At 37.7% G+C, this 206,030-nt stretch overlaps 1 protein-coding gene and 2 long non-coding RNA genes across 9 annotated transcripts; 2 read left to right on the forward strand and 1 right to left on the reverse strand.

Annotated features, from left to right (window-relative positions):
- Window positions 1-4,877: 4,877 nt before the first annotated feature.
- On the forward strand, window positions 4,878-200,185 carry STXBP5L (syntaxin binding protein 5L). 6 transcript variants are annotated; one of them, XM_079305320.1, is made up of 29 exons: window positions 4,912-5,124; window positions 5,738-6,141; window positions 21,464-21,561; window positions 74,464-74,545; window positions 76,317-76,417; window positions 99,805-99,939; window positions 109,269-109,332; window positions 122,837-122,920; window positions 127,428-127,551; window positions 129,082-129,160; window positions 129,331-129,485; window positions 131,037-131,109; window positions 132,353-132,500; window positions 134,050-134,117; window positions 135,258-135,298; window positions 139,172-139,389; window positions 142,569-142,741; window positions 147,484-147,609; window positions 151,529-151,680; window positions 153,358-153,429; window positions 160,708-160,773; window positions 168,486-168,536; window positions 180,853-181,023; window positions 192,573-192,812; window positions 193,690-194,050; window positions 195,010-195,175; window positions 196,962-197,073; window positions 197,455-197,675; window positions 198,693-200,185. In XM_079305320.1, exons 2-29 carry the CDS (start codon window positions 5,950-5,952, stop codon window positions 198,732-198,734), a joined length of 3,615 nt encoding a protein of 1,204 aa, XP_079161446.1. In that variant the 5' UTR covers window positions 4,912-5,124; window positions 5,738-5,949; the 3' UTR covers window positions 198,735-200,185. The 6 variants fall into 6 exon arrangements, with proteins under 6 accessions (XP_079161447.1, XP_079161449.1, XP_079161450.1 ...); XM_079305322.1 differs by lacking the exon at window positions 168,486-168,536 and having other exon boundaries at window positions 4,894-5,135; window positions 5,939-6,141; XM_079305321.1 differs by lacking the exon at window positions 168,486-168,536 and having other exon boundaries at window positions 4,878-6,141.
- LOC306802236 lies at window positions 6,011-8,300 on the reverse strand. Of its 2 annotated transcripts, none has more exons than XR_013774316.1 (3): window positions 7,985-8,300; window positions 6,258-6,427; window positions 6,011-6,134 (listed from the first exon to the last, which is right to left on the reverse strand). It is a non-coding gene; the product is annotated as an uncharacterized lncRNA (long non-coding RNA). The 2 variants fall into 2 exon arrangements; XR_013774317.1 differs by having other exon boundaries at window positions 6,258-6,430.
- LOC306802245 lies at window positions 189,289-190,779 on the forward strand. Its single transcript, XR_013774322.1, has 2 exons — window positions 189,289-189,759; window positions 190,196-190,779. It is a non-coding gene; the product is annotated as an uncharacterized lncRNA (long non-coding RNA).
- Window positions 200,186-206,030: the final 5,845 nt, after the last annotated feature.

Here is a 206,030-nt window from a genome sequence, read left to right on the forward strand (position 1 = left end):
TGTGCACGTGAGCCAAACCACATTTAACAAAAGTGGGCCTAACTTCATCTTTCTGGTCCATGGCTCTCCCTTTGCACTGGTACTAGGGTTTGTATGACTCTGTGCAGAGCTAATCCAGCTTGATAACTCAAAATAAAATTATTGGCTTTCCTAGCAAATTGCTGAAGGAACAACCTCCCCCCCACCCACCCACCCAAGGGCTCAAATGGATGCAGGCCTTTCCTTTTCAACACAGATCACCTGAAGCTGAGGTCGTTTATCCATGGGGGACTCTATCCATGATGGACTCTACCCATGGGTTAATTTACACCCGCCTACTGCACAAAATGGAGTTGTTATTACAAAATTACATTCTCAGTTTTATACAGACACATTCCACAGCTTCTTTATTAAGAAATCTGGTCTCAGAGCATGCATAAAATATCTCATTTTTATGGTAAATATTTTCATCCTGTACTTGTGAAGAGAAAGAAAAACGATAATGTATTAATATTACATGAGGATGATGAATTATCATTCTATCAATTGACACCTCTGTAAGATGAGAATGGCACTGCTGTTTTTCAATCAGCAGTCTCTATGGTACCTGAGTATCCAAAGATCCTTAAAGAGTAGGAGACTTGCAGCCTTCTTATCTTAATTTTTAACAGCTCTCTTTACAGCTAATATTCAAAGAGCAAAAGGAAAGCTTATGTTTTTCCAAGAATCAAGCAGAATGACCAAGATAATAACAGACCTAGCATCCTTGGTAAACCTAGACAAAACACTGATGTTATGTGAATTAAAGCAGTCATGCTATGTGTAATTCAATAAATAAGGAGTTTAAGGTAGGACTGTAATGAAAGCAAGTCCACATGGCTTTATGGAAACAAGACTTGACAAGCAGGCCTGACTTCAATTTTTGATGAGATTACAGGTTTGTTTGATCAAGGTAACCACATGGATGTGATAGACTTGGACCTTCCTAATGAATCTGATTTAGTACTCCTTGACATTTTGATTAAAACATTAGCATTATATGGCCTTAATAAAACACATTAAATAGATTAAGATCTGGCTAATTGATAGAGTTCAGCAAGCTGTTCTAACCAGATATTCAGCACCCAGCAGACTGGGGATATTTTTAGTGGAGCTCTGCAGGCAGGAACACTATGCTTGCTGCCATTCAATGTTCTGGAATTATACAGAAACATGGGTAATACTGGCAAATGTCCCACAGTATAATGAGGAATAGGTAGCTGTGCAAAGTCACAGTTTTGCCTGTATTAGCATAAATGTGTTTCTGGTATTTGATTACCACTTTTTCCTTTGTTTCTCTACAGGCACAGCAATTCTTTGTCAGGGTGTAGTTGCAAGGCTGTAGTCTAGTCTGCTGCGGGTGGCATACAGTGATTTCTCTCAAGGATCATTGCTTTTAACTGCTACTACATGGATTAACAAAGGGACTCACATGAATCCCTTAAAAAGTGTCAACTGTGAAACCATCACTTGTTGCACATTTCTGCATGTATTTTTTTTAAACTAACAAAAATATAACCTGAGATTAAAATATGTTTGCAGCTTTGAAAAGTCAGAGAATTCTAGTCTATGGACTTAAGTAAGATTTTCTATTAAAAAAATAAAACAAGAAAGCCAGAGACCTGACCAGAACATTAATGATCAGTTATACATAAAACATATACAATCTCTAATATTATATTTTTCTGGTCAGCTGATCTAAGCACGTCTTTCCCAATTCTTCATTTTCTAGGTCAGTTCTTGAATCAGATTGAGAGAACACTGAATTAATATTACTCTCACTTGCCAGGTTTGATTCTGACCAATCTTTTTATATTACTGCACATAATCTGCACAAGCTTCCTTAAGCAAAAATCAGAATGAAAGTTCATATGAATTTTGATGGTGTGTACTGTTAAAGATCCTCTTTCTCAGCAAAATTTTGTGGCAAACTGTTACCCTTTTAACATTTGATTTCTGTTTGACCTTACAGAACAAGATGACTACTAAATGCAAAATACACTATTCAGAAAAAAGCACTGAAGAGAATACCCTCTCATTACTATCTAAAATACAGATTCAGACATGTATTTCCCACAATGCACTGACATGTCTTATTTAACTTCATGTATATATCAATTTAACATATAAAATCTTTCCACATTTTCCTAATTTTATCAACTTTTATTAAAACTCATGGTAGCAATCTCACAAGTGTTCTGTGAAACATAGTCTAAACCAGCACAAGTTAGCAACAGAATGCCTCATGTGTCTACTGCTTGTTTCTCCACTGGAAAAAAAAATTTAAAAGAAGCAATAGTTTTTTTTTTTACTGTGTCAAAACCAATTTGTTCCCTTTTCTTTGCTGTTGTTATAGAACAAAGTAATAAAGCAATGTGGTCACTCAATAGGAGTCCTTTCTCTGCTTGTCAAACCTGTTACTGAGTTTGCCTATGTCCTACACTGTCCTGTCTCCGTCTGCACCATCCCACAACTCTCATTTCCATCATTCTCTCTCTGCTTCTGTATTTGTGTCCAGCTTAGAGAAAAGCTTTCGAAAGGACATACATGCCTTACATGCACCAGTAGTGAGACTAAGTTTTTTCCTCACTTGGTGTTTATAAACAGGACTGATTATATTTTATTGGCCAGTTTTGTTTTGATTTGGTTTTTTTTCCCCCTACAAGTCAGTTTCCCTAACAGCACACTGGCAGTTTGAGGATCCTTGCTTGCCCTTTTGGACACTCTGAGATAGTATCTAATCATCTAGCTCTCCATATTCATTCTCTGGAGGAGAAACATTGTTGACATTCTAAAAATGTCTGCACCTTATTCCAACTTCAAAGTTATAATTTATTCTTTTAATTTACATACTTTTCTTGACTTAAAACAGTCTTATCTCTATCCTTCCTAAAACTGTAAAACTATTGTGTTATCAGATTTCCTTCCTCTAGTACCCCTGACTCCCAGACAGATTTTTTGCAAGTCTCTGTGACATTTTCTTCATCCTAATTATTTCATTTTTAACCTTATCTTTCCATTTCCTATTTACAATTCAAGTTGGTATCTTTCTTTTGGGTTTTGTTAGCCTTTTTTAAAACTTGCATTGACTCTGCTGAATATAGTATCAGTAAAACATGACATTCTTCAAATGGCTTCAACTGGGTTTTGACTTTTCCCCATTCTCTGATACTCTGTACTTTTATCTTTACAGATTTGCTTACTCAGTTCCATGCCCTTTTTAATTTCTGTCTCCTTGCGATAGTCCTCATATATTTTGTTTCCCGTACAGTTATGTTCCCCTTTTTTCCTGGCTTCAGAAACCTATCAACCTTTCCAGTTTCATCAGCAATGTAGCCTTTATTTTTCATGAGGGCATTAAATGAAGCTACAGTAACTCTTTGAACACTACTGCAATCTTTTTATCATTCAAATGGGGAGTACCTGTGAACACAAAGTGATGAGATAAAGTGTAAGATGCTGAAATAAAAAAATATTATCTTGCTTCACAGAACTGTAAGATTCATAAAAACCAAATTAGATGTTAGAGGGGGTATCAGAACTACACCAAGCACCTCTAAAACATCTGAAAAATGAGATGACCAGTGTGCACTCATCGGTCACCTCAAGTGAGAAGAACGTACATTTTGATGAGGTGTTACAGATTAATTTACATACAGGAGAGGAGAGATGTTACGTGTTTATTCTTTACACCATTTTATTCAGTTCTCGGCTTCCAACCACGTTGACAGCGCTGTGCCATGAGTCACTTTTAATCGCTGCCTCATTTGTTCCTGACCTGAATAACCTTTTTATAGAGGCTTGTGTGCAGTGTAACACCTCCTGTGCCGGATCGCGCTTCAGAGGCCACAGAGCTGTCCCAAACGATTTGGACGGCTTCGTAGCGAGCCTCGGGAAGGACAGCTCTGGATCCTTTGTATTTCTCCTGGGAAGGAAAAAGCAATTTACCCCCGAGGAGGCAATGTTAGTGCGCGGGCTGAGCACCAACCCGCACAGACCCCTCCATGCCACGGCACGAGACGGGGGCTCCGCACTCAGAACCCCTGCCACCGCCAAGACCGTCACCTCCCGTGACATTTTCACAAAATCACACAATCTCCTGAGTTGGAAGCGATCCACAAGGATCACTGAGTCTATCTCCTGCCATGCACAGAGCCATCCTCAAGAGTCACACCATGTGTGCGAGAGCATTGCCCAAACACTTCTTGAACTCTGTCAGGCTGCGTGCCGTGACTGCTCCCCTGGGGAGTCTGTTCCAGTGCCCAACCAGCCTGTGGGCAAAAAAACCTTTTCCTAATATCTAACCCAAATCTCCCCAGGCACAACTTCATGCCGAATTTTGGGTCTGTTCGACCTCCCGCAGGTAGCTGAGGCTGCGACACTAACCTTCAGTCCTCCCTACCCCCATAAACCGCGCCACCCCGCCACCCCTGGGAGCAGCTCCCCCTCAGCAGTTCCGGGGCCGCTGCCGCTCTCGCCGCAGTGGGGCGGGGGTTCCCTGGCCCCGCCCGCCTCCCAGGCAGGGGGAGGAGCCTCGTGGACTGCGCTTCTATTGGTGAGAGCGGGTGCCCATCCTCGCAGTGCTCCAATCAGAGACTGCAGATCACGGGGGCAGTCCGGCATCGCTGGTTCCCTATCTGGAGCCCGCCCAGACGCTGCGCGCACTCACCGCCTCTTCTTCCCTCTCCACCAGTCAGGTCCACCCGGCTTGACCGCAGTAAGGAGCAGGAACCCGCGGGTGCCTGTCAATCACTAACGTTTCCCCGCCTTTCCCCCTCCCCACCCACAGCAGTGCCGAGAGCGGGGGGCGGGGCGTTGGCGCTGGCAGCGGGGCCTGGCGGACGGGGCGGGTGGCAGGGGGAGAGAGAGAGGAGGAGGAAAGGGGAGGAGGAGGAGCTGCGGCTGACGCCGGCGGAGCTTTCAGTACCTTGGAGAACGGCTGCGAGCGCGCCGGACAAGGAGGAGCTGCCACCGCTGCTCTCCGCTGCTCGCTCACCTGCCCCGCTCTGCTCCTCACCCGCGCCTCCCTGTTCCACCCCGCGTTCCCCCGGCGCCGGAGGGAGTCCAATCCCGCCAGAGCGGCTCCGGGGGGAGAGCACGGCAGCGGTACAAGCTCGGTGATCGGGACGGGCGGGGGGGTCGGTCAGTGCAGGGACGGTACGGGTGGTCAGGCCGGGACGGCCGGTCTGGCTTAGGGGGTCGCTCACTGCCGTCGCTCCTCACGGAGGGGCGGCCGGGACGGCGAGGAGAGCGAGGGGGCTCGCACCCCGCATCTCGCACCCCGCCGTGGAGCCAGAGGGGAGAGAGAGGAGCACCCAGCGCATCAGCGGCTGTCGGCATTTGCTAGGGTCGGCCGGGAACCAGAAACAGGAGTCGCACCAGCGGCTGGGAACGGGGAATCTGCTCCTCAGAAACCTCGGGGGCACAGGTCCCCCTGGCCCAAAGGGGTTTTGAGGGGAAGGGGAAATAGAATTTGGTAATTTTAGTGGAATAATCAAGTGCCGAAGGCAGATCTTAGGCAAATAAGGTAGAGGCATGGATCCCAATGTTTTGGATGCCGGCTTGAATTTTTTATTTACTTTTCTGTTTTGACCACTGCTAAATGTGGATCTTGTGAGCGAACCCGATGGCGGTTGTTCCATTGTTCCTTGTTTGAACGTAAATCTTAGTCCTGCTGCTTGTGGATTTTTCATTTATTTATTTATTTTATTTTGGAAAGGACCTTTCCAGGTAGCTTTTGCGTCTGACAAAATGAAGCCTTTGTATTTTTCAATCAATTATACCTAATATTGACATTCTGTGTGGTACAAGAGACTTAAAGTGCTGCCTCACTCGGAGGACCATTAAAGACTTTCTCGGTCGCTACATGTAGCTGAATGTATTACGACGCATCCTTTCTCCCCCCCGAATCTTCCGAAAGATTTTTCCAAAATGAAGAAATTTAATTTTCGCAAAGTTTTGGATGGTTTAACTGCCGCATCCCCTGTTGGAAGCAGTGGCGGTGGGAGTGGAAGTGGGGCTGGTGGTGGCTCTGTGCACCCAGGAGGGACTGCGGGAGCTGCAGGGACACCCAGAGAGGAGATCCAGGAGACGCTCACTTCAGATTATTTTCAGATCTGCAAGGTAAAGGCTGTATTTTTAATTTCTATGGAAAAAATAAAAGCTATCCTGGGTTGGGCGGGGAGGGGGGCAGTGGAGGGGGGGGGCGGTTAGTAATATGATACCAATAAGCGTTTTACTTGAGAACTGCAGTGGTTGTATAAGGACTTGGGAATGAAAAGACAGAGATCAGTGGATGCTTTGTTCTTCTTGCTGCAGAGTTGGGGTGGTCAGTAAATTCTTGATTTCGAGTAGAGATCTTGATTTCAGCACTCAGGGCCGAATTCCAAGTTCACACTTAGACCCCAAACTGCTGACAGGATTGTTGGACAGGAAAGCAGATCAATTGGTGCTAGTACTTATAACATTTACAAGTAATTTGAAATTGAAGATTGTGTGCATCTACTTCGCCTCCTCACGCTTCTCACCCTCCCTGGCTTTCCTTCTCTATTTTAAGAAATAGGTACAAGCTAGAAAAAAAAAAGGCTACTGAATTATTTGTGAGGAGCTGGATGTAGATTCAGGGTGGCTGTTTACCATTAGTACTGAAGTTTCTGATTGCATGATAGCAAACTTAGTGGGACAGCAAAAATACCAAAAGTTGCCAATTCTGTTCTTGTTTTATATGTTGATCACTTAAGTGGGAATTTTCTATGAGTAGAAAGCATAAGATATCCCTGTATGTATTTTGGTTTGTATCTGTCTTCTGTAACAAAGCTTTTAGTGGTGGTCTTAAATACTTGCCCCTATAAAACAGTAAAAAATATTTGGTACTTCTGACCAACTCTGGAATATGGAAATCATATTTCTGTAATGGAGACAAAACACGAAAGGAGATTATGGTCTTCTATTACCTATCAGTTTTATGTGAATTCTGGTGGCTTTACTAGAAGTTTTGTTTGCTTATTTGTTTTGATTAGAAGCTTCAAAACCAGAATTTTTGATTAGTGCAATTTGTATTACTGGGACTAAATGGAGTCCACCTATTAAGTATACTTTGCTTTTATTAATCAGATACAAATTGATCTGAAATTTAGATTAAAGCCAGCTCCAGCACATCATTATTTCTTCTTGTGTTTTGGAAAGAAGAAAGAAATATAGACAACCAAGACAAGCCTATGAGACATTTTGTGTGCAGATCTGGTCCTCGTGAAACACACAATGTCCCTGCTCTCAGATACCTTGTTTCTAATTCTGTTGGCTTTCAGCTACGGCTAGTGTCAAAACTTGCAGAGTTCAAGGGGAGAAGGATGAGCCCCTATGGCTTAAAGACTCAGACATCTTTAGATGGGTACTACAAAATTCTAATTCTTTTTTTCTTATAGTTCTTTACCATCCTGAACCACAACAGGTTCAGCCTTTTTACTCAAATGATTCTGTAGTAATAGAGTGTCAGTGATGAGTGCATTAGAATCATACATGCTTCCCAGGCTTGGATTTGACTACTTTTGCTGATTTACACAGTAAATGTGTAAATAAGTGTTCAGTACAGTGATTTCCCATTTTTGTCACCTCAGTAAAAAGATAATGCAAACAATCAAGGTACATTAAAATATCATTAGAACGTCTAACATTCAAAGATTTCTAAGTAAGGCTAAAACTGAACATGGTTTTTCATGTTTTAGTCATGTGATAGGGACAAAGGTCTGTATTTAGTGAGATATATTCTTATTTTGTGTGGAATATTTGTGAAAACAAGCAACATAAGATGAAAATATTTTTCCCCTTAATCACCATCATTTCACTTGTTTGCTTTGATATTACTTGAAGACAATTAGTGTTATGTCCTGATAGATCTACTTGGAATATGTGTAAAGGAATATGTCATTTCAAGAACATTTCAATAGCCAATATTTGCCTGTCTTACCTCTCATGTTAAAATGTTCTCAACAAAGTAAATATTTGTGCAGGAAACCTTTTGGTTGCTTGCAGCAGCACTTGCTTATGAATGCATGTTACTGCAGAAGTCTATGGTACACAAAATACCGGCTTCCTTTTTCCAAGATGCAAAGGTATGCTGAAAGCAAACTTCCAAAACACTTGGTGATCATGTGCTCCTGACACTCTCCAGTGTTTATTCTGCGGGCTCCACTTAAGCAGCTCTTGTAGCACTTCAGGAGCACCAGGAGCGTGTTTGAAGGAAGCCCCAGAAGCTGTGAGGGCCCTGCAGTGTTGCCAGGGAACTGGGGGAGTGGGGCCTGGCGCAGGCACAGCTTTCCCTGCCTGCCTCAGGGGCCAGAGCCCAGCCAGAATTTGTACCTCAGTCTGAATCAAATTAAAAATACACTGACACGCACATAACCCAAATTCTGTCCTCTCTGAGCTTTTGTTGTGCAGCACTTCTGGTATTTCAATTGGGTATTTGCATGTTCTGTTACATAAGTTATACAGGCTGCATATTTAAGGATCTGTGTGTGATCTGTGATCCTGCTGCACACACAGCTGAGTAAATCTAATGGCAGTTTTGGTTTATTATCTGCAGGGTCAAGGCATCTGGGCAGCAGCCTAAATAGCACCTCCGACTGGCTTTCCTTTCTTTGTTGACTATAAAAATCCTCATTTAGAAGTGAAACATAAAAGCTGACTCATACTTAAGAATTAAAGGGCCTTTCCCGACAGTTTTTATCTAAATAAATTGCCTTTCTGAAGTTTGTGGGAAGTCTGCTTGGCTGAAAACACAGATCCAGTCCTCTAGCAGAACACTATTTTGAATGGTAACACACCTGATTTCATTTTCATCACAGCTGAAAGCCAGCTCTCCATTTTGTGGCATTATTAGGATGGTTATGGCCACAGTGTCCTTTTGAGATACAGATTAGCATTTAAGAGAAGTTAACTGAATATTTTACACCGAGATGTTCTCAACGAGTTACTTTTGGCATTTATATTTAGATCATTAATGTGATGAAATATTCTTGAAACAATTACATATAGCTACATTCTGTTCTAAGCATGATAAATTTTTATGTTGGTAGCTGTAATAATGAATCAATGGCACCATTTTCAAAGCACTCAAGCAATGTGAAATACTGTCATACCTATTTTGTGACAACAGGAAACTGACATACAGTTTAGGCTGCATCTAGGGGCTGCTCTTGGGATTTGGGTATCCAAGTGGAAATAATGAAAATATTGATTATAGTTCACATTGAAATCACAGGTTGATTGAATCTATTTGATATTAGCATAATCCTAAAACATTGCATGATCCAATAGAATAAGCTACTAAAGTCTATGTTAATTTTAATTGTGATAGACCTAATTTCCTTGAGTTTGCTTATTTGTATTTTCCCTATGTATATGTGTTGTTTTTTTCCTCTGGCAAGGATTTTTATGCTCACCTGTGTTTGTCCAGACAACCTAGGAACTAAAATACAGCACTGGGGAAGATCTGCTTTTAATAAAAGAAGTGAGAACCTCACAGTTACAATGTTTTAAATCACTTGAATAGAATTTTAGCAGAGGGAACATAAAAGAAGAAAACAGTGATTTTAATACTTTTTTAGAAGGTTGCTTATTAGGGGATGACGCAGTTGGGAAAAAGTGAATAAGAATGAAGGTGTACATTTTTTTTGTACGTGAAGTACTTGTTCCTCATGAAAATAAGTCTCTTATGTAGAGGTACTCAGAATTTTCTTGGAGAACAATCAGAGTTGAATTGAATTTGTAGAGCATGAGGTTAATAACTTTGAAATCAAGACCTCAGTTAAGAGCACAGTAACAGTTGTACTTTACCAGGTATACAATTAATCTACCCTAACATGATTTCTTTTGCTGTGGGCAGCAACTGGATACCCATGAAAAGGTCCAAGAACTGGCAATTTAATCTTCTCAAACAATTGCTTCGTAAATGGTTATGGACTGCGTTTGAACTCCAAAGCATGAGATTTCTCTTCTTTTCCTAACTGATCTCCAGTGTTATTACTGGGTATCTTGCAATCCAATAAACATCCTGTAACTCTTACTGTATTGTTTATATTAATAGTATAGTCATAGTTTAGGTATGTTCATCACCCAGTCTTTATGCAAAACCCATAGAGGCCAGAACAGTTTCAGGATTTTGTTAAAACTGATATGGACTCCCATGGCCAAATGCAATTGCGCCTTCCTAATTTTGCTTATGCTTGGCAAAACAGGCCATCAGTATATAGTCAGTGATTAGCCAAGTTAAATGCCTTAATTATCTGGATTTCCTATAAGGTAGTCTTAAATTTTTTTCCTAGAGTTTATAGGTGGTAATATCTTATTTTGTCAACCTCTGAAGATAAACATTTAATCCTTCTGACACAGTCAAGCAGGAATTTTAACTGCAAATGCAACATGATTCTACTGTTCAGTGATAACAGAGAAGATAATGTTTGGAATGGCAATTTAAGCACAAAGCTGCAGGAACACATTTTTGGTTATGAAGAATTGAAAAGAAAAATCCTTGTTATAAGCTGCCCATAATGTTTTAGCCAGTTTGAGCTGTCTGGTTAGTCTATCTTGCTTCCTTGCTAAGGTCAACAAAAAATAAAATGTTTGCAAAGTGCTACATTTCAGTGAAAAGCCATTTTAAAATTAGTATGAACTCTTAAGTTCATTTAATACTTAAATGTAAAATAAGATAACATTAAGACGGATTTTTTTTTCCCATGTACCAGAGTTTGGCTCTAAAGTTAGGTGCAGAACCCTATTCTGTTTAAAACCACAGAGTCATAAATGACACTTCTAAATTAGATTATAGTAATTTCATGAAATTTGTAATGAGCATAATATATTCTTCTTTATTAATGTATTAGTTAGAAATAGGACTTATCTATGGGAAAGTGCATAGCACATTTAAAGCTTCTTTTGAGAGTATTTTGAAGACTTTAAGGTAACCGTAGCAGTATAACTGGATTCACTCATTTGGGATTTTTGCGCAAATATCTGTCTTTTTGCTTTATTAATCCTAAATGAAGTAGTGCACACCCTTTATTGCCAGCACATGCAATTTCCTGTTCCAAATGATTTAAGGTTGCTGAATAAAGCACTCAAGATGTTCCACATGTCTTAAATAACTTTTTTTGCACAGACAACTTTTAATTACATGATCCCATATTTATTCTATAGGTTTAATTTAGCAGAAAAAATAGTGTTTGCTCTTAGGGAAGTACTTCAGTATTTCTTTGCATACTCAAAACTCAGAGCATGCCTGAATATTAAGTTCCCCATGGACTTTTCCGAAAGAAGCGCTCACCACTGTAGTTTTTCAAACTTCATAAACATTAATTAATTGACCTTCATAATATTTCTGTGAGATGGAAATTATATTATCCCTGCAGTATAGATGCCACAGAAAATCCAAAATGTTCAGGGTCCACTGTTTTGAGTTCCCAGCTTGACTTGCTTTGCATCTGTTTTTCTTTTAGCATATTTAACTTATCCCACGTCTTCCCATTGAGCCTCCCATTGTTTTCACATTCTGTTGCACATATTCTGCACAACTGCAGAGTGATCTTCAGGTTAGTTCTTCCATTTATATACCCACTTTAGATAGCCAGAATGACTCTGAATTTCCTTTCTTGTTTCAAATTACTATAGATGGATTTCTGGCTCCACTGTACTGTGGCAGAAAAAGATGATTTAATCCCTACAAGAGAGCAAATTCATACTGCATAGGTTAACTTATTTCACATATTTCTAATTGTTCTGCTTTTTATGGTTGACCTTGCATTTTTAACAATGTAAGAATCATAAAATAACCTGAGCTGGAAGGGATCCTTGATGATCACTGAGCTCAACTCTTGATTTCACAAAGGGAAACCTAAAGATTAAGATATTTGCTCTAACTTTGTGTGCCATTTCAAATGGGTTTTTTGTTGTTGGTTAGCGAGTTTTTTGGTTGTTTTTTTCTTAATCCTTGGGATCATAGTTGTTAGAATATCATCCAGTCCCAACCCTACTGTCATGGGCACAGATGCTTTCCACCACGTTGCTAAAAGCACCATCTGGCCTGTCCTTCAACACTTTTAAGAACAGGGCATCGACAGTTTCTCTGGGCAACCTGTCCAAGTGCCTCACCACCCTCATGGTAAAGAATTTTTCCCAAAATCTAATTTGAATCTAGTCTCTTTTGGTTTGAAGCCATTGTTCCTTGTCCTATTACTACATGCCCTGATAAAAAGTCCCTCTCCAGCTTTATCTTAGCCCCCTTTAGCTGGAAGGTGCCACAGGGTGTCCCTGGAGCCTTCTCTCCTCCAGGCTGAACCAATTCAGCTCTAGTGGGAACACTGGCTATATTATTCCTCCCCTGTGGGTCACCAGGTAGTTAATGAGAATTGTTGTCACTATTGCAGTTGGAAAAGCAATTTTTAATCTCTTGTAGGAGGATGGAGGAAATTCAGTCTGTTTGGTTCACAGTGTTCTCATTGAAGAACTGTCGCATAAAAAGTTGGTTGCATAAGCAACTTTGCCCCCAACTTACTTCTGAAAGAAAATACTTACACTTAATTTTTTTAAGAAATGACCAAGAAATTACATAGAGGTTCTAAAAATATGAAGATTTGTTTTTCCAGATAGAAATGCATATTCTGTGTAAAACATGCAGCTGTCCTCAGTGGAACTGGACTAAATCCAAGATACACCCCATTCTCACTTCATTTAGATGAATATCCACTCATATCTGCTTCCTATTCTGAGATATCTGATACTCTCTGGTGGGATTTATGATTTATGTCCAAAACACTTTTTGAAGTCTGTGTGAAAATACTGTGACAAGTTAGTATATTCACTTTATTAACAAAGAAAAGGAAGCAGTAGAGAGTGAATTAATACACCTTCCTAAATTACATGAATATAGTGGTTTGTTTGCTATTCTAAGAAAAATGCTTAGAAAAATAGTTTATGGGGTATATCAATTTGTCACAGTGTGTGTTAGATTCATTATAGGGGAAAATTAGAGGACTGTAGGATTAGAAATACAAGTAATGTGCATCTGTGGAGAGGAGAGAAAGCAATATTATTAGGTACAGATGGCTGGCAAGTATGCTCAAATGTTATAAGATGTTATCTTTGTGCAGTGTTGTCTCCATTCCTAACAGATCACCAGCAAAGACTATGAATAATAAAAAGTACTAGAGACAATCTGTCACCTGTAGCTAGGGTCAAAGTCTGAAGAGCTGCACTCTTTATAATTCCTTTGAAGTTAAGTTGTATATGAAAAAATAATGAAAAAACCAACCTCAATATTCAAGGTTTTGAGTTGGTGAATACATGGACTCAGGAGGAGCCTTACTGAATTCTGTGGTATATATAAGTAGATGCCTGTGTGTATGGTAGCATATCTTCTTGAAAAATTTGAATCCAATAAATTAAAAATAATTGCTTCTATTTAATTTAAAAATCTGTTATGTAAGAATGCTGTGATGTCAGATACTCAGAAGTCAGGTCCCTTATTCAGCTAGTATCCAGTTATGTCTATATGTGAGGCAATCTAGTCTTTATTGCATCTTTTGTTTTCTTGAAGAGTCTGCTTGTATTTTGTTCCTGTCCTCCCCCACATTCGTTTCGAACAGTATACGACATGTGAGAAGGATGAATGCTATTCTGTTTGTGTTCTCTGCAACAGCTCCTGGGAGAAGATCTGTGTTATCCACTGAACATTACAAAAATAGTAAATATCAATATATTAATGAATTCTCGTCTCTGCTTCGTTCATCCTGTTCCATCTATTGTATCCCTTCAGGGTGGAGATGTGCTTTCAGTTACAGCTGTCCATCATCACTTGTGTTACAGACACATTCCACTGTATCTGTGGATAAAACTTAATTTTACTGAGTCCACAGATCCCTGCTTTATTCATTGTTTGTCCCTACATATATTGTGGAATGCTCCCTGAATGAGGCAAGGGCAGAAAAGTGGCCTGTGGTTATGTAAACAGAGATCTGATTCTTACAATCCTTGGCTGTACTGTCTTCATTTGTGTCTGTGACTGTGTCCATGATAGCTTCATAGTCAATGCAGGGGGGAACAGTGATGTGCAAGAACTGCTGGATTTCACTGCGGTGAGAGGGAAAAAACCTGCCATAAAATACCTGCATTTCATTTGGAATATATCTTCATCCTGTGTGAGTTGGTGATTGCTGGCCATTATTTTCAGATTAAATTCTCAATTCAACATCAGAAAAAAACCCTTCAAGTTGCATACATACAGCATGTATACAGAAAAAAGGTAGGAGAAGATTAATTATGAATTATTATTAAATAGTAAACAACATTGTAAATACTAGTAATGAAATCTGGTAATTACATTTGTATACAAGAATGCCAAATTACATGGCAAAACAGATTTTCACCATAATAAACCAACAATACAGATTATCTCTATATCAAAGTGAGTTTTAACACTCTCTAGCTTCCTCCCCTGCCATTCCCATGCCTAAACTCCCACCCTTCAAGAACTTTATCACAGCAGTAACAATTTTTCAGTCCCCCAGTATGGCTGATTTTTAAACTAAAATATTTTGAAAGCAGCAACCAAAGCATTAGTTTCAGAACAGAAACTACAATCAGCCAGAACAGAACATCATATGATTAGTTTAAAGTAGTGAAGTTTCAGAAAATTTAAAAATGGGAAGTAATGAAAAATTAATTAGAGTTATTATGTTGGTCTGATGTAAACTTAATAAAAACAGTTTTATTTTTGTTTAATTTCTCAAAGTTACAAAATTATCTTATTCTCTATATCTGCAGTCATAGTGAAAACAAAAAGATTTTCCTTCCAGGGCTATCACATAAATTGAATGATTTTACAGTGCTTGTAAATGCCCTTAAAGCAGATCTCCATTCGGCAGATGATATTCTGAACCAGCCTGTCTCAAGTTCTAGAGTAATACAGTTAAATTATGCAATGACAAAATAAATGGAACTGCTATTTGAATTTTGATTATAAAGAGTTTCCATTTGGACTCAAGTCTTGCTTAACTAGGTAGACCAAAATGACCCTTGCAATCAGTAGTTTAGGGTTGGGTTTTTTAAATAATTCTACATTAAAGACAAGTATAGATACAGTTTTATAAATGATCAAGACGTTTCTCCATATGCTGATGCCCTACTTCTTCTTGCCAGTTTAAATGACAATAGTGGCAAGTATATTATACAATATTTACTGTACAGTGGGGTACAATTCCTTCATTGTAGTCTTATTTTTCCCCCCTTTTGTATATTTGCCTGGGGTTTATTGTTTGGTTGAATGTTTTTGGTTATTTAGTTGTTTGTTTTTGGAATTCAGAGAATTCTTATAGAAATAATAGAAGGCAAGAAGTGGAACAATTTTGCATACATCATTCTCCCTTAGACTCGGGATTTCTTCAAAGGGCATAATGCCTCCCTTGGGATGGCTATATTCATGTATTACCCTGTAACTTATTATGCTGTAACTCAGTGCTGTGGTGGTTGTAGCAGGATGGTGTAGTTGCCAAGCAGTTGCTTGGCCATAACTACACTGATTTAAATAGATCCAGAAAGTGATATTGAAATTCAGCCCTTTTAGCTTTGGGCAGGAGGGGCTGGACAGATAGTCTGCAGAGTTCTCTTCCAACCTCACCTGAGCTGGGGATAACGAAGCTTATGGATCAACATAATTTTATTTATTTGTGGATTTTCCTTTCTAAATTATATTAATTTTGTATTTTTGATACACTACAGTGTATTTCTAAGGACTAGCATGAGGTGAATGCTTTTTGAAATTCAGTAGGCCTTTTTTTTCCCCTGTGGTTTGCTTAGTTTGGCTGTTTGTATGTATATGAATCACATCTAAATAGGACCATCCTTATTTAATAGTCTTTAACATCCAGCTTGCAGAACTGGAAGTGATACTGGAAAAACACATTTTTGAAGTATCTGCAGAGATCTTTGTTACAGAAAAAAAATATTTTGTATGTTCATTGTACAAAAATGTATAATATTCAAGTCAGTTAATTTCAAATACTCATTTTAAAATAACTCCTATTCTTCATATAATTATCAATGTGTAATATTTGTGAAACTAAACTTTTAAAATTCAGGCTGAATTTGAAGTCTGTTTTATATCCAGGACAGCTACTTTGTCAAAATTCTACAATAACTGACTAAGTAAACTTTTATAACAAAGTAAGTTCCATAATTTAAAAATTAAACAACAAACCAATTTTCCCTATTGCTAAAAATATTATTCTTCTATGCTAGAAGTCTTTGTAGGGAAATATTATGAAATTCTGCTTGTTTCTTATACATATATTTTCTCCCTGCCCCCATATTCCTATCTCAGTAACCCTTCTCTTTTGTGCCCACATTTTCAATATTTTTTTCCTTTACTGTATTTTTCTCCTCCAATACTGACCTCTTTTTTCTTCTTCTCTGTTTGACTGCTACTGGCAAGGATAATAAGCTCATAAGAAATAGCCTGCTGAGACCCATGGTCCATATCTCCCAGCAGTCAGTCTGTGACAGTGGCAGCAGAATTGTCACCTAGGGAGGGTAATAAATTACATCACTTTCTGCAGTCCATTCCTTTTCCAATCTCCCATCATTCACCATCACTGAATTTGATATGTTGGAGGGCGTATCTTTAGTGGTCCTTTTAAAATCCATTTATCAATAATGTCAATGAATTTGTCCCATTTTTCCCCCCATTTTAAACTAATCTTCAATTTCTTTTGAATGCCTTCAAGGCTTTGACAAATATGTTTAGCTAACTCACTCACTTGTTTATGTAAGTCTTAGTCATATCCCCCCACATACAGCTCTCAAGTAATGGGCTCACACAGCTTTTCTGTAGCAGCAAAATTATTCTGTGTTATTCCTTATTCTCTTCCTTGGCTTTTTGGTGTTGCTGTTGAACATTAAACAAAATATTTCAGAGGAACGACAACCATACCCAAAAATTACTTTGAGTTGTAAATGCTAGTTCCAAATTCAGCATTGGGCAGATCTAGTTAAGATTTTTTTTTCTTCTAGATGTCTTACTTCTTACATCCACACTTAGGGTCATTTATCAACTTCTTGACCACTTAAGTCACTCTAGTGAAGTCTTTCAGGAGCTTGTCACTGGCAGTACTGAATTTCACTTTCCAAAGGAGCTTACTATAAACTGTGATCTCGGAGACTTCAGGGTTCATTATCTTTTAAAGGTCATTAAAGACAATTAATAAAATTGGTCCAAGCATGGAGAATTCTACTTGTGAATTTTCTTCATGGTAAAAAATCCAGAAACCGTGTCCTTCGTGTTCTGTGATTGAACTAGCTTTCAGTCGACAAAGAAATTTCTTCAGTCCCATGACACTTCTTTTTCTCTAATAATATTGCTGTGGAATGTTATCGGAAGGCTTTTGGAAAACTTATGTGTATTCATATTGCCTTTATTTACTTGCATGCTGACAGCTTCATAGAATTAGAGAGAGCTTGTCAGACATGATTTCCCATTGAAGAAACTGTGCTGACTTCTGCAACAATCTTTATCTGTGTGCTCTGTTAGTCTTTATTTTACCATCTTGTCAGGGACAGCAATCGACTTTCCCAGTCTAGAGGTCCAGAGTCCCTTTTGTAAATGGCTTTTTCCAGATGACTGTTTCTAGCTTTGCACCAAGGAAAATAACCATCTGTGGGTATCTTTATCTAAGAGAAAAAAAAGGTAGTTTTTTTTAATATTCTGTGAACATGCTCAGAAGCCCTGGTTCCTATTAGAGGTTGAGAGCTAGATGGAATCAATAACTTGGATTTGAAAAGTTGCAGCTAAGCTGTGATTTTTACAAAAAACATTACTTTGAAAAATGAAAATTTAGCTAATAAAAAATTTACCTGTCTTATGTTGTTTACTTTGGTTGGAAGCCTGCTGATTCCTTGTCCTCTTTGCATTTTTCATGAGAAGGGATCAGGCTTACCAATTAGAGATTACAGACACAGAGGTCCGTAAATAAGGGATGTCATAGTCTTGTAGAGGTATAATACACAGCAGCTCATTTGTATAAGCACTCATTTTTATCACTACAATCTTGGACCACCACAATACTAAAAATAGTATTGAAGTGGTGAAAATGGTGGTATCATTGACATTTTTAAATTTTCTACATAACTGAGCAAAAGGCTGAAGAGGTTTCAGTCAACACTTCATCATCTATTCTGTAAACCAATCAATTATTCTTCAATGATATTTTTGCATGTGGCACATTGGTGACAATTTGGAAGTAGACTACATACTGAGCCACAGGTATGGACTACATAGTTAAACTTTTAAAAATGTACATATTCTCAAAAATTATTTACCTAGATAAATCGGTTTTGCTGTCAGATGTTAAGTGAAACAGGGTATCTGTAAAATATTAGTAGAAAAGTTACAAATTTTAAGTTTATACAAATTGCCAGAAACACTTTTGACTATAAACCCTATTTATTAGTTGATACAATTTAAAATTTGGTATAATTCTGTGTTTTCTGGAGCTATTTAGAAAATGCTATAATCACTTTTATTAAAAAGGTGTCTTTGAAGTCCGATATAAATTACCAAAGAATAAAAATTAAGAAAATTCTTATACTGAAGATTTGCATTATGCACCAGGTGAAAAATTGTACTGGATACTGCATATTAGTACTAGTGCAAATTTTTTTTTTCAGCTAATGAAATATCTCATAGTATCTGAGACTGAAAAGGACTATTATGTTCTTTACAGGATATTAAAATATTCATTGGTAGATTACTAGCAAACCCAAATAATCAATTTCCTGTATTAATTTAGGTAAATTGGCTCTGTAAAGATTACATGCAATTTACTGCTTAAAATTATTTAAAAGATAATTTAAGAGAAAATAACTAAGCTGAACACAGATTTATGCTGAAATTGTGTCTGCATTTGTAATTCTTCTGTTTCAAGTAATATTAAATGGAAACTGTATGTCCTAGGGAGCACAGACTGCCTCTAGAGACAGCATGCCCAAAAAGGAGACATAAAAAGAAGCCGGATAATGTGGATAAAAGTAGTCCTTGCTCCATCTGCTGTCTGGTTTTTTCCCTCTCTCTTTTTTTTTTTTTTTTTTTTTTTTTTTTTTTTTTTTCTTTTTTTTTTCTTTTTTTTTTTTCCCTTCCCTGGGCAGCTTCTTTCTTGGAGTATTTGGAGCAGTGAGGCCTCCCTATATTTCTTTGAACACAGACTGATTTTTAAGAATGCATCAGCTTTTGCCTGCTATTGACCCCACCTACTTTGTTTTGTCTTTCTGAGCGCCATTGATAGAGTGCCCTTGATAGTATTGTTCTATCTTGTTCCTACTGGACACAACTCAAATAAAATACAAGTGTACTTTTAATTTTGTCACCCTAGGAGCAAGTTAATTTTGTGGCCTTCTTTTCATTTTCATCTATATTACTAAATGCTGCAAGGAAGCCCAGACAGAGTTCTAGAACAGTTAGTCATTCTTACACTTAGGTTTACATGAGCAGTATCAATGTACAGCTGGAAAGTCTACTTCAAGTGCTGGTTTTTCATGTCAATTTTCCCCATAGTCCTTGGAAAAAGAAGAGACCAAAAAGCTTTTGTTGGACCAAAGTTGAGGACAAGAATTTGAGAGTTTGGAGTGTTACAGCTTTTCCAAGTTCTTTTGTTGAATAGGTTTAATCTTCAGAATAATTTCTGAGGCTGCTCTAATTTCAGGCAAATCCTCAGTTATAGAGACAGTATTTCTGCCCTAACTCTGTACTGTATAACTTGGCTTTCCTTCTGAAATGGTTTTGTCCTTTTGGAACAAAATAAATATAAATATTTTACTCAAAAAATGTAATTTACCTAAGGAAGAACATTTGTTCACCAGCATACAGAAATTTCAAATATAATAGTAGATTAGTAATGCCACATGTTCAACACAGTAGAAAATACTACAATCCATGATTCCTGATGTTTTTGTGACATGAGAGGTAAAACCATTTCTTGACTGTGTAAGTCTGGTCCCAGCTTAGATATCAGAATAAAAAACTTTATATTTCAGTAATCCTAACACTTAGGAAGATAAGGAAGTTTAAAGAAACCCAAAACACAAAGCAAAGCAGAAACAAAATTGAGATTTTTGATAAATGCCTACATTAATATAAAAAGTGAGTTACTTTTCTACAGTTTCCTGAAGTAGCATATGCTTCTGGATTTTTTCAGCATAGAAACTAATAATTAGACATTCTTTAAACAACTTCCCTTATCAGCAGTAATTAAGATACAAGACAAGTAAGATCTCTCTTAAGGAAGTGGTTATTTGCTGAAAAACATACATTTAGTTGTTCCCAAACTGCTTGTGAATATCAGTTCAAGTGTTTCCAGCTGTAATGGAGGAGTTGGAGTGATACAGCTGTGGAATCATCAGCTGCCTTTTACTCAACAGGTCTGCAGTTAAGGACTACCTTTTGTTGAAGTTGTTCCATAGGGTTTGCTGAATGCTTCAGCAGACGTATTCTTGAACTAGATAATTTCAAGGAAGAGGAAAATAGCCTTAAAAAGTTAAATTTCATTCAGTTCAAAGCACTTCCTCTCCAATCCCAACCACTTACTAAAATCAGGACAGTTCTAGAGTTCAAGGTTTTATTTTGTTAAATAATATAAACCATTATTATTATACTAAAAAATAGCAAATTTTTAGGTAAGCAGTGCCACACACAAATTTAATTTGTATTTTTATAGTCTAGTCTTCTTATTTTCTATTTTATTCTTATGTTAGTGTTTTCCCTCATCAGATTCTTCCTCATAAGACTGGGCAAGTCATGTTGGTCATAACCTCCAGGTTAAGGTAAATTAAAATACTGAGATAGTCTTCAAGGATGTGTTGTATTATGCTCAGTTTATTTATTCCCCAAAGTATCTCTGCAAAAATTTAGAATTAAAAGCATAGTATTATAAATGAAGATTAAGAAAGAGTGAGTGGTTCTGTTGCTCATTTTGAGAACATCTTCTCTGGCATCTTTGTTTATTAAATTGGTACTAAGGGTTTTTACCTCATAGACTCAATTCAGTTTATTGGTTTATTGGATCTTTTCCCCAGGACATATTCCATTTCTTTCTTCTGGAGCAACATGTTCTGTTGAGACTGAGGTTGTTTCTGACAGTGTTTTGAAAGCATATTATGTGTCTTTTTTTTTTTCCAGTTTACAGTTCAGCTGCCCTGCATATTATCTTTTAGTACACCACTTCAGCAATATATACCAGTTGTTCATGTGAACAAAATTCATCTCTGTATTCAAAATACTGTATATTTTTAAATACTTCTCATGAAATGTATTGAAAATGCCAAAGCATACAGAAAACATAAGCATAAAACATTCATGCTGTTCTCTGTGGTTGCAGTTCAGTCACTTTGTTCCTTTGCTCTGTTTCAGACGGTTCGCCATGGTTTTCCTTACCTACCCACTGCCTTAGCTTTTGACCCAGTTCAGAAAATTCTGGCAATTGGAACAAGAACAGGAGCCATACGAATGTATCCTTTCTCATTCAGAATATGCACCATCTCTGTGTATTTGTAATTACCTTCTGCAAGCACTCAGGTAAGGCTACAGTTGTTATGTTCATGTTCTACTTCAATTTTGCTTTGTGAAATGGACTGGAAAAGGATATGCTGTTGAGGAATTAACCAGGTCCCTAAGGGGTACAAAGAACAATTTCTGATAGAGTTTGCAGCATATGATTTTGGCATATATTGGTTAAGATAAAATAGAATTGATCATTGCCAGCCTGAAAAGTAAAAGTGGACAGCAAAGTGGTAATGAGCAAGTTGTGAATGTTGTGCTAGCAATAAATTCATTGCTGCAATGCAGTTAGATGATTATGGATGCAATTATTTAGACTCTTCCACGTGAATGGTGGGAAATAAGTGATTTTAGGACAGGATTCATCTCTTCCCAAAGAAGAAGGTAAAAGTGCTTATTTCTTTTTGTTAATTATTAAGGTACTTCAGTGCCAATAATTTATATGTTGTTTTTAATACAGTAGGATTTTAAAGTTAGAAGTCTATACAGAAAAAATTCAATTAAAAGCTAATTAAAATTTAAATAAATTAAAGAAAAAATATGAGCATTTAAATTTATGTATTTAAAAGTGTGTCTCTACATAATTTTCTTAGTCTGGCATGGTTCCAATGTTTTTTGTTTCAGTGAAAATATATATAAAGCAAGGAAAAAAAATGAGAAAGACTATTACAGGAAGGCTTAAAAGTTACAGAATACCAAATTAATAAAGCAATGTTTTATACAAACATTTTATAGCCAAATAAATTATGTGTTTAAAGTAGGGGACAATGATGTATGAAATAGCAATAAAACATTTTCTGGTTCTTTTGCTATCCCTGTTCCCAAGGTAACTCTAAATGTAATGAACCCAAGGCAGCTTACAAAGTAAAATATCTTGTGAAAAACATGTCTGTGCCTAATGTAACTTTACTAAACCTTTGGTTTCTCCATTTTTGGGTAGTCTTGGTCTGAACAGTTGCATTTTCATAAGCCTCAGTTTCTATCTGAATTTCTGAATATCTCAATTTCTATCCAGAATTTCTCATAAAACTCAACTAAACCTCAAGTTTTGTGAGAAGATTTACTTTGATAGTTCTACTCTTTATTTACCTATGTGAAGTAGATTGGATATATTCAGTGCAAATGCAAAAAAAAGATAGTGTCCGTGAATTTTTCCACTTCTGGGAAGTGCAAGTCTAGTAGTCATGGTTTTAGAGGTATGCAGGGTTAAAAATCCAGGGCTTTGTCCCTGGAAACTTCACTTGTATCTTCAGAGTGGTAGAAGTAGGAAGAAGACCTTGCAGAAGATTGACTCCTGAACCCACCTCTTCTTTCCATCTCAGCAATGTTGCTTTTCTAGGAGCAGTGCTGCCACTGGCTAGGCATCCTGTATCTCCACAAATCTATCCTTTGCGGAAAAATCAGGTGCAAAGCCTGAATCAATACAGGTTCGTGTAGAATTAATTTAAACCTGCATGTCTCCTGCCACAGGAATGGCACATAAAGTGGAAAAACACCTATATCCCTAAGCTTATATAAAATTCTCCATATGTTTTCTATAACAATAGATTATAGAGTTAGCAGAAGGAAAAATAGTTTTTCAAAATGTCCTTTCTTTTTAACATCTCTTCTACAATTTCTAGTGAAGTTCTACCTCGTTCATGAAAAAATTTCAACCAGTTCTAGTATCTTAATCAAACAAGAGCATCAGGATTACCAGGGAATTTGATCTTTTTGGAAGATATGTCATAACATGCTTCTCAGCTTAGTCACAGAGAGCCTCGTTTGCTTAATTGAGCCCTGAGTTAATGAAAACTGCTTTGAAGACAGAGAGTGCCATAAAAATAATTACTTATTTATTCATTTTAACTGAGATTTCTCCACTTGGCCCTAAGTTTTGCAGAACATATTATATAAAAAAAACTACTTTTGGACTAATAAATTTGCAGTGAAACAGGCCCTAAGATTACTCCCAGAACACTACTCATTTAAACCAGTCTTGTTGCAGACGGTAGTAGTTGTTGAAATCAAGCAATAAAATTCAATTAAAGATGTAACAGATTAAGTATTACATCTGAAAGTATAATTCATAATGTGGGGGTTTTTTAGCAAACTAAGGAAAATATAATTTTTAGTGGCTCAAAGTTTTCCGCAGTACCCTGTAAAATACTTTTAACAAAGTTTCAGTCTGCTGTATGTCATGTAAGGAAAATGGAATTCTTTCCATACATACATTGTGTTTGGCTGGTGTTTCTAAACAGTACTGTTGATGGAGTGGAAGGGCAGACTACTTGGCTGCCATCAGAGAAATTCACCTAATTATTTATTTGTTCGTTTACTGGTAATGTCAAAGGTACCTGGTTTGGATCGGACTCTCTGGTTAGGGAACACAAAGGATGGAAAGACTGAATTTATGTTTAATATTTATGTAGTGGTGTAGAACAAGTTCTCCTGTGATGAGTCCAAGTCACTTAATGCTATTGTTGCTTCCTTGACTTTTTAAAAGATACACTAAGTATTTGTATTTCTACTTGTCACAAGTTAATAGGTCTCAAAAGACAAGCTGTTTTTTAAGAAAAGGAAGCATGTCCTTCTGTGATTGTGAATTAATATATAACATCAGGCCTTCAGGTAATTATTTCGAGTGATCCAGCAGCAGTACTGAAGTTGACTATGTGAAATTGTCCTGAAATAGAGCATATTATTCATAAGTTGCTATTAGAATGCAGAGATAAATCAAAGTTCATTTTAGTATGGTACTCAATTTGTCTTCTCCTAAATTTATTTTCAGGGTGCTTAGATGCAACTGCTCTAGCTTCTGTAGCACTGGGAATTGTTGCTACACTTCACTGATCCTAGTAGTCACTGTGGGTTTCCCAAGGAAGTTCAAATAATTGCAGGTGTTACCTACAGTAATGACTGCTGGGTACTGGATTCTCCTAGGTGCTGCCCACTGAATCGGACTGCGCTGCAAACCATCGATGAAGGAGTATCTTCCTATTATTAACGCAAGCTAACAAAGTCTGCAAATAAAGGGCCCCACTCCTGATGCTCTGGCATCTAGACATTTTTTACCTTTGTACTAAACATAGCAAATTTCATTATTCCTTTGCGGTCTTTTCTTCCTGTTGGAAGCCTGTTCCCAGCTCCCATACTTGTTGTCTTGGTTTGATTTGGGTTTGCCTATTTTAATATACTCATTTTATCTTTGAGGTAGGATTTAGGAGTAAAAAAAAGGCAGGCCTAAAACTTAAGAGGGTATAAAGAAGAAATTTATTAATAACACAGAAAAAATAAGAAATTCGGAATAAGATTTCCAGATCACTCCCTCCTCCCCACCCCTCCACCTTCCATATTTCTTAACAAGACACAGAGAACACTTCAGTCAGCTTTCCACTTAAATAATCATTTCAGTTCACTCTAGAGAGAAAAGTTTTTTGTTTTAGCCATAGAGTATTTCTTCACTTTCACAATTTGCATCCACCTAGTAAAATCTGCAAATCGTGGAACTCCTCTCATCTTCACAATCTTTCCAGAGCTGTGTTATGGGTCATGTCAAAAAACTCATGGCGTATTACTTTTAAGGGCAAGCTGTTCAAAGACAGAAATTCTCTTCATCTCTTTTTCCATCAAATGTCTCTGTTCATCTTTCCAGTCTCCAGAACAGAAACCCCCCCATTCCCTCAGGGCAAAGGATCCTTTTTTCAAACACTTCAACTCCTCCCAAGTTATTTGTTCACAACTTAAAGGAATTTTCAGTGTAGTCCAGTCCCCCCCATAGCCCACAAAAAAGGTTTTTCAGCCAACCTATCCATGGCATCTCTTCAATCTCTTCCCATCTGGAAACTTGGCTCTTACTTCACTAACTTTAGTATACTTTCTGCTTTATTCCTCCCATTCAGGGGAGGTCAGGAGATCTGCAGTCTTATCCGAGCATTAGAAGGGTTAAAATTGCACACAGAAGATGAAGGGAGCTGGGCCAGGCCATCCTGGTACCGTGCCAAGGATTTTCAAGTCCCACCGGGAAGGCTCGTCTTCCACGGCTGCTTCGAGCCGAGGCAGCAGCTTATCTCTCTCTCCCCCGGCCATCACGGCCTCTAGCTGAAAACAGGGGGAGGCCTCGGTGGCTCCCCCACCCCTGCCCGGCCAGGCCGCACTGGGAGGGGGGCCAGGCCAGTTGTTACCTGCTTCTCCGACGGAAGCGAAAAGGGCAAGATTTCACTTTACCAATGTGCTTTATGGAGGCGGGATAACTTTTAATTGGTTACCCACGCTGTCAATTATTAAATCAGCCTTCCGATTGGTCCCAGGAACTCACAGAGGAAGCTCTCATAGAGGAAACAGCCGCTGTATGTGCTCCTCCTCTCAGGTGACTTTTCATGTAAAACCAGCACACTTGTGATCATTGTTCATATCATTGCTTGATACCACTCTAAGAGGAATATCCTTTCTTAAGGAAAACACATTCAATTGAAGAGGGGCTATGAAATTGAATTCCTTTTCTTATTGTCTCCCTATCCATCTTCTTTAATCCCAGTCTGCAAAAACCTTCTGACACTACACACAATAAAACGAAGTGTGCAGTCTCTGGTTGCTGTCAGAGAAGGTTCTGTGTCACCATACAAGGAGGTGAGAAATTAAGATACTTGGTCAGACTTAAATCTCTTAATTTCAGAGGAAAATGAGAAGACTGGAGGTTTTTCACATTCTCAGTCTGAATAAATAGATCAAAATAAGTATTGTTAACAATGATTATACAAGTAACAGATCTGAGGAAGTGGCATGCTGTGCTCAAATTTCAGGATGCATATTTCTATATTGTGATTTATTCAGCTGAGAAATGCTTGTTAAAATTCATTGTAAGTCCTTTCTGGAGTCACTGAGTTCTTTCCTTTGGAGTTCTTTTATTGTATCAGAGGTATTTTTAGCCATTACAGCTCTCTACAAACATATAGCATACAACATCAACTTTTTTTTTTTTTTAATCAAACAGCTGATTATTATTATTATAGTCAATTGCAGTGAGAAATACTGAAAGAAACTCTTCTCTAGCTATTACCATCTTTGCTTATCATGAAATGAGAAGAAGTTTGTCTTAAATCCAGTGCAAAGAAAACAACCTACTGGGTCCAGAATGGTCTCCACACCACTAAAAAAATTCACCATCAAACAGGCTTAAATTAGTAATACGGTTTTGTATATATATAGTGTGGTCTGCTGCTGTAATTAATAAATATTCTTTAGACTACAGGCTCCATATTGTTATGGATGCAGTTTGTGGGGCATGCAGATCTTCACTTCCACTGTTAGTTGTTTGAGCAAAGCTGTAAGGCTTCTGCAACCCATGCAAGGCTGCAAGGCTTTTCCAGTAGGCATAGTTGCTTGTTATCCAAGTTATCAGAAAACATCATGGCCATTTTATACCAAGGCAAACAAGACATTATTCTGACTCGCTAACACATGACAGTGGAAGCATTGCTCTTTTCCTACATTTAGCTTAGCTGCATAGTTCTGGCACTTCTTTCCTCTAATTCTGCTGCTTGTCAAATGTATTACTGTGAGCCATCCAGTGAACTAACCTGGCAAAATACCAGTTCTGCTGTGCTACTGGTTTTTTGCCACATTAGCAAACTGATTTATCTGGTACTTACTTCCAGTGTTAGTCAGAATGATGCATAAAGAAAGTGGAAGGTGTGCAGTTGGGACTGGAAAGAGAAGGAAATGGGGGAGTAACCAAATTTTGGCACTAAGGAGCAGGTTATTAAATTGATTTGTCTTAGTGTATGAAATTGCATTGGATAAATTTAGGTATGGCAGATTGCAGCTATCTATGAAATTTGCTACAAAAGGCAGAAATAGTCTTTCCATTTTGAGTGGTATAGAAGATAGCATCTCTTTTGCTTACGTTTAAAAAATCTTCCTATAAAGCCATTTGCAAATCACAAAAATTCTACAGGTTCTGCTAAAGGGAGATTCTGCTTTAGAGTCATATTTGGAATAACTTTTTTCTGGCCTATTTTATGTGTTTCTTCCCATGCTTTAATAGGAAGAGTGATTTTTGAATGTCAAATCAGGGATAACAACACTTATTTCAACAGGTACGTTTTGTAGAGAAACAAGCATGGCTTCAAAATGGCCAGTGGCATCCTGGCCTGTGTCAGCAATATTGTGGCCAGCAGGACCAGGGCAGTGATTATCCCCTGGTACTCAGCACTGTTGAGTCCACACCTCAAATCCTGTGTCCATTTCTAGGCCCCTTTCTAAAAGAAAGATACTGAGGTGCTGGAATGTGTCCAGATGAGGGAAAAGGAGCTGGGGAAGCTGGAGCACAAGCGCTGCGAGGGAGCTGAGTGTGTTTTGCCTTGAGAAAAGGAGATTGGGTGGAATTCCTTATCACTCTCTCACGTACTTGAAAGGACAAAAGAAAATGGCCTTAGACTGTGCAGGGGAAATTTAGACTGGATCTTGGGAAAAATTACTTCACTGAAAGGTTTGCAAAACACTGGAACGTGCTGCTCTGGAAAGTGGTGGAGTCACGATCCCTGGAGGTGTTCAAAAGTTGTGCAGAGGCAGCACTTAGGGACATGGTTTAGTGGTGGACTTTTCAGTGCTGGGTTAGTAGTTAGATTCAATGGTCTTGGAGGTGTTTTCCAAGCTGAGTGATTTTATAAGGTCATCTTGTTTCTTTCTGTGAAACAGCGAGCAAACATATCTTTGATTCCAGAGTTACTGTGCCGAGTAAAGGGGAAGTAAAATCTAAACCCAAGCAGGTGATGTACACAGACAGACTGTATTCCTGGGAGGTAGAACTGAGTCCGTTTGTGCACTCTAGACAAAAGAAAATCTGGCAAAGAAAATAAGTAGCACTAATTAAATCATTGCTGGCAGAGTTCTGAGTAGGCATGGAATTTGTCAAGGAAAATGTGGTAAAGAATGTTTGACATCAGGTCGGATGTACTTTAAAAGAAAAGAATGTAACTTGATGTTTTGGTCTGTGAAAAGGGTGACATTAGAGCTAAATATAAGTTGTGACAGATTTACTCTCCCTGGAACTGCTGTCTTTTAATCTTAACAAGGTTCCACTAGTTCTTTATCCTTAAAACAAGCTGACTGTGTTCTCTGCTGTTTACTCTGTGTGATTTATTGAGCAGATGGAATGGGGGTAGCACAGACAAGATCATAAACCCAAAATTCTGTTGTTTGACTTGGAGGAACCATTGATAAATTTCATCTTTTATTTCACTGTACAATATATTTGAGATTTTTCTAAAGAACTTGAGCTATTCATGAACGCAAACTTCACTGAGAGTCAATACTCCTAACATAAGTTCTTTTAAGAATTCCCCTGGTAATCAACATACAGATATGTATTCTTCTGTGTGTAGATATCTGGCATGCAGGTGGATGACTGGCAGCATTTTCAGTGGAGCTGATGATTACATTTATGAATACTCTCTGAAAAAAATGCTTTCTGGATGTCTGCTACAAGAGCTTTTTTTAAAGTATAATAAAAACACTCCTCAGCTTACTCTGATAGTGAAATTATGACTACTAGTGATAGTCAACTATTTCAAAGAAGTGATGTGTCTTAATTAGACCTAGAGTCAGCTTTAGAGCTTTCCCCACCTTTTTTGTTTCAAACTTTGTCATCAACAGAAGTGCTGATATGCATAGGAAATAAAGTACATCAATTTGCTCTCCTTTCCAGTTTGCTAATTATCTTTTTTAGACAAATACCCGTGACCTAAATTTGGCAGACATCCTTTAAACCACAGAAATTTGTAGTCATACTACGCAGTTAGTTAGTTGTTTTGACTCTTGTTTTAATTTTGCTTTTATCTGGCAGATACTCTTGATGGTAGAGGGAATTGATACTTCTCCAAGAAACTTAGGAAAACTAATATCTAGTAATAGACAAACCCAAGGTACACAGACACATGCAGTGGAAGCATTTTAGTGTTGTGGGAGGAGATCTATTTTTGTCTAGCTACAGGCACTCATTCAATTTAAACTCTTGATGACTTCTTGAAGTTAGGTGCCTTTCTTGCAGATATGTTGCTAATGGAGGGAGACCAGGGATGAAAGGTAACTGTGGAGGGTTGAATGCCCATTATGAAGTAGAAAGGCTACTATGACTCTGAATAATTGTCTCTGCACTAGGAATACCTAAGAAATTTCTGAAACCAAAGAGTTCCCCCTATGAGGATCTTCCACAGCAAGGAACATGAACCATGTGATGACCAGTTCAGTAGGAAATGGGACAGACACAGACACTGTTTCAGCCTAAAGTGTGTAGGATAAAAACACAGTTTTCCCTGAGGTTCAAGAAATGGGGAGATTAAGAAAACAGAGACTATGATCTCATTTAGGAGAGCGGGAGGGAAAGGTTTTCTTGAAGTTCTCTTCCCTCATCCAATGTCAGCTCTCTCCCTCTTTCCCTAACTGACCTAGTTTCACTCCAGTTCCTATAGTTCTTATATTTCTATTCCTCACCCCTGACCTTCTTTTCTTAGTGGCATTAAGCAAGCAATGTTCTTTCAATCTCCATCTTTCACCTGACCTGTGCAAAGCAGTCACTTAATAACATTTTTCCTTTTCTAAGGAAACTGTTCAAATCAAGAACCAAGATGTTTCCCAGGTGTTTCACATACTGCATTCAAAGCCACGCAAGTACAAAAGGAAGAATTAAAAAAGAGCATCATGGAAGAAGCCAAGTTTATCCAAAAGAGATTGTGGACCAAGAACTATCAGAAAATGAATAGCTAAAGTAGCCAAGTCTTAGAGGGCATTAAAGAAAGTAAGCATGGTATCGATCTCTTCATCCAGAGAGAGCACAAGGAGGGGAAGTGACCCAGAAATTTTGTGAGTCTTTAGTGCTGTTATGAAGGAGATATTCTGTTTTAGTCTCCTACTCAAAAGACATTGCCCTGCAGGGCTCCATGAAGGAAACGAGCTCAAATTCAGCCAGACACAGCACACTTTCCAAAAATTCTGCAGTACTGTTTGTTCTGACAATGATGAGTGGAAATCTAGTGGTCTTAACATGCTTTAATTGTAAAACTGATAATTTGAGCAGAAAAAGGATGATCTTCTTTCTAATTACTGAAATAACTGTGCTTTCCAGTAATGAGTTTCTGTTGGTTTTTTTTTCATTTTATTGAATAAATAGTTGCATATATTTATATAGTATAAAATAGATATACCATATATAGTATATGTTGATATTCAGCATTAACCTTAAAAATGCTCACAGATAGCATGAGAAAGAAATATTGGAATATGATCCTTTAGTACTATAGTTGATTTCTGGTTGGGTTTTTTGTGTGGTTGTTCCAACAAAGCCCCAGTCACTGAATACACTACATTTTATACAGTTACAAACAAGTGCATTGTAAATGCTATGAGTTTTAGAGGAGTTTGACTTTCTGTTTTATTTAGATGTATTTTCTGCAGTACAGAATTGATAGCTCTGTGACATATTTACATATTTCAGTTGCTTCAGCAAATAAATAAGAATTGACTAAATTATGTGGTCTGATCTGAGACACACTGATTTCAAAAGCACCATTCTTTTATTATGAGAAGAATCAACATGAGATGTGTGGTAGAAGAATACATTTTAGTATTTTCATGTAGTAGGCATGCACATGGATGACTTTAGTCAATATTCTCTTGGAAACCTATGATCAGAACATACCAACTTAGGCTTTTAAAATATTTATCTTAAGATTTTTTCCTAATTACTTGCAATACATAAATTGACATTTGCAAATAATTTCTCCACTTCAGGTGTGGATAGATGTGTGCCCCGGTTCCCATTTGATTATAACAATAAGGCTTTCTTTTTCGCAGCAGTTTTATTAATCTTAATTTGTAGATTTTGAGAAATTCCGCTTTAAGTTAATTGCTTAGAACTAAGCAGAGGCTAATAAAAGGAATCAATACTTTATTTATTGAAGAACTGGATTTAAAGTTTGTGATTTGATTAAGGAAGGTGTCTTACATTCCTCCTGCAAACATCCTACTTTCTATTTAGTAGATTATTTGCACAGTTTTAATGCCAATTAATTTTATTTAACTGGTAAAATTAATGAGAAGGGCATAATTCTAAAACGCAAGAATACAGTCTCTTATATATATAAAAACTAAGTTAAAAGTTAATCTTGCCTCATGACGGAACACTAATATGATTCATCAATCTTCCCCAGCAATCTCCAGGATTAGGATCTGGCAGACCATCTCAGAGCAAGTGTAGCAGTTCAGACTGAATGTAAAATGCAGAAGTGTATGCTACTTCTAAGTGGAAGCTCATCCACTGACTTGTACTGTGGATGTACAGAGGTGAGATGTGGGACTGCCAGTTCAATTTTCTTAGCAAAATGTTTAAATCTACATATCTAAACCTACATATCCATAATGTTTTTCCCACCAAACTGTATATACCTGTGAGGTATTTTTCACCTTAAAGTGTTGCACTTTATAGGAAAAGCAAGTGCAACCCAGTGTTTATAGGCTGATGGTCTCATAATTTAAAGGAGGAATGTTGCATTCCAGTCTGTGTTCAAGGACAGATTATAAATTTTACTGTAAACAGTGATGAGATACAATAGTTATAATGTGAAGTTCTTCTCATTTCTGTGGATCATGCTATCTTAGCAAGACAGATGGAATATCTATTTCATAATAGCTTAATATATTTGTTTCACAGAAGTTGTACATAAAATATTAGTTTATACTGGAAGATCAAATGGTACCCAGTAGATTTAGTGATTTCAAAGTATCACTCAAATTCAGAGCTGCCTGTCTGCACCCATAGCTCTTATCTTTGGTAAGTTTATTTTATATAAACAGATCATTAGATAGCATACACAGGTTATAATAGGGACTGGAACCTAAGACCTCTCTATCCTAGATGAAAATCTGCTAGCCATGGTTTCTTGTTCCATCTCTCTTAATTGAGTATCCCCTTCTATCTCAAACTCTCACATCCTGCCTTCTTAAACTGAACAAGTCAGGAGTTGCTGTAGTTCTAGGTAGGGGGTGGTCAGGACACTGTGCTTATAGCACTTTTATTTTAAGCAGAATAATGGTTCCTTTTTTGTTCCTCATTATTTTGAGACACAAAAAAATGTTGCACTGTTAATGGGGAAGCTTTTTCATGCTTTGTATTTATCAGTACACCTTTTCATTCATGTAATAAAGTGTCTGGTGGATAGAGGCACCCACAGCTTTAGAACTGGTCACATGGATTTTTTGAGAGAAAAGTTTCATCTTCAGCAAGAGCCAAGACTTTCCTTTTCAAGTCCTTTGGCCTTCAATAAAGAGCATCTGACTTGATTACCTGCTGTTTGTAGCTGTAAAATAGTGAAGTATCTACCAGTGTCAAGAAACCATTGCATTTAATAAATGTAATACATGGTTTTAAAATTATTTTAAGGTTAAGAGTACCACATTTATATTTTTCAGAACAGAGGAAATCCTCAACACACAGAGGAAATCCTCAAATACATTGACAACAGAGTGATAAGCTCTGTCAAAAGCATCTGTAAATTCCAAAATGTGTTTTAATTATGCCTCTACAATGTGTGGTTTGTATAAAGTGAATGAATAACCATTCTTGAGTGTGTATTTCACAATAAAAATAAAATTTTGTACAAAAATGGACAAAAAAGCCACCTTAAATTAAAGATAATTTACCTAAATTAATGTCATCATCCAGATCATAAGCTTTTCAAGCTGTCAGCTTCCTCAAGTAGGATGTCCCAGCTAGCAGGAAAGCAAAACTATAAACCACAATCTTTTCTGAAATGAGAGAAGCAAATTCTCCTGTGAAAATCATCCCTAAGGATGTCTTCTCCTATGCTATTGAATTTTTTAGCTTAGGATCTCTCTAGCATTGCAACTCTCAAATGAGAGGAAATACTAATGAAAAACTGGTTCATTTTATAGGTTCCCTCAGTTTTAACTGATAGATCACTGTTTTGGACTTGAAAGTACAAGAATCACTTCATTAGGCTGGCAGTTTTACTACGGCAAAGAAGCTTTCTGTTTTTTAAGAGTAAATTAAATCACTGGGGGATCAATAAATGCAGTAAGAAAACAGTGTCATTTTCATGGCTGCTGAACAACTTAAAGATGAGATAATTTCCAGTTGTTAAAAAAAAGTTAAACTCTTTTAAAAGGATTTTGTATAATGCTACCTGCTACATATTTCTAGAAGTAGATGAAATCTTTTGTAAGAGAGGACAGAAAAAACTCTGAGTCCTTATTAGTTTCTTTAGAGGAATGCCTCTCTTCTGAATTGAAATTCAATTGTTAATGTAATTCTGAGTAAGCAGTTAGAATGTTGTGCCTTACTTGTCTATTTTAGCTAACCACAGCCAGGGCTTCCCTATTCTAGCTAGCCATAGCCCTTTCTTGAGCTGCACAGAAAAGCTACTGAGGAAGATTATATTAAGAGTGAATTCTTCTACATTCATACATAACCAAAGGAACTCAAACATAGAGCCCTTAGAAATATGGTACAATTAGGTCTGCATGTTCCATTCATTTCTGCATCAGTTCTGTCCTTGCACTTCTCCAGCTTTGCTGCTGTCAGGATTCTTCACCAACCTTATGCTTTGGGACCTGACAAGGAAGAGCTGTGCCAGGGTCTTTGTATACTTTACTATACTATGAACTGTAGAAAAAAGAGGAAGCACAGAGGCATTACACTTAGAGGAAAGGAGAATGAAAGAATGAAATACTGCTTTTTTTAACTACCGCATTTCTCTGTTGTTGCTTTCCTGTCTCATCTCCTGTTATAAGAGAAAATTTTGGTAGTTTTGTGAAACAGTCTAGTTAGTTGCCTTATACTCCAATAGTACAGCAGTCAGAGTGTCTGCTCTGGTTCCTCTGGCATGTTTCAAACTGGCTGCAGGGACTGAAAGTATGTCTGTTCTCCCAAGAGAAGCATCAGGTACAGCAAAGTTTATTCATCTGAGCAAAACCACTAAAGCTGCTGCTGCTGAATAGTTTAAGGATTTACTCTACTACCCTAGTTTGTAACAGGATCCTGAATGTTAGCAACCAAAAAATCCAGCAATTTCTGCTTATGTGGTGCAATTTCTATCAGGACAGGTGAAACTTGTGAATGGTGCAGATGGTCAGAAAGAATGTTCAGCTTCTGTACGCTTGGTATTATTTTTGCTGTCCAGAAACAAAACTTCCACTGCGGTCTAATGGTTGTCTGGCGACTGATTTGTCTCTAAGCATCACTAGATGAGGCTCCTGCTATCAACCTGTAATAACAGATCTCTGAGTTTGCAAAGATAAGGAACCAGTAGTTAAGTAGGGTTATGTTATCTGTCCTTGCTTCTGCTATTTCCCATATATCCCATGACATCACCTGTGTCATCATTTACAAGGTCTTTGTCTGATTTGAAAGACTGAGTTTGTTAAAAAAGGCAGGAGCCTTTCTTGAAATGGTAAACCCCCTCCCTCCAAATTATTATGATTTTGAAATTAAGGAGCTCTCAGGCAAAGATATGGGAATAGGAATAATAGTTCTTTACTAGGAAAATTAAAATAGAAATACAGTAAGACAAAAAAACCCCAAAACAGTGACAGAGTCAGAATACAACCTGACACCCTGTCAGTTAGGTGTTGGTAGCAGTCTGATTAAGTGGTGGCTGCAGTCCTCCTGGAGTGACAGATGTGGCTCTGTTGAAGATCTTGTAGAAGGGTGCAGTTTTCCTCTGAAGGTCCAATGATTATCTGGAAAGGTTTGGTTTTCCTCTGGAATCTAGTGCAAAAACACTGCTGCTATGTTCCAAGTCTCAGATTTTGCATAGGTAGGAAATGCTTGGCTCCTCCCCCTGGGTGGAGCATCACACAGTGGGATATTGTAAATTTATCAGTCATGCAGTGAGACTTAATGGGCCATTAAGAGAAGATATCTCCCTGGGAGAAGGATGGAAAAGATAAGAAACACTTTTCCTTGTGGAAAAGATAAGGAACACTGCCGCACCTGGTTTTAACAGATGGTCCATTAACAGAAGATATCTTCCCTGGAGATAAAGATCACTGGCCCTCCTGGTTTCAACGGATGGTGATATAATACATACTTTTGGTCACATCGTGCATTACAACCCAAGACAGTCTGTGCATTGACAAAAACCAGACAATTACAGACTGTTACCTTTTGTTTAGGGGCTTCAACTTGGGATAAATATGTTGCACTTCTGGACTCTGATATGATATTGGCATCAGGATTTTAATTAAGACAGAATGGAATACAAATCAAGGTTTTTGTATGCAACTTTAACTCTTCCAGGTGATATGTCTGTGTTTCATTTGGTTGTTGCTTGGAGGGATGGCGAGTAAAGGAGCAGGAAAGGCCTTTGCAAGGGTTTTACAGAGATATTTATTTCAGCCTCCCACACGCACTGTCCAGAATTCAGAAAACAAAGGCAAGGAGCTTGTGAGGGGGGTTCAGGTTTGGTGCATGGGATTAGCAGGCGGGGAGAACTTTAATGACCAATTACCAGGGGACAGGAGGTGTCTAAGGGTGGAGTTAGGGCAAAAAAGCCAACAGGGGAACAGAGTGGGAGTGGCCAAAAGGCTGATGGACAGGGGAAGGGCTTGCTTTGGCCAGATAAAACAGGATCTGCTATTAAGAGAAGGCAGCTGATAGAAGCTTCTCATTTTCCTTAATTGGGAGTGCCTTTCTGGGTCCCCACATGTCTGAATTCTTGGCTTTAATTTACATTCTTTAGCATTCCTTTATCACTTCAGTGTGATCATATAGTAAATAATTCTTCAAAATTTGGGTCAGTTTTGTACTAGTGTTGGAATCACAACTTACTTTCATGTAAATGTATTGAAATGTATTTTAAAACATCAATGCTAATACAGACTTAATAATTGCATGAAATGAGTTGTATTTCAGAAAAACACCCAGACTGTATAAAGTATATAAAAATATTAATTAGAAATAGGTGAATCTATTAAAACCATCAGTTTATTTGCCTTTTAATTAACAGCTTTATGTTCCTTATTAAAACTATCATTCTGGTTGCTAGAAATACCTTTAGAATCCAAGTTTCAATTCACTATTTATAATTTTTTCTTTCTCTTCTTCTTCCTTAGTAGAGATTGAAAAGAACTAGTACTGTCTATAGTTCCAGCAATGATTGTAAGGGAAAGCCTGTCAGTATTCTATGAGGCTGTGAGTGGCTTTTATGGATGAAGTTAAACCTGGTATCAGAGACATAGAAGATCAAGTTAAATCTGCCTGTGTTGCTTATGAAATAGTTAAGCACCTTGGGTGAGAGCAAAAGAAGCTCCCTGACACTAGATAGTTTGAGAATTTCGTAGGAAGCACTTTTGAACTGCTTGAAAACTCAGCAGAAGTTTTTGGGAGAAGCAGACTCATGCAAGCATCTTCCATTAAAAAAGAAAAATCCAATTTCTCGTGACCTTTCTAAAATACATATTTAGAAAACTTCTTGTTCATCAACCAGCTGCAATACCAGTGACAAAATTAGCGAGTATTATTTCAGTGAGGTTTTTAGATTTTTTGATACTTTTTTTTTTTTTTTTTTTTTTTTTTAGTGCTACTCAATTTATAGTTATATAATCATAGTATTTCTGTCCTGGAGCCTTGTTGTCACTGCTCATTGCAGTCATTCTTCAGACATGATTCTGGAAATTTACGCAGGGTATTTTTATCAACAGAATCTTGTAAAATGCTTTTAGAGAGAAATTGTGAATCTTCCATGTCAGCTTGAAGCTTGTAAGCATGTAGGATCTCTCTGGGGCTTTTTATTGCAACAATTCTATTCATCAATACTCCATATAGAGCTGGTTCACACATCTCTTCCTAGAATTTCTGCTGTAAGTTTAGATTCTCCTGATGTGCATAAGCAACTAAACCGATTATTACTTCTAGTGGAAATTATATTCAATTTGTCAATTTTGCACATAGCCATAATTTTTCTCTTTCATCAAGTTATTTTGGTCTGTTTAAAGATTCTAACTTGCTAAACCAGATGGATTTGTCACATGTTTAACTCTTTAGATCCATAACAGATTAAGAAATATAGCAAACTTTATCACATTTATATTGTGGCTTTACCATAAATGCAATTGCTTTTGGTGACATTGTCTTCAGAATGTCAAAATCACTTCTGAAAGTGGACTGTTTTCCCTTATCTCCCATCCATTTTTTAAAATGTTCTTCAATTGCTGGAAGATCTTACTGGAAATTTTTGAAGCACAATAGAATTCAGGTTTTTATTGGCAGTTAGTCATATTTTTTTTTTTCTACCATAATTGTTAATCAATGGAAGTATTTCCTCTTGTTTTGTGTCTTCAGTAAGTTTGTTTTCTGTTTAAGAAGACTTACTGCAGTCTTTTGACAATTTCATGACTTTGTAGAGGACCTAGAAATATCAAGAGACCAATATCATATGGATATTTTGGGAAGAATTATTGTTAGCTTTTTGGAAAATAATGTTTAGACTAAATTCTTATTTTTATATTCCTGTTTTAATTTAAAGGTGCTTGCAAGATTTCAGTGTAAGATTTACTGTCTTGTAATTTTCTAGATAACTTCAAGTCTCTTTTAAAAGAATGTGTTATCACCTGTGCAGGTTTGGGTGGGCATTTGCTTGCATCCATTCTGCTTCATTCCTATGCTCCTTCCAAAGCATGACATAAATATTATTCAGATCTACTAGTAGTTTACTTGGGACTTTAGCTGCTGGTTTCTGAAACTACATTTCTGGTAAGTGCATCTTTAATAATCTTACTTAATAGACACACACACACAAAAATAAGGAGTGTGCATAAAGGAACCTTTGCCAATATACTCTGTTAAAAGCTGAATCAAAGAAATAATTAATCTTTCTAATATTCTTGTTTGATTGCTTCCTGTAACCCGAGGTAACCCAAGAGATTAATCTGGTTTTGTTGTAGTTATTAGTGTTTTGTAAGCCTGCCGTTTCCAGTGTGATCCAAACATTTCACATGTCACTTTTTTTACCTTTATCTCTCTTAACACTCTGGACAATAGTGTAGATCTAGAGCAGCTCTACTGAGCTGAATGTAGTTATTCCAGATGGATATTGTACTTTCCACCTCTACATAGCAGCACTTTCCCTCAGGATTTATTCTCCTTATTAAAATAAAATTAAATGTTCGAGCAAGAACACTTATTTGCTTTTTACAATAATGGGCAAGGATTTGTACTAAAAACTGGTTTTACATAAACAATTTTGGACTGTTAGCCCAGCTGCTGTTCTTACAAAATCTCCATTGTAAAAACTTTCTTCTACCTTTCTCAGGAAAAATGACATACATTTTGGTTCCATCATATTTAATGTGTAATATAGTCTTTACTTGAAGTGCATTTAGACTTTAGGATTTAGTTTCTTAGAAACTAAAGAAAATACCTCTTATGAGCCAATGCCTATGGGTGTAACACCAAGCAAAGTGCAGGGAATTATATAGTTCTGATGGATCCCAATGAGTTTGTTTCAAAAGGAAGTTTAAACACTCTTGGGAAGTATTTAATATGAAGGAATATAGAATGAATTTCAACACTTCAAGTTTACATTTGCATGTTTGAACTGATCTGCAAATAGAACAGTTCTAGATCAGTATTTTATACCAATATGGATTAAAACTACAAAAACCAACACTATGGGGAATGAGGAAAAAGCAGTATTTCTTAGGGAGACCCTTAATCAAAATTATTAAAATGAATATTGATAAAACCATCCCAGTTTTACTGATGTGAAGAAACTGAAGCACTAAAATTATTTAACCCAGTCTTTTATACAAGATGCTTGAAGAGCATAGGCCCTTTGATTTTCAGGCTGGCATTTCAACCACAAGCTGTTCAATTCAATATCATTTAGCCTGAAAGTTTGTGTGTGTGTTTCTGATAGTGCTCTTACATGTTGTCTTCTAGGTCATAAGGAGTTCAGGTTTGATTTCCTTTCCCTTTTGCATTGAGGTACTGTTATAGCAACCTAACAATGCAATGCATAAAGGATATGTTAACTGCATCTTTTATCTTATTTTCACCATATACTTTACTGTTGCTGTTGCTTGATCAATAGCTTTTAGGTTGCCTGCAACAATCATTGAATGGCATATACATCATACATGGAAATTGTTCTCACAGTCAGCTTTTGAGCACTGTGATGCATACACAAGACATTTGTTTAATGTGTTGCCACATACAGAAATGCCATGCAGAATCATGGAATAAATAGATTCAGTGTGCACATTCCTCCAATATAAGAAGTAAAAACTTTATCATCCAAGTGTGTGTCTCTATGTGTTATTTTAGTTCCTATCTGAAATGAGGAAAAATGAAACAGTGCACACACGAAAAGAAAAGAAGATACTTTTGGCAAATGCATACTTCCAGATTTCATTTGTATTTTAGAGGGTGGGAACTGGAAAAATGCTGTGTAATATGGCCACCTGTCAGGAAAATTACTAACATCCAATCTTGATGTTAGTCGTTCATAAAATTGAACAGAACAGATAAATAGTGATACCCCTATAAGTGAAAATGGTTGATCTGCTTAATAGGGTTACAAACTATTTATTACCCAGGTAATAAAAGGCTGAATAAATTATTTGTACTGTGGATCAGAATATCAAAGTCTCAGGCAGACAAAACTGGCTCTTGAAATCTACATGTATATTAGGTTTTAGGTTCCATAAGGCTGCATATTAAAAGCCTCTGTTTACATTTATCTTCCATCTCACAAAGGCTGCTTCAATTTCAGTCATGGTGGCAAAATAATAATCACTATTGTTTAGGAGTTCAAACAATCACCACCTATATCATCCATATTGTAGCATTCTCTTGTTACCACCTTTCTCACAGAGGGGTTGGGAAGCTTCCAGACTCTCCTTTTTCCCTTCTTCCCTGTCTTTTCTCTCTGAAGGATGAGGCATGGTTAACTATTGAACATTCATTGCAATTGTGAGTGCATACACGAAGACCTCACATTGCTACTACTGCCGTAGCCAGTCCTCAAGCTACTTGGAGTGAGTCACATCTTAAAAGAAAAACTTCAATAGGCTTTTCCTTGTCTCCAACTGTGTTTTGTTACTAATTTCAATCATTTGGGCAACCTCCCCTGCCACTGAGCTACCAGGTACTAATGGTACTCCACATCCTGCACCCAGAAATGCTTTTGTTCTGCTGCACTCCTGTGTTCTGCAAAACATGGGGAAACCAGGTCTTCACATGTGTGTCTGTCATAGATCCTGAACTGGAACCTGGTGGTGTCCATCTGGCTGTTCCACTGAGATCTTAAAAAGAGATGATAACCAGGAGAGAAGGAAGCTGAAACATCACATCTCAGGGAGAGGACACAGTATTTTCAAAATCTTCTGCTGTAGAATGCTGTCCTGCTACTGCAGAAAACTCTAATATTCAGTTCCAGCATCTTCAGACTACTTAGTTTTCAGATACTATGGTATTTCTGCTTTTTCAGAAATCTGCAGCCACTTTTCTGCATTCTCTAAGCAGATACCCACATTAAAGTTGCCCAGGAGTCCTTCACTCCAACCTGCCTAGCACTTCTCTGCATTTTACTGTGACTCTGTGTGTTTCTCAGGTCTGGCATTTGCCTTTCCCTCTACATGTCTCACAGCCTCTCAGCATACCCAGCAAGTCTTACCCTTTTTGTTCATCTGTAAGAGCTGCCAGGTTTTGCAGAGCTCTAGTCTTCTGTTGCTATTGCTTGCTGCAGACTATAGTGATCATATACACTAATATTTGTAGCTGAACGCAAAGAACTTACAAGTTTCTTCTCCTGCTTGCTAGCAGTTGAAGAATATTCTAGTGACAACTATAGCAATTGCTAAGAATGGAGCACACAAAAAAACCAACCAAACGAACCAGTACTGTGTTTAACTTCTTTTAATGCAATTGGGTCAGTTGAAAGGAGAAGAAGTATCATGTGACTTGGACATTTCTCTGAATTTATCAGCAAGTCTCCAGAGATTGTTCAAGTACTCTTGCATTTTGAAGAATGTTTGCCAGCTGTGGACAGACCTAAACCAAGTGACTGAATTACAGTTGTGGTAGGAAACTCAGGTGGTGTGCTCACATTCTGCCTGGGAATGTGACTACATGCTAGTAGGTCTGCCTACAATGACCTTTGTGCTGCTGCAGATGACAACATTATTACAATACCGGGGTTTTGTGAAATTAAATGGGAACTACCTTCCTGAACTGTTTGCTGGCTGTATGGCTGTCTTTTTGCAACTAGAGACTGTACTCTTTCCATATTTTACAGTGACTCATGAATGTTTAAGGCAGCTTTTGAGCAATTAGTGCTACTTCTGCTCTAGAAGTTATGAATTTGTTATGTGTAATGATTTTCATAATGTGTCACCTTTATTTATTTCAGTCAGTTTGGCAAAGAAAAGCAGTAAAACTGAAAATATGTAAGATGGCAGTTTTCTAGTTGCAGGAATAATGTGCAATATGAATTCCAACCTATTTTCATGAAAAAAAAAATAATGAATTACTTACTCCACTCTATTCTTAGCCTGGAAATATGATGACACATCTAATACATCATAAAAAGTACTTTACACGTGAGTTACCTTGCTTAGCGGCTCACTGGGCCCCCACATTAGTGCTTCCTATTTATGAAGAGACTTTACAGTTGAATTCAATTTGTTTTGTAATGCTTAAAGACAAATTACTCTTTACATCTATTAAAATGAGAAAAAAAAATTGCTCGAGTAAAAATCTCTTTTTTTCACAAGCAGTTTAGGGGGTTTTTTTCCCCCTCAGAGATGTAGCCATTGGGTATTTCTTATTCATCCTTTGAGTTTCACCTTTCAGACTGAAGTGGTTTGTGGACAGGAAAAGTAATCTCAAGATAAAGTACTATGAGCAGAACTAGAAGGATTTTTGTGCAGATTTTTTTTTAAGAAATCCACATCAGAAAGCCATTTAAGGCAATGTTTTTTTGACTTGTGACTATGGACAAATATTACATTTTTTTCACAGCAGGTTGGAAAACACATCTGCTTGTTTATCTGTAATCATTTCCATCAAGCGCATATGAATGGGCTTCCTAGAAATCATGAGGGTTCGTGCCTTTATGAGTTCTTGGGTTCCATGTGAGGCTGATTATTTGACATTCTTTGAGGATGTCTCCTGCCCAGGCTAAGAACAGCCTGTGTATCTGGAAATGGTGGAGCTGCGTTGGGCACTTGAACTGATTAAGGAAGAGCAGTGCTGCAACTCCTGGAACTTTTCACTGCCACTTTATCTCATTAAATTTCTCCATTTGCTTCATCTTTTCCTATTTTTTTACCCCTATATGTTGAGGGGAAGGTTCGAAATTATCTCTTTCTAGTATCTCTTCAGGGAAGGCCAGTACAAAGTATAAAAATAATGAAATTGTTTCACTTTAGTAGGTTCCTAAGTAGGCAGATCCAGTTCTTATGTCCTGTAATTGATCCCCCTTACTATGCCTATTTAAGTAAACCAGGATCAAAATAACTTGACAAATTTTGAAATGTAATCTAGCACATACTATTCTACAGAGGGTTATTGAAATTCTAAAATGTTCTTCTAGGTATCTACTTGGTAAACCTGATACAAATTTGGAATGCTAGTTGTTTGTGTTTACTTAAATGGAAATTGGTGGAAGACACCAAACCCTTGCAGCAAAAAAATGTGTTCTCTTTGCTGCTTTAATGTGTTCAGAGCCAACTCACACATTAAATAAAACTGGATTTGAACTGAACACTTCAAGGTATTTTTTACTTTTTATTCGGTTATTAAAACTCATATGAGTGGTTATATATTTTCCTGGAGCTTCAGATGTCTCCCCATCTTCTATGAGCTCAGTGAAAGCTTTGCTTAAAGTTTTATTCTATTGTACGGTGAATGACTGGAACTTTGTTGAAACAGGGCACCAAAACCCCTTTCTGTGCTGATGCAAACAGTGAAAGAAATAAGAAAAAATAAAGGATTTTTTTCCCTGTCTGCATACACTTCCTTTAGACAAGATGTTCATTTACAATATTTTCCTTTGTAAAATGCCACTAGAAATAGAAAATAAAATTAATATAGAATCTCTTGCTGGTTGCTTTTACTTGCTGACATTTTGGTTTTAGTATGCACTGATATTTGTTTGACAGTTTCACTTCCCATTGTCAGAAAGTAATTTAGTATTACTGTAGTTCCAGGATCTCCAGAAACAAAGTTAAATTAGAAACAAAGCTGCCAAAGGGATGTTAAATATGCTGAAGAAAGTAGTGGGAAAACCCACTGAAGCATTGTAGACTCTATCAAAGGCTGGACACCTTGTGTTAGATTTCTGATCTAATTAGGCAGGTAAGAATGGATTTATATGTTTTTCTGAATTAACAAACTCAATGTAATTTAACTTTTTTTTTTTTTTTTTTTTTTTTATATAATGAACACACAGAAAAAAATTAAGCATTTTCTCTTAATCCATTCCTTTATTTGAGGAGTTAAGGACTAAAAATTGTAAAAAGTTGGAATATTTATTTAAGGTTGTCTCAACTAGTGCAGGCGCTTAGCTGATTTAAAATCTTTGTGTGTTTCTGCTCTGAGGTCTGGTTCCATTCAGTACCATCCACCACCAGCACTGCCATCTCTTCCTCTTGCTGCCTAATGAGCCAGATCTGGGAACTGGGAAATTCAGTCTAGGGGAAAGAAGATGTTTTGTCTTTTGCTGTGTAGCTGCTTTTCAGCACAAATGCCTCCCCTTCGTGCTTGTGTGGCAGTGGAATGAGCCATGCTGATATCACAAGGAAGACTTCTCAGCCAAAGGCAGCATTGAGAACGACTGCAGCATCGCTTCTGTCGGTGCCATGAGCTTAAATTTGTTTAGACCAACCATGAAACCACAGCATTTCCCCTTCTGCTGTTTAACAGTTGAGAATATGAAGGCATTAACTAGGTTGATTTTCAGTTTGTCAGCCAACTTTGCAAAAATAAAAAAGATGAGGCAAAGCAGAAAGGTCAGACAAAACAAACTGGACTGAGTCAGGTCACAGAGCTCTGGTTATAATAAGATGTTTCAAAAGTTATTATTTAGTGCAGTTATATAACTGACAGTCTAGATTTTATCAACATGTCTACTGGTCACTGAAAACTGCAGATTTCAATAAGGAATGTCTGTGTTTCCAGCAGTTTCTCCTTCAATGTAGAATGGCTATTTTAAATCAAAATTTCCACATGTAGGATTTTGTCTCAACAATGTTTTTTTCTTATTTCAGAAGGCTATTTATACAAGTAGCACAAAATTCCAAATGGCTTTTTTTCCCATCATCTTCAAAAGGGTGATGTCTGCACACGTTAAAGAGTTGACTAGTTTCAAATGGTACTACAGTTGTAGGATTTCACTTCCCCATTCGTATGCTACAGGAAAACGTAACTGTGTTCTTCCTAACTTTGAAAGTTATTTATATAAATACTTGTAATTGCATTTTTGCTTTATATTCCTGTACAGGTGGTCAAAAAATTACCAAAGGACTTTTAATTCATAATTTTAATATTTGCCTGAGTCTCTGATTTTCATTCTTTACCTCTTTACACCTTCATTTCCCAGCTCTTTGAGGAGTTGATGTTGAGCCATCAACATTTTGCAGTCTGCTAGCGAAGTACTGTTGACATAATTTCTGAATCCATTAAAAGCAGGTTCCCACAGGGCAAATAGTGCATGTGTACAAATTATTTACAGCTTCTGTGAGGTCAATGATGATAATAATAGTAGAAAAAAAGGTTCTGGGAATTAAGCCATGCAGAGATTTGGTGTTTAATTTTGACAGTGGATTGGTTTTGGCTGATGCATGATCTTTATGCTCACTAGAAATATAAAGGCTAGATCTTTTAAAAAATGACCATCAGTGGCTGAGACAGATGCTCTTTAGAATGAAATATAATGATATCTAGCATTCAAGCAGTCAAACACTTTTTTCACATCAGCCTTTTCCTTACTCTATTTAACAAATTTTGTCAGATCTTACTGTATTACTGAGAGTTTGTTGTGGAAGAGTTCAATGTTATGACTCTGCTCTGTCCCTTTTCCTTTTCTTCCACTGTACTTCATCTCTAAGTGAACTCTTCCCTCTTCTGAGTATTATGCATAACAGTTGCTGAGTGGCTGAGTTTAAAAATGTCCTTTGATTATGTGCTCCTTTTTTTTTCCATGTTGCAGTAATTATTACTATTTTGATGGAAATCTTTTATGTTTATATGTCCATATATCAATGAAAATACTTTTTTGAATTTATGTAAAAGCATATTTCATCAATCAGACCTAATTTTAGTTTAACAAATATTAGAAATAAATTTGCATGTAACAGCTGTACAATATACAGGTACGTTAAGCAAAACAATATACATAGGAAAATACACATGGAATGGAGCAAATACTATGAAACCTTTAACTTCAGAATTGGCCTAAATTAAAAAATGCTGTATCTTGAAGCAATATTCAAGTCTTCTTTCATAAGCACTAAAAGATTCCTGAGCTCAAATAGTCAAAAGGGATTAAATTGCTTAAGTTATGTATATGTTTTATGCTTCAAGTGACTGTGCCAGGGAGCTCACTGAGTACATGGCTTATATCCTCAGAATGTGGGATATGTGTAGCTCAGGGAGCACTTTAGTATTGCACAAGCAGGAAGGACCTCATCCCATTTGTTGGCTGTATGTTACCCTCTAGTCTGTAAAGATAAAAGAGATAAATGGGGGTGAGTTGTTCAGGATAGACATCTGTCATACTTCAGGATTTTCCTGGAGTCAGTGCAAATTTTGGTAGTCAACTTATTTTTTAAAAGCTTGAGCAAGCTACGATTGTTCCCCCACTAACCTTTTGCAGACAGGGGAGGATTCCACATCCTCAGGTTCTTAAACAATTCTTTTTAATATTCATAGAAGCAAATACTTCAGAAATTTTTCTGACCTCTAGAGGCAGAGCATCCTTATTTTGCCATTTTTTAATTATAGTTCATCTTGTTTTTCATCATTCTACAGGCTTTAAGTAAAGCAGAGATTTTAGTTAGCTGGACTAATTACAAATCTAATTAAATCCTGGCTCAGGATTTTATGAACAAGATTGTAATTTTCACCTGATTATTTCTTGTCTTTTTTTCCCCCCTGATCACTACTTACTACAGAGTCTCTTCACCTGTTTAAATTTTCCTTAACTAGGTTTTTTTCACCTTTTTTTTTTTTTCTTTTGATTGTGAGTAGTGGTGACTCAGAGGATGTATGGGCAATTGAAAATGGTGTCCTGAGGAAATCTGAGGAAATGCTTGTTGAACTCCCAGGGATGGCATATCTTACTTCAAAACTACTCATCTCTCTCTGTTTTCTCACCCAGCATAGCACTTGATTGAGGTCCACTAAGAGACTCTGATCTTTTTCTTTCCTTTTCTCTTTTTACTTCAAAGCCTCTGAAATATGTGAGATCTGTGTCTCAGCCCTACAGCACAATATTTTTTTAACACATGACAAAGGATGTGTCTGACAAGCTTCAGTGTATGATAGGAATGAATGCAGTGGCATTTGAGGATAAAAAATGTTTGGGGATAGAGCTAGAAGACTGTATAGGGAAGAAGAACCTGAATGAGGCACAACATTTTCACATTGTATATGGAGAGTGCTGCATAGAATATTCCTTCTTCTGCAAAACTCCCTGGTTAGGTCTTGGAGTGAGCTAAATGCATCTCTTCAAAACAGCTTGGAAGCTGAATAACAGTTACATCACATGGACATCATGGAATCTGCTCCTTGCTTGCTCCTGGGTATTATTTTACTTAGCAAAGTTGATGCAGTAATCTGCCTTCCAACTGCTTCTTATGGTTTGGACTAGTTCCACATTCATCTATTGCATTTCTATTCCCTTGAATTTAAACACCAGACAGAAATGCATTTGAAGATAGCTGTCAAATTAGGCAGTCTGGCTACTCAAAGGTACCTATTGAATTAACCAGGAGCTGTGTCAACTGTGGCAAAGCCGTTGAGGTCTTTTTTCTGTAACCAGACTCCTTAGTTAAAAACTGTGTTCATGGCTTGTCAGTCAGCTGTTGTTGTCCAGCATGATTATTTTATTTTTCAAGCATTAAATTACTAAAGATCCCAATACAGTAACATGAAATATCATTATGTAAGATTTCTGTTATGCATATATTTCATGATCTTTCCTACTCTTCATGTCTTCCCACATTGTCAGTGAAGTATCATAGTAATAAATGAATATGTGATGTTTATTTATTTATTTATTATTACCTTGTAAGTAGAACATAAATCTTGATGTGAAGATGTAAAGTGCACAATTCACCCTTTTCCACTCATTTCTTAATTCTGCATTAACAAAATCTTTTTTTTTTTTTGAGTTCAGATTCCAGAAATTGCCTATTATTATGGCTTTCTCAGATTACAGAACTCTTTAGTAGGTTCTCTGTTTGTTTGTTGGTTGGGGGTTTTGTTTGTTTTTGATGTAATTTGGTTTTGTTTTGTTTATAAAGCAGATTTATAGACAATAAGCAAATCATGCCCTCCATGTCAGTGTTTGGTGTGACCATGGAATCTGTGGTTTGGGCACTGGAACGAGGCAGAAAGAAGCATGTTTTTCTCTGAACCAAGGAAGGGGATGGTTCCATCATCATGCAAGGCTCTTGTGTGAATGTAGCCTTGTAAGTGTTCTGTGGCTCAAGGGAGAATGTGCAGTCTGCACTGTTGAATGTCTGAACTGTTGACATCTTTAAAGCAGCATTCATCCCTTTCTGACTTACATATACCTGTTGAAACAGAATCACGATAATGCAAGAGCCACATAAAAACCCATGACCTGCATTATGTGAAAGATAAAATTATTCCCTTTTGCCTTAATAGCTTGTTATGGATCAATTTCTTTTTAATGTAACTGTTAACAAATCATTACACACAAAATTAGGAAGGTTATTCCATTTTCCAGTAATTTGTTCATGTGCCTTTTGGAGATGCAAAGGTCCTACTAGCAAATAATTTAATTAGGTGCAACTATTTCCTTTGCTCTTTCTGAGTAAAATATTATCAAATTGAATATCACCAAAAATATACTCCATAACTTGATATATATAAATTACCATGCTTCAAACTGTAGATGGATTATTTTTGTTCCTAGTTTTAGAATGGCTTTTTGAGTTTCTCTTTAGACCTTCCTTTTTTCTGTAGCTCAGAAAGTTGAGAGTTTAAAACTAGTATCATTCCTTGAGGTTCTCAGAGTCTAAGATGAAAGCTATCACACAATTGCTGAGTGCAAACTTGTAGACAAGCTGCAATAAATCAGGGCATTACTCAGAATTATCCTGATTCAAGGGAACTTTAATGCTTATCTCACTGACTTTATGTACAATGAATTGACCATTGTTCATATACCCATTTCCTAATGGCAATATTTTATCCAGTGAAGCATTTAAGTTAGAGAGACTGGCAGGATAGTTTTTATTTTGATAATAAGAGCAGAACGCAATTTAGGAAGCAATGTATTTAAAACAAAGCATTGTCATGCTTATCTTTGCCACTTTGGTTTTAACTCTTTCTTTTGGAGATACTCTAGGGGTGATCTTTAATTACTTGTATGCGCAGTATGTTTTCTATATCATCCTTAGCACCATTTAACTTAGCTAATGGATTTGTTTGGGACAAGCTATATGTTCAGTTGTTCTACAAACATCATTTGTATTCTTGCCTCTATTATAATTACTGTCCTGTGTACAATTGTGAAGAATACACTGGTGGGTTTTTTCTGGTTTTGGTATGGTTGTTTTTTTGTTGTTTTTTTTTTTTTTTTTTAATTTTGTTTAGGTTTTTTAAATTTCTTTTTAAACAATTTGTTGCCATCAGAACAGGCTTGCTACTACTGTAGTGCTGCCAAATGGATCTGGCATGCATATTGCCCTGCAGCCCAAAATATCTTGGAGGAGTTACTGCTGTTTTCTGTCTGGGGAGTCTTAACTAGCAATATGTTCTGGGTGAGGTTTGAACATATTAAAAGAGGAGATAAGAAGGGCATTGCTGATATCTGTTGAAAAATAAAAAGTACAGAAATCAGCTCACATTCAAACCAGTGTTCTGGCCACTAGCTTCCTACCCACCAAGAAGCAAAGGAAGCTTCTAACTTCACTTGCATACCATTCATGATCAGTTTGATCTCCCAAGCAATTATACTCCATGGTGCCAGCAGTGAGAACGAGGTGAGGATTTATGCAGGGAAGCACAGCTTCAGTAATTTAGACTGCTAGCCACACACATCTATAGAAGAAACTCTGACCCAGACTTTTGATGGCACTCTTTTGGGAGAGCGGAAATCTTAATTACTCAGGTATCCCTGAGTTCTTGTCCTGTTCCATTTGTCTTTTTTAATTCAATAGATTTTGTTTGCTTAAATATCTTTGATTGCCACTTCCCCACCCTGACACATCCAGTGAGTGGTGAACATTGCTCCCATTCTTAAGCAGTTTCTGGCCAGGACATTACATTAATGTTCTAATGTGAAAAAAATAGAAAAAAAAATAGAAAAGAAAAAAATTTAGATCACAGTGTATTTGTACAGTTTGAGGCATATTCTTAGCCCTGGTAGCACAGCTGTTGCACACTGCCTTGTCCAGGACCTAAGGGGAAGGCACTATCAAGATTTGTACATGAATGAGTATTCTTGATTCAAGCATCCTCAAAGGTCAGTGTTTGTTAAGATATGACATGTGGCATCATGTGCTGTGTATCCTCCAATCTGTTTCATGCAAACCCACCAGAAATTCAAACTTCTGCAATTTGAATTTCAAAGTGTGCAGTTGCATGTGCAAAAGGCAATCTGGTATTATATTACGTGAGGATGATGTCAACATTTAGATATTGATTTATTGAAAATGATGTCCTAGAAGAATGAGAAGGAAAAAAACAACTTATTCAAATGGAAAGAATAGCAGAATAGAACTAGCAAAGCTATTTAGAAATATCTTCACCTCACTGGAATGTGAGGATAAATCATCATTTTGGAAAGGTATGTGGATGAAATTTAAAATGGATATTTACAGTTTTACAAAACATACTATTTTATGTTTCTTTTCAAAGCATGAAATTGTTATGCCCAGTATTTCTCCCCAAAGTAGTGAAATAAGAAAGGACAATGACAGTTCCAAAGACAGGCAGTATGATTAAAACCCACTGAGTTATGCTTTATACAAATGCAGAAATGGCAAATGGGCATTTTTTTTGTCTGCAATAAACCGCCTGAATTATTAAATAGGTGAGGAATGAAAATGAGCAGAATTTTGGCAGGTGTCTTAAAAATCTCATGCAGAGTTTGCCTTTTCCTTAATTGCTGCTCCTTCTAAGGGAAAAAATGCATAGATTGTAATATTTGTTTCACCTTTTTGGGTTATCTCATTGTTATTATTAAAATGAGCTCTCAAAACACTACATTCCAAGATTCCAAAAATCTGTATATTGATCTACCCTTTTCTGCTTTCATAAATAAACTAGAAATCAAGAAGGCACAATTTCTCATCTCTCTTCTTCCTTCAATTTGTTATTACCATTTTCTTATGCTCCACAGTCCTAGCCTTTTTTTACCAAATTAATTACCCACTCTCAAAGGTAGAATTGTTGGGACTTAAAAAGTCTGCTTATGGTTGTGTTGGAATGTTAAATCCTTTTGTGCACCAGCAACACAGATGGGTTTACAAATGATGTTTTCCAGTAAATTCACATCACCATGGTGAGTGCCCAGCAGGTACTCTCCCCAGCACAAGTGGGATGCTGAAGTGACAGTGGGACAGAACAGGTATTTGGTAGTGCTGGAGAAAAATATGGAAAAGGAGCCTTGAAAGTCTAAAAAATTAAGATGCCACTTTTGAATAGTTTCTTTATTTTTTTACTACTTCAAACGGAGAGAAAATGACATATGAACAGATCTTCAAAGAAAACCAGTGACCAGAACTTATGTTATTAATCTCTCGAAGATTTTTTAAGGATGTTGAAAAATTCCAAGTTATTTTTGGACATCAGTAAGACCAATGCAGGCTGAGAAGATGGTCTGGATGACTTGGCTGTATGCAATATGAAAAATTACATAAAATACATTCTCCTGCAACTTTGCATATAAATGTGCACTACTTTTCTATTCTGTGTAGCCATTTATAATAGAAATCTTACTTTATGTTCCTGGTTTTCCTACTTCAATATATTTATTAACTGATGCACACTTCAGTGCATTTTTTTCTCCTACATGCATGGCATATGCAGTTAGACATTAGAGATTTATGTCTAGCATCAGTATAGTCAGCTTTGTTCATGATACCTTTGCTTTCCAAGTTAAAAAAACCCAATAACATTCTATTTGCTAGCCTTTGGACATTTTATCTGAATAAGAATTTTACACACTTTTTCTGTGTGCATCAATAAAATTATCAATAATAAATCTGGATTAGGATTAAATTCAGGGAACTTGGATTCCTCTTACCATCCATACTTTTTGCAAACTGAGTTATATCAGTGTGTCATTTAGAGGTATTTGGTCTATAAACCATTATAGCTGCAAAAACTGAGTTTGCACTGTTTCTGACTACAGAAATTCTTAGATTAGTAGACAAAGAAAACTGAATTTGCTTAACTCTAAAAAACTAAATTGCTTTTTCAATTGTCTCAGGACGTAACTTGAGGCGTACCATTTTAAGCTGTAAATTTGAGAGTTGGGGCAATTCTTGGTCTCTCTGGCCTAAAAAAGGCCACTGACTTAAAGAGAGGTTCCTAGTAGAGGTGGTACAGTAAATATTATCCTCTTAGCTGCAAGCTGAGCTTCCATTTCTACAGAAATTGTTGCTTCTGTCTTATTTCACTGAGTTCAAAAGGCCAGTTCTGAGTGCTGAACCAAATAATGTGAATAACATAAGGTTTAGGAAAAGTCCAGATTTTCAATACAGAAGGCATATTCTGTCATTTGAAGGGGTACCATCCCAGTGGACCTGGACAAGCTTGAAAGTTCTCCCATGAGAATCCTGTGAAGTTCTAAAGTGTCCAAATGCAAGGTGCTGCACCTGAGTGAGGGCAAGCCTAGACCTGAATGGACTGGGAGATGAACTCATTGAGAGCAGCACTACTGAGAAGGACTTAGGGGTTCTGCTGGATGTTAAAATTAGTCCAGAGGAGGCCACAAAGATGATCAGGTGACTGGAGTATTTCTAATTAACAGGAGAGGCTGATACAGCTGGGATTATTCAACCTGGAGGAGAGAAGGCTCTGAGGAGCCTTCCTTATAGCAACCAGTATGTAAAGGGGGCTTAGAAAATAGAGGGAAAGTGACTTTGTACACAGGCAGATTGTGGTAGGATAAAGAAGAATAATTTTAAACTAAACCAGAAGAGTTTCAGATTAGATACTAGGAAGAAATTGTTTACTGTGAGGGTGGTGAGGCAATGGAACAGATAAACCAGAGAAGTTGTGAATGCCCCATCCCTGAAGGTATCCAAGACTAGGTTGGACATGACTTTGAGCAACCTATCTAGTGAAAGGTGTCCTTGCCCATGGCTGGGGACTTGGAACCAGATGACTTTTAAGGTCTCTTCCAACCCAAGCCATTCTAGGATTAATCTATGTTTTATATATAAGTCTAAGCGCAAGTGTGTAGATAAACACATATATACACATATATATAGATTACGTAGATACACATATATATATATGTATGTAATCCAATGGCTGGCTTTTAATTCCAAGAATTTGGCAGCATTTGAAAAGGGATTAATAAAAAAAGGAACAAGAAGGTACAATGTGAGATCACATTCATTAAAACCTTGTGTTAATTTATGGGGTGGAACCTGAAAACCAGAACAAGGACAATGTTTATGTTGTCATTTTTCTTGAGGCTGTCTACACAGTTTAGTTTTTCATTATTTTCTACATCTACATGTTGCAAGAGGGAAAAAAGGGACTAGACAATTCTTGCTATCTTTTGTCCTCTTTTAGGATTTTCTGATGTCTTCTTCTTTGTAATTCAGTCTTGTTTCTAAGATCTCAAGCATGTAAATGGAAGAGTTTTCACTGTAAAATTCTTCTTTATGCTAACAACATACATGTAAATATGTCTGACATAGAGATTCAGTAGTTCATTAACAAAATTTTGTAGATTAGGTATTTTTTATCCTTTACTGTTTTGGTTTTTTTTTTTTTTTTTTTTTAGTTTTTAATCAGCATTCTGTTTACTCTGCTTTTAGCTGGTTCAGGAAAATGCATACACACTGACTATATAGTGTGCACAGTAATTTTCATGTTACCCCTATCCTTTCAGAATTTTGGCTTGCCTGTTTATTAAAAAAAAAAGTTTCTTGTATTTTTTTTCAGTATTTTCTGAGGTCCAGCTTTTGTATTACCAGAATTTGTATTATTGGTTTCCCAACACATTGATGAGATCTTTGTTCATCGTGGAAAGTGACCATATCAGCACTGTAGAGCCAGTTTCGTAATATCAGTTCTTCTAAAAACTGAGTCTCCAGAGTTATGAAAGTGGTCTTTGAAAAATCCAATGACTGCTACATCTGCAGAGAAGCAGCACTGAAAATTTCCTGCAGGGTGAGTCAAATGAAACACAATGAAAGAACATTTTAGTGATTTCTAGAATTTTGCAATTATTCAGAGTGACATTGACATTTTTCGAAGTAAACTGCGTCTCTGGAGGTTGCCTATACAAGCATTATGCATTCTGCAGCCTACTTAAGCTATCTGAAAGCTTTAAATGTTCCATGGTCATTTGCGCTCTGTAAAAGAATAAATGTGATTGAGGCTGTGTCTTCATCCCCTGAGCAGACATTGACTATGTGCCAAATGCAGCAGTGAACAAGTTTGCTTACCTGAAGACTTTTTTCCAAGCTGTGTGGCTTTTAATTTTATTTTCTAGAACTTTAGAAGGAACATCTAACTAGCAGCAATCTATAAGTAAAAGAAATGGGGAGATGGAGGTCTGCAGTTCACTACCTGTTTTGGGGGAGCAAGTTCTGTGAGATTTCAACAGTTCTGTTTACATGTGAGTCCTAGAGAGAGTCACAGTACATGACTGACAAAACAGGATGAGCCTTTTACATGGACAGGATGAGAAGGTGGGAAGTGTGCAGGAAGGGCTCTAATTCTGGTGGAAGTGCATGAATTTATGGATGAAGGGTGCTGAGTGTCATAAATTGGCTAGGAGAAAGGAAGAGTTGTCAGGATGAGATACCATTCACAGTTAAATGGAGAATTTTGGTATGTGACTCATAAAAAATAGAGGAATTGCATATTTATTTTATCAATGCAGCATTCTTCGGATGGAGACTGATGTCCAAACCCTAATGGATACTAATAGCCTTAAATAGGGTTAAAGTGTAAGACATTTTTCACTGGCACCTCAAAGATATCTGTGTAGTTAGTTAATTTTAAATATTTTCAAAAATAAGTTTATGTTTCTTTATATAATACAGTTTTAACACTCCTGAAAGGATAACCCCTCTCACAAACATTAGTACATGACTTTTAGATCTGGGTTAAGTAAGGATCATGATCGGCAATATTTCCTCAGACTTCAGTGTAGAGCTACAGAGAAATGCTTCAGCTTGACATTCGCATAGTTATTCAGGCTAATGTTTTTGGGGAAGCCAGGCCTAAAGTGAAATGAGGCTATTTTCTGTAGCTTCTCAGTATGTTACCTTACTTTGCTCTATGGACTGCAAATGTCTGAATGCTGTTGTTTTCCTCTTCTCTCTCATGCATTATTTGCACTTCCCTTTTAGCAATTCATGCAAGTTTTCACATTGTGTTAGATTAGCTTCTGTTTAATTATCTCTTTTTAATTTTGAAGAAATAAGCACAGTGATCTATTTTACCAAAATTGAAAAAAAAAGGAATTACCAAGTGATAGTGAAAAATAAATTGCAGCCTTTGCTATTTTAATAAGAAGTATAATAATATTTTCTGATTATATAAATTACAAAATATTCCACATTTTAAAGTACAAATAGCAATAGTAGCAACCATTTTGAATTTGCAACTAATTAACTTATAAATTATTACTGTAGACCAAACTATAAAAGATTACAGCTCTTATGCAGGAATAAACAATCACTTTCCTTTTATAGATTTACATATCTTTTATTAAAGTAGTCTTAAATTTTCAAAATATTGCTGGTTTTACTACCTTGTTTATGTGGCATATCGTGTATAATTTTCATACGTCTGACATTGTTCTTCTGATGTTGGTACCTCCCAAATACCTCAAAAGGAATATGCCTTTCATAAGAATATGGCCACAAATATTTGTGACTGGAAACTGGATTTTCTAGCATATATATTTGGTATATACATGTAAGTGTATAATTGTATTTTGTTTAAACATATGTATTGTATTTATATTTGTCAGCATACATATATATATATATATATATATATATATATATATATATATATATATATATATAAAAGATATAATGACTGAGACTGTTTTGCATATTAAGTAGACAGATGGTTTGATAGATTGAAAGCTCTTTGTATATAATAAATAGTTATCTGTAGAAATCTCTTGGTTTACCTCCAGATACATAATCTGTGAAGACTTAAAGATAATTTTCTGTAAAAAATTCAGCCAGTTGAAGATAAAAAACTCAAAATATGTAGGTCAGAAAAAAAAAATCCTAGTTTTCAGTAATATAAAATAAGTGTCTGAGGTGCTCTTTGAGGATAACTATATTTAGTTAAACTGAGTCTTTCTGAGTTTATGAAATAAAGGTATCAAAATAGTATACTAATTATTCATAGCAAACTTTAAAGCATATTTTTGCATGTCAGATATTGTATTTTTATAATTAATATCAAGCTGTTTGCAGAGCTTTACTTCATTACTTTTTGTTAAAGCCAAGGAAAAGAATAAATACCCATATATCAGTACATTTTTAAAAACAGCTTATTAATCACGGGAATAGTGCCATAAAAATATCATGTGACAACAAAAATAACTGTTGGAAAGACTCACTGCATGATGTAACTGAAAATATAAAAAATATCCCATATGCTTCCCGGGTTCCTTCCAGATGCTAAATCACAAAAATTATTAATTATCTGGGACAGTTGAAAGAGTGGTCCTCCTTTTGCCTTATTGTGCTTCTATCTACAGTCTTTGTTGGCTGGCTGGCTCTCTAGGGCAAAGGTGATATCCCTTTTCTGGTTTGCTGTCAAATTCTCTCAGCTATGGAAAGTTCCCAGTTGTGGAGTGGGGAAGAGTAAGGAATGGAAAACAGCACTCCTGGGAGCTTGGTGTGCAGGAAGCTCTGGTGGGGGACAAAAATGTGACCTTTTGTAGATGCCAAAGAGGAACCATCCACAGGTGATGTGCCCTTTGCAGGTGTACAGTGTGGAGATTTCTTCTTCTTAACTTGTTTTTGGAGCTACCTCACTCCCAATGCACCTGAGTTTTTATCCTTCCCCTTTGGTTTGTGCTTCGATTTGTGCCCTGGCAAGAGCTCATGTCAGTGATCCTGAGCCCTTGTACAACTCTTGAAGTCACCCACTTGAGAGAAAAGGAGGAGGCCGTTCTTCTGAAGTGTGTGATCATGGCAGGGCCAAAGGGCAATGTTTCTCCTGTGATCAGGATAGGAAATGTGCAGGAAGCTCAGAGTCAAGGTTGTGTTGTGTTCCTTCTCTCCACTCTGGGAAAATGTTCTGAAGCAGTGCTTTGTGCTTTTCACAAATGTAAGCCTCTCTTTATTGCTGTCTTAGGGTAGCTTTGCATAATTCAATAGATTTTCTTTTCTTACTCAGGGGCCACCTCTTTTTGCTCCCTTATCTTCTTGCTTTAGGCAAAAGTGGTCTGAAGGATTGGAAGAATTCCTGCTCTTCCTTATCTTTTATGATTACAGAATTCTCTGCAGGCTTGTCCTGAGTTCCCTACAGTTTCAGGCTTTTAAACAAATTAGTCTTAGTCTCACAATGTTTGTCACTAAGCAGAGTCTTCATAGATTGTGTCAATTTTTGCTTCAGTGACCTTTTCATTAAGCACATCTGTAACAGATTCTGGATCAGATTCTGTATCAGACATCAGAACTTGAGAGATTAATTTAAGTGTGAGTAGACAAGCTTTCCTACCTGTGTCATTTCAAATGTAGCTTTTAATAAGTTATTAAAAGGACTAGTAATTTGATTAAGACCGTTCCAGTTTGAAAAAGTGATTTTTCCTCATTACCATGGTCTTTTCAGCTTAAAAAAAACCAAACGCAACAGCCAACTGGAATGTATGCTGTGAAAATTGATTTTCATTCTCTTCTGAGTTCTGTATTTGTACTGGTCATCAACCAAATGACATTAACCTGCAGATTACAAATATGCTTTCATGCTATATGAGAAATGATGATAATGTGGATTACAAAAAAAAATTAGGAAATCATGTGTGCTGTTGCCTACCTGACATGGTCTATGTGGTTTTTTGTCCACCTGAAATTTTCCTAATTTTCTTTTTTTTTTCCTTTTTTTTTTTTTTTTTTTTGTTAATCCAGTTTATATAATTAGAATTACAGTTCAGATATATTTTGTATAGTTAGATATTTATATAGTTTGAGAATCAAAAGCATTTTGTCTCAAGCGGAGTAATTTATTTCTCTGTTATTTAATATGTTATCTTAAATTGTTAGTGAAATTAGCAGCACTATGTGACAACTCCGTATCTAATGAAAAATCAATCACAGTTTTTACTGGTAACTAATGCCTCACTTGTTGAAAAATTACACTGTTGTGCTTGGTAGATTTTTTTTTTTTTTTTAGTGTATAGTCAAAATGTTTATTTTTTAAATTTCTAGCTGCTTTCTTTGAAGCAAAAAAAAGTGTGTAATTTTACAAGGATAAAATACAGCTGTGCATTTCATTGATTTATTTCTCAGTAATCAGGAAAATTAAGGGAATTACTGAACTACAGTCACATTCTTTATCTCCATACAGTTTAATCCTCAAAATAAGAGGTTCTATTAGAGTTGAACAAAAATATTCCTCTACAACTTCATGGTGCTTGACTTTATAGTCAATGTTAAACATGGTTTTTTAGAAGCTAGAGCTGGGGAGAAGTAGAAGAGACAGAAAAATAATTAACACCAAAAAATGCATTGTTTGGACAGATTTTTGTCCCCAAAATATCCCAAAAAATTATCTGTCAGTCTCTCTCTGCTGCACAATAGCAAAGACTTTGATCATACCAACTGGCTACAGATCATTGTTTTTCTGGCAGCCTTCCAGTTAGGAAGTGCACAAGTTTGGTTGGCAGCCCAAATCATCCTAGAATCTCTGTTATATCTGTGGTAGCATCAGCTAGACTTCAAACCTGCCATACAACTCCATGACTCAAACTAATCTTTACCAGGAAAGAAGGTGCAAGGAGGAAGAGTTTGTATTTACTTTTTCCAATCTGGGGGCATTCGCTGCCCCAGGACTTAATGATGTTAATATTTGAGAGACTGGTAAACTGCTTTGTCTTCAGCAACAAGGTGTCTTCTCACTAAGCACATAACAATTTAGATAAAGAGAAAATTAATGAAATTATCTCCCATGAAGAATCAGAACGCCTATCTCATTTTCTGGAGAGGTGATTACATGCTATGCTTCTCTATTTATGATTCTGTACCTTAATGTGAGGGTTGTTCAGAGAATTGGTTAATTGTCTTACCAACAGGAATGTGTGTTAATGGCACTGAAGTTTAACAGTTGACTGCTACTACATTGCTGTTTAATTCTGCACTGGTGGTTGAGTTATTTTGTAGCAGAGATAAAAATTACCAGTGTGTGAAATCTAGATGAAGGCTGGATAACCAAAATGCAGTGCTTTTTAGCGAAGCTTTCACTTTTTTCTCTCTTTTTCGCTTGCCTTACTTTTTGGGGGTTGCTTATTTGTTTGATTGTTTGTTTTTTGTTTGTTTTTGTGAATGTAAAAGAACTATAGAAATCTTGATAGATTTACAGGAGAGAAACAAAAATTACTTGGCTGGAAGAAGATTGTTATAATGAGAGACTTGAGCGTCTCCGTCTATCTTAGTTTATGAAAAAGGAGAGGGAATGATGATTTAACTGCTTTCTATGTGTCCTTCCACAGAAATAAAATGGCTACTGAAAAGATTTTCTAAAGTAAGAGAGAAATATATTAGTGGCTTGAAATTAAAGTCTGACAAATTGCTTTAGTATTTTTAGCATTATATATTCTTAATGTCTGAAATTAATTATCTAGGAAAGTCATAGGGTCTTAATTTCTTGAAATCCTAAACTTTATTGTCTTTCTGGAAGACAGGTTTTATTAAATGGTATTGTATTCATTCAGGTAATACAAGAGGTTGGACTAGACATTTTCATGCTCCAACAATCAAGAAAATTTGCTTTTTTCTATTAACTACCATAGAATTCTAGTTCTAAAAATTTAATTTCAGGGAGAAGAATATTTTTTATAGTATTTTGTCTACTGGACTTTTATTCTTATGATTTGTTTTAATGCTAATCCAGCAATTCTGGCATATGTAAAATTTGAGCTGGTAATAGAAGAGGGCTAATTCTGAAAGAATGTTCTAGTGAGAACTTCGTTTCGACCATCAATAATTGACTACTTTTACATTGAGAATACCATGATATGCTACACAGCGATCTGAAATAGATTCAGCACCAGAAGAAATTAGAGAGTCTTGGAAAATTAAGGTTCAGGTTTCATAATCTATCATGCAAAGATGTCAAAACATACTTAAATTAATGCAGGACACTTTGATATGCAAAGTGCCTTAGTGCAGAGCTTGGAATTTGTGGGTTTGACTCAAAGCTTCAAACAAAGAGGGAACTGCCCTGATTATGGTTTTCTACCTACATTTCTACCAGATCTTTGATAAGTAAACAATTGCAGTCATTTTGCTCTTTGCTATTTCCTTCATTTGAAGATTTTCTACTCTTCAGCAGAGCATTAAAACCAGGGTCCAGCTGTGGCATTTGGATTGTGCTTGAGTAACAGTATTCCTGGTGATATCATTGCAGAAGAAATATGGCTGGAATCTGAGTATTCTGTATCCAAAGATAATGTTTGTCACAGGAATCAGGGTTTTAAAACCATTGGAATAGAATGCATTAAAGCTGTTGTCATTGGTCTGGATTCTGTTAGGTAAAGCAGGATGCATAATGCATTGGTCATCCACAAGTATGAATGTCTTGAAGTTCAAAGAAATTTAGAGTACTACTTTTAATATACATATACATATACATATACATATACATATACATATACATATACATATACATATACATATACATATACATATACATATACATATACATATACACATACTTTTAATATTTTAATTCAAAAACAATCTCTTCCCACACTCACAAAATATAGAAACAAAACAAAACCCCCTTTTCCCTGAATCTCTAAGTATCAAATAAGCTATTTTGCTCTTTCAGACACCAGAGACTATGGTAATAATGGGGCAGAGTAGCCAAAATAGAGGAAATATGAAACTTAACACTGTAAATTATCACATTTTATTTCTGGATCAACAAATATAGCAGTGAAATAATGTGTAATGTGTATATTCAGTGAACAGAAGAAGTGCTTGTACTTTCCAGATGAAATAAAAACAGTGCAGTAGTTAGAGCATCAGATAGATTATCTGTACCCTCGTTGCAGAGATGCAATTCAGAAAAAAATGAAGGAAAATTAAAAGTATTTACTGTCATGAGGTAGTAAAGGAAAAAAATACATTCATTTGTAACTCTTGATTTTAACGTGATGTGGGGTTGTCAGTGCAAAAATTCATCTTCCTGAAGCTGGGATGCAAACTTTTTTATGCTTTTAATGTATTGACTTAGATCAGTTATTCATTTTTAAAACAAAAATGTATGAAAGCTATAGTATATAGCTGAGTTATTAGGTAGATAAAAATTGAGTTATTTTAATTGCTTTTTGATAAATATTATTGAATCAACTCTTTCTTAATGTCAGGAGGACCACTTAAATTTGACACTATCATTATCATTTTATAGTACCATTACTAATAAATCTGACCAATGATTAGTGTGCAATGAATATGAGTGCTAAGTATTAGAGTAGATTGTGAAAAATATAAATGCCTGTGTGATTAGGATTTAAATTTGCTTAAAAGAAAAAAAGCCTGAAAACACTTTGGTGGGGTGAATTTGGAGTATTCTCATTCCTGGCAAGATCAGTATGGAAAATGTTTGTTTATTAGGTAGAGGTAGAGCTCCCTCTCAAAAGTGATTGCTTGAAACTAGGCAAAACTGAAAGTAAGCCACAAGAAAAATGGGACACTATATTGGATAGCAAAGGTCAATTTAGGAATTTATATTCTTTTAAGTATATAGAGGTGAACTCAATGACAAAGCCAAACCTGAAAAGAAAGCTTCACTGTAGGCTGCAACAACAGTGGACTTCTAGTGAGGTTTTCATGTTCTTGTGGAAAAATGTGTATAGATATTCAATGTCATGTTCTACATAATGATAGCTTAAGTTGCAAGAAAGCAGCTGTTGTAGGTACCTATCAGTTTCAGGTTCTGATGTCTGTCTTTGGCAGAGAGGAGCTGGGACACTCAGCAAGAATAAATATTTGCCTTTAAATACAATCAGTTTGACATCATTGCTTTCACAGGCATTTCTTCTCTTTCCATTTACTTATGAATCAGTTCAGTTTTCAAGTTAAAAGTGAGTGCTAAGAATTCACTTAACTGTGTGTGAGTTATGCTAAACTGTGTAACTTTACCCAAGCTATGGCCTTACATTTTTATCACATGTTAGGATGTGAGCATATCTCATATTTAAGAGAAATCCATCAGCAAATTTAGACAAGAAAGCCTGCAAGCATTGTCAGTAGCTGTGAGTATATCTTGTCAATGCTTGTTCTAATAAATCAGTATTCTCAGAAGACATTGTACCTCCTGCTTTATCTATGTAGATACTGGCATTTCCATAAACAAACCTAAATTCTAAATCTGTTTACCTACTCTTTGAAAATTCTGAGTCCTTCTGAAATATTAAAATTACAGCATCAGAAGTCTCTGTTGAAGAAAACTGGGAGGCTGTTTAGGGTTTTTTTGTGTCCTCCCTCCCTCTCACTTTGTCTGGACAATGTCAGAAAGTAAACTTTCTGTTTCTCTGCCATTCCTTATCACATTCTGGGAGGAATTAACTCATTTTTCTGCCTCTTGCAAGCACTAATCAATTACATCCTTCTTGTCTTGTTATCTTCACACTTCCCCACTTTTAAACATTTCTCTCTGTCCCAGTATGTTTGCGTGTGTGCATGCATTTGTCTTTTCCACTCTGATTTTTTTGGGCTGATTTAGTAAAAAAACTGTGGTCACACAAAGCAACCCTTAATAAATACATATTCATCTGGAGAGTTGATAAACTCTTAAGATTCAAGTATTGGAAAACTGCTCATTTTGGTAAATTAAAATTGAAGGGAAATATGCAACAAACAAAAATGGGCAGTCCAGATTTCAAATTTAGAATCACCCTACTGTTTTGCTAGACACACATCCCAAGCAATGTGCACTAAAGTCAAATGGAGGTAAATAACTCTCTTCTCCAGTTGCACCATATCAACCTTTTGTATTTATATTCTTTTATCTATCTTATGCTGAACTTGAAAGAACAGTGCTTGGAAAAAGGAAACACCTTTCCCCCCCTGTCCCCCCCCCCCTTTAGATTAGTAAATTTTCTTTAGTAAAATAACAAATCAGGCATATAGAAGTGCAGAAATAGTGACCATGCAAAGGTGATCTTTATATATCAAGTCTTGGAGACAATATACTTTTACTGAAATGTGACTTTTTTTTTATTGTTTGTGGAATGAAAAGAATAGATTAAGCTTTTATGTTACTGAATAGTCAGTAATGTTTTTTAGGGTTTCACAAAATCAAAGCTAACTACATCTCCATGTTTAGCTTCCCAGGTATTTCTGTTTGTATCTTCATATTAGTGAGAATCAAAGGCTTTAACTAATTGGTTGTCTCCCTTTCTTATCTTACCTACAGTTTAAATACTTAAACTTCAATATGGCAAATTAAAATTATAATGGGGACTTCACCAGGAGGCAGAATGGATGGCCTACACTGTATGTTGCTTCTTCTGCCCAGTCTGTTTCCCTGCCTCATATCACACTGCAGAAACACAAATTAGATGGAGCTTAAGGCATCTTCCTCATTGTCTTGAGCAGAGAGCAGGACCCGAGTGTTGTGTGTCCTATCGTGCTGGGCTGGATCTGCAACTGTTACTGCAGGCCTGCTTCCTGACATGAGATAACAAAGGGAGCAGAACTTTCCAAAGATCATGGCAGTAGGAAAACTGAACTGATAACAATCCAGCCTCCACAGTCTCTGCTGTGTCTTCTCATTCTATAGGGAAGGATTTGGAATTTTTGGGAGCCACCACCCCCAGCAGCACCATCGTTTTTTCAGTTACCTGGGGCAGCCAGATGTACTTCAGCTGTAGCAGTGCTTCAGTTCTCTCCAAATCTGCAAAGAATAATCCCTCAAAGGGAGGCAGAGCTCTCAGTCTTTTTAATTAGAATTGCCAAGAAATGTAGAAGTAGTTTTGATCCTTCTTGATTATTGTCCAACAAGAACTGGGTTATTCTGAAATAATACTGTATTAGTATGGTAAGTTCCAAAACTGTGTCCTGCTTCATGAAACATGCCGATTTTCAGTAATTGGCATGGAAAAACTGGGATCCTGGGAGACTTATGGAATGTTCTATTTTATTCCCAAAGTAGTTGGTCTTTTCTTAAAATGCAGATGCTCTTTGGAACTTATTCAGTATTCATTAACTATGTTTTCAAACCTTTACTCATGTTTTAACTCATATTAACTTATATAACCATAAATTTTAATTCAAATAAAACATAAATGCTTCTTACAGCTAAGTTCATCAAACATGAACATAGTTTGTATATCACAATCTACAAGTTTCTGTTTAAAGTGGCAAAATGATGGTTCATATTCACACCAAAAAGACTTCCTGACATTTTATCCAACTGCTGGTTACCTGTTTCATGGATATTAAATGGAAAGACTCATTAACTGTGCTCTATATTGTACTTTATTTAAAAATGAGATGGAATTATTATGTGTCCTAGGAGGTTTATAAAAGTTATAAATGTAGATATCATTTAACCTGTATCTTGGACTACAAAAAAAACCCCAAAAAATACCTCTTCCATTATGTACTCATTGCTGAAATATTTTCTTAAAAATGACATGAGTTTTACAAGAGTAGAAAATAAAACTATTTAAGCTTGCCTGGTATTTGAAATGCCTTTCAACATAGGCATATTTATAGTGTTATTTTTATGGAGCTAAACCTAAGAATAAAACTTGCCAGACAATTCATTGACATTCTGTCAAATGCTAAATTGAATTGAATTTAATTTAATTCTTACATTCTTCTAATTTTAGTCATTCAGATTTGAATAGATTCATTGTCAGTTTTGGCTTTTATTGATAGAACATGTTTCTGCTAGTTTTATATAACCATTCTTGCTTAACAAATTCTAGATTAAGATATTTTTTTGTTAAAAGTCAAAAATAAATATATTGACTGGCAAAAGAGCTGAATATTAATATAGCCTAAATGAAATTTATAGAAATGTCATTTGTCTGTTTTTCTGGGCCAGGAATGAAATTACTGCCTAGTAACATACTGAACTTCATTTTAATAAGGTTTTGAATGTGAAGTACTTTTCTGTGTTGGATCAGAGACCTCCTGGAATCATCCAATACTAAACAGATGATAATAGAGCTGAAGCAGTGGATGAATTTGAGGAATTGCTCATCAGCTGACTAACAAGCTGTGAGCAGTTTCCTGTGGAGTAATGGAATTATTTAATATTTTAGGCAGCACTGCTCTGCCTAAAAAGAACATGGTGTATGACCTCTTCATTTGTATTATCTTGTGGTTGGATAAACACTGAAATTAAGTAATTTCTATTGGCATATTGATGTTATAGGACACATTCCTTGGAACAGTGGAAATGCTGAAACACTCAAGCAAACGAATCTCTAAACCGCTTACCCTTCCAAAGCCTGAGTCAAGATCAGGTGCTGTCTTTCCCAATATACTAATACCTCTGTGTTGGTGCAAATTTTTCTGACCAAAATGCCTTTGTATAATATATCTTTCTAAATATACTTAGATCTCCCAGTTAAATGAAAGTGATCTGTGATGTTATGCATAGACATTTTCTGGCATATTACTGAATAAGACAAAAAGAATTCATCATCAAACCATCCACTTTTACTTTAGAGCCTCAGGGTTGTATCTGCACAGTATTCCATGCTTATTCCAGTATAATCAGAAAATTTAGCAGAATGATTATTTGTAAAGTTGAGTTCAGACAAGAAATATGTCATTCAGTATACAGATTGTGCTCATCATCTATTATTAGACAATTACCTCACTTTCATAACCTATTAATTGTCTTGATAGCTGGTAGTCCAGAAATTTTCATGGACTAAATTTCTTAAAATTAATTCTGAAATTATTTTGTTCTTATTTCAGCAGGCAGTTGTGAATTTACCTTTGAAGAAAAGAAATTGCTTATAGAAAGCATTTATTTTATGTTGAAAGGACCTTTTTGAATGCCTTATAAAGATGCTTGTATTTGTTCCTGAAAGTATAGAATTCTCTCACCTTTTCAGTAGAAACTTTTCTCTATTTCAGTCTAGTGTTGATTGGTTGATAAAAAGCAGTTTTGGCAGGGTCTTAGCACCTGGTAAGAGTAAAATCTAGGAAATTCTAGGACAGAGCATAGAATTTCCTATGAAAACCAGTCATATATATGCTCCTGATTGCTTCTGCTTTGCCTTTAGAGTAGCACAAGAGTGTGCAAGGCACTGTTAATCTTAAAAATCCGTAATTGCTCATGAAACACAGAACTAGGTCTGTGTGGGACTCATTTCTGTGACGTACCTGGCACGAAGAATTAGCCAGAAGTAATTACAATAACTGTTAATTATTCTGTCACCTTTGAACAATGAAGTTCTTCTTTCCCCTGTGTGTACTAGCCAAAACAGTGGAATGACTTCATGTAAGAGGGAGCATTATTTCATCATTTGCTCCCATCTCCTATAGACTACATAATTTGCCATAGGACCTTCATCACCTTGTTCCTAATCTTGCTGTTGGAGCTGGAAGTAGCATTTGGGAAAACAAGTAGTCTTGCTTTAAAGATTTCCAGTAATGGCTAGGTGGTTTCTGTTTACAGAGAAAGTACATTGTGTATCTCAAGCTCCGTCACTATATGGATGAAGGTCTAATGTATTATTTTACTTGTTTAACTTTTCCATAGCAACTCAGCAAGGAATTAGTATTTAGGAGAATGTATTTTTACTTTTAGTTACATTTACTTCAATAGGTATTTTGTCCTTTTGTAAAAAGACTGGTTATGAGATAATTTTTCATTCTATCCTCTGTTGTCACCAGTTGTTCTTCATAAGTGGCAACTGTGAAGAAAATCTTCACCTTGTAATCACTATTGCTAATCACTAAAAATTCAACAAACATTAGACAAAACTCTATTGAAGAACAATAGGAGAAGTACTAAGTTTAGACCTTATGCAAAGTTTATATAGTCTCTCATTTTTGCCTGAAGACCACAAACAAAAATTCCTTAAACTTTCTCTAAATCTGTTAACAAATTCAGTGGCAGAGTGTACAAAACCATGGACAGCAAATACTAATACAACATTGGTGCTTAAGTTTTAAATGTGTTGGGTTTAGTATGAAATCACTGTAGATGGATACAGTTGTCATCAGTGACTGTTCATGTGATAACCTGCATCTGTTATGTGGGTTCAGGGTGTACAGACCCTCACGGAGCAAATGCTGTATTAAATATTAATGCCTGAAGCCTGAGAAAAAAAGCAAATCAAAATGGCCTAGTTAAGGCTACCTGCTTGCTTTCTTTGGTAAAACAGAGTGTGTTAGACTACCATCTGTGCCCACTGCAAACAGATGGGCAGCAAATGGTATGATTTGCATAGTCCTCTTAAAAGGAAGTAAATTGAATCAAATGCTGTGGTGTTATCATTTTTTTTTAATCTATATCTCTGTCGGTTGTTGCTCAGGATGTTGGTTATGTTCAAGTAACTTTCTGGCTTTGGAACACACAGCCACCTCATTTGTGTCTGTTTAGTTTTCCATAACCTCCAGTGTTCATTAGGGCAAGAGTATTATTCTGTCTCAATTTATTCTCTCTGTAGCTTTTTACCAGGTGGGTTTGTAAACAGATCAGCTCCTCCTATTCCCATATTTGTCATGCTTTTGGCTGAACTGGTGTCTGTACTGGTAAATGGGTCTGAAACACTGGCCCCTGTGAATATAATTGATTCTATGCTTCACTTACTTCCGAGGATTCCAGTTTTCATTCATTGTTGCCTTTCTTGGTTTATCTATATGTGTCAGTGAGCTTACTGAGGTTTATGACTACCTGGGAAAAAAGAGGAAGCCCACTGTAAATACAACCTTTTAATGTTGGGGGTTTTTTTACTACTGCATGAAGTACAGCCTAAAAATGCAGATCTTTCAGTGTAGCTTCCTGGCAATATGGAGCTTTTACAGAATAATAACTAAATTACTTCTCTTTTGGAGACAAATTTAGCGCTAGATAGTTTCTGTTTATCATTTTATGTGTGTATGTGTCTGTGTGCTTGTGTATATATGCATATGCAAAAGGAAGTTTAAAATTATTGATATTCCACAAATAGAATATGAAATTATGCATCTACATGTGAGCTAAAAAATCTTGAAGGTCCACTCCCATCCAAGCCAAGCCACTCTATGATTCTGTTTTTGGGTGTCCTGGTTTGAAAGGACAGGTGTCTGCCAGTAAGGGCAGAAGTTTCCCTTTTTGGAATAGACTTTGGTTCCACTCCCCCCCCTCCCAAGTATTATAATTATTTGAATCAAAGACTCTGAGGCAGAGATAAGGGAGGTGGGAATAACAGCTCTTTTACTAATATATCTAACTGTACAAACAGAAAACAATAACAGTTAAAATTGCTAACAGAACGAAATAGATAACTCGGTGTCAGTCCCTTTAGATGCAAGCACGCTGTTTCTGTGCTTAGTCCAGAGCCCGGATCTGCCAAAAGGCAAGCGGGAACGAAGGCAGGAGGGAGGGGGGAGGGGCGGCAACGGCCATGCCGGTCCCAGGCAGGAACAGGCTGCAGCGGCGGCTCCTCGCTCACCGTGTGTGTCCGGGGGATCAGCTGTGTCCGCAGAGGCAGAAGGCTGGAACGGGGCAGATGCAGGGCAGGTGGTCGCAGAGGGTCTGGCTCTGCTGTGCTCGACCGCGTGGCTGAACGATCCCGCGCGTCCTCCTCCCAGCTCGCCGGAAACACGAGTGCCCTCCCAGAAGCCTCAGAGGCCCCTCCGGGGGCCGTCCCCACCCACCCCTTTGTCTGGACCCATCAGAGACCCTGGGTGTAACCTGGCCAGCTCCATTGGCATGATAATGGGAAAAATTCTTTCAATTGACACAGTAACAGAAAAACACTCAACCCCGAACATTTGGTTATTTGTGAAACGTTGCTGGAGTCAGTACCTCTGAGTATCTGCTTTTCACAATGTACTCCTTCAGGTTTTGGGTTGATTGAGTTCAATCACACATTGACCATATCTGTATTCTGTTTCTGAAACAGATAATTATCAAAATGACAAGGACCTTCAAAGGCACTCTTATTCAGAAGAGATGAAAATATGTAGCCTTATGAGTTTTGCATATTCTCATGGTATCTGCAAATACTTTGGAAAATAAAATGGCTTCTAGTATATAGAGTTGCCATTAAATACAAGCTATCTATGGGGAAGAAATCAAAGATTTGCCAAAAGCAAATTTTTGAGCCAGTAACGATAATGAATATTTAACTGTTCCTGAGATTGACTCTGATGTAATTTGTATATGCGTGAACAGATAAATCTATGTCGAGGGAAATAAACAAAATGAAGGTCATTGTAGACCAAAATCTCATGTTTACTGTGCCAAAAAAATTGCATTTATGAAAGATTTCACTTATAGCATCCTAAGATACCAGCCAAGTGTAGCAGTAGTTCACTTTTTCATAGTGGAAAGAAAAAAAAAGGATCTATTTATTTAACCAGCTGAATGAACTCCAAACATAATGAAGCTCATTATAAAACTGAATCCTTCTATGTTCAAAACAAAACTCACAAAGATGTTGTTTAATGAATCAGTGCCCAGTGAATCTACAGCAAATAGAAGGTCATAAAGGTCAGAACAGGTTGTGTGTCCTTTGTAAGGAATTCAGCGAGCTCTGCTACAAGTAGTTGACAGAATGGAGCTTTGTAGTGGGTGCTTATATTTTGAAGAGCAATGGAGAAGTCTCAAAAACCAAAACCAATATGATTCCTAATTTTCTGTTGTAATAAATAGGTAGTGCACACATGTATTAAAAACTATATTGAATATAAGAAATTTAAAAATGCAATCTATGTTTTTACATTCTATTAAAGAATCTATTACCAAGATGATGTGTGGCTTTGGTTTTGAGATTAAAAAAAAGTTGAGCACACATTCTAGACTATGTATGAAAACACACAAAAACTATTCAAAGCTAAGAAAATTGCTGGTGACATGAAAATAAAGGAGCTCAGAGTATTTTACTTTTGTTTATGAAGAAGATGGATAAGATACAGCCTTCAAAGCAGGAAATTTCTCCTAATATGAAGGCATTTAATTTAGCATAGAAAGGTGTAATGAGATGCAAAGGTTGAAACTAAAGCTAAATATATTGATTTTGCATATAGCATGACATTCTTAATAGTGAGGATAACAAAACACCAGAGCAATACACTTCAGAAATCAAAATACAGAATATCTCATGTAAAGAGAGAAAAAAATCAATTTGAACCCCAGTTTTGTACTTAGGCATTTATTTAGTACTTAGTACTGTGGCATTTTTTTGTACCAGAATATGCACTGTCCTTAGTTGATAGAAAATTAATGTATGTGAGACTTGGAGAAACTCCATAAGGGAACTATAGAAATACATATTCCAAGAACTGAAACTATGTTCAGAACTACAAATCTAGGTACTAAAGGTACTGTCTCCATAATTGCTATCTTTTGACAAGGCCTGCCTTGTGACACAGATACAACTTAATAACCTTCTGGTTGGTTTAGTTGCTCAATGGTGTGGTTGAATTCTTTGATCATTCTAGTACTTGATGATTTAGATAAATCCATGGGTGATAAATCACTCAATACAGTGGAATAAGTCTTCAGCAAGAAAAAGCTGTCCTATATTTGGGTTACACCCTAAGTCAATTCTGCAGTTGGTTTATGTAATAGAGTAACAACAGCCCACAAGCATCTGCTTTTAGGGGGCTGTATAGTCCTACTCAAACATGTACCACTCAGTGCAGACCAGATGACAAGGACTCAGAGCAGCAATGCTACTTTTGCAGCACCCTACAGTTCCCAAATATTTTAAAGGAGAGGCTGTAAATGGAGATTTCCCATTTTTATGTGTACCATTTCAATAAAATAGTAGATATGAGACCGTGGCATGGTTTCTGCTTGATAATTATAACCCTCTACTTTAATGTTCATTTCTGTACATAGATTGCTCTTAGTAATGGAAGAAATTAGTTAAGTACTCAAAAAAAGTTAGAGCTGCTTATTTACGTAGCTTGGTGTAATTTTCCTCTGTGGTAGAGTTTTGGTTTTGAAAAAGATTCTGTATGATTTAGGAGTTTTTACTTGACAGGGGATATCTGCCATCTGCCTTGGAAAGAGATTCTTTATGACACCGTATCTTCACTTCCCTGCCCCTGCAAAGACGAATGAACCAGACTGGAGTCCTTGTAATTGCCAAAATATTTAATCTCCCACTACTAAAGAGTCGCTGTCTTAATGAAGAAAAACATGCCCTACTTCATTGCCTTCTGATCTTAAGAAGTTAAATACCTGCCTCAACTTCATGAGTCAATTCTGAAGTATCTGCACTTATGGTTCTCGGTGAATACCGAAGACTTGCAAATCTTTGGATTCCATTAGTACTAATCTCTGAGAAGAATGAGACACATCAGACCTATGTGTATCTCATAGTAAAAATGAGTCATGGAATAAAAAAGCTGTGGGGAAAGCTGTGGGCTACTGTGGAAAGTGGTCATAGATCATGCTATGAAAAGATTTGGTCATTGTTACCTTTCATCATGAATGTAATCATTCACTGGAAACTTTGATTTCCAGGATGTAAGAGTGTAAATTCTTGGTTACTAATGTATTATGCTGTCATAGAAGTCTGCATCTTGGAAGATTAATCCAAGTACTGTCATCTTAGCAACTGATTTTTCCCCAAGTAATTATAAGCTTGGGTATATCAGAATGTTGAAATACTCAGTGAAAAAGTGTTGTTGCATACAAGTGAATAAAGAGAAAAAAAATCCTGTTTCACTCTCACAGATCTTAAAACAAGGATTAAATGTCACTTTTCTTTCAGGATGTTATTACTGTCACACTTTCACTGCTTGATGCACTTAACTCTAATTCTACTTGTTTTCCTCTAGATCACAAAAGACACCCAGACTTAGTTTTTAACTTTTTCCCCTTTATGTATAAATTAGGATAATCTCACATGGCTTTGAAGGCCCCTGGGTGATCCAACATACTGACAAGAGAGAAGATAGTGACTAGCTTTTATTCTTGAAACCTGTGGTGTCTACTTTGCAGCATTTCGGTGTAGTGGTCCCCACCTTTAAATATCCTCAGAGATACTCCATTCTCTCTGAAAGCAGAATCATCATTTAATAAAAAGGCAAAAGTAAAAAGAATAAAATCAGTCCAAAGGCCTGAACTCTAGCTACTTCTTCTGCTGTATATCCTGTTGTAATACACTGCTATGAAAGGATTTTAGGAGATAAGGTTGTACTTCTTCATGCTTGGCAGCAAAACAGAAGATGGGCCCAGAAGATGGGCTCAAATGCCAAGAACACATGCCAAGTCATCCTATGTCTTCAGCTCCTTCTGCTGGAAGGACCTCACTGCAGCTCCCAGAATGTTTGAAAACCACCAGCAGTCAGTGCTAAAGCTGCTATTTAAGCATCAGTTCTCACTTCAAGGCAACTGGCCAGAATGAAGCAGACAGCACAATTTCTCTCTTATTTTAGTAATTTGTGAATACTTTAGTAATTTGTATTTCAGGGTGAACACTGATGCATATAAATGTGAATTTTTGGAGAGTGTTTTGTTTGTTTGAGATATGCCGAGTGAAATCATCCTCTTTGTTAGGATGGTTCCTAGAAAACTGACTTAGCTGACACACACTTAATCAGGGCAAGGCATTTGTAATTTTCATTAAGGACAATCACTCAGTAGTGCCATGTATTTGTACTGAGTGTTAAAGTCAGGTGAAAAGAAAAGCACTTATCTGTTAAAAATTCCAGTTAGGTTGAAATCCCAGGTGGGCTGGTTACTTGCTTCATTGGTTTTGGTACTTTGTCCCATATTACAAGAAGTTGTTGTTAAGTGTTAAAAAAGAGCACCACAGAACAGCCATTCAGAATGGACCAGAGGATTACCATCAGCTCTTAGAAACTAGACTACAGTACATTTTTATTGTCCATTTTGAAAGATGAAAGCTTTTGTTCTTTTATTAGTATGATTGTATCCATGACTACAGTTTGGGAACAAGCAGCAAATGGAGTTACATCTTTTTCTCTCCCTTGATGTTCTATAATGTAGTTTTGGTATTTTATACCAAACTTTTCATCTATAAACACCAGTTTTCTAAAACTCTAGCACCATTTTACAAATAGAGAAATGAAGGCTCAGATGAGAAAAAAATATTTTTTCCCTAACACTATCCACTAGACCACTAGTTGACAAAATCAAGAGTAAAGTTCAGGTCTCTCAAGGTCAGTGATATCCATTAAGCTGCTTGTTTAACAATTGGAAGAGCAATTGCTTCATACTTGGAACTTCTAAACCTCAAATTTGCTAATTATACTGGATTATAATGGATTCTACTTTCTGGAGGCCAATATTAGAATGGTTTTCTGTACATCTTTTTCCCTGTGAAAGGGGAAGTAAAGATTCTGACATTAACTGCAGCTAAAATAAGTGGACAGTTGGCTCACTTGGTCAGGGATTTACGATATATTATTATCATTGTATATTACAAATAAATCAACCTCTGTGTTGTAAAATCTTATTTCTAATCATAATCCTGATATTTTTAATATGTGCTGTTTCATATTTTTCACACAATATGGTTGCTAATAATATATTTCATATTTCTCCTTTTCCTTTAATTTTGATCTTCAGTAATTTTCTGGAAAAACAGTTTATTGTTAAAGTCTCTGACTCAGATGGGAAAGGCCATCATCCTCTAGATTAGGGAGATGACAATTTACCATGCACAGAGAAAAGACCTGAAGAGACCAGATCAGAAGCTACATTCTTTATATGTCTAGTCTTGATAAATACAAAAATCTGGTACATTAATGTGTTATATAAACCAATAATGTATAAGAAAAAAATTTAAGATGCTTCCTGATGAATTTATGTGTTAATTCATGTACTTTGTTTCACAGGGAAAAAAAATAGGCAAAAACAGGTCACTCACAATTGCACGTGTTTCAAGCATGTTGAATAGTGGAATGTCAGCATGAATTCTTTTGTTTTACAGAAAGCAAAAAGAATTGAGGTTAATTAAAGGTTAATTGGAGCTTAATTGTTAGTTCTTTCTTTCCCTCTTTACTTCTGGTGATAACAGGAATGTTAGAATCCTTGACTTTGATGGCAACAGATTGGGCAGGCCTGGTGTTGATTGCTACTGCCAACATGAAAGTGGTGCTGCAGTTCTGCAGCTCCAGTTCTTGATCAATGAGGTAAGGACATATTTACTCAGATTCTTCTGTATAAATTTAGTTGAAAAAATCAATTATGTTATTGTAATTGAGTGATATAACTTCTCCCATTGACAAATTGTGCCAACAATAAGTGGTGTACATCTAGAAGACATTCAACCTACAGCCTTTTAGAAGAATATTTATGGGACTGTACTCAGGAAAAAATATTGCCTTCCTATACATCAGTTTAAAGTACTGAACAAAAGACAGTCGATACATGAATGTGTGTAAAATGATGTAAAATCCATTAAGTTACTAAATATGCTGCACAGTCCTGGTTCAAATAGAAATTAATAAATGAGCTAAATCTTTCTGTTAAAATATATTGATGGTTATTGGCTGAAAACTCAATAGTTGGGGATATGCTATTACATGAAGCAATGAAAAGACATTGCAGAGATCATCAATCAAACCATCATGCTTAGTCTTTGTAAATTATTTGTCAAAATCAAATTTGACAACATGAAGAAACAGTGCCAGATTATAGTATGCTCTGTGCAGAGGGTTCTGAAGATGGGAATAGGCAAGAAGACTTTCTTGTGAATACAAATCAGAGGGCTTTCTTTTCAGGACCTTAGAAGTTGGCCAAATCTTCAGTTTTGATTAATTTTCTCCCATGCCATAAGGAAACCCTTTTGACAGTTTCAAGTCCTCTTTGTAAACGAGGAGATCTTAGAACTTCCCGGGGAAAGAGATTTAGTTTTAGTTTTATGGGGTTTTTTAAACCTGAAGAATATTTATTTTTTTCCTACAACACTTTGGAGAAAATTAACTGAACCACGGACACTGAGGAAGGAGGACCGAATCTTTGGAAACAGTCCAGTGAAATTCCTAATAGGAATGCAGGGATGAGAACAGGAAGGACAAAGTTTGAATCAATATTTTTTCTTTTCATTGGGTCACCAGTGAACCCCCTAATACAAAGGATTAATTTGATTTCTGTAGAGGACAGTTTTTCTGACTCTTTGGGAGATGAGCATTAAAGTATGGATTGCACTGTATTAAAGAAGTCTCACCTCCATACACTTCATTTGCATAGATTGGTGTTGAAAAGAACATTTGCTAGAATTAGAGAATTTTATCAGTCAGTCCATAGATCGTAGGAACTAATCTTTCCAGTTGCATCCTTGCCCTTCCTCATATAAAGTATTGCCTTGTGTTTGGGCAATCTGTTCCTCTCTGTGATGGGAATACACAAGGGTAGATCTGTGCCTGGTCTGATCTGAGGTGTAAATGTAGTAAACCACTGCAGGAGCAGTAGGAAGCTTCCCCTGCAGGTAATTTTCACGGGTCATCAATATTCTGTGATGAACAGATAGGCAGTCAAAAGCAGGTAGAATAAGTTCACTCCAAGCTTCTCAGTCAGATAGAGGCCTGGACTTTGAAAGGTGACACTTTTTTGGGATACCACAAGCAGTACCAGACTTCAGAATATTCTGATCTGTGCTCTTATCCTTTATCCTTTAGTTATATCTTTCACACTCACCTTGGTACAAAGCTTTATTTTGAATTTTAAATTGATGGAGTTTTAATTTAACTTTGACTGATCTTCTACTAATTTAAAATGTTTACATTTACCAGATCAATTCAATTGTGTGTGATTTATAGTAGAATATTTTTGTTTTTGAAGAAAGTAATGATTTTTCATAAACTGTCAGTTTCACAGGTAGTTCTTTAGCAGTAAGTATCACATAATAATAAGACAGAATCTGTAGAAAAATAACGTTGCTATATTTTGTATCTGCTCTAGGGTGCTTTGGTCAGTGCATGTGCAGATGATGCTCTTCATTTGTGGAACCTCCGACAGAAACGACCAGCTATTCTACATTCTCTGAAATTTAACAGAGAAAGGTAAGACTGAATAACACAAAATAGAGATCTCATTACAAAAATAACACTTGCTGGGTTTCTTAGAATACATTTTGCCTTTCTACAGGTGGATATAGTTTTGCCTTGAATATTTTTCTTTCAGGTTTGTTTCTATGGAACAGAAACTTCACTTTCTCTTTATGCAGCTTTCTCAGAAATAGAAAAACTTGGTCATCTTTCTACCAGAATGTTCTTCATTTTACTTCTTTTTGCATTAACTGCTGTGAACAGTAATTAATTTTTTCTTCAACCTGGTCACAAGCACTCACTTTCAGCTGCACTATTGTTCAGTAACAGAGTATTTCAGCTGGCTGTATGAGGGAAATAATTATTTCTTTACCTTGAAATAATTTTATTTTTGTAAAATACTGGAAGTTTAGTAGCAATAGGTTATGAATTTGGGAAACTCTGGTAAGTGTCAAGTGAATCAGGGTGTTTGTCTAAGTTTTATTTTATCAGTACCTAATTGTAGGAATCTGTACTGAGAATAGATTAAATGAGTGGTTGTAATTTTCATGCTCAAATGGACCTGGGTGCTTGAACCTGTATTTAGTCAGCCAAGTAAAACTTGTAATGATGTTAGGAAACTTCAATGCTGCGCATCTATTAATAATGAAAAAAAGTTCCAAGTTTCTATTAAGGAATTAGGGCAGTAGTCAGGAGACCAAGATTCAGTGCATATATACAGCAGTTGTTTTTAACTGGAAATTTAACTCATTCTCTTAGCATGTGCATTCAGTGTTTATTAAGGTGCAGCAACTTTTTTTGATATGTATATATTTGCTTGTGCAGTGGAGTAAGATCCCAGTATTTCACCAGAGCTGTGAAATGAACAGATTCATCAAATCATTAGCTGCAGCAAGTCTGAAAATTATTATGGAAATACATTTTTCTTTGTTGTTTATTGTCCAGATGCAAATCACATTTGCGCTAAAATGTCACCGAGGTGCATGATTTGTAGTAGGAAATACTGTGTAATAATTTAGGAACTATTCAGCCTGAGTTTATAACCTATAGCAAAAGTGTATCAAATGCTTTGGGGCTGTGTGAGGGAAGATGGAAATGAAAAATTATGTGTGCATATCTAGGTGCTTATGAACAGTAAGCTGCCATTTTATGTATGGTGAAATGTTTGAATCTTGGTATTCTCATCAGGTAGGTGCATTATTCACAATTTGTCATTGATAAATCTAAATGTCATAGAAGTTATTCCAGTACATCTTGATCATGTTTTCCCAACCAGCAATCTGACACAAAGCCTAAGCAATCATTGCTGATAAGAATGCAGCCTCTGTTCATCTCTGCCTTCTTTTCAGAGAATTAACCTGTTAGCTTGGTCAATATTTTATCAGCATTTCTTGCTAAGAGAAACTCTCACACATTTGCACTTTGCTAAGAGCAAAATATTTCTCATCACACTTGCCTAATTTTTTTTCATCTGACACCCTAAAACATTGGACAAAATATTTGCGAGTCGTTTAGAATACTGGAAAATTTTGCTTAAAACCGTATTTTCTCTACTGACATTTTTGAACTGATGTGCAAGTAAGATCTGAGAATGTAAGTTATTTGTAACTAATGCATAGCTAACTATACTGTCTTTTATCAAAATCTAGTAAGTTGTGAGCAAAAAATTGCTGTTATGTTATTCTTTTATGTATATTTTGTTTTACTGGTTCAATTGCTGCATTTTAAATAATTTTATTAGCACATTAAAGGCTGTGAGGCAATTATCCTGCAATATAATTGTCAAAGAAGTAAGTTCAGTTTTAAATTTAAAAAGTCTTTGGCTATTATTCACAATGCACCAGTCATCATGTAGTTGAATTGTTTAATTTGCAATTTGCTTCTTCTTCTTGACATTTAAGATTTCAGGATAATTTACTAAAATCTTGTCTTTAGCAGTGTTTCTGTATAGGTTTCTGCAATTGCTTGAGTCGAGTTTCCACAAGTGCATACATATATATATCCCCTCTATCCCTCCCACAGAAGTAAAAAAATGTTTGTTCTTTTCTTTGGATGCTGGTAAAAACAGAGTTGTAAAGAGCAAAGAACACTTAAATGCAGTAGTCTTTGACATATAAGATTCAGTATTAAGACACTGAATGGCTTATGAATAATAATTCACTAACAAAGTGTACCTTTATGGCCATTAAATCAGAGTTTACAGCTTCTCCAGATCTAGTTTTTTATTCTTCTGACCTACTGTTAATAATGATGCAACACAAGCAATAATAATTCATAATTCACTGTTCCTTTACTAAGTGTATATTTGGAACAAGTGTAGAAGGAGCACTAAAGAGACTTAATGGCAAAGAGATATTTTCTGTTGTAATTTCGGTGTAATGCTCTGGATTTTTTTGGACAAGCAAATTATACATTTTTGCCAAAATATATATATTTATTTTATATGAAGTAATCATCTTAAGTTTTTGCTATAATTAGAATGTAATACAATGCATTAAGAACTTTCAAGAAAATACATATGTAAGCAATGTGTTTTGGTGCTTGGCTCCATACCAGGAGCTGTAATGATAAGACAGTTACTCAAACACATGTTTGACAATAGCATATGGTTGATAATACATGATTTATGGTTTCTTTTACAAATAGGGTAGACAGGTAAAACATTTTAAACTCTGTAAACATTCTATAAGAATTACCTCAGTGTTTCTGAAGGTCAAAATTGTGGACACCTCCCACATGTTAGTACCTCTTTTTCCTTTGTCAATGTCATAGCAAATGCCAGATTGATCTTCAGTAGGCATTTTAGGCAAAATAAATAACTCAGCTACTGGAACACTGTTTCTATCTGCTGCAAAGAGCATTAGGATTAAGCAAAACAACTGGAAATTATTATAGGCTGTCATTATTTTTAATATAATCAAAGCAGACTTTAAATATACAGCAACTTACAGATTCTCATTTAATTATAAGTGCAACTGGGGTGGGAAAACCAGCAAGGATTGCAATGTGAAATCCAGGTTCTATAGCCAACAGGCACTTGATTCACTTAGGAACACAGTTCATCTCCTGTCATTCCGAAGCTGAGCTGGTTCAGTTTTGTTGACTGACACAGGGAACAGCCCTCCTCTCTTCTTTTAGCCATTGCTGACTGGTGTGTGACAAATAAGCCAACAGTGCTGCAGCAGCTTATCCAGTGACACATGAGTGTTGGGTCTTTAAATGCATGTGCATGCCCTCCATGCCAATGCCATGACAATGCCACAAATACCCTTCTAAGGGGAATCACCAGACGACACAATCCGTATAACTAGCTTTGAAATTCTCAACACTTTCTTCAGTGTTAAGGGTATGCTGCACAGAGCAAGAGGGGCCTTTCAAGTGGGCAACTTTCAGAGCAGCTCTGTTAACTGTAACTCACTATTAATTATAAATTTGACTCTGACAGTTGTGATCTTGCAGTATTTGAACAAGATGATTGAGAGTATTACTCCAAATGCTTGAAAACAAACTAAAACAAACCAAGCCCAAACAAAAAACATCGGTGTTTTTGAAATAATGCAACTTTTCTTGAGTCTGTATTCTTTCCTGACAGTAGCTGAATCTTACTTTATTTGCCTTACTGTATCTTCACAGGATTTTATGCCCTGTGTTAAGGGCATTTTAAATGCTTCCACTCTCCTTTGCAGATAAACCTCATCAAAATGACAGCAAGAGTCTATTGAGTGAATTCTGTGCAGTTGCAGCAGTACCTGTGTCTGTTCATTTGTTAGGGAACTTGTGGGTTAGTTAAAGTACATTCCCTGCCTCATTGGCTGTTCAAGGAACTGGATTCTTGTGGTAGCTTGCCTGCTTATAAATGAGCCTCCTGTTTAATAGTGTATAGCTGCAAACTCTGTTTATATACTTTCAAATTAATCAGAGGTTGTCATCAAGCAAGATTCTGTACGGTTGCATGGTCATGCTATACAACAAAACAGATTCTGATTACATGGTCTGGTCTAGCATTCAACTATTGCAAAGCACCATATAATCTAAATATAAAGCAATATTTCACCATGAAAGTATGCTACAGTTTCTGGTAAGGATGTAAATTTTCTCAGATCAGTAATGGAAAAAAATGAGGAAACCAAAAGAAGCCATGCAATTGGCATTCCCTTCCACATTCTTGAAGATTTGCAAAACGTTCTTCTGGGGGCTTTTATTTGGGGTTTTGTTGTTGTTGGTATTAGCAGTTTTTGGTTGGTTGGTTTTATACATATAGTGTGGTCGTGCATCAGCATTTGCCACTTTTGAAAGAATGATGTTCAGGGGTTCCAAAACCCAATGTTTTCATGCAATTCTTGAGCTTGAAAAGATTCCTGAAGCTCTTAAAAACCTTTGTTCTAGGGGGCTATATCTTAGCACTGCAGAGCAAGATGATGAACATTGTCAAATGTCACTTCAGAAAGACAGAAGGCTGTAAAGATTCTTCACTCAGACTGACATGGAGACTGTCTTGGTTATAAAATTAAATCAAGCAAAAGCATTTTGGTTTTTTGTTTTTTGTTTTTTGGGGGGTTTTTTGGTTTGTTTTGGTTTGGTTTGTTTTGTTTTGGTTTGGTTTTGGTTTGTTTCTTTTTTTTTTTGTTTTCTACACAGGTTAGCTTAACAATTAACAAAGAGCAAAAAAGCAAAACAGATTTGCTCATTCATACCAAGAATCAACAGGTTTGATATGACAGATTTGTGAGACTGTGCAGTCTCCTGAAATAGAATAAAAATTCACATAATTCTTAATTTTTTTTTTTTTTATACACATATGAGCCTTCTAGTGGAGTGGAACTGAAATGATCTCTTCAGTCTAGTTCCCCAGTTGCACACCAGAGAATTCATATACCTCCCTTTCTTAAATGAGCAAGTTGACAATGTTTTGCATTAAGGTTTACTGGTCCCCTATGATCCCAGTAACAAAGGCACTCAAAGCCCTGTAAGTTAGCATTCAAAATGCTATTTATTAGAACTTGAACTATAAAGAATGGCAGAAGAGCACAGGGAACAGAGATGGACTGATGGGTGATGTGGAGGTTGGAGGACACTTGGGGCATAGTGACCATGAAATTATAGAATTCTCAATAATTGGTGAAATAAGGAGGAATATCAATAAGATCTCTATCTTGGACTTCTGGAGGGCAGACTTTGGCTTATTTAAGACACTTATTCAAAGAGTTCCTTGGGAAACAGCTCTTGGAAACAAAGGAGTCCAGGAGAAATGGATGTGCTTCAAAGCAGAATTCCTGAGGGCACAGGAACAGATTGTCCCTGTATGCCGAAAGACGTGTCAACAAGGCAAGCACCCAGTCTGGATGAGCAAGGAGGTTTTGAATGAACTTAGAAATAAAAAAAAGATGTATCATCTTTTAAAGGAGGGACTGACTTCTCAGGAAATATTTAAGGGATCTGCTAGGGCATGCAGAAAAAAAATTAGGGAGGCCAAAGCTCTGTTTGAACTTAACTTGGCAACTTCTGTTAAAAATAATAAAAAGATTTTTAAAAAATATATTAATGGTAAAAGGAAGGGTATAACCAGCCTCTGTTCTTTATTGGATGAGGCAGGCAACGCTAGTAATTAAAGACGAGGAAAAGGCGGAAATGCTTAATGCCTTCTTTGCCTCAGTCTTTAGTGGTAAGACAGCTTGTCCTCAAGACCACTGTTCTCAGGGATTGGTAAGAGGTGCCAGGGAGCAGAATGGTCCTCTTGTTACCCAAGAAGAGGCAGTCAGAGAACTGCTGGGACACTTGGACATTTATAAATCAATGGGACCAGATGGGATACATCCCAGGGTGATGAAGGAGCTGGCAGATGAGCTTGCGAAGCTGCTCTTCATCATTTATCATGAGTCGTGGCTCACTGATGAGGTTCCAGATGACTGGAAACTGGCCAATGTGACACCCATTTACAAAAAAGTTAGAAAGGAGGATCCTGGTAACTGTTAGCCTGACCTCAGTACCAGGTAAGATAATGGAGCAGTTCATAATGACTGCTATCACACAGCACTTACAGGATGGCCAGGGTATCAGACCCAGTCAGCATGGATTGACAAAGGGTAGGTCATGTCTAACCAACGTGGTCTCCTTTTATGACCAGGTGACACACCTGGTGGATGCAGGAAAGGCTGTGGATGTTGTCTATTTAGACTTCAGCAAGGTCTATCTCCCACAGCACACTCCTGGAGAAGCTGGCAGCCCATGGCTTGACAGGAGCACTCTGTGCTGGGTTAGGAACTGGCTGGATGGCCGGGCCCAGAGAGTGCTGGTGAACAGTGCTGCACCCAGCTGGGGATCAGTCACCAGTGGTGTCCCTGAGGGGTCTGTTCTGTTTAATATTTTTATAGATGATATGGATGAGGGCATCAAGTCCTTCATTAGCAAATTTGCAGATGACACTAAGCTGGGAGCTTGTGTTGATCTATTGGAAGGAAGAAGGGCTCTGCAGAGAGACTTAGATTGGTTACATAGATGGGCAGAGTCCAACAGCATGAAGTTAATAAGTCTAAGTGCCGAGTTCTACATTTTGACCATAAAAAATCCCCTACAACATTACAAGCTGTGGACACTGTGGCTGGGTAGTGCACAGGCGGAAAGGGACCTGGGAGTGCTGGTTGACAGCTGGCTGAATGTGAGCCAGCAATTTGCCTTGGTGGCCAAGAAGGCCAATGGCATCCTGGCCTGCATTGGAAATTGTGTGGCCAGCAGGAGCAGGCAGGTCATTCTTCCCCTGTACTTGGCACTGGTGAGACCAATCTTGAGTACTGTGTCCAGTTTTGGGGCCCTCAGTTTAGGAAGAATGTTGAGAGGTTGAGGTGCTTGAACATGTCCAGAGGAGGACAACAAGGCTGGTGAAGGGCTTGGAACACAAGCCTTATGAGGAATGTTTGAAGGAGCTGGGGTTGTTTAGCCTGGAGAAGAGGAGGCTGAGAGGTGACCTTATTGCTCTCTACAACTTCCTGAAGGGAGGCTGTAGACAGGTGGGGGTCAGTCTCTTACAGCGGGCAGCAACTGACAGAACCAGAGGACACAGTCTCAAGCTATGTCAGGGAAGGTATGGGTTGGATGTTAGGAAAAAAATTTTAATTGAAAGAATAATGTACTGGAATGTTCTTCCCAGAGAGGTGGTGGAATCACCATCTCTGGATGTGTTTAAGAAAAGGCTGGACAAGGCACTTGGTGCTACAGTCTAGACTCTGAGTTGAGGTGTTAGGATATAGGTTGGACTCGATGATCTTAGAGGTCTCTTCCAACCTCATTATTCTGTGATTCTGTGATTCTGTGAATCTCACATCCCTGTAGATGCTGGGAGCCCTAAGTTGGGCATCGTCACACAGGCCTTTGGTGAGCAGGTAACCCATCCATAGAAAGTGTCACCCTATTTTTGTCATCCAATTTATTGTAGGATTTTATTGTAAGGAGACAGCTGTGTGCATTATTCCAACCATCAAACAGAAAGGACATTAACACTAAAACTTCCTTCTGCACTGTTAGTACAACCACCAAATGGGAGCTGCCTGCAGGCTTGTCAGTGACAACAAGTTGTCTGTGTTTATCCAGCTTCCGAGGGGTATGTGCAGCTCCACACAGCCTGGGGGCCACACTGCAGTCCCTGGCACCTACTTGGTGTCACTTGAGTGTGGATCAACTACTTCACATGCAACAGTTCCCCCACCCAGGGCCTTGCACTATTATATAACTACTCAAGTTGAAATCCACTGTTTGTTCTTCAAGAAAATTGTGGGATTTTTTTGTTTCACTACAAAAATAATGATTTTCTCTGCTTCCCTTTATAATTGTTTGTCTTCATTACCTTTTCTTTTCTTCGGGCCTTTTCCTCATATCAATTCTCTCTGAGCTGATGATTCATCAAGGAAACACTTTCTAAATAGGGTCCCATCTGTGCAGTGGCCATCGAGAGTATCATTTGCATTTGTAATCTCTGCAGGAATATGGTTACTGATGCATGCAAAAATTGCATAGTCTTTTTATGCTGCTTCATCTTACCAGTCTTTGTGGTCTTACTGCGATTGACTAATACACCCATTACACTTCTTTCCTGATGTATATCTAGCTGGCAGGGAATGTGCTGCTTTTCGGTGCAAGCCTTTAATAGTGGAAGCAGAGCAAGACAAGCAAAATTCAAATTATCTTTTCCCATCACTTCTGTATCATGAGCTCTAACCCTAAAGTGGAAGTTCTTTCAAGTTTGAGGCTGTGCCCTTCGCATTTTAAATTTAATCAAATTTCTTGTACTACTCATGCAGATTATCCTTCCTTTGTAATAGTGTGTGCCTAAGAGGTTTCATTAGTATTAGTACCAAGATCACTTGTGAAATTACAACAGCTACAAAACTTAATTCTTGAGAATCTCTCAAATATCCAATCTAAAAAATCATTTTTCAGTAAAACCAAGTGTAAAATAGACATTAAAAATAGAATCTTACAGTGATGTTTTTTGTAAGTGCTATATTGAGCATATTAACATATGATGAATTTCCTATACATAGAATATTCTGGAGTAGCCTACCTTTGGTGAACCTACCTTCCATATTTCACTATAGCTTTCAAAATTTTTCCCTTTGAAGGGCAAAATATCCAAACCTTGGTTAGTGCATATTTTTAAGTTTAGGTATATATTAAATAGTAATAACATTACAGTCAGAACACCAGAGATAACAACATGGCTTAATTTTATCAGGTTTAGTTTTTTATGCTTACCATCTTGGGTAGGATTTGTAACGCAATCTGAGAGTTGGTGCCATTGCAGAAAAAGTGCTGCAAGAGCTTAAGATGGCTATTCTAAAACCAGTTTGGTTTCGTTATGCTTAAATTACACAAAGGTAAATGTTACTCTAAACTAAGATCACAGAAGTCCTGATCATATTTTTCATTCTAGAATGTTAGAAGGATCTGTGTTTATATCCAGATCCAAACTTGAATTTAAGAATCTCTGTTCTTTCTAAATGGTGGCTTTTGCTGTCTTTCCCCAAAGTAATTTTTAGTCCATCAGGATTCTGCTAATATTATTATTGTCAGTTTCATTTCAATATTAGGTATTTAAATTCATTATGCCACAGTATCTGCTTTTATATGTGTTTGTTAAACAACTTCTCTGAGGGCAAAATGCCTCATGTGATACATCTGAATTACTTTTAGAGCTACCAGTTGTCTTTGATAGCAGAAGGGCAAAAAAATCCCTGAAAGATGACTTACAACCAATCACTTAACACATGTACACATATAACCATCATGGCCCATAGAGCTGCTGGAGAAAAATCTGTAGGTGGCATAATTACCTGAGGACTAAGCAACAGTACAGGACCTTCTGACCTGGCAAACCCCACTTTTCCAGTCTACATTTTTCTTTGGGTCTTTCCAGTTGTAGCTCCTTGTATTATTTCTCTGAGAAAAAATAATCTCTTCAAAATTCCATTTTGAAAAACATCTTTGTGAAGTTTTGTTTTTCCTTCAGTAGGGAAGAAAGACATGTCCTGGTTTATTAAAATTTTATGTCACCTGGCCACATGTGATTTTTTGCCTGAGTTTCTTCCTTCTGGAAAAAACTCCTTAGCAGAAGACATAATGTTGCTATATACTGTCAAATCTTACAGCATATGCTGAGCAGTGTCCTGTTTGTTTCTAATGCTTTGTAAAAAACAAAGCATGTTTCTCAGTAGATTTATGCTTTTTTAGAAAACACAGGTTAACATGTAATGTTGTTTTCACGTAGCAGCTGTGTTGTCAAATTGTTCTGAGTCCAGGTTTGGATAGCAAAATTTAAAATATATACTCACAGCTATACATTGAGCAACTGTTTCATGGTCTCAGTAATAAGAATTGAGAGGCCCAATACTGTAGTACAAATGCATCATATTAGACAACAGAAAAAAAACCCACAGGCTTTTAAAATGTATGCAAGTTCAGGCAGCATAAGCAGTCTATCAATCAAACAATCAGAATTCTCCCATTACAGTTATAATGTAGATATGGGAATTGCATGGTTTTCTCTTCTGAAGTTTTCAAATTAGAGTTTTGAGATATCTTTCAGATTTCTGTTCAGACCTTTTCTTTGACCTTTGTTATATTTCCAGTCATATCTTAGAGCAATGAAGAACATGCACCCGTTCAGTTGCATTAAGTAATTTGGTTCTTGGAAACCACACCACCTTCTTCCTGCCCAGACACATGTCAGCTTCGAGCCAAAACCCAGTGCAAAGATTAAGGATACTTTTCCTTCTGTCGCAATAAACTCTGGGCATTATTCCAGTAAATCAGAAAAAGAGCTAGTAATGTCAACATTGAGATTATATCATTAAAATGTACATGAGCAGGAAGAGAAGAGAGACTACAGATTGCAGAAAAACAAGGACAATTAATCACAGAGTCCCTGTCTACTGAAGCGCAACAAATAAGAACAGCTGGTCTCCAATAAGTCTACATGATTTTAATTGATGGAAGCTCTTAAGGAAAAAAACCATGCATACAAAGAAAAAGCATACACATGTAAAATTATTTTTTCTTTGAAGTAAATTTCAGTATTTCAGTGTTATCCTGATTTTAGTGTATCATTCTTAATAATTTGATTGATTTTGATATAAAATTGGGTTTAAACTTATTTTAGTAATAATGTATGATAAACACAGATTTTTGTATGCTGCAGCTAGCAGAGAGTGAAATATTAACATAACTTTAGTTTACTTTTCTAACAGCTCTGTGAAGTCAAGCTGTTAAACAAAAGATAAATTTCAACCTTTTATCTTTGAGCTAGGTCCCAATTTACTTTTTTAGAACAATGAGATTGGGAATCAAACACTGCATTTTTGATTTATGTATTCAGTGTTGGGGGAAGGGATGAGAGAAATTCTACCCTTAGGTGTTTGGGGTGTTTTAATGCAGATGCTACAAAATCAATGAAATAAACACATAAAAAACCTTCTCTTTTGAGAACATCATCTTCCTGTTCCAGTCTTTGTTATTTGGCTTTCTTTCATTGCTAAGAAACTTATGGCTCTTACTTTGTGCTCTGTGTTCTGTATTGCCCATCACTGTCACTGTGTTTGATATTACAACCCCATTTTTACTTAACTTTCAAAGAAATTTATGGAGGACAAATGAATTATTACAAATATGAAAAAGTGATTTCACAAGCCAATACACAAGAAAAATCATGTACATTGTCTTTCCTCTGAAGATGAAAGCAAGAGTCTGTTTTCCAACCCTGTTTGATTAATTTGCTCACCTCACTGATTTTGTAGAACTTTTATTCTCATTTTTATTGTGACCTTGAATCAGCATCAGAAACAAATTAGAAGTCAGTGAAAAGTATGCTGGTTTCTTCCAGCATCTTTTTCTATTTAAGGAAGCATGTTTCCATGTAATTTCCTTGTTTCTTTCTCTTGGGACTAAGTGTTCATATTACACCTGTTTGATCCACTGCATAACTTTGTTTAATGTTGTGTAACTAAAGATCTAGGCTGGGAGAAAGTGTCACTGTCAGTGATCTTGCTTCTACAGGTAAAATATTCCAATGAATTTGCAGTCAAAACCATAAAAGGGAGTTGAGAAAAGAGGGTGTCTTTTTTGCTGTGTGTTTGGCCGAGAGGAAGGAAGGTAATTTTCTGTCATTCTGAAAATGAAACAAATTATCCATAGCACAGGCTACAAAAGTTGTACATCCCCTTGCAAGGGATCTCAAGAGTGACTTCTAAGCTGTTCTTGAGTTCCAATAATGCTGATAACTTGCTGCAGTGCTACTGCAGATAGCCTTAGAGTTTCTGAGGGTGAGAATTTCAATGCCTGTGTCTTACAGGAAGTTATAGTGCAGCTGTCTTTCTGTATATATTATAGCATGCTGAACAGGCCAGGGTGACCTTCTGTGGAGTTGTAAAAAAGTTAGTTATAAAAAATAAAACTGGGAAAAACCAAAGGTCCTCTGGCATGCTGTAGACTCTGACTGTCTTTGTAAAGAGTTCATAGTAACCTCATAAGATTTTATCTAAATACATAAATTAACTCTTCATTCAAATTGGATCTGTGGGTTTAATAATTTGATTGAATGGAATGCATCTAATGCATTTCTGAACATGCTTTTTTCTGATTTGTTCTAGGTTCCTTTGAGTTAACTGCTTATAAATAATTTATGTTGACACCCATTACAAATGTTCATATAGTTGCTACACTGATGATTTTCATGGTTTACATAAACATTTCTTAAAACAGGTATTTTGAAAGTGCTGTAAGCTATTAACTACAGTTGGGGTTGCAAAGTCATTTGAAATAGTAAGCTCACAAGTCAAGAATGGGCTTAACTTCAGGCTTTTAGCTTTATTTTTCCTGTCCAGAAGGTATACACAAGAAATTCTGGCTTTTGAAGAAACAGAGGAACAGCCTACTTTTATACTTTTATTCTCAATTATTGTAACAGAAAAGGAGGGAAACAAGAAACAGAATATACTATTCATGGTTCCTTACCTTGAACTTTGTGTTTCTGTTTTCAACACTTTAAAGGATTAATGATCAGTCCAAATTTCTAAAAAAAAGAATGCTTCACAATGTGCCAATAAATCCAATTTAAAAAAAGGACAAAACCAAAATATCTTGAGAAAGAAATTGTTTTCCATCTGCATTTCTAAAAATATTATGTTGGGGGTTTTTGTGTGCTTCTTGTATTCCTGTTTCTTATTCTTGTAAGTTTCTTATGTATAATATTTCAGGTAAAGGGCACTATGCTTGTATCTTAAAATGAAAAATACTTGTATCTTAAACACCTTGATAGCAACAATGGACCACGAACCAGACAACATCTCTAAATAATATGTTGAAAAATGCTGCATAAGCTTTGTTGCTTTTCAAAATAAATGTGTTAGATATCTCAGCACTATATAAGCCTATTTGCCTTAAATTAAACTCTAAAGTGAAAATGTTTTCTTAACATTTATTGTACATAGAATTTGCAGAAATTGAAGTGGGGGTGGGGGGTGTCCTAGTTTGCCAAGAAAGGCAGGAGCTCCTCGCTGAGATGGAGAATGCAGACTCCCCTCCCACCTTATTATTCTAATTTTGGAATCAGGGGCTCTCAGGCAGAGATATGGGGGTAGGAATAACAGCTGTTTACTAATTTATCTAACCAGACAATCAAAAACAATAACAGCTATGAAAATTAACAACAAAACAGAACAGTAACTCCATTCCAGTCCTTTTCAGCCGCTGACACTCTCTCCCTGTGCTCAGTACCAGTGATGGGGGCAGGGCAGGTCCCACACAGCTGCAGAGGGCTGAGAAAGATGTCTGCAGCATCCCAGGTGGGAGAAGGATGGAAGAAGAATTCCCCGCTGCCGTGTGGGTTGCAGCACTTGGCTGCATGCTCAGAGGTAGCAGGCTGGAGTGGGGAAGGCAGCAGTGCCATGTCCAACAGCAGCAAACTGCGCTCTTGGCATTGGGATGGCGGGGGGTGGAAGGGAGCAGCACCTCACGTCTTCCTCCAATCCCACCAGCAAGCGAGAAAGTGAGCCCACGTAGCTAGCCTCCCCCATCTCGCAGTGTTTTCCTTCCCTCCCCTTTTTCACTAGCCACAATAGCTATCTGTGAGCTAGGGTGTAGCCAACAAGTTTTCTTAGCACCACAATGGGGAAAATTCCACAGAGAGTAAAAGAGAAAAAAGACACAGACACCAACACTATCCACCCCAAATTTTTCCCATATCAACATGATACATCAAATTAAAGCCTCTGAATTATATATATACATGCAGTTACAGATACAGTCACAGTGTCATAGATAGTTCACCCTAGAACAAGGTCTTCTTGGAGTATGCATTGGGTCTCTCCATACTTTTGCATCACCCATCAAGTACAAACTAGCTCTTGAGGGAAAACCACTCCAAGGACAGGATTGTCTTTGCTAGAGGCAGAGTTCGCCCAAACAGTTTTTCTTAGCATACCTCTCAGGAGTACCACTGAGGCCTTATCTCTGTCTGATGTTCTCAAGGGCTCAGATTGGGCAGGGTCTGCTTGGTTAGTGGAACCTCGGATGTTTAGTAACCATGTGGTATTTGGTAGATTGATCTCCCAGTTCTTGAAAGTCCCACCACCCAGTGCCTTTAAGGTGGTTTTAAGCAGACCATTGCACCGTTCGACTTTCCCAGCCACTGGTGCATGGTAGGGAATATGGTACATCCACTCAATGCCATGTTCTTTAGCCCAGGTGTTTATAAGGCTATTTTTGAAATGAGTCCCATTGTCTGACTCAATTCTCTCAGGGGACTTGCCTCCAGAGGACTTGCTTTTCCAGGCCCAGGATGGTGTTCCGGGCAGTGGCATGGAGCACAGGGTAGGTCTCCAACCATCCAGTGGTGGCTTCCACCATGGTCAGCACGTAGCGCTTGCCTTGGCGGGTCTGAGGCAGTGTGATATAGTCGATCTGCCAGGCCTCTCCATACTTATATTTGGACCACCACCCCCCATACCAGAGGGGCTTCACCCACTTGGGCTACTTGATGGCAGCACACGTCTCACAGTCATGAATAACCTGAGAGATGCTGTCCATGGTTAGATCCACCCCTCAGTCTCGTGCCCACTTATAGGTGTTGTCCCGACCCTGATGGCCTGAGGCATCGTGGGCCCATTGAGCTAGGAACAATTCTCCCTTGTGTTCCCAATCTAAGTCTATCTTTGAGACCTCTATCTGAGCAGCCTGATCTACCTGTTTGTTGTGCCTGTGTTCTTCATTAGCCCGACTCTTGGGAACATGGGCATCCACATGACGGACTTTCACGGGTAGCTTCTCTACCCAAGTGGCAATGTCTTTCCACTCAGCAGCAGCCCAGACTGGTTTTCCTCTACCTTGCCCGTCATCCTTTTTCCACCTTTCCAGCCAACCCCACAGAGCATTGGCTACCATCCACAAATCAGTGTAAAGGTAGAGCTTTGGCCATTTCTCTCTCTCAGCAATGTCCAAGGCCAGCTGAACAGCTTTGAGTTCAGCAAGTTGACTTGATCCACCTTCTCCTTCAGTAGCTTGTACAACCTGTCATGTGGGGCTCCATACGGCAGCTTTCCATTTCCGGTTCATCCCCACAATGCGGCAGGAACCATCAGAGAAAAGAGCATGGCATGCTTCATCTGCTGGCAGCAGTTGGTTGTATGGTGCATCTTCATCAGCCCGGGTCACTTGTTCCTGCTCCTCTTCATCAGCGTGACCAAAATTTTCACCTTCCAGCCAATTTGTAATTATTTCCAAAATCCCAGGATGATTCAGGTTACCAATACAGGCGCGCTGCGTGATGAGGACAATCCACTTTCTCCATGTTGCATCAGTGGTATGGTGGGTAGAGGGAACCTTTCCTTTGAACATCCACCCCAGCACTGATAGTTGGGGTGCCAGGAGAAATTGTGCTTCCATGCCAATCAACTCTGAGGCTTGAACTCCTTCATAGGCAGCCAAGATCTCTTTCTATGTTGATTTTGGTTGTAGTTTGGTTGTAGTTTCGGTTGTAGTTTGGTGTAGTTGGTTTTGGACCCTCTGTAACTTCAGAGTTCAAGTCTCCCCAGGCACTTTCTGCCAAAGGCTCCAGGACAGACCATGGTTCCTGGCTGCAGCGTAAATCACATTCTTTACCTCTGGTCACGTCCTAATGGGCCAAGGGCATCATGTGAGCAATCTCCTGTTTGATCTGGGCAAAGGCTTGCTGTTGTTCAGGGCTGCAGTGGAAATTATTCTTCTTGTGGGTAATCAGGTAGAGAGAGCTCACAATCTGGCTGTACTCAGGAATGTGCATTCTCCAAAAGCCTATGGCACCTAGGAAAGCTTGTGTTTTCTTATTGCTTGTTGGTGGAGACATTGCAGTGGTCTTATTGATGACCTCAGTGGGGATCTGATGCTGTCCATCTCGCTACTTCACTCCCAGAATCTCTTGGGCAGGTCCTTTCACTTTGCTTTTCTTGATGGCAAAACCAGCTCCCAGCAAAATCTGGATGATCTTCTTTCTCAAATACCTGCATTGTCGTGTGCTCCCACACAATGATGTCATCAATGTATTGCGGATGTTCTGGAGCCTCCCCCTTCTCCAGTGCAGCCTGGATCAGTCCGTGGCAGATGGTGGGGCTGTGTTTCCACCTCTGGGGCAGTGGGTTTCAGGTGTATTGCACACCCCTCCAGGTGAAAGCAAACTGAGGCCTGCACTCTGCTACCAGGGGAATGAAGAAGAATGCATTGGCAATGTCAATGGTGGCATACCACCTTGCTGCCTTGGACTCCAGCTCATACTGGAGTTCCAGCACATCTGGCACAGCAGCGCTCAGCAGTGGAATCACTTCATTCAATGCCTGATAGTGCACAGTCAATCTCCATTCTCCATCAGACTTGTGCACAGGCCAGATGGGACTGTTGAAGGGTGAGTGCGTTTTGCTGACCACCCTTTGGCTCTCCAGCTCACAGATCATCTTGTGGATGGGGATCACAGCATCTCAATTTGTCCGGTACTGCTGGCGGTGCACTGTCGAGGTGGCAATTGGCACCTGTTGCTCTGTTGCTCTTTCACCTTGAGCAGTCCTACTGCAGATGAGTTTTCTGATAGTCCAGGCAAAGTGTTCAATTTTTTATTGCCCTCTGCATCTACAGCAGCTATTCCAAAAGCCCACCTGAACCCCTTTGGGTCTTCGTAGTAGCTGTTCCTGAGGAAGTCTGTGCCTAGAATAAATGGAGCCTCAAGGACCTTGCAATCAGTGCTCCTTAGCATGTCAGTGGGAAAAAATTCCACAGACAGAGAGGAAAGGAAAAAACAACCCCCAACAGTTGTTCGGTCAGAAAATAGGCACAGTGGTATATGAGCTAAATGGTGACTTGTTTCACAGTTTTTAATTTAAATAGTTTGTGAGTTTAATTATTAGTGTAGAATTTATTGGTAGAGATGATTCACTACGTAGTGAGTAGTCACATTCAGCTCTGAATTTAGTGGAAAAATAAAATTAAGTTCTAGTTCTTACATTTCTCATTAGATAGATACTCTTCATTCACCCAGTCCTGTCATCACCTTTATTTGCAGTGGATGCACTATAGTCTTATAACAACAAATATTTGAGCAGTCTGTATAATCCTCTGGAAAAAAAATCTGGACAGAACTGTTCACACAGTATTTTGAGAATATAATTTACCTTAATGTTCCTTTTGTGTCCAGATATTCCTAAATAACAATGGCGTTTATCCCATGTTATGCTTTCACCATGATGCAGTGCAATTTGTATTCAATGTGGTTTTAGCGCTATTTTGTTTTCTTCTATGTTAGTAATTAAAACATAAACTAAGACAAATCAACTGATTGTAATTCAAAATGAAGTTTGACTGTTGCTAGAAGAAAATATATGTGAAAGGGAAGATTTTTTAAATTTTAAATTAAAATTAAACCACATTTTTAAAAAACAGGTTGACTACAAGTATCAATCTCAAAGGCATATTTGGTTCATTCATTTTCTGCTAGCACCTGTGTGTGCAGGGCTGCTAGAAATTTTTGAAATTATCTTATGTGGTATTTGGAGAATTTAGTGTGAATAGGAGAAATACTCATGTTGTGATTAGTATCACTAAGACCCTGTGTGTAATGAACTCTCCAGATGTATTAAACTGCTCTATATTTCATTTGACTCTTAGTCAGCCAGCTAGTAATTTAAAGTATTTTCTGTGCTCTTATATCAGCCCTACGGACTTGGCATACTCTGCAAGTAAGTTAAAATGAGCATTGAAGTTAAACATTGGAACTCATATAATAATGGAGTTCATCTTGGATTTCTGCCTTCCCAGGGCTTCCTGAACACTCCCTGTAGCAGAGGAAATGTTATTACTATGCACAGATCAAGTTCACATCTATCTTGGGAACTGCACAACCATCTGCTGAAAACATATCACATCATGTGGATGGCAGACTGCATGAATTACTGCTATTGTACATGTTTTTTACATGTCTTATAGTGCTGGTGAGCTCTAAATTTATACATAGACCAGGAAGAAGATCAAATACCTCCAGAGGCCAAATACCTCATAATTTACATCCTTTACTAGATCTGCTGAAAACAACTACTTTCTTTCATTGTCAGTAGCTTTAATCTGTGCTTCTGTTTAGGCACTTCAGGTCAGGTACAAATTACGTTGCCTGAATATCTGTCCAAATCTTTCTGTGTCCATTTTGTGACTTAAACCAGTAATCTCAGCTTAAATATCTTCTACTAAACTGATGGAAAAGTAACCTTACACTTTCTGAGAATACTGGATAGCCAGAAGCTACCAGAAGGATAGGGCAGTAGATGAGTCTGGTGTGCTTTGTTTTGTATCAAAATTACCAAAAGATTAAGGGAGAATGAGGGAAGAAAATAAATTGCCTGAAAATAATTTGTGCATGATGATTGAAGGAGAAGGGGGTTGATATAAAGTCATGAAGCCCCCTCTGCAGCTGTAGTTTTTTTGTTGGAATGAAGAAATCCTGCAGAAGTCGAGAAGGCAGGGAAGGGCTTATGCAGTGGTTTGTGAATATTCATTGAAAGCTACACAGGCCACAGATTCCTCTCTAGAGTAATCCTTTCAAAGAGCTGTTTTGAAAGAGGACCTGACATAACATCAGCCAGTCATTGGCAAGTACCAGAGATCATGCCCAGTCTATCAGGTGGCAGTGCCAAGAGGATAGCTCTCTTGGGGATGATCAGCTGAAGGAAGAAATAGCATAAATTAGTGGAAAGCAGTGAAAGCACCAGAGGATGCTGGAGAAAATTCCTGGACTCAAGAAAAGAGCCATAATCACAGCAATGAAAAAGTAGACTTCTGATAGCCACAACTATCTTGAGAAGATGATCAACTTTCTCAGCAGCTGAATTCATCCATGCTGGGGCAATGCACTGTAAATTGGGTGCTAGACAGTGGCAGTCCCCTAGGAGTCACTGAGAGCAGAAGTGGGCCAGGATCATGACTGACATGTCTTGCACTACTGCGCTTGCTTCCTGTCAGTTGCACATGTTCCCAAGTTAATTCTCCTTTAAGTTTTATCTCCCTCTTTTACTGTCAGTTTGTGACATTTCCATATTTCCTGAGAACCTGGACACTGTAGTTTATTTTGGTAGGATTCTGAAAGGGAGTTCAAGCTAAAGTGTGTTTTCTGTAGGAACTTGTAGAAATTGAATTCTGACAGTGCTGGCATAAGGAATACACAGTTTCTATGCTTGTTCATATTTAAGATTATAAAGGGAAAAATCATAGTATAAAGTTAATTGCAGTTTTTATGTATATGAATGAGCATTTAAATAATTAAATTGGAATAGCTGTTTCGCATTTTACCAAAAATTAAATTTACTCTCAACCCATCAGCATGTCTCCTCACGCATCACCAGCAATGCTATTCCAAGAAAACTTTTCATGCTAAAAATAGAAAAGCAAAAATAACAAAGCAGAGGCAGAATGAGGCATTCTCAAAATTATCTTTTCTTTTTCTTAGAGGAATACAATTAACATATTAAATATGATTTTAAGTAATCGGAGGGTTTTTACTAGTACTTTAGAAGTTATAGCATCCTAAATTATTTTAACATTGTAGAATTCTACTAATATGCAGTGAATTTTTGACCGTGGTTGTTAGACTGTAGAGTGCTGTGATTTTCTGAAAAATACAACTTTTCAAGATTTTCTTGTCAGAATACATTCCTTTCTAAAATAATGTTCAATGTTTTGACAATGCCTCTTTCATTTATTCCATTATATCTCTCATATTCTCTGCAAAATTTATGTAAATAATATGTTTAATTACTTAAATATTATATGTTTTTTAGGACCTTAGCAAAATAGTTTTCCTTGCTAAATTATAATTTAAGTGTTTTAGTTAGTACCTCTTGATTTTTTTAAAAATTACTATATTCTACAGGATATTCTATATCCTGTTTCATCACTTGGGAGAAAAACTATATGTTTCAGACTGTTCTGGCGGAATAGAAACACCTTTTTGCTATCTATTCCTCAATTTTTTGCTATTATAATGGTCAGTAAGATTCATTATTTTGGTTTGCTTCTAGGAATGTATGTTATCCACATTTTTGCTGACCTTCTGTTAATTGATCAACATCAAGAAAATCTCCAAGATTATATTTAATTTTGTTGTATGTTATCTCAATCAGATGACAATCTGGTTAAACTTTGTCAGAAGCACTTCATGCTGACATAATTCAGTAGAACCCCTAACCTCTTATGAAGAAAAATAGCCTTTCTTTCTTTCTGGCTTGTTGGCTTGTTTTTGTAATTGCATTGAAAGACATCTTAATTTGCTTGTGGAATATATGACTAATAGAGTCATATAATAAAATGCCTTTCATCCACAATGAAAACTACAGTATGAGACTTCATTATTTTCTCTTGAAGAAATTGTTATGCAATTTCAGTACTTACTGAGATGAAAGACATTAATTAAAAATCTAAGTCTTGCTTCAAAGCTTCCAGTCATCAAAGTCAAGATAATACTTTCTATATACCTGAAAAGTCAATAATAATATATAAAGAAGTTTGAATTTAATTTACATGATGTAAAAATAAAACTGCTTCAGAGAAGTGCAGAGTTTTAGGAAAATATGAAAATCATATGGCTTTGTTTGGTGAAGACTGGCAATATATTGTATTAAAATCCCCATGCTCTATTAGATTTGTTATGTACCTGGATTGTCTTTAAGGAAATGATATTTTCTTATAAGCTCACATGCTGTAAAAGGTTTCATAATAACATTTATGCATTTCATAATGTTTAATAACAGTTTGGATAAACTATAAAGACTCATAGGGTAGCTTTTTGTTGAAGAAAGAATATGCAGAATACTTTTGTACCTGGCTGCCCTATAAATTTGGCAGAACAAAACTAAATTATTTAAGAGGAAGTAGCTGCATTTGAGAAAACAGGCAGGTTGTGGTGCTTTTTTCCGTTCTTTAGCAATATATAATTCTCTTTGGGTGCTTCATATTCTGCATCCAGATTTAGTAGTGACTGGTGTCTGGGATTTCAGATAGGCCAGCATGATATTAAGTCTAGTAACTTATGGCCTAACTACTTATTAGTAGTTAGTACATTGGTCTGATTTTTCTCTTGCTGCAGGACCTTGTTCTTATAGAATTATGTTCTTGAAATTTTGAACTTAAGACAGGCAAATGGAGACCATGCAATATCTGGGAATGCAGGCACCCACTTTGTTGGGTTTGTGGCAGTGTGTCCTAGAGATTATGATGTGGAAGCAAATCTCAAAAAAGACAAAAAGCAGTCTCAAACAGTGTGTGAGGTGATGTTGAAACTTTATTCATAATCAAGACATTGGATTCATTCTTGTACATGGGAGATCAAGTTTTCTGTAGTACCCCATAGTGGCTTGTGAATGGATTTAGCAGAGGACTGAAAATAGTGTTGTCCAAGGTGGACTGGAACCTGCTTAGTCTGATGGCACTACTACATGAATTTGGAGTAGCAGTATTCAAGTCAAGTAGGGTTCACTTAGGAATTTACAATTTTTTGGCAGTCACTAGACATTTATGTTTTCAACATTTTCAAGTCAAAATTATCTCTTCTTGTAATTTAACAGTTTACTACAAACAAGTGATGGGTCAGCTTCAACATGAAGTGATTAAGAGGGTTTATTAGTTAGAGAAGTTTTTTATGTGTTGGAAACTAACAAAGCATCCATGGTCTTTGCAGTGAAAGAAGAAAGAGTAGAGGTAGTACAGAAATGCAAGAAATTAAAAAACAACAGCAACAAAATGGACTAAATATGAATTTAAGAAGTGAAGGAAATGATGCACCTGAAGAGAAAGTAAAAGAAATAGAGTTGATTAGTTTGAAGTAAGAGGATTGGTAAATCCAAAATTAGACAACTGATGGTAAAATTTAGTCCTGTACAGCTGGACAGAACAAAGGCTATCTCATATTTAGGTCTCACTTTAATCAACAAAACAAGGCTTCTGTGAAGGGTAAGCCTTATTCCAGGTTCCATGATTCCACAATCATTTTCTCCATAAATTACAGCGTGAAGACTCCATATTTCAAATGTATTCAATCCAGTGTGATGCATAAGTACAAAAAAAAAGTAATTTTCCTCACTTGAATGAATTTAGCATTAAAAGTACTGACAGTTTATTAAACACTTGGAAAACTACAGAACTATGCAAATACTGTGTATAATCTGTTTGGAGCCTTCTTGTTTGTTGAGAGTACTTTGCAGGGAACAATCATGTAAAGTATATTTAATTGTATAATTATTGAACAATCCCTTAAAGAGTGGCAAATGCTCTATTTAGAGGACTTTACTTGACTGAGAGAGCCAAAATTACTGAAAGATTGCCAGTGCCTCTCTCACTCCTTTATAATAAATTCAGAAAAATTGCTGTACCATAAGAATGAAAATTTTAAGTATGCATGGTTTTAAATACTCTATGTACTTTTGTGGTGGATGAACGTGCTAAGGAAAACAAAAATCAAGTTTGTATATAAAAGCCAGAGAAAACCTGTTTATGAACTGAGTGATAAATATAATAACATGACACACCGAGCAAAATACTTGATTTTTGTCAAAACTTACTAGTCTGTGCCATAAAGTTGGATTAAGTTTCACTCTCTATAGGTAGCATGCATTCACTTATGTTTTAGTAGCAAATGTTTTCCCATCGCATATAGATTTTGGTTTAGTGTATGTAATATCTGTTTAAGAACCATATTATGAAAGTAACCTGAATCTATTAATTTGTCATTTGTGAAAACTTTTATGCATTATCATGAGAAATTGTCATGACATCTTTCCAAGCTAATGTAGCACTTTTTCATCACCTTGTAATGAGTATGGGATTCAGTGTGACTGTGGTAGTTCAGTTTTGATAAATCCTCTTAGCTAAGGCCCTTCTCTTCCAGATGGCAAATAAATGAATGTTTTCTTCTGTGAATTATGGTATTATATTTATGTTGTGCAAAACATGAATCCCATTGATGTCCACAAAATTCTGTTTGTTTGACTGGATAATCTGCTTGATCTGAGACAGGATATAAGAAAGCCTTCCTTGAGAGTCCACAAAATTCTGTTTGTTTGACTGGATAATCTGCTTGATCTGAGACAGGATATAAGAAAGCCTTCCTTGAGAGTCTTGAATACCATCAAAGTGCAATTTATGTACTCTTGGAGATAGATAGACTTAGTTCAGTGCTGGAGTCCTGGAGACAACCCCCAGAACCTGCACATTTTTCAGAATGTCTGCTAGTCAGGCTTTTCTGAAGTTATAAAATTGAGAGAAAAATTCTTCCAGCTGCAAAAGTGTTAAAAATATTGTTTGTGTGATATTCAGTCACTTATATTTTTTTTGTTTGTGTTTTCTTTTTCCTTTTCTAGGATTACTTACTGCCATCTACCTTTCCAGAGTAAATGGCTTTATGTTGGAACAGAGAGAGGAAATACACACATTGTAAATATTGAGTCCTTCATTCTTTCTGGATATGTTATCATGTGGAACAAGGCAATAGAACTGTAAGTGCAGATTTTTTTCATTTGTATATGTGGTCATTTTCATAGCTGTCCTAAGTTTAATTTTTAAGAATTACTTGGTTTTGCAAATATTGCCAGATCTTTTGAAGCCTTTAATTTCAGTGAATGCATTTGCAGCATTAACTGATTTTTTTTATAGGACATTATTAATTAGATTGTTAGAGACCATGCAATTATATTTCATATAAAAGAAAAATATTTTGGTGTACTGCTAAATATGAAGTTCCATGAAATACAGAAAATCTTTAATCACTAAAATTCAGATATTGCTATTTTTTTTGAGAAAAGCTTGATACCATATCCTCCATCCCATGAAGTGAATAATGCAGGATATTTGCCCTAAGACTCTGCAGAGAACTTTTCTTCATTGAACTGTGGAATCATTTAGATGAGAAGGGACAGGAGGCAGTCTCTAGACGAAGCCTCCTGCTCACCATATGAAACGAGAATTTCAAGGTTAATTTGAACAGATCCAAACCTGATGAAGTGATAGGAAAGATAAAGAGTGCCTATTAAATTATAGTTCTCTAACAGGCTTAGCCAGCTGCCTGTGTTGTGGGTATGAAATGGAAAGAGACATATAAAAAATCTGACTGGAATACATCTATGCTTCCTGGAAGTAAAAGTCTCAACAGAAATTTAAAGCTCTTTCTCTGCTGTTTCCTCTGTGAAGTTCCAGCAAGAGGAACTTCTGTGGGAAAGCTCAAAGTACTTCTTGCAGTTTCTGAGACATTCGCTTCGTGTTTCGAGGGGCCTATAACCTCTGGTAGTGAACTGAAATACACCAATCTCAGTGAACCAAGAGAACAGTAGCTAAGAACAGGGTCACAGGCTTGAAGTGTAACCCCAGTTCTCAAAAATTCCTTCCTTTCTTTTCCATCTATTATTGTTATTCTAATCACTCTCTCCCTCAGGTTGAACTGATGCCTTGTTTTCTTTTTCCCTCTCTGCCCTCACCAAACTTCATAGGCACAGTTATAAAAAATATAGGTTTACCTTCAAAGGACATAAAACCAAGTATTCAAATAGTAATCAGGGTCCAGTCTGCTGGTAAATGTTTCATCCAGTTCTCAGTTTTGGAATGATTGGTTGTTCTGCCCCAGTGAGACTGCTTGGTTCTGTTTAGTAGTTTTGGCTGCAGAAAAGTACTGCTGGAATACATGGTTTACACTGGAGTATGATCATTTTGATGAGCTATTTAGGTAGAAAGTGTTCTAATTGTTTTCTGTTTCTCACTCTGTTTTGTTGACACTGACATATTGGAGGGCTTTTTGAATCCTGTATTTTAGAATGTCTGTGTTTACTAAATTGAGTAGATAATGTCTTTAAGTTTTTGCAAACAACGTGTTTTCATTTTGTGTGTACTTGTAATTTTCTTTCCTCCAGAAATTAGGATGTTTCTATTCTGTACAGAAATAGATCCAAAAGTTTTTTTTTTTATGGACTGGAGGCCTTCCACCAAGTTTCACTTTCTAATTATTTCAAAATTCTTCTGGATAACTATTTTTAAACTATTTTAGTGGCCACAAAAAACATTTTTCATGAGAGTAGAATAGAATGAAGCCTCTCTTTCTATGTGGGAAATAAGGGCTGCTTTCTAACAAGCTCCACTACTGATTTGTTGACATAGGCTAGATGCTGTGCAATATGCTTCCTCTCTAGAACCTTCAGGGAAGCAAGCCACCCCTCCTATCTTGTTTGTGTTTTCTATGCAGGAAAATACCTAGATTTTCCATAAGTTCTGAAAGGTAATGACAGCATAATAAAGATAGACCATGTCACCCGAAGTACTTGGAGGTGCTTCATGGTTGCCAAAATAGGTTTTTCTTCTAAAAAGCAAGTTTGCCATGTATTGTTTTGCTGACAGATGAGCACAGGTATTCATTCATTACTACTTCTAGGTCTACCAGTCTTACAAGGATAAATTGATCATGTAAGCAGTGCACTTCTCTAAAGCTCCATCCTCTCCATCCAATCTTACCATGTACTCCTTGATATGGAGTGGTTGAACTTTGTCCTTGTAAATATTTTGCAGGTGGACAGGGGTTCCTATGTGTCTCCAGATTAGTTTCTCTGTGTTAGAGGAAGAGGCTGATGGGAATAATGGTGATGTTTGCCACAGCAGCCACTTTTATAGATGCTATAGTCCCTCTGAAGTTGAATCTGGGTGACTCATTAAAGTAATTTCAACTCTCTCTGGTAATAAACTATGATGTTTCTTCCACTATTGTTGCTTTCCTGCACGTAAAAGGGAATGTAGATTAGCTTTTAAAGGAAGTGTTATTAACTTTAAATGTACATCATGAGGTTGAGCTCATGATTGTAAACTTTCCTTTAGAATAGTACTGAGAAAAATGTTTGAGAGAACAGTTTTATTTTGGGCCATGAATATGTTCTGATTTGATTATATTTTTTAAACTCCAGATTATTTTCACATAGTTTTTGAATATTTTTCACATTTAGGTATTACAGAATCATAAAATAATTCATGTTGTAAGGCATCTCTAGAATTTTCAAGACCAACTTCGTAGTTACAGTAAAATCAGGTTGTTCTGAGGGGTATAAATTCAAAGGGTCTGTTATGTTAGGTGCTTTATAAGATGAAAGAAGATAGGAAAATATATGTATGTAAAATTCAGGTAAATCTTCAACCTTACTATAAATAATACAAGGGGCAGTGGTGCTCAGAACATTATGTTAAATTCTGAGTTAATGGTAACATTTCAGAGTGCGAGGTTAGCTTGAAGATGTTACTCTTCTCTATAAAGCTTGGAAGGAAAGGGATTACTTTTTGTGCAATCATATATCTTTCAAACTTATTGGCAAGAAAAGACCAGTTAAAACCATTGCTCTGCTGCTACATTAAAGTCCTCAGCTTAAACAGAAGGTTTATAAAATAAATTTTAAGTGTTTCAAGTTTGTGTATCACATGTTCTAACAAGCCTGAAGTTCATCCTCTTTCGTGCAATTCTCATTCAGTTTCTAAAACTGTGAGACTATCAACATAACTTCTCTTTCTTTTAATTGGGCCCCTCTTACTTTTCACTGATTTCAATCTGCTTCTAATGAAATCTACATGTAACCCTCATCCTCAGAAACAACCAAATATTTTCAGTCAGGCCTGTTGTCCTGGGTTTGAAAGGACAGGTGTCTGCCAGTAAAGGCAGAAGTTTCCCTTTGAAATAGAGACTTTGGTTCCACTCCCCTCCAAGTATTATAATTGTTTGAATCAAGGACTCTGAGGCAGAGATAAGGAGGTAGGAATAACAGCTCTTTTACTAATATATCTAACCGTACAAGCAGGAAACAACAGCAGTTGTTAAAATTGCTAGCAGAACACAATAGATAACTCGGTTTCAGTCCCTTTAGATGCAAGCACGCTGTCTCTGTGCTTAGTCCCAGTCCTGCAGCTGCAGAGGGCAGGCAGGAGCGGAGACGGGAGGGGGGCGGCAGCGGCCACGCCGGTCTCGGGTGGGAACGGGCTGGAGCGGGTGGCTTCTCACTCACCGTTTGTGTCCGGGTGATCAGCTGTGTCCGCAGAGGCAGGAGGCTGGAACGGGGCAGATGCAGGACCGGTGATCACAGAGGGTCTGGCTCTCCTGTGTTCCATAGCAGGGGCTGCAGACGGGGCCTCCTTCTCTGAGCTTGCTGGAAACACAAGTCCCCTCGGGAAGCACGAGAGGCCCCTCTGGGAGCCGCTGCCACTGATCCCTTTTGTCTAGAGTCATCAGAGATCCTGGGTGTGACCCGGCCAGCTCCATTGGTATGATAATGGGAAAAATTCTTTCAATTGACATAGTAATAGAAAAACACTCAAACCCAACACCTGTCAAATGACTGCAAGAATTTTTTTGCACAAGTGATTCTGTTGCAGTGAAAGACTGAGGTGAAAAGTCTGGGTAGTTTGAAGACTTGAAGGAGAAACAGGTTTAGATGCAATATTTTTATGATGCAAGAAATCTGATGACCGTGTCCAGCACAACTAGTTTTACTTACAAAGTTGGCATTTGGTGCAGAGGGGATTTTTTGTGATTTTCTTGTCTACTTTTGTATCTGAAAGATCTGTAGAACGCTGTCTTTTTGAGTGATAGTGATTTTATGCGCTGTTTGGAAGCATCTAGTGGAGATACATGTCAAGAAGATGATTATAATACATATTTTATCCTAAGGGACTGTTGTTTTCTCTTGCAGGAGATACCATTCATTGAGCTTAAACAGTATCTAATGTTAGTTAGAAATTAAGGCCCAAAAAGCTAATAATGCAAAGGAAACAGAGTTTTTGAATTTTTTTTAAAATTATTTTCAGAACTAAGCCTGGAAGTTACAGGAAAAATTTCCCTCTTAAATCATGTGTGCTATCTGTGGCTCAGTGGACCTGTCCTTGAACAGAGCTGAAAAAAACCACAAGCATATGGGTACCTATTCTTGTCTCAGCAATTTCTATCATCTCATTCATTATCACTACTTCAGGCCACACTGAAACGATTTTCTCAGCTAAGAATGAATAAATCAAAACTTTTTCACTTGTCATTTCTCTGTCATGTAACAGAGCTAGTCCTTTGCCACAGGGGTTTGAGGCTCATGATATTGTTTGGTTTTCTACTCTCTAATAAGCAAACCATTTTTATCTTTTTCTTCCAAAAGTTTGGAAACAGCTTTGGAAGAGAAAAATAGTCAATGAGCCCAGCATGTCTCCATTTAATCCAACTACAATGAGATAGGTTTTCACAGCATGATCATTTGGGAAGGTCATCTGGCATTGGAAAGGAAAAGAAAATCTTTATATGAATTCTCTGAATTCCAAAAATGAAAAATCTGCATTATAAGTCCCCAGTAAATTCCAGTATTTTAACACCCCACTATTTAATGAATTAATAACTGAAACTTGCCAAAATTTATGGGAATTGGGGGATCAAAAAATTGAGCAAACTGGAACTCAGTTATGACCATAACTTGGTATCACCTTTCTTAGCCCTTTGTTTGCCCATCCCCATTTCCTGAAATGAAGACTCAGACAGTAGATCCACAGCAATGAGGGAAAGCAGTACAAAGAAGTATTGGTCTAGAAGAATCTGCTACCCCCTCTGTGTGCAAACCCAAATGGAGATAGTTATTGATATAAAGAAAGCACAATTTTCAAGACTTCATTCTTCTGGATATTTCAGGAAGTGTGTCTAAGACTCAGAGTTGCATCTTGAAGTCAAACTGATTCTGCTTACTCCAAATCCCAGCTTTGGTAGAGCCATAGAGAAATTTAACAGAATGAGTAGGTTAGATACATCACCTATATATCTAACCTACTCATTCTGTTAAATTTCTCTATGGCTCTACCAATGACAAGAAGGTCTTAAATTCCCTGGAGCACTGCACCTTTATGGAAGGCAGAACTGTGGAAGATGTCTGACTACTGACACTAAAGAACTATTTGTCTATGCACAGCTTTTTTCAGCACTGCCGCATTCAGTCAACTTCTACTTCATAACAATGACTAATATGGATGTTATCTTTCTTTTTCCCCTCTCCTAATTCCTTCTATCCCTTTCTAACACCAGATTTTTATTCTTCTCAGAAATCATTACAGTACTTCTTCAATTGTGCAGGCTATTTTTTCTTTCAAGAAGAAAATAGTTTTGGTTTGATTCTATTTTGTCATAGTGTACTTTTACCTGCCTTAGAGATTGTCTTGGTATTTTAAGTTCTTATGACATTAGTTAAGTCACTTGATGCCTTAGAATGCGTAAAACATTCCAGGATGATTAAGGAATACATCATCTATGGATCTATGGATTTTGCTGGGTCCAGATTGTAACATCACTGAAGACTTCTTTTTGAGTGTTCTAATTTTAGGATAAAATAATGAAATAGAGGCTTCCATCCTTACAAATCTTTTGAATACTGTTTTACAGTGACTGTTGTCCTAATTTCAGTCCAGTTCTTCTGCGAAAGAGTCACATCTTACAGCATAACCACTCTCTCATTTCCCCAAATGAATATGCACCTAGTAAATTAATACCTGCTGCTTTCAGGAACAACTTCTGATGATGTGCAAAACAACCTAAAGTATCAGTATCTTCTTAGCAAATGCCTGGTTTTAGTTCTGTACAGCTGTCATGGAAATCTTTGCTTCTATTTTTCAATTCTGCAGTGTTTTTTTGGGCTTAATGGTCAACAAAGACTATGAAATGTTGCAAAGTTTTGTATCATAAGCTCATATATTTTTTCTTGCTCTGTTGAAGTTAGCATTCATTTCAGAAATTTTCTACTGAAAATCATGGCTGATAGTTTTTGGATTTAAACTTCTTTTTTTCTTTCTTTTCTTTCTGCTGTGTATTGACTTGGATTTGTTTTTTTTCCTTTTTATGTCTTTTCAGAGCTTTTATTCTCTCAGTCATTCTCAGTTGTACCCTGACTGCTATTTTGGAATGAAAAATTCTCTGCTTAACTATTTCACTTACACCTTATATTCACCTACTGTTTCTTCCTTAGTTTTCCCTATTCTCAGGGAATAGGATCTATTTAGTTCTTATGCAGTTCCCGAAAGCCAGCTTGAAGGAATGCCTATACACAACCATCTGTCATCAATATTAGAGTGCTTTGTTCACAATAGCTTCAAATTTAAACATTAATACAGTTTAGTATTACAGTTCCTCCATCTAAAATGAATTCAAGAGAGAGATGGAGGAGGTTGGAAATTGTATTGTATTAGTCAAGGTTTCCCCTTTCAACCAAGGTTTTAGCACAGAAATTTGAGTTTACACCCTGCAGGAATATATGATAAAAATAAGATGGGTAGTAAAAGACAGGGGGTTTTATACCATTTACATATGAACAACGAGCTTGTGTGACTATGAAAGTATACTTAGCCTAAAGAGTAGAGAACAGCTCATGTAAGTGTTCACTTCTATCCAAAGAGAAATTGATGCATTCTTTGGTGAGCAATGTCATATGTATCCTTCAAAGAAACTGGTTGCATAGATTTGCCTAAACTATTCATCACTTTTAAAATTAATAGGTGCAAAAAGCTGACTAAATGAAATCAATCTTTACCTTAGAAAGACAGTATGCTCTTTTCATTTCTCCCTCCATTTGTGATTTTGCCAATATTCCTGGTCATGTACCAAGACTGGAATTGCCTAGCAACACACTGTGCATCCTGGTTGGTTCAATGGCTTGGGATAGTTGCCCAACCCACTGCGCTTTGTCAGCCTCACTGTGCTTCTGCTCCCATCTTATTTGTCCTCAGCTTTCTGGGAAAACATATCTGATGTTTGCTTGCCTCTGCTCTCTCTTATGTCATCTGCCTATGGTTCTTATCTGGCTAAAAAGTGAAAATTCTTATGCTGTGTCTTCTCATCTTGTTTTTTCCTCTTATTCTCACCCTTCCTTCTTTGCTCAACACTACATAGTCAGCATATACTCCAAACAGACCTAGTTCTTTCCATCAAAATACTCCAACATGTTCAGACAGGTGAATCTATGTCAGAAACATTTGAAACAGCCTAGAATGTCCCAAACTGCCACATGCACTCCCTCAGTACAGATGTACAGGACGTGCTTAGGTCTAAGCGCTGCTTGCAAATAATCTCATCTCACCCCTCAGTTCCCTGTCACTGCCTATCTACCCTGCCTGCTCCAAGGCCGGTGTTCTGCAAATGAAATTTTTATTTCAGTGCAGGTTACTCAGAAACAGAAGCTCAGCCAGAGTGGTCTCCTCTGGTAAGTTGGCTTGGATAGAAATGACAGTCAGATCTCCTGCTATTTGCATCTCTGTAAAAACCTTGCTCATGGGGACCTCATGTAGGAGAATAACATGCTGTATGTTCAGGATGTCTGGGGTAATTTTTCATTATCCTCAGCTCAGAAATAAATATCAGACTAGATCTTTGCCTCTCTGCTTTGACCCAGTTTTGGTGCATGACAAAATAGTTAAAATATTTAAAACATAATGTGGGAACATCTAGAAGCCAGAGAAGAGTGTACACGCTTTTAATGTGTTGGAGCATACTGTTCTGGGAAGGAGCTGCCTATGAAGTTATGAATGAGTCCAAAGTGTTTTAATGTTTGAGTTGTCTGAGAATTTTTGTGTACCATTCCCCCTCTTGATTTGTAGTCTGACCTGTAGAACAGAGGCTGGTTTTGCTACAGTGTAGTATTCAGCCAAAGGAAAGAGGCCATTGTTTTAGGAAAATCCTTTGAGTAGTTTGGCAGGAGAAGCTTGTTTTGGTTGGTTTCTGTAATTCTCTTGCAGATTGCTTTAAATCTTGGAGCCTAAGTTATTTTATGTATGGTTTCCAAATAAATTCTACACTTTATGGGCTCTGCCAACCTCTGCCATTTTTATTTTTCCTGATGACCTTCAGTGAACCAAGACCAGTCATGCATGTTCAGATCCTAAGCTGAACTCCAAGGGACATGTACTCTGACCCCAGAACCTAGATGGGAGAAAAGTCCTCTTCTATGCAGGCATTCAGCGTGGATTGCTGTTTGTCTTCTTGCTCTCTATGACTGCCAGGACCTGAAGATCAGGTTAGAAAAGATGATGGATGAAAAGTCTCCATCTATCAAATCAGTTTCCTATGATTTGCATTTGCTGTCAGGTGCTGAACATGAGTAACTTCAGTCCTGAGTTGCATAGATGCAGTTGATACATGTTGCAGAAAGGGAGATAATGTCATGAATTGTAATTAATCTCTATATAGGCTTACAAAAGGATGGGTATTGTGGCTGAGGACCCTCACTGAACATGCATTGTGGGTGTAACTGTGTTGATTTGAAGATAAGACTTTACAGATCAGAGGCAAGATGTTCCATTTCTGAAACCCCTCTGCCGTAATGCTTCCTGACAGGGCAGTGTGGGTGAGGTTACTGAAACCGTGTCTTTAGTGAGATTGGAACTTGGTGAGTCATGATATCAGTATCTGAGATGAATCCAGTGAAGACTTTGTAAATCCTTGGCAAATTAGCCTTCAAATAGAACAAGTAAGGAGGGAAGGTCACAAAGAGATGGAGTAGAGAATAGAAAAGGCAAAAAAGCTGTAAGAATGAGAGAAAGGAGAAATTAGTGTAATAGGAAAAATAGTGAGATTTTAAAAAATGAAGGAAGGATTCATTAAAAAAAGAGAATCTTTCTATAATGGCAGAAAGGAAATAGAGGAGAATATTAAAAGGTACCTATAACTTTACCCTCTTAAAGCTTTTTACAATTATTTTAAACTCTTGGAGGTACGTGTTAGCACACCTAGAAACTGAGGTATCTAGCTCTTCTTACAACAAAAAACATTCACAGGTTTTAATTGATTTTTGTCTTGCAGATCCACCAAGACTCATCCTGGCCCAGTTGTACATTTAAGTGACAGCCCAAGAGATGAGGGAAAAGTGAGTACAACCAATGATATAAAATTTTGCAGCATTTCATAGCCTTGATTTGCCTTGCTACTCTTCCCTTTTGCTTACTCACTAATTTTGTCATCTGCTTTCTTTCTATGTGTGCAAGTCAATAACTATTTTACTGTTCTTATGAAAAAAATTATCTTTGTACAAATTTAATGAGTAAACATTTTGTGATACAGATAGCATACTGTACTTTGAAATGCATAGCCTTCTAAATTGTTCCCGTTTAGAAAAGCTTGACTTTGTATGAATAAGATTTGACTAAAATACGTATGTACTTGGATAAACATGTTCCTATGCCAATTTTAGTAAGTTCTTATAAGATAGAAAATCTTTTCTTATATAAGCATTATCATGCTAATAACCCAGGTTTGGAACTTGCTGCTGTTTGTCATTTTCAACTCTGTTCACTGTCCACAAGTGGAAGCCAAAATATAGTCAGCACATTAGGGGTGTGATTGATAACCACCAGGAGGCACAATCAGAGTTAGCTTTATTTATATGGTATCTTTTCAAAGATGGAATATGGTTGACAGGATTTTGGTTCTATTACAACTTTTTTTCTAATATGTTGCTATTGGAGCATTTTGTCTGTGTGGAAAGGGTATTTAACTCTCTCATTGATTTTGATTATTTTTAGTATTTGCATTTCAGTGTGTATTTATAAAGTACTGCGTCTTCCAAACAGAGTATCTCTTTGACAGTATGCCTCACATAGCAACAGCTAATAATTGTTAGAAACTAGTAGCAGTTTGAATTTCTGATACTGATATGGGGGATATTATGTAGAAATTATGGGTACCTAGAAAAATCACAGATTACTATATTTGATTTTCATTTACATCACTTGTCCTTGGCCCCATATTGTGAGGTGAACTACATGCAAGTGGTTTAGCTGTGAACCAACCCTCAACAACTTCAATGGCATCTCTAAGCCTTTCTGTAAGAATCATAATAGGTCTAGCAATTTAGAATACTATCAAATAAAGTAATTAAACATTATGAAGTGTAGTATCGTAGCCTCAAATAAGAAGCCATTGAGAAATGCAGTTTAATTATCTATGGCAAAATACCTGGTGAGAATAAAGGCTTATTGATGAGGTATCATTCTTATTTGCTGGACACAACAGAAGTTCCTGATGAGCTACCTAAGGCACACAGTGTAGGAAAAACGGTACTAAAAGAAAAAATGGTCTTGTCAGTGAAGATTTTTTACAGGAATGCCATGCACTGTGTCCAAACAGAAACCTAAAAATATTTTTCAGCAGAATGAAAAGAAATGAAAAGGACCCAGGCAAGGCACTTAAAAGACAACTAGCTTGGGAACAAAAGTGCTTGTTGCTCAGAGAGTACATGGGAGATAGCTGGGCACTGATGAGGTACTAGCATTTGAAGAACAACAGCAAATTCAGACAGCTGCCTATGAAAAAAAAAACACTGAAAATTTATAGAGAAAAGTAGTAGAACATTTAAGGTATACTAAAACCATCCCAAAGCAACTGTTTATATCATTGATAGGTTGAGAGTGGTGTAAAGAATGAATTGGTGCTAACAAAATACTTGTAGTTTTGCAGAATGTGTAATTGACGGTGTTTACAGGAAGATTTCAGTAAAAGGTACACACAGATGTAAGAGAAGATCCAAGCATTAAATCAAAAGACATAGTTCTAAATTAAAAACATCAACAATAGAGAAATAAATTAAACTGCATTTTTCAACTAAGTTTCATTAAACTTCAGTTGAAAGAATGCAGCATAAATCAATCATTTTTCAGATTGAGGGAAAAAAAATAGGAAAAAAGTAGCTCCTGGGACTTTTACTTTTCAACATAGTCATAAATAACCTAGAAAATAGAGTAAGCTATGATGTAGCCTGGTTTGCTGGACTTTAGGAGGCTGAGAAACTCAGCAGTAAAATGGCAGGTTAAATACTGTCTTTTTAAGTATATTCAGCATAAATGATAAGAAGTTATACATGTAGGGCAAAATATTTCTGACTGGACATATAAAACCATGGGTGTGAGCTGATGGTTACTGTTTGGTATCAAGAGCTTTGAGTAACAACTGGTAGTTAAATGGAAATGTCAGCTCAATGCTCTGTAGTGAACAATAAATAAAATAAAAATTACGCATTATGCAGAGGAGAATAAAGAACAAAACAAAGTTATTAAAGAAATGCATTCTTGACCTGCCTGCTGAATCCTGAGTATAGTACTTGTCCTTCTATGTCTAAAATGAACATGATGATAAAAGAAATTCAGAGACAGGACAAGGTCTTCTGTATGAGAGACAACTTAGTGAGACAGGAAAAATTCACTATGGAAAAAACCTGATTGTGTTTGAAAATCACAGTTGATATTAAGAGAACGGTAATAGCTCATAGTCTCTTTCAATACAAAAACAAAAAGGATACCAAATGAAATGAACAGATCAGATTCCAAACAAGCCAATTAAGTAGTTTGTCAAATGTGCAATGGGTAGAACATATAAGACTTTTTCAAAATGCTATTGTGTGTGCTGAAAATGTATTGATCACAAAGAAGACTGGAAAAGTTAACACAAAAATCAATGTGGAGGTAACTGAAGAGGTTTGCTGAATTCTAAAAGGTTCGTAAAGATGAGGCTAAACAGAGCCATGTATAGTTGAGGAGATGGCTATACTTGAATGAGAAAATTATTTAGCCTGAGAGAATATGTGAGAGTGTTACAAGTGCTTCTCTTCTTCCCATATTATTTGGTATTTTCTCTTGGCCATTTCAGTACAAGATACTGTCATAGGTAGACTTTATTTTAGCAGAGTTGATCTTAGATAATAGAGCTGTTTGATGGTAGTTCTACATACTTTGCTTATCTACACAGCTCCAAGTTAACCAAAGACCACCAAAATGTATTGGTGGCAGAAGTCAGACTCCACTCATAACTTCATGATAGGTGGCAGATAAAAGTGTTCTTTGCATATGCTTCAGAACTAAATAGTAGTTATAAATCAGTCATAATTATTACTCAATATACAGATATTCTTGTACTCTACAAAAGTACTATTCTACAAGTACTTTGCAAGAGTTCAATGGTATAGCCTTCTCTGGGGCATGACTAAGTTTTTTACTGACCTGGGACTGTTTCACTAAAGTAAGTAAGTATTTCTCCTATGAATACTGAGTAGTTCAGAGTCCTAAAACATAGTCAGACTTTCAAAAACTAGGACAATCGTAAGAGCTCTATTTGAAAGCCAGGGAAGTTTCTGCACTGGCAGTATCTTCACCTTTTTCATTAAGATCCTTTGAATTCCTAAAAGTTACAGTTTATTTCATTGACTGGTGATTGGTTTCCTTGTGCCAAGAGAGTGAATGCAATTCCAGAAGACTTCTGCCATTCAAAACTTTTCCAGAGTGACCTTCAGGCCAACTATCTAGGCAGGCTTTGGAGACAAGTCTCTTTTATGAATCTAATAAGCTGTGGCTGGAAGACAGACTTCAAAGAGAATTTAGGCATTTAATGTGTCACTGAAGAACAATTCAGGGACCAAGTGATTAAGTTATTGAAATATAACTGTGTCTGCCAAATCAATTAATAAGTGTACATTAGAGACAGACTGGAGTGCACAGATATTTTTAAGTGGCAAACAGGATTTTTCTTGCTGACAAAGGAAAAGACATTAACTGCAATGATTTGCAGTTTCTCAGCAAACAGAGAAAGCTTAATAGGAGAAGGTTTAATGTTATTTACAATTAGCTGGTGGGCTAAACTTCGTATCTCTGAGTCTGAGTTCTGAGATCTACTAATACCTAAAGAATCAAGCCTATTTGGCAGGCTTGTTTGTTTGGAATTTTTTCTCCAGCTGTTTTTTCTTACCAGGACAAGGAGGGGGCTTGCTGGTATGCACTGGGATGTATTTAGTTGAATGTAAAAAAGGAATTTCCTCCCATCATCAAAAGCATTTGATGAAGAAAGATTTAAGTCAAAATGCAACACTAGACAAGAAAGATCTTGCCAGGACTTCTCCCTCCAAATTCTGTCCTGTGTTCTGCTTTTTTTGTACCTAATTAAGCATGAGTAATTAAATGAGGTGCCATGAAAAGCAAGATGAATCTTTGGAGTTTTTTCCATCCTTGACTCTTTTTACAAGTACTGTTTTTCTTTGTCTGGGGTTTCCTCTCCAGCTGCATTTATGAATGTTTTGCTTTTTACCTCTATTGCAGAAATAGAGCTTGTCTTATAGATATTCCAAGTGGTCATTATGACTGAGAAGAGTGGGAATGTTTGAGTTTCCTATGGTTCAGACAGGTCAGGATCATATATATCTAGGCAATCATAAATATCCTGGAAATTAGACTAATCCCATTCACCCAAGCTGGAACTGTGACTTTAGAGCTTTACCACAGTGCTAGCGTGTCTGAACAAAAACTGTCTGAACAAAAAGAGAAATTTCCGGCTATGCAGCAAATCTCTTTGCATTTCAGTTTCTTCTCTGAAACTTTGTAACTTGCAATCCTTTAGTGCAGTTGTTTATTAAGCATTTCAGCAATATTTCAGGTGGAATGAGGCCTCTGATAAAAGGTATTTAACCTTTTAGTAATTATCTGGAGCATGATATCTTTGCAAAATAGAGGGATAAAAATCAAAAGACAAGCATGCTCTCACAGGGAGAAAGGCTTATTACAAAAGATAGTCACATACTAAATACTTTTCACTTTTCTGAATATATTTGTACAAAAGCTGAGGTGAAAAGAATATTAGTAGACACAAACTGAACAGTTTGGTACCCAACTGTAATGCACAGGTGCAAGTGCTTGTTATAATAACAGTAAGGAGGGCACTCAGACTCCATAACTAATTAAAATACTATTTACTGGAGTGAATACAAAAAGGAGGATGGGAACCCCAAGCTGTATAGCATTGGATTAATCTCCAATAAGGGCTTGGCACCGTCCTCTGTGAAGAGGCTTGCCAGCATTTTGGTCTTTGTAGATCCAAAAGTTCTTGTTTGTTTTTTTTAAAAAAACCCTTCCGTTTCTACTGTCAAGCAAAAGGATGTTCACATGAGACATACTGCCTTACATTAAGATAAAGGCAAAAAGCTGCTGCTCTTGCCTTTACCAAGTGGGAGAGGCCTACAGGGTCCTTTAGAATTAGAAGCTAATTTACCTTGTGGCCAAAGGGATATGTGTGGCATGATGCACACCTGAAAGGCAGTTGTGTGCAGCACAACAGAGCACAAGCCTTCACCTTCTCAAATGAAAACTGCTATGAGCATACAAATGGCTTTCATTTGGGATTGCTATACCAACAATGCAAGCAGCTGCAGTAAGACCCTACTTTGTTCACTCTCTCAGTGGCAGCCTATTATCTCAGAATACCATATGGCATCCTGAGACAAGTGCAATCCAGTTAGCTGCATGTTTTTTGACTCTGCCACAAAATCCCATATGGAGCTATCCAGAGCAATAATACTAAATATTGTGGGATTTTTCCAGGACAGTTTGAATTTTTTCCAGGAGAATAATTCTTCAGGAGCATAATAATTTATTGTTCATATTCAGGTATTAAATATATTAACTATTAATCATTTCCAGATTAGCTAGAAGATTCCACATAAGGAATATTCTCCTGGCAATAAAAGAATCATATCCAGTAGAACTGAGAGTATTCCCAGGTTCTTTTGTAGCAATATTGATGTATTGGTTATACTTAATTTGGAAAGAAAGCGATGTTTTGCTTGGCAGCCCAACCAAATTTCACTTTTAGGACTGATGCAAGCTAAAGCGAGTGATAGCAAAGATACTTTTAAGGTTTCTACAACTAAAAGATAATCTTGTCATTGTTCTGCATGAATTCTTTATATAGAAACTGACATTATTGCCTGAATTCTGTATGTATCAGTGTCCTGGTTTGAAAGGACAGGTGTCTGCCAGTAAGGGCAGAAGTTTCCCTTTGAAACAGAGACTTTGGTTCCACTCCCCCCCAAGTATTATAATTGTTTGAATCAAGGACTCTGAGGCAGAGATAAGGAGGTGGGAATAACAGCTCGTTTACTAATATATCTAACTGTACAAGCAGAAAACAACAGCAGTTATTAAAATTGCTAACAGAACAGAATAGATAACTCGGTTTCAGTCCCTTTAGATGCAAGCACGCTGTTTCTGTGCTTAATCCCAGCCCGGATCTGCCGAGGGCAGACAGGAACGGAGGCGAGGGCGGGGGGGGGGGGGGGGGGGGGGGGCGGCAGTGGCCACGCCGGACTCGGGTGGGAACAGGCTGGAGCGGCGGCTCCTCACTCACTGTTTGTGTCCGGGTGATCAGCTGTGTCCGCAGAGGCAGGAGGCTGGAACAGGGCATATGCAGGGCAGGTGATCACAGAGGGTCTGGCTCTCCTGTGCTCCGGCCACGTGGGCTGAAGATCCCGGGCGTCCTCCTCCCAGCTCGCGGGAAAAACGAGTCCCCTCCCGGAAACCTCAGAGGCCCCTCCGGGAGCTGTTCCCACCTACTCCTTTTGTCTGGACTTATCAGAGACCCTGGATGTAATCTGGCCAGCTCCATTGGCATGATAATGGGAAAAATTCTTTCAATTGACGCAGTAATAGAAAAGCACTCAACCTCCAACAATCAGCTTACAGATGATTAATAACTGCAATTATCATTGCCAGTTGTATAAAATATTCTATCTACCCTTGGGGTATGCATCGGGTCTCTCCATCCTTTTGCATCACCCACCAAGTGCAACCTGGTCCTTGAGCGAAAACCACCCCACGAACAGGATTGTCTTTGCTGGAAGCAGAGTTCACCCAGACAGTTTTCCCTAACATGCCTCTCAGGTGTACCACTGGAACCTTGTCTCCATCTGGTGCTCGCAAGGGCTCTGATTGGGCAGGGCCTGCTTGGTTAGTGGAACCTCGGGTATTCACTAACCATGTGGCCTTTGGTAGATTGATCTCCCAGTTCTTGAAAGTCCCACCACCAAGTGCCTTTAAGGTGGTTTTAAGCAGACCATTGCACCGTTCGACTTTCCCAGCCGCTGGTGCATGGTAGGGAATATGGTACACCCACTCAATGCCATGTTCTTTAGCCCAGGTGTTTATAAGGTTATTTTTGAAATGAGTCCCATTGTCTGACTCAATTCTCTCAGGGGTGCCATGCCTCCAGAGGACTTGCTTTTCCAGGCCCAGGATGGTGTTCCGGGCAGTGGCATGGAGCACAGGGTAGGTCTCCAACCATCCAGTGGTGGCTTCCACCATGGTCAGCACGTAGCGCTTGCCTTGGTGGGTCTGAGGCAGTGTGATACAGTCAATCTGCCAGGCCTCTCCATACTTATATTTGGACCATCGCCCCCCATACCAGAGGGGCTTCACCCGCTTGGCCTGTTTGATGGCAGCGCACGTGTTACAGTCATGAATAACCTGAGAGATGCTGTCCATGGTTAGATCCACCCCTCGGTCTCGTGCCCACTTATAGGTGGTGTCTCTGCCCTGATGGCCTGAGGCATCGTGGGCCCATTGAGCCAGGAACACTTCTCCCTTGTGTTCCCAATCTAAGTCTATCTTTGAGACCTCTATCTGAGCAGCCTGATGTACCTGCTCATTGTGCCTATGTTCTTCGCTAGCCCGACTCTTGGGAACATGGGCATCCACATGACGGACTTTCACGGGTAGCTTCTCTACCCGAGTGGCAATGTCTTTCCACTCAGCAGCAGCCCAGACTGGTTTTCCTCTACATTGCCCGTCATCCTTTTTCCACCTTTCCAGCCAACCCTACAGAGCACTGGCTACCATCCACGAATCAGTGTAAAGGTAGAGCTTTGGCCATTTCTCTCTCTCAGCAATGTCCAAGGCCAGCTGAACAGCTTTGAGTTCAGCAAGTTGACTCGATCCACCTTCTCCTTCGGTAGCTTGTGCAACCTGTCGTGTGGGGCTCCATACAGCTGCTTTCCACTTCCGGTTCATCCCTACAATGCAGCAGGAACCGTCGGTGAAAAGGGCATAGCGTTTTTCATCTGCTGGCAGCTGGTTGTACGGTGGACCTTCTTCAGCCCGGGTCACTTGCTTCTGCTCCTCTTCATCAGCGAGACCAAAATCTTCACCTTCTGGCCAGTTTGTAATTATCTCCAAAATCCCAGGGCGATTCGGGATGCCAATACGGGCGCGCTGCGTGATGAGGGCAATCCACTTGCTCCATGTGGCGTCAGTGGCGTGGTGAGTAGAGGGAACCTTTCCTTTGAACATCCACCCCAGCACTGGCAATCGGGGTGCTAGGAGAAGCTGTGCTTCTGTGCCAATCACCTCTGAGGCAGCTTGAACTCCCTCATAGGCAGCCAAGATTTCCTTCTCTGTGGGAGTGTAATTGGCTTCAGACCCTTTGTAGCTTCTGCTCCAGAATCCCAGGGGTCGGCCTCAGGTCTCACCAGGCACCTTCTGCCAAAGGCTCCAGGACAGACCATGGTTCCCAGCTGCAGAGTAAAGCACATTCTTTACCTCTGGTCCTGTCCTGACTGGGCCAAGGGCCACTGCATGAGCGATTTCCTGTTTGATCTGGGCAAAGGCTTGCTGTTGTTCGGGGCCCCAGTGAAAATCGTTCTTCTTGCGAGTGACCTGGTAGAGAGGGCTCACAATCTAGCTGTACTCAGGGACGTGCATTCTCCAAAAGCCGATAGCACCTAGAAAAGCTTGTGTCTCCTTCTTGCTTGTTGGTAGAGACATTGCAGTGATCTTATTGATGACCTCAGTGAGGATCTGGCGCCGTCCATCCTGCCACTTCACTCCCAGGAACTGGATCTCTTGGGCAGGTCCTTTGACTTTGCTCTTTTTAATGGCGAAACCGGCTCCCAGCAAAATCTGGATGGTCTTCTCTCCTTTCTCAAATACATCCGTTGCTGTGTTCCCCCACACAATGATGCCATCGATGTATTGCAAATGTTCTGGAGCCTCACCCTTCTCCAGTGCAGCCTGGATCAGTTTGTGGCAGATGGTGGGGCTCTGCTTCCACCCCTGGGGCAGTGGGTTTCAGGTGTACTGCACGCCTCTCCAGGTGAAAGCAAACTGAGGCCTGCACTCTGCTGGCAAAGGAATGGAGAAGAATGCATTGGCAATGTCAATGGTGGCATACCACCTTGCTGCCTTGGACTCCAGCTCATACTGGAGTTCCAGCATGTCCGGCACGGCAACGCTCAGCGGTGGAGTCACTTCATTCAATGCCCGATAGTCCACAGTCAGTCTCCATTCTCCATCAGATTTCTGCACAGGCCAAATAGGACTGTTGAAGAGTGAGTGGCTCTTGCTGACCACCCCTTGGCTTTCTAGATCACGGATCATCTTGTGGATGGGGATCACAGCATCTCAATTTGTCCGGTACTGCCGGCGGTGCACTGTCATGGTGGCAATTGGCACCTGTTGCTCAGTCACTTTCAGGAGTCCTACTGCAGAGGGGTTTTCTGACAGTCCAGGCAAGGTGTTCAACTGCTTAATGCTCTCTGTCTCTACAGTAGCTATTCCAAAAGCCCACCTGAACCCCTTTGGATCTTTGTAGTAGCCGTTCCTGAGGAAGTCTATGCCTAGAATGCACGGTGCCCCTGGGCCAGACACAATTGGATGTTTCTGCCACCCCTTCCCTGTCAGGCTAATCTCAGCTTCCAGCAAAGTGAATTCCTGTGATTCCCCCGTCACCCCAACAATGGAAACAGGTACCTTCCCCACATGTTCTGATGGTATCAGGGTGCATTGTGAACTAGCACAGTATCAACTAGCACTTTATGTTTCTGTGGCTTTGATGTGCCAGGCCATCGCACCCACACTATCCAATAAATCCTGTCATCCCATGCCTCTCCCTGGCTAGAGGCAGGGCCCCTCTAGCCCTGGTTATTATTTCTTTCCTGGGCATACATAGTGGAGGTTCCTTCCTGGGGATTTGACAGATCATCCTCCTTGCTGTAATACCCTGCACCTTGCTTGTGGGAGGTTGAGGCTACCTTCATTTTATTGTGGTTCCCTTGGTTAGCATTTCCCTCCCTGAGCTGACGCACCCGTGCTGCCAGGACAGAAGTGGGTTTCCCATCCCATTTTCCCATGTCTTCCCCATGGTCTCGCAGGAAAAACCACAGGTCAGCTCGTGAGGTGTACCCTCTCTCCCTAGCTGGGGGACGTGAAGCTCTGACTTGGGGGCCTGTGACTCGTACTGGTGCTATGCTGATCTTCCTCACCTCCTCAATTCTCTCCATCATCTCCTCCCTCATATCCCTCATCCTATCTTCGACCTGTTGGAGGTCCCTGGCCACGGCAGAGACATTGGCCTGCATTGGGACATTCATCATGCTCCCAAAATTTCTGAGTTTGTTGGCAACAGAACACACTGTCTCTGGATGGTTATTAGCATTAATCATTGCTATGTAGGTGGTATATTGAGATGGACCCAAGGTTGCCAAATTCCATAACATCTGCCCTGTGCACTTGACCTTGTTACGGTCATTGTCATGCTGTCCATCCCTCCCAAAGAGTACCTCTAATACTGCTGCTTCTCTCAGCTGCTGGATCCCTTCCTCAAGGGTCTTCCAGCGCATCCTACGGTGGTGCTCCTGCATTCTCTCTCTGTGTCCAAACTTCTCTCTCACACTCATTAAAAGCCGGTCCCAGAGGGAAAGGAGGCCTTGTTCCCTTACAAATATCTGGTCCACACCTGAATCCTGGGCCAAGGATCCCAAATTCCTGGCCTCAGTTCCATCCAGTTGTACACCTGTTCCTGTAAGGTCCCAGACCCGGAGTAACCAAGTTGTAAAGGGCTCACGGCCCCGCCGAGCAATGTCTTTACGCAGGTTACAGAGACTATCGTATGAGAGGGACTCGGTGACAATCTCAACCTCTGGCTCCCTTGCTGGTTGTGAGGACCCTCCTTGCTGATCCCCATTATCTAGGTGCCTCGTTTTAATCTTAGATTATCTAGCTGCCACAGGGGCAACTGCTGCTGGCTGTGGCTGTTCCTGTGATCCAGCTGGAACCTGGACAGATACAACATCTACGGGTTCCACTGCAGCATCATCTGACTCTTCCTCTTTAGGCAGGGGGAGGGTTTCTCACCAGCTGGAGAAAAATGCTCCTTCATCATCTGGCTGTGCTCTTTAAACATCTGGTTATGCTCCTTCAACATCTGACTTTTCTTCTTCAACATTTGGCCTATATCCTTCACTAGAGCCCCCACCCACTCTGGGTGGCTCATTTCTGCGGTGGACTGTGGGGCAGGATTAGGCTCTGGGGCAGCATTCCTAGTCCCTGGGGCAGAGGCAGATTCTGGGGCAATATCCCTAGTCCGAGGGGCAGGCTCTGGGGCAACATCCCTAGTCCCTGGGGCAGAGGCAGGTTCTGGGGCAACATCCCTGGTCCCTGGGGCAGGTATCAGAGTTGTTGTCCAAGCCAATATTCCCTTGTTTCTGAATGCTTAGTAGAACAGGCCTATCAGCAACACCAGCCACTGATTAATAACACTAGCAATTAAAGCAGATCTGAAATCCTTGAAAAATGGTTGGGTAGCCTCAAAAAACTGGGTGATGGGTTGGGAGAAAATTTCCCTTGCACTCGTTACCTCACAGTAAGTACCATTACTGAAATAACCCCAGAAACACACAGTTAGAGTACGATAGCTCTGGATCCATGCAACCACTTCCCAGAAAAAATTAAAAACCCATGAATTCCTGACATAATCAATCCACAAAACGAATCAGATAATAGCTACAGTAACTTTGGTGAGTGGGCCCAAATTCAAATAAGGGCTTGCAAATGAGAGGGAGATGGCCGTGACCACATGGAACACAAACCAGATTAAACCACACAACATATTGCCACTTAAGAGAGCTGTTACTCCTGTCTTAACTCTCAACTCAGTGCCCTCTGCCCCACGTTGGGCGCCAAAATCTGTCTTGGTTTGAAAGGGCAGGTGTCTGCCAGTAAGGGCAGAAGTTTCCCTTTGAAACAGAGACTTTGGTTCCACTCCCCTCCAAGTATTATAATTGTTTGAATCAAGGACTCTGAGGCAAAGATAAGGGGGTGGGAATAACAGCTCTTTTACTAATATATCTAACTGTACAAGCAGAAAACAACAGCAGTAATTAAAATTGCTAACAGAACAGAATAGATAACTCGGTGTCAGTCCCTTTAGATGCAAGCATGCTGTTTCTGTGCTTAGTCCCAGCCTGGATCTGCCGAGGGCAGGCAGGAACGGAGGTGGGAGGGGGGGGTGGGGGGGGCGGGCCAGGGGGCACGGCAGTGGCCACGCCAGTCTCGGGTGGGAACGGGCTGGAGCGGCGGCTCCTCACTCACTGTTTGCAGGGCAGGTGATCACAGAGGGTCTGGCTCTCCTGTGCTCTGGCCGCGTGGGCTGAAGATCCCGGGCGTCCTCCTCCCAGCTCGCGGGAAAAACGAGTCCCCTCCTGGAAACCTCAGGGGCCCCTCTGGGAGCTGTTCCCACCTACCCCTTTTGCCTGGACTCATCAGAGACCCTGGGTGTAATCCGGCCAGCTCCATTGGCATGATAATGGGAAAAATTCTTTCAATTGACGCAGTAATAGAAAAACACTCAACCTCCAACAATCAGCTTACAGATGATTAATAACTGCAATTATCATTGCCAGTTGTATAAAATATTCTATCGCAGAAATGTGAGAATCTACCAGTTTAGCCATTTCCAGTCATCATGTCCATAATAGATTCTTAGGAAGAACAGATTCTATGGGAAACAGTTTTCTGGACACCTAAATAAGCTAGATACCATATTGTCCATAAGATCTGAAATTAATTGTGTTCAAATGAATAGTAACTCTACAGTACCAGACCAATATTTCACTTCTTTTCTGTGGAGACAAGGAGAAATGATTGTGTTCATTCTTATTTTATTCCTGAGCATTGTTTTTCTTCTCTTTCATCTTTTCAGAAATCTTTGCTGGTATTTCTCTTGTGTTTATGATGGTATGACATCTCAGTTCTAGAAGAAGTAAAAATTGACATATCAATTAATTTGTTTTTAATTATTAGGAAAGCAAGCAAAATATTCTCTGCAGAAGCAGTTCTTGAGAATGTTTTAAAGCAATAGCAAGCATAAATAAAAGGAATATAAGTAGCTGACTAGAGAGTTTAATCTGGACCGACTCTCTTGGTTTGAAGTTATTTAAGTGGTATCTTAGGTGTCTGGCATTTCTTTCTCCATCAAGGAGCAGGGAAGGTAAGAGCTGGTAGGGGCATGCTACAATCTTTAATTTTCTGCAGATATGTAATTGAGAAGACTATCTAGGTGCATAACCATGCAGGGGGAGAAAAGGTATATTTTTTTTTCTATGTCAGATCTTAAATTGTCAGCAATGTGAAGTAATTTATACTGAAAGATAATTTGAAAACAAGGTGCTATGTGTAGGGCAAATTGCAATCTTTTCCATCTCTTTGTAATTTCTTTTTATATCACTCAATATTTATATGTACCTTTTGAATAAGAAAATGTAATTGTGGGATTTTTCCTTCCTCCAGCTGTTGATAGGCTATGAAAATGGGACGATTGTGTTCTGGGACTTGCGATCTAAAAGAGCCGATCTGAGAGCTTATTATGATGAGGTATGTCATTTCCATTAATTCTGCAGTTTGCCATATGTCTTACCAAGCAGATGGATATTTACCTAAAGGTATTGCTGGTTCTGGAAATAATGTTTGTGCTATGCTTTTGAGCAAATTACTGACAGTAGAAATCAAAGACTGAAATCTCTAGTTCTGATTCCAGAGTTTATGCTTTCATGAGTGTACTGTGATACATAATGTCCTCCCCTTGATCCTGATAAGTTCACTAACTTTGTTGCGGGAATCCTCAGTTGAACAGAGTCTCGCAATGAGCTGACCTGAGATATAGCTAAGATAGGAATTATATAATAATCTTTACTCGGTATTTCTAGAACATTCATTATACTGGTAGATTAATTACATTGTACAGCTATTGATATTGCCTAATGCTTAAGATCTGATTAAGCAGTTTTCAAAATTATATTGTCATAGTTATTACACAATTGTCTCTTGTCATTTGTAAGCAGCTTGTGTTAACCACAGATGCAATTCTTGTATCAATAATCAATCTGCTTGAAAAACAGATATACTCCTAGATATTGTGATTTTAGCACTAGCCCTAGGGAAGAATATTCTTTGTTCTGTCAGTCCTCTGAAGTTCACCATGGATGAATGTGGATGCAACTACAACTGAAGGTAAAAAGGGACATTTTCTTTAAAGAGATCCTGGAGGTAACTTGTTTCCTGTAGCTCTCTTTCCTTCTTCATCTTGTCACCTTGCTATGTATAAGGAGTGTATACACATTTATTTCCCCTCTAAAAAGCAATGAATCCTGCATTCTTTCAGACCTGCCATCAGAGACACATTAAAACTACTCTGAACTTCAAGGTTAAGTTTCTGAGCATCAACACAGTAAATGTTTCAACAGAGAGAGTTTGAATGGGCTAGCACTTAAGCCTCAAGACATAGCCACTAAATTGTCTGTCGGCGACAGTCTGCTTGTGCAAACACTTGTGAAATTGCACCTGTCCCATTACTTAAGGCTGAACAACGTTTTCGTTTTACAGGTTCTCCTCAGGAAGGGTGGGGGTGGGGATATCTGTTCACCAGCTGTTAACTCTTGTACTCAGATTGAGACTACTTGAGACTGCATGAATCTTCTTATGCTGGTTCTCTCTTTTTTCTTCTTTTTTTTTTCTTTCTTTTTTTTTTTTTTTTCTTTTTTTCCATTTTGGAACAGAATGGATGGGTGTTGAAAATGTCTCATACAATTTAGAATTTAGTTGTTCCACATTTTTCAATACTGCTCTCAGGAACTTTTTTTTGCCTTTTAATCAGTTCCATACTTTCCTCCTCAGTGGTTATTTGCTGTGCAATTATTTCACTTTGTGCAACTTGTGCTAGCTTCTAGTTTGCCATGTGCCACTTGGTATTTTACAGGAACCCAGATTATCATACCTAAATCTCATTTTATGGATTGACCACCAAAGATCACAATTCACAAATCGTTGTTGCTGCTGTCCTTCACCATGCTGTCTGGACTGATGGAAGGCCTCTGTGTCCCACAATGTCTGATCCATCTCTCAGTATTGTTCTGGCACTGAGCCAGAGCAGTTCCAGTTGCAGAATATCTGTGAAGTCTCAGATAAATTCCTGTGTTCTGTATCTTCATTAAGTTCCAAAGTGCCTCTTTGCATGAGTTCTGAATTAAATTAATTCACCCTCACTTTTCTTACTATCATTAGGATTATCATCTTCTCAATGGTGATATGTATGAGATATTGAGGCCCTTCCAATCAATGCTCCTACACAATGATTTCTATAAAAGGCTTTCCTTACAAGCTCTTTTATAATTTACTTCAAAAGTTTGTTTCCATCAAGTGGTATAAAAAGACAGTACATAAACAAGACAGATCTTTCAAATGGTTCTCAAGTTGTTACTGATAGCTGGCAAACCCAAAATCCAGCTGTCTTCCTGTCCAGGCTTTGGAAGTTTGTGTCAGCCCCCATTCAGAGCTGTCTGAAGCAGTCATTATTTTTCATTGGAACACATCACCAGAACGAAGATGCAAAGTTCTCAGAGGCATTCACCAAATGATAACTCCCTACCTTTATCTTAGCACCGTGCCACCATGGAAGCATCAAATTAGGTATGGCCCTTGCTGTAATGGCTCTGCAGTACTGTGAGCACAAAGGATTTTTAGCATTCAAACAGTGAGATGAGATAAGCATTGTTCATGCGCAAAATAAGGCTAAAAGTGGTAGTAAAAGACCCTCAGTGGAGATTTGTGGTTGGGAAGGAACTGAAATGATGTTAGGCATGCTTAATTTTAGTACAAGCTGAGCATGAGAGAAGATGGAATGTGTATGCAACCACTATGGGTATTGCAGAAGAAGAAACATACCCAATCTGGAGTGAGAAGCTTTACGTGCATATACTGTGTGAATATTCACAAGAGTCACCTACCATGGTGAACTCCTGTTCTGAGCAAATAACTGTTCCTTTTGTGTGTGGATGCTAAAGTGGATCAGAATACTAGACATAATCTAGCAGAGAGAAAATTCAGGGCTTGTTCAGGACCACCTTTCATTATTACTCATGACTCTCAGCTGAGACCTCCAAAAGCATTTCTGTTTCTCTTGCTCATTTTGTGTCAAAATTGAACAGGTCAGCTTGAGTTGCTGCTATGCCAGCTGTCTGTGCCAGGATCATCCCACCTCAGCTCCACTCCACAGGAGGTTTATGTTGGCAGGTGGTGCTTGCCTGAGGAGAGGCAGTTTAACAAGCAGCTTGGTACAGTTTTTAGCTAGTTCCTAGCTCCTGCTCAGACGCAGTCTGTGACTGTAATCATGCGAAATGTTTCTAAGTGTGATAATACACCAAAACCAGATTCAAATTTGGCATGATAGCAAGCATGAAAGAGCTCATGGTAGAATTAATTTGAATGAGGATAGGCATGCCTTCAGTGTGAGTGAAGCAGTGCTCCCCATAGAACTAATGTTATTCTGCATGAGGGCAACAACACTGGACTCTGCATGAACCATCTTTCTGTGTTGTCTTTTGTTATTTCAGTTATAGTTTGGTTTCTTCTAGTTATTTAAGAGGAATTCTGTACCACCTCCCTCTCTGGAAGGTAGAAATTTTAGTAATACCCATTATGTCACCAAAAAATAAATACCAAGAACTCAATTTTTTTGCATCCTTTATGGCACAACTATTTTAGTAGTGTGTTAATCAAGCATTCATATATGAGGCATGTCAGATTCCTGTTAAAACATCTAGATCATCTTAATGGAGACTCATTTGTGGCTCTGCTGTCCAGCACCAGGAGCTGAGTAAAGCTTTGGTAAAGGGTCATGGCCCTTTGGTTGATTTGTTCTGAAATCCTCTCCAGACCATGACCGGTAACCAACCATAACAATCAATATAATGATTAAAAGAGTAAAACCAACAGGGAGTTTTAAATAGTGACCAGTAGCACTTAAGCAAAATTAATATGAACAGCTGCAATGCTGACTTATGAATACCCAGGATATTAAGTCATTTAAATAAATCAGGCAAATGTCTATATGCAATTTTAAGTGCATGGCCTTAGCATTTCCTGGGTTATAAAAAAACCTGGAAAAATATTAAGCTGTACTCAAAAATAGATCTCATTAACATTCACATAAAACTATATTGTGTTCTTTGCTATTTAGCACTGAACATTTCTGGAAGGGATATGGATTCAAGGGAGAATTCTGTGAGCTTGTGCTTCTGTGGGGAGCATATGAGAAACTATGGTATACATTGAATGCTTTGTCAAAATATGGCTTTTGTTACTTTCCAGCACATACTAGGGAAATCGAAGGACTTATGCCATTATCCTTTCTGATAATTTGGTATAACTATGGGTATTTTCAGTCAATCCTGCTAATTATGCACAGAACACTAAGAATGGCGTACATAATATTCATCATGTAGTACTTGGAGCATGCACAAAGGAGTGCATATTCCTCTTCTCTGATGCACTATCTGTTCCAAACGTATCTTACATCATTGTTTTGGTAATTTTCTATATCAATGAAATGGTCCTGGATTCTTCAATGTTTTGGTTTTGACATTAAACATCCCAGATTGTGTGGGCTTGCTCTGCAACTTAAGTATGTGAGAGTACATGTGGAAATTATCCAAGAACAGTGTAGTACTTCCTCTGGAGAAGACTGTGTGTTGTATGTTTCCTGTAAAGATTTTTACACAGAATTACCTGTAAATTTACCAGGAGAGCTATCAGACATATTACAACTGCATTGTATGGCTCTTGTTCTTACACTTTTATCTTTTCCTTCAATTTTGGCCTGATTTAGTACAGGCTTCTTTTACCTGTTTTACATTAGCCTTTATGATGAGATGTGCATTGCAGCCATCTGTTGCAAAAAAGCAATGGTAATGGCTTTTAGACAAACAAGAACCATCTGCTGATATACCATTAGAATAATATAATCTGAAGTCATACATGGAAATATTAGTGTAAGCTCTGTATTCCATTCCAGTCTCAAGGTTGTGGTTTTTTTTCATTTCTGTAGGCTATTCATTCTGTTGCTTGGCATCATGAAGGGAAACAGTTCATGTGTAGTCACTCTGATGGCAGCTTGACCCTATGGAATCTGAAAAGCCCTAACAGGCCATTCCAGACCACAATTCCACACGGTATTTCTGATGTTAAAATGTCTAACTAAGAAGCAATACAGTGTTCTCAATGCTGTTTGCTAATATGTATGTTTATTTAATTTTTCCTTGTAGTGCAGACGTTACTTCTTGCATAAATATTTTGATCTGCAAAGTAGCTGCTAATTATTGTAAGATCAGTAACTTAGATCAAACTTTTTATTTTACTTGGTGTCATAAATACCTATTTTTGATTAATATTACTTTAATGTCATATTCAATTTCTTTTAAGAGTCTACTGCTGGTCTCTGAGATCTTCAGGCTCTGGGATTTTTACATTTCTTTCTTTTATAAGTTTGTACTTATGGGCTTTTATGTGCAATGTTCACAACAAATTAATGCACTTTGTACAAGGTACTGTGGTATTTGTCATGGGGATGGTACAAGGCTTCCCAAAGAACAACAATGAAGAATTTAAAGGAGCCATAGTAAAAGATGGCTGTATCTTTTACGAGTGAGACTTTATATAAAATTGTCTCCTGCAAATTAGGTTAAAAAGTATTGACATCATTGTAAATGTATGAATTATTTTACTGAGAAACCTGATTGGGTAGAGAGGGAGAAAGAAAAGGAAGTCACAATCTAAGTAGCCCCAAAAGGATTTAGCATTTTCTTAATGTACTTCTGTGTTTTTACCATTTTTACTCATAGAATTGTACAATGTCTGTATCAACCAGTCAAAAACAGACCTGATTTTTTGAATGAACTCAGGACATTGGGCACTTGTACACTTTCAACAAATTTTGTACAATATCTTTGCGGAATATCTTTTGGCATTTAGTGACCCGTGTGGCGCAATATTTTTTTGTTAATATCTAACCAGAATTCTCCATGCCACAACTTGTGTCCTTTATTTTCCATCATTCACTGTGCACCTCTGAGAAAAGTCTACATCATCTACACTGTATCCTCTAGTCAGGCTGTTGTCAAAATCAAGCATAGACTTTCCAAAGCAACAAACCCAAAAGACCTAATTTTTTTTTTTTTTAGTTTAAAGTGACTTTTCTCTCATTTGAAGAAAGTACTGAGCCATAATTAACCAAGAAATAATGAATTTCTGTTGTATGCTTCATTTAATTTTATCACATAGCTAGTCACACTCCAAAACATGTAATGTTTTGTCTGCAATAGGAATTAAGTCAATTTAAGAACAGCTTAGGAAAAAAAATTAAGCTCTTTATGGTCATTATGTATTCAGAAAAAAAGCATGCGATTAGCCTGATTCATTCATTATTAGTTAAGTGTCATAGTCAGAAATCCACATGGTTTATAGATGTCTTTGAAGTGAGTTCTATGGTTCTTTAGATGTATGTGGCAGTAAAAGCACAGACATAATAAATATAATTAATTTAGGCAAATGTGTATTTTATGGAAATAGGAGCTAATACACCTAAGCTTTTGTAGCTTTTAAGTTCCTTTTCTTGTTGCTCATACAGTTGTTTAAATGTATGTATTTTAGTTTGATAATTCAATTTCTTGTTTTAAAGGTTTTCATATTCTTTCTTTCCTTAGGAAAAGTTCAAAGAGATGGAAAAAAACCTGAACCTTGTAAACCAATTCTTAAAGTAGAGTACAAGACCTGTAAAAACAGGTTTGTTTTAATTCTGTAATTAATATTACATTCCTGAATTTATGTCTTTTTGGAATATTTTCCTGCTTTCTTTATACAAAGCCATTTATTATTATTTGCAGATACTAAACCTATAATGTAAACTTGTATGTACTATGTAGACTTACACTTCTGTTGGTTTTTTAATACAGTGAACCATTTGTGATATTTTCTGGTGGACTGTCATATGATAAGCCTTGTCGAAGACCAAGTTTAACAATCATGCATGGGAAAGCAATTACAGTTCTTGAAATGGATCATCCTATAGTTGATTTTTTAACTCTTTGTGAAACCCCATATCCAAATGGTGAGTTTATTGGGGAAAAATACTGTTATGGAAAATATAAAGTGATCTTTCCTCAGACATTAATCCCATCCCAGAGATTTCCATCCTCATATCTGCCTTCATCTCAAGAAAACTACATAACTGAAAGCACCTGGGACTTGGCATTCTCAGTGTAGGAAGCAAGTAGTGAGTGGACAATAAAGCATGCATACATCTCCACTTATAGGATTAAAACTCATGGGTTACTGTGAGAAAACATTGCTATTAATCAAAGATAGGTGCTTTTATTTCTGAAATTTTGCATGATTTACAGCTTGCTAAATTATTAAAATTAAACTGTCATCTTCAAAAAAGTTCTTACACTTCAGCGTGAAATAAACTGTTAAAAAGTCTTATGTTTGCTGCATACCATGAGGCTGCCAAATTTTGAAATATGTTGTCAGAAAGTTCCAGAAAATAAATTAAGAAAAGCTGTAAGTCAAAAAGGAACTAACTTCAGCATATTAAGACTCAAGCAGAAAAGTAAAATAAATATTTTATACATAGTTAAACCAAATACACATTAAAATCATTTAGTAAAATAAAGTGTATGTGTGATTCAATGTCATGCAAAAATTTAATTTTCCATAATCATAGTTGCTTTGAGCCTTCATTTAACTGTGTCAAATACTCCCCCATACTTAGGTTTTGTTGCATCTTCCCCTGATCACAGACCAATATTTGAACATTTTGGTTTATGTTGTGTTATTCATAGCCTGGTATTAAAACAGCCAACAACAAATAATGCGCATTCATAGGAAGACTGAAAGGAAGATTAATCAGTTGCTCTATTTACTCTTCCTTTTTGCATCACCCATCTGAACAGTTTATTCTGAGCTTGCATGTGCTGAAATTATTTGCTGCTGTTGAAAAGATAGTCATAATTTCACTTGCATATTTTTTAATAGCATCCTATGTAAATGAATACACTCTGTGCATCAAAGGAAGCATTTATTTGTCATCTTAATTCTTTAGTTTTAATAAATAAAAAGAGAATTGTATAAAAAATGAAAAGAGTGTGAGGGAGGAAGGGACATGTTAGTACCTGAATTGAAATCAAACTTACATGATTCCTAGGGAATATTCCTCTTGAATCACCTTAGAAGCAGGGGCATTGTGTATCATGAAGCATCCTGCACAATCTGTTTCTGAAGAGCAGTTGTACACGGTAGAAGTATTACTTTTGGACAGCAAAAATACATTTTCTGTATCACAATTGGATTCAATAATGCAATGATACACACAACTTACTCATGTTCTACTTGTTTTCAACACAGCGTCATGCTGGCAGGCTATTATACCCCAATTCTTCTTCTGCTTTGCATGTTTGTCAACAGTACTATCCAAAAATAATTTCTTACTTCCTCTCTGACCCTAGTTTTCAGCTATGTCTGGTTTGTGCATATGTCTAGGACTTACACATCAAAGCTTTTAATATACTGTGAAAGTTTAAAGAACATAAATATTGCTTGCTTGCTTAAAATGGCTGAGAGAACAACTCCATGTCTTGTATACTTGATTCCTTGCTTACAGAATTTCAAGAACCCTATGCTGTAGTTGTGCTTTTGGAAAAAGATCTCATTGTCGTTGACCTGACACAAAGCAAGTAAGTATAAAGTTTTATATGAAGTTATTTGTATGTTTAACTGTTCAGCAAATTGCCATAAAATTCCAAATTATTTAACTATCCAAAATCATTCACTCTTGGATGCACTCCTGCAAAATATTTACTTCCACTTTAAGAGCTAAGTTCATCTAATGAACAGGAACTTATGATAGTATTTGTTCCTAAACGTTGGAATAAATCTAAATCTGCAGTCCCTTCAGCACAGCCCTCAGACATTCATTCAATATCAAAGTTAAATAATGTTTGAACACATATGTGACTTGGAAATAAGATTTGACCACCACTTTTATGCATGTCTAGTCTCAGTATCTTAATAAATAATGGAATTGTTTTATATGGATCTACAGAACTACTTCATGATCCAGATGGTGCTTTAAATGACAAATAGTTTTTTCAATTTTCAAAGAATCAATTTTCCTGTCAAAGAGGAACTTTTCATCATGTAAAGCATAATCCAATTCTTATTTATTTTGTTTTGCCTCCAACACTGCCAGCAATGGACATCCACATTCACACTGCTGTAACAAGGAACAGATTTTGCTGTCAATGTAATGGAAAATGTTACATGAATCATATTCAGACCTCACTTACTTTAACAAATAATTCAGATCATCTCAGGAATGTAAAATGGACATAACTGAAATCAGAACCCAATTTCCTGTATTTTTCAATTGTGAATAACATTGTGTAATGTGCCAAAAGTGAGATTTTCCTCTTTATCAGGCTGTTCAAACTGATGGAAGTGAGAAATAAACTGAGATCTACTCATCTGTTATTGCCATTTTTCATTGTATGATCAGAAGTCTACCAATCCAATAAGCTAAGATGTTCAATATAAAACCCACAGTTGTAAAAGTATTTTGTAGTTCATAGTATATATCATATCCATGAACCTGAAACTTCTGAAAAATGTGTAAATAAGATTTTGAGATGTCAGAAAAAAAATAGTTCTTATTCATCCATAAAGGTAGCCCTATTAGCCTTAGGGATTCTCTATGTAACAAGAGGATTCTTGTCAAAGCAATTGAATTTTTATGTCTTTATTCGGGTACACATTATTACTGATGTTAAAAACAATATATAAGTTTGAATAAATAAGAGAAATATATTTAATTAGCAGTAATTTTACTTAGATTCTGTTATATATTTTAATATAAGAATATGTTTTATTCTATGGCTCAGTGTGTCACAGTGCTTCTAATAAATTGTCTTCCTTAACTAGTTTTCCAATCTTTGAAAACCCATATCCTATTGACATTCATGAGTCACCTGTTACCTGCACAGAATATTTTGCGGACTGTCCTCCAGATTTGATCCCTGTACTCTATGCTGTAGGAGCAAAACATAAAAAGCAAGGATACAGCAATAAGGTAAACAAAACCAATATTCTTCTTTTAAGCAAAGGATGAGATGTGTAACCTATGTTTTTGTCACATTTACCAGATTATTTTTGTTCTACTCCCTTAATGATCAGTCTAAGGTTAGTCCAACCAGCATCTTAGCAGCCTGAATACAGTCCAGTATTTGTCCCTCAGATACATGACAACTTAAGCAGAACCATTAATTACCATTAGATAGGACTTAATCATTAAGATGCTGGAACTATTCCAGATCAGACTGTGTTAAATGAGAACCATCAGTGTACAATTCAAATTTGTATGGATAGATTCTCTCTATCAAAGAAAAAAGTGAAAGCATTAAGACAAGAGGTTCAGTGAGAGTTGACAGCATCTGTGAGATTTGTTATTAAATAGGAATAATAATAACTATTTTACTGAGCTAACAAAGTCTTAGTATAATGCTGCAGAAATAAGGACAAGCTGCAGGAAGTAAAAGAAGAAATGCAATTAATTTATAAATTTCAAGCTTTAAACTGGTTTGTATTTTGGCTAGAACTAATCTATTTTAATAAATAAAGTAGAAAAAAATACTGGGTAAACAAGTCAGGAATTTTCAATTTTGTATTCAAATAAACAGAAGCATTCTACTTGGAGCTGGGTTTTTTTCCCATTAAGTCAGAGAGTGAACCCTCTCTGCTTCTTTTGCATTTGGTTTGCAAAAGTACTTCAGAAAATATTTTTATTTCTCCTATTTGAATCTACCCTTACCTCGTACACTTTGCACACCTATCTGTATTTCCTGCATCCTCTCTTGTCCCCTTGCTTTATTTGTGCATATACAAATTCACACTGTGAAGGCAGGTGCTCACTCATGTGCCAGACACCCATTTCTGTGCTCACAAGCATCCAGGCAATGTATCCACTCAAACAGTCTGTGCTCCCAGTTTTTCTCCACCCTCATACTCTGTATGCATCCTGATCCATTGCACGTATGTCACCCATTGCATACTGTATCCTGTATCCATATATGTCAGGGCTTTAGGCATAGGACAGCATTCTAGACCAACAGAAGGGGAGTCTTGCCATTAGTAAACAAAAGGCAAGAGATGATGATCTCAAATGTTCTGTAAAGGTTGCATTCTCTTATCTCGTGGCATCACGCTCTGACACTTGTTTCTGGGCCAGTTTCTTCAGTGTTGTTTGTATTCAAAATAAATTCTCGGTCTCTTCGGTGTTCTGTAGAATCTCCAAGAGAAAAGCCATCTCATCACAAGAACAACAGAATTGTTTGTTACTCCTCCTTCTCATTCTTGTTTTAGGTTGTTGAATGTTAGCTGTGTGGAAATATTTTAAAAGCATAGGACATTAGTTCATAAATGAAAGTGTTATTAAGTTTCCAAAGCCTGAACTGATGATACAAATATGTTAATGAATTGTAAAAGCCTTGAATTTCACTTATTTTTGTTCTTTTACTAGTTGCATTGCTTTTTGGGGGAAGATGTTGTCTACTCCTGAATTTAAAAGTTAACCAAACAAGATTTATCAGAGTAAGTTGTGATCTCTACTTTCATTTGTTTAGGAGTGGCCTATCAATGGTGGAGCATGGAACCTTGGAGCTCAGACATATCCTGAAATCATTATTACAGGGTGAGAATGAAACTGGGGATTGGTACTTTTAAAGTATTTGTATGTCCTCCTTTTGATTTTGGGTTAGCTATAGCTAGGAGTTGAGACTTCACCGCATATGCATTTTCTGGCTCTTCACTTGAGTAATGTCACCACAGCAATTCTCTTTTGCTGTAGAAAGCAGAACTTAGTACTCAGGGGTGAGCTACCATTAAGAATGACCATGTGAGGCCCCAGTCACAATGCTTGTGAAGGCAGTGGCTTTGGGGAAAAAAAATCTATTGCAAGAGAATACTTTTGCCTTGAAGGCCACAGAGAATAACTTTGAAAAGGAGAACAGCTCTTGTCCCTTGGCCTTCTGGGAACTCGCTATCTGGGGACAATTTGGGAATTCATTTTAATACTCAGCATTAGTGAGGGTGTGGTGCACTGGGATGAATTTCACATTGTGGGCAGAGAAACAGCAAAAAGGCCTAGAAAGGCTCAGATTGCAGTAGGAGCCCCATGAGCAGTGCCTGATGGATTCCTAAGGAATCATACTGTAAAGCAGACACTATTCATTCAACTAAGATGCACATTGAGTTTTCTTCTGGTCTCAGTCATGTATATGATGAATTTTTACTATCAATGATACTAATGACCTGATTTTAAAAATAAGGTTATGATGCATGCAATGGTATAGGAAGGTGATGAAGGGATCATTCTCATTGTAAACAGAAGTGTCTTCTTTTTCCAGCTTTGCTTCAGGGATTTTATGTTATTAAAAAGAGTACAGTTGTGAAATATCAAGCAAAATGAAGTTGCCTTCTATCCTTTCAAAGTTCACTGTACATGGCATTTTTAGAGTGCATAGGTTTGATGCTGGCCCACTGCAAAGCCAAAAGTGCTGTAACTTAAACTTGTTATTAGTATGAGAAGTAATTTCTTCTTGTTGTGATTTTAAAATTCTTTGGGGGCTTAGTTCTCTGCAGGAAATATTTTGTTAACCAGATGAAATTAAATAACAAAATATTTTCTAGTAGTTAGTATGCATGTCTTTAACATATTGCCAATAATGAACAAAATAAATTTTTTCTGCTTGTATTTATTAGCCTCTGAAAGTAGATGATGTTTTAGAATTGCATCTTGTTTTAACACATTTAATTTTTATATTTTTTTAAGCCATGCAGATGGATCAGTAAAATTTTGGGATGCTTCTGCCAGTAAGTTTCTAAAGTTCACTTTTACATAATGCTGAGAAATCACACAAACACACATTTATATATAAAACAGGATATTTAACAGGGTGAGTAGTAATAGCTGGGCTGATATCATTAGGACAAAGGGGTGAAATTAAGAAAATTTTTATCAAGTTAAGAGAAAAAAATGCTGCTAATGAGGTATATTAGGCAAAAAAGAATGAAGAATAGTAACTCAAGGTCCAACATACCAAAATATATATAGGATAAAGTGTTGGTAAAAAATCCCTAGGGCACATTCTTCTTGTGTTTATAGAGGAGAAGGCTCAGTTAGATCTAACATTTAGTTCCAGTTGTCATGACACTTCTATACAGAGTACAACAAAGTCTTCTTTATAGCTAAGTAAAAATAAAATATTAAAATACATTCATATATTTCAAAACATATTTAATCTGGTGAGGGTAGAAAAGACCCAAATCTTTTCTTGTTCAGTCTCAAATCCCAGGAAATAATTGGGAAGCATTTCCATTCATCCTAGCAGGAAAAACTTCAGAAAATACTTGTTCCATATAATCTAGCTATAACTGCATATATCAGCAACCAGCATTTTCCCCTACAGAAAATACATATGGTATTCATTAATAAAATATATTTATTAAAACACATGTACATTTTGATGAAAATTTAAAATTTTCTGCTTCAAATAATTGACAGTGCTTCACTAAGGTTCCTGTAGAGTTGCCTTGTATTCTTGTCTCTTTGGTAGTACAGGGATGTCTGGGTAATATCTCTCTTTTAGGAGGTATTAGTGTGTTAAAGAAAAGAGAGTGTGAAAGAAAATTCTGGATGAAATGTTTGGCATAAAGAGGTTTAATATGATCCTAATAACCAGTTTGTAATGGGCACTAAGATAATGGAATAAGGGATGCTTAAAATACCTGCTAGTTCCATGTGGTGCCACAGAAGTGAAATGATTAATATCGCTACCATTTCCAGCCAAGTATGGGGAATGTTGACAAGTTTTTAAAGTCAGCTAAACCTGATGACTTTGTCAGGTACTTGCCTTTTTGCTTGATGCCAAATATTTTCACTCAGTGTGGACAAGTAGAAAATGAGGATTTCCAAAGCCTCATTTCACAATGTCCAAGTTTAGGACAAATTTGGGGAAAAAGAGCTCCAAAGGGCCCCCCCCCCCTTTCTTTTTTACAATTCCTTCCTTCACTGAGCTCAGAAAGAATTGTTCTTGTGGTGAAAATGGAAAAAACTTTTTTATTAACAAAAATACAAAAGAAACACTCCCCCAACCCAAACCCAGATGAGACGAACCCAGTCCTCGCCGGGGAGAGCGGCAGAGCCTCCCAAGCCGACCTCCAGCAGCGGCCCCTGAAGTCCAGATCCTTGTCCTCCGGAGTCGGTGCAAATCCCTGGAGCAGGGAGAAGGGAGAGAGGGGGAGGGGCAGCCGGGAGCAGGCCCAAAGCAAGCTCGACAAGCTAAAGCGAGCCCAAGACAAGCAAAAGCAAACCCAAGACAAGCCAACACGGGGGCACAGACAAAACAGCTGGGGGAAAAGGGAAAAAAAAAACGGCCAAAGCAGCCAGGGGAGGGGGTCACAGCTGAGCAGACGGCAGAGAGCAAGACACAGCCCACAACCGAAGCGCAGCAAGAGAGAGAGAGCCGGAAAACACCAGCCTAGATAAAACCATCGAGGGAGGGACCGGCAGCTGCACGGGGGAAGCAAGGAGAGGAGCCAGTCCAAACATCAGCCCATAACACACAAAATACATATCTTGTATTAAATAGGTACAGCAACTGAATATGGCCATGGGTTGGTTTTTTATTATGTAATTTGCCTGTTTGGAAATGGTGGGAAAACAGAAGCATGCTGCTCAGAATTTTCATTTTGCACTGTCTTCAAGTAATGGTTTTATCTGCAAATACAGAAGTTTTTGAGAGCTTTAGTGTGAACAAAAATGGGATAATTAGTTTTATTTAGAGAAGTACGGTGAGACATTAAAATTTGTGAATATTTGTCTTGTGAATATTTTGTTTTTTAACAAGAATGTGCAATTAAGGCTCTAAAGGTAGGGTGAAACAATACAGACTGTTGGAAAACCCCAAGGCATTTAATATATATACTGCACAGGAAGCAATGTGCTAGTTATTGCTTCTGTAATTCTGGCAGAAGTGGGGAAAGAAAAGTACCTCTCATAGGGAATATAAGCATAACTTAATTAATATATACATGCTGCAGTAGGAATTTTCCTTAACATTAAAAGCTTAGATGATCAAGAATATTCACAATCTCTTCAACAGTACTGGTATTTTCAGTGCATCTCTGATGTCCTGGTCCTAGTCCTACGTTTCAGATCACGTGCTGTGTTACTTGTACCGTACTTGGTACTCTTTATTTACAAGGTTTTGATTATTACAAAGTTTTTTTATTTTATTTGCAAGGTGTTAACCTTTTTAATGGAGTTCAAAGTTCACCTGAGATTCCCTAGCAAACATAATATCCTACTGAAGGCACAAAATGCTTTTAGACGTATTTTAATTGTGTAATCTTTGTGTCTGAAAGCACACATCTGTGAAAGGCAAGGACTTGTTGTGCCCCTGGAGCTGTTTTCTAAATGTATCTTTATTCAAAAGATATTGCTGAAAAAAGATTTTTTAAATTTACTTTGTGCAGGTGGTACCCAGTAATTCAGAGCAGCATTGAGAGTCTTGTCTTGTACTGTGTACCCTATGATTCTATAATTCTTCCAGTCATAATGTGCATGGACCCATGATGCCCGATTTGAATTGCCACTATAGATTTGCTACTGGCACTAAGAGCAACGTGAAACCTCTTTTTTTGCCTCTGAGTGCAGGGAAAATTATGCATTTATTACAGAAGCACTTGCTGTAATTTGTGAAAATTTAGAAATGCTTTATGGGCTAAAACTTTTTAGAACATTAAAAACTGTATATGCTAAACCTCCTAGAATATATCTGCACTTCCAAACAAAAGGGTGGTTTTGCTGTGTTCATTGTCTGGTTACATAACTAAAACATTGTCCTTTCATCTTCCTGTTGCTCTTGTTACACAAGCTGGCCAGGCTGAGCTACCACAATTACACTGACATAGGCAGCAGCTTTGCCTTTGTGGGTATGCACACCTTTAGAGGTGCTGGGCCTGACTGACTTTTTCTGACCTTATCCAGTTACTGATTAATGACACTGAGAAACCAAGGTAGAAGTAGTGAAAACAGGGAAGAATGTAAAACATAATGGGGTGAATTGTCACTCCTCCTTCACCTCAGGAATTTGCATTAGTTGAGCTAATCTTGACAAAAGCTTCCGGATATTAGGATTTTATATACAGGTATAAATAATGATATACTTACTAGTCAATAAATTCAAAACGTTTTTGAACTCCCATTAATTAAGATGAACTTTGTGTTAACCAGGCTACCAGCATGCTTTTCTAATGTTTTCTCTTGAATTGTCATACACTCTTTACATTCTCTCAAGACCATAACCTCAGACAAATGAAATAGTTTCACTTCTCTTTAGGAAAGTATCAATTATAAGAGCCTCTCTGTAGCACTGATTGTAAGCCTGATTACGGACACAATGATTTATGCCTTTGACATCCTTCCCCAGAAAGTACTAAGACGTTTTTCACAGACAAATACCCTTTTGAGAAGTCATAAATACATATCCTAATAGTAATGTGTACCAGAATAGTATCTGTATTGTTGTCCTGGTTTGGATAATTGTATAATACACATCTTCTCCTCTTAAGCTTTCCTAAAATATCTTGTTATGCCACAACTGAGAAGAAAGTGGGAACTGAGGAATTTTATAACTGATTTGCTTCATGTTCATACTTTTTATATGTTTTAATATATTCCAGTTACTCTACAGATGTTGTACAAAATGAAAACATCAAAGGTCTTTGAAAAACAGAAAGTGGGAGAAGGAAAAGCAACATCTGAGATTGTGGAAGAAGATCCTTTTGCTGTTCAGATGATGTACTGGTGTCCTGAAAGTCGAATTTTCTGTGTGGCAGGAGTTTCTGCGTATGTGATTGTTTACAGGTTCAGCAAACATGAAGTAAATACTGAAATTGCAGTAAGTACTCATTTCACTCTCTTATAAGAGAATATAATTTATAAATCAAATCGCCTTGCTTCATGTGTGCTCAAATAAAAATAGCAAGCAGTATAAATACAGGTTTAGAGACATTCCATTTTAAAGCTTTCCAGGGAAACCTTGATTCTACTTCAGTTACTGACAAAAATCTGAGAGTTTGGGAACCTACTCTCTACTTCCTTTTTGCTATAGTAGTAACATACAGTGCAGCTTTCAGACATGGTTTGCTTTTAAGACTTTTTGATACAGTAATCTCTGTTGCATTTTCCTGGTCTAAAATTACTGTCTGCTGTATATTTTTATCAGTTAACATACATTGTGTACGTGCATAATGCTCTTTTTAACTGAAGTATTTAATCTCTTTCATTTCTGCTCATAAGGAGACTGAAAATGATCAGTGGGTTTAACAACACAAAAAGAGTTGATCTTTTTCTGACTTATCCTATGTTGTTTGCCTAAAGATGGAAACTATATGAAATACTAGATTATTTGTCACCTTCCCTGATTATAGTTATTTTCCTTTTCACACTATTTTAATGCACTTTAGAAAGTTCTAGTGTGGCAAAAACCTTTATTATTTTTGGCCTGTAGCCGTGTGTCATTCTGTATGGTTGGTCATTACCTCCATTTCTTCTGTTGTTTTCTACTCTTTTCTCTGCCCCGCCCCCCCCTTCCCCACCCCTGCCCCCGCCAATAATTAAGATTCCTAAATGTATCATTTCAGGAAAGGTTTAAAATTGATGAACAGTAATTTCACGTTACTGACCAGCTCATGTATAATGCTGATAAAATTACTGCATTTCAGTATTCTTGCATTCTTCCACAGCAAGTGAACCTTATCCTTTATTATCTATAATTTAATGTCTTTTTTCTCCTGTCCTGCACTTTTTTGGCTGAATTGCATCATCACTGGTATTTTTCAAAGTGTTATAATATGTGCAATTTACCCATTTCTCAGATTTCATCTGTAATTAATATGCATTTTTCTCTGAATATTAAATTATGCAATCTTGGTGATATAGTCACAGAATTCCCTGGGTTTTGTGCATCTCTGAAATGGGCCTTCTCTTTTGTTTCTGCATTTTTGCTGCTTGCATTCAAGTCTTCACTCTAAATGATGGAGTGTTTTTTAATCAAAAGTATGGACTTTGTTGGAATCTGCACCTGAATTTAGGCTGTGTGGTTTTGTCTATATTGAGACTGAGCTGGCCAATCTCAGGATTTTTATACTGCCTGGGGTGCAAAGCACTTTGTGTCCTCCCTTCTTTATCAGCCAAACTTAATATACCTTCAGTACAATCTATAAATCCCAGCATTATAAGGTCCCCATATTGGTTTGACTGCCCCGATGTCAGTATTGTAATGTTTTTACTGTGGTAAGTGGGAAGTGTGAGGCCTACTCAAAGGTTGTTCTGTGTAGCGAGGAAGTCTGCAGCTGAATATACCTTAGGGGCATAGGCTGTGCTTGGAATTTTCTCAACAGAAGTATTATTTGCATCATTTCATATCAGATTCTGGAGGCAAGGAGTATATGCATGAAATAAATTCTACTTCATATCCAACCTTGGAGTCATAGCCATGCAATTATATAAAAAGCATTTGCTGCTGTTATTTTTGTTTTCCTACCTGAATCCACTCTATCCTGTCTCAAAAGAATCTATTAAATAGACAAGACCACTTTCTCAGTGAGCAATCTTTCCTCAGTGAAGCTCTTCTTCAAAGCTCTTGAGAAGAAATATAGGAAAAAAATTGACTGTGGAAAGGGAAATCAGTAAGCTTAGTGATGAAATCCCCCAAAAATATCTTTACTCTGTGTCAAAACAAATCATTTCAACATTTCTATAACACTCCTAAGGTCTAGCAGGGACAAAAACATAAGCAAAATTCACAGTCATGTTTTTAGCCAGAATTTTTCCTTCTCTCTTCAAATACACAACAGCTAGAACTTAAAATTAATTTTAGTATTAAAAGGAATACACACAGAAAAACATTCAAAGAAGAGTGTTCTAAGCGGCAAGCAGAAGAACATACTCTTCAACAGTTATTCCAGTCCTGCATAAAGGTTAATACAGCATTATAAATTGTTTCAGTCAGCTGCAATTACTTCCAAATAAGATTTTCCTGAACTCAACATTTCATTCATTAGTTTTTGAAGGCAAATGTTGTCTGTAGTTTTCTTTAACTGATTCAGGCACAAAATATCCATGGATCTTGAAAGGAGAAAACAAAAGTGAAATTTTGAGAAAAGACTCTCCTGGTTGAACTGAATCACTTCTTCCTGAAATCGTTTGTGTTTTAGCACAATGGTTGAGAAACAGGTGATCCTTCAGTATTACCTTTATCTCACAATTCTCATGCAATTTAGTTAATTCTTTAATCTTCATTCTGGTAAAGACAATGTCTCAGTAAAAGATCACTAAGATTGAACTTGCAGTGTCTACCTCTGCAATTGCTTCTATTCCTTTCAAGGCAACAGCACTGAAATTATTGTTCAACTAGTAATCCCCAGACCTTGGCTCTTTGGGGGCTGTACCTTGGTTTTTATTGTTTTCAAAATGAGGATTTCCTTGGACAACTCATGAGGTAGAAAAAATTGTTCAGTATTTATTTACCTAGAGTTGAATGTCCTGTCCAGTTCCTCACTGGAGTCGTTCAGTTAATATTTCCTGAAATAGTGGAGAAAATTGTAGGGTGGTTTTGCCTCTTTTTCCTTTTCTAGAGAGGCCACAAGAAAAGCAAAAGGTAACTGGTTTGAATTTTGCTTTCTGGAATCCACCAAACTCATGTTCATTCTAAGGAGCATAGAGCTATCTGTCCTGTAATGTCTGATTTCCTGGCCCCCAGCTATGAACAAATGAAGCTAATATAACAATACTATTCACATTGTCATGTTTCTCCATCCTGGCTAAAACTTGTCTGGTAGAGAGTCTTGTATGAGTAAGCAGGAGGCAGAGTTGGTGATCCTTTTAGTTCCTATCTCATGCTGCTGTTACTCTGAATAAATAACAAATGATAGTATTCTTTGCCTGCAAATTATAATGATAAATGAGGGTTATTTAAAAAAAAAAAAAAAAGGCATACTGATATTTACTTGAAAGTAACAGAACTTTCAGCAACTTTCTTTATGAAATGATAACTTAGCTTTTCATTTATTTAAGTCATTAGAGGTACGACTTCAATGTGAAGTAGAGGACATCATTACTCCTGAACCAGAAACAAATCCTCCATTTACAGATGCCTCCTCCCAGCTACCTTCTTTAAAGAGCCTTTCAGGCAGTACAAATACTGTGGCATGTGAAGGAACAATGAAGGACAGTATCCCATGTCTTAGGTAAGTCCATGCTATTGTTCAAAGATATAGATCTTTCTATAAGGCATTCTTATCTGTTAGTCAATCCATCAAATTCCAAGAAAAAGAGATTAATTGTATGTATGGGATGCAAAATGAGAAGAAACCAGAATATGGAACAAACAAAATAATTAAGGCAAAATAATCAAGAAGGGATTTTTAAAAGGTGGAAGTAATTGTGAAGAATATAAACTGTTACAATAAAGGTTTAACTGTTGTTTCCAGTGTGATCTAGGAGTAAATCTTCAAGGAATTTCTGAGGATAGTTAATGAAGAAATTTCCGTAAAAGCCAACATGTGCAAAGCTTTCTTTCTTTGATAATTTGATGCAACACTTTTTTTTTTTTTTTTTTTTTGATGGAAGACCTGTATGCATTTTATGCTGTGCAAAACATGGAAACTGTATTCATACTTATGAAACAATCTTTAAAATATACAGCTATGAAACAGTCACACTATGTGGAAGTGTATATTTGTTTAATCTTTAGAAAGAAGCAAACTGTTTTAGGCTAGGATACATTGTCACTGATTTGGAGTAGATTAATATGTTCTTATTAATAAGGCGGATAATTATGGATTTAATAGTTTAAAACAAGAATTCTGTACAAACCTATAACCTGTAATTTTCCAGCAATTAGAGTGCATTGCTGGCAACGATTGCTCTCATTTTGGTGAATTCATTAATATTTTGGACTAATTGTTATTAAATCTTCTTAATGCCTCAATTATTTCAAAACCATTTAGAATGAACATTTCCTGATTTTGCAGATACTTTGGGTTGCTTGGCTTCTTAAAATGGCATTAGCATTTAAAATCAATATTGTGATATTGTTCTTGTAAAATTAACAGTATTTTTTGGCATTCTGTTCATTTGTCCACCTCATTCAGTCAGGCAATTGAACTTCAGACTTCAGTTTAAACATTAATTTGAACTGTGAAAATCAACAGAAGAGGCAGAGATCAGTTATTGAAAAAATCCAAATGTGAAATCTATTTATGATGTTGATATCAAGAAGAATGCTGATGCAGTAATTTAATCATTTCACTGACTAAAATTTTTGCTTAAGGGAATCTTACTTGATTTTTCTTCTGGGAAAGAGAGGAACTGTTGATATTGGAGGCACAAAAGTTGTAATGAACCCACAGAGGTTCCACTTGTTAGGTTTTAGAAGTTTTCTTGAATAATATCACATTAAGCTGGCCAATAGATTTTTTGTGCAGTTTTACACAAGGTAACAGTAATCTTATTTTGACTGAGAAATGATTTTTTAAAGTCAGAATAATTATAGCACTAGAACTGCTAGCACACTCCTACATTTAGGTAAAAGTATACTTATGTATGCTATTGTCCTTTACAGGAAAGACACACAAATTTCCACACTTGCCCCCCAAACCTTAGCTGGGTCCATAGACCTTGTCTGTCTAAGAACTTCTGACCTAAGCAGAATTATTGTGGTAAAATGAAAGTAGTGCTGAAACGGGGAAAAAAAAACCAGTAAAGACCAGGGTGATGCTGTTGACTTTAAATGCAAGTCCATTCAGATGGGCAGCACAACAGAATCTAAAATAGAGCAATATTAATGTAAAGCTGCAACCACATGCACATGGAGGGTGAGTGCAGAGCCTGAACTATGCACATAAAATTTTACACACATAAATAACTGGCTTCATTATGTTGATTTTCATATCTATTTATCAACATTGTTACAGCAAATGACACTCCACAGTATATAACTTTTTCTAGACAGAAGTCAGAATGACTGAATGTGTTTGTGTCTGTGAATAGCTACCAGGAAGAAAGTAATTGAAGGGACTGAAGTAATGAAAACTTGGCACTTTTCTGAAATCAAAAGTACCTGTTACTGAGAGAGGCATGCAGCAGTTTGGAATAAATACTGTTCTTGCTTTTTTCAGAAGATTTTGCAGTGAAATAGGTAGCTGTAATAACCTAAGAAACCAATGGATTTGTGATTATGTAGATAAATACTTTTGATGTAAATGCTGTTATAAAGCTGTACATAGAATGTCAGTCTTTGTTCCCAGATTTCTAGTATCATCCCAAAATTAGGTCCATCAAGGGTTTTGACAAGTAGCTTCAAATAACTCCAAAAAGATAAGGAATTCTGAATATCTTGTGAAAAAAATCCTAAACCCCAAAACTTTGCAACAATGAAATTCAGTGTAGCATAACAAGATTATGTCAAGGAAACCACTGAAAAGTCTACATTCCTTCTGCTCATACTTGTGCAGTTTGTATAGTATTCTATTATAAACACTTCAAATAAAAAGCCATCCAAAACAAGTTGCAGAACTGAATATCTGCATTACTGTTCAAGCAGTGAACAAAAGCAAATAGGTCAAACAAACAAAGCAAGTAGCTCAAAGATTCTAAAGCAGGAAGTTGTCACAGACACATGAGAATGACAACCTTAATCACAAAATCTGAAATTATTTTACTCCATTTTTATAGATTTTCACCACCTGCAGTTTATTTTATTCTTAGAGAAAATCTCTATGAAATAATATCCATTTTCATCAAAGCGGATACTCAAATTTTCAGTGAAAAATATTTAGAGGGAAAGGTGTTTGCTTTTTTCCCCTCAGGTGACAGCAGTGCAAAAGAAGATGTAGCAGATACTTCAAGTTCTCTAATTTTTTCAGTAAGCTGTTAAAGACACATTAGAAAAGTAATGCCACATTAAAAACCATGTTTTAGAAGAGCAGAATTAATTCTGCAGGTGTTGTGAGTCTTAAGGTAACTTGTTTAGAAGAAGGAAAATGTAAATGTATTTCTTTGACAGATGCTTGTTGGAGCAGCGTGCTTGCCTCTTGTGTTCTCCCACATCATAGGTTATCCATTAGAAAATATGGAGGAAAGCTCAGCTGAAAGGGCACGCGACTAAGTCCTGGTTCATGGATTTAATTTACCTGTTCTATGTTTTTCTAACATTTTTAAGAGCAGGAGTTGAAAGCTGAAAATGAGATATCAGATGGAAAGACCACCACTCTTATGCCTCTTAAAGGCTTGTCTGCAGACGTTAGAAGTTGAAGGGCTCCATCACAAAGATACTCTGAAGGACTATTTGAGAAATATTCAGCTTCTGCTTGCTGTGAAGAAAATAATACATCTTTACTGTATACAACTCTTGTCTGTAGTTCCAGTTTATCCTGGTCTCAAAGGACCCCTCTCCTTTAGCAGTCTGAGTTCACAGATGCTCACACCTTTGCTCTCAGCACGAATACTCCAGGGTAATCCAGGACTTGCATAATTAAGGTTATAAATAGCATCACTTCAGAAATGCTTGTGGATATGTATCATATGAACAAAGAAAAGGGCAAAGCTTTAGTGCCAGCAGAACCAGTCAGCAATTGCAAAACTCTGAGCAGAGGTTTGCTCTTGATAGAAAACAACAATACAAAGCTACAGCCAACTGTAGTAGTTTGAGCACTGGTTGAACTGAAGTGTCACATCTTTCCAGTGTCACAATATCCAAGCCGAGTGCCTGATTACAAATGCACATGTAAGGTCTGAAGAGTACTACAGGGAAAAGAAATAGAACAGTGAGTGTGTCAAACCGCTGTTAAGGAAATGCATTTAGAGGATAGATGAGGAATGGCTTTCTCATAAAGTAGACTGCCCTGTTTTATGCCTGTGGGAGAAGGAGTGCAATACAAGAACTCTCACAAGTAACAGGAACAGTGAAAATTCACTGAGTAGTAGGTTTTATCTGTAAATTACTACTACAGTGTGAATGTACTAATGACTAACATTAATACCTCAGAGTATTGCTATTATTGTATAATGTTTTCTTTCAGCACACCCCACATTGTTGTACCACTCAAAAAAGTACATAAAATAATCATACAGAGATATTCAGCTCTTACACTTCCCCTTAAAATGTACACCTGCTTTGCAAGTCACTGAATTTGCCATAACACAGTAGGAACATGTGTGAATAGTTATATCAGATTTGGTGTAGGAACCGTTCATTCACGTATTAGGTGATTATACTCCTAGAAATAAAACAGAACTTGTTTGCACTACATGGACAAAGAGATTTGTCAAGTCCATAAGTTTTTACTATGCTCCGCTGATGACCACTACAGAAGGATATATCTTCTCATCTTCTCGTGCCTCTGCATTTTTCTGTCATGCTTTCTTTAGGAAAAAAGTTCCAAATACACAGAAATCTCCTTTTGAAAGTCTCAAAATAAAGTTGATGACAGTGGTAATAGAGAGACGGGATCTCCAGCTTGATGCAAGCACGAAGCCATTTATTGATACACACAGCACAGTTCATATACCTTTTCAGCTATAGTGAAAGTAGCACACCAATAATATTTGTGTAAATAGGATATATTGCTTAATTGTAACTAGGTAAAATTGCTTAATCAGTGCCTCATTCCAAGCAAACCACGTATGCACGGTATTTGCATGATTCCCCAAAAAACAGTATACTAAGCACATGGTGCCAAGCACACTCTCATCTCTTACATTCCTTCTTCAGAATCCTACTTAGTCTTGCAATGTTTAAGGCCTACTATGGCTGACAAACCCATGTCAGTTGTGACAAGCTGAGCAGTGCTCACAGTTCTGCTCTCTAGCTGTATACTCACAGAAAAATATTTTAGGTTTCCCATTCAAGCTGACAATCCATAATGATGCAAAGCAGTTGTTTTTCATGGCCCAGTGTTTGTTCTTATTTTGTACCCCTTCTTCTTAGTGTTAAGGCTCGACCTGTGCGGATGCCTCCTGGCTACCAGGCAGATCTCATTATCCAGTTGGTGTGGGTGGATGGTGAGCCTCCACAACAGATTACCAGTCTTGCTGTAAACTCTGCTTATGGACTGTAAGTTACTCAGAATTAAGGTTGCATTTATTTATTTATTTATTTATTGCACGAAATTGTGTTTTTGAACTATACTTTGAAATTACACACAGACAATTAAGGTCAAAGCAAAGTATTGAAAAGATGCCATCAATAAATTCATGGAGAAAAATTATTTGAGCTGACAGAGATTGTAATATGGGATGTTAAATTGCCATTCTTGCCAATATTTTTACTAATCCTATTTAAAAGACTGAATCTTTTCACGTAATTCTTTCCATCCTTTCCAGTAAGATCTAATTGCATTTTAAATCTGTAATTTTCAAAGTTATTTTGAAAGGTTCACCGAGGTGAAATGCATTAATAGAAAATGGTGAAGTGATTAACTGTTAAATGTCATTTATCATGACATCATATCTTAGTTGGAAATTGTCTTCTGAAAGCAGTGTTTTTATGTCTGTGCTAAAGTCTGTTTGCACAAGAATCGGTGACCTGAAATTGAGAATTGAATAAGGAACATTTAGATGCTGGATGTATTCAGTATGGCAATGCAAATGAGTGTGTGGAATTGTTTCCTCAGATTCAGTTTATTTGCAAATTTTTGATTTTTTTCTCTTACTAAGAGTCACCCTGATACGTTAAAATGGTTTTCCCTGTAGGTGTTACTCCAATAAAACTATTGGCTGTAATGGGTGTTAGGTGCTGACTTCTGCTGATTTTCAGTAAGTCACTGTACTCTTTTCAGAGACTTTGGCAGTTTAATAGAGAGATTTTACATTTCTGAAAAAACATTGTATTATGGGGGTTGTTTTTCCAAGTTTTCAGACTGAATTTCTAGACCGTTTCCTAATAATGAATACTAGGAGTTTATTTTCTTTACCATACCTTGATGTGTTTGTCAGTTGTGCAAATTGTAAGGCTTTTCCTGATTTGCTCCCTTTCAGATCTCAGACCTCAGGACAACATCTGAGTAATCTCACCATTCTCTCACTTCTAAATTACTCTAATAGGTTGTGGTTCTCTTAATGATCACAGTGGTTTCCTAAACCACTGATTTGATTCAACCAAGTGCTTTAAATTGTTTTATTTGCTAGGAGCAATAATAGTTTATAAGAGAGTCTCCTTAAAAACACCATAAGCTAAGTATAAGAGTGTTTCAGAAATGAATACATGTATGAATAAAGTAGGCTCATAGCCTAAATTTAACTTTCCTACAAAATCTACCCAAGAAAAGTCTTTTTCCTTACGTTTTTTCTGCAGACTCCCCTCTCTCTTCCTTTCTTTTGTCTCTCTTAACTTTTTCCTCAGGCCTATGATAAGGCACAGACCTTTCTTTCCTCTAAATTTTTGTTTACTACTTTAATTGTTACATGTTGTCTATCTCCAAATTGTGGAAAAACCTATTCTACTTCAGCATGAAGCCTGAGAACACATAATTTTTGCCATGCTAATTGTAGAGTTATTTGGGTCATCTTTTGCCTAATACTTAATACTTTGCTTAATACTAATCAGTTTAACTAGGTTGAAGACAAAAAATGGCATATGTTCTAGAGAGCTGGTTTCCAGTATTCTTTTAATTACTGTGATTTCTGGAACTGTTTTACTGCAGCCATGAAACAGGAATAAAGTGAGATGCAAAAAAACCCTTTATTTCCAGCAAAGATGAAAGACTGTAGACACTACAAAATTTTATATAATGTATTTGGTTTACTTTTAACAGTACCAAGGCCACAAATTAAAAGTGAAAAATTAACACCTGTTTTATTTATGTTGAAATTAATCATCAAAAACTTCTTCATGTTAGTTAAGTAGAAAATAAAATTTTACAAAATGCTTCAATTACAACTGAAGAACAAGGTTAACCTAGAGGAACAAGGTTAAATAAAAATAATAATTTTGTTTTGAAGTAGGTTCTGTTGGACAGAAAGCTGTCACTGAAAATTTATTACCAGCTCATGGGGTAACAATTTTCAGCTAATTTGCATATTAATTGTCAAGACATGTCTAATGAGGATTTTTTGACATTTCTGTAAAAGATACCAACAGAATAGAGCATCACCTAGCAACTAATTCTGTTCATTGCTCAAAACTGAGAAATTCGTTTTGTATTTGATTTCATAAGGACTTGGTTGTTAGAGATTTATCTTAAGCCTTGTTAACAGTAATGGCTATCTTAATTGTTTTACCCATCCTGTGATGTGTTATTAATAAGAAATATTGGATTCTATTTTAAACTAATTTTTCGGGATTTAAGAAATATTAGATCTATGCTTGTGTGTTAAATTAGAGAAATTTAGAAAAATACAGACCAGGAAATTATACATTTTGTTAAATTGCTGACCAGGGGTGTGAATGATCACTAGGTCTTCTTCTGACTTGTGTTTTCCAAAATTAATAAATCTCAAGTTAATAATTTTCAAAGCCCAAATGGCTATTTTTTTTCCCTAAAGTATTAATAGATTGACATTTGCCTTTTTTAATCTCCACCCAGAATGCAGGGACTTATGAACACATACAATCAATCCTCTTTTAGTCTAAAACCATTACCCTTCATTCACATGATTCCTTTTCTCAGGCTCATCCAGGTCCTTCTGGATGACACTTGTCTCTCAGGCACATCTCAGCTTGGTGTTGTCTGCAAATTTACTGAAGGTGCTCTTGATTCCATTTTCACTGTCACTGGTAAAGACATTAAGCTGTACTCATCCCAGAATGGGGCCCTGAGAGACACCAATAAGGAACAAAAGGTCAATGGGGAAAAATCAGTGCATCCATAATATTTTCATAGATGCAGTACTGCAGTCAGCATTGATACTAGGGTGGTAAACACGGTGTAATAGCAACCAGTAGAATTCAAGCCACTGTTGCAGATGGTACCTTAATTTGCTAGTTTGACAGTTATGGAAAGAATATTCCATTTTTCTTTACCTACTATTTTTTGTATTTGCTATATGGAACCTTCTTTTTTTTATAATAGAAACAGTGTAAGAAAGACAGAACAGAATAAAATTTTCTAGCTACCCTGCTTACCCTCCACCTCATTACTTTTCTTTTGCATTGTTGTTTTTCCACACACAAATTCCTTTCAGATATTTTGGAGATACATTAAGAAGAGTCAGGTGGAGGTGAGTGCGCAGCTCACTTTTAGTGTGAAGTAAGTGCTAAAATATTTTGCAGTGTTTTGAAATAACCATCTTAATCACTTTTTGCATAAAATGACAGAACCTGATAGCAAGTGATTCTGAATACGGTTGAACATGATTTGGTTTTTTGGGTTTCTTTTTGGCTGTACCTGCATTCCTTTCTGTCTGGAATTTAAAATTGCATTCTGATACAGAAGGAGAGAGATATTGCTCATAAATCAAGAGCCACCATCAAAATGCATTTGCAGAAGCATTTCGGAGGGGTAGAGACTATTTTAACATGAATCTCTGCTATAGATAAGCTAACAAAGTTGGAAGGAAATTTTATAAAAGTCTTTCAGATTTGACTATTTCCACAATGCAGCCTAATATATTTCATTTGTCATTTATGTTTAGCTTTAAAATAAGTTTTTAACTTGTATTCATATTTATATTTTAATTTATATTAGTATTTTAGATAAATGCATAACCACTATTTAAGATCCACATCCTGATTTTTTAGGCTTAATTGATATCACTATTATTAGAATTATATTGTTTAGTGAAGCAATGTTTAGACATTACTGCAATGTCTTTGATACAGAAAGTTGGTAGAAGTTGCAAGTTCTGCTTTCTGGGAAGTTAATTCAGAAAACAGTTTTTGAAATTCAGGATTACGAATCTGTAAGAAATAAAAAATCTGAGCTTGAGTAGTTCCTGAGAAAAAGGTTTGTGCACTGTTCATAACAATAATTCTTATTGTTTTCAGAATTTAATTACATATTACTAACACTTTTGAGGGGTATTTCTCTTCGCAGAGTGGCTTTTGGGAACTGCAATGGTTTGGCCGTTGTGGATTTCATGCAGAAGACAGTCCTGCTGAGCATGGGCACCCTTGACCTCTATGGATCCAGTGATCCATACCAGCGCCAGCCCCGCTCACCTCGCAAAAGCAGGCAGTTTGGTGCAGGTAGGAAATAAATCATTTTCGTTATGAGCTTGATATGTTTCTTTCATTTTTTTGCCTGTGGCTTTTTCTAGTGCTTTTGGAGTGCATGACTATTTGCCGGCCAATGGAGTTTCTATAACTTGGCAAAAGAAATTTGACATGCTCTAGGTGCAGGCACTTCCTCAGAAATGAAACGTTTTATGAGGTTTTTTTCCTTTTGGGATGGAGGTTAGGAAGTAATTTCCTTAGCTGAGTCTGTAAGAAATCATAATGAGCAAAGCCATAAATTGCTTATCTGGCAGTCATTTGAAGTGCAGTTTGTATGCTATGTTCTTTCTGGTTTCAATAAGTTCATACCAATAAGTAAGACTTCAATTCAAGCTTATATGTACGTTCTGGCAGATACTATCCATTTGAATAGTCAGCTGTGTTTAGAGATGTTTAACACCTGGGAGGCATGTTATGTAGGTAACACAAGGAGCACAAATTAAGCACTTCATTAGTGAACTGAAGTTGTTAATATAAACCTACAACATCCATCTTAAAATTTTATGCTGAGAGGAACACAGTAAGTCATAACTGTAATCATGCTTGTGTATTAGAAATATTAATATTTCAATAGAGCTAAATTTTGCCATACTTTGTTGGTTATCTGAATGTTTACTTGTATGAGCATTTACTTGTATGAGAAAAAGTCAGATCATCTGTTTCAAGTCTTTCCACTTGACATATTCCATAGTAACATGCAAGAGTCAGACACAATTATGAAATGTGTTTTGCATAGCTGTGAAGTTTTACAGTTAGATTTTAAAATACTTTTGAAAATGTGGAGTTTTAAATCTAACCCTAAAATTATAAAAGCAACAGGTTATAGTGGGTTCATGCCACCAACATTTTCATCAGCAGGCCATGCACTGAATCATCAAATCCTACTTCTCCATAGAATTATGGGAAGTATTTTATTAATTGGGTATGTGTTTACACTCCAAACAGAAAGCAAAATCTAGAGGAAAACTTATAGAATAAAATACAAGTCTTCAGGTCTACTTCTGCTCCTGAAAGACCATTTATCTCACTTTCTATGCATTTAATCATGGCAAGCTTAGTTCCCATCTGTGTCAAGTGTTAAATATGTAAATGTGGCACAGCTGAGGAGAGAAGAGATGAGCAGCTTCAAGTTGCCTTCAGCTTCTCTGTCTGGTTTCAGCCAGCCTCAGAGCAGTTTCCTAAGAAATGTGAGCAGCTAGCCACAAACAATATGCTGCAGAGCTCCATACAAAAGGTGGAGGATTGCTCACGTAGAGAAGCTGTTATCAGCACTGTATCACAGCAGGTTTTGCTCTGTCAGTGACAGTCTGGGCCAATCCTTTAAGACATCATTCCAGCTATCCAGTGCTGCCAGAATGGAGCCCACTGGGGATAGATGACCACTAAAAAGAATTGCAACTTCTAGATTGCTCATAGAAACTATGCATCTAAAAAAGCCTCAGCTGCTTTCTCACCATCCATCCCACATCCTTTACTTTTTTGATTATTTTTCTTGTTATGTCTCCCAACTGGAAGGTAAGCATCTGCTGAAATGTCTTCACCTTGGCTGTTCTAGATGCTGGTTATGATATCACTTCCTTTCACTTTAGACTGTTTTTTCTCTCTTTCCTCTGCCTGCTGCTGATGCTGGTGTACTGGCATGTTCCAAAGACAACTTTTGCATGCGTGGCCTGTCTAACTTTTATCCAGATTTAACGAAACGGATCCGTACTTCCTATCAGAGTAAGTTCTATAAAGGTTAGGCAAAAAGCTTTATCATGATTGGACTATGCCTGATTGAACCCCATGTGTTTTTGCTTTGTAATGTGTTTTTTAAAACGCATTCAGCATGCATGCAAACTTATTACATTTTGTGATGTCAAACATGCTTATTTTTGACAATTACCTTTATTATACAGAAATTCTTTTCTTTAAAAAGGAAGTCAAAGAGAAAACCTCAGTTTTATACAGGGCAGATTGGGCCTTAGAAATTATTTTTCAACAATGTTATGTTTTTGGTGACAGTATCTTTCTTTGATTTTATATTTGTTTCCATGTTCATTTACCAATATGAAGCATTTCTTGTTTTGCAATGGCACTATTTGTAGTTACCAATTAATTATTCCCTTTTTTCTGAAGAACAATGTGGCTTAAAAGAGTATCCATTAGATTGGATGCTGTGAAATTTAAAATTTCAATCTTGGATTGTTACTTAAATATTTGGCTTTGGGGAACCATCCCATGCCTTTCATCTTTGATGGGAAATGTAAAGTGGGCATAAAAATACATTCATCAAAGTGGGCTATGAAAATTCATTATTTTAATATCTTTACATTTTGAGTTTTACTGATATTAAATCTAAATATTAGTATTCATCACCACAGAATGCAGTGAACAAACCTCTAATAAATTTTGGGAAAATGACTGTTCAACAGATGAGCCATATGTATCTTAATTAACTGCAGTACTTATATGTAATTAGGTCTCCAGGATGCCTCTTTTTAAAGCACTTTTCACAGAACAATTGGATAGGCAATTTTATGTTAAATATTCAGTATAGGCAGGGTAAGGGAGAGGCAGTTCTTTTATCATCTCTCATAAAATTATGTAGCTGTTGAAATACATTCATACACTTGCATGACACATTCTGTTCTATCCCTCTAGGCTGATTTCTGTGATTTTACTTCATAATAGTTCATAAAAGTGGTCTATCTAGTTAAAAAACTAGTCCAGTTACAAATTCAGCAGTCCATTAAATGGTTTGGTGTATGATATCTTTAAGTCTATTAGTCGGATTTTGCTAATTTCAAGTTTGTAACAGAGAATCTGAGTGACAGTCAAATGCTCGGGTTTTTTTTCCCCTTCTAAAAATTTGATAAATGCTAAGGGCAAAAATTACCAGTGTTTTCATTCAGAAGTGCAAACATAGACCATAGAGTCTTTCATAGCTGAAAATGTATTATCTTGTTTCTGTCTTCATCCCCATAATCAGAAATGTCTGCAAAATCCTTCTATTAAATAGTCTGAGTTTTAGGCAAGATCATTAACAGCCTAATTTCTTTCCTTAAAAATGGTTTGGTTCTTGCTTTTGTCCTTTGATACTAATATAGGAGTATGTATTGTATGATCTGAAAGATGCACAGAGTAGTGAGATCAAGAGCAGGACTAGAATCTGTCACAGATTGAAAATATCTTGCAAAGTCATTCTCAAGTTCTGCTTTGTTATATTTCTTATCTGCGAGATGAATTTTAAGAGGAGCATTAAGAGAGGATTCTGGATTTTGCTTACAAGTTTATCTTATAAGTGATGATGATGGTAAAAGTAAATTATTTTTTGAAATTGTGCAATCAGAGCCAATATTATTGTAACAAAAACAGGAGCAGTCATGATAACAGAAGCATTAGGTCTAAACTTTTGAGGGTTATATCAATGAAAATGAAAGTTAATGGGAAGATATACAAGCAGTTGATTCAATTAAGTAATGAAGCAGGAAGATAATTTCATGTGAATCAGTATGAGAAAATAAGACTTGCAGACATTGAAGCCAAAGGAGACATTATCAATGGGCAAGATACTTAGATTTTTGTTGGTCATTTTAGAGGTGATTTGCAGGAAGAGACAATATAATTTAGTGTCCAGCCTAATTATGAGAGTTAAAGTGTGACATTCAAAGGTGTAACCAATATTATGGATTAAAGTATCAGAGAAGACACTGATGCTGATAGTTCTGTTGATGTAGTAAAGAGGACACTTCAGTACTTAAGAAGTAGAGTTCATCTTGGCAACATTAAGTTCATATTTAGACACTCTTGAGTAGATTTTAGAAAGACAGGGTTACTACTTGAACCTGGATGGAAGAAATCCAAGTTAAAGATATATATTCATTTCAAATACTGGGTCAGAGGAATAAAGTGTTTGATATTTCAGTATTTCAGTCTGGGATGTCCTGCAACTTAACAGGGAAAGGAGAAAAAAAATCAATGAACATCTAAGAGGAAAAAAACCAGTATGTTGGAGAAGATAGGCTTTCCAGAAGAAAAACATAATTGACAATGTCAAGGACATCCAATATGCAAAGCATGGTGGTGAAATAAATATTTTGAATTTTAGCCAATAAATCTATAGATAGCTTGATAATGGATATGTATGTAAAGTAGATCCAAATGCACCCAGAGTGAACTTAGAGCATCAAGGCAGCACATTCTCTGTTTTGGGAGGTAAAAGTGGGAAAGGGAAGCAAGAAGGGCAATTCTACATATACATAGTGGAAGAGACTGGAACGTAGTTGTCTAATAAGGGAAATAATTTGAGGAAAATAAGAAGCTAAGATGAGCATAAATGCAGAGCTGGGGATACCTTTCAGGTGTTGATGACTGGTTCCATTTGCTGTAACATCTGCAACCAACTCACTTTGTAGCAAGATTATATGACAAGCCAAATAAAATAAACTCACTCTGCTGTGCTGCAGAGTTATGTGGTTGGTTGATTGTTGTTTAATTGGTTTTCTTCTTCAGCTGAAATCAAGTTGTACATGTTATTACCTGATTGTGGGTAACATGCATTCAAATATTAAAACAAGTACATTTATTGCATCTGGAGGGATAATGTCTACAGCAGAAAATAAAGATACCAAAATGATGCAAAAGGAATTTGCATCTCCTACTAGAAATTCATACCATCTGTTGGTAGGACAAAAAAATAATCTTTATGAAGCATCCAAAATGTTTTCAAATCTAAAGGATGTTTATACATTGCAAAATAATTTTCATAATGAAGACTTTTCAGTGAGAAGTTCTTGTTCTTCTCTCAGGCCAGTCTCTTTAGAGGGGTTAAGCAAAAGTAACCTTGGTCTGACAGGAGGACAAAAGAAAACTGTGTGCCATGAGTCATTGTATATCAGTAATTGACACTTTAAGTCACACCTAAGAAGCTAATATAGATTGAGTTTAAGTCAATGGCTATATTCTTAACTAATTTCCAAAGAATGCATGCATAGATATATATATATATATATAGGTATATAAACATAAGTAAAACATAGTATGATAATTCAGTGGGAAGATGAGGGATTAAAATAACACTAGCTTACTTATTTTATTGGCTTGTGAATATTTATGATAATTAATTTTTAATTAATCTATTTATGAGCAAAGATGTGATGGCCTTGGGTGCTTTATGTCAATGCCCAGCCAGGGACACCAGATGTACTAGTCTGAAATTTCTCCTTTGCCCCGAGATCACCCCAGAGGGACATGAAGGTGGTTCAAACCCTGGCTTTCTCTGAAGCAGTCGAAGAGAGATTGCTGGAGACGGTTTTCTCTTTTTCCAAGGATTGTTTATTATTTCTTATCTCAGGGATCTTTTGCCTGGCCAGCAGCGGTCTGCTCAGCCTGGCATCCATGGTGGAATCTGCCTGGTGAAGGCAGGGCTTATCTTATATAGTTTGTATTACGTATTACATGTTTGCAAAATTTTCCCAATACAATCCAATTTTATTAAATGGTCCAGCCCTGACTCCATCCAATCTAAAAGTGCCAATGTGTCACCCAACATGGATGACATGGAGAAGAAGGAGGAAAAGGTGTCCACCCCCCAAATTCTCCATCTTGGCCACGTGTCCCTTACCATAAACATTCAAAAAAACCTATTTATCTACGTTCTGAAGGTCTAATTTACACTTTACTAATTTAATAATTTACTAATTTACTAATTTTGGTGACCTGTTTCCATTCTCCTTGTGCTGACAAATTCCCCCAGGGGTTAGAATTCAGTGCCTGAGACACCAGGGTCTCACTCAGAGGTCTTTGAGACCCTTGCCAGGGGGGTTTTGAGACCCCCAAGGAGGCCAGGGGTATGCCCTGGGCTCCCACATTTTAGAGTAAATGATCAGTCTGAATCATTCAAACATACAGATAGAAATTTCAAACTTCAAACATAATTTTAAATTATGGGTTCATTAAAATTGTTACCTCATGCTCATATCCATAGTATGGGTTTTGGTCCTTGAATACAAAGGAAATTAAATTCACACTAAACTTAGAAAAGCATTGATAGGACATGTCTTTAAAATTTTGATGCCTTATGTGATGTATTTGCATCTTGCACTATTTGCACATGTTTACGATTTGCTCAAATCAAAGCCAATTCCTTTATAATGTCCATGGGTATATCTTCTCTCAGGTGGTTGTTCACATTGTGAGTCTCTGGGTTTTGCCTTTATTTTTGCTGTTATGTTCTTCTTGCTCTAGGCAGGCTTTAAATTTGATGGGGTAGTGATTTTGGAGGGCTAAAAATAGCTAAAATATCTTGGGGCGCAAACTGCCTACAGAATTCAAAATGGAATGTGAAAATATTCTTCTAATCTCACTTAGCTATTGTAGTCTCTTAGACATTTGAGGGAAGCTGAGGTTCATGGGCATATTTATACATGGTAAAGTAGTGTAAAGATTTCGTTTTCTTGGTAATGAAAGTTAAAAATGAGCAGTAGTACAAGGAAAAGTTTGAGGGCTCTCTTATCTCAAAGGGAAGCATTTAGTGGAATCAAAGATAACACATAAAAAAAATTCTTTTCAGTGAATGAGCAATTCATTGCCTTACAACATCTTCAGAATTTAGAATTTAGTAAGATTAAAAGAGACACTGGATAAATGGATGTGTAATGAGCGGAACTCATAATATTTTGAAGCAAGAAAAACTTATGGCAGGAGAAAATCTGCAAGTGGAAGTGCTTAAACAAATCTAAGTGAGATTAAGCCAATGCTCTTGTGCAGGGCAGATGGCTAGCACTTACATTTCACATGGGGATATGTTGCACTTTTTTAAAGGCAACTGTAGGTGGTCATTGCTAGGGGTGACAGTGGTTTGACAGCAAGTCAAGATTTGTAGAGAAGTTCACATGTTCAACATTCTTGAATTCTATAACATGAAATGTACCTTTAATTTTTTTATGTTGCAAATTGTGCCAAACATGAATAAGTTGTGGTCTTCTTACTGTGATTGCTCTTGGTGGGTACAGTTTGACATTTTCCCTGTTTAAGTCCATACCACCATAATTTATATTGAGATGGAATATTGGTTTTATGAACTCCATAGTAAAAAGAACTCCAAACTATTTAGAAACCAAGTCTGACCGGGGATTTGATATTGTATCCAACACCAGTACTAATTGTACAAGGTTAAAACACCTTACAAGATGTTAAAACTTATGTATGTCCAACAATACTTTTGCAAAAGAAACTGTATAATTTTTATTTACCCAAGACCCCTGATGCTATGCAAATGTGCCAAAATTGCTCCTGCTGCACCTTGCAGTCAGCTCTGCAGCAATCAATTCTGTCCCAAATCTCTAGGTACATAGAGAAACCTTGGGTTCAAGTGGAAGTAAGATCCTCTGTACTGGAGAGGCTTCCTAAATTATTGCAGTTCCCAAATATTCTCGTAACATCAAAAGTGACTGAACTTGCAATTGATTGAAATATAAATTTTTCTCACAGATTCCAAGTGAAATCATAGAAAGATTCAAGTACTTTTTTCAAAGTAAAGAATCTGGTTTTCAACAGTAGTGTCTAGTTGGGCAAATCTTGTTTCTTAAGTCAGGAGCAAGTATGTTGTGAATACTGACTTAACAGACTCAATCAACTCTGCTGGCTTTCCAAAGGGCTCTCAGCATTTTTCTTGTGCTTCTGCATCTTCATTAGGGATAGGAATTTTTTTGTTCTGCTGGCTGTGGCTCTGGATCCTCTCCAGTTCTTTTAGCAGTTCAAAAATATATTATTGTAATGTTGTCAGTACCTGCATTGAGATTCCAATGGTTTTAATACTAAGAAAGCAGGACTGCTGACTGAGTAATAGAATTTTCCAAAACAAGACTGTATATGAATTTTAGTGGTGAAAGTCTCTGGGCCTTAGGGCCCAGAAGCAATAAAAATTGTAACAAGTAATGTTGCAGGAGCCATGTTGCCCATTTAACGCATGCTTAAAGGTTCTTGTAGGATGTTTGATTCTCAGGATGCAGCACAAGCAGAGTGTCTGTGAATCCAGTATGAGTATGAGAGTAATGTACACCTGACTGTGGGCTCTGACCTGAGTGCTGCGGGTCCACCTAGCTGGCATTTGAATGTCTGGGCAGAGCTGCCTGTCAGTCCCACATAGCCAATGGCATGGAGAGCCAGAGCTTCTATAACGAGGGTGAGCCACAGGGCATTAAAGATACATACAAGGGGTTCATTTGTATAGGTATGGCCACACCCAGTTCACCCACTCAACAGTTAGCCCATGGTAAAGCTAGAGTGAGCTCAGACTTTCCCTCTCCGCCATGCCAAAGGGCTTGTTTGAACTTGAACATTCAACTTTTGCCAAAGATGGATTTTGGTTTGCTCGTAGAAACAAGCTCGAGTTTATGCAGTATAGACTAGGGTTTCTTTCCTTGGTGCTGTCTTTCATATAGGTGGAGTTCCTGACAAGTATTTATAAACCATGTATAAAGTATTTTGTCAAAAAATTCAGTGTTGTACTCAGCCAGCATTATCAATGCTTCAGTTTCCTTTAAAATTACCTATCTTGTGTGAATTCATGAAGGTTCTGATATTGAACAGCAGCAGTAATCTTATTTTTTTTCCTTCCCTCTTTTAAGATTTCGTCCCTGCATTAGGGAGCAGTTGAAAACACAGAGTTGTTTCCACATCAGTTTGACAGGGATTAATGAGTTTGAGTCATATCGCTTTTAAACTATCCTTACTTGTTTTCTTTTGTTAGGTACAGTCACTCTTTTCTATCCTGACACACTCGGAAAACAAATCTGAGTTAACGAGAGGTGTGATTGTTTTAGTTTTTTTTAAACCAAGCCTAAATTGCTGCAGTGACAGCCTGAAAACTGCACTTATCTGAAATAAAGTATTTCCCTCTCATTTCACACTATTCCTTTCTCCAAATTGACTTTAAATTGCAGAATATCATTAACCAAAAAAGTTGAAGCATGCCCTGTTAGATTGTAACTTAACTCTTTAACTCCATTTTTTCAGGCCTGACTGAACTCAATGACAGTGCAGTTTCCCTGGAGCTTGAGCGTTGCAAGTCCCCCACTTCAGGTAAAGGTGATTGGCTTCTCTTCCTGCAATCTGTATAAGCCATTCATGTCATGCATCACTGTGTTTCATTAATCCCTAAGAAGTGAAGTGCACAGTTCCAAACAGAAGAAATTACTGGAGAAGCACTTTTCATGTAACACAGTAAAATCTTGTTTCCTTAAGGAAAACTTAAATGCACATGGGGCATCTTGAGGTGGACAGTGTGAAAACATTTGAATAACAGGACCATGCAGGTATATTCCTATATCCTCCTATAAGAAACTTGTTTCTCTGTATTCTTAATAGGCTTTCTAAATTTTTTTACAGTAAGGAATCCTTGTAATTCTATATGTGTATGTTATGCATAGCTGTACATGGAGAAATTTTTGAAATCACCAAAATGGAGAGGGTAAATTTTAGCCATTACAACCCCGGTGCCTAATTTACGTAATTTACAATGAAAGCAGAACCTCAGATAAAAATACTTGCTCATCAGTCAGAGCAGGGAAATCTTGGCCACGCAAAAATTCGTAAATGCTTCCCATTTTACCCCTAGTCCTTCAGAAGGTGGAATTAGTCTCATTCCTAAAGACCTTTTCAGCAAGTACCTAGTCTACATTGATCTCTTTAATGTGAGTTCACTGACTTAAAGATGGTTGCTAAGAGCTGTTTTCTAGTAGCTGGCTTTTAAATGTTATGGAAAATAAGCAAGTGTAGCTGTTATACATTCGTTTTGCTAATAAAACTAATAAAATGTTTCCCTGACATACCAAGAGCTAAAACAAAAGAGCTGCTTTGAAATATGTATTTCCTTGTACTCTTTGCAACCCCAAATCTGTAGACACAGGGATATCAAAGTAAAATAGGCTATAATACTATTGGTATAAAACTAGGAGCTCAAACCCTTGAGCAAGACCTCAGAAATATGTTATATAGAATTTAAAATAAAGCATTTGATAGTTTAGTTATAATTATTTATTGTGTGGCTCACTGGGACTCAACTTTTCACTTTTGTTTTCAGAAATGACCTAAAACCTTTCATTTTCTTTTCACTGACAGCTAAGAGATGACTGAAGTGGTAACCACATGTGCATATTCTTAGCTTTATAATGATGACTGTCTCCTAGAACGCTTTACTTTTTCTGCATTTAACTTCAATTTGTCATTCTGCTAGTGCTCAAAAATAGCTCTCTTATATAAATTTGAGATAATGTCCTCCAAAATTTATTATATTTTTTCTGTTTTGGAGATATTCAGCATAGAAAACATAGCATATTTATGGGTGTTTCCTATTTTAGTACTTTCATGTTGTTTTCCAAGCTATATTTATATTTTTAAAATGTGAAGTCAGGTGCAGTTTTGTAGGAAGTAACTATAATTAGAACTACTTTTTAAAACAAGAAGTTTCTTTTACTGTGACTGATATTAATTAATTTTATTTAATTAATATTGCTTCTGCAGACCTTCTGTAAAACAGGGCAGAATCCAGCCTAGTCATCTGGAATAAGTGACTTCAAAACTATGCCCTTCAAAATCTGAGAGTAGAACTAATCCTGTGCTTACCAGCACAGCCTCACACCTACATCAGCCTTCTCACTGACTAATGTTTCTTGCTCATAGAGCACAGCTACGTACCTATGGATCTGTCAGGCAGAGTCCTTCTACTTCCAGCCTTGCCTTTATCTGTTTAAAGTCCACGGCACATGAGCTCTGCAATGAAAGTGTGCTGCGTTCCATAAGTGATCTTTGTGTTTGTAAAACCACTGACTGTGTTCCTCTGCTGAAAACGGACCAAGACTTAATCATTTAGAAAGTTAGCAAAACCAGAAAGAACACTTGAACTGCTCTGTGAAGTGGTTCAAATTGCTGCCCAATGGAGGAGGGCCTGCTGAGAATAACTACAAAAGGTTGCAAAGACAGACAGAATGGCATTTGATTTGTAGCAGTTCATTCTGGTTGCCAGAGCACATCAACATCAGTTCTTCACCCAGCAGAGAAGTTTATGCCCTGGCTCGAGTAGGTTCAATACATACACAAAGTGCAAATTGCTGGGGGCACAAGTCTATATGGCAAACACTGCACACAGGATGGATGGCACAGTGGTGAGCATCTTCATCCTTAGTTCTGTCAGAAGGGCAATGATTTGAGGAATAGCATTGCTGGGCTCACGTGTGCACTTTGAGTCTCCCAAGACAATACCTAGGAAGAATCCCTGGGGCACACTTGCCAATGTAGACATGAGTATTTCTACATCTGAGAGAGCCATTGGTGGCTTAGTCAGATTTCCATTCTGTGTTGGTAATGGCTCCTTGGAGAACTTGAAAAATCTTCTGCCTCCTTTATTTCTTGGTCTGAAGTTGTACATTGCTTAGACTGCCTGAACTATCTCTGTTTCCATGAAAAATTGATTTTGCCTATAACATTCTAGTGCTTGACAATGTTTGAGCCTCTGACAAAATTTCTGCAGAGACAGGCTAGGTCAACTCAGTAATTTGGCTTTTGGCTTCTCTTCTCCCTCCTTCAAAGCAGAATTAGGTATTTGTGTGTTCTATCACTGATATGAGTGTTGGAGCGCTGAGCAAGAGACTCAGTGAAGGGCTGAAGAGTACTCTCTATTTCATATGCTGGTACATAATTCAGTACAAATCCTACTTTTTCATTAAGTAATGAAGTATTTAAGTTTCATTAAGTAATGAAATATTTAATTTGGTTCCCCAAACTATCTTTTCAGATGTTCCTCCTGTGCTACTTACTAAAACATGACTTTTCAGATGATATAATTGAAAAATCAGATTCCCATTCTGAGCACCATTCAGAATAGAACATAAAATTAAACCATTTAATTAAAAGTTTTCTGGTAGGCAGAGGAGAAGAATAATCTTCTTTAACCACTGGTATCTTGTTTAATTAAACTAGTATTTAAATATTATAGGGATGCATTTCCAACACTATAAAGGAAAAGAAGTTAGTAAAGGCATTTGAAAGATTCTGCATATTTTTTAATATCTGAGAGGTGGCAATTTTTGCTGTAAGTGTATTCTGGATGTAGTAGTATGTATGGAATAACACCGGTAAAAACTGTGGAACAAAAGAACTTTAAAAACTCCCAAACTCTTACCTATGTAAACAATGTTTCTCGAATGCAGAAATGAAGCAAGGCATGCCATATCATGCTATTTGGTGGCCTAAGACCAAAAGCCCCAGAACATCCTATTTTTACTCCTGCATGCCTTGTTCGTTCAAACTGCATTTTCATTTTTGTTTGTGATTTTGAGATCAAAAGGGTTTTGTACTACTTTCATTCTGCAGTGGCACATGAGAGCTCAGTAACTCTAAAGTACTCATCATGTAAGTAGGGCTGTATCAAATCAAATCAAATTACTGTGTAATGTGTTACAGAACAGTACCCATTCCAGTAAATTTCGCCTTCATTATTTTCATCTCATTAGGTAAACTTGTTCAGGGACTCTTAGGAATATAATGTATAATATATAATTATGTATGTCGATTACTGTTGTAAACATTCATATGGAGCTTCATCCTGAAATATATAAAAGCAAATACACTGTGAGCACAGGAAAATACAACTTTGATGGGTCATTTGTTTGTTGTGTGAGATGTAATTGGACACTTTAGACTCCTTTCCAAGGCCAGAAGGAAAGAATTTATTTAGTCTGTGTATAGAAGAGTGACTTCTAAAATATCTGTTCTAAAAGAAAAATGGATTTGTGTTTTTTCTTAAGAAGAACCTTCATATTAGCTTGCATCCAAAATGCTTTTAAGATTTTGAAGCTTGGAGAAGGCTGTGTGAAGATTCCCACAACTGATTACCATGAACTTTGAGACAGATCCCTAATGGCAAGACTATGGTTTCCAAATCCTGCTATCCTTACTCATTCCACTGGTTAAATCTGCTGGGATTAGGCCTTTGCCATGCCAAACCCCTACATTCCTATATGAAGTTTTTTTAAAATAGCTTTCTTTCAAGAAGAATATAATTAAATTTCTTAACAATCATTCTCTTTCTTAACTTGTGAGTGACCTCAGAGTAGCTGAAGTTGAATGAAGCTGAATTTCATTTGAAAATTATATTCTCCTGGAAAACAAGCTAGAAATTATATGTTTCAAAACATTTTGGGTGTCTGCAAAACATAGAATGTGATTTACTTTGAAACTTAGTTACTGACAACACTGCAAAACCATTTCTAGTTATCTATGTTAAATGTAAAAATGTTAACTAGTCAGAAGGCAATAATTAGAGATTAGCTTTAGCAGCATGGATACAAGGTGCATTTTTCACTATTTCCCATAAGCAAGGGAGTTCCTGAATAGGTGAATTCATGCTTAAATTTTTGAGAAGGGACTTCTGTGTAGAGAGCAGAAGGAGCTGGGAACCTGGGTTTGGGCCCTTGTGCAGTCCCTGGTGCATGGCTCAGGCTTTAGCAGTAACTGGGACTGATATTTCTGAGTGTCAGCCAGACAGAAAAATCCTTTATTTAGTCATCTTCATTTTGAATAATCTATGAAAATCTATGACCATGGTGCTGCTGTAGTAGCTGAGGGAAACTCAGCACTGAATGGCAGTGCTGTGAGCGCACGTTTGTTTGTTGGTTGTACCTTGGTGTTTTCCTTAAAAGACTGAGAGGAACCATATGGCTATGGAGCAGGATGTTGTCAGGTCAGAAGACCTGCATGCTAAGCTTAGCTGGCTGCTAGACTGTACCGAGGAACTCTTCCTCATCCCACAGTTTAATAATTTCACTCTTAACACTTGAAGCGCTTATGGGTAGGGGCTGTCTTGCCTTATGCTGTAGCATCACAATTTCTGCTGGCTGCCTCCAGTGTGAATATAAACAAATAATGATATTAAACAACTCTGCTGGCCTCTTGAACCTTTATACTCCATTCTCAAATAAAACTGGTTTTCAGAAGCTCAAAGTCAATGATAGGCTTATTTGCATGATCCTTCTTTATAATAAATGTAAAGATAGTAAAACATGCATGATTTAGTACTAAAAACAGATAACATAAACTGATTAGAATGTAGATATTATTAATAGTCAAAAGTTAGTTTAAAAAACTAATATGCCCAGCATTAATCACAGTAAAGCATGAAAGCAACCAGCTTCTTCTATTGTTTTTACCCTCAAATATGGGGCCTATTGACAGTGATCTATGCTGTGTCCTAGTGCATCAATGTCCAGCTGTGTGATTGCCATGTGAAAGGTGTGCAATTGTCATGTATCAGCTCCCAAACGAAGCCTATGTAGACTCCTTCAGAGGAGAGTCCAAACTTTGCATGTGCTGTATGAGCCTACACACAAACATCTGGGAGCTATTGCGATTCAGACATGTCACCACCTGGGAACAGCTGTGGCATGCAACACAAGATGTGTAATTCCTGCTGTACACAAACACCTGTAACCTAGAAATAGGAGAGGTCCGACTACCGATTTTCAAAGTTCAAAGCTGCATTATGACAGCACCAATTTAGCTACTCTGAGTCCTAATCTGTTGGTAAAGTGTCCTACAGTTTTTCTTATAAATTGCTTATTGTTTTTCATAAGGCTGATTAGGTTAGATGTTGTACTTCCACTAAAAGAAGATTATATCATGAGTGATGCTTCTTTATAGTACAGCACTGATTTTCTGGGGCAGTGGCCTCCCATTCAGTCTGAAAGAATATTTGACAGCTGCTCAGATATATGAAATAGGCTTTTAAAGGCTGTTCTGAAAATCAAACTGCCCTTTGTGTGAGTGCCTAAAATGGGCGTTGGTGCTTAACACTTAGCACCCAAATTAGAGAATTTTTATGTAGTAGTGTTAATGTGTCTATTTTTGATAGGCTGATCTGGAGAGACCTCTTTGTCATGTCCTGAATTAGTTGCTGCTACAGATTGATTACTGGGAGGGCTGTGCTGGTTCTACTACTAGCAAAATATTGCTCCAGAGTCTCACATGTTCCCCTACTCATCCCTGAACAAAAAAAGAAAAACATCTGTGTCCTGGTTTGGAAGACAGGTGTCTGCTAAGAAAGGCAGAAGACTCTATTTGACAGAGTCAGAATACAACCTGACACCCAGCAGTCAGGGTGTTGGTGGCAGTCCAATTAAATGGTGGCTGCAGTCCTTCTAGAGTGACAGATGTGGTTCAATTGAAGCACTAATCCTGTAGAAAGGTGCCGTTTTCCTCCAAAGGTCCAGTGATGATGTGGCAAGGTCCAGTTTTCCACTGGAATCCAGTGGAAAAGGCTGCTTTGGTGTTCAAAATCTCAGTTTTTATCCTCCCCCTGGCTGGAGCATCTCTCAGTGGGACCATGTAATTTTATCACTCACACAGTGAGACTTAATGGCCCATTAGCAAGTGACTTCTTTCTGGAGGGAGGATGGGTTGTGGAAAAGATAAAGATGATTGCCCCATCTGGTTTTAAAGATGGCCCATTAGCAGATAATGTGTACCACAGAGCTAAGGATCACTGCCCAACATGACTTCAACAGATGGTGATAGCATACACATTTCTGGTCACATCCTGTATTGCAATCCAAGACAATCTGACATAGGTGCTGGCTGATATTTAATTCTGCCACATTGGAGGCTTTCCAAAAGAATACAACAGAATCTTTTTTTTTTTTTTAGGGATTTTGTGGCTTAAAAGAGTGTTTGTTTGTTCTGGGCATCCTTCTGACCTAAAAGCTTACTAAATGAAAGAATGTGTTCCTTATATTCATATGTTCCTGTCATGGTGGTACTTTTCAAGTGGGACTTCCTTTAGAAGTATAATAATAGTAATATAATATTAGTTGACAAATATTTGATTGTTCCATTCTAGTAACAGACAGCATGGGTAAGGGAAGCCAGAAAACCATGTGAAAAAAATAATTAATACAAAATGAAATAACCAAATTGGAAATCAATTCTTCTGAATAATTAATAAAAGATTTCTTAAGGCATTTTTTCTGGTAAATTTCATGCCATTTTGACTGCTACAAGACATGCTTTATTTCAGTTCTCTGGTGTTCATTGTTTGAAATGCGTTTGTGTATGAGGAAATGAAAACATTTTTGAACAGAAAGCAAAATTACCAGTTTCTGCCATAATTGGAAGACAACAAATAATTAAACCTTCACTGTATTGAGTACAATATTTTGATGACTAAATTAGCGTCATATTATGTCTTGAAGCTGCTGTAGTTTCTTTCTGTGCAATCTGTCTTCCTTTCCATGATATTACAACAGTATGTTCTGTCCCCATAACCTCTACAATATGCCTTCTCTTTTTTAAATGCTGTCTCAAGGTGTGATGTCATCAGATCTCATAATTTCATTGCACCTTTTTATTAAATTTGTTTTCAGGTATTTAAATATTTCTGATATACTGCATAGGCAGCATTTGCAATATTTGTCTTAATCTCATTTGTGGTTTCTTTTTTTATCATTCTTGTCACCACAAAGTAAGATATTGCAGCACACAGCCAAAGCTGTGTGAAACATCATTCACTCCTTGACATCTGTAGTAATTTTTTTCCAGTGCTTCTTTGTTCAATTGTATTTATTTTGCTGAATGGTGTAAATGAAAATATTTAAACCATTATTCTGCTTTTATGTGCTTATTAAAAGAAAAGTGCAAAAAATTTGCAACATGGATTTAACCAGAAGATGGCATGTTATTTTCCCTCACTCCTTTTTCTTTCTTACTTATTAACAACTGCCTTTCTCCTTTTTCTGTTGTTTCAGTTAAAGGATCAAGAAAGTTAAGTCTGCCAACAGATCTTAAGACTGATCTTGGTACGGTAGGCAAAAGCCGACAGCTTTAAACTTCCTTACATTCATCGGCAAAACATTTTACCGATTCATGAGATAACACAATAACTTCAGAGGCTTTGTCTGAAAAGGCTTTCTAAAAATCACCTATTAACCCATACAGTTCTGTTGGCAGCTCTCAGCATTTTGCTTGTTTAATATTCATCTATTTCATGTAGACATATATTGCCAGTCATTACACACTGTGTGTGTAATACTTTATTCTGAAAAAGCTCCAGAAGTTTTTCCAAGCCGGTTGTTGGTGAACTCTGCCTATAATATCCAATGCATGCACTAGTCTATTTTCTTTATTTGGTGTATGAATTGTGCCACAACAGTGATAAGACAATCAAACATCTGTATTTTACAGTGTCTTTAAATGTCTGAGATGTCAGATCGGAAGTTAGTCATTTGCCTCAGTCCTCTCCTTGAGACTTACCTCAGCCAACTGTTAAATACATAATTTTCTGTAATCTTTTTTCTCAACTCTGCTTTAATATTTCAGTGGAAGTGCATAGTGAGAGCACAAACTTTACCTTAAAAAACCTAAAATGAAAATTGTTTATCTTCATTAACCTAAAACTTCTTGGAGCAGATCATGCAACACTGTATCAACGTAAAGGGTATTGCTCCTGATATTTGATTTGGAATATGGGGTTCGCACAAAAAAAATTCTTATAATTGTTCTTTAAATAGTCTCAAGGAGTTCTTTCTAGTTTTTCTTTCTTGGGAAGTTTCCCTTGTAAGATGAATGAAAAAGTCAAGTAGCCATGTCCCATTACTTAGTGTCCTTTTAGAGATAAAAGTTAAAGTTGGTTATTGTGCTTGGATAAAACAGCTGAACTTCATTTATGTCACTGGGAAAAATCTGCACCTATTAACCTATTAACCAAGGTAGCGCTTGTTCCACAAAGCTAAAGTCAGGGGTATAAATAGGTATTTCACATTATAAATTACTGAGGAACTTGGAAAACTGTCAATTGCTCCTGGTAAAGATTAAATAAATAAATGTTGAAAAATCATTGTAAAATTCAATCCATATTGAACGGGTTTCAGAGTACGAAGTCATTCAGTTAAAATAAGTTTAAGAAAGTAGGAATGGAGGAATACACCTAAACAAAATTTGGAGTGGAAAATCATAATGTTCCTAATACTCCAAAAAGGGGAAGACTTTAGATATAGACCTGTAAAATTAATATTTATTGCTGAAATAATGGGCAGCTATTAAGAGGGAAGCTGAATACTTAAGTATCAAAATAGCCATAGGATAGGACTTAAGACTAAGCCATATTCTACAGATCAAACTTCTTTTTGTTAGTATTATTAAAAATACATTGTCTTGAAGAACACATGGCATTAAATAACTTTAAATCCTGAAGCGTAAGACAAGCAAAAGAGAAACTTCATGGACAAAAGACTGGATTTAGAGGTTTTTGAAAAGGAAAGAAGTATACCATTGTAATTAGAATTGATGAGAGCTTTGTTGTGTAATATAAAATGCTGCATATCAAAGAAAAAGCCACCTTATCGTCAGCTTTCCTGTAATCGTGTTGGGAGCAGGTCAATATCAAAAGCTCTGCCTAGAATATATTGGCAAATTGCAGGCAGATTTATATTTTAAAAACCCCAAACAAACACACACACACACAAAAAAAAATATCCCCAGAAAACCCCAAGGACTAGGAAGCTGGGTATAAAGCTCCAGAAGTTAAACAAATTCAGTCTGAAAGGGTAAGAAGCATGGTGATCTATTTTAAATATATTACATTTGTGAGGAACTTAGAAGATTATTAGAATGCATAATCCTACCTGTAGTTCTAATTTCAGAGTAGTCATATTTCTGCCATTCCTGTATTTGCTTGTATTCATTATTTTTTAATAGTATAGAACAAGTTAGGTATAAATGAAAATAAACCTAAGAAGGTCTGGTGCGACATCTTGCAAAAACTGGTGGAATGCCATTGATTCCAAAGCTTCATAAGCACTGAAAAGTGCAATCAAATTGCCACTAAAGCATCGTGTTTATTGCTAGTACCACAGCAATCAGGTATCTTGGGCTCAGATTACCCAGAAGCTAAGGAAGCACATGGAAACACCATTCAGTGTGTAAACTGGCAGATACTCATGGATAATCAACAGCAGAGGGAAGCTTAGAAAAGGAAAATATGATGGACTGAAGAACCCCCGAACTTTCAGCTCTCATTCATGACTGTCTTAGAAGGGCAAAATTTCCTGTTAATTATTCTTGCCATTAAAACTGTGCTTAATTATAGATTGCTTAGTTTACAACAGGCTGGGAAGAGCCTCTTTTCCTCAGTATAAGGAACTACATTTAAATGAGAGTTCCTAGAAAAGATGATGACCACATTTCAGTTACTTCAGTTCCAAAATGTCCTGGCCACACTTTCAGAGATCTTGGAGATTATTTATGCACTATTTGGCTGTTGCCTGAGACTGCCCCCACAGTCTGTATATTCAGGGGCTGACAATAATTTTTGGCCCACACTCCTTGTAAAGATTCAGGTCACCACTTTGAAAGGATAAAATATTGTTGGTGCACCCCATTGGCTCTGGCTCGTAATTTTTTAGAGAGTGTTGATACATCACCCACTCTCAGCAGTGACTGCAGCTAATTGGGACATACATTAGCATTTGGCAGCTTACAGTTCCGCTCTCTTCTTATGATGTGCCTCATGGAATGTCCTTGCTTTCACTATGATTTGAATTGTAAATAGTAGAGGTTAAGCAGAATATAAATGTATTTCAGATGGAGGTGTTGCCAGTACTGGAAATTGCTTGGAGAGTAGTTTGCTATCATTTAGGGGAATAATGTGTAATCTGATGAATCGGGGTGTTCTTGTTAAACCTCAGCAGGATTTTCATTACCTAAAGGTACTTTGGGACTCCATTTTGACCTTTATATGACTGATGAAATTGATCTCAGCTTCTTTTTATTTTGATGTGGTTTTTATTATCTCTCCTTGCTGAAGCACTTGTCACCTGTGGATGTTTTATCTCCACACAGAAATGAGTGATGTGCCACATGAACAGATACACCGAAACAACTTGGTAGTTTTAGTTACTTGCAGGTCACAGCAACCCAATTTTTGAGTTGACCAGAAGGAAGACATGTCAATGCTGCTGCATAGGCTGTACAGCTCCTCTATTGCCCTTCAGATGCAGTTCTGAATAGTAGTAGTATCTTTCTTTTTAAACTTAATAATGTTTTCCAAAGTCTTCTGAACAGATCATCTCCATTTCCTTGCAGTGTTCCACAGAAATTAATTATGGGGGTAATCCTAATTTCATTTAATCAAGTGGAGAGTCTGAGATATATCAAAGCAGCTCTGTGTGCCTGGATATGAGAGCTTTCTGACTTTGCTTCACCAGCTACTTGAAGCATCACCTTGTATTTTTCTTTTAGAAAATATTTCTGCTCATTTCACTAAAACATTTTAAAGGTTCCATCTGACCACAGGGAGCCAGAGAGAAGCCATAGCTAAAGATGGGGCAGAGTCAGTAACTGCTGACTTTTCTAGAATTACTGTGAACAGATGATTTGACTGTAAGGAATTATACCATCACCTAGACTTTATTAGTGAAAGAACAAAAGGAAATGCAAATATAAACAGACTTTTTTTTTCTTCTTGCTAAGTTGTGATCTTCAAAATTTTAATATATGCTTTCTGCATTCACTTGTAAGCAGTGAATGAGTTCTTTGCCAAATCAAGTTAATGTCTTCCAATTTACATTGTAGTGAAAATCTAGAAGAATTACCAAATAAGCTCATTTTTTCCCAGAGGTTTGAGGAACATGTTTGTCCCGGTTTGAAAGGACAGGTGTCTGCCAGTAAGGGCAGAAGTTTCCCTTTGAAACAGAGACTTTGGTTCCACTCCCTCCAAGTATTATAATTGTTTGAATCAAGGACTCTGAGGCAGAGATAAGGGGGTGGGAATAACAGCTCTTTTACTAATATATCTAACTGTACAAGCAGAAAACAACAGCAGTTATTAAAATTGCTAACAGAACAGAATAGATAACTCGGCGTCAGTCCTTTTAGATGCAAGCACGCTGTTTCTGTGCTTAGTCCCAGCCCAGAGCTGCTGAGGGGCAGGCAGGAACGGAGGCAGGAGGGGGGGGGGGGGCGGCAGCGGCCACGCCGGTCTTGGGTGGGAACGGGCTGGAGCGGACGGTTGGCGGTTCCTCACTCACCGTTTGTGTCCGGGTGATCAGCTGTGTCTGCAGAGGCAGGAGGCTGAACCGGGCCGATGCAGGGCCGGTGATCACAGAGGGTCTGGCTCTCCTGTGCTCCGGTTGTGTGGGCTCAAGATCGGGCATCCTCCTCCGAGCTCGCCGGAAACACGAGTCCCCTCCCGAAAGCCTCAGAGGCCCCTCCGAGAGCCGTTCCCACCGACCCCTTTTGTCTAGAGTCATCAGAGACCCTGGGTGTAACCCAGCCAGCTCCATTGGCATGATAATGGGAAAAATTCTTTCAATTGACACAGTAATAGAAAAACACTCAACCCAACAATGTTCTAATGCAGAGGCCAAAAACTTTAACTCTGAAAGTTGGGTTCATAAAACATAATTGTAAGAATCAGATTAAGGACCTGGAGTTATGGGTTTGTACTTTATTTTGTCCATTTTGGATGAGGTTTGTGGAATCTATTTGATTGATTTATATGGTAATAGAGTTATAATATGACAATATCCACCATTTGATGCCTTTATATTTCATTGACAGAGAAGCATCACTTTCTGGATGCTCCCAAGCCTATAAAAACGGTGCTTGAAAATTAAATCTCATTTCTATTTTAAGAATGACCAGTGGAGTTATAGCAATTCTTGCTTTAACTTTTCCAAGTATTTACAGCAGTCATTAGGCACTCAAACAATTTTGAAGCTTTTAATCTGTTTTTGCTTACTACTGCATTGGATAAACTGGTAGATTTTAGGTGGAGCTTTCTGTATTGACTTATCTGGATCTGTAGTGCTGTTTACAAGGCTAAAGAACATTTCAGAAATTTTAAAACTATAGGAGTTGCTTTGCTCCTTGGCATGACTTTGTGGAAAAGACAATCCAGACATCCAGGTGTGCCAAAAATTTTCTTTAAATGCTTGGCAATATACATTGAAAATTACTTGTATTTTTGCATGATAAGGATTTTAGGGACTGCTCAGTGTATGTCTCCTCCAGAAGGACAGAGGAACTTTCTGTCCCTTTCTCTATCTGAAAGTACAGTCTGAGTAGAGGAATCATCGGAACTCTTCCTCTAGGTAGAATCACAGCATAATCAAGGTTGAAGGGGATATTTAGACCCTCCCCCCCCCCCCCCCCACAGGTTTAAGTCAGGTCAGGCTATACCAGGTAGGTCAGGACAGTCAGGACAGTCTCACAGGTCAAGTCTCACAGCACTTGATCTTCAGTCTGGCAAATGCCAAAGACAGAGGAAGGATTTCACCCCTCAAGTGGCTGGTTATGCTCTTGCTGAGTCAGTGGGGGATGAGCTTTGCCTTTCCTGCTTCAAGTTTGATCACTATGAAGGTGCAAAACATTGTGAGGTGGACTTAAGTTTTTCACTTTTATAGAAATTATTTTAAACCTTTAGTCTTTCAGCTACTTCACATCTTGGGGCTTGGATTTTGCATTCTATATTGAGGACCCTACTAGAGTCCTTTAAAATCTCTTTATCTTCTGAAGGTCAGGTGTATGGCAACACCAGTTTCTTCCTTCCTTAAGTAGGAGAATGTTTATCATTAAACATTTTTGGAAGAGAACCTATGTATCTAATGGATATATTAACACTCTACCAGTCCAAATAACAAGAATTTTTAAAAAACAACAGGATAATTCAGTTATTATAGCAGAATACGCATGTGCTCTGTGGTAATATTTCACAGCAGAAAGGGAGCTATTTTCTAACTTCCAACACTCTCAGATGAGAAATAAAAATGTACAACAAACTCAGCTACTTGGAAATTTTTCAAGCAAAGAGTTAAAAGGAAAGGTAAGTGCCTTAAACTATATAAAAATACCCTAACTAAAATGGTTATAGGTAATGCAGTTAAATTTTCTCACAAAAGAAAGGCAATAAAAAGCCTCATTTGGTAGTTGGAATAACGAAACAAGCAGTAAAGATCCTCATACATTTAGGAGTTGGTAATAACAAAATGATATGCAACTGCTAGGTTCCGGTGTAACAGGTACTCACCGTTCCCAAGTTCTTTGGTTTTGCATAAAGAAGAATTCCTTACTGAGCACTTCAAAGGTAAGTAATTTTCCACTCCTTTCATGCACTGCAAATACATACAGGATATTCTTCCCTTCTGGGGTCTCTGTTCACATCTCAGGTTGTAACATTTTTCATTTTTAAAACCAGAGAATGAATGCCAGTTTTTTCCATAGTGAAAATGCAGGGGCAATGCTACACTAAAGGGTGCTGGACAAGTAGTTGATATCCTGGTGGTCTTGTGGTCCATCCACTCTGCTTGCATGTTCAAGTGTTGTCTTTTGTGCATCTCAGGATTTATCACGTTTCATGCTTATGTTTCAGAATTCAATCAAGTTTTCTGTCTTATGTTTACCTGTTTATTGCACAGAGCATAGCAACCATTTATGTCAGATTATTCTGTAGAGGGCACTCTGAGTGATGTGTACTTTTTCAGACAGTCCAGTAGTGTGGTGTTTTATGATTACTTGAAATTCAGCAGATGAATCTGAGGAGCAGACTTAGATCCAAGTAGTCCAAAAATTTCCCACTATTCTGTGGTAGCAATGCTAGATTTGTTTTTAGGTTTGCACTGCCAGGTTTCAGCTTTTCAGGTATGATAGCGTAGAGGTGATGATATGACGTACAGTAATGTATTCTCAATGTTTTTCATTTGGAAGGTGTTACTTTGTATTTTCTTTTCATTTTTTTATAATTTCAGGGAAAAAATAGTAGTTTTAAAAGAGAATCTGTCAGTGATCTGACAATGCACTTAATGTTTTCAGCCAGTATTCACAGTATTTTGTTTCTCTGATAAATGCATCTCTTCATCCTGCTTTCAAAAAACATAGTGATTTTAGAACCAACTGTATGATAGGATTTTGTTACCATAAGCAGAATGCCATTATACTACACAGGCAGTAGGCAGTATGTTACAACCATAGCATATTATAGTTTTGGAGTGGATCTAAATAGTCTACCAGCATACCATTAGGACAACTCTTCCTTCCTCTTCAAACTGATGAAGACATAATGATAAATGTACTTTCTTTGTTGGCAGTGCATCTGTACTAACCTCTTCTGCCAGGGCTTTCACCTTCTCTCCGACCTGGCTGACAGAACTGCACCAATGGCAATTTGTGATTCTGACTTTTAAAGGAAATTTATTTTAAATAAATTCCTTAAAATTCTCAAATTTTATGTTATCTATCTGTGTTCTCACCAGTGAATATTCACACTATTACAGTATTTTTTATTATTTTCAGGTAAACATGAGACTGTTCTTCAGGCCATTTGTACAGTTTTGAGGTTGCTCTTTTTTTCAATTCTAATGTGTATCTCTTTGCTATGCAAAAATAAAGGTTACTCGCTATTGACGATGAGGGAGAGACAGGTACGACTGAATAGTGATCAGAATCCAATTTTTAGACCTACATGTGTTTATATACCATTTCAGGAAGGCTAGTAATATTTTACTACAATCATCAGGTTAAACATCAAACAGACAAACTTTACATTTCTACTTAGTAAAATCTAATTTCCCATCAGCCAAACTTGATCCAATCTTGCAATCTTCAGAGCTCTGTTTGCTCTTGCAAAGGCATCCTCATTATCAAGCTGCATATGCTGATTAAATTTATCAGTACTATCAATCTCATTTACATTTACCATATCCATAAGTCACCACCATAATCATTTATTGGTAATACACGAAAATTCCCCAGTGGAAAGAGATGGATTTTTCTTCACTTTAACGGTAAATATTGTTTTCTTCAACTGTTGTTGAGAAGACTCTCTGAGACTTATTTTTCAGGTTCTTTCCACTCCATATTAAAGCATTTCTCTGGTTTTCTTCTGGTTCTCATCTTCTCTTTTATTGATTACTTCTGTACAACTTAAAATGGTATTATAATGCTTCTAATTATGGATAATTACATTCCTTTGTCTCAGCCTCTTTTCAAATTATTAGTAAGAAGGTTTTCAGCTAGTTTTTCTGCTTGAATTTATCCCTTTTTTTAGAATTGAAAGAATTGGTTGCTCATATTCTTTCCTGATTTTTTGTGTCAAGTGTAAAAAATTGCTAGGCACTATCTGCAAATTAGTGCTTCTTTCTTCCTGCCATTTTCATTGATATTTGGCTTTAACAAGTGTTCATCTTTTTAGTGGTAAATTGTTGGTCTCTTTTGCTTTTTTCAGAGATCACCAAGTTGTTTAAAAGTTCTAAGTTTGCAGTCAGGCAGGTTGTGTAGGGTATGCATGTTACTTTGTGTAAACTAAAATCACCATGTGCATATAGAATATTCTCCCTGTGCAACATGTTTCAAAAAAATTTAGCTTAATTTGAGGCTGCCCTGCAAATTTGCTGCTGTCATGTTGCACATCACATCTCTCAGTAGTTTCATCAGGTTCACAGTAACTGATATTACTTCTTCAGTTCCTTTTGATCTCATCATCCTGCTGGTATTTTCTGTGACACTCTTGCCTTACATCCAGCATAGTTCTTTCTGTTTTAAAGCATGTGGGGTGCACAGGGCACTGAATGGTGCTAGTGTTTGGTAATGGGGACAGACAAAGCGTTTTTAATTCATATGGGTAAGTATTTTTAATTCCATGGGCTCAGCCAAAAGCAAACAACCATGAACTGCACTGTAGAAGCAGCACGTGGAGAACATTATGGAATTTTATGTCATGAACTTTTATATAGTTTAATACATCATATATACATACAATGTTTGACTGCTGCTTTATTAAACCAATGCTGTTAAATTATTATTAAATGGACTAAAGGGGTAATTCCCTATGGTTACTTCCAATGGCTTGCATGAGCCCTAAATTTTTTAATTAATGATCAGAATAGCTACAAACTGAGCCCGGGCCATTTAGTTCACTATTCACAGGGAGTAGACAAGACTGCTGCCCTTGGCATAGTGGGATGGCTCTTACATAGTTTGGAGACTGCTTCAACGATAAGCTCCCTTAAACCCTGATGCCCAAATATATTGCATTAGTGTGGGACTGAGTAAAGGGTTCTAGGAGTACTGGAGAGGATAATTCCAATTCCCTTCACCTCATGGGCAGTAACTCCCATGAGAAGTGGTCCGAGGTGTTGGCAAATGCTGTGGTAGAAAGGGGGTATTTTGTGCAGTATTTTCTTCAGCAACAACTGTTCTTTGCCTCCTCCAGAAGAAGAGAGATTGAGGAGCTGCTGCAGTATTGTGTCAATAGCACAGAGCAATCTGCATTGCTGCTTAAGAACAACATTCATGTCCCTGATATCAACTAATGCTCCAAATCAATTAATATTTCTGAGCTGAGAAGAGCCCCAGTGACCATGTGACAAAAGCAGTAATCCAGCAAGGACAAAAGTTAAAATGTTGCCTTTCCTTACGAGTCAGACAAAGCTGGGAAAAAAACTGTTTTTACAAGCCTCCTGTACATGTTCTTTGGGGTGGCTAGGAGACATCTGTCATGGCAAAGGAGAATCAGGTGATTCAGGCCTCAGAGGGGTAGAAAATCATAGCAGTCATTCTGAAAGGCTGAGAGCTTGAACATTATCATTCTCTCTTAGAAAGAGAATGTAGAAAAGCAGTGTTGGTTTTTTTTCTTGTCACTTTTCTTGCACACTTCATCTTTTTCAGACAATGCAGTAAAGGAACCCTTTCTTAAACAGCATGTAGCATTTCTTTAGAACTGTTTTGTATCACAGAGCTTATAGCATTAACAAAATGTGAGTAGTTAATTTTTAAATATATACATGGAATTTTCCCATATATTTGAGTGGTCTTTATCTGCTGGATTCTTTTCAGTTTCTCCACAAGAAAAAAAAAAATCCAACAATGCAGTCATGTTTCCTATAATTATCTTACTCTTTGTACAAGCTTTAGTTTTTACTAAAGCTTAAAGACTGCATTTCTTCTTGCAGACATTTTTAAAAGTTTCATCTAATCAGAGGAACAGAACAGTGTCAAAATACAGACAAGTTTGTAGTTGATCAGTAAATTCCCTCTTTTGCTCATTGTTATAGCATCCACTAATATTTCACCAACTTCAATACTTGAAGGGATATCCCCATAGCTTCTAGGATGATGCCTGATTTTTCTTCCCAGGAACTGGCTTTGCTTATTCAAAAAAGCATTGTCAAAACAGCTAAAAGGATTTAGGTGCCCAGATCCTAATGATGATTTCATGTGGGCCTTTGAAGTTAACTGAGACAAACCAATATTTAGAGAAACATAGCAGCCTTCCTCTTAAACTATGGCATAGTTAACAGGGGTTTGCATGTGCTCTGGCCATTCTGTACAGTGCTCAGGGGAGAGGACTCACAAAAGTTGTTGATGTTTCTATAGAATATGATTTTTTTTCACCCTGTTATGTTCCTCACCACTTCCTTGGATTCCCCCTGGAGATAATTAGATATCATGCTGAAACACCTTCCCACAAACTGAATTTTGAAGAAAGGAAGCAGTTGGATGAGGATGTGTCTGTTGCTGAGCTTGAATAGTCAGCCTGTGGCCTTGAACAAAGCCCTGGTTCTCAAAGGACTTTCCACTGAAATATACAAATTCCAGCAAATTTTGGAAAATTTCCTAACTAAAAATTGAATGAGTTATCCACATCAGTTTTACATCTGCTATTAGCTCATTTAATAGCCGTGTATTAATGAAAAATGACACAAATCATGAAGTTGTGTCTCCTACAGAGGTATTTTGTTACACAGTACAGATACTAAATTGCTTTCTAATCTATAATTCTGAACATTTTTTTTCTACTTTTGTACATTAAGAGTGAACAGTTTTCACATGGGAAGGACATGACTTGCACATTCAAAGACTACATGTACCACAGTATACACTGTATTCAGTATAGGACCAGAATATTGAGTAAATATAGAAATAGTTTTTCATAATGTACACTATCATGCATGGTAACTGAGAAATAAATTTATCTTGGTACAGGAACATTCATCTTTTCCTAGGATACAATACAAAACAAAGAGAGCTGACTGAATATGATAATTAAATGTGGACTCTTAAAGACTAAGATAATTTTTAGATGTAAATAACCCAACATATAAAATTAAGGCAGAAACCCCAAGATTGTCCCTACCAATAGTGTTGAGCTTTTACAGTTTTGATTAAAATACTCAAGTGTGCTTGCATGACCCGAACATTTTGCTCATAATGTTTTGCTTTTTACCTGCTGTTTACTTAAAATAACCTGCTGACCAAAAATAATCCACTTAGACCTGGATGTGCATACATTCATATGTTGAAGGGGAAATTGTGTTTGGTAATTCTCCTCACGTTGTCTTGCCTGGCATTACAGAGGAAGAAAAATATCGCATGAATATTTTACAGTCCAGTCCAATTCTGAACTCTGATCCAAGCCCTCATCAGTGGATGTTATGGTTTAAAGACCTGTTTACAAAGAACAGACAAATGTAGTATATATTTGAAGCAGGGATGGTTTGTTTCCCACCCCATGAGACAGCAACATGCATTGTGCAGATTGACCATGGCCTCATTTCTAAAGAGCTGTAGCAGAAAAATCAATTGGTCAGCAGTCTTAGAAGTAAAATAAATCTATGTGATACATAAAGAATAAAATACTTAACAATACTAAGGCTAGTTTTGTAATTATCTCAAATAGTCGTCTGTATCATGCTGCTTTGAATCAGGCAGAGAAGATGTCTAGTTCTGAATTCTACCCTACAGTAAACGACACTTGCAGTTCTAATGGGAGCAAAAAGGAAAGAAAACATTCAAATTGACTGGGCATCTCTTAGGAGACAAAACAGCAGGCTGCCAATGTTACCTGTAGTACCTTGGTGAATGCCTGTGTGCATAGGTCAGCAAAATGCTGTGGGATTTGCAGCTCTAAGAATACATACGAGTTCTATGGCCCTTGGGTTTTTTCAAACTATGCCTTAAAGATATAGTGAGTTATTTTTTACATACCTGTGATGGGTTAGTAAAACAAATCACAGAAGATTTGATTTAACCCGTTCTCAAGTATCAGAACATACATCTCTCCTCCATTCTGAATCTTGGGAGCTGACACTTAACGTGGCATTTGTTGCATTCACTTTCCAGATCACGTGAATGGTCACTGTACAAGCCCAACATCCCAGAGCTGCAGTTCAGGCAAACGATTTTCCAGTGCAGATGTGTCGAGAGCAAACCGCCGAGGGCCTGGCAGGCCCCCCTTCAGGAAAGCCCAGTCTGCAGCCTGCATGGAGATTTCTCTCCCAGTCACCACAGAAGGTGGGTGGCAATGACTGTTTTTCCAGATATTTGTGAATTTCTCACCAAGTGTGAAAGGGAATAAGTTCAGCAGGATCCTCATCTTGATTATTGCCTAGAGCTAACTAACACTTTAAACTGTGATAGGTAATCAGCAACACCATGACCCTAATCCTCTTCTTGTGAGGAGCATTTGTATCCTAATATCCCCATCTGCAGGAGTGGCTGCACTGAAGTTACAGCTGGAACCAATACTCCCTAACTTCCACACCTGTTCATGAAGACAGAGCAAGAGGAATTATATCACTCAGATTGTCTACCTTTGTATTTTTAAATACTAATTGTTTCAAATGCCTTTGTTATTAGTGGCACATGGCTAGAAGACTTGAATTTTTAATTTTTATGGTAACATAAAATAGCAAATTTTTTCCTCCACAATAATGACCAATTATGAACATAGCATAACCCTTTCATATAGCTCTTTTTATGTGCCACACAAACATGGTAAGTAACACTGCCATATAACAGCTTCTGATGGAAAATATACCACTGCCACAGTAGTTACTATTGCTCAGTATTTTTCTTCTTTCTATGTAGTACCAAACTCTTCTGGAACTCTTGTATGCAGATAGCACTGCAGTATCAGCACTACTTGTACCTGTCAAGGCCACAGTATTACCTTAATCCTTTTATGCTTCTTTTCTTCTTCCCTCCCATCCTCCCAGAATAAATAGGGTTACTGAGAGGCAGAGCCCACAGCCCCCCTAAGGTCCCACTGACTCTTGTGTACAAAACATTTTGTAATACAGTGATACTTCAATAGCATGATGTTGCTTTCTGCATACCTGTGTAATGAAAGATTCGCTTTATGTTATTCATAGCTAGTTACAATACCTATCAAGTTTAATATAAAACTGTATCTCTTTTAGAGATAATCATCTGACTTCTTTTCAGGCTTGAGAAGTAAATTAATTAATTGACATTAAAAATTCCTATTTAAAAGTATCACTTAAACAGTATTAAAACTTTCAGTAAAATTAGTGAAATGACTGTTGCAAGAGCAAGCCAGACAATCTCCAGAATAATTTATATTAGCATGTAATGTGATGGAGCATGGTTGGAGTTTGTCCTTGGGTGTGTGGATTTGTGTACAAGTCACCTTTCAGCAGGTCAGTTGACTAAAATAATTTTCTGATTATCAGTAGTCTCTCAGTAAAGCAAAGCCTTCTGTCCAGCTAGTCTAAACTATTTCTCAGTTGGTGGTATTAGTTTTTTGAGTTCTAGTTCTACTGCCTGATCTGCCTGGAATGGCTGGCATTCCACAGCTCTTCATGTACCTTGAATTTCTAGACACACTGTTCTGTCAAACATGGTTTGATGTTTTTCTAAAGGTTTTTCTACTAAACAGTATGGTGGAAGGTGGCACGATGCTTTAAAGATTCTTATTCTGGGTGAGGGAAAAGGAAGAAGAGAAGTTAAAAGATTTGAGAAAGAATATACTGAGAATAAGAATTTTCTCTCTAATGTGAAAATGGCTTTGATCGAAATCTTCTGGTTGAGCCGTACCAAAATAAAATGAAAAGATTCCCCTCTTTGCTAAGAATGTATTGGCTACTTAGGAGCATATGCTGCAACAAACAATAGATGTATTCCCAAGAAATTATTTCATTTATTTTAATATTCTCATGAAGTGAGTCCAGATACATATTTTATGTCCTTTCCAGAAATGTAGCATTTCAGGTTAGAATTTGTAGGTTTTATTATTCTACCAGAGTAGAATTTTGATTAGAGTTTGCTATCACAGAAGGACTTCTTAGACATTAAAAAAAAAAAGCCTTTGGGTGGGAGTAAATGGTTCTTACCTTTTTTAGGTAGTACTTGGAGATTTTTTTAATAATGCTTCCAGTTCCTGCTCTTTACAACCTCTTCTATGTGATTTGATTAAAAAGATAATACATTTTGGTGAATAATCATAGGATATATATTAGAATAATAAATTAATCTTCTCCCCTTGTATTGGATTTCTAACTCTACTTACTCTAATCTGACCTCTTGGTACAATAGGAACTGTGTTTCCAGCATTTTCATCAAGTCCATTTTCAACAAACTTCACACAATAAACTCTTCTGACTTCATTCCAGTGAGCTGATTGTCAAGATTTTGCTGACTCTCACCTCTACCGCAGAAGGATTCCTAATATAGACAAACATTTTTGAAGAATGTCTTCGCAATGATGAATCATAGGAAGGAAATGGGGGAAGGGAGAGGGAAAGGCAGGGTAGTTGTCTTGTTGTCTGCTGGTTGAAATATTGCAAACTGCTCAGATTCATATAGTACTGATATTTCTCCCACATTCATAGCAGAATAATTCAAAAGCCAAGTCGCAGTAGCAGAGGAGTAGTGCATCATAACTGTTACTGCCTAGACCTATGTTTTTCCCAGTCTCCTCATCATCCTCTTTTATGCTTTTTTAAATGTTGCATGTTGTCTCAGTATCTTCTGTTTTCATAAATGCACCACTCTCATGGCTGTAGTAAAAAATTCTATAGTTTCTTAATATTCTATATGCAATTTTAGCAAAAAATTAGAACCTTGCAAATTCTCAATAGCGTATTTATAAGGAAGCGTGTCTATAAGGAAGAGATTCTTTTTATGTGAGGCACTGGAACAGGCTGCCTACAGAGGTGATGGATGCCCCTTCCCTGGAAACATTCAAAGTCAGATTGGACAGGGCTCTGAGAAACCTGACCTAGTGGAAACTGTCCATGTTTGTTGCAGGTGGGTTGGAACCAGATGTCTTGTAAAGGTTCCTTCCAGCCCAAACTATTCTGTGATTCCATAATCACTGATTCTAACCAATCTTGTTTTCACATACTTTTGATTAAGCAGTATATTTCTTGAGATAATATAAGAATTCATTGGCATTGTAAACAAACTCACAAATACAGGAAATTCCATTGCTGAATTTCTAAAATGTAAACTTCAAGTCCCTTTTGAGAAGAAGTTTTTTGAGATTTTAGGAGTTAGTATTTATATTTCTTTAATAAGGCTTTCTTGCACAGAGTATAAACTACATTTTTTATTATCAAGTTAACATTGTGCTCTTAAACAGTAATAAAAAATACACATGAATGCAAATTGTTCTTAGCCAATAAAATCCTTACAAAGATTCTGATCCTTGATACATCCTGTAGAATGGGAATGTGTTTTGTCTCCAAGCATAGTGGATTTGTTTGAAGCCTGTAGCCATTTGCACTGCTCATCTTTTGGTCTGTTCCAGCTCTGGGTTCTGACTAGCACCCAATTTTTTCTGCAGGTCTTCACAGAAACACTGAAATAAGGATTAAATTTTTGTTTAGCTTCCTGGGAAAATGTGTGGCTGTACTGTTTGCTTCTGCACTGTGGCACTGACCCAAAATAGTCCATCTCAGCATAAGAGCTAACATCATCATTTTTAAACCTGCAGAGATCCCAATCTGATCAAGAATTGCAGTGTAGGTGAATAGATCCCAAATATCTGGGTTTTTTCTGCATAGGAAAACAAAATATGTATTTCATTTGAATTTTTAATTGCAATTTTAGATTTAAGAAAACCCCAAATTAAAGAAAACAGTGGCATTAAAGAATAAGAATAAAATTGCTGTGGAAGGGAGCTCAGTGTGGTTATACTCGTATTGCTGGTGGGTGCATGGATGTGTGCACAGATGCACATGCTGGCACGCATTTCTCCTTGCTTTGTGGAAGTCTTTAAGATTTGATACTTCTTGGTTATAGGTTGTTAGTTGTTGGGGTTTTTTTGTTTTTTTACAAATACTTTTTTTTTTAATCCATTTTGCATTCTTCAAAGGTTTCTCTCTGGTTTGTGCTGGCCAAGTCTGCCATTTTTTTCTCTTTGTCTGCATCCATACAGAAATCTGGGTATTCTGCATACACATGTCCATCTGTGGTTCCATTATACATCATGGGAAGAAAATAAAGACAGAGTGAATACAACAAAGAGTTGTATTTGGCAATTAATTTACTTCTAGCAGCAATGATAGAAAACTGTCTTCCTTTTTTTTTACTATTATTTTCATTCCCTGTTATGTAGTTTTTAATTAGTTAAGCCCGATCACCTTGTCTAGAAAGGCCATTTACATATTGGTGTTACAAAATTGCCTCTGAACATGGAATCCTAGCAAGGTTTTGCTGTTCATTGTAATTCTTTAGGAATACTAAGAACAAAAACTTGGAATTTACTTTAGCTTTCCTTTAAAACAATTCCGTTTTAGCACTTAGCTTTTGGATTAACTCATTTGGTTAAATGTAGTTAAAATTTGATACAGAGCACTTGAATTGAAACATCACTGTGAGCTGGCAAAACAAACCACTTAAGTAGTTATTATTTTTATTAACCTTATCAAAATTCTATGGCAAGTGCAACACAATTTCCATTTTAACTGATCCAGTTATGCTCTTATACCTGAAGTTTTTCTTTTGTGTTTATATGTATAGGATGACTACAGTTATTCAGGGATAAGTTACTCTTGCATCTGCATGATTTTGTCCAATCTGTTTTGGAAAATACACAGTATTTGATATATGCTATATAATTTAAACTTTTTTTTACTAATCAAAAGTATTTTTTAAAATTGCCATTAAAAAAAAACTTTTAGATAGCCTGATGGAAACTTCCAGATAAGTCCAGTGTGCTGTAGTTGAGGTCTTGAAACACACTACTGAGTAGTTATCTTAGAAAAAAGGCCACTGCCTGAGGAAGCAGACTCACCTGCTGTCATGATGAGCATTGCAGTGTTTGCTGTGTAATTTATATAAAATTTATATCATTTTTTATCTGTCAGTTACAGCTGTGCTGTGAAGCCATCTCCAGCAGTGCTGTATCCATAACACATGGGGTGTTTTTGCACTGGATGAATAGATGGGGCCAGGAGGTTTGCCTTGTGGCAAAGTGGGGGTAGAAGAGGGAGGTTTCTGTTTTTATTACTGGCTCTTCTTTTTTCTTGAGTCTGTTGAGTCTGAAGCCCACATGTGGATGTCAGATAGGTAATGGTGGCCAAGAGAATGGTTGGTGTGGTTTTTAAGGCAGTGCTTCCTAGACCTCCAAGGAAACAGAAAAATAACCTGGTTGCTTGATCTAGAAAAATATTGTGAAAAAAGCACAAAATTATTCAAATGTGTGGCAGGTTACTGCATAGAGGAAGGGAATAATCAGCTGTCTGCATCTCTTGAGAAAAGGACAGGACATAAATTACTAAGGCAGAAGCCTGACTTAAGAAAGACGGAGATTCATTTTGATCACAAGGGTAGTTAACTGCAGAAATTAATTCTCTGAGGAGATTATTGCTTCTCTGGTAGGTTTTCAGAACAGCTAATTTTCTGTAGCACATTCCTTTTGCCAATACTCTCCATGTTGCAGAGTGGATAATTTCTGGTAAAATTCCTTGCCTAAGCAGTCAAGCCAGAGTGATGCTTGCCTGATTCCCTGAGCATGGCACAGCAGTCCTGGGGCCACGCTTCACGAGGCCCCTGAGTGCCCTGGCTTTCCATAACTGGACTTTCATACCACATGGAAAAGACCATTGAATGATTGATTGATTGATTGATTGATTGATTGATTTCTTAGGGAGGGGCTGATGGTGTTGGTTCTTCCTGTAAATCATTTCAATTTTGATAGTGTTTGAAGTTATTTTGCCATCAGTGTAATTGGTAAGACTTGTATAGCAGGAAAAAACTTAGAGTCACTATGTAAACCACAGTCCCGACTAACTGTTCTGTTTGTCACCATATTTCTTGTCTGTGCAGAGAAGCAGATAAAAATGTTGCAGAGAGGACTTGTTCTATATCTAAAAAGTGTGTTTCTTACTAGCCTTGGAGTACATTTTCTGTTAGGTTCCACTAGGATTGACTTGATTTCTTACAAGAATCTGCAAATTTTTCTTGTTTTTAAAACAACCAACTCAATGAAAATATTGCTGCTCTTACAGTCAGAAAATGTCTAGTCATAATGATTTGATAATCATAATGATGATTTGATTCCAGGTGAAGCTGGTTTCACTCTATACTCTAGGCATATTGAATTCGAGTTATGCCCTGCGTACTCAAATTTAGCTTCTTTTTCTTGCTAGCCATCACTTCAAATCAACACAAAGTGTTTTCCTATATCCATGGTCACTTCCCTTAGCCTGCCTCTTCCACTCCAGTGCCCTTGGAGGTTCAGGTTTTGCAGATCTCTGAACTTTCACCCAATGACAGTCTATGGATGAAGCTGAGATCCCCAGCACCATGGGTGGCCCAGGTGAGAAAGGTGTGGAGGCAGTCCTGTTGCCATGCCATTATGCCTTTTGTCTTCATGTTATCCTTGGGTACTTCCATGTATAAAGGTTATACAAGTGATTCTTTCATGAACCATCAGTGGTATGAAGGATGCTTCAGCAGAATGGATAGTTCAGGCTGGGGTTTCAGTTCTAGAGAATTGTGATGTCTTTGATTAAAAAACATATGTCCAATCTCATAAGATAAATCCAAATTGAGCTTTTAGTGATGTTAATGTAAATAGAGTTTGCTTGTGTAAGTCAAAGGAAGTGATTAATCCCATTAAATATGGAAGTTTGATAGATTCTTACTACAAAGATCTTTTGCATTTTTATAGAAACTATTTCCACTTTTTCAACATGGAGAATAATTCTGCCCTGACAGTCCCTTCTGTTTTTAAAACTTACTAAACTAAAATATAAGCCTCAACTTTACTATATTCTGGAAATACAAAAGACCCAGGTCTACTGTCTTGAATCTATTTTCTCTTTCAAGCCTTTATTTGCCATCCATTCCATTAGTGTTGTATCAGTGGGAATTCCATGAAACCTTTCAGGTTATACTGCCTTAATTGTAGCAACTTCAGGGCAATACATTTCAGAACTTTCTCTGGTGAGGGTCAAGCATCCATCCATGGTGAGATCCATGAGAGAACAGACACAGCCACCGTGGTTGGAATGCTCTGCAAGCTGCATAACCGCAGCATAATGTTAGGGAAACTTGCCATCAGTACCATGTTTGGTCTCTGTCCCTGCGCTGTTACTGTGCACAAATTCATGCTGTAAGTATAATTCCTTTACTGTATATTTCCCTTGACATTCAAAGCTTTGAATGCTTTCCTGACTACAAAATTTTGAAAGTGACAGATTTCTCTTAAAATGTAAGATGATGGTCTTAAACTGGCATGTTTTAAATAGCTCCATTGGCCTCTGTTAGGTTGGTGTTTGGGATTAAAACTTTTAGAGTTCTCCAAGAAAGGAGATTATAAACCATTCCACTTTTCTTTTTTTTTCCAGAATATATTGATTTCCATGTCAAAAGGGTCAATTTTTGCATATATTTCATAAACAGATCAATTACTCATTACTTTAAAACTACAAAAGAACCTAAAAATAGCATCCAAGACACCGACGATCAATTGCAAAACTCTTCAGTAATGAATGTAAATATTTGCTATGAAAATGTTGATCTTTGTCGCTGGTAGGTTTGGGTATTGTCATTCCTCTTAACACGTGATACTTTTATTTTCCTGATTCCTAACTTCATAAAGAAAATCACTTTATGTTAGTCCTAATTCCATTGTTTTATAAAAATCCCAGTAACAATTTCCTGGAAGATATGATATGTGAGGATGCGTTCCCCTTACAAAGCTTTTGGTGCAGCTGAGAATAGACAAGTCAGAATATTCCCCTGAGCACAGCATACGTGTGGGTTTTTTTAATTCCATGGGAAAGTGAGGATATTCTGGTTTTACTTCTGCTGAGCAAAAATAAGTTAAAAGAAAATCCCTGCAACCTCTGCTCTGTACAGGTGGCAGTTGAAAGACATGGAACCATTTGCTCAAACAATCTTTTAAATTCTCAGAAAACTCCCAAACCCTAAATTAAATCTTCCCCTAGACACCAGTGTGCTGTAACAGGACACTCTGTCAGGCAAGGAAGGGCCTGGAACAGCTGTCCAGGACTGCTTTTGTATAAATGTTGTGATGGTGTTTGGCTCAGTCATTTCTGTCCTTTTTCAAAGCATGTGCCTTTATGGTAGTGGGTTGCATTTCCAGTGCTCCAGCACTTCCATGTGATCAGAACATCCTCACATGATGAGCAGCTGCTCACACATGGATGAACAAAGGGAAGACTCAAAAGCACCGGCTTCCTTTTTAACCTGAGCATGCATTGAAGTGTCCTGTGTGTTTTTTCATGAGGTGGGAAGCAGCTTAGAGAGGTTTGGTTGCTTCTGTTTGTAAAAGTTTCTGTTTGTATGCTGCTGGCTCACCGCACAAATTTAACAATCAGTCCAGTGTCACAAAGGAAGTTGGTTCCTGAGTTTCCATTTGCAGCTCATTAACCCAAACCGTGCATAGGATGGGGTTGAGTGAAAACATTTTGAAGTAAGCAGAGCTACTCTTCAGACAGCAGTGGTGTTTATTCTGTGTGGCCTTGACCCATGGAATATAACTTTTTGAAATGCACTGACTGTAGGTAATAATGCTTTAGCTCAGAGCTTTTCATCAACCCAAATTACAGTCACTACTTAGCTCTCAAGGGCCATTGGATCCCTCTGATGGTGCTTTCTGCTACCAGCTGCAGAAACAAGCTGGAGACCTATATAGGAGTAAAAAAAGAACACCCCAAGAAATCTGGGTGTGTGAGAGGAAGAAGAAAAAGAATGTGGTGTTCTGAGAGGCTGTGTGGGACCTAATGGATCCTGGGAGTTGGATATGTGCCTGTGGAACAGTGGGCTTCCTTAAATCAGGAAGCAATCTAGAGACAGGAGCACATTTATGAGACAGTGCCATGTAGCAGGATGTTCTCCAGAGGAAAAGACAGAAACTTCTGAGGAGCTTCTCACAGGTTAATGTCCTGTCCCCTTACTGAAGCACAGAGTCCAAATCAACTTTGGCCTATGTTACAAGGAAGTTGTTCTAGTTCAGATTCCTGGAGAAAGTTGAAGCTGATATTCTTGCTACATCCATCATGCAGGGTGAGAAAAGGAAAATAGAACAAAAAACCTGGAATATGGTGGTTGGGTTCAGGATTGCTACAGACTGGCAGGTCAACTTTGAGAAGATGGGATGTTATTTTAAGACATAGAAATCAAACTAGGAAAGGATTTGGAAATTTTTTTTAAACTTCCCAAGGAAACTGCTTTTGTGTTTCCCCAGGATACAATGGAGTGCTTTCTAAATGAAGAATTTGGGGTAGAATGTCTTTGAGAAAAGAGTCCCAGGGATCAACTAACTAAATTTTATCCTGAAATCTAAAATGAGGAGAGATTTCTACCTTGCTTTAGAGCCAGCCAATAAAGTCACATAGCAGTTGCAGACTTCACTGTTCAGATATGTTTAATGACTTCAAATCTTGGCATATGTCTTGCTGATCTTTAGAATTTAATTTTGAGTAGTGTATTTAATAAAAAATGGCACAGTATGTTCCCAAAAGTGTCCTAAAGATTTTATCTGTTAGTGTCAGTTTTGCAGAAATGTATTAGTTAACTGTACTGCACAGGAGTGAGGAACATTTCTTGTTAATTTAGGGAGGGAGAAAGCTTGATGACACATGCAAATGGAGCATCATATATTTTAAGTTCTGTGTGTGTCGCCTACACTTACTGCATTTGTCCTTTCAACATCTTTCTTAGCTTGAGCAGCACCATTTTTTAATTTTATGTGACTGAGATACACCTGTTAAAGAGAAGACTAATTACATAATAGCATTTTTATTAAAGATTAGGTACCTTTTGGGAGAATATATATATACATATGGAGCCCTGATGATTTCTGCCTTGAAATTACTGTCTTCCTTTCTTTACCTGGCAGCTGTCAGTGCTCAGGAAGGAGCTGGGCCGACTTGTTCCCTGCAGGAGTACAAACTGCTTGGGCTTAAGAAAGCTACAACAGTGCTTACATGAAAGTGGAAATGGAGCGAGGGCAGCACTTGAAAGGTCAAGCAGACACAAGTTTCTCTTCCATGAGAGTGGAACTGAAGTGCCAGGAGCAGCTGTCCTGTGAAACTCTTTAATAAGCTACAGATGTCCTCAAAGGATAGAAGGCAGCCCAAGTGTAAAAGAGTAGTGGGACAATCTGCCCCAACCCTGTGTGTCAACACTTAAGGCAGAAGCACATGCAGAAATGGTGTGGTTCCAGCAGTGCATTGCCCTGGTTCTCTCCAGTCTTTTCCAGGGAGTTCCAGTGGAGGGATGACTTTGCATTGAGACATCTGGGCAGGGGAACACAACACTGCAGTTTGTTGTCTGAGGAAGAGATTCACTGGCTCTGGTGGAGCACAGGAACCATGTATACAGTGTAAGGATTAGCTCAGTTTTAAGCTGGAGTATCTGAGAAAGTAATTTTCTAATTTTATTCTTCACTCATGGCAGAAGCTATTCCTGTTTTAGACACTTCTATTGGCTCTGAAGAGGTGACTCTCTTCTGAGCTATACAAAGGACAAATACTGATCTGCTTCATAATGATAGGTTCAGGAGCAAGATCTTTATCTCAGATGCAGAACCTTCAACTATTTCTTCTCCTCTAGTTATAACTGTTGCAAAAGAGCATGTGGGGTTTCCAATGATCTGATCCCATTTTTAACTACACATTGGTAAAGAGCAGCACTGGCATAAGTTGTTTTGCAAGGACTGTGCAGCATCCAGTCCTACTCCCATCTTCCCTCTGGCTCCTTGACTCTTCAGGAACTTTTTAGCCCTCTGTGTTTTATAGCCTCTGATGTTCCTGCTAATGCCAGGAGCTCCCTCACACAGCTTCATGCTTCCTGCCTGGCACCAGCCAAAGCAAAGCAGAGCTCCTCAGCCTGTTCATTGTTACCCCTCTCTGAAAAGCTCAGAGAGAGTCTCTGTACCTAGAAACTTGCACTGGGGAGAGCTGTCTCCAGCTGGCCCTTGATGTTGCCTGCTGAAGCTTAGGCAGTGTCAGCTCACTCTGCAGGGCACAGTGCAGTTTCTCACTTCACTCCCTGGGAAGCCAGAGGGATTTGTACCCTGAGACATTTTAGAGACTAGGTTCAGTTCAGCAATGGGTGTCTTTTCCCCAGGGAGCAGTTATTATTAGCTTCACAATAAATGACAGCTGTGAATGCAGTACTAGAACATCTTAGTGATGGCAACAAGAATAGAGCAGGGCACACGTGCTCTGAAGCTGGTAATGGCATCTCCCTTCATGTCCTGTAGCAATGAGATATATGGATTAATTCTAAATGCATTGATAACATATAGGACTAAAATTATTTTATGCCATTTAGAACAAGTTCTTTGAGCTAAGGCTGTTGTAAATTCTAATTAGTCCGTACTAATCTCCATAACAGGCAGCTATTTCTAATGCAGATCTAACTGATGATGTCTGACAGCATTTTCCACATTTAATTATACTCTGGTAACAAGCTTGTATCATGTTAGGGTCAGAACGTTTGCTCCAGTTCAGAAAACTTTATTTTCTGTACTCTGAAGGGAATTTGTATTTGCTGCAGTTTTGTGCCTATTCATGGAACACCAATTTATGCCTGTTTGCTTGTATTTATTTGTGCAGAAAATAGAGAAAACTCCTTCAGCCGTTCCCGAAGCTCCAGTGTGTCCAGTATCGACAGGGACTCAAAGGAGGCAATCACAGCTTTGTACTTCATGGAGTCCTTTGCCCGGAAGAATGACTCTGCTGTTTCCTCCTGTCTCTGGGTCGGAACAGGCCTAGGAATGGTCATAATCCTATCCCTTAATCTGCCTGCTAGTGACGACTTACGGCAGTCAGATCCAGTCATGGTGTCACCAAGTGGTGAGAGTGCAGCTCTTTTCCTGCTTTTTATCTGTCTTGGTACAATGAGGCAATAACTGCATGATTTTGTATGGCCTTTGGGGCAGAAATGTCAAAAACTCAAGCAGCGGTCACTCACTGAGTGGAAGGCACACAGGTATAGATGCTCATGAGGGACCAACAACTTCATGGACTGAGACGCTTTGGTTGTGTTAGTTCCAAAGATTGCCTTATGTAACAGACAAAGTCATATGTTCCTTGTGAGGATGTAGAAATTAGCAGTGTTCCCTCAAATTGTGAAAATACATTCCTGTTTACAATTCTGTCTGGGATTCTACAAACAATTTGGCTGTCTTAGTATCAGAAAGCTGCAGAGAAGCAGAATGGAGCTCAGGAAAGGAAACAAAAATGTTGGCAGGTTGCTGTACCAGGAGAGATCCTTGGCTGAGTCAGTGATGGTGTAGTAGAGAGAACAGAGGGCTGAGAGGTCAGGTCTGAGGAGAGGCAGCATGGGCTTAAAAATGGACAAAAAATGGAGAATGCACAGAAGCACAGGTTTCCCACCTCATTTTATTTAGAAAACCAATGCTGGAAGGTCACCAGACTTAGAGCAATTTTACTACTGGGGACTAAAGATTCTACTAGTATAATGTAGAGATAAACAACAGCATGTATTATATCCATCATTATAGATATCAACTGCCTGAGACCTTTCCAGTACTGGCAGGCTGTTTGTTCACCTTTCATGTGGCCAGAAAGAGCTGAGCAAGCATGCATTGCCACCTTGGCTGGATTAATGTGTGTGCTGTGCTTACAAAAGCTGGATGTCAGCTGTGCTGTGCTGATAACCAGTCTGATTGTGGTGCCAGTGCCAGTGAGAGGAAATTCTGTTCTGCAGGCACCATCCTGACACTGAAGGGAGCTGTGCTGACCTTTGCGTGCTTGGACTGCATGGGGACACTGACACATCGGCCCTATGAAGTATGGAGGGATCCCCACAGTGCTGATGATGGTGACAAAACAAGGAAAAGGAAACTAGTCATGCATTCCCCTTCCTCCTCCCAGGATATGGGTGATCATCAATTTGCAGTCATTTGTTCAGAAAAACAAGCCAAAGTCTTCTCATTGCCTTCCCAAACATGTCTTTATGTCCACAACATCACCGAAACGTCTTTTTTATTGCGAGCAGATGTGGTCACCCTCTGTAACAGCGTCTGTCTGGCGTGCTTTTGTGCTAATGGGCACATCATGACACTGAGGTACTTATCTAACTAATCTTGTGGCAAAACTACGCAGAAAGGTGTCACAGGGCTGTCATATTCCACTTGTGTTTGCTCCAGAGTGCCTGATACTCTGCATTAACTCCTTGGTGGGTGCATTTAATTCCCTGCCTTGATGCAGCCATACCTAATCCTTGGGCTGTCTCCACATGGGGAGTTAAGATAGGCAGATGCACAGCAAAGCAAGCTCTTGCTCTTTTCTAGTAATTCCCTACCTGTGACAGTTGATGGCTAGTGATTTTTAACTATGATTAAAAAAAGCCCTGATAATTTTGCTCTGTTGTGTTGGGTCAGGTAGAGAGAAGTATATAGCTCAGCCATAGAAAGGGTTCTGTTTATCCTTTGTGAAATACCAAGTCCTACTCTTGACAGTTCTGAAGATTTTCTGTTCAGAATACTTGATTTCCCTCCCTTGTCTGCTCCCCCAGGAGGCTGACTGTGCAGTGGCCCTGTAGTTGTACCTTCACCTTGCTGCACCCTGTTTCCCTGGCCAGGCCATTTAAATTTGGAAAGTACTGTCCAAACCAGCAAACCACGAGAAGCTGGAAGACAGCAAAGGCAATGCTGGAGCCTTTGTCCACAGGGTGGAAGCAGGGCCCTGCCAGGCCCTTTCCTACAGACGGTCCTGCAGGCCTTGCCCTGCAAACGACCCAGCCATGTGGCACAAGCCATACCATGCCACATGCACATCCCATATCCAGACAGTAGCAGTAGTGTTAGGGCCATGGAGACACGGCCGCTGAAATTTCTCCATGTCAGCAAACAAAATACAATGGGAATACAGCATTTTTTATGACAATTTTTCAGCTTAGAGCTGTACTTAAACTGTTGCAGTTATGAAGAGCATAAAGTGAAGTGTTGGTTTAAAATGCTGGCAACAGAGCAGGTATACCATGTATGGCAGCTGGTGACTAATCTGGGAATCTGCTTCTCCTCAGCTTGCCCAGCCTTCGCCCGCTGCTGGACATTAACTATTTGCCAGTCACAGACATGAGGATAGCACGGACCTTCTGTTTCACTAATGAAGGGCAGGCTTTGTACCTGAGCTCTCCCACAGAGATCCAGCGCCTGACGTACAGCCAGGAAATGTGTGACAACCTGCAGGTAGGGCTCACACCTCACTCTGGTGCCTGTGTGTGGGAAGGATGGTGGCTTCACTCATCAGGGATAAATTGGCCCTGATAAGGACAGTGCTACAGGTCCTTATCTGCAACACAAAGAGGTCAGCAGCTCGGTTGTTCTTTGGCTTTTTCATCCATTGTCACCTGCACCTGGGCAAAAAGTCTTTACAATGGTAGAGATGGGCTGGTTTAGTTTGGTTTGGTTATTTTACAATGAAAATGCAAATGAAAATGTCATTTACTGAAGAGAAGGAATTGTGAGAGGTTACAGGGAGAAACATGAATAATAAAAGGAAGAAAAAAAAAAAAAAGAAGGGGAATAAGTTCTGGGTTATATAATTAGCAGTGAGCCAGGATGGAAGTATAAAAGAAGTGGTCCTGCCAGCACTCATTATGCCCTAGGGAATAACACGTGCTGAGCTGCTCAACTCACATCACAGCACTGTCTGTCTCAAGTCTGAGAAGGCACTTTGAGAAGCGAGCATTGCATACCAGCTTTTGTGCACCAGAGAGGAGATTATTTTGCAAGGAGCCAATTTTATAATAATCAAAAGGTCTGGCTGATGCATCTTAGACTATGGATCTACAGCAAGAGGCTGTTACAAGCTAGATTTCTATTTTTTTTAATGAGCCTTAACAGCATCATGCAACTACCAAACAAAGGGAAACACAGCCCTTGCTTCTCTGTACTGCTGGACTATGGCTGTTTTTATCTTGGCTTTTATGCAAAAAAAAAAAAAAAAAAAGGTTTGCATGATCATTTTGTGTGTACAAAAAGCAGATGTCCCAGTATCACCTGCTACCTGGGAAAACAAAGCTGGGCTGGGTGAGAGCTCCACTTAAGCTCCAAGAGCTGCAGCAATTTTTCTCTCCAGAGCAGGTGACTGTGCAGAGGAGCAGTGGCTGCGAGTCACAGTGCTGTCCTCACACTCAGCCCCCAGGAGCGAGCACTGTGTGCAGCACAGCAACTGGATTTGCCTGCAGTGGCTTGGTTGAGTGAACACAGAGCTGAGCAACAGGGCAGGAACTGTTCCCAGTACACACAGGGTTTCAAACACTAATAGGACTGCACACTTTGCCCATCAGGTTTTTTTTTTCCAGAGATCCAGCTTTTCCTGATACTGCTGCAAATAAATCTGAGCCTGACATTTGTTTGGAGTTGCTGCTCCAAGATGTGGAACCAGAGCAGTGCCTTCAGCCGATGTGCTTATTTATCATTGCTGATGGCACACTAACGGGTTGGGGGAAGGTTGTAGGAAGGTAATGAATTTTGTTTAAAGAGAAAAAAATCAACTAAACAACAAACCTCCAAACTCTGAATTGCTGGCAAGCGCTGAACTCAAGTATGATAGAAAAAGAAAGCAGAGTGGCTGCCCAGCCTGGCTGGGCAATCACTAAAGCAAAATACATAATAATACACAACAAATTGTTTATTCAATTATAGTGTCACCTCTGCTGGTTATGAGCAAAATGTGTCCTTATCACTGGTATTTTCATTCTGTATGAACTGCAATTTTGTTTCTCTGGTAACAAATATGGGACTGGGCAGTGACAAACCAAGTCTCTTTGAAAGCATGAGTGAGTCTAATTAGCCCAAGCATTTGTCAGAATACATAAATATCACCTACACCATGCTATTGACACAACAGACTCTTTTAAAATAAATTGATTAGATTCAGTGCATGTAGCTTGTTAATGATAGTCAAGAAAACACCTAGAACCACTTTCACCTCGCTAAGCTTTTACATGGAGTTTTTCTGCTTTACTAGGACATGCTTGGAGATTTGTTTACTCCTGTGGAAACACCAGAAGCCCAAAACAGAGGCTTTCTCAAAGGACTTTTTGGAGGAAGTGGACAAGCTTTTGACAGAGAGGAGCTATGTGAGTGATTTATTGTTTGGGGGTTTTTTTTGGGCAGAAATTAATTCTAGAGATCTTCTGCCCTTGTAATCTAAGAATGGAGCACTACACAAGATGTAAATGATTGATGAAAAGAGAAAGTTGACCTAGCAGAGGAAGGGGAGGGTCCTTGTCTGCCATTCCATAACTCCTTCACCTTGGCAGCTATTTCAGATCAGCTGAGTGGGGGACACATGATTGCACTGCAGATGTGATGGTGGCAGAGCAAAGCCTGCCACATGTGCCACTTGCCCCTCAAATGATGCCACTGCTGCAAGGCTGCAACTCAAGATTGAGGAGCCCTGACAGAGCTGGGCCAGGAGCTCATCCCTGTCTCTCTGTCTGTCCATTTCTCCTTTGCAGTTGGCGAGGCCACAGCAGGAAAAGCCTCTCGCAGCCTCGCCCAGCACATTCCAGGATCTGGTGGGATTGAAGGTGTGAGAGGAGCTGCAGGTGGGGTCATTGGGGACCTGACTCGTGCACGCATTGCCCTAGACGAGAGGGGACAGAAGTTGGGCGAGCTGGATGAAAGGACTGCCAGCATGATGGCCAGTGCAGAGGCGTTTTCCAAACATGCACATGAGGTAGGAGCCCTGACACCCACACCCTGGAACTGGGAACTTCCAACCCTGCGACCCAGCCTTTGCTTCCCTGTAGGAAATCTGAGTGCCCTTCATTCCATTCACCGAGTCCTGGTGTTGGAGGTGTGCTCATGTCAACTGGCACAGCATTGTTCCTGCTCCCAAACTATCAGAATGCCAAAAATAAACCGCCATTGCACACCCCTTCCTTTCACGTTTCCAGAAATGAGCATCCGTTGTTAGCCTCTGAATTTAGAAAGTGGCACTTTCATCTTGCCTTTCTCACTCATTTGTTATGATTTGTTTTTTTTAAGCCACTTAATGCAGCACATCCATGCAGTAGGGCAGAAAGCAGGTAGGTGGATGAGTGTATAGGAACCTTTATAGATCTTACTGGGAAGAGGAGAATATTACTAGTACAGCCCTTTGGTACTGTTATATAGAATCAGAATTGCCAGGAATAGGAATAGCTTTTGTGCTTGGAGGTGGAAATGGAAAGTTTTCCATCCCATGCTGTTAAGACTGGGAAAACTAAAGTGATTTTTCTTGAAGATTAAACATCAAGGCATACTTCCCAAAATGAACATTTTTCATTTAATGTGCATCACATCTATGGACAAGAGCTTTACATTTTTATTGGCTTTTGTAAGTGTGAGGCAGAAAGGACGTGCTCTGAAATACAAGAAGTTTGTATAGTCAAGGCATATCTCCTATGCTCCATAGATAAGTGTCTTCTTTATTCCTATAGAAAGCAAATTCCTTTAATTTTTGAAGAAGAGAAGTAGTTAAAGCTCCTTAGGAAAAATCTTCTAAAAAAAGCAATAGCAGGTAATGCTTTTTTAATTAAATTAGAGATCTCAGTGGACTTAAGACCTGCTGACATTGGTAGTGAAATATTGCTTTGTTTTGCATTTATTAGTTCTGAAGTTTGACAGTTAATGGGCCTAGGTCATGTGTGGTTTCTCTTATGCAGGGTGATGTTTGAGTGCCATTTGTTTGGTTTTTTTCCCATCTCTGTAGGTGATGCTCAAATACAAGGACAAAAAGTGGTACCAGTTTTAGACTTTCAAAGAAGCTGCTTGTGGCTTTATTGAGAACACTGTTCAGAGAAGCAACCTTTATTCCCAAATCTATCAGTCACTGGCCAGAGACAGTTTTTTCTCCTAGAAAATGTTTTCGTGTTACTATTCATCACAGTGGACATCAAGGAGAAATTTTACAGACTGTGGGACAGAAGCTGGAATCATGAGGGTCTTTCCAACAGCTGACTCATGGAATGGCCAATTTTTTCCAAAAAAGGAACTCAACCATCACTGTGGCATGTAGTTTTCAGAAGCTGTAGGTATGAACTGTGGGCAGTGCATCTGGTTAATAATATTCTGTACAAACTCTAATGTAATGCACTTATACAAGTTTGCATGACTAATTGCCAACTAAAAAAAAAAAAAAAAAAGAGAAAAAGGAAGCATGTTGTGATGTTGTGACCGAAGAAAAATGGGATTTATTTCTATTCTGAGAAAAAAAAGAAAAAAGAAAAAACACCTTAAATGACAAAAAATTATTTATTTTTTAAAAGTGACATTATAAAAAGCCAGTACATTTCAAGCATGTTTGCTACTGTTCTCCACATAAAAATTAATTGAGCTGCATTTTCTTATCTGCTATTTATTTCTCTTGAAAAGCCTTGCTCAAAAGCTGTGGTCTTTAACTCCTACCAGAAAAGTAAATAAATTTAAAATCCTATCCCCAGAATTTAACAATTTTGGACAGGCACTATCTAAAAAGGTCGTTAAGACGTCTATAGATGGTTTATTTGCAATTCAGAGCACATGACACATCATCCTAATCTATACTTTTTAAAATGTGCTTTAGATTCATCTGTTGTCCTTGAAGGGGTGCCATGCACTTTTCATTCCCATGAAGTCTGAATCACTTGGTTGCCTTATTTCCCAGTAGCAGGAATAGAAATCCAGCTTTGGAAAGCATTTCTTCAGGTTAGGAAAGGCAAGATGGGAAACCACAGTCCCATCAAACACTGCTCACAGAGGCTGCTTAGCAGCTTGCAGAGCAGCTTAAGCGCTCAGCTGAAATTGAAAGGGGACCTGCACAGAAAACTCCCCAAAACCTGAGAGAGAGAGATTAGGGCAGCATTACACACTGGGCCAGGGAGGAGCATGGAAAACCATTGCTAACATACATATGGAACACAGATAAAGTGATACCATGGGTGAGAGGCAATTTAAACTCTGCTCACACTGCTAAAAGTAATTGGCTTCTGCTTCAAAGTGGCTTGTTTGGTTTTTGCAGTGAATGCTGCAGAAAACTCCGCAACCTACAGCCACAGAAGAGAACAGTATGCTGGATTTATTGTCTATCCTGCTGGAATGCTCCACCCTATCCTACAAGACTCACTGCCACACAGGTCAACTCTTAGGTTAGAAGTTTTTCCAAGATTGACTTGGAAACAAGGCACTGAAGGCTTCTTTTCATGTGTCTGAACATAGTTTCAAATTTTCAAAAGAAAAAATAAAGTGAGGAAAAATTGGGAAAACATTTAATTTTTTTCTATTAAAGAAGTGTTAACATCTTCTGTCCTTTTAAGGAATCCTGATGGACACTGATGCAGACAGGCATCATCCCACTCCCACCTAGACCTTAACTTCACCGGTGTTTGTATCATCAGAGTGTTTAGATGATCCCTCTCAAAGATGTGTTTTCCATCTCCTTCCTTTACCTACAATAAAATACAGCCCAGGAAGTTGTATCATCCACAAGTCTGGCCTCACAGTTGGCCCACTGCACAAGTTAAAGGGCTGGAAGAGATCCAAGGTGTCAAGTTTTAATTTCCCATTGTAGCAGAACAAAATTTCATGATTTACAGGATTTTTACATTCTGCTGTAGGCAAAATCAAAATGATGGCCCTGACAGGTCTAGCTCAACTGAGAATGTGACTCCACAAATTCCTCTAGCACAGGATAAACTGCTCTATGTTGTCAGAACTGTAGAAACTTGGAGAGGGAAAGGGTCAAAGCCTGAGCAATGCCTGGGTTTCTGCTGATAGCTAAGAAATTAGAGTTGTCCATGACCCAAGAGGATTTCTCTGTGTGTGTAAGGCTATGCCAAACTTGCCACTCTGATGCCAATAGGAACTGGGTTGGGGAATTCCTTCCAGGGGCTGGGTCACAGAAATAACCACTTGTGCTTGTGAGGAAGCACTGCTCTAACCAGGCATCAAGAATGAGAAATAAGGGAGAACATGACAGCAGTTTGATCTTCAGTTTAAACCTGTATTCATCAGGCCTGTGCTCTGGCCTAGAATCCAAACCCACTGGTCTCTGGGCAACAAAATCATTTTTGGGGCAGCATTCAAACTGGCTAGCAGCCAACTTATTTTCCTTTCTGCCCTGGAGTGTGGCAGTCAGAAGCAGTCCCACAGGCTGATTGGAATCATAGGATTTTTGAAGAAAATTTAAGGGCAATTTCTAACGCTGATCACTGCAGCTCACCCAGAAAGGTGTCCTCAACAAGTCTCTCACACAAAGCTCAACTGACTCTAGCTGCCAGCAGTCTCTAGTTTAACACCAGGGTGAAAAAAACCAAAACAACTGGCAGTAGATTTCCATTTGCATTTTTATGCAAAAGAGAAATGAGAATTTAGCAGCCCTCAAACTTACAAATTTTAATACTAAACTTTTAAGTAACTTTTCTCTAGTACTCCCAATCAGGTCACAGCTTTCCGCTCTTACATATTTTACATATTTCCAGACAGTTACTAATTACTATTTCTGTTAGGTTCACTACTTGTGACTATAATTATCAATTTTCTTGTAGTCTGTAGAGATCTAAAAATTGTATATGTTTGTATATAGTACATTCTATATATATAATATATATATATGTAATGTATATGTTGTATAAGTTTGTTAGTGCACACTGTTAAATGCTTTCTATCAAGATTTACCATGTATGTGGAAAAAAAAATAACTTTAAAAGTTCAATAAGGGAAGAAAAACTCTTGCCTGGGTGATTTATTGTGAATGAAGGGGAGTGTGGGATTTTCGTGAGGCTTGCCCTGAACACTGCTCAAGGCTGTGACTGGAATGAAGCTGCAGTATTCCCAGCAAGAAGAACAACATCTGGCTCTGAGAAAGACTGTAGGACTGTGACTGGCTGGAGGAAAATCAAGGATATTATGTCACTGAATGTTGAAATCTTTCTGTGCTTTCACCTTTCCCACTCAGACAGCACCACCTCAAGCAAAATCCCAAGCTTAGATGTATCTTCAGCCTTGTTACACCAGGCCAGATTGGCTGGAAATACTTGCTCAGTTTGAAATGCTGTTTGTTCATTTAGATACTTAGTTCTCTCATGTTCTTCTCTCCAGGAGCTCTGTCACAATCACATCCAAAACCAGTTACACAGAACTTCCAACAGCACCTTTGGGTTTGACCAGATGTTTGTAATCATGCTGTAGACAGACAGAGAAAATGCATTAAATTAGATTATATATATAAAAATATAAAAAGCAAGTCTTCAATGAAGTACAAGCTACCTTATTTATTAATAAAAAAATTAAATCCATTCCTAGAGCTTTAACTTTAGTTGCAAATCTTGAATTAAAAGACATGACAATTGAAATTTTAAGAATCGGGTTTTGTTTTCTATAATTACCTGGGAGGGAGGGGGTTTAAGTTTTATAATAGTTCTACAGTTCAACTATCTACATCAGTTAGTCATTTCTCACAGTACCAGGATTGGTACACAAAAACACTCTGTTTACTACATGTATGGTATAAAATTATCTCATAAACACTCCTCTAAAACAGTTTATAGAATTCTTTTTCCACCACAGTGCATGCATAATAATGCAGGTGGGCATAGAAACTTTTTTCTTTTCCTCAGTAGAAACCACTTGAAAGCTGCACCCAACCACACGCCTCCTTCACATATAAACTATGTGTTGTAGCACAGGCAAAGGTACAGGTTTTTTGTTAATTATGCCCCTCAAACAGCTTGGGCCCTGCCCCATCCATCCTTTCCCATAGCCCAAAGGTGAATTCAAGCACAGCATATTTCAGTCTTGAATGTTTTGTTGCCTTGGAAGGGTCTCGTAAGAGCACACTCTCTCTCCTGAAGGAATGTGTGTGGCCATTCATAGTCAACTCTTCCTCTTCGTTGTATAAGCAAAGTCACATAAATGAGTGTTTCCATTCATGTGTTTTGTTTTGTGACCAAATCAACAAATCCAACATTGTACTTTTTTAAATAGCAACAAATATTCAGATTCAGTGTCAAGGAAATGTGGGCTGAGTATGTGTGTGGTTTGTTAAAAAGTCATTACCTGTGTCTCAGAACAAAGGCTGATCTGGGGTGAACCACATACTCCTGTGCTAACCATGTCTTATTTCCATAGCTATCCTAAATCAGTATCACAAAGCTAAGGCATCTTAATGTGAGGCTGTTTCAAGCCCCCATTAATAACCAGAAAAACAAAATAGGGAAAGAAAATAAAGGAAATAATTGATACTAGTTGGTGTAATCTCTTTTTTTCCAACTTCTACTCCTAGATTCTTTATAGTATCTCAAAGGTGCATCGTTTGTGTAAAGCCGTTGATTGGAGTTTACACTTCTCATTCAGGAATACAAAAGTTGCAGTTGTGGTTGTTGCTGGGATGGGGGTGGTCACCTCCCTTCCTCCAGCAGCTCCTGCCAGGACAGAACCCCTGCTGTTCCCATGTTCCACTGCAGCAAGCTCACATGGAGCTCCTAACTGCCTTACCATCCCCCAGGGAATGTTACCAGCCTTGGACCCAGGCTACCAGCCAACTCCATCACTCCCACTTCAGAGTGAACACAGCCACCCACAGGCTGAGCTCTCAGAAGGGCAGGAGCAAGCCCAGTGTAAGGGCTCTTCCCAACAGCTCCTCTGAATTGCTCTGCCAGCAGAAGCCCAAAGCATCATCCAAAGGTGCTGAGCTCCCATCTCCCTCTTGTCAGCTATGTCCAGTTCTCTTGATGAAATAAGAGCAGCTTGAGAGAAAGGCAAAAGGACCACACCAGATCAAATTACCAGTGTCATTATTTGTCACCTGCCTGTCAACACTTCCAGTAGCCAGGGAGAAAAGAAAGCTGCAGCAGAAAAACCAAGGCTAAACAAGTTTGTGGTCTCCACGTGAGGAAAAGGACCAAGAGGTTGCAGGAAACACCAAAGATGTGAGTTCTTGCTACCAAGGCTGGGCAAGGTCTGCCCCATAGCACTAGCCAGCTGAACGCAAATTTGAGCCATTATGAGCAGAAAGCAGATGGGAACCAACAGACCAGGGCTGCTCATCAGCCCCAGGGGACAGGCTCTCCCTCTGAGGAGCTTGGTCCCACAGGTTCCCATCATGTGAAGACAAGGCACTCCCAGTGACCACGGGTGTTTGCCAGGGCTGCATCCCAACCGGCTTCCTTGACATCCCTGCTGGTGCAGGAGTCAGACAAGGGCTGTGCAGGGCACGTGCAGGGCCGGACTGCAGTAGGAATTCTGTGAGCACCAAGGGACAAGACTGTCAGCAGTTGTAACAGACAGGACTCTTACCCCTTCTGCAGCATTCATCTGTCCTAGTGCCAAGCTGTGCCAGCTGGCAGGAGGCTGGAATGGGCTGTGGAGAGAGAAACACATGAACAAGCTGAGGGACAAACACTACCAGATGCATCCCATGCTGACTACACAGAGACTGCGGCTAATTTGCACTCTGGTTATCAGGTCCTGAATTCATAAAATGCCATCAGCCAATCAGAGGTGAGGGAAAAGAGTCCACAGGTGAGTAATGTGAGCAGCCAGGCTCCTTCTTATCACCTTCAAAAAATAACATAAACCCTTTTCTGCAGTTCTGGACAGTGCCTCTGCTTACCTGACTGAGCCCTCTTCTCTTTCCACTGCTCAGTCTCGGTAAGAGTTAAAGTCTAATCAGAATTGAGGAATGTAAATAGCACCAATAAGAAAACAGTGCAGAGCCAGTCCTAGTAACACAACTCAAACACCACAGTGGCTACCTCTTGTCTTCTCATTTGCTCCAAATTACTCCTTAATTAAAATGAACCCATCAAATTGATTAGTCAAAATAAGTTTGGGTACATGTTAATCCCCTTACTGATTAGCATCACTTCCTTCTAGAGAGTTTGCCGAGAAATACATGTGAGATCCATCATTTGGAAATTCTGAAGGCAGTGTGTGGGATGGAAATACTGTAATGTGCCAAAGAACAAGCAGCCCAAATGACAGCAGCCCCAGTGAGGCCTGGAATATGGCACAGGTGTGTCACCGCAGGGCACGCAGGACAGGAAATCATTAGGCCATGTGAATTGATAATGAGTCCAACCCAGCCTCTTCACAGGCAGATAACACAAATGGCCAGGCACCAGGGTGCTGAGGCTTGGATCTGTTAATAACAAAAGCTTTGATAAAGTAAGAAAAAAAAGACAATGCTGTGGATAAAGAGCTCAGCCATCAGGTGACAGATGTCATAGAAAGCCATGGAATAAAGCAGGCAGGAAGAAAACAAAAAAAAAAAATCTCAGTGTAAGGTGGAATACAGAACAGGAAAGAAGGCCAAGACAGTGCTGAGAAGAGCAGTCAAGGCAGCCTGATCTGGGGCTCCAGCTCAGTACCACATCTGTTTTGCTGCTCAGGAGGCAGGTGGTGGATTAGAGTCTGGGATACAGCCTTTTGTAAGAAGGACCTGTTAAGATCTTTGAACACTCCCTGTGTTCTCCAGCCCTCAGTGCAGGCTACTTCTAATGCCAGGACAATGGCCCTGCCAAAAGCACCGCATTTGAAGTTAACAATCTCGAGCCCCCTCTCAGGCTGCTGAAAGCCAAGTTGTGCATCCTCTCAGATCAGGCCGAAAAAGTAACTTCAAAAGTACACTGCTTAAAAAGGACCCAGCAGAAGTTCAGAAATGAAAGGATAATTACAGGCTTGAAAACTGCACACAGGAGGCAAGAATGGAAAGAGGGAAATTGATTACATTAGGGAGGAACTGCAGAAAAAATACATTATACAATAATTAGAGGCATAAGGAAGATGATGGGAGGCACTTGTCCTCCCTTTCTTGTAAGGCACAAAGGCTAGACAATGAAAATGACAGAATACAAGGTCAGGTATTGTGTGAAGTTAACAAATGCAGCTGAACTTTTGTAACCATCACAACTGTCTGGAAGGGAAATGAAAACTTTTGATGTGAGAGTTAGCCAGACCAGAAGGTATCAGTGGAGAGACTAATGCCAAATAGTGGCAGATTAAATCCCTGCAAGCTCTTTCCTTGACCCTTTCTTTTGAAGAATCTGATCCTGGCTCATCTTGACAAGCCCAC

This window comes from Erithacus rubecula, assembly GCF_903797595.1.
Source record: "Erithacus rubecula genome assembly, chromosome: 1".
In the NCBI taxonomy this organism is placed as follows: domain Eukaryota; kingdom Metazoa; phylum Chordata; class Aves; order Passeriformes; family Muscicapidae; genus Erithacus; species Erithacus rubecula.

What these genes read in the sequence shown, in the direction of transcription:
- STXBP5L (XM_079305320.1), top strand. Translation starts at nt 5,950, where the DNA reads ATGAAGAAATTTAATTTTCGCAAAGTTTTGGATGGTTTAACTGCCGCA. An exon ending in CTGAAATTTAACAGAGAAAG is followed by an intron (nt 76,418 to 99,804) that starts GTAAGACTGAAT and finishes TTCCTTTTCTAG; the next exon opens with GATTACTTACTGCCATCTAC. An exon ending in GATCCGTACTTCCTATCAGA is followed by an intron (nt 153,430 to 160,707) that starts GTAAGTTCTATA and finishes CCATTTTTTCAG; the next exon opens with GCCTGACTGAACTCAATGAC.